The sequence below is a fragment of the Pan paniscus genome, chromosome 8 (genome assembly GCF_029289425.2).
Source record: "Pan paniscus chromosome 8, NHGRI_mPanPan1-v2.0_pri, whole genome shotgun sequence".
Taxonomy (NCBI): domain Eukaryota; kingdom Metazoa; phylum Chordata; class Mammalia; order Primates; family Hominidae; genus Pan; species Pan paniscus.
In genome coordinates, this window is record NC_073257.2 from 103,432,306 (window position 1) to 103,720,663 (window position 288,358).

Sequence of the window (288,358 nt, forward strand, 5' to 3'; positions counted from 1 at the left end):
TAGCCGGGCATGGTGGCAGGTGCCTGTATTTCTAGCTACTCAGGAGGCTGAGGCAGTAGAATTACTTGAACCTGGGAAGCAGAGGTTGCAGTGAGCCAAGATCACACCACTGTACTTCAGCCTGGACAGATGAGATTCTGTCTCGAAAAAAATTAAAATAAAAAAAAATGCAGGTTGGAATTTTACGAGACTTTTTTTTTTTTTTTTTTTTTTTTTTTTTGAGATGGAGTGTCCCTCTGTCGCCCAGGCTGGAGTGCAATGGTGCAGTCTCGGCTCACTGCAACCTCTGCCTCCCGGGTTCAAGCGATTCTCCTGCTTCAGCCTCCCTAGTAGCTGAGATTACAGGTGCCCACAACCACACCCAGCTAATTTTTCTATTTTTAGTATAAACGGGGTTTCACCATGTTGGTCAGGCCAGTCTTGAACTCCTGACCTCAGTTATCCACCCACCTCGGCCTCCCAAAGTGCTGGGATTACAGGTGTGAGCCACCGCGCCCAGCCCTTTACGAGACTATTTTAAGATTATTTTAATCCCTTTTCCTTTGTGTCTTTTCCTTATAAAACATCATCTCTTTAGGAAGGTAAAAGGTTAATCACAGATATAATGAGCAGCTTCAAGTAAATGAATATTAATTCAATTCACATTAATAATATTCATGAACTGTCATTTATAAAATCTTTTTATGCCTAATCCTTTAAGATACAGGTTAATAAACAATACATTTTGGGGGTCCATTTTTAACTGGCATTCATTAAATTTTAATATTTAACTATTGTATCAACAGAATGTAGATCAATAGAATGAGCTGACATCTGAAAGGGTAAAATGATAATTGTGCCTATCAAATTTTATGCAGCATTTTCACTTGTGTGGAGTTGAAGAGTAAAGGAACTTAGTTTTGTTTACATTTTCTAATCTGAGTATTGACAATTTGAGATGACAGTTCAATTTTCACTAAGTAATGATTACTTAGAGCCCATTTTCTCCACTTCAACAGATAAAAAATATATAATTGGTGTCACTGTGGCTGCAATCAAATCATGTCTTATGATAGAAAAGCAGAAAATGTAGGATTTTTTTCAAAAGCATTTATCTCTGGCAGATGTACTACGGACAAATGACTCAATCCATCAAAATACAATTCATTAAATATAATTTAGTTAAATGTTTTAACTAACCTATGTGTTCTCCTTAAAAGTCTTCAAAACTAAGATTATGAAGTAAACACCACTACTCTCCGAAAATAATTCTGGCCAAATATATTAGACTAGATCTACCACCGTCTACTTCAGAATCACCTGGAGTAGATTATTAAAAATTATAGGATTTCTGGGCCCACTCCCAAAGTTGCCATACCAGCTAGGGCGTATTTTGTTGCAAGTAACAACAACAATAATAACAAAACTCAAACTCTTTCTTCAAAGAAAGAGGATTTAATGAGTCAAAGGGGTTCAGTAGCTCATCAACATCATCACACATCTGGTTCCTTTTGTTTCTTCCTCTCTGCCCTCCATGGCATCAGCTTCATTCTGAAGAGAACTATCCCCAATTCCCTGGGAACTTGCTTCCTCCACCACATCTTGGAAGAGAGAAGAGCTCGTTCCTCCAAGTTCTCTATGTAAGGAAGCAACCTGCCTTAAAAGTTCCAGGAGAAACACTTCACATCTTGCTAACCTGAATTAGGTCAAGTTCCCATTCCTGAGCGAATCACTCAAGAGACGTACTTGCACAGATTTACTTTGAGCCATGCGCCCTCTTAAAAGCAGACATGGAGACATCTTCTCCTAAAGCACATTGGGTGGGAATTGGGGGATGTATATGCACCAAGAGATGGAGAAATTGATGATGGGAAGACATCACAAAGCCCATATTTCTCAGACTCTACATTCACACAAACAGTACGTGACATTTCGGGAGCACCCTTCTCATAGAATACAATGTGAAGGCCACCCTCTCCCTTATCCTCCCTTGGTAATTTCTCAACTTGACAGCCCTAGTCTCTGGGTGAAGTCTAAAAGTAGAAATTTTAATAAGCTACCCAAGTGAGTCTGCTGCACACAAAAGTTTGAGGACTACTGCACTGTACTGTAATACTTCTTAAGGATAGTTTCATTAATTCTCATATCCTAGGAACCAAGTCAAATATGTGGCCTACTACACAGTAAGTGATCAATAATGTTAGTCAATTAGTGATTAATTTATTGCTTTTGCCCATTAGAAAAAGTTGGTCAGGAAAACCTTCTAAAAGTAAAACTTTCAGTGGCACAATATCTACAGTGGGAAATAGCAGAGAGCACTGACCTTCAGCCTGGCTTTTCTGGGCTTATAGACAAATGTCTCATCAGCAGCAATGAACAAAAGAATCTAACAATATAAATTGTTACGGACATCACCAAGAATTCAGATTTCTCCTTAGAAATGTGTTTCCAAAAGAGGTTTATAATCAGTATAAATTACAAAAGCATCTAAGTTTCAAGATCATCATGGAACTTCTGGATTTTCACTATGAGCTTCTTTACTAATATATTAATACCTCTATATTGGTAGCAATTTTTTAAAAATAGGTATTTTAGTGCCATTTAGCATTCTGTGACTAAGAAAATTTCCTTCACAGTGAACGGAAGGGTCAAAGATAGGAAATAACGGTCCATGATCATTAGAATGCATTAGCTTAGACCATGAAGCCAGGAACTCCTTGACATCCTGGAAGTTGTCCTCATGTGGGCAATCCTCTGCCACAGGATCCTGTTATCCTGTGGCTGATGAAATAACTCAGTACATCAGCCTCCTTTGAAGAAAAATATAATAGAAATGGAGTAGCCCCAGAAAGGCCTAAAGTACCTCCTTTTTTTGTGGAGATTTACCATGTGAGTGCATCTCATGAATATCAATGCCTTTGCCCAAATAGTGATACTGGAAATCAATCTCATATTTGCCTGCTCTTTAAAAAGTAAACTCCAGAGTTGCATCAGTAAGATGGTGGAATAGGAGCTTCCGTCACTAGTTTCCTCACAGAAACATCAATTTGAACAACCATCCATACATGAGAATACCTTCGCAGTAGCTGGAAAATCTAGTTGAGAGATTATGGCACATGGTGGAGCATAGAGATGGGGAAGGATGCACTGGAGAGAGTAGAAAGGACAGTTTCACATTACCTACATCACTCCACCCCCAAGTAGTAGTAGCCTGAGTAGTGTAGTATGGATAGAAAGGCCCTCTGTGAGTGGGGAAGGAGAGTGCAATGAGCATCAAATGTCACTGCAAACCCCAGACCAGGCCTGCCTCAGTGAACACTAGGGCTACACTGGCCCCCTGAGACTCTGAGGACCCAGGCTCCAAGCCCACCCCAGCCACAGGCCAGCCTCTACAGACTCAGAATCAAGGCCTGCCTCAGTGCCAGTTCAGCCCCCATTAACATAGGCTTCAGGCCAGCCCCTACAAGCCTAGACTCCAGGCCTGCCCTCCTGGACCCAAGCTCTAGGCCCATCCTCCCAGATCTAGTCACTAGGTTCACTCCAGTAGATTCTAGTACCAGTACCAGGCCAGTCTCCATGGATTGAGGCACCAGGCCCATCCACCCATGGAAAGCGTCACCAGTTCAGACCACTCGGGGACTCTAGTATGAAGCCCACCAATAGACCCTTTCTGTCAGCCCACCCAGAATCTGTGGATGGGCTGACTGGTGAAGTACTTTCCTTGCTGAAGCCAGTCTGTAAAGACTGAAAGACATGCCTACTTCTTCAAATGCCAGACACCAAAGCAAGGCCAAAAACATCAAGAAAACATACAACACTAAAGGAACAAAATAAAGTATCAGTTACTGATCCTAAACAAATAGAAATCTACAAACTGCCTGACAATTAATTCAAAATAATTGTCTTAAAGAGGCTCGGTGAGCTGCAAAAGAATGCAGATAGATAACGAAACAAAATCAGGAAAACAATTCATGAACAAAATTAGAAGTTCAACAAAGAGATTGAAGCCACACCAAAATAAACCCAACAGAAAATCTGGAGCTGAGAAACATTATCCAATTGAAAATTTCTATAGAAAGTTTCAACAAGATGGCAAAATCAAGCATAAGAAAGAATCAGTGAGCTCAACAACAGGCTACTTGCAATTATCCAGTCAGAGGAATAACAACAACAAAAGAATGAAAAGAATCTACAGGACTTATGGGACACCATCAAGCAAACCAATATATGCACTATGAGAGACTCAAATAGAAGCAGAGAAAGAGAGAAGAAAGCTTAAAGAAATAATGACAGAAGACTTCCCAAATATGTGGATGAAATGAACCTCCAGCTTTACAAAGCCCAAAGAACTTTAAATAGATTAAACATAAAGAGATATTCATTGAGACACCTTATAATCAAACTGTCAAGAATCAAAGAGAAAGAATTTTGAAAGCAGCAAAAGAAAAGCAATTGTCACATAAAAGGGATTTCAGTGGATCAGGCTAATAGTGGATTTCTCAGCAGAGACCTCATGTGCCAGAAGAGAGTGAGATCATATTTCTAAGTACTGAAAGAATAAGATGAGTAAGATTTCCAACCAGAAATACTACACCTGGCAAAGCTGTCCTTCAGAAATGAAGGAGAGATAAAGACAAACAAAAGCTGAGGGATTTTCTTCCTACTACACTTGCCTTATAAGCGATGCTAAAGAAAATCTTCAAGCAGAAATGAAAGAATGTTCATTAGTAACATTAAAATATACAAAAGTAAAAAATTCATTGTAAAAATAATAATATAGTCAAATTCGGAATACTGTAATACTGTAATGGGGTGGTGTGTAAATCACTTTTAACTCTAGTATAAAAGTCAAAGGACAAAAGTATTAAAAACAACTATAGCTACAATAATTTTCTAATAGACATACAATGTAAAAAAGATGTAAATTGTGGCATCAATAACAAATTATGAGCAGGGGAGAGAGAAAGTGTAGAGTTTTTGCATGCAAAGTGAAGCTCTTGCTGGCTTAAAGTAGACTGTTATAAGATGTCTTGTGCAAGCTTCATGGTAATCACAAGGAAAAAAACCTGTAGTAGTTGCACAAAAAAGAAAGATATTAAAGCATATCACTATACAAAACCATCAAATCACAAAATGAGACAGCAAGAGAGAATGAAAAAAAAAACAAAGGAACTAAAAAACAGAAAAGAATTCATGAAATGGCAGTATAGGTTGAGTATTCCTTATGTGAAATTCTTGGGACTAGAGGTACTTTAGATTTTTTTTTTTTTTTTGGATTTTAGAATATTTGCATTATACATACCAGCTCAGAATCTTTAATTTGAAAATCCCAAATCCAAAATGCTCCACTGAGCATTTCCTTGGAGCATCATGTCATCCTTCAAAAAGTTTCAAGTTTTGGAGTATTCTGGATCTTGAATTTTCAGATTAGGGATACTCAACCTGTAGTAAGTCCTTATCTATCAATAACTCTTTAATTTTAAATGGATTAAATTCTCCAACCAAAAGACATAGATGGCGGAATGAATAATTTTATAAAACAAACACAAGATCCAACTATATGCTGCCCACAATAGACTCACATTAGGTTTATGGACAACACATACTGAAAGTGAAGAGATGGAAAAAGATATACCACGCAAATAGTAACTTAAAGGGAGCCAGCGTAGCTATACTTATGTCTGACAAAATAAACTATAGGTCAAAAACTGTAACAAGACAAACAAGGTCATTATATAATGAAAAAGGAGTCAATTCATCAAGAGAATATAACAATTATAAACATATAAGTGCTTAGCATCAGAGCATCTAAATGTAAATAAAGCAAAATATTAATACACCTGAAGGAAGAAACATATAACAATTTGATAATAGTAGATTATTTCAATACCCCACTTTCAACAATGCATAGATCATCTGTACAGAAAATCACTAAGGAAACAGAGGGCTTGAACAACACTATAGACCAAATGGGCCTAACAGACATATACAGAATATTCCATCCAACAACAGTAGAATGCATATTCTTTGCAAGTGCATGTTCTGTGAACATTCTCCAAAATAGATAAGTAAGTCTTAACAAATATAAGATTTAAATTATCTTTTGCAACCACAATGGTATAAAACTAAAAATCAATACCAGGAAAACAATTGAAAAATTCATAAATATGTGGAAATTAGCATATTCTGAAACAACCAATGATTCAAAGAAGAAATTCTTTAAAATGTTAGAAGTAAATCTTGAGATGAAAATAGAAACACAATATACCAAACTTATAATGAAAGCAGTTCTAAGAGGGAAGTTTGTCGTGCAGACTGCCTATATTAAGAAAAAAAAGAGAGATCTCAAACAATTTAACCTTAAACTTCAAGGAACTAGAAAGAAGAACAAACTATACAAAAGTTAACAGAAGGAAAGAAATAACAAAGATACAAACAGAAATAAAATAGAGACAAGAAACATTTTTTTAAAATAATGAAATTGAGTTGGCTTTTTGAAAAGATAAAATTGACAAATCTAATGAAGAAGAGACTCAAATAAAATCACAAATGAAAGAGTAAACATTACACTGATAGTACAGAAATACAAAGGATCATAAGAGAGTAAAATGAACAATTCTATATCAACAAATTGGGTAACCTAGAGGAAATGAATAAATTTCTAGAAACATACAACCCAATAAGACTGAAGACATGAAGAAATAGGAAATGCGAACAGACCAATAATGGGTGAGGAGATTGAATCGGCAACCAAAAACTTCCCAATAAAAAAAGCCCCAGAACCTGATGGCTTCATTGGTAAATTCTATCAAATTTTTACAGAATAATTAACATAAATTTTTCTCAAACTTTTCTGAAAAATTGAAGAGGAGGGAACACTTCCAGATTCATTTTATGGTCTTCATTACCCTGAAGCCAAAGCCAGATAAGGATTCTACAAGAAAAATATAGACCAATATCCCTGATGAACATAGATACAAAAATTCCTCAACAAAATACTAGCAAATGAACTTCAACAGCATATTAATGGTACCATACATCATGATCAAATGGGATTTATCCCTGGGATGCAAGGACCATTCAACATATGCAAACCAATAAATGTGATATACCACATTAACAGAATGAGGAATAGAAATCATATGATCATCTCAATAGATGCAGAAAAAGCATTTGACCAAATTCAAATCCTTTTATGATAAGAACTCTCAACAAATTAGGTATAGAAAGAATGTACCTTAACCTAATAAAGGCCATATTACACACCCACAGCTAACATCATACTTAATAGTGAAAAGCTAAAAGCTTTTCCTCTAAGATCAGGAACAAGACAGAGACGCCCACTGTCACCATTTCTATTCAACATAGTACTGGAAGTCCTGATCAGAGCAATTACACAAGATGAAGACAAAATTCATCAAATAGGAAAGGAAGAAGTAAAATTTTCTCTGTTTGGAGGTAGCATGATCTTATATACAGATGTTCCTAAACTTATAACATGGTTACATCCCAATAAACCCATGGTAAGTTGAAAATATTCTAAGTTGGAATGCATCAAGTTATGTGCCAATAAATCAAAAGGTTGAAAAATCATAAGATGAACCATCATAATTCATAAACTCCTCTATTTACAATGGGATTATAGCTTAATAAATTCATTGTAAAGCCAAAAATTAGTAAGTAATACCATCATAAGGGATGGTGTGTATAGTAAATTCTAAAGACTCCACAAAAAATCTTAGAACTAATAAATTTAGTAAAGTTGCAGGATACAAAATAAACATACAAAATTATTAGTCTGTAGACTAACAATTAACTATTTAAAAAATAAATTTAGAAAAGAATACCATTTACAATACCATTCAAAAACAACAAAATTCTTAGGAAGAAATTTAACCAAGGAGGTGAAAATTTTGTACAGTGAAAACTATAAAACACTGATAAAAGAAATTGAAGAAGACACACATAAATGAAAAGATATCCTATGTTGATGAATTGGAAGAATTAACATTGTTAAAATGTCCACACTATCCATGGCAATCTACAGATTCAATATAATTTCTATCAAAATTCCAATGGCATTTTTTACATAAATAGAAAAAGCAATCCTAAAATTCACATGAAATCACAAAAGACCAAAATAGCCAGTGATTTTGATCAAGGAGAGCAAAGCTAGAGGCATCACACCACCTGATTTCAAAATATACTACAAAGCTATAGTAAATTGAAACAGTATGATACTGGCATAAAAACATTCATATACACCAATCAAACAGAATAGACACTTCAGAAATAATTCCACTCATTTAAAGTCAATTGTTCTTTGACAAAGGTGCCAGGGACACACAATGAGAAAAAGTTAATCTATTCAATAAATGGTGCTGAGAAAACTGTATATTCACATGCAGAAGAATAAAATTAGGCCGGGTGCAGTGGCTCATGCCTATAATCCCAGCACATTGGGAGGCCGAGGTGGGCAGATCACCTAACGTCAGGAGTTCAAGACCAGCCTGACCAACATGGCAAGCCCCACCTCTACTAAAAATACAAAATTAGCCAGGAGTGGTGGCACATGCCTGTAATCTCAGTTACTTGCGAGGCTGAGGCAGGAGAATTGCTTGAACCTGGGAGGCAGAGGCTGCAATGAGCCAAGGTCGCGCCATTGCACTCCAGCTGGGGAAACGAGCAAAACTCCATCTCAAAAAAAAAAAAAAAAAAAAGAAAAAGAATAAAATTAGACCCTAACCTCACACCATCTACAAACATCAGGTCAGAATGGATTAAAGACTTAAATGTGAGGCCTGAAATTGTAAAACTACTAGAAGAAAATACAGGGGAAAATCTTGAAATAGGTCTTGAAAGGAATTTTTTGGATATTACTCCAAAAGTATAAGAAACAAAAGCAAGTATAGATAAATGAGATTGCATCAAACTAAAAAGCTTCTGCATAGCAAAGGAAACAATCAACAGAGTGAAGAGACAACCCATGGAGTAGGAAAAATTATTTACAAGCCATACATCTAATAAGGGGTTAATATACAAAATACATAAGGAATTCAAACAACTCAATAGCAAGAAGACAAATAACCTGATTTAAAAATGAGCAAAGGATCTGAAAAGACATTTCTCAAAACAAGACACATAAATGTCCAGTTATATTAAAAAATGCTCCCATCTCTAATCATCAGAGAAATGCAAATCAAAAACCACAATGAGATATCGGCTCACACCCATTAGAATGGCTATCATTGGCCGGGCACGGTGCCTCACGCCTATAATTGGAGCATTTTGGGAGGCTGAGGTGGACAGATCACGAGGTGAAGAGATCGAGACCATCCTGGCCAATATGGTGAAACCCAGTCTTTACTAAAAATACAAAAATTAGCTGAGTGTGGTGGTGTGCGCCTGTAGTCCCAGTCACTTGGGAGACTGAGGCAGGAGAATCGCTTGAACCCAGAAGGTGGAGGTTGCAGTGAGCCGAGATTGCACCACTGCAAAAAAAAAAAAAAAAAAAAAAAAGAGAATGGCTATTACCAAAAGATAAAGGATAACAAGTGTTGGTGAGGATATGGAGAAAAGCGAACCCTTATGCACTGTTGGTGGGAATGGAAATTGGTACAACTATTATGGAAATTAATATAGAAGTTCCTCACTACCATATGATCCAACAATCCCATTTCTATTAATAGATAGATATGCAAAGGAAATGAAATCAGTATCTTGAAGAGATATCTGCATTTTCATGTTCATGGCAGCATTATTTACAATAGCCAAGACATGCAATCAACCTATGTGTCCAGGGATGAATGAATGGATAAAGACAAGCACACACACACACACACACACACACACACACACAGGAATGTCATTCAGCCTTTAAAAAGAAGGAAATCCTGTCAGTTGGGACAACACGGATGAAACTAAAGGATATTATGCTAAGTAAAATAAGCTAAGCACAAAGAGACAAATACTGCATGATCCTCACTTATATATGGAATCTAAAAATGTTAAACTCATAGAAGCAGAGAGTAGAAAGGGTGGTTTCCATGGCCTGGGAGGCAGGAAAAATGGGGAGATGTTGGTTAAAAAGTAGAAAGTTTCAGTTATGCAGGACAAATAATGCCTTTGGTTTTGTGTTGTTATCACAGAATACTACAGACTGGGTAATTTATAAAGAACAGAAATGTATTGGCTAAAAGTTCTGGTGCCAGCATCTGGTGAGAGTTTTCTTGCTGAGTCACTCCATTACAGAAGACAGAAGGGTGAGAAAGAGTGAGAAAGAGGCAAAAGAAGCCTAAACTGAATCTTCCATAAGGAAACACACTCTCATGATAGCAAACCCACTCTTGCAATAACAAATACACTCTTGCGATAACAGCATCAATCCATACATGAAGACAGAGCCCTCATGGCCTACTCACCTCTTAAAAGTCTCATTGCTACAATGGTGAGTCAGTTTCTAGCATATGAACTCTTAGGGACACATTCGAACCATAGCAGATAGGTTCTGGAGATCTAATGAACAGCATGGTGACTATAGTTAATAATACTATATTGTATACTTGAAATTTGCTAAGAGAGTAGGTCTTAAATGCTCTCACCACACATACAAAAAGGTAATTATGTGAGATGATGGAAATAATAGCTTGATTGTGGTAACTATTTCACAAGATATACATATATCAAAACATTGCATTGTATACCTCAAATCTATGCAATTTTTATTCGTCAATTATATCTCAATAAAGCTAGAAAAAACTAAAAAGTAAATAAACTCCGATACCTGATGTGTTTAAAGAATACAATATTTATTAAAATCTTTCCAGAATGCACCCTACTGACCACAGCATGATTATAATACTATTAATAGTTGCAGGGTCCCCAAAAGCAGTATCTGTGAAGCATTTAACGTCTACCCATTCAACAATATTTGTTAAGCCTGAAGGCTAGGAAGTGTGCTAAAGACTAGGGATCCTTTGTATACGTCCTCAAAACCCTCTGTAGGCAAGAGAAGTTATTAGCCAAAGATGCTTAGACTGGATTTTTACCTCAGTAAAAGCTGATTATTTCAGTATCTCTAGTAGAAAACGTTCTGTTAGGATGCTGGACAACAGGGAAGTGCTGAGTAGGCCTCCAATAGCAGTCCTTTACTATGTGGCCAAATTATAAACTATGGGTTTATAATACCCTAAGTGGTATGCAATTATAGGATAGCAAAATAAATAAAATGAACATTTATTCTTCCCATAAACATTTATCGAACAGCTAGTCTATGCTTTGTGGCAAGTATGGAGATGAATCTGAACAGTTTACTAGGTATACTTCCTTAATTTGCCCATCTATGAAATGGGAATGAGTCCCTACTCTATAGTAATACTAAAAGCAGGTTTCTGAGAAGACATGAACAAATCCATGGAAAGTGCTTAGCACAGTTTCTAGTAACCAACAGTGCTCATTAAGTTGGATTTATTAAAATGTGGCATAGTTCACAAAGCACTTTTGCATGTTTTTTCACTTTTTTCCACAACACTCATGCAACGTTAAGCGAATTAATTCAAATACAGTGATTTTGCCAAAGCCACATAATTAGTTAAAAATTGGAAGAGCCAAGACTAAAGTCAGTTTTCAGAATTCCTAATTTTATTCTTTCTAATACTTTGAGTTGAAGTGTAGAGGCATCTTTTCCAACTCTGAAGAAGAAAATTCATGTTTTTATAAAGGTTATTGTAATTCCTGAACTACTATTAATCGTAGAATTGAGACAAGAAGATAGCTATTCTACTCAATTAAAGCTGTGCCTGAAACAACAGGTTAAACCAGTAGAATTTTAACCAACTGACTAGTTTGGGGATGAACTAAGACAAAAAAACTATGGGTTTGTATGTGTGTGTGTGCACTCATGCATGTGCACGTATGCACGTGCATTAAGTGTGACAGGAATTTGTTTAGCTGCAAATGACAGAGGAACTAATATGGATTTAAACAAGATAGGAATTCATTTGTCTCACAAAAAAGAAATCCAGATATAGGCAGTCCAAGCTGGTGTTGCAGTTCTACAATTTCAGGACTGTTCCAGATTCCTTTTCTCTCTCCATCACCCTGTCCTTAGTGTTTTGACATTCATCCTTATGCTTGCAGCCTCCTGTTACAAGATTGTAACACCACATTGACATACCATATCTTCATTTCAGGCAGAATAAAGGTAGCAAATACTTTCCCTAAAATGTCAGCATACACCTCATTGGCTAGAATAATGTTACATGGCCACCCCTAGCTGCGAGAAAGTCCAGAAAAGAAATCACCTTTATTTGAGCATGCTGTTATGTCAAATTAAAACGGGGTGCTCTTAGCAAGACAAAAGGTAAAAATGAATAGCAGTATATGCCATTCTGACTTGTTTTGATGACTTCAGCAGCCTTAGAATACACAAGTTAACTTAGACTCAATAAAAATTTAAATAGGCACATCATGCATAGGATACTTCTGATGTACAATTTACTCTTTTGTTGTTGTTGTCATTTTTCTTGGTTTCGCGTAGAAAACAAAAGTAAAATTGGGGTTAAGATTTAGAAGAGTTATCAATATATCCAGGTCAGACCATTAGAATTTCACATGTGGCAGTTCTATAGAACTAGTTTATCAAGCACAACTCTTTAATTAGCATTAGAACTAATTAGAACTCTTTAATTAGCATTTCCTTTGAAAATATCTAAAGAGGACATCCAAAACCAACTTGAAAACACACACGGCCACCTCAATTTTTACTGTTACTAACATTTTCTTCTAATTTAGGTCACTCCTCTATAGGAGTTGGTCAAATCAAGATACAGCTAAATGTGGTTTCACCAACAAATGCAAACTTCTGTGAATACAATATTTAAAAAGAAACAATAAAAAATGAAGAAGTTACTTAGCCTTTCAGGCTTTTATCAGAGCTCTTTTAAACCTGCTCTCACTACTTTGGTGAACATTTGTTTGCATGTATTCTGAAGAATGAGGTTAAGATAAATGAGGCTCATTAATTAGTGTGCCACTAATTTGGACTTGCTCTTTTACAGCTGAGATGCAGCTCTAAAATTTACTGTCCAATATGGTGGCCACTAGTCACATGTGGCTGTTCAAATACAACTTACATAACATGAACTAAAATTAAAAATTCAATTCCTCTGACAATAGATACATTTCAAGTGCCCAAAAACTACATGAGGCTATTGGCTACCATATTGGACAGTGCAGATGCAGACCATTTCCCCTATTATGGGAAGTTCTACTGATAGCACTGCTCTAGAAGATTAAGATTTTAAAGAAGCAATATCAAGACCAAATCATCTGAATGAGTATAGTCCATCACTCAGAGCATTTTTATAATTTATCTTTGGAAAAGATTTCAGAGCCCCTGTACAAACCACTTCAATAAAACATCTTGTTTCGTTTCTTCTGAGTTTGCTGAGTGCCTCCTCAACAGCATACTCCAGGTAGTGTGCTACATGTGGGGACTCAAGGACTAATTAGACATAGTCTTTCCCCTCTGTGCCATGACTTATTTGGGGAACAAAAAACTAAGATGTAATGTAATAGGTCTATAAAGGTAAGTATGTACAACATGATCTGGGAACAGAAAGAAAGGAATGATTCTATTTAGGACATTAAGAAAATGCCTTCTTTTGCAAAGAATTCAGCTGAATGCCACACTAGGGGGAAAATTTTTAGCATAAAGGCTTTGAAAGACTACTACGGTATTTTAAAACAAAGGGCTGGCAAGAAATTACATATTCTAAAGAGGTCATTCTGGTGGCCATTAGAGCAGGTAAGAAACTGAAGGCAAGACCAGTTGCCAGGCTACAGAAATAATTGGGGTTAGAGATGTTAAGGGCCTTGATTAGGTCAATGGCAATGGGAATCCAGAGATAGAACAGATTCAAGAGAAGTCTGATTAAAAATACAAAGCTTGATCATCATCTACTTTATTCTTCAGTCTTGGCTGTGTATAGCATTGTGCAATTTTAAAAAATCATTCTCTAAAGATAAAGATTTATCACATCACTGGGGTTATTCTAAAGAATTAGTTGCAAAGATTCAAGTGTTTCAGTACGTTCAATTTTTATAAAAACAAAGGAAGAAACACTGTGGGGTGTGTGTGTGTGTAGATAGATACAAGAGATTTTATAAAGATACACAGCAAGGTCTTAGTGACTATCTAAACTTAGTTTAAATGATTCTGCTAATCTGTATTTTGTTTTTCTGTAATGACAAAGCATCTTTTTTTTTTTAAACAAAGAAAAGGTTTTTGTGTTTTGTTTTGTTTCGTTGTGAGATGTGTCACCCAGGCTGGAGTGCGGTGGCACGATTTCAGCTCACTGCAACCTCTGCCTCCCGAGTTGAAGCGATTCTCCTGCCTCAGCCTCCCGAGTAGCTGGGATTACAGGTGCCCACCACCACACCTGGCTAAATTTATTTATTTATTTATTTATTTGGTATTTTTAGTAGGGACAGGGTTTCACCATGTTGGCCAGGCTGGTTTCAAACTCCTGACCTCAAGTGAGCCACCTGCCTTGGCCTCCCAAAGTTTTAGGATTACAGGCATGAGCCACCACACCCAGCCAAGTTATTTTTTAAATAGTAATTTTTAAAATCCACAACCATTATACCTAAGAAAGAGTTCTAAAAATCTTTTTAACAAGGTCAACATGGCTAAAATAATTTCCCCAAGTTTACTTTAGGACAACACTCAGTTGAAATATTAAAATAAGTTGCACTATTTCATAGCTATACCTTCTAAAATTAAGGTATTAGTGGTATAAACCATTCTAAAATGACCTGTGCACCTATTTTGCTATTGTTCACTACATTAGTATTACTATACATAATTAAAATAGAAGTTATCTATAATTTCGACCTTCCATTACCTTGTAATTTTGTCTTTCTTTTTCTTCCAGGGAAATAATGAGTTCTCTAACCCTCACTCCCACGCTGCCAAACCCTGTTCCCCATAGGTATAATTAATGAGCTCAGGTCTTCCATCTGGACTTAGAAACATGAAATGTTTCTTCTGCCTCGCTCCTAGTTTTTCCAAAGCGAATGAGTTTATACTTGGATACCCTCACTGTTGCACGTCTGACACTTGGCATAGCTAAAAAGCATCTTCTCCACACCTCTGTACAGAATGGCCAGAGCTCTCTGTATGTCCTGCTTTACAACACTCTCTTCTCCCACGTGGGTCTCCAGAAGCACACTGATGGCAGCTGGGAATGTGTCTCTCAAGCACACCACGAGTTCCCCCAGAGCTATAATTCTACAGCTTTCCAGCAGGCCCCATTCCCATTCTCCAGCCCCCTCCTGGACTATGTATGAGGGAGGGATGAGGTGGTGGATTGAGGACATTTATTTAATAAGAAGTAAAAGGAAACATGAACAAATTATCATTTTTTACATGGAACTCACAAGCTAATTAATCAGAGAATTTGTTAAGAAATGGGTTATCTACTCTGGTGCAGTAGCAGAAATTAACATTTCTGACTTGCCTTGTTTTGCCAATATTTAAGCAGTTTGTTCTATTGAATGTGACTACACGTACAGACACACTTTTATTTTGTCTCACACATGAAAAAAGAAAGCAGAAGGCCTGTTATCCAAGTGGTTTCTCATCCAAGCATTTTTATAGCAAATTACTAAATCTAGTTGAAAACAATAGGAAAGAGGTTACTTTTCCCTCTAGTATTTGTTCTATCAACCTAGACTTAGCACAGAATATCTGGAATTGCAGTTAAAATAAAGGCCTCATTTTATAAAATAACATTTGAGTTGTTCCTGTATCCATGATCAGCATACAGACCTGCTAAAAGCAGAAAATAATGTTATGTTCCTCTCTATGGGATGAGTATTTCAGTAGTTTTAAGAAGGAAAGAAAATCTTGAAAAAGAATTTAAGAAAAATATTAATAGAAAGGAGGAGGATGCTTCAAAGTAATGCCGACATACATCATTTTCCCTCCAAGGCTATTAGCACTGAAATACTTTTTGCTGACTATATGGCACTTATTCTATACCTTTTGTTAATTAACAAGTAAATAGGTGGCAACAGCAACTATATTAAAGTAGAAAGCCTTTCTATAAATGAAAGTCAGATTTCAAAATTTTGAAGGCAACATTGTTTGCTTCAGATCTACTTGTTACAAATTGTGGGTTTGAAAACATGCAACCTTATCTCATGATGCACCATAACTAGTATTTAGTTATACTAATAACTCCAAATTATGTAAACAATAGATACCCCGAAATCATATTTGGGTTTGTTTCAGAGATATTTTTGGTTCTTATATTTGGACTTAGGTACTCTTGATCTAAAAATTCACTCAACCTCGAATAATGAAGGCACAGATAAAAAATCTGATAGAGCTGAATATCGAAATTCCTTGCTTTTAACAGGGGATACAGCGCATTCTTACTCTCTTTTCTCCTAGATCAGCAGGTGTCCCCGCCGCTCCAGTAGACTGAGAAAAAGGAAAAGGAGGGGGCGACAAGAAAGGAAATTGTCTAGGTGTCCTGGTGGTGGAAGTGGGGGGCATTTTAATTTCATAATTAAAAGCTCTCTTCTTCGGCTTTCAAGTTTTTACTCCTATTTGTAATGATTTGATTGAGGACTGTGCAGCAGAGTTTGGGTATGTACATCTCTAACATAAACGGAAAGGAACAAGGAAGGGACGGATAGGAGACAGCAAAGGGTTGCGGGGAGAGAGCAAAACGTAGGCGCATGGGGACGGGAAGGGAGAGGCGGATTTGGCAGTCAAAGAGGGACGAGAGGAACAGGAATGGAAAGTGTGGACTGGCCGTCCAATCCTATGGGGGAAGGGGAAAGGGGGGCCCACCACGTCGCACTCCTCCCCACCTCCAGGCTTTTCCTGTGTAGGCTGAGGCCATCCAGGCGTGTACAAAAGGGTCGGTTGCTGAGCCAGGAAGGCTGTCTCCCCGGGCTGCGCAAGCTCCGGGCCGCCTCTCCTGGGCTCAGGAGGGCGGGCAAGGATAAGAAGGCAGAAGCCCCAAGGCGGACAGCTTTGTGGGCGCCTGGAAGAAGGCGAAAGGCCACCAGCCCAGACCCCGAGGGCGCTTGCCCGCGGGACTCGGCGCCGCAGGCCAGGGCCGTCCGTGAAGGGTAGTCTGTGCCTACGTCCTGCCCTACTGGTACCACTCGGACACTCTATCCCCGTCCGACCCTTTGCAGGGCTCGACTTGTCTCCCCGACTGCCCGTCCCTAGTCCAGGTTCTCCTGCGCGGCCCGGGTGCGGGGTCTCCTCGTCATCTCGGGCGACACTCTGCAAACAATATGGCGGTCGGGCGTCGACCGTGGCGCCTTCTCTCCGGGCCCTCGGGGTTGACGAGGGGGGGCTACCGCCGGCGCTCCCGACCCGCGACGCGCGAGCCCCGGGCGGGCGGGGGAGGCGAGAGCAAGAAACCTGTGGGACCTGTGGGGAGCCGCGTCCGCGGGGCTGGCGCGCGCGGGGGCGGCCTCGGGCTCGCGCGCAAAGGCGCGGGCGCGGGCGGGGGCGGAGTGGCGGCGGCGGCGGCGGCTAGAAGCGGCAGCCCAGAGCCCTCTCGCGGTCGCGGCGGCAGCAGCAGCGCCAGCCCCAGCAGCACTGAGGCCGCCGCCGCCGCCTGGCGCTCCCGCCGCCCGGCCCGACATGAGTGAGGCGGTTCGGGTACCCTCGCCCGCCACTCCGCTGGTGGTGGCGGCGGCCGCGCCTGAGGAGAGGAAAGGGAAGGAGTCGGAGCGCGAGAAGCTGCCGCCCATCGTATCGGCGGGCGCCGGCGCTACCGCGGTAGGTGGTGGGCCGGGGCCGTCTGGCGCCCCGACGGCGGGAGTCGGGAGGGACGGCGGCCGGGCGAGGGCCGTCAGGAGGCCCGCGTTTACCCTGGGCACCCCCTGGCACTCCAGGGAGACGCACTCAGGCCGCCCTTCCTTGGGCAGAAATAAAAGAGTTGTGCCTCGTGGACAGCCCCGAACACTTCGCGAGGTACACCTACCACCCTCGGGAAATGTTGGGGGTGGTCGGTTCCGCTGGATGTTTGGGTTATTTTCTGGGGCTTGGGCCCCCACTTTCTCTAAGAGAATGACCTGCATCTTGAGTCGGCATGATCTGTTGGATGAGCATAGGTGTCAGCAGGCGGGAGTGGGTTTTCCACGGAGGTGCCTGCCTGCCTGCCTTGGAGGCGCGCAGATTTTTGTCCTTTTCTTCGCTTTTCTTTCCCTTCCCCCTTCAGATTAAACAGGCTCTGCGGCGAGTTTCCACTTAATTGTGACCTTTCCGTTGCTGTCAGTGTAGTGGGAGGTAGATGCATCAGTGATGGTTTTATTTTTCATATGGTACAGACATGTGACTCAGGTGGGGGGAGGCTTTTTGAACCTTTTATTTAAACCCAAGTTATCTAAGCTTGACAGGGATGATTTCCCAGCTGTATCTTCGTAAGGGTTATTTGGAGAGCGCTGTCAGGCTTCAAACTGCATATTGCCAGATGATGTCATGGGACAGCCCCCTCCCCCTCTTTCCCTATTTTTACTGGTGGTTGTGACTGGTTAATTTGAAGCACAATTTAAAAAAAAATAACCTCGGATTTTGCAATTTTTTATTTTCACATAATATTTAAGTACTTTTTGAAAGTTTGCTTTGATATATTTAAAGATCATGACTTGTCATGCAGCTGTGTGTGACAAAATAGTAAAAGTTTAGTGAACATTATACATTTTCTTTATTCCTACTTGCAATTCATTTCTTAAAACCTCCCTCTTAAATGACTAAGAACTTACTAAAATAGCTCACTCTTCGTTAAGTACTGTATTGGTGTTAGGAATAATTTTTGGATTCAGTAGGTTTTTCAAAAATGTCTGAGGGCCCTGATAACTGGAAATTGTTAAAACAAGCTCTTTAAATCAATGCAGCAAATTGCGAACAGTAATGATACACGTTTAAAAGCGTAGCTACAATTGATTGGTAGATTGGAGCTGGGGTTAGGGATTACCCTAGAAAATGCTTTGAAGGAATTTGTCACCCAGCTACTTGGAGACCTGGTTCCTGCTGCTGGTACCCTAGGTTTTCAGATTTTATATAGGAAGTCCTTAACTCACAGAATTCCAGCGGTTCATTTCTAAGTTGGTTGTTTAAAACAGTAAATGTATGTACTTATAGAAACAGTTAAATGAGTGGGTTTAGGTCCTCAAGCAAACGCTCTCCCAAAAACCTATTCATCTCAGTGTAACTGAAAAATTGCCGTTTTGGAATAAAAATTTGCAAGTGTGGATACAAGTCTACAGTCTGCTTTGGGATTTCAAGTTTTTCAGATTTTAGAAAGGTAATTCGGTACATATATCATATATTATTTAATACCCACAGTAAGGTCCTAGCCAGTTCTCTCTAATCAACCATCTTAATAACTGTAATGAAATTATGTGTTCATGCTAAAGGGAAAAAGTCAGTAGCGTCATGTCATTTCAGATTAGGTGCATTTTTTTGCCACCAAATGAGTTGCAAAGACACTTCAGTTTCAAGAATTTATAGGACTTTGAAATTGTAAATAGAGGATTATGGACTTGTACTACTAGACAAAGAGAAGAATATATTCAAGAAAAAAATTTAAATCTTGAATTAAACTTTGAAAAGGTATGAGTTGGAATAGAAGAGGATAAGGATAAATATACAAAACTTGAGGGTTTTTTTTTTTCTTTTTGAGACGGAGTCTTGCTCTGTCGCCAGGCTGGAGTGCAGTAGCCTGATCTCGGCTCACTGCAATCTCTGCCTCTCGTGTTCAAGCCATTCTCCTGCCTCAGCCTTGCTTGTGCCTTATAAAGTCTTTCAGAGTCAGTACCATTGATTATTTATTAAAAAAAAAAAAACAATTTATGACAGGATCTGTGGCAGAATGTGTGTGTGTGTGTGTGTGTATTTGTCAAAGAGAGACTTCAAAGCTAGAATTCAGAGCTAATAGCAGTGAAAAGCTTAAGTATAGAAAACCTATGCTTGGTCCTTAGTCCATCCAAAGGATAAGAAATCCAGGAGAACTGGGGTGGTGATTGACTTTTACAGCAGCTAGGAAGGCCTTGGTATGTGTGGGGAGGGGGAGGAGGTCTTGATGTGTGAGGTAGGTGGGCAGGGAAGTACAGCTTGTGGCCTCTTGAGTTGTTTTTCAGCCTCCTGTAGATTAAATAGAGCTCCTAGAGGTTTGCTTAGGAACCTAATTGTCATCAATAACTTTTTCTTTGAGACATTCCAGTGATTGTTCCTTTTTGCCCCAGCCTAATGGTTCTGCCTGTCTAGTTTGTGTTTATGACTCAATTCGTGACCCTACAATAGTGGCTTTTTCAGAAAATCATTGTACCACATTTATAAATGAATATATATGAATAAAATAATATAAATATTATAAATAAGTAGAAGGTCAGTTTACAGTGACCCTAAATAAGGTTGAAGAGTTAGGCTGTATCCTTTATGTTTACAGAAAGGTACAGGGGTGGGAGAAAGAATGCTGGAAAGGGCAGCCCTGAAGTGTTTTATCCTAAGACCATCTAAACGTGAAGGAAGTCCATTCCAGCTAGTGAGGAGGTGCCTAACACAGCGGTTTCAAGCCTGACTGACCACAGAGTTACCTTGGTAGCACATTAAAGTCCTCATTCCTACATCTCACCCTAGAGCACCTGTTTTCAACCTTAGATGCACAGTAGAATTAACTGAGAAACTTTTAAAGCCATCATTATCCAGGCCCAAATGCAGTATTGTTAAATCAGAATTTCTGGGGATGTTGCTCAGGCATCTTTTTAAAATTTAATTCCCTGGGTATACCAAGATTGAAACTTGACACTCTATATACTGAATTAAAAGCTCCATGGGCAAGGTGTAGGAATCTGTATTTTTTAATTACCATCTCCCAAATCTACTTAGTTTGTGGAGCAGCGTTTGAAATGGACTTGTGACAGGTATGGATGAAGTGAACAAGAGACAGTAGAAATCAGGCGTGGTGGGGAATTGAAAGAAATGGCAGTGGCAGTGGTTCCAGTTAGAGATTCTCAAGAGGCTCAAGATGGAGCCCTCAGAGACTTTCAGTGTTTGGGTCTTGGCCTTGCTGCTGTGGAGAGGTGATGCAAATCCATGGAGTCAAACAGAATAAAGAATTTGAAGTAATGTATGGATATGAAGGGCTGATGATGTGAATATTAAATTTACTGAGGTTGATGGATTGGAGTGGAATATTATAAATTAGTTACTGATGTATTACACATGTTTAAAAAAGTGGTGAATGAGAAAGAAGAAAATGCTTAGAGGTGGGGCAGAAATAACAGTGGCAGTGAGGATGAATTTGACTGGCTACTTCTACACCTAATCAGGTGAACAGAAAAGAGAGGTTCTACATGGGGTAGAACCCTCTGGATAGGGTACCAGTACATTGGGTTCAAGAAAGAGCTAGATTTGACTTAGGTCAGAGAGGTGAAGAGAAATGGGAGGAATTTAGTTGAGAATTTTAAAGGGATGTTAGCCTATAATGGAAGACAAGGGGAAGAGTTTGAGGGTGAGCATAAGGTGTGTCGAGAGAATTTGATGGAAAGTTTAGTAACAAGAATGAGAAGTTTGCTTATCAGTTGTGTATAAACGGGGTTGATGGAGTCCCTGGGACAAAATGTAACTACCAATTATTGAATATCTGTTATGTTTAGCTTTGTGCTAGGTGCTACAAAAAATGCAAAAAGACAAGGTTTTAAAAAATGGTCTCTGCCTCAGGGTATGCAGGGTTAACACATGAAAAGCAAAGCAATATGTAAAAACCACAATGAGCCATAGAAACAATTTGTACTATCAGAGATGAGAGAAAGGAGATCACTGTGTGCAGAACTGTGAAGAAAGGCCTTGAAGTAAAGGTAATTATTTAAGCTGGCTGGCCATTGAAAAATGATAGGATTTGGATAGGCAGAAGAAAGTGGGCAAAGTAATCCAGTGACAAAAACAGCATGAGCAAGGCTTAAAAGGAAAAATTAGTGAGTAATAAAGCGAGCCCAGTGGAAGCATGCTGGGAACTTGTGGGAGGTAAGAAAGATTGCATGGGGGCTGGAGCCAGATCACTAGGCAGAAAAGCTTAGACGGTTTTTTTTCCCCCTGCGGTTAGTGGGAAGCTATTGGAATTTCTGAAATAGAGGAACAACATAATGAAATCAGTGGTAGTGTATAGTTAAACTAGAGGAGGAAGAAAGTGAAGAAAAGAGCTTTGTAGCTCATGCCTGAGGCAATGAGTGCATCCACTAAGGTGGTGGCCACAGGACAGAGTGTAAGGGATGGGAGCATACACACCATGTGGGACCTAACTAGACAGCAGAAATGAAAGAGAAGGAAGATTAATAAAGGAAAAGGACTCAGGTTTCCAGATGAGGTCAATAGCATTCCAAATTAGAGAGAGAAAGTGTGTGTGTGTGTGTGTGTGTGTGTGTGTGTGTGTACACTTAACAACAATATGCCCAGCTAGGTATTTGGAACAATCTTGTATGGAAAATGTTGTGCTCTTTGTTCATTATGTTCTAAACAAGAGGTGAGATGGGAAAGAATGAATGCTATGGTGATGATGTTTAAGTAATTGAATAAACTACAGATATTACAAATATACAAAATAAGTGTTTATAACAATAATAGCTACTTATTGAGCGCCTACTCTGTGCTAAGCATTTGCCATGTATTCTTTTATTTAGTTAAATAATGCAACCAAAAGCAATCACAACAACCCTGTGAGGAAGATATTTTTCCACTTCACAGAAAAAGAATCTGAGAGTCAGGTTATGTGTACCTTGCTAAGGAGTAAAATGGCTAGTCAGGGACAGTGGTTGCTTTATAACGGAGATGTTTCCGACTCATGTTCTTTGCCCAATTCTGAACACTCGACATTTGCGGTCATAGGTAATAGGGACCATGTGGTACAAAGAAGCTGCACCTATGGCAGTATTTCTAGTTTGAAAAAGAGCATGTTGTCCAGTAACAAATTTGTTCAGATATTTGTTACTAGAGATAGAACAATCATGGGAAAGATATGTTCTAGGATATCTAATTGCTTTTTTATGGTATGAATAGATCATTAAATTATATGTAAAATCAATCTGATTGAAGCAAAATAGTCCAAGAGACTTAGTACATAAAAAGGGAGGGCTATGGCTTTATAAATACATACCCAGCATGTCTCTAAGTTTGAGTGGGTTGTAAAGTCTCTTTGTCAACTTTTTTTTTAAACCACAAAGCCATAATGTAGTGCTTGCTTATTTTCCCCTTCATGAATAACCCATTAGGACACAAATAATTTATAACTATATTTAACAATTGGAGAAAAGCGGTCATTATAAATTGTGAGCCAGAGAACCTCCAAAAAAGTCAAGTATGATTCTGCTTTGCTGTTTATAACTCTTCATCTATAAAATGGCGAAAATAATAATTGAACCTACTGCATAAGGTAGAAATGAAGTCTAAATTAACACACATAAAACATTTAGAAAAAAACCTTGTACAAAGTAAGCACTCAGTGTTAGATGAGATTATTAAAGTCGTGTGTCACATAACAATGTTCTAGTCAATGACAGATCACATAATCTGAAGGCAGTCTAATGCCTTTTCTGTTTAAATATGTTTAGATGCATACTTAGTGTTACAGTTGTCTACAGTATTCAGCATGGTAACATGCTCTATAGGTGGGTGTATCCTGTGAGCAATAGGCTATATCATATAACCTAGGTGTGTAGTAAGCTGTACTATCTAGATTTGTATAAGTACACTCTGTGATGTTTGCACAGCTACAAAGTTGCCTAATGAAGCATTTCTCAGAAAATCTCCTCATTGTTAAGTGACACATGATTGTGTTTATAAAGCAACATCTGTAGCTGAAAAGCTGTTTGTAAGCCAGCCGGCCCTTTCTCCTCTACTCCTGTCCTGTGGATTTGGTACTTTCCTTAACAGCCTTCTATATCAAGCCTCAGGCCCTGTATGTATTGCCTTTGCCTTTATAAACCTCCACCGTCCCCCTCACCTCCGAGTTATTATCCTTCCCACCACCCCACCACTCCCCAGAATTAAGGGATGTCATGCACTCTCTGAACTCTTTGGGGCTGGTATATGTCTCAGTTCATATTAATTTCTTTTGAAAGGGAAAAGAAAGAGCCTTCAAAAGGTGTACAGATACTATTGCCAGAGTAGCAACTTCTTTTGGCATAGTGTTTGGAAATTAACTATTTTTAGTTAAAGTTGAAGAAGAGTAGAGAAAGATCAACAGAAGATGAATGAGGAAGTAGGTGGAGATGAGAAAGCTCTGAGAAGCTTTGATTTCCCTATTTTGTCTCCTTTTTTTATAGTTTTGTAGTTAACTCTGAGTGAAGAATCCCTTCTTGAGTGGTAAAATGTTATACTGGTGAGCTATATGAATAACTACTTACTCTTAAGTTGATATTTGTAACTTGGAGGATATCTGTGTGACATTCTAGTGAGCCATGAGAAAACATTTTTTGAAATAATGAAATGAATGTGCCCTTTTTTTTTTGCTTTAGAGACTGCATTTATTCATTTACTTTTTTCTTTTTTTTTATTACACTTTAAGTTTTAGGGTACATGTGCACAACGTGCAGTTCTGTTACATATGTATACATGTGCCATGTTGGTGTGCTGCACCCATTAACTCATCATTTAATATTAGGTATACCTCCTAATGCTATCCCTCCCCCCCCCACCCCACAACAGGCCCGGGTGTGTGATGTTCCCTTTCCTGTGTCCATGTGTTCTCATTGTTCAGTTCCCACCTATGAGTGAGAACATGCGGTGTTTGGTTTTTTGTCCTTGTGATAGTTTGCTGAGAATGATGGTTTCCAGCTTCATCCATGTCCCTACAAAGGACATGAACTCATCATTTTTTATGGCTGCATAGTATTCCATGGTGTATATGTGCCACATTTTCTTAATCCAGTCTATCATTGTTGGACATTTGGGTTGGTTCCAAGTCTTTGCTATTGTGAATAGTGCCGCAATAAACATGTGTGCATGTGTCTTTATAGCAGCATGTTTTATAATCCTTTGGGTATATACCCAGTAATGGGATGGCTGGGTCAAATGGCATTTCTAGTTCTAGATCCCTGAGGAATCACCACACTGACTTCCACAATGGTTGAACTAGTTTACAGTCCCACCAACAGTGTAAAAGTGTTCCTATTTCTCCACATCCTCTCCAGCACCTGTTGCTTCCTGACTTTTTAATGATCGCCAATGAATGTGCCTTTTAAAAATAGAAATTATTGAGATTTTACCAATTCAGCTGAATTGAAAAAGTCAGTCTGAAATTTGAGTCTGCTTAATGTATTTCAGATTAACTTGGTTTTGTTCTAGATGTTTTTGTTAAAAAAAAGAACAAGACTCTTAATTGGTTGAGGAATTTTGACTGGATCAAATTGCATATTTTAAAAGTAGTATTTTACTGTATAACCATAATGTTTTCATGTATTTTTATCTTTTCCTATATTACAAAATAAATGAATAAAATCTCTAATGCCACCTTGCCTTCCTAGTGATAAATGAACTGAAATTTCTGAGCTTCAGGACTAATGTTTGTAGGGCTAATTTTCAGTCATCTATATGATCAATTGCGTTGATTTTTTTTTTGTGACAAAATTTTGTTTCAGAATCCACATCCTTATTTCCTAGTCTCCATTTAAAGATATGATTTATATCACTTAAACCAATTCCACTTGGGCTGGTGCTATTTAGGTTGGGAGGGAAGTTTGTACCTTGAAAGTAGCTGACTTTTCATATCTTAGTAGAAGGATGTAGAACAAAGTCAGCATTTCATGATTTTGTAACCCACCATCCTAATAGGGAACTGTGAAAAAAAAACATACAAAAAGAGAAACAAAATATCTTTACCCAGGATCAAGGCCTAAAATAGTCCCTTTGTAGACTGTAAATTATATCGTTGGCTCCAGGATGGCTCTGATTGGTAGTTTAGGTCAGTTTATTAAAAATTGGTAAAGTAGGGTATCTTAAATGTTTTCTATTTTAACTTGAAACCTATAAATATATGTTTATTTATCAGTCTTTTGTCATAATAACCTTTGCTCAGTATCTCAGGAAGCTACTCATTCTTTTGAAAAAGTAGTTTTTATATGCATCACAGATTCTTGGACTCATTGAGACTAAAGGGTGAATTTTATAGACATAGACGTTCAATTTAAAATATTTTAATTCAGAAACTCTAAGATAGTGAGATACGGCTTTTAAAGCATTTCGTGATGGAACAGCCAGCACTTACTCCTTTTTTCAAGGATTGGGTTAGAATGTGAAGAAAAATGTTGATCTTCTAAGGCAACTTTTGGAGTATAGAGGATGATCAAAGTAAATTTTACCAGAATTTTGAATATAGTACCACTTGTTAGTCAATTCAGAAGCGATCATGGAAAACCATGGTTGTTATTCTTATTGGCATTGGTAGAAAAATGTGACGAAGAAATTGGAAATTTAAGATTCAGTCTGTTCCTCAGTAGAGGTTGAAAGTAGGAACTCATGTATTCAAATAAAATTTAAAATAAGGTTGAAAATATTTAACTATATGTTAATAGCAGAACAGGTACTCTAAGTATTTGTCTGTTTAAATATCTTGAGATTATTTTATATTATAATCTTACATATAATCTATGTGATTATATCATCAAAAAGACCATTGAAGCCCACATTAGGTACTTGTGAAATAAGATTTTTGGTTAGTTATTGTAATTACTACGTTTTTCTGCTGTTTGCAACGTTTATTGAATTCGAGTTTAATAAATGTATGGTCAGCCTCTGCCTAGAGAGTCAGGTCTATTATTTATTAGGTTGAAATAAATACATATCTATTATTTAAAGGTTGAAATATTTTGAGTATTTCTTTCTCTCAAAGAATTCTTAGTGTTTTTCCCTGTGTTCTCTATTTGTACTTATCTTTAATCTGGAACAGCTGGTTGAGTATCCCACTACTATTCCTCAACAACCCCAGCCCACTGTTTGTAGGCTGGCCACATTCCAGGCCATCATCTTTAGTGTTCTCCTGTAGGACTCATAGATAACGTATACAAAACTCACGAAGCCAGGTGTAATAGCTGTGGTCCAAATTTCAGAAGGTTTGTAAAGTAATGTTCTTTAACGTTTAATTTAGTCTGGAGTTTGGTGTCGTATTAATACCCAGTAACTTCTTGATTTGATTCTCTAATATTAATCATTTTGCCATTGCACAAAATGATGCCCTTTTTTTTTCTCATGAAAGTCTTAGGTTGTAAGATTTCTCTTGTATGAGCTGATGTGGGGCAACCAGTGTTTTGAGGATTGACTTTTATTATTCTATCAATGTGTGAAAATATCTGATTAATTTCATGTCATCTCAAGTATAACGTGTCAAGAGCACAATTATTTTACAAACAAGAGACTTATTAGACCAAGGAATTTTTTTCTATGTTGTTTAAGCTTTTATGATTACAAAAAAAAAAAAAAATCAGGCTGGGTGCAGTGGCTCACATTTGTAATCCCAGCACTTTGGGAGGCCGAGGCAGGTAGATCATGAGGTCAGGAATTCAAGACCAGCCTGATCAACATGGTGAAACCCCATCTCTACTAAGAATACAAAAAAAAAAAAAAAAAAAGCTGGGCATGGTGGCATGTGCCTATAATCCCAGCTACTCAGGAGGCTGAGGCAGGAGAATCAGTAGAACCCAGGAGGCAGAGGTTGCAGTGAGCCGAGATCGTGCCACTGCACTCCAGCCTGGGCGACAGAGCAAGACTATATCTCAAAAGAAAAGAAAAAAAGAAAATCAGTCTACTATGCCTCCTTTTGGCAAAAGAGAATTTATTGGAATGAGGCACATAGATTGGAAGCAGAAAGCAAAGGAACAGAGACTGGCTGTTTTTTGTGCCTCTGCTATTCTCTTTTAGCTAGTCAGTCTTTTCTATATTCGTCTGTCTAAAATCTGGAAAGACCTCTGATTGACATACTAGGAAGCATCAATGTCCATCATGCCAAGCCAGCTAATACATGGCTACCCTAATTGCAGATGGGTTGCCCCTTAGTTGAGTGCCTACCTCAGCTCTAGTCCACAGCCATTCCTGCACAAAGAATAACAGCAATGCTATGGGGACCATAAGTGGGGCAATTTAAATAAAAGGGAACATTAGATGGCAGCCATGGTAATGTGCATAGTAGATCTTCCCTCAAACCTTTGCATTCTTCCCCCCTCAGGCTTTTTTCCCCTTCAGTAAAGCTTCTGAGTCATCCTTGCTCATTGCTTTCATTTTCTAACTTCCCATTCGTTTGTCAATTTATTTTGTATAGTCCGTGCCACCACCATTACCCTAAATCTGTTACCTCAGCTGTCCTCAAGATTCATAGTTGCCCGTTTCAGTTAGGCACATTTTAGACCTAACCACTCTTCATTATTTAACATTATTGACCTTTTTTTTTCTTGAAACTTTATCCTCCCATATTTTTAACACATCACTTTCTTCTGGATTTCTTTGGTCGTTCATTCTTAATCTCCTTTGCCAGCTCACATCATACATGCCAATATTTCCCACAGTTCTGTCCTTATATTATCAGATGTGTCCAATCTTTTGGCTTCCCTGGGCCACATTGGAAGAATTGTCTTGTGTCACACATAAAATACACTAACACAAACTATGGCTGATGAGCTAAAAAGAAAAATCACAAAAAAAATTGATAATGTTTTAAGAAAGTTTATGAATTTGTGTTGGGCCGCATTCAAAGCCATCCTGGGCTGCATGCACCCTGGGGGCTGTGGGTTGGACAAGCTCGTTATAGGTTTTCTGTTGCTATATTACAATAACCCTGTTATAAAAATTCATTATTTCATCATGCGAAGCATACTTTTGCCTAGTGAGCGTTGGTTCCTTTAGTAGTTACTCACAAATCATGTTGATAAAACCCAGTCTAGAATTTTCTTCAAAGATGCCCTCTTCTATACAGTGAGGTGTCAAAATATGCCTATTCTTCTGAAATTTGAAGAAAGCATTTTACCTTGTTTATTTCACTTACTTTATAATTTATGGGAGGGTTTGTTCATTTTCATTATGCTTCAGACTTACACCTGAAATCGCTGTTAACAATTTGGTCATTTCTTGGCCCAGGCTGTCATTCCTCTTCATTCCCTATTATTACTATCTCTATTCAAATTTCATTTCTTCCAGTAGGCCTGGTTTAGCTTCCAGTATTTCTGCCCTTTATTCTATTCCCTAGACTGCTACCATAGTGATTTTTTTCTAAAATACAGATATGATTATGTCATATCTTGCTTAGAAGTCCTCAATGATTTTTCTCTATCTCTGTTCAGGATAGAATCTATACTCTGTAGCCTGAAGGCCTCATAATATGGCCACTACCTACCTTCCCAGTCATATCTTGCTGGACCATTCTCCCTTTCTGATTCTATATTCCAACTACACTGCTCCCTAAATCCTACTGTTGCTTAGTCTTAGATAACATTCATGACAGTTGTCAATGAAAAAATGCCTTCTATGTGTTAAATTATTGTAGATATTTACAGCTAAGTTAACAAAGGTCTGTTGCTGAGGGACCATTTATTATACAAGCACGGCTAACCTTATTTTACAAATTGGTTACTTTCTTATAACTGTCAAATTTATGTGTCCAATTTGGCATTTGTTCACACTATTATTAAGATTTTCTGACAACAAAATATACAAATAAGCAAACTTAGCCCCAGTCATTAATAAAATTCTTATTTAAGCATCCTAATACATATAATAAGGAATGATTTACTTTTTCAAATATGTAACCTGTTTATATTTCATTTTCCTAATCAACACACTAGTTTTGTGTACCAGAACAAACTGCTTTAATTTACCAATATTATGCAAATTACATAATTTACTATTTTATGGAAAGGTATTGTGTATCACTGTCTTACCTCTCTTTTCAATTTTCTCTCTTATCTTTGAGACTGTAAATCCACTAGACATTAGAACTGATAGTTGTTGAATAACTGTTAATTGACTTCCTAATTTTTATTGTTTGGAGATCCCACAAGTGAACTAAGCAATATTCTTTGAGACTTCTTTTATTAAGAAGAGGTGAAGGAAGGGGGAAGAAAAGAAAATGTTAGTCTTTCCTAGATGGCTTAGGACATCAGAAGTTTCCCTAAAGTACACTTAGTTGTTCTGCTTATGTAATATTCTCTGGTTAGGTGAATTGCTCCTAAAGCGATTAAATTTAACTGAACATACATCTATAAAAGTAGAGATTACATCAGCCACAAAGGGTTGTTGTGAAAATAGGCTGATGTGTTCAACACACCTACTGTCACATGTTAAGCCCTTAATTAGTGACAGCTGCTATAGTGGGAGACTGTAATATAAGTGTTAAGAATACAGATTTCATGGTCATTCAAACTGGAGTTTGAATCCTGGCTTCCCATTTATCAGCTCTGTGAACATGGGCATGGAAATTGAATTTCCCCATCTATAAAATGGGGTGTAAATACATATAGGAATGTTATAATGTATTAAAGTAGGTACTGTAGTAGTCGGTGTATAACAAGTACTCAACAAATGACTTGTTTCCTAACACAGAAATATTAACCCAGACATTACTGAGCTGAAATCTGGCCAAGAATCAAGGACCAAGCAAAAACAAATTACAATAAAATCTATGAACAGGCAAAAATGTCACACCAGAAAAATGCATATGTGTTTTTACTTTACTCATGGAAGTGTCCCTCAGGTTCCCATGTAGTATCCATTACATCTCCGTTGCTTGTTAGGTCACTTTAGGTGAGTCTCAGACAGTTCCACTTTCCTTTCTGTGAAATGAAGGAGTTAACTAATTTCTAAAAGTCTCTTAATTCTAGAGATTTTTTAATTCTATGTGTATAGTGTCTGAAATTTATTCTCTTTGGGCTCTTTTATATTAATTTCTTTAAAAAGTAAATTTAAAGTGTAGCACCTATGCACAAGATTCACTGTATGACAAGCTCTGTGATGAACTTCTAGTCCAGCATGAAGGGCCAACATTAGAATGATTATAATTTTAGTGGAACAATGTAAATAAATTACAAGAATAAATAAGAATGATTGGTTTTATAGAAATGCTGAACACTGGAAAAAGCTTCAGAAACAAGTTATGATAGGCTATTCTGCAGTTACAAATTAGCCCCAAGTTTCAGTGTTTGAAAACTATTAAGGTTTATTATTGCTAATGATATAGTCTAACATTGGTCAGGATTGGCTCTGTTTCACATAGTCACTCAAGAACCCAAGCTAACAGATGCTCTAACATGTCAACTCAGCCTGGATGGTTGCCACAGTCGAGGAAAAGAGAGAAGAGCTAGAGTTTTGCCCCAGTCTTAAATGCATTGGTACTTTCTGACTCAGAAATGACAGACGTCATTTCCACTTGTGGCCTGTTAGAATGAATCAGATGGCTCTACCTAACTGTAAGAGAATGGGGAATTTAGTGAGCATAAATGCTTCTGCTATATTATATGAGTGAATTCTGAAAAGGTAAATGGCAATCAGTCTGGTGAATTAAGAAGGAGGAGATGAAAAAGAAACTCTTCCTCTACTGTGAAAGTGAAGACGTTACCTTTAGAATTTAAAAGTGGATGTTAAAGAAGTTAACTACTGTATTCTCTTAAGCATCTGGAAATTGGAACATAGTATAAAAAGATCCCAGAGAGCTGAGAATAAGCCCTGAGGCAGCTCTATAGTTTAATCTTGCACTTCAAAGTATGTGTGAAGATTTTTTGTATAATTACAAAATACTGATTAATTAAATAAGTACTATGAATTTTATAGAGTTGTTATTTTGTGAAAGATGTGATAATGGATAGATTCCATGTTTTAGAAGATTGCTATTACCTGTGCCTAAGGATCCCAAGTGCTTAGCACTACTTCTAAAAAAAAATTCTGGTATGCCCAATCACAGTGCTTAGAAAAACATAAACTCTAAAGGGTTATCTTTTTACCTGAACTTGTAAAGTTGCATCAAATGAGAGGATAGTCTTCAGTGAATCAGCCTGTAAGGTATCACATGCATCCTATTTATTAAAAATAATATTTATGGAGGTCACAAAAATAGTATTATTTAAATACACAGTTAAAATAGTAGTTAACATTAATGGAGGGTGTATAATGTGCAAGGAACAATGCTAATTATGTGCATTATCTCTGTTAAATCTTACAGTAACTCTATAAGATAGGTACTGTTGTTATTCCCATTTCCAAACTTCTCAATTTGTAATTGGATAGATAATAAGGCTGTTTTATATATGAGACAGTTAAGTCCTAGAAAAGGTAAGTCAAATTTATATACGTTTTTATCTATTATCTACTCGTCATCAAATTAAAATCTCTTATAAATGTTTGTGATTTTTGCAATAAAATAATTTATAGGTAGTAGGAAGTATACTGCAATGTTAACTTTTCTGTTTTTAGGGTTTGGACAGAGGAGCCAAAGGCCAAATTTCCACTTTCAGCAGTTTTATTTCAGCTGTTAGCCCGAAGAAAGAAGCTGCTGAAAACAGAAGTTCACCTGCACATCTTGTTTTCCCTAACATCAAGAATGGTAAATAATTTTTAAATATATTTTGGCTAAAAGTATATTTTTAAATTAGTTTTAAAAGTAGACATTAATTATTCAGCATTGTTCTGATAGGTCTAGTTAATACAACAAAAAGAAGCTGTATACGTATTTACCAGAAGCAGCAAAATCTTTATTTTTAGGTGAATGTTACCTAGAGTAAGAGAATGAAATACAAAACTCGTGAATAATAAGCAAATTTGATTAAAGAGGTGGCTACATTATAAATAAAATAATATACATATATATTTTCTATATTATAAATGTATGTATGCAAATATGTAATGGATATCCCATATTTGAGCAATAATCAATTAGAAGACTTTATGGAAAATATATGAAATACATAAAAATAAACCTAAAAGGAAATGTGTAAAATCTATTTGGAGAAAGCTATAAAACTGTTATCTAAAGACCAAAAGGTAGTTTGAATGGAAAAGCTTATAGATGTTATAAAGATACAACATAGGTAAAAAGATAAATGGAAAAAATGTACATTATTTATAGTAGTGATATCGGAAGCAATCTATATTAGTTAACTAAATTATGTTAATCTATACTGCAAATACTATGCTTCTATTAAGAAGAATATGATATGTATGTAAAGTGACTGGGAGAAATGCCCACAATACATTGTAAAATGAAAAAAGTAAGTTACATCATTATAGGTAGAATATGAATCCAGCGTTTTTAAGTGCAGGGAATCCTTTTGTACTTTGAGCATAGAGGGGTGCTTACCGATCTGTTAATGGTTTCCTCAGGGAGGTAGAATTGTGTATATATTATTAATGTTTCTTATGTAACTCTATATTGTTTTATCACGGGAAATGTACATTACTTAAATACTTCTAAGTGCCACTCACTTTGTAACAAGACAAAACAAACCTTCAAAGGTTTAAATGCCCCTCACACCCTAACCAAACAAAACAAACCTAGAAATATTTAAGGACATAGTTTCTGGTAAATCACCCATGTCCATAAGCTGCATGTGGTATAAATTATTCTTGCATAGAGATTTTCTGTTTGACACTCTAAGCCAGTGCTAGACCTATTCTACATTCTTATAGGTTAGTATTTATATTGCCTCATTTTTGAACATTTGCCTTTGATAACTTCTTTCTTTTATTTGCATACAAACACACACACACACACACACACACCCCTCTGTCACGCCAATATTGCCCTAAGGAGGCACCTTTGAGTTCACACTCTGATTTCTATCTACTCCATTATTTCTATACTAATATCTTGATCTCTGAAGTCAGTTTGCCAACTCGTATGCCTACAAGTTTTTGATTGGCCATATTGACTCTCAATATTGTCCACTTATTTGAGCTTCCATCAATGTGTGCTTCCCTCTCATCTGTGCCAGTCTTGTGGAATCTGGACTTAACCCAACTTGAACTTGGGGTATTTTTTTTTATTATTATACTTTAAGTTTTAGGGTACATGTGCACAATGTGCAGGTTAGTTACATATGTATACATGTGCCATGCTGGTGTGCTGTACCCATTAACTCGTCATTTAGCATTAGATATATCTCCTAATGCTATCCCTCCCCCCTCCCCCCACCCCACAACAGTTGCCAGAGTGTGATGTTCCCCTTCCTGTGTCCATGTGTTCTCATTGTTCAATTCCCATCTGTGAGTGAGAACATGCGGTGTTTGGTTTTTTGTCCTTGCGATAGTTTACTGAGAATGATGATTTCCAATTTCATCCATGTCCCTACAAAGGACATGAACTCATCATTTTTTATGGCTGCATAGTATTCCACGGTGTATATATGCCACATTTTCTTAATCCAGTCTATCATTGTTGGACATTTGGGTTGGTTCCAAGTCTTTGCTATTGTGAATAGTGCTGCAATAAACATATGTGTGCATGTGTCTTTATAGCAGCATGATTTATAGTCCTTTGGGTATATACCCAGTAATGGGATGGCTGGGTCAAATGGTATTTCTACTTCTAGATCCCTGAGGAATCGCCACACTGACTTCCACAATGACTGAACTAGTTTACAGTCCCACCAACAGTGTAAGAGTGTTCCTGTTTCTCCACATCCTCTCCAGCACCTGTTGTTTCCTGACTTTTTAATGATTGCCATTCTAACTGGTGTGAGATGATATCTCATTGTGGTTTTGATTTGCATTTCTCTGATGGCCAGTGATGATCATTTTTTCATGTGTTTTTTGGCAGCATAAATGTCATCTTTTGAGAAGTGTCTGCTCATATCTTTTGCCCACTTTTTGATGGGGTTGTTTGTTTTTTTCTTGTAAATTTGTTTGAGTTCATTGTAGATTCTGGATATTAGCCCTTTGTCAGATGAGTAGGTTGCGAAAATTTTCTCCCATTTTGTAGGTTGCGAAAAATTTCTCCCATTTTGTAGGTTGCCTGTTCACTCTGATGGTAGTTTCTTTTGCTGTGCAGAAGCTCTTTAGTTTAATTAGATCCCATTTGTCAATTTTGTCTTTTGTTGCCATTGCTTTTGGTGTTTTAGACATGAAGTCCTTGCCCATGCCTATGTCCTGAATGGTACTGCCTAGGTTTTCTTCTAGGGTTTTTATGGTTTTAGGTCCAACATTTAAGTCTTTAATCCATCTTGAATTAATTTTTGTATAAGTTGTAAGGAAGGGATCCAGTTTCAGCTTTCTACCTATGGCTAGCCAGTTTTCCCAGCACCATTTATTAAATAGGGAATCCTTTCCCCATTGCTTGTTTTTCTCAGGTTTGTCAAAGATCAGATAGTTGTAGATATGTGGCGTTATTTCTGAGGGCTCTGTTCCGTTCCATTGATCTACATCTCTGTTTTGGTACCAGTACCATGCTGTTTTGGTTACTGTAGCCTTGTAGTGTAGTTTGAAGTCAGGTAGCGTGATGCCTCCAGCTTTGTTCTTTTGGCTTAGGATTGACTTGGCGATGCGGGCTCTTTTTTGGTTCCATATGAACTTTAAAGTAGTTTTTTCCAATTCTGTGAAGAAAGTCATTGGTAGCTTGATGGGGATGGCATTGAATCTATAAATTACCTTGGGCAGTATGGCCATTTTCACAATATTGATTCTTCCTACCCATGAGCATGGAATGTTCTTCCATTTGTTTATATCCTCTTTTATTTCATTGAGCAGTGGTTTGTAGTTCTCCTTGAAGAGTTCCTTCACATCCCTTGTAAGTTGGATTCCTAAGTATTTTATTCTCTTTGAAGCAATTGTGAATGGGAGTTCACTCATGATTTGGCTCTCTGTTTGTCTGTTATTGGTGTATAAGAATGCTTGTGATTTTTGTACATTGATTTTGTATCCTGAGACTTTGCTGAAGTTGCTTATCAGCTTAAGGAGATTTTGGGCTGAGACAATGGGGTTTTCTGGATATACAATCATGTCATCTGCAAACAGGGACAATTTGACTTCCTCTTTTCCTAATTGAATACCCTTTATGTCCTTCTCCTGTCTAATTGCCCTGGCCAGAACTTCCAACACTATGTTGAATGGGAGTGGTGAGAGAGGGCATCCCTGTCTTGTGCCAGTTTTGAAAGGGAATGCTTCCAGTTTTTGCCCATTCAGTATGATATTGGCTGTGGGTTTGTCATAGATAGCTCTTATTATTTTGAAATATGTCCCATCAATACCTAATTTATTGAGAGTTTTTAGCATGAAGGGTTGTTGAATTTTGTCAAAGGCCTTTTCTGCATCTATTGAGATAATCATGTGGTTTTTGTCTTTGGTTCTGTTTATATGCTGGATTACATTTATTGATTTGCGTATATTGAACCAGCCTTGCATCCCAGGGATGAAGCCCACTTGATCATGGTGGATAAGCTTTTTGATGTGCTGCTGGATTCAGTTTGCCAGTATTTTATTGAGGATTTTTGCATTGATGTTCATCAAGGATATTGGTCTAAAAGTCTCTTTTTTGGTTGTGTCTCTGCCCGGCTTTGGTATCAGGATGATGCTGGCCTCATAAAATGAGTTACGGAGGATTCCCTCTTTTTCTATTCATTGGAATAGTTTCAGAAGGAATGGTACCAGTTCCTCCTTGTACCTCTGGTAGAATTTGGCTGTGAATCCATCTGGTCCTGGACTCTCTTTGGTTGGTAAGCTATTGATTATTGCCACAATTTCATATCCTGTTATTGGCCTATTCAGAGATTCAACTTCTTCCTGGTTTAGTCTTGGCAGAGTGTATGTGTCGAGGAATTTATCCATTTCTTCTAGATTTTCTAGTTTATTTGCGTAGAGGTGTTTGTAGTATTCTCTGATGGTAGTTTGTATTTCTGTGGGATCAGTGGTGATATCCCCTTTATCATTTTTTATTACGTCTATTTGATTCTTCTCTCTTTTTTTCTTTATTAGTCTTCTTGCGGTCTATCAATTTTGTTGATCCTTTCAAAAAACCAGCTCCTGGATTCATTAATTTTTTGAAGGGTTTTTTTTGTCTCTATTTCCTTCAGTTCTGCTCTGATTTTAGTTATTTCTTGCCTTCTGCTAGCTTTTGAATGTGTTTACTCTTGTTTTTCTAGTTCTTTTAACTGTGATGTTAGGGTGTCAATTTTGGATCTTTCCTGCTTTCTCTTGTGGGCATTTAGTGCTATAAATTTCCCTCTACACACTGCTTTGAATGCGTCCCAGGGATTCTGGTATGTTGTATCTTTGTTCTCGTTGGTTTCAAAGAACATATTTATTTCTGCCTTCATTTCGTTATGTACCCAGTAGTCATTCAGGAGTAGGTTGTTCAGTTTCCATGTCGTTGAGCAGTTTTGAGTGAGTTTCTTAATCCTGAGTTCTAGTTTGATTGCACTGTGGTCTGAGAGACAGTTTGTTATAATTTCTGTTCTTTTACATTTGCTGAGGAGAGCTTTACTTCCAAGTATGTGGTCAATTTTGGAATAGGTGTGGTGTGGTGCTGAAAAAAATGTATATTCTGTTGATTTGGGGTGGAGTGTTCTGTAGATGTCTATTAGATCCGCTTGGTGCAGAGCTGAGTTCAATTCCTGGGTATCCTTGTTGACTTTCTGTCTCGTTGATCTGTCTAATGTTGACAGTGGGGTGTTAAAGTCTCCCACCATTGTTGTGTGGGAGTCTGAGTCTCTTTGTAGGTCACTCAGGACTTGCTTTATGAATCTGGGTGCTCCTGTATTGGGTGCATATATATTTAGGATAGTTAGCTCTTCTTGTTGAATTGATCCCTTTACCATTATGTAATGGCCTTCTTTGTCTCTTTTGATCTTTGTTGGTTTAAAGTCTGTTTTATCAGAGACTAGGATTGCAACCCCTGCCTTTTTTTATTTTCCATTTGCTTGGTAGATCTTCCTCCCTCCTTTTATTTTGAGCCCATGTGTGTCTCTGCATGTGCAATGGGTTTCCTGAATACAGCACACTGATGGGTCTTGACTCTTTATCCAGTTTGCCAGTCTGTGTCTTTTAATTGGAGCATTTAGTCTGTTTACATTTAAAGTTAATATTGTTATGTGTGAATTTGATCCTGTCATTATGATGTTAGCTGGTTATTTTGCTCGTTAGTTGATGCGGTTTCTTCCTAGTCTCGATGGTCTTTACATTTTGGCATGATTTTGCAGCGGCTGGTACAGGTTGTGCCTTTCCATGTTTAGTGCTTCCTTCAGGAGCTCTTTTAGGGCAGGCCTGGTGGTGACAAAATCTCTCAGCATTTGCTTGTCCGTAAAGTATTTTATTTCTCCTTCACTTAGGAAGCTTAGTTTGGCTGGATATGAAATTCTGGGTTGAAAATTCTTTTCTTTAAGAATGTTGAATATTGGCCCCCACTCTCTTCTGGCTTGTAGAGTTTCTGCCGAGAGATCTGCTGTTAGTCTGATGGGCTTCCCTTTGTGGGTAACCCAACCTTTCTCTCTGGCTTCCCTTAACATTTTTTCCTTCATTTCAACTTTGGTGAATCTGACAATTATGTGTCTTGGAGTTGCTCTTCTCGAGGAGTATCTTTGTGGAGTTCTCTGTATTTCCTGAATCTGAATGTTGGCCTGCCTTGCTAGATTGGGGAAGTTCTCCTGGATAATATCCTGCAGAGTGTTTTCCAACTTGGTTCCATTCTCCCCGTCACTTTCAGGTACACCAATCAGACGCAGATTTGGTTTTTTCACATAGTCCCATATTTCTTGGAGGCTTTGTTCGTTTCTTTTTATTCTTTTTTCTCTAAATTTCCCTTCTCGCTTCATTTCATTCATTTCATCTTCCATCACTGATACCCTTTCTTCCAGTTGATCGCATCGGCTCCTGAGGCTTCTGCATTCTTCATGTGGTTCTCGAGCCTTGGCTTTCAGCTCCATCAGCTCCTTTAAGCACTTCTGTGTATTGCTTATTCTAGTTATACATTCGTCTAAAATTTTTTCAAAGTTTTCAACTTCTTTGCCTTTGGTTTGAATTTCCTCCTGTAGCTCGGAGTAGTTTGATCATCTGAAGCCTTCTTCTCTCAACTCTTCAAAGTCATTCTCCGTCCAGCTTTGTTCCATTACTGGTGAGGAACTGCGAAGTTGGGGTATTTGCATAAATGACTCTGACTCGATGAGTAGACCTTTTAGCAGACTTCCTTTATCTTATTAGAACTCCTGGTACTGAATTTTCCTAGCTGTTCTATCTGGATGCCACCTTAATTCAGGTGTGGCATGGAGTTTGTTTGTTAAGGGCACTGCAGAGTAATTCTTTTATTGAATAGAAAGTTAGACTACATCTTCCAAATGTAAGCATGTTTATAGTTCCTTGATGTTTTGGGAAGCCTCTCTTACTTGCCAATAAGATTGTTTTTTCAAAGATGCCTCATTCTTGGCAGTTATTATAATTTTCCTCCCTCTTCTCTGGTAGTAGGACCTATGCTGGGTATTCTCTAACAGCTTGTTTCCCCGTCTGATCTTCAAGTGATATTAGGGAAACTGCAAAAACCCAGCGTGGGTTCACCTAACAGCTGAGGAATGCCTTTCCTCCCTGTGGATCACATGACTAGGTATGCCTGTCAAATTGGCTGTCCTTTTAAAAATAAGTGAGAAGTGTAGGAGTTTTACCTACTGTAACAGCTGCTAGTGATGATATCTCTTCAGAGAAACAACCTGGATGATAAATGATAGAGGAGAGGAGGTTAGCACTACATCCTCCCTTACTCTCTTTTGTCTTCCTTTCTAAAGTTATGATGCCCCTTTCACACTTAATTGAAACATTTTTAAGTAGCACAGAATATCTTTAAAAGAAATGAAGCAATTCTTCCCCAAACTTTAAAAAAAAAAATCTTTCCAGTCTAGGTAGTTCAGAAAAGAGTAGCTATGAACTCTGACATTTACCTTGAGAGCAAGCTCATAGCCAGCTCAGCCCATTTCATGAGTTTAGTAGAACCTTGATATGACATAATGAATTCTGTAGTTTTTACACCCCTTGGAGAAAAGCATACTGTGATCTTTGTCACTCTGAAATAGCCAGGGAAGAACAAGTGGTCTTCAGCTGAAATCGCAATTGGATCTGTGTGTGAGTCCTGTGATCTTCACAGGTCAAGTACTCCAGAGTTTTACATTTTCTCTAAGAGCAACTTGAGGGGCAGGTGTTAGAAGAAGCATAGCACAGGGCTTGCTATTTGCGGAAAGCAAAGGACTTGCCACGTAAGGATTCCTACCTTAGAAGAAGTATTTTCAAGGCCCAAATAACTCCGTCTACAGGTTTCCTTAAAGAATGAACTGATTTTAGACTAAATCTCTAAGATCTTTCCCTAGGTCAGAGTGGGTAACTTGGATTTGACTTTTCTTAACTGTTCCTATGGGAAGAGTTATTTTTTCTTTTTTATATTAAAGATAACTTTTTATTGAATAGGTAACACATCTATTTGTTTCAAAAGTCAAAACTATAAAAATAAATATGTTTCAGACATCTCACTTTCACGCTCTTTTCTGTTATCTCTTGTATTCTTTCCTATGGTTTTTTAGGCAAATGCAAGCAAATATAAATAAATATTCTCATTTTCCACCTTTGGTGGGTAACTATGTATGCATTGTCCAGAACCTTGCTTTTTGTCCAGTTCATGTATTCTAGATATCTTTCTGTATCAGTACATAGAAAACTTCTTTATTATTTTTTACAAATATATTCCATTGTATTGGATGTACATTTGTATTGAAGTAAGTAAACTGGATTTATTTACCCAGATTCCTATTAAAATAAATGATTTGTGTTCATTATTTTGTTATTGCAGACAATGCCACAATGAATGACTCTGTACATATGTCGCTTTGTTCATCTGCAGGTTTATCTATAGGATATTTCTAGATGTGGGGTTGTTGGGCCCAGGAGTAAATGCATGTACAGTCTCCTTGAGTTTGAATCCATCTGTTTGTTTCCAGGACCTAGCATTCGTGGTGCATGTAGTCTATACTTAGTTAATAATTTACTGAATAAGGTGATGAATGGGAGGCACTTTTTCTGGGTTTCTGGCATGTTTACCCTGTTGGAATGTCAAACCCATCTCAAGGCTGTAATAAATTCTGTAAGATATGTCCAGATTAAGACATCTGTTTCACTAAAGATAACTTTATAGAGAGGGGACTTTCAAATATTTCTATAACTAGGCTCATAAAAGAACATTTCACCCTTGCTTTTATTACAGTTTTATAAACACACATCATTGAACTTAGTAAAAAGTACATCTCTAAAATCTAATGAATGTATTTGCTTTATTTGGCTCTGATGGCTAAAGTCCTGTGAGTCAGACTTTTTTTTTCCTGTCTTTCTTCCTTTCTCTCTCCCACCTTCAATTTTATTTTTTGCCAAATGTTCAGAAAAGTCATCCTATAGACAATGATGTAAAAACCACTTGTTATGACTAATCCATTCTGGTCTTTCCTTGTTTCAGCTGCCTGCCACTACTGAAGCAGTCATAAGCAGTACCAAAGTACTAAACTGATACAGGGATCCTTCAACTTGTAGCTCATTTATTATTACCTGGCTGGTACTCACACGTTGTCAGTTAAGAACTGAGTCTTTGACTCAACTACTACCTGTAACCACCAATGTGACCTTAAACAGATAACTTAGCCCTCTTGTTTTTTATTTTGTCAAAACATTTATAGAATGAGGAAATTGGGCATGTTGAGTCGTAAAGTGCCATTTTACACCTACGTTTTATGATTTAAATGGTTAATTTTCCACTATATTGATTTTGCTTGATGCTTGTTGAATTTTTTTTGTTCTTCTTTTTTTGGGACATCTTATAGTTTAATGGCTCCTACACCCATGTGAATTTAGTTTTCCATTTTATTATTTGTTTTTATACATAGTATAAGGTTTGGCATTGTTCAATACTGGGAATAACATGAGTTTTGTAGCTTCTCAGGCTGGGTTTGAATTCTGGCTCCGTAACATACAAACTGTACAATCCTAGAAAATTTATTTAACCTCTCTGTGCTTATTTTCTCATCTGTAAAACTGGGTGATAAAGAAGCTACCTTATGAAGTTGTAAAGATATGTATGAAAGCATTTAAAAAGTATTTAATTCTATATCTTAGGAAGTTCAGTACATGTTATGACAATGTATGTAGATGAGCAGTTTAATTGTGGAGGAAGGTATCATGGGGCAGGAACATTACTCTTAGCAACTGATGGCACACATTTTAAAAATCCAAAATGTGTTATACATGCAGAAGACTATAATCAACATTTCTATACATTTTAATAATAAAATTAAAACCCAAGAACTCAGCAATCAAGAGCACTACTGGCACTATAAAAGCCCCAGGGAACCCACCCCAATCACTTTGCCCTACCCTTCTGTCCAGAGGTTAACTATTGTTCCCTTTTTTATAGTTCCCTCTGTGTGAATGAGTCCTGAGAAGCAAAGGACACCTCTTGGGACATGTGGCAGAGCTGCAGTTGAGACTATTAGATGTCTGTCAGAAAGACGACTCCAACTGTCAAGAGTACTATAGGTTCAATCTGTGAGGTGACCTGAGTGTCCTCAGCTGAGTCAGCAGAGAAAGAGGAGAGCAGGGACTTCATGACCCCACTGGCAAGCCAGGAATAAGAAGTAGGCTCATCTGTACATTCTGTCTTCAGTTAAAAAAGAGTACAAAGGCAGTCAGGGTCTTGGTGATGACAAGTATCAACATTGCTAAATTTCAGGCCACTCAGTTCCAGTCTGTATGGAGTGCAGCTGCCACCTCAGGCCGCTGTGATTCCTGTTCCTTTGAATCAGATGTCTCTCTACCTCTGTCTCTGTCTCCTCGAAGCTTGTTGAGCCATCTCTTATCTTGGAAGTTTTGAAATTGCACAGTGTTGTGCCTTGGTGTGGGGTTTGTATTCATCCCTTGTGCTATATACTCAGTCTAGCAGCTTCATGTCCTTAAATTCCAGAAAATTTTCTTGAATTATTTTGTTGATGATTTTCTCTCCTCTGTTTTTTCTATCCTTTCTTTCTGGATCTCCTGTTATTCAAAAGCCAGACTTTCTGGACTCCTAATTTTCTTTTTTACTTGTATTTCTCTTCTCTTTTGCTTTATGATTTAGGGAATATTCTCAAAACTCTTCTATTGAGTATCTTACTTCTGCTATTATGCCTTTAATTGTGAAGAATTTTTTCCCCTCTGAATCTTTCTTTTTTATAGTACCCTTTTATTTCATGGTTATACTATCTTTTATTCCTCTGAGAAAGCTAGTAATAAGTTTAAAAATTTTTTTCTTCTCCCTGCATGGTGTCTGATTCTTCCACGTTGCTTTTGTCTGTTTGTTTTGGTCTCTGTCCTCCATATTGGAGACTGTCATCAGAAGTTTGGTAGTCTTTGATTTTCTGCTCATGGTTAATGAGGGAACCAAGATGGATGATTGGAAGGTGAGGCATAAATAAGATTTGTTAACCATAAGCTTTATTATGAGGCGATTTGGGTAGCCTGTTGATTGAGGAACCCTGATGTCCGTGTCTTTAGTTATTTCTTCTTAGCCTAATCAGATTCCCCACGAAAGTGTCTTCCAGTCTTCTGTCTGAGGGAGGGGCAGGGTAAGTATTCTGTTTGTGGGGAGAAGGAGATTGGGAGCCTCTCTTGATTGGTCAATCACTTAGTATTCAGTAATTAGTTGTTTACTGCCACTATGTCTTGGTATAGTTTTTATAACCTCATCTGTGTCTGGCATTCCCTAGTCCAAAGCACCTCTTTTTTACCCTCTCCAAATAATAGGAATTTCCAGACTTCTGCTTGAGTAGGGATGGAGGAGGGATAGTCATGTAGTGGCAAGGAAGAGATCTAGGGAGCTAACTTTTTATTCAGTTTTTACCATAGTTCTTATTTTTGCCTTCCCCCTTATATTCCCAGTTCCTGATTCTGTGCCCTTTAAGAATTCTGCAGTATAAATCAGTTACTTTGTGATTTCCTTATTGGGGCTTGGTATTTAGCTGTCTCAGGTCTACTAAACCAATTTTCACTGACATCTCTGCTTCTTTTTACCTTTGAGGCTATGGCTATTTCACCTGTTCTGTTTGTCCTTATAGACTTATATCTTTAAAACAACAACAGAACCTTTTACTGTAGTTAAAGTGGAATTTCGGTAGGAATTAAAATATGCTCAGTCTGACATCTTAACCTGAAAAACCTCCCTTTGTTTCTTTAACAGATAAGGAGTATGAGATTCTGAGAGATTACGTGATTTCTGTTTATACATGTTCCAGTATCTATTGAATATATAATAATAAACCTCCCCTAAACTTAGTGGCTTAAAATACCAGCAATGTTTATTTTATTCACAAATACGTAATTTGTGTGGGGATCAGTGGGGAAAGCTCATCTTGGTTCTCCTGAGCATTAGCTGAGGGGGCTTGAATACTGAGAGCTGGAATCACCTGAAGGCTTGATCATTCCCATGCCTGATGATTGATGCTGGTTGTAGGCTTGGACCTTAGATGAAACACCTACATATGGCCTTTTTCAGGTGGCTCTTGGCATCCTCACAGCATGGTGATGGAATTCCAAAGACAAACATCTCGAAAGAGAGAGCCAAGCACAAATGTTATTGCCTTTTAATAACCTACTCATGCAGCTTCACTTCTGCCACTTTTGTTGATTAGCAAGGAGTCATTAAGCCTGGCTTATATTCAAAGGGAGGCGAATTAGACTCCATCCTTTGTTGGGGGGAGTATAAAATAATGTACAGACATAATGTAGATCCAGAAAAAGAAGACAAGTTTGGTTGGATGGTTGTTCTTTTTTTTTTTTTTTTGGTTGTTTTGTTTTTTTTGTTGTTGTTTTCAGATATTTTCTTATACCGTGTTTAAGGTAGAAATTCATAATTAAAAATCAGTTTTTTATAATAGATGACATATACATTGTAAGTTTCCATGCTTCCTGAATTTCTCTATTACAGGCCGTTATCTAGGTCACACTATTAGAGAATTTTAAAACTTTTTGGTAGGTTTATGAGTCTTTTCCATTTTGTTCTTGAATAGTTGTAGAGATGAAAGTGATCTAAGAAATGATATAAACTAGTTGTTTTTAAACTTATTTTTGTTCTTGTTTTTGATTGTGACAAAACACTTTTTTTAAAAAAACAATTTATTAGAGCATAATTATATTAAGCAGAGTTGCTGTGAGTAAACCTATTCATTCAGCACCATTCCCCTCAGGTAGACCTTGAAGTTCTTTTTTGAAACCTTAGGAACAACTGACTTAAGCCATCTTTTTTTTTTCTTTAAGTTCTGGGATACATGTGCAGAACGTGCAAGTTTGTTTCATAGGTATACACGTGCAATGGTGGTTGCCTGCACCCATCAACCCGTCATCTACATTAAGTATTTCTCCTAATGCTATCCCTTCCCTAGTCCCCCACTCACTGACAGGTCCTGGTGTGTGATGTTCCCCTTTCTGTGTCCATGTGTTCTCATTGTTCAACTGCCACTTATGAGTGAGAACATACAGTGTTTGGTTTTCTATTCCTGTGTTAGTTTGCTGAGAGTGATGGTTTCCAGCTTCATCCATGCCCTGCAAAGGACATGAACTCATCCCTCTTTATGGCTGCATAGTATTCCATGGTGCATATGTGCCATATTTTCTTTATCCAGTCCATCATTGATGGGCATTTGGGTTGGTTCCCAGTCTTTGCTATTGCGAACAGTGCTGTAATAAACATATGTGTGTGTGTCTTGATAGTAGAATGATTTATCTTCCTTTGGGTATATACCCATTAATGGGATTGCTGGGTCAAATGGTATTTCTGGTTGTAGATCCTTGAGGAATCGCCACACTGTCTTCCACAATGGTTTAACTAATTTACACTCCCACCAACAGTGTAAAAGCGTTCCTGTTTCTCCACATCCTCTCCAGCGTTTGTTGTTTCCTGACTTTTTACTGATCACCATTCTAACTGGCATGAGATGGTATCTCATTGTGGTTTTGATTTGCATTTCTCTAATGACGAGTGATGATGAGCTTTTTTTCATATGTTTGTTGGCTACATAAATGTCTTCTTTTAAGAAGTGTCTGTTCATATCCTTTGCCCACTTTTTGATGGAGTAGGTTGATTTTTCTTGAAAATTTGTTGAAGTTCCTTGTAGATTTTGGATATTAGCCCTTTGTCAGATGGATAGATTGCAAACATTTTCTCCATTCTGTAGGTTGCCTCTTCACTCTGATGATAGTTTCTTTTGCTGTGCAGGAGCTGTTTAGTTTAATTAGATGCCATTTGTCAATTTTGGCTTTTGTTACCATTGCTTTTGATGTTTTAGTCATCAAGTCTTTGCCCACGCCTGTGTCCTGAATGGTATTGCCTAGGTTTTCTTCTAGGGTTTTTATGGTTTTAGGTTTAATGCTTAAGTCTTTAATTCATCTTGAGTTATTTTTTGTATGAGGTGTAAGGAAGGATTCCAGTTTCAGTTTTCTGCATATGGCTAGCCAGTTTTCCCAGCACCATTTATTAAATAGGGAATCCTTTCCCCATTGATTGTTTTTGTCAGATTTGTCAAAGATCAGATTATTGTAGATGTGTGGCATTATTTCTGAGACCTTTATCCGGTTCCATTGGTCTATATATATATATCTCTTTTGGTACCAGTATCATGCTGTTTTGGTTACTGTAGCCTTGTAGTATAGTTTGCAGTCAGGTAGTGTGATGTCTTCAGCTTTGTTCTTTTTGCTTAGGATTGTCTTGGCTATATGGGCTCTTTCTGGTTCCACATGAAATGTAAAGTAGTTTTTTCTAATTCTGTGAAGAAAGTCAATGGTAGCTTGATGGGGATAGCACTGAATCTATAAATTACTTTGGGCAGTATGGCCATTTTCACAATATTGATTCTTCCTATCCATGAGGATGGAATGTTTTTCCCTTTGTATGTGTCCTCTCTTCTTTCCTTGAGCAGTGGTTTGTAGTTCTCCTTGAAGAGGTCCTTCACATCCTTTGTAAGTTGTATTGCTAGGTATTTTATTCTCTTTGTAGCAGTTATGAATGGGAGTTCACTGATGATTTGGCTCTCTGTTTGTCTATTTTTGGTGTATAGGAATGCTTGTGATTTTTGCACACTGATTTTGTATCCTGAGACTTTGCTGAAGTTGCATATCAGCTTAAGGAGATTCTGGGCTGAGATGATGGGGTTTTCCAAATATATAATCATGTCATCTGCAAACAGAGACAATTTGACTTCCTCTCTTCCTATTTAAATGCCCTTTCTTTCTCTTGCCTGACTGCCCTGGCCAAAATTTCCAATAATATGTTGAATAAGAGTAGTGAGAGAGAGCATCCTTGTCTTGTGTCAGTTTTAAAAGGGAATGCTTCCAGCTTTTGCCCATTCAGTATGATATTAGCTGTGGCTTTGTCATAAATAGCTCTTATTAAGAGAAACATCCCATCAATACCGAGTTTATTGAGAGTTTTTAGCATGAATGGGGTGTTGAATTTTATTGAAGGACTTTTCGGTAGTTATTGAGAAAATGGTGTGGTTTTTGTCATCGGTTCTTTTTAAGTGATAGGTTACATTTATTGACTTGTGTGTGTTGAGCTAGCCCTGCATTCCAGGGATGAAGCCAACTTGATCGTGGTGGATAAGCTTTTTGATGTGCTGCTACATTTGGTTTGCCAGTATTTTACTGAGGATTTTCATATCCATGTTCATCAGGGATATTGGCCTGAAATTTTCTTTTTTTGTTGTGTCTCCGCCAGGTTTTGGTATCAGGATGATGCTGACCTCATAAAGTGAGTTAGGGAGGAGTTCCTCTTTTTCTGTTGTTTAGAATAGTTTCAGAAGGAATGGTAACAGCTCCTCTTTGTATCTCTGGTAGAATTCACCTGTCAATCTGTCTGGTCCTGGGCTTTTTTTGGTTGGTAGGCTATTAATTACTGCCTCCATTTCAGAACTTATTACTGGTCTATTCAGAGATTCGACTTCTTCCTGGTTTAGTCTTGGGAGTGTGTATGTGTCCAGGAATTTATCCATTTCTTCTAGATTTTCTAGTTTATTTGCATAGAGGTGTTTATAGTATTCTCTGATGGTAGTTTGTATTTCTGTGGGATCAGTGGTGATATCCCCTTTATCGTTTTTTATTGTGTCTATTTGATTCTTCTCTCTTTTCTTCTTTATTCGTCTGGCTAGTGGTCTATCTAGTTTGTTAACCTTTACAAAAAACCAGCTCCTGGACTCATTGATATTTTTGAAGGGTTTTTCATGTCTCTGTCTCCTTCAGTTCTGCTCTAAACTTAGTTATTTGTCTTCCGCTAGCTTTTGAACTTGTTTGCTCTTGCTTCCCTAGTTCTTTTAATTATGATGTTAGGGTGTCAATCTTAGATCTTTCCCACTTTCTCCTGTGGGCATTTGGTGCTATAAATTTCCCTCTGAACACTGCTTTAGCTGTGTCCCAGAGATTCTGGTACGTTGTGTCTTTGTTCTCGTTGGTTTCAAATAACTTACTTATTTCTGCCTTAATTTCGTTAGGTACCCAGTAGTCATTCAGGAGCAGGTTGTTCAGTTTCCATGTAGTTGTGCGAGTTTCTGAATCCTGAGTTCTAATTTGATTGTGGTCTGAGAGACTGTTTATTATGATTTCCATTCTTTTGCATTTGCTGAGGAGTGTTTTACTTCCAATTATGTGGTCAATTTTAGAATAAGTGCAGTGTGGTGCTGAGAAGAATTTATATTCTTTTGATTTGGGGTGGAGAGTTCTGTAGATGTCTATTAGGTCTGCTTGGTCCAGAGTTGAGTTCAGGTCCTGAATATCCTTGTTAATTTTCTGCCTTGTTGATCTAATATTGACAGTGTGATGTTAAAGTCTCCCACTATCATTGTGTGGGAGTCTAAGTCTCTTTGTAGGTCTCTAAGAATTGCTTTATGACTCTGGGTACTCCTGTATTGGGTGCATATGTATTTAGGATAGTTAATTCTTCTTGTTGCATTGATCCCTTTACCATTATGTAATGCCCTTCTTTGTCTTTTTGGATCTTTGTTGGTTTAAAGTCTGTTTCATCAGAGACTAGGATTGCAACCCTTGCTTTTTTTTTTTTTTTTTTTTTTTTTTGCTTTCCATTTGTGTGGGAAATATTCCTCCATCCCTTTATTTTAGCCTATGTGTGTCTTTGCACATGAGATGGGTCTCCTGAATACAGCACACCAATGGGTCTTGACTCTTTTTCCAATTTGCTAGTCTGTGTCTTTCAACTGGGGCATTTAGCCCATTTACATTTAAGGTTAATATTGTTATGTGTGAATTTGATCGTGTCATTATGATGCTAGCTGTTTATTTTGCCCATTGGTTGATGCAGTTTCTTCATAGTGTCAATGGTCTTTACAATTTGGTATGTTTTTGCAGTGGCTGGTACCAGTTTTCCTTTCCATATTTAGTGCTTCCTTCAGGAGCTCTTGTAAGGCAGGCCTGGTGGTGACAGAATCTCTCAGCATTTGCTTGTCTGTAAAGGATTTTATTTGTCCTTTGCTTAGGAAGCTTAGTTTGGCTGGATATGAAATTCTGGGCTGAAAATTCTTTTCTTTAAGAATGTTGAATATTGGCCCCCACTCTCTTCTGGCTTGTAGCGTTTCTGCAGAGAGATATGCTGTTAGTCTGATGGGCTTCCCTTTGGGGGTAACCTGACCTTTCTCTCTGGCTGCCCTTAACATTTTTTGCTTCATTTCAACCTTGGTGAACCTGACAATTATGTGTCTTGGGGTAGCTCTTCTCGAGGAGTATCTTTGTGGTGGTCTCTGTATTTCCTGAATTTGAATGTTGGCCTGTCTTGCTTGGGTTTGCGGAAGTTCTCCTGGATAATATCCTGAAGGGTGTTTTCCAACTTGGTTCCATTCTCCCTGTCACTTTCAGATACACCAAAAAAACGTAGGTTTGGTCTCTTCACATAGTCCCACATTTCTTGGAGGCTTTGTTCGTTCCTTTTCATTCTTTTTTCTCTAATCTTGTCTTCACACTTTATTTCATTATGTTGATCTTCAATCTCTGATATCCTTTCTTCTGCTTGATCAATTCAGCTATTGATACTTGTGTATGCTTCATGAAGTTCTCATGCTGTTTTTCAGGTCCATCAGGTCATTTATGTTCTTCTCTAAACTCGTTATTTTGGTTAGCAATTCCTCTAACCTTTTATCAAGGTTCACAGCTTCCTTGCCTTGGGTTAGAACGTGCTCCTTTAGCTCGGAAGAGTTTCTTATTACCCACCTTCTGAAGCCTACTTCTGTCAATTCGTCAAACTCATTCTCCATCCAGTTTGGTTCCCTTGCTAGTGAGGAGTTGTGATCCTTTGGAGGGGAAGAGGCGTTCTGGTTTTTGGAATTTTCAGCCTTTTTGCGCTGGTTTTTCTTCATCTTCGTGGATTTATCTATGTTTGGTCTTTGATGCTGGTGACCTTTGGATGGGGTTTTTGTGTGGACATCCTTTTTGTTGATGTTGATGCTATTCCTTTCTGTTTGTTAGTTTTCCTTCTAACAGTTAGAAGGAAAGGTCTGCTGGAGTTTGCTGGAGGTCCACTCCAGACCCTGTTTGCCTGGGTATGGCACAGCAGAGGCTGCAGAACAGCAAAGGTTGCTGCCTGTTCCTTCCTCTGGAAGCTTTGTCCCAGAGGGGCACCTGCCAGATGCCAGCTGGAGCTCTCCTGTATGTGGTGTTGGTCAACCCCTGCTGGGAGGTATCTCCCAGTCAGGACACATGGGTGTCAGGGACCCACTTGAGGAGGCAGTCTGTCACTGGTGTTCTAGGCGCCACTGGGTTATAAAAAAAAAAAAAAATTCCTGCAGCAAGTTCGGTGTCTGCTCAAATGGCCACCCAGTTTTGTGCTTGAATCCCAGGGCCCTGGTGGCATAGGCACCCAAGAGAATCTCCTTGTCTGTAGGTTGTAAAGACCATGGAAAAAGTGTAGTATCTGGGCCGGAGTGCACCGTTCCTCAGGGCACAGTCTCTCACGACTTCCCTTGGCTAGGGGAGGGAGTTCTCTGATCCCTTGTGCTTCCCGGATGTGGCGAAGCCTCACCCTGCTTCAGCTTGCCCCCCACAGTCTGCACCCACTGTCTAACCAGTCCCAGTGAGATGAGCTGGGTACCTCAGTTGGAAATGCAGAAATCACCTGCCTTCTGCGTTGATCTCACTGGGAGCTGCAGACCGGAGCTGTTCCTATTCGGCTGACTTGCCAGCCACTCCCTCTTCTTTCATTGTATAATGTCTAAACTGAGGCCCAGGGACTTTAATTGCTTATCTAAAGTTAAAAATTTCACAACCCAGCCAGCAATATGACCCAGTCCCATACTTCTAAGACTGCTTTTTCATTACTTATTACTTATTTAATTAAAAATTATTTATATTGAAACTCAAGGCACAGCATTTTGCAAGAGCGTGTAACCAGCAGCAAACTTTTTTATATCACTATTTCCTCCCTAGTGGCAGAGGGATAAGGAAGGGAAGCCCAGGTTCTTCCTACTGAACCTCCAATCTTCATAAAGACTCTTCTTTACCTCCAATACTGCTGTTGCCATCTGTGCTGGCTAGCCAGGAACAGTTATCAATCCCCTAATCATGTGGCCAATTCAAAATGTCAGTCTTTGTTTTGTCGGGTGTAGTTGTAGAAAGCTGCATTTTCCAAGTTTCCAACGAGAGTTGTGACGTCTGTGAAAACAGTGAGCTAGGAAAATTTGGCTGATAATCTCACACCCTTACACATAGTTATATTCTGATCTTTACATTTTTGAATATACTGCCAACCCCTGCCACAGCCCTTATTCTACTTACATTGGCTTCTAGTGTTTTACTTAATGTTTCTAAGCAACCAGCTAAAATTGGCAACAGTATATTAAAAGAAAGGGGAAACGATTACTGCTTATCAGTTCAGCACAGTGTTCATAAGTTCGCTGAATGAACCCTAAATGATAGATTTTCACTGATAAATATATTTTGGCTTTTTTCACTGTATTATGATATTCTGTATTGCAGAAAAAGTTGCATATGATAGAACAAAGATTTGCCTCTATTTATAATGTCAGTTTGAGGTCTAATTAATCCCTCATCACCATGATTATTGATTTTCTCTTTTTGAATTATATTTTAATAACCATCTGTGAGAACAGGCAGAAAGCCTGTCTCTGGAAACAATGCCTTGATATTCAGGGACTTGAGAACAGCTGCAGTCTGTTATTTTTCTTTTCTTAATAGCTGAATGTCGCATCCTGTAGTTTGGTTTTCATTCACTAATCTGAGCAAAGGATTCTGCCTTTCTTTCTAATTCAAGTTCCATTAACATACTGTGTTAACATTCTGCATGACTCTTCAGTTTAAGTTACCTTTTCAACTAAAAATAAATCACATCTGGGCTTTTGGTTTCTAAAGTTACCCTATAATCCTCTTGGCCTTGGCATTACTATTTCTCTTATGTAAGAATCTCTCCACTCTCAGGCTCTGCCAAAATCCAGTTCTTTTACTAATTCAAATTTCACTCTTCCATCTCAACATGGGATTAATAAAATGAGTGGATATAAAACTGTGTATATATGCTCTGTGTGTGAATAAGTTAATTTATGTTTGAATGAATCTGTTTGTATTTAATTGTAGGTGTTTATAGCCAGGTTGGGAAAAAGTGTGTGGGAAGGGATAAGAAAGGGTAAGTAAGCCTGGTAAAGAGGAACAAAAACTCTATAGGAGCAACAAAAAATAATAGTAATAAGACTGGTGTTGAAGAGAGGAGATGACTATCATTTATTTATTTTCTGCTGAGATGCCCTTTTCTTTCCCTTTCATAAAGATTACCAAATATAATCTATAAGAAGCCATTTGTGGAGATACCTAATTTTACTTATTTGTAAATTGAACCTCTGTCCAATTAGTGTTTGCAGTAGAAATTACTAGACCTTGGATGTTGCCATATTTAATAAAGGATATAAAATTGTAACACTGAAGTAGATTTAATAAACTCTTCTGTGTCATCAGCACCATTGTTCTCTCATTTAAAACCATGGAAGAGTGTTTCGTAGTATTTTGTGCAGACTAGCAACATCAGCATCATCTGGGAACATCTAGAAATACAAATTCTTCCTGGGGGAAGGGGCGACTGTTTGTGCAGCTTCAGCAGACTTAAGCATTCCTGCCTGCCAGCTGTGAAGAGAGCAGGAGGATCTCCCAGCACAGCGCTCAAGCTCTGCTAAGGGACAGACTGCCTCCTCAAGTGGGTCCCTGACACCCATGTGTCCTGACTGGGAGATACCTCCCAGCAGGGGTTGACCAACACCACATACAGGAGAGCTCCAGCTGGCATCTGGCAGGTGCCCCTCTGGGACAAAGCTTCCAGAGGAAGGAACAGGCAGCAACCTTTGCTGTTCTGCAGCCTCTGCTGTGCCATACCCAGGCAAACAGGGTCTGGAGTGGACCTCCAGCAAACTCCAGCAGACCTTTCCTTCTAACTGTTAGAAGGAAAACTAACAAACAGAAAGGAATAGCATCAACATCAACAAAAAGGATGTCCACACAAAAACCCCATCCAAAGGTCACCAGCATCAAAGACCAAACATAGATAAATCCACGAAGATGAAGAAAAACCAGCGCAAAAAGGCTGAAAATTCCAAAAACCAGAACGCCTCTTCCCCTCCAAAGGATCACAACTCCTCACTAGCAAGGGAACCAAACTGGATGGAGAATGAGTTTGACGAATTGACAGAAGTAGGCTTCAGAAGGTGGGTAATAAGAAACTCTTCCGAGCTAAAGGAGCACGTTCTAACCCAAGGCAAGGAAGCTGTGAACCTTGATAAAAGGTTAGAGGAATTGCTAACCAAAATAACGAGTTTAGAGAAGAACATAAATGACCTGATGGACCTGAAAAACAGCATGAGAACTTCATGAAGCATACACAAGTATCAATAGCTGAATTGATCAAGCAGAAGAAAGGATATCAGAGATTGAAGATCAACATAATGAAATAAAGTGTGAAGACAAGATTAGAGAAAAAAGAATGAAAAGGAACGAACAAAGCCTCCAAGAAATGTGGGACTATGTGAAGAGACCAAACCTACGTTTTTTTGGTGTATCTGAAAGTGACAGGGAGAATGGAACCAAGTTGGAAAACACCCTTCAGGATATTATCCAGGAGAACTTCCGCAAACCCAAGCAAGACAGGCCAACATTCAAATTCAGGAAATACAGAGACCACCACAAAGATACTCCTCGAGAAGAGCTACCCCAAGACACATAATTGTCAGGTTCACCAAGGTTGAAATGAAGCAAAAAATGTTAAGGGCAGCCAGAGAGAAAGGTCAGGTTACCCCCAAAGGGAAGCCCATCAGACTAACAGCATATCTCTCTGCAGAAACCCTACAAGCCAGAAGAGAGTGGGGGCCAATATTCAACATTCTTAAAGAAAAGAATTTTCAGCCCAGAATTTCATATCCAGCCAAACTAAGCTTCCTAAGCAAAGGACAAATAAAATCCTTTACAGACAAGCAAATGCTGAGAGATTCTGTCACCACCAGGCCTGCCTTACAAGAGCTCCTGAAGGAAGCACTAAATATGGAAAGGAAAACTGGTACCAGCCACTGCAAAAACATACCAAATTGTAAAGACCATTGACACTATGAAGAAACTGCATCAACCAATGGGCAAAATAAACAGCTAGCATCATAATGACACGATCAAATTCACACATAACAATATTAACCTTAAATGTAAATGGGCTAAATGCCCCAGTTGAAAGACACAGACTAGCAAATTGGAAAAAGAGTCAAGACCCATTGGTGTGCTGTATTCAGGAGACCCATCTCATGTGCAAAGACACACATAGGCTAAAATAAAGGGATGGAGGAATATTTCCCACACAAATGGAAAGCAAAAAAAAAAAAAAAAAAAAAAAAAAAGCAAGGGTTGCAATCCTAGTCTCTGATGAAACAGACTTTAAACCAACAAAGATCCAAAAAGACAAAGAAGGGCATTACATAATGGTAAAGGGATCAATGCAACAAGAAGAATTAACTATCCTAAATACATATGCACCCAATACAGGAGTACCCAGAGTCATAAAGCAATTCTTAGAGACCTACAAAGAGACTTAGACTCCCACACAATGATAGTGGGAGACTTTAACATCACACTGTCAATATTAGATCAACAAGGCAGAAAATTAACAAGGATATTCAGGACCTGAACTCAACTCTGGACCAAGCAGACCTAATAGACATCTACAGAACTCTCCACCCCAAATCAAAAGAATATAAATTCTTCTCAGCACCACACTGCACTTATTCTAAAATTGACCACATAATTGGAAGTAAAACACTCCTCAGCAAATGCAAAAGAATGGAAATCATAATAAACAGTCTCTCAGACCACAATCAAATTAGAACTCAGGATTCAGAAACTCGCACAACTACATGGAAACTGAACAACCTGCTCCTGAATGACTACTGGGTACCTAACGAAATTAAGGCAGAAATAAGTAAGTTATTTGAAACCAACGAGAACAAAGACACAACGTACCAGAATCTCTGGGACACAGCTAAAGCAGTGTTCAGAGGGAAATTTATAGCACCAAATGCCCACAGGAGAAAGTGGGAAAGATCTAAGATTGACACCCTAACATCATAATTAAAAGAACTAGGGAAGCAAGAGCAAACAAGTTCAAAAGCTAGCGGAAGACAAATAACTAAGTTTAGAGCAGAACTGAAGGAGACAGAGACATGAAAAACCCTTCAAAAATATCAATGAGTCCAGGAGCTGGTTTTTTGTAAAGGTTAACAAACTAGATAGACCACTAGCCAGACGAATAAAGAAGAAAAGAGAGAAGAATCAAATAGACACAATAAAAAACGATAAAGGGGATATCACCACTGATCCCACAGAAATACAAACTACCATCAGAGAATACTATAAACACCTCTATGCAAATAAACTAGAAAATCTAGAAGAAATGGATAAATTCCTGGACACATACACACTCCCAAGACTAAACCAGGAAGAAGTCGAATCTCTGAATAGACCAGTAATAAGTTCTGAAATGGAGGCAGTAATTAATAGCCTACCAACCAAAAAAAGCCCAGGACCAGACAGATTGACAGGTGAATTCTACCAGAGATACAAAGAGGAGCTGTTACCATTCCTTCTGAAACTATTCTAAACAACAGAAAAAGAGGAACTCCTCCCTAACTCACTTTATGAGGTCAGCATCATCCTGATACCAAAACCTGGCGGAGACACAACAAAAAAAGAAAATTTCAGGCCAATATCCCTGATGAACATGGATATGAAAATCCTCAGTAAAATACTGGCAAACCAAATGTAGCAGCACATCAAAAAGCTCATCTACCACGTCAGAGAACTTACCCACCACGATCAAGTTGGCTTCATCCCTGGAATGCAAGGCTGGTTCAACATACACAAATCAATAAACGTAATCCATTTAAACAGAACCAATGACAAAAAACACTTAATTACCTCAATAGATGTATAAAAGGCCTCGATAAAATTCAACACTTTTTTATACTAAAATCTCTCAATAAATTAGGTATTGATGGAGTGTTTCTCAAAATAATAAGAACTATTTATGACACACCCACAGTCAATATCATACTGAATGGGTAAAAGCTGGAAGGATTCCCTTTAAGAACTGACAGAAGACAAGGACGCCCTCTCTTACTACTCCTATAAACATATTATTGGAAATTTTGGCCAGGGCAATCAGGCAAGAGAGAGAAATAAAGGACATTTAAATAGGAAGAGAGGAAGTCAAATCATGTTTGTAGATGACATGATTGTATATTTAGAAAAGTCCATCCTCTCAGCCAGAAATCTCCTTAAGCTGATAAGCAACTTCAGCAAAGTCTCAGGATACAAAATCAGTGTGCAAAAATCACAAGCATTCCTATACACAAATAATAGCCAAATCATGAGTGACCCCCATTCACAATTGCTGCAAAGATAATAAAATACCTAGCAATACAACTTACAAAGTATGTGAAGGACCTCTTCAAGGAGAACTACAAATCACTCCTCAAGGAAATAAGAGAGAACACAAACAAATGGAAAAACATTCTGTGCTCATGGATAGGAAGAATCAATATCATGAAAATGGCCATACCGCCCAAAGTAATTTATAGATTCAATGCTGTCCCCATCAAGCTACTATTGACTTTCTTCACAGAATTAGAAAAAACTACTTTACATTTCATATGGAACCAAAAAAGAGCCCATATAGTCAAGACAATCCTAAGCAAAAAGAACAAAGCTGGAGGCATCATGGCTACCTCACTTCAAACTACAAGGCTACAGTAACCAGAATAGCATGGTACTGGTACCAAAACAGATATATAAACCAATGGAACAGCATAGAGACCTCAGAAATAATGCCACACATCTACAGTAATCTGATCTTTGACAAACCTGATAAAAACAAGCAATGGGGAAAGGATTCCCTATTTAATAAATGGTGCTGGGGAAACTGGCTAGTCATATGCAGAAAACTGAAACTGGACCCCTTCCTTACACCTCATACAAAAATTAACTCAAGATGGATTAAAAACTTAAATGTAAAACCTAATACTGTGAAAACTCTAGAAGAAAACCTAGGCAGTACCATTCAGGACATAGGCGTGGGCAAAGACTTCATGGCTAAAACACCAAAAACAATGGCAACAAAAGCCAGAATTGACACATGGCATCTTATTAAACTAAAGAGCTTCTAAAGCGTAAAAGAAATTATCATCAGAGTGAAGAGGCAGCCTACAGAATGAGAGAAAATGTTTGCAATCTATCCATCTGACAAAGGGCTAATATCCAGAATCTACAAGGAAGTTAAACAGATTTACAAGAAAAAAAAAACCATCAAAAAGTGGGCAAAGGATATGAACAGACACTTCCAAAAGAAGACATTTATGCAGCCAACAAACATGAAAAAAAGCTCATCATCACTGGTCATTAGAAAAATGCAAATCAAACCACAATGAGATACCATCTCATGCCAGTTAGAATGGTGATCAGTAAAAAGTCAGGAAATAGATGCTGGAGAGGATGTGGAGAAATAGGAATGCTTTTACACTGTTGGTGGGAGTGTAAATTCAACCATTGTGGAAGATGGTGTGGTGATTCCTCAAGAATCTAGAACCAGAAATACCATTTAACCTAGCAATCCCATTACTGGGTTTTATCCTTTTACCACCCAAAGGATGATAAATCATTCTGCTATAAAGACACATGCACACATATGTTTATGACAGCACTGTTCACAACAGCAAAGACTGGGAACCAACCCAAATGCCCATCAATGATAGACTGGATAAAGAAAGTATGGCACATATGCACCATGTAATACTATGCAGCCATAAAGAAGGATGAGTTCATGTCCTTTGCAGGGACATGGACGAAGCTGGAAAGCATTATTCTCAGCAAACTATCACAGGAACAGAAAACCGAACACCACATGTTCTCACTCATAAGTGGGAGTTGAACAATGAGAACACAGGTACACGGGGAGGGGAACATCACACACTGGGGCCTTTCGGTGGATTGGGGCTAGGGGAGGGATAGCATTAGGAGAAATACTTAATGTAGATGACAGGTTGATGGGTGCCGGAAACCACCATGGCATATGTATACCTATGTAACAAACCTGCACGTTCTGCACATGTATTCCAGAACTTAAAGTATAATAATTAAAAAAAAGATACAAATTCTTGTGCCCCACTCCAGACCTACTGAATCACAAAGTTTGGGGACAGCCCAGTAGTCCATATTTTAACAAGCTTTCCAGGTTATTCTGATTTACAGTAAAGTTTGGAAACCATTGCTGTCGTATAAAAAAATTAGCATGTTTATACTGTCTTCTAATATGGAAGTTTAAACCCCCACACTAATGAAATTTATCTTTGCTTATTAAAGTTGATGGTAGAGCCAAGGATAGATGCTTGAATAGGAGGGTAGGTAAAGAAGGAAGGAAGACCTTATTAGCTATGTTACTTCTGTGACTATTGATATGCCTGTGTTTGCATAGTTGAAAATATATCCTGATTACATTACAGTAGAATTAAATTCTATATATGTATATTTCATTATTATAGACCTTAAAATCTATAAGATATTAATCATTCTGTTGTTTTAGAAGGATTAATACTTGAGAAAATACAACAATCAAAGTAAAAAGCTTTGTAGATGAGCTCAACAACAGAATGGAGGGGATAGGAATCAATGAACTGGAAGACAGAACAATAGAAATTATCCAGTCTTAACAATAGAAAATAGACTGAAAAATCAACAGAATCTCAGGGACCTCAGATACTATAACAAAAGGCGTTACAGTCCTATTATCAGAGTCCCAGAAGGAGAGGAAAAGACAGTAGGGCTGAAAAAGTAACCAAGTAATGACTGAAAATTTTCTACATTTGGTGAAAGACATAAACCTGCAGATTCAAGAAGCTAAACAAACCTCATTCAGAAGAAATCCAAAGAAATCCACAGCAAGAAACATCATAATTAAACTTGTCAAAACTGAAGACCAACAAAAAGATCTTGAAAGCAGCCAGGAAAAAATGACACATTAAAGAAAATGCTGTAGTTTGAGTATTTATTTCCACCAAAATTCATGTTGAAATATAATCCCCAGTGTAGCAGTGTTGAGAGGTGGGATCTTTAAGAGGTAATTGAGTCATGAGGGCTCTGCTCTTTTGAATAGATTAATCCATTCATGGGTTAATGGATTCATGGGTTATCATGGGAAGAGGACTGGTGGCTTTATAAGAAGAGGAGGAGATATTTGAGCTAGCATACTCAGCCCCCTCACCATGTGATGCCCTGCACCCCCTCAGGACTTTGCAGAGTCCCTGTTAGCAAGAAGGCCTTCACCAGATGCAGCACCTCAAAAAAAAAAAAAGGCATTGAAATAGATTTCTCATCAGTAACCATGGAGGCCACCAGAAGGATATGCCACTAAATTTTTCAAATGCTAAAAGGACTGTCAGTGCAGAATCCTATACCTGATGAAAATATTTTTCAGGAATGGAGGGAAGGGAAATCAAGACATTTTCAGATGAAGAAAAACTAAGAATTTGTTGCCACTACATTTACTCTAAAAGAATAAAGGAGTTCTCTAAACAGAAAGGAAACAAAAGAAGGAACCTTGAGATGTGAGGAAAGGGGAAAGAAGGTGATAAACAGAAGTATTGATAAATACAATAGACTTTTCTTCTCCTGTTATGTTTTCTAAATTATATTTGGTAGTTGAAACAAAAATTATAACACCAGCGTGGTTCTAAATGTATGTAAAGGAAATACTTAAGAAAATTATGGCCGAGTGCAGTGACTCACACCTGTAATCCCAGTGTTTTGGGAGGCCAAGACAGGAGGATGGCCTGAGGCCAAGAGTGTGAGACCAGCTTGGGGAACGTAGCGAGACTTTGTCTCCATAAAAAATTTAAAAATTAGTCAGGCTTTTGGTGCATGCCTGTAGTCCTAGCTACTCAGGAAGCTGACATGGGAAAATCACTTGAGCCCAGATGTTTGAGGCTGCAGTTAGCTATGGTCACACCACCACACCCCATCCTGAGTGAAAGAGCAAGACCCTGTCACACACACAAAAAGAAAATTATAAACAGGATGGTAAGGGAGGTAGGATTTCTGCCCTTCATTCCAACTGGTAAAATGACGATATGAGTAGCATGTGATAAATTAGTATATGTAATGTAATATCTAGAGAAACCTCTCAGAAACACTATATATAAATCAAAAGAGAATTCTAAAACATGTTTAACCTGCAGAAAGGCAGGGAAAATAACAGAAATGATAAGCAGAGAGAGCACATAGAAAATAAAATCACAGACTTAAGTTCTACCTTATTAAAAATTACATTAAATGTAAATGGTCTAAATAAAAGATATTGTCAGAGTAAACAAAAAACATGACCCAACTGTTTTCTATTTATAAGAAATTTGCTTCAAATATAACAGTATAAGCAAGTTGGAAGTAAATGGATAGAGGAAGACATTTTATGCAAACATCAATTGAAGGAAACAGAAATGACTGCATTAATATCAGATAAAGTGGACTTAGAACAAAGAAAATTCATGGAGACAGAGGGGAACATTATATAATGATAAAAGGGATAATCACCCAAAATATATAGTCATCACAAGTGTGTACACACCAAACAGCAGAGTTGTAAAAACTGCAGGAGAAAAACTGGTAGACCTGAACTCAGAAACAAAAAAATCCACAATTAGGTATTGAAGTCTCCAACTGTAAGTGTATATTTGATGGAACTAGCTAGAAAATCAACAAGTATGTAGAATATAGAATAACTCAGTGCCACCATCAACCAACAGCACATTTACAGCACGCTCTACTCAACAACAGAATACACGTGGCATTTCAAGTGCCAGTGGGACATATAGCAAAATGGATCATATTCTGGGCCATAAAACAACTGAAATTTTGAAGAATTGAGATAATGTAAAGTGTGTTTTCTGACTGTAGTCAAATTAGAAATCAGTAACAGAAAATAACAGGAGCATCTCCAAAATACTTGGAAATTAAACAACTTCCAAATAATTCATTGGTCAAAGATGAAGTCTCAAGGGAGGTTAAAAAAATCGATGAGATGGAATGAAAATAAAAACATAATACAACATACCAAAAGTTGTGGGATACTGCTACAGCAGTGCTGAGAGGGAAATTTATAGCAGTCATGCATACATTAGAAAGGCGGAAAGTGTCTTTTTTTTTAATACTTTAAGTTCTAGGGTACATGTGTACAACATGTAGGTTTGTTACATATGTATACATGTGCCATGTTGGTGTGCTGCACCCATTAATTCGTCATTTACATTAGGTATATCTCCTAATGCTATCGCTCCCCCCTCCCCCTACCCCACAACAGGCCCCAGTGTGTAATGTTCCCCTTCCTGTGTCCAAGTGTTCTCATTGTTCAATTTCCACCTGTGAGTGAGAACATGCAGTGTTTGGTTTTTTGTCCTTGGGATAGTTTGCTGAGAATGATGGTTTCCAGCTTCATCCATGTCCCTACAAAGGACATGAACTCATCCTTTTTTATGGCTGCATAGTATTCCATGGTGTATATGTGCCACATTTTCTTAATCCAGTCTATCATTGATGGACATTTGGGTTAGTTCCAAGTCTTAGCTATTGTGAATAGTGCCACAATAAACATACGTGTGCATGTGTCTTTATAGCAGCATGATTTAAAATCCTTTGAATATATACCCAGTAATGGGATGGCTGGGTCAAATGGTATTTCTAGTTCTAGATCCTTGAGGAATCGCCACACTGTCTTCCACAATGGTTGAACTAGTTTACAGTCCCACAAACAGGGTAAAAGTGTTCCTATTTCGCTACATCCTCTCCAGCACCTGTTGTTCCCTGACTTTTTAATGATTGCCATTCTAACTGGGTGTGAGATGGTATCTCATTGTGGTTTTCATTTGCATTTCTCTGATGGCCAATGATGATGAGCATTTTTTTCATGTGTCTGTTGGCTGCATAAATGTCTTCTTTTGAGAAGTGTCTGTTTATATCCTTCACCCACTTGTTGATGGGGTTGTTTTTTTCTTGTAAATGTGTTTGAGTTCTTTGTAGATTCTGGATATGAGCCATTTGTCAGATGAGTAGATTGCAAAAATGTTCTCCCATTCTGTAGGTTGCCTGTTCACTCTGATGGTAGTTTCTTTTGCTGTGCAGAAGCTCTTTAGTTTAATTAGATCCCATTTGTCAATTTTGGCTTTTGTTGCCATTGCTTTTTGTGTTTTAGACATGAAGTCCTTGCCCATGCCTGTGTCCTGAATGGTATTGCCTAGGTTTTCTTCTAGGGTTTTTATGGTTTTAGGTCTAACATTTAAGTCTTTAATCCACCTTGAATTAATTTTTGTATAAGGTGAAAGGAAGGGATCCAGTTTCAGCTTTCTACATATGGCTAGCCAGTTTTCCCAGCACCATTTATTAAATAGGGAATCCTTTCCCTATTTCTTGTTTTTGTCAGGTTTGTCAAAGATCAGATGGTTGTAGATGTGTGGTATTATTTCTGAGGGCTCTGTTCTGTTCCATTGGTCTATATCTCTGTTTTGGTACCAGTACCATGCTGTTTTGGTTACTGTAGCCTTGTAGTATAGTTTGAAGTGAGGTAGCGTGATGCCTCCAGCTTTGTTCTTTTGGCTTAGGATTGACTTAGCAATGTGGGCTCTTTTTTGGTTCCATATGAACTTTAAAGTAGTTTTTTCCAATTCTGTGAAGAAAGCCATTGGTAGCCTGATGGGGGGGGGGTGGCATTGAATCTATAAATTACCTTGGGCAGTATGGCCATTTTCACAATATTGATTCTTCCTATCCATGAGCATGGAATGTTCTTCCATTTGTTTATGTCCTCTTTTATTTCGTTGAGCAGTGGTTTGTAGTTCTCCTTGAAGAGTTCCTTCACATCCCTTGTAAGTTGGATTCCTAGGTATTTTATTCTCTTTGAAGCAATTGTGAATGGGAGTTCACTCATGATTTGGCTGTTTGTCTGTTATTGGTGTATAAGAATGCTTGTGATTTTTGCACATTGATTTTTGTATCCTGAGACTTTGCTGAAGTTGCTTATCAGCTTAAGGAGATTTGGGGCTGAGACGATGGGGTTTTCTAGATGTACAATCATGTCATCTGCAAACACGGACAATTTGACTTCTTCTTTTCCTAATTGAATACCCTTTATTTCTTTCTCCTGCCTGATTGCCCTGGCCAGAACTTCCAACACTATGTTGAATGGGAGTGGTGAGAGAGGGCATCCCTGTCTTGTGCCAGTTTTGAAAGGGAATGCTTCCAGTTTTTGCCCATTCAGTATGATATTGGCTGTGGGTTTGTCATAAATAGCTCTTATTATTTTGAGATACGTCAAAAAGGGGGAAAGTTTCAAAACAAATATCTAAGCCTTTAGCTCACGGACGTAGGAAAAGAAGAGAAAATCAACCGAAAGCAAGCAGGAAGGAGGAAATATAAAATCAGTGAAACTGAAAACAGAAAAATTGAAAAAATCAATGAAACAAAGAGATGGCTCTTTGATAAGATCAATAAAATTGATAAACCTCTAGGAAGACTGACAGAAAAAGGTAGATTGTCAGTATCATAAATGAAATAGGAGATATTACAACAGACCCTGTAAACATCAGAAAAAATAATAAGGGAACACTGCAAACTCTACACACATAAATTACAGATGACCAATTCCTCAAAAAATAAAAGCTATTGCAGCTCATCCAGTTTGAAATAGTTAATTTGCCTCGTTTTATAACCACTAAGGATTTCTAGTTTTAAAACTTTAAAAAAAGAATATTCACGTCCGGATGGTCTCACAAGATAATTCTACCAAATGTTTAAAGAATTAACACCATTTCTGTATAATCTCTACCAGAAAATAGACGAAAAGGGAACACTTCTTTTTCGTTTTACAAAGCTGGTATTACACTGATAACAAAACCAGAGAAAGATAGTTTAAAAAAAATAAAAGAAAAAATTACAGACCAATATCCCTCATGAATATAGATGGCAGAAGTCCTTGACAAAATATTAGCAAATAAAATTCAGCAATATGTAAAAAGAGTTATACACCATGACCAAAAGGTCACTCCAGGGATGCTAGATGGTTCAGTTTTAAAAATATCAATTAATGTAATCCACCATACTAACATGCTAAGAATGATTCCATGCAGTAAAATAATTTGACAAAATCCAACACCTATTCATAATGAAAAAAATTAAAACTCCCAGAAAAATAGGAAAAGAGACTATTTTCTTTTACTTGATAAACAGCATCTAGAAAAAACCTGCAATTAACATTTTATGTAGTTGTGAAAGACTGAATGTTTTTACCTTAAGTTTGGGAACAAGACAAGGATGTCTGCTCTCAGCACTCTTACTCAACATGGTAAGAATCAAAGGGAGTACCCTTATATTGGTAAAGCTTACCCTTTTTCTTAATGGCTAAAGACTTACTGCTTTCCCTTTTAATAGTGGGAATAATGCAAGGATGTTTGCTCTTACTCTTATTCATCTCAGTGCTGCAAATTTTAGCCGATACAAGAAGGCAAAAAGAAGAAAAAAGACATACAGATTAGAAAATAAGAAATAAGACTTTCCCTATTTGCAGATGGCATAATTGTCTATGCAAAAAAAAAAAAACCCATTAAATCTCAAAAAAAAACCTTCCTAGAATTAATAAGTGAGTTCAGTAAGGTTGAAGAATACACGATAAACATACAAAAATCAGTTATATTTCTTTATGTTAACAGTGAACACACGGACACTAAAATAAAAATGCATATCATTTGTAATCACTTAAAAAAGAATAAAAAGTTTAAATGTAGCAAACATTACAGAATATGTATGCTTAGAATCATACCATGCTGGTGAAAGAAATTAAGATCTAAGTAAGTGTAAAGGCATACTGTGTTCATGGATTAGAACACTTAGTGTAGTAAAGATGCCAATTCTCCCCAAATTGATACAAAAAGGAACTTTATGCATTTCCTATCAAAATTCCTGTATGTTTTTTGTTGTTGATATAGATAAGATTATTTTCAGATTTACCTGGAAAGGCGGAAGAACTGGAATGGGTAAAACTGTTTTTTAAAAGAATAAAGTTGAAAGAATCAGTCTACCTGGTTTTTATTATATAGCTACAATAATCATACTGAGATAACCATGGAGGAAGAGATACAAGGATTGATGGCATATGCCCAGTTGTAATTTGACAAAGGTCCAAAAGCAATTCAATGAAGGAAAAATAACCTTTTCAATAAATGGTGCCAGAGTGATTGGACATCTATAAACAAAAAATAATAAACATTAACCCCAAACTCACACCTTATACAAAAATAAAGTTAAAATGGATAATGGACTTAAATGTTAAATTATTGGACTTTTAGAAAAAAATGAAACGATCTTTGGGCTCTAAAACTAGAAAATAGTTCTTAGACTTGACACCAAAAGTACAATCCATAAGACAAAAATTTATCAATTTGACTTCATCAAAATTTAAAAGTTTTGCTCTGAGAAAGACCCGTGCAGAGGATGAAAAGACAGGCTACAAAGTGGAGAAAACATTTGCAAACTATTTTAGTGACAAGGGACTATTATCTAAACTATATAAGGAGCTTTCAGTACTTAACAGCAAAAAAGTAATCCAGTCAGAACACAGGCAAAAGATGTAAAGAGACATTTCACTGAAGAAGATATATGGATGGAAAATAAGCACATTAAAAGCTGTTCAACCTCATTAACCATTAGGAAAATGAAAATTAAAATCACACAGAAGTATTACACAACTATCAAAAATAATGACAACACCAAATGCTGGTGAGTATGTAGAGAAACTGGATCACTAATATATTGCTGGTGGGAATGTGAAATGGTACAGCCACTCTGGAAAACAAGTTTGGCAGTCTGTTAGAAAACTAAACATGCAACTGCCGTATATTTACCTCAAAGAAATGAGGAATTATTTTACCCAATAACTTCTACATAAATGTTTCTAGCAGCTTTATTTACAATAACCTAAAAACAGATGTCCTTCAGTGGTTGAATAGTAAACCATATAGCGGTACACCCAAATAGTGGAATACTATTAAGCAATAAAAATGAACTATCTGTATATGCAACAACTTGGATGAATCTCCAGAAAATTATGCTAACTAAAAGCTAGTATGAAAAGGTTACATAGGTGTGATTTCTTTCATATAACATTCTTGAAATGACAACATTTTATAAGTGGAGAATCCAATAATGTACTTTTCTGTTTCCAGAAATAAAAATTAAAAGACTTATAGAGGACATAAGTGCATATACAGTCATGACATTTCAGTCAAGAATAGACCACATGTATGACAGTAGTCCCCTAGATTATAATACTATATTTTTACTATACCTTTTCTGTATTTACATACGTTTAAATAAACAAATGCTTATCATTGTATTACAGTTGTCTACAGTATTCAGTACATTAAAATGCTATACAGATATGTAGCCTGGGAGCAATAGGCTATGTTATATAGCCTAGGTGTGTAGTGTGTAGTAGGCTATACCATCTAGGTTTGTGTAAGTACATTGTATGATGTTCACACAGTGACAAAATTGCCTACTGGCATGTTTCTTAGAATGTGTCTCCATCATTAAGCAATGTGTGACTATGTTCAAAAAGCTAATAAACATTAAAAACATTGAGCCTCATTGAAATACCCCCGGAAAGATGACTTTTGGGAAGAGGGGAGAGGAAAGAAATGCTAAATTACATTAACAAACAATTTTGAGGGGGAAGGGAAAAAGGGAAGAAGCTCTATATTAAGTATGCACATCCATGTAAGATACAGCCTAATATGTGTTGTGAGTGAAGTGGGGGAATAAGCCCTCCAGTAAATGTCCTTCACTATGGTTGGTTTTTCTTTAATCTCAAAGTGAATGTAATACAAAATAATTCATTTGTTTTCTGTTCATGTTGAATTAATCTTGTATTTTATAATTTTGAAAAGTTTAATGATTCATTATTTTGAATGTGTTTTTATACTTCACAGTGAGAGAACAACCACCAATTTGCCTTGATGTTAGACAAAAACAGCGTACATCTATGGATGCATCATCATCCGAAATGAAGGCCCCAGTCCTTCCAGAACCTATTCTTCCTATCCAGCCCAAAACTGTGAAAGACTTTCAGTAAGTTTCAGCTATTATATGTAAATGTATAGTCATCTGCATGTCAGCACTTTACATAATTTAATATCTTTATTTGAGAAATTAACTTTTGGATCACTATAAGATATTAGCCAAGAGGACCTCAAAAGACTATATGTGTCAAGTTGAAGGTGAAAGAAAACAAATATATAAATAACAGGAAGAGTTAGATAGGCTGCAGCAAAATAAAGGAAACACTAAGTAAGAGTCTGTGAGTCAAAACAGGCAAAAAGAGATAAAGGTGGTAATTAAATAATAGACTGTTACCATTTTTAAAAATAAGAGTTCATTTATGATGTGACACATACTATAAAAGTTATGTCACCATTCAAAAAATCCAGATGCATATTTGAAGGACGAAGTGGGAATGATAAAGATAGAATGTAAACAAAGTCTCCAGAAGTTTAGCTATGAAGGGAAGGAAGGAGCGATAATTGAGCGACATGTTAAGGATGATCTTTTTTAAAAATAAGTAAATGGGAAAGTTGAAGCTAGATTAATATCTTAATCCAATTAAGAATTATAAATCCATAAACTATATTAACTGGGACATATTTCTTTATTTGGCTTCAGTATTTTGTATTGCATGTTTGGTGACATTAAAAAGTAATACTAGTTTATCTGAATAATATTTCTATATGTATATACGGTTAATGTGTTTTCATTTTAGGGAAGATGTAGAAAAAGTTAAGTCATCAGGAGATTGGAAAGCAGTACATGATTTTTATCTAACAACATTTGATTCTTTCCCAGAATTAAATGCTGCATTTAAGGTAATTATACATAAAACACACTTTTCATTTCACTTTTAGTTTTAAATTTTCCAAAAATGATAAATTTACCTCATTTTCTACCCAATATTGATTTAAACATGCATATATTATGTATTGATTTCAGAAATTATACAATATATACAATTATGTAATATTATAAATATTATATAAGTATATGGGTTTTTTGAGGGGGTTGTTTTGTTTTGTTTTGAGATGGAGTCTCACTCTGTTGCCCAGGCTAGAATGCAGTGGTGCAGTCTCAGCTCACTGCAACCTCTGCCTCCTGGGTTCATGCAATTCTTGTGCCTCAGCCTCCTGAGTAGCTGGGATTACAGGTGCCTGCCACCACACCCGGCTAATTTTTGTATTTTTAGTAGAAACGGGGTTTCACCATGTTGGCCAGGCTGGTCTCGAACTCCCGACCTCAGGTGATCCTCCCATGTCAGCCTCCCAAAGTTGCTGGGATTATAGATATAAGCCATCACACCCAGCCCTTAAATGTTGTTTTTACTTGCTCTAATGTTCATGTTTAACTCCATTCCTTCACTTTTAAAAAAGAAAGTTATTAAAATAATCTTTGTACATTTCTTTTTATTTTCAGAAATTTTGCCCTAACAGTTCTTTTTTATTATCAGACTAAAAAATAATCAAAATTATGAAGGAATAGTATGGTTCAAATTTTACTAAGAATAGTCTTTAAAATGTTGAATATACTTAATTCTTAAATTGAATTTGCAGAAAGATGCCACTGCCTCGTTTAACACCATTGAAGACTCTGGGATTAATGGTAAATTTGTGAATGCTGTGTATGATACATTACTTAATACTGTAAGTATTATGACATGCAAGTAATATTATTCTGTGTCTCTTCTGTATTTCAAAAGCAGCCATAAAAATATTGTAAAAATCACCTTATAATTACCTTAGAAACTCTGATACAATTTTATAGTAAATGTAGCTGGAATTCTCATAAAGTTAGATTATTTTATTCTTTTATTTTTAAATTATGAATTAAGCAGCAAATACTTTTATATCCAATCCTTTTTTAGAAAGACTTGCCAAAATCATGCTTTACTTACTCAGCAAAAGGAGGTAAGTTATTTAATTATATTGGAATTACACTGAATCTGTAGATCAGTGGTTCTTAAACATTAGCCTGTATCAGAATCACAGGAAGGGCTTGTTAAAATACAGAATTTCAGATTCAGTAGGTCTTGGGTGAAGCCCAAGAATTTTCATTTGTAACAAGTTCCCAGGATATGTTGATTTATGAGTTCATTTATGATGTGACACATACTATAAAAATTATGTCACCATTCAAAAAATCCAGATGCATATTTGAAGGACTAAGTGGGAATGATAAAGACAGAATGTAAACAAAGTCTCCAGAAGTTTAGCTATGAAGTGAAAGACATGTTAAGAATGACCACATTTTGAGAACCATACTGCTATAGATCAATTTGTGAAAAATTGACATCTTTTCAATCCATAAGCATACTGTATCCTTTTAGGTACCTAGGTCTTCTTTAATTTCTCTTGGTAATGTTTTGTAGTTTTCTGGGTAGAGGTGTTACACATTTCTCATTACATGTATTTCTAGGTACTTCATTTTTTTATCCTATTATAATTTTATTTTCCAATTGTGACTAATATATGGAAATACTTTCATATATTTATCTTTATCTAAATACAGTTGACCCTTGAACAATTGGAGGGTTAGGGGCGCTAACCCCCTATGCAGTAAAAAAAAAAAAATCTGTGTATAACTTTTGACTCCCCAGAAGCTTAACTACTAATAACCTATTGTTGACCAGAAGTCTTACTGATAACATAAACAGTCAATTAACATATATTTTATATGTATTCTATACTATATTGTTACAATAAAGTAAGCTAAGGAAAAGGCAATGTTATTAAGAAAAAATAAGGAAGATAAAATATATTTACTATATATTAAGTGGAAGTGGACTATCATAAAGGTCTTCATCCTTATTGAGTAGGCTGAGGAAGAGGAGGGGTTGGTCTTGCTGTCTCAGGTGGCAGAGGTGAAAGAAAATAATGTATATAAGCAGACTTGCACAATTCAAACCTGTATTCAAGAGTCAACTGTACTTTGCTATATTCATCCATTAATTCTAATAGTACATCAGTAAATTAACTTGGATTTTCTGTGTACACAATCTTGTCATTTGTGAAAAAGGAGAGTTTTATCTCCTTCTAATCCTGTATCTTATATGGATGTATGTATGTGTTTGCATTGACTGGGACCTCTTTCACAATTGTGAATAAAAGAAGTAATAGCAGACCTCTTTGTCTTATTCCCAATCTGAGTACTTCACTATTAAATATAAACATCCTTTGTCATTGGAGAAATGAAAATAACATTACACATCCATCAAAATTAATAAAATTGTTTCAAAAACCTTACCAAATATTGGCAATATTGTGGAACAGTTGGAACTTTCATCCCTTGATGATGTAAGTATAAATTGGTACAACCACTTTGGAAAAATACTTGGCATGATCTCCTAACATGAAGCATATGCATATTCTGTAACCCAACAATTCCGTTCCTAGGTACACTTCTCTGAACTTGATTTTTTTTTTGACATTTTAATTTCTTTTGAATTTAAGTCGTTTTTTGCAAACTAAGAAACAGAATTAACCTAAGGCAATCTAGTCCTCGAGGGATCCAGGCTGAGTCTTATGATCTTCAGCAGAATGACATCATAATACAAGATGCTAGCAATAGGGTATAAATTCTAAATGATAACCACTTCCCTACATTTTTTATTAGGAAACAGCCAAAAGTCCAATTCTTAAAGGGATGACATACAAAACATCTTAATCTACAAAGGCCAGAATGACCCAGTTATATACTGAACAACCTATTGGTGAACCAAATCAGAGCTGGCCAAGGATTGGTAAACAGAGAAGGTGTTTACATTTTGAACAGTTTCTCTGTGGCTTAAAAAATTCCTGGTTGCTGTCAGTAAGAAAGCAAGTAAAAAATATTGCAGATGGACCCACCCTGATACTTGATTTTACCAAGGTATTTCACTGGAACATGACGGTAGAAATAAGTATAAGGTATAAGATAATTATCCCTTATCTCACTATGTTGCCCAGGCTGGTCTCAGACTCCTGGCCTCAAGCAGTCCTCCTGCCTTGGCCTCCGAAAGTGTTGGGATTATAGATGTCAGCCGTCGAGACTGGCCAGGAGGACTTTCCTTAAACTAAAGGTCAATGTAGCTATCAACTGTGCTGCAGAGCCTTGAGTATTTCTCTTTACTATTGGGGATTCTGGTAGCCAGGTTGGTACTGGATGCCATCATAACATGCTGACACAGCTACAGTTGGAGCACACACCATGCTACCTGTGCCCCAAGGGCTTGGCCATGGTTGGCCTGAGGCCCCATGACACAGCCCACCTCACAGCCACTCAGCCTACCCCAGCATGGACCAGTCCTCTCTGAGTTCTTTTGACTTGGAATATTAATATGTTATATATGTTAAAAAATTAAATATACAGATATGAGGGAAAAAACCCTAAATGGAACCTAAAATGGAATACAAACAGAAAATAAACCTAACTGTATTTTGAATGAATACTATAACCATATTTTCCAAAACTCACTAAAAAATTTTCATACATAGTAGTTTAACTATATAATCCTAACTAAAAAAAACACATGCAAAGACTGTAAACAAATCTTTAACTTTTAGTAGTTTGGGTTTTTTTCCCCCCTCAGGGTTATAGACAAATAATTCTGAAATTACATTCTATGTATTGTTGAACTAAACAAATGAGTAAATATATCAATGTTGCTGGGAGTCAGGTTTCTCATTTTAGAAAAGGGAGATATAAATATGGGATGAGGGAGGCTAAAAACAGTTCTGGGAATTGAATTAGAATTGGAGGCATTGTAATGATCTCATGGTTTTTAATAGATGTAGATACATGTGTGTGCATGCGAGTGTGTATGTTCTAGCCCTGTGCACTGAAAGGGCCTACAGCAATAACATCCCTTCACTATACTGAGCACTTCACTATGCTTATCTTGGTTTCTAAATACCATGTCACACTAAAAGAACCACAGCTCCCTAGAGAAATGGTTAATTCTAAGACCAAGGCAGGGAAAGTACCAAATGAACCTGGATCATCTAGTATCTCACCATTAATTATGATGTTAGCTGTAGGGTTTTTTTTTTTTTAGATGTTCTTCATCAAGTTGAGGAAGTTCTCCTCTATTTCTTGTTCACTGATAATTTTTATCATGAATGAGTATTGGATTCCATCAACTGTTTCTTTTGCATCTATTGCTATGATCCCATGATTTTTCTTTTTTAGCTTGTCGATGTGATGAATTACATTAGTTGATTTTCAGGTGTTGAACCAGACTTGCATAACCTGAAATAAATCACACTTGGTTGTGTTGTATAATTCTTTTTATGTATTTTTGGTTCAATTTGCTAATATTTTGTTGAGGATTTTTTTGCATCTATGTTCATGAGAGGTATTGATCTATACTTTTCCTTTCTTGTAATATCTTTCTCTTTTGAGCATTAGGTTAATGCTGGCCTCACAGAAGGACTTAGAAAGTATTCTCTCTGCTTCTGTTTTCTGGAAGAAATTTTACAGAATTGGTATCATTTATTTTTTAAATATTTGGTAGAGTTTACCATTAAAGCCATCTGGGCCTGGTGCTTTCTGTTTTAGAAGGTTAACAATTATTGATTTGGTTACTTTAGTAGACACAGGCTTATTCAGATTATCTATTTCTCCTTATATTAATTTTGGTAGATTGTGTTTTTCAGTAACATATCTAGGTTATCAAATTTGTGAGCATAGAGTTGTTCATAATAGCCATAAATTATCCTTTTAATGTCTATAGAATCAGTGTGAGAATGATCTTTCGTTTAGTAATTAGTATTTTCTCACTTCCTTTTGTGATTAGTCTGGCTAGAGGCTTATCACTTTTATTGTTCTCTTCAAAAAAAAATCAGCATTTTGTTGTGTTGATTTTCCCTGTTCCCTGTTTTAAGTTTCATTGACTTCTCTAATTTTTATATCTTGTCTTCTACTTACCTTGGATTTAATTTGCTCTTTTGTTTTAGTTTCCTAAGGTGGACACTTAAATGATTAATTTCAGATTTTTTTGCTAATATATTCATTCAGTGCTATACATTTCCCTCTAAACACTGCTTTTGCTGTATCTCACAAATTTTGATAGGTTGTATTTTTCATTTGTTTTCCAAAGCTAAACATAGGCTTACCATATGATCCCTCACTTGCACTCATATGTATTTACCCAAATGAGTTAACAATTTATGTTCACCCAAAAACCTGCACACAAATGGTTACAACAGCCTTAATAATTACCAAAAATGTCCTTCCATAGGTGAAGGGATAAACAAACTGTGGTACATTCCATATCATGGAAATTATTCAGTGATAAGAAGAAATGAGATACCAAGTCACAAAAAGACATGGAGAAACCTTAAATACATATTGCTAAGTGAAGGAAGCTAGTCTTAAAAGGCTGTTAAAAATAACAGTAATGGAGATTTGGAGCTAAGATGGCCAACTAGATGCAGCCAGGAGGAACATCTGCCACGGAGAGACTGGACATCAGGAAGACTGGCACACTCCAAGCAGATCTTCAGAGGGAAGGCATTGAGATTGGACAGATGGAGGACACAGAAGCTGGGCTGAAGGGAGCTGGGAAACCTGGGTGGGGCTACCAAGTAATGGGATTCATTCATGACCCCCAGCAGCTCCTGTGGAAAGGGTGAGTTGAACAGGCAAGGAGCAGCCTGCTCTTGCCACGGGCCTCCGGAATCCTGGCAACAGGAGATTCCATGACCCCCATGGACACTTGAGCTGGCAGGGTGAACTGCTTACACGTGTGGGAGGAGTAGGACTCCAGCCTGTGTGGCGCCCAGATGGTTTGGTATGGGAACATCTGCAGTGGAGCATGGCCAGGGTTGCCCATCCCTCAAGGCTCACTGTGCTCCTCCTGGAGACTTTAGCCTTGAGAAGACTGTCAGACCTGGACAGAGTAGGGTGGTCTTGCCTGTGAGATGGTGCCAGACCAATGTGAGTGCCCCCCTGACTGCTGGCCTCTCCCAGGGCCCCAGCCTCGCCACACTCACTTGCAGTGCACCCTCGATGCCCAACCAAGGTACTTCCTGGGGCATAGCTCACCAGCAGACCACTCCTGACCATCGTAGGGTCCAGCAGAGTGGCCACCACCAACACACACCAGCCTACCTGCAACTTCCCCCCATCAGAACCTCCCCTCCGTAGCTTTGCCAGCATGCATTTGTCCACAGCCACCTTCCCACTGCTTTGCCAAGGTTTGCGAGTGAGTGGACCACATTTCTCCCCACCAGTATGTGTGCGTACCCCACCAGGCTACTGCTGCATGAGTACATGCTTGCTGCCCCCACTGGCATGTGGGCACCCAATCGTGCCACCATTGCTGCTGCAAAAATGCACACGGACACTAGCAACTTGCCCCCCCACCATGCTGACACCACTGTTGGTGCAAATGCATGTGCACAGAGTCCAGCATTCCTGCCCCCCACCAGCACCCCACACCTACCACACCACCACTGCTGCCAGCTCAAGAGCATGGGGCAATGCCACAAGCCCACTCCTACTAGTACCTTGCCCCAGCAGATGTGTGTGCATCCCATCACATGGCTCTGAGTGGCTGCTGGCACATGCAAGCAAGCATGGATCCAACTGCCACTACCCCAGTCAAGCGTTTTGTCTGACACCACCCATCAGAATGTTAGTGCCAGTGGACCAAGAAGACCTCAGCCCTTTTGGCACAGCAGGTTCCTAACCTTGAGGGGCCAGAGAACAAAGCCAGGGGCTCGGTACCAGCACCCCCCAGAGTTAGAGCATGCAGCCCAGGAGTGCTGAGCTGAACCTTGGCCCACTAAAATTTTCCAGAAACAAAGCCATTCAGCTGAACCCACTTTATACCACAATCAAACCCACAAATGCATCAAAGAAGATAAAAGCCAAAAAAAAAAAAAATCCCATTCAAAGGATAGCAACTCCAGAAACTGAAGGAATGTCAACTCACTCAGATGAGAAAGAACCAGCACAAGAACTCCGGCAACTCAAAAAGCCAGTCTTCTCACCTCCAAATGACCACACTAGTTCCCAGCAATGGTTCTTAACCAGGCTGAAATGACAGAAGTAGAATTCAGAATATGGATAGGAACAAAGATCATTGAGATTCAGGAGAAAGTAGAAGCCCAATATAAGGAATCTAAATACAATAAAATAATACAGGAGATAAAAGATGAAATGGCTTGTTTTAAGAAACAACCAAATTGATCTGACAGAGCTGAAAAACTCACTTCACAAATTTTACCCCATCTCTACAAAAAAAATTTTTTTTAAGTTAGCTGGGTGTAGTGGTGCATGCTTATAGTCCCAGGTACTTGGGAGGCTTTAGTGGGAGGATCCCTTGAGCCCAGGAGTTCAAAACTGTGGTGAGCTACGATTGCACCGCCACACTGCAGCCTGAACAACAGAGTTAGACACTGTCTCACTCAAAAAAAAAAAAAAACAATCAAGAGTACAGTTGCAAACATTAACAGCAGAATTGACCAAGCTAAAGAAAGAATTTCAGAGCTCAAAGACTGATTCTCCTAAATAGCTCAGTCAGACAAAAATAAAAAATAAAGAAGAATGAATAAAGGCTCCAAGAAATATGGGATTATGTAAAGAGACCAAATCTACAACTCATTGACATCTCAGAAAGAGAGGGAGAGAAAGCAAGCAATTTGGAAAGCATATTTGAGGATATCATCCATGAATATTTCCCCAACCTCACTAGAGAAGCCAACATTCAAATTCAGGAAATTCAGAGAACCCCTGCAATATGCAAGATGACCATCCCCAAGACACACAGTCCTCAGATTCTCCAAAGTCAAAATGAATGAAAAAATGTTAAAGGCAGCTACAGAGAAGGAGCAGATCACCTCTAGTGAGAACCCTATCAGGCTAACAGCAGACCTTTGAGCAGAAACCCTTCAAGACAGAAGAGATTGGGAGCCTATATTCAGCATTCTTAACAAAAAGATATTCCAACCAAGAATTTCATATACAGCCAAACAAAGCTTCATAATTGAAGGAGAAATAAGATACTTTTCTGATAAGTAAATGCTAAGGAAATTCATTACCACCAAACCTGCCTTACAAGAAATCCTTAAGGGAGTTCTAAATATGGAAAGGAAAGACTGTTACCGGCCGCCACAAAAACACACTTAAGCACATAAACCATTGACACTATAAAGCAACCACAAAATCAAGTCTGCGTAATAACCAGCTTAACAACATGATGACAGGAATGTAAAAAGGCTAAATGTCTACTTAAAAGGCACAGAGTGGCAAGTTGTATAAGAAGAAAGACCAAACTATATGCTGTCTTCAAGAGACCCATCTCACATACAGTGACATCCATAGGCTCAAAGTAAAGCAATGGAGAAAGCTCTAGCAAGAACAATAGAAAAGAAAAAAGAGCAGGGATTGTTATTGCAACTTCAGACAAAACAGACTTTTAAACCAACAACAATCAAAAAAGACAAGAGCATTACATAATGGTATAGAGTTCAGTTCAACAAGAAGACTTAACTATCCCAAATATATATGTACCTAATACAGGAGCACCTGGATTTATAAAGGAACTTCTTAGAGATCTACAAAGAGACTTAGATAACCATACAATAATAGTGGGAGACTTCAACACCCCACTGACAATATTAGATGATTGAGGAAGAAACTAACAAAGATACATGGGACCTGAACTTGTCATTTGACCAAATGGACCTAACAGATATCTGCAGAACTCTCCACCCTAAAACAACAGAATACACATTCTTCTGAACTGTACATGACACATACTTTAAGATCAACCACATAATCATAAAACAATTCTCAGCAAACTTTTAAAAAATGAATTCATATCAACCACCATTGCACAATAAAAATAGAAATCCATACTGAGAAAACCACTCAAAAGCATACAATTATAAGGAAATTAAAACAGTCTGCTCCTGAATGACTTTTGGGTAAGCAGTGAAATTAAAGCAGAAATCAAGAAATGTATCGAAACTAATGAGAACAAAGATAAAACATACCAGAATCTCTGGGACCCAGCACTGTGAAAGGAAATTTTATAAATCTAAATGCCTACATCAAAAATGTTAGATCTCAAGTAAACATAATATCACACCTAGAAAATCTACAGAAACAAGCACAAACTAACCCCAAAGCTAGCAGAAGACAAGAAATAACCAAAATCGGAGTTGAACTGAAAGAGTTCCGTCCCAAGATGGAACCAGGAAGAAATGGAAACCCTAAACAGACCAATAATGAGCTCTGAAATTGAATCAGTAAGAAACAGCTTACCAACCCCAAAAAAAGCCCAGAACCAAGTGGATTCATGGCCGAATTCTACCAGATGTACAAAGAGCTGGCACCATTTCTACTGAAACTATTCCAAAAAATTGAAGAGGAGGGACTCTTCCCTAATTTATTTTGTGAGGCCAGCATCATCTTGATATCATCTTTTCTGTGTGGCAGAGACACACACAGACACACGCACGCACACACACACAGACACACACACACACACAAAGAAAACCTCAGGCCAATATTCCTGATGAACATTGATGCAAACACCCCTGCAAAATACTAGCAAACTGAATCTAAAAGCACATCAACAAGCTAATCCACCATGATCAAGTAACCATTATCCCTAGGATGCAAGGTTGGTTCATCCTACACATATCAATAAATGTGATTCATCACGTAACAGAACTAAACACAAAAACCACATGATTATCTCAATAGATGCAGAAAAGGCTTTTGATAAAATTCAGCTTCCCTGCATGTTAAAAACCCTCAACAACTAGGCATTGAAGGAACATGCCTCAAAATAATAGGAATCGTCTGTGACAAACCCACAGCCAACATCATACTGAATGAGCAAAAGCTACAAGTCTTCCTCTTGACAACAGCACAAGACAAGGATGTCCACTCTTAGCACTCCTATTCAACATAGTACTGGGAGTCTTAGCCAGAGCAGTTGGGCAAGAGAAAGAAATAGAAGGCACCAAAATAGGACGAGAGGAAGTCAAATCTTTGCAGATGATATTATTCTATACCTAGAAAACCCCAAACCCTCTGCCCAAAAGCTCCTAGACATGAAGAACAATTTCAGCAAAGTTTCTGAATGCAAAATCAATATATAAAAATCAGTAGCATTTCTATACACCAACATCTAAGCTGAGAGCCAAATCAAGAACGCAATTCCACTCACAATAGCCACAAAAAGAATAAAATACCTGTGAGTATTGCTAATCAGTGAGGTAAGAGAGCATTAACAATGAGAATTACAAAACACTGCTCCAAAAAATTACAGATGAACAAACAAATGGTAAAACATTCCATGCTCAAGGATAGGAAGAATCAATATCATTAAAATGGCCATACTGCCCAAAGCAATTTACAGTTGCAGTGCTATTGCAATCAAACTACCAATGGCATTCTTCACAGAATTAGGAAAAAACTATTTTAAAATTCATATGAAACTAGAAAAGAGTTTGATTAGCCAAGGCAATCCTAAAAAAAGATAACAAAGCTGGAGGCATCACATTACCTGGCTTCAAACTATGCTACAAGCCACAGCAACCAAAACACCATGGTACTGGTTCAGAAACAGACACATAGACCAATGGAACAGAATAGAGAGCCTAGAACTGATGACACACACCCATAACCATCTGATCTTTGACAAAGTCCACAAAATAATAGGGAAAAGATTATCTGTTCAATAAATAGTGCTGGGATAACTTGCTTGCTATATGTAAAAGATTGAAAGTGGACCCATTTCTTTCACAATATACAAAAATCAACTCAAGACAAATTAAAGACTTTAATGTAAAAACTGAAAGTATAAAAAGCCTGGAAGATAACCTAGGAAATATCATTCTGGACATAGGCCCTAGCAAAGATTTCATGAAAAAGATGCCAAAAGCAATTGCGACAAAAACAAAAATTGATGAATGTGACCTAATTAAACTGAAGAGCTTCTGCATAGCAAAAGAAACTATCAACACAGTAAGTAGACAACCTGCAGAATAGGAGAAAATATTTGCAAACTATGCATCCAACAGAGGTCTAATATCCAGAATCTATAAAAAACTGAAATAATAAGCAAAAGCAAACGACTTCATTAAAAAGTGGGCAAAGAACCTGAGCAGACACTTCAAAAGAAGACATACATGTGTCCAACCAGCATATGAAGAAATGTTCAGCATTACTGATCATTAGAGAATTGCAAATCAAAACCACAGTGACATAACATCTCACACCAGTCAGAATGGCTGTTACAGATATTGAGATTATGAACATGAGACTGTCTAAAATACCTTTGATACCAAATAAATTTTTAGAAGTAGAGAAATTAATAGATTAAACAGCAGATTGGAGACTGCTGGAAAAAGAATTAGTAAACTGGAAGGTAGAAGTAAAGAAGAAATTTCTCAGAGTAGAACTCGGGGAAAAAGAGATAAACTATAAAAATAATAAAGATGTATAGAGGATAGAATAAGAAAGACTAAACTTCATTGTATTTGGAGTCTAAAAATTATGGCACAGAAAGAATGGGGGTGTATATTTAATACCTGGGAGTTTCCCATAACTGATGTAAGACGTGAATCCACAAATAACAGGGGAAACAAAATATATACTAAGCAAGATAAAAGACATGCAGACAAAGTAGTGAAATTGGAACATCGTAATAAAGATACCTTATAAGTAATCAAAGGGAAAAGACAAATCATTCATAAAGGAAAATTATTTGGCTGTCAGCAGACTGCTCCACAGCAATCTGGGAGCCAAAAACCTGAAGTAATATTTTCAAAATACTAAAAGAAAAGAATATAAACATTGATTGATGTAGCCGGAGGAACTGACTTTCAAGAATGAGGGTGACTTAAAGATATTTAAAATAAACAAAAACTGCCTTTACCACCAACAGACGTATACTTAAACTTTAAAAGATATATTTTAGAGAGAAGAGGAAGGATCTGAGATATAAGAAAGAATGATGAAAAAGAAATTCATAAATACAGTTGACCCTTACACATCATGGGTTTGAACTGCATGAGTTCACTCACACACAGATTTTATTCCGCCTCTGCCATGTCTGAGACAGGAAGACCAACTCCTCCTCTTCAGCCTCCTCCTTAGCCTACTTAATGTGAAGATAAAGAGGATAAAGACCGATATGATAATTGCTTCCACTTAATAAATAGTATATATATTTTCTCGTGATTTTCTTAATAACATTATCTTTTCTCTATTTTATCATAAGAATTCAGTGTATAATACATAATACATATAAAATATGTGTTAATAAACTATATTATTGGTGAGGTTCTGATCAATGGTAGGCTATTGATAGTTAAGTTTTGGGGGAGTCAAAAGTTATACATGGATTTTTCTACTGCATTGGGGGTCAGCATTCCTAACTCTCATGTTGTTCAAGGGTCAACTGTATTTATGTGTCACCCTAAAAAAATGCCTGCATAAAATTGATGTCTAATGTGTGTGCTTAAGAAGAAAAAGCCAAAAGATGGGAGAATAACAACACATAAGTAGAGGAAGCTTATTGGAATTGAAAGTATTCTAAGATGCTCTAAAGAAAGAGTAGGATATTAACTTTAGGCTTGTTAACTATGAATAATAAGAAATCGAAAGTAACCTCTGAAACAGTGCAAGTGGAGCAAATAACTTTCTTAACTGGAGAGTAGGGGAATGGGAAAAAGAAGCATTAAAAAGTGAGTTGAATGGAAACAAAAAATAAGATTGCAGAAACAAGTCCAAATATAGGAATAAGTAATTGAATAACGAATATAAATGCACTAAACTCACTGGTTAGAAGAGACTATCACTTTGGATTTTTAAAAATTATATTCCATGCTAAGCACAAGAGATACCTAAAAAGGTTGAAAGTAAGGGTATATAGAATATATACCAGACACCTTCTAAACCAAAGGAAGTTGAAATCGTTGTTACTAACTTCAGAAGATACGGCCTTTAGGAAAGTAAATACTACAGATGATCAGATGAGGGAGAAATCACTGGAATTGGGAAGCTTATACAGAAGAGGTTGATTTTTATTTGCACCTTGGAAGGATTCAACTTAAGTATGCAAAGAGTTGAGCAGTTAGTCAGTGAGTATGTATTGTCTTGGCATTGGAGATACAGTGTTAAACAAAAATGCATGTCATATACAGCTCTAAGTAGCTTATATTCTAATTTCTATTGGGGGCAGGTTACAGATGGAAAATAAATGTGAAAACAAATGTGAAGAAAGATAATTTCAGATACTGATAAGTGCTTCGAGAAGATAGGGCAATGTAATAAGGAGTGATTAGTGGTTGCTTTTAACTAGGAAGCTCAGGGAGGGCCTCTGTAAGGCAACAATTGAGGTCTTAATGATGAAAATAACTCAAACCATGAGAAGATCTGTGAGAGCAGCACACTAACAGAAGTGACAGCTAATAAAAAGGCCCTGAGAAGGGAACACAATTGGCAAATTCAGAAATAAGGCTTGTGAGACTAAAGCTTGGTGAATTTGGGAGAAAGGAGAAGACTAGGTTGGTAAGAGATGAGACTGCATATGACCATGCAAGTTTAATTGTATTGTAATGGAAAGTCATTGAGTGTTTTAGGCAGGGATCATTTATAGTTAAGAAAGATCTCTCTAGATGCTTAGCAGAAAATGGTCTGTAGTGTGTCAAGAGAAAGGAGTTAGGAAGGCCTTGTAGTAGTTGAAGCAAAAGTTGATATTTGGATTAGCAATTTTGGCAATGAAAATAGAAATGTTCAGACTCATATATTATGGAGTAGAGCTAGTAAAACTTCCAGTACATTGGATGTGGCACTCAAAGGCAAGAAAGACAGGAAACTGAGTGGATGCTGTTGCCATTTAATTAGATGGATAAGGCATTCGTGAAGGAGAGATCAAAGTGTTTAAAAAAGAAGAGTATTCCACCTTGTCAGATGTTGCTGAGACATTTTTTAAGGTTTGGACAGAGAATTGACCATTGTCTTTCATAAGCTATAGATAATTGATGACTTTAATAAGAGTCTAGTAAGACTTTAATACACCTATTTGGAATGAGTTGACAATGAGAAGAGATAGTACAGATAATTCTTGAGAGCTTTCACTATGAAGGGAAGCAGAGAAATGAGGCGGTAGCTAGAAGATGGCCCAAACGAGATGTTTTAAATAAAGTCAATACATCAGTCAGGGTCCTGGTAGTAAACAGACAACACACTCAAATTGGTAAATTGGGTTATTTACAAAGTTGTTAGCAGAGTAAGTGAGACCATAAGGACAGCACAGTGCCCAGGGGAGAATCTAGAGATGAACTGTGGGTGAGAGGGCTGCTTTACAGGAGATGGGACTTTCACTCTAGGGACACAGCCGACCCATGACAACCATCCCATGGTGACCCTGGAGGTGGGGACCTGAGGGAACAAATACCCCAACTTCACTCTCTTTTCTTTTCTGCTAGTGCTTTCTGTTAGCTGAGCCCAATAAGAAGGCAAAGGAGTCTAGTTGATACAGTCCTTCAGAATTGGCCTCTGAGGGCATAGAGCAAAGTGGAGAAGAACAGCAAATCAGTGCCAGTGATGTTAGTCTGCGTTGTTGTACTGATAGGAATGTTTTAGTAGAGAGGGAGAAACGGATGATACAGGAGAGATAAGGAAAAACTTTAATAACCATGTCCTTGACAAGATTATGAGAGGGGATGGGATGTAGGACTCAAATGAAGGGATTGGCCTTGGTCAAGTGCAGTTGCAGGCAAATTGGTAGAATTTACATAGGGACAGTGAATCTGTTATCTGGGTGCATCTGAGACCTAGAAAGCTTCCCTGTCCCAGACAGGTATGGAAGCCCAGAGCTCCAGGATCACCACACCTGCTCAATCACCCAGAAATAGGTTTGGAGAGGGAAACAATCATGACACGGACCCCCACGAAGTTTCTCCCTGATGGACTGGGAAGTCTTCTTTGTTGAAGACATTGAGCCAGACTAAGAAGCCCCTAGGCTTCTCAGAAACAGGGCAGACAGAGCAAGAGGGAGGACAGAACAGAGGCCAGAGCCCAGGCAGGATATGGCGCAATGCCACCACCGCAGGCATCCGGGGAGGAGTGCCAAACAGGGGACTTGGCCAGGAAGGCCAGCATTTGAGTGACAGAGATGCTTGCCCTATCCTGTTGCTGGCTTCTTTCTCCGTCCCTGTGTCAAGCTGTGGCTAGATTTCTCAATGAGGGCAAAGGGCGAGAGGAGTGAGAACCGTCTTCTTGAAGTTCTGTGGGCACCTGCCTGCCCTGTGAGCACCTGTGAGGCCTTTGTCCTTGGCTGGGGTGTGGTCGTCTTGATCCTAGCAAAGAGGCTGCTCAGGATGGGGAGGGGATAAAAACCCCTGCGGGTCCAATGCAGATGCCAAGTGTGTAGCAAGGTCATAGCTAGGAATGATGCTGGGAAGGAGGTGTTATAGATTTGAGGAATAAGAAGGTTTGAAATATAGTTGTCTTGAAGTGTAGAGAAGTAAGTGAACTATAGAAATGTTGTGGGACTGTCAGTGGTATTGAGTGTCCTTTTGAGATTTGTGGTCATAAACTTAAAGTATGTCCAGTCAGCACATTTGTTTGGTTTTTCTCCTGCAGCTTTTGTTGCTCAGGGGCAAACACTAAGTGGTTGAGCAGGGATACTCTCTGGGTGTGCGGGGTTACTGTAAGCAGAGGAAGAGAAAGGAATGCTATATTAAATATATATACGTATATGTGTATATGACATAAGAGCTAGGCTGAATGAGTGCTGATAGACATGTCTTGGAAATAATAGTTGTGGTTTTAAATAAAAGCATATGTGTATTGGCATTTGCCTCTTTCATGTAACATGACACAAATTTTACTGATTATTTGAAGTTTCTTGTTAATGAAGCTTCTATTCTCTTATAAACTAAAGTATTATCTAGATGTATTTTATTTTCATTTATTCTTGGGATGTTTGATAGTAAATAAGATTTTTAGTATTTGGATTATTAAACTAGAATGGTAATATTATGTTAATAAATATGTTACGCTTGGATTCATGTTCATTACTCTGTCCTGTCAGGTCAAGGAAAGTGAAATTGTTTTCCAGTTATATAAAAATTCTGTTGGTCATCAACCACCACCATATATGTTTGTGCATGTTGTATGCTACACATACCAGGGATATTCTTACTGTAATCTTATGTCATTGATGCTCTCTAGAGTTCTTAAATGTAAAATCAGTACTACTATAAGTGTCAGTCCTGAGTCATCAAGTCTGATTTTAACTATTGAAACAGATCTGTAAATATAATTAACATATAAACGTCACCTAATTTGGTAATCCTAATTACCTTACTGTTTTCTTTTGCCTACAGCCTCAAGACGTTCAGAAGACAGTATTAAAGGGAATCATTAACAGCCTGTTACGAGAATGGAAAGGGTAAACTGATATTTTCAATATTTAGCTAATCAGTATAGATGTCTAACTTACACATCATATATCTTTAACATATGTGTATGTATTTTACTCTCAGAAAAGATTTTAGTTGAGTTATAATAACATAGATGAGAAAAGAATTATAAGCCATTTACAACAAAGCTGTATAACTTGAGATTTGTGACCTCTCAGTAGGATCTATAGATGGGCATAAAAAGATCTGTGAATTCTTTTAAATTGTATGTAAAGTTTTTTCTATGCAGATATATATGCTTAACAAAAATGGAATGGGTACTTACATCAGTAACCTAACTGAAATAATGAGCATTAAATTTAGCCTTGGGCTTCCTGGTAGCCAGAGTGAAATTTTTCTTATTTCTATTATAGGGACGCCTAAGGCCAGCTACTAAAATATTTTTTTCTCTCAGAACTAAATATTAGATTCTTATATAAGGAATCATGGGCAATTTAATTGGTAATGTTTTGAACCATGAATATGCATAATATAAAAATGTACTTTTAAAAATACATATTTAAATTTATATTAAAAGTATATTATTTAAATAATAACTTCCATTAAAGCCAAAGGAATGCCAAGTCTAGTTTAAAAGTAATACCTAAGTAGAATTCTTAAATGTAATGTTACATGTACCATATATATTTTAATAATATTTTAATTGTTCTGATTTTGAAAGAAATTCATGCTTATTATAGAAAATATAGAGAAGGCAGAGAAGTATAAAGAAGAAAGTGTCAGTCTGGCCAACATGGTGAAACCCCATTTCTACTAAAAATACAAAAATTAGCCAGATGTGGTTGCACAGTCCTGTAATCCCAGCTTACTCAGGAGGCTGAGGCAGGAGAATCGTTCGAATCCTGGAGGCAGAGGTTGCAGTGAGCCAAGATCATGCCACTGCACTCCAGCCTGTTGAGCTGTTGAGAATTTCTGTCTACTGCCTTCACTTTTTATATAGCACATTCCTATTACTGGTTTTTTATATATCTCAAAGATGGTGACTGGATTTGCTTGGACACTACTATTTTAATGTATGTCTTTTTAGTTTCTATCTGTAACATAAATTTCAGAATCAATAGAGTGAGACTGTCTCGAAAAAAAGAAGAAAGTAAAAAATGTTTACATTTTACAGTGTTTTTCTAGTCATCTTTTAAAAACAAAATCATACTGTATCATTTCATGTGACTTTTAACTTAATGATCTTTTTCTTACTTTATTACTCTAGTAATCTGTTTGCATTTTCCTTCTTAAACCACACTTTTAATGTCTGACTAATAACTTAGAATAGGAATGTACTGTAATTTACCTAACCATTCTCCAAGAATGGTTGTTTATGTGAATAATTCCACAGTGAACATTTTGTACAAAAATCTTCTTTTCTGAGCATTTATGTAAAAATTTTTTTAGAAATATAATTACTGCGTCAGAGTATAAACATTTTAAGACAATACATTTTGTCAGATTTATTTACAAAGCAGTTATGATAATGTATACTTCTAACAGCAGAGGGCCTGAGACTTCATTGGTATCTTCTTTTAACAAAACTTGGCCTAATTTAATAAATGAAAAGTGGATCTCATTTTTATGTACTTTTCCTTAATACTAATAAGCTTAACATTTTATCATTTGTTGCTATTTTTATTTATCCTTTTGTAAGTTTTCCACCTACTTTTGCCATTTTTTATTGCAGATTTGCCTGATTTTCTGTTAGAAACTCTTGCTTGTTGTAAGAAAATTGACCTTTTTGTATTATATTTTCCTATATCTCACGTTTCCAAAAATCAGTTACTAGCCTCAAAAAGATGAAACCCCTGTTACATCTCAGTTAAGTGTCTGAGGACTGAAGGGTTAAGGCCAAACTGGGAGTTAGCTGCTTCCTGAATATTATAGTAAAAATATCATTTAAAAAATTCTAAGAAATCAAACCTACTCATACAATTTATTGTGCATGCCTGATAATTTATGCAGGCATAAATGACCTTGCCAAGATTATGAAGCTCTAGGTAGGATAGGAAAGGACTTGGAGGAATAGGTGATATATACAAATAGATCTTGAGCAGGCAAGAAAGAAACACTTGTCAGCATAGAGAATGACAAAAGCTTTAGTATCTGGGTTTTGTTTTTCAATCCAGGACCCAGTTAGGAATCATGAATTGCATCTGGTTGTCATAGAGGTGAACCATTTTCAATTGAAGAAGTTACTTCCAGATATCTGTGAGAATGTACCAAATAGATCTTGAGCAGGCAAGAAACACTCATTAGCCTTGAGAATAACAAAAGCTCTTGGTCAAATCTCATACTATGAGAATTCATATTAAGATGGAAAAAATTACTTACTTTTCATGATTCTTTCCGTTAGAAGCATACTGGATGTATTTAAAGTATGATTTGATTTACAGACATTTCTACATCACTTTAGGAATGAACCTAGAAACACAAGCATATTTTCTTTCTTTAATACATAAATGTTCTTAAGTAAAGATTATCCTTTATTAAAACAAAAACATAAGTATTCTAAAATTGATGATTTTATTACACACCTAACTACTTCCAGAGTTAATCATATTTACCTCACAAAATGTTATAGCCTAGTTAGCTCAGTCTTTAGTTGTCTTCAGAATCAGCCTAGGAGAGGCACAGAAGCACTTGTATTTTCAGCATATTATGGACTGTCTCAATAATAATGCATATTAATCCTAGTTTTTGGCTTTTCTCAACTCAATCTTCATAGAAAAGTTTATTGGTCTTTTTTGTTAGATTCTATGAGATTAAACATTCATCCATAATAAATTATTCTTGTTTCTTTTTCAGTCCACGAACAAAAGATGATCTTAGAGCATATTTTATACTTTTACAGGTAAGAGAACCAGAACCTAGTTGAAGTTGTCTAAGTCAGATCTCAATCCCTACATGTGTATGTGAAATGATATTAAATATTAAATATCATTTGGGGCAACATTATTGATTCTTTTTAGAATTATAGTTACCTGTAACCAGAAGATTTTTTTTAAAGTAGGATTAGTAAGATTAAAAGATAAGTAAGACTTTAAAAAGTAAGAAAAATAAGATTAAAGCCATAACAAATAAATAATCAGAAGCTAAATTACATGTGAGATTAAAATTTTGATTTAGTTCCTGCCAGAGTATTCAGGAACAAACAGAATGGAAGCACTTCTTCCTCCTCCATTCAAACCTGTTTCTTGTAACTAGTTTTAACAGGCTTCAGGATTGTCTTTTATTTTCCCATCTAGTAGGTTTTCACTTCACTATGTATTTTTCAATAACTTCAATTAGAATTCTTACGGAAAGATAAAAGGTTTTTTTTTAATTTGTTATAAAGCGAAGATGATGAACTTTTTCCTCTTGATAGATACAGATTAATAGATACAAAAAGAAATTAAGATCCAGACAAATGAAAAGCAATTTTTACTTTTTATTATTTTTTGAGGAAGAAATACATTATTACCATAGCTAGCATACTATTAATACATTTGCATTATTCTTTACAATTTATAAAAGTTGTCCATGTATATTATCTCATTTAAAAGTAAGGAAAACTATATTAAATAAGTATAGTGTTTAGTACAATATTATGATATTATAATATCAATATGTCTAATGAAAGAACATATACAGGGTAGGGATAGAGAAAGTGAGGAAAGAGGAAAAAGTGGAAAAGGGGGGGAAATGACCAAGAGGTAGTTAAGAAGAGAAATGTAAGGAGGGAAAATAGAGAGGTAAGAGGAGAAAGAGCCAAAACTCAAGAATAAACATATGTAGAGATAGTAAAAGCTAGAAAGATGACACGAAGCTCAGATTTTAGGTGAGTATATTGGTCAGCCATAAGCTCTGCTCATATTTTGTTCTTCTCAAGAGCCATTACCAGATGAAGTTATCAGCTGAGGTCAGTCCCAGATTTTGAGTTGTTCTGTCAATAAGTCAGTTTTGAAAAACACATGGTGCTCTCTTATTTTTCACAATTTCAGGAGGTTTTTTTCAATAATATTTATTTTTTCCATGATGTGCTGAAGTGTACATTGTGCTAGAATTTTATATTTTGGAAACATTAACTAAAGGCTTTTCTTAGTTTACAAGTATTCCTTCAGTGTCCCTTTATCATTTAAAAGTTGTCAGAAGCTGTATGTGGTTCTCCCCTTGTTCTTTGTGATATATGAGGCTAACTCATTTTACAATGGCAAAAGTTTCACAACCAGCTTTTACTTTGTTTTTCTAGCTTTTAATCAAGGAACACCCAGGTTTTTTGCTTTTAATTGGATGATAGTGATTGGTACCATTTATGAAGGCACTTTTTATGAAGGTGCTTTATATACATTTTCTTTTTCGATACTCAAAACAACCCTTAAGATAGAGAATATCATTCCCATTTTACAGATAAGGACATTGAGAATCAAAGTGTAAGGAACATGCCTAAGGGCATATAGCTAGTAAGTGGTAGAATTAGCCCTCAGACCCAGATTTGTCTTAACTCCAAAGCCCATGCTCTTTTCACTGTATAGCCGCAGTGTAAATGAAAGTCTCTGTTAATTAAATAACAAATAGGTTATTGTTTTTTTATAATCTCAAATTTTGTTTCCTGAATTTACCACGTACTTATTAAGCTTAGTGTCTTTCCTTTTACGTGTTAACAGAATTTTAACACAATTATCTTTAATATCTTTTTCAGAATCCTCAGTTTAATAACACATCTACGTATGTCATCTATGCTCACTTGCTACGACAGATAGCTACCTTAGTGGAAGCTGACCATCATTTCCTAGTTCACTGGTTTAAAAAGTAAATCATTCTATGATATTAAGAACTTTTATAGTCTCACAGTTTTAAGTTTGGTATTAGTAATTTTACAATAAAATATATTTAAATATTTTCAGGTCTTTAGAAATGATGCTTATATTCACAATGCTTCAAAAGCCAGTTACAAAAATCTACTTTAGTACTACATAAAGGATAATTAAAAATCTGTTTTTAATGTAAGTAACCAATTTGTTTGCACAAGCTGTTGAGAATTTCTGTCTACTGCCTTCACTTTTTATATAGCACATTCCTATTATTGGTTTTTTACGTATCTCAAAGATGGTGACTGGATTTGCTCAGACACTACTATTTTAATGTGTGTCTTTTTATTTTCTATCTGTAAATTCATAAATTTCACCATTATTTAAATGGCGCTTTCTCCTTACCTAAAAATGTCATTGTAAAATATAGGCTAGCCATCAATATCAATTTGTAAAAGCATAATACTTTTTTCACAGAACTATACCCACATGAACAATGACTTCTCCATGACTGATAAAAGTAGAAAGGCAAAATATTCCAAAAGAAATTTTAAATGCAGTAAGTTATCATTATTCATAGTAGTTATATTCTATAATGTCACCACAAACATGGAATTAATAAATACAGAACCATTGCTTCAAGGGGAAATACAGGGTTAGGTTCCTGTGAGCCTCTGATCACATTTTTGTCAGCCAATCAGTATATAACTTTGCTTTATGAGTGTTTTTTTTAAAGACACACTTCATTTAATAGAAGTCATTGATTCATTATCATTGAACTCACGGCTAGCAGCACTGTAACTCATGCCTGAATGAAGCTTCTCTAACATACATATTTTCTCTGTAGGGCACATCACAACCTTCTTGTTAGGAACACTAGACAGCATTTTAGCACTACACTTGGCCATTTTGAAATTGCAAAATCACCAACAAAAAGCACCAAAATGTGAAAAACATGAAGCTAAATGGATTGCATAAAGGACACTTGCAAAGAGAGAGTATTGAGCTAAAACAAGGCAGAACATCACTTTGACCTCAGCTGGAAATGTGCATGTCAGGAGACTAACATCTTTCACATGTCCCCAAATGACCATGAAAACACAAGTATTGATTTGGGGATTAACAATTAAATTTTACCAAGTAGGCAAATTTGGAAATATAGAATCTGTGAATAATGAAGACTGAATATTGAAAGTCTTTAAAATGTTTGTTACTAACTTTATAGTAATTTTGGTGTTTATTTCTCATTTAACTAAGACAGTATTCAAGGTAAGATTTTGTATCTTTTCAAATGTTTGGCAATTTAAGAAATAGAATTTGGGGGAATAGTCTAAAATTTTGTGGCTTAGGATGTAGTTTAATATCTAACATAATTTTGGAAATAGAAAATGTGAATTTTGATTGCAATTATTTTGAAATCTTTACCAGATTGTCCCAGAAGAGGTTCAAACAATTGGTAGAGAGATTGCTGCAATTTATTTCTTTACGCCTGTTTCCTGCAAAGCCTGAAGAATTTCCACCTATAACAAAGTGTTCCTGGTGGATTCCATCAGCCGCTAAAGTGTTGGCTTTACTTAGTAGGTTTTTATTATTCTATCATTTTTTACTTTTCTTTTGTTACATATTAGGGATATTTCTTAAGGATTTCAAAAGACTATAGAGGCATTCTTAAATTTTAAACCATTTCTGTGAAGGTAAGAGTTGTAATTTATTTTCTACTTTGATAATAGATTTCATAATTTATAAGCATGAAAAAAGCTTTATGTCTTTTAGTGGACAGTGTTCTGTATTATGGCAATTAAGTGCATATGAGCTAGGACCCCTAAGAGAGAACACACAGAAATAGGAGTAAATTGGCCATCTGCATATTCCCTTTAATACTATTATAATCCTCACCACAAGTTTTCTTTTTTAAGCAAGAAACTATTGGCTGCATTTTAACCACAATTTTTAAATTACCCCTTTCATTTGGAGCTACATTTATTTAAAATAGGAGTTTCTAGGTCAAGGCTGTCTTGTAGACATTAAAATGATGTTTTTATTATTAGAATGAATCTTGTACATGTTGGAAAAAGTCTTTATGTTAGAATTTATCTTTACAGATACTGCAAACAATTTAGTTCACCCTCCCCTTATTCCTTATACTGATTTCTATAATTCTACATTGGATCACATTGATCTCATGGAAGAATATCATACTTGGCAAAACTTTGGAAACTCTCACAGGTATGAACAAAAGTTCCTTTGATTATCCACCTAAATGAAATACACTATTCAAAAGAATGACTAGATTTTAAGTTTATATGAAGTTTACACATACGTTTACATATAAATGTATAAATATAGTTCAGATAGCCTTGAAATACCATATTTATTAAAGTATTTTCTTTTTCTGCTACATTTTGAATCTGTGTACATGTTAATTTGGTTTTGGTTTGGTTAATAGCATCTTTTCAAGAAGGGAGAGGTTCTATCTTAATATGCAGTCTCTTATCTCTTACTATTCTATGCACAGGGGTCAGCAAAACTTTTTCTGTAAAGAACTAGATGGTGAATATTTTCAACACTATAGGTTACACAGATTCTATTTTGCTATTTTAGCACAAAAGTAGCCATAGACAGGATGTAAATGAATAGATATGTCTGTGTCCCAAATGACTTTATTTACAAAAACAGGTTGTAGGCCATATTTGTCTTAGGCCCATGGTTTGCAGATGCATGATCTAATATATTGATCACACACAGACACACACATACATTCATTTCTCATTTCTTCTGTAAGAAAAAGTGGTTGTCCATTAGGTGCAATATAAAAAGAGTAGATGTTACAGAGAAAGGGCCTTACCACAGCTTATTTATTATAATAATTAATAGATTTGTAAAACAGTCACCAAATTATTTAATACACTGCACTTTATATCCACACTTCTAGTTTGGATTAAACTAGCAAGACTATTCCAAACATAATTTATCCTCAGGTCATGAGATGTTCAGGAGATTGCATTTAATTGTAGAGGAATCTGAGTAAAGAGATACGGTGTGAATATAAGTAACCTCAAAACCCCAGATTAGTTTGTAAATTGGTTAAACTTTCCAGGGACCCTCTTTATCAGAATTGGCCTGAAACATAGAATGGGCTTCTGGACACATCTCATTTCACATCTGAACACTCAGAACTGAATAAGAATAAGAATTTAAGTTCTGGGCACCCTAGTCCCAGATGGATATTTTCTTGGCAACGTTTACTTTACAAAGATACTTTTTCCTTCCATTTTAATATAATTGTAATGTGTTGTAGATACAACCACAAAACAACGCCAAGAATTATTATGCATATTTCACTGACAACAACATCTTTTAATATAGAGCTTCCTCTAACAAGTGTGCCACAACACTGGTGTACCAAGAATGAGTTACATTAGGGTTTTAATCCTAGGATCCCGTCAACCCTTGGGTAGCCAGCCTGAACCTAGAGGGGAACAGGAGCCCTATGGCAAGTGACCTCTGGCCATGAGCAGCTTCATCTGTTCATTTCAGTGTATCATTCACAAAGTATCATTTCTCTTGTGCATAACAAGGGAAAGGTTGAGAACCCCTGTCCTAAAGTACATAGTAAAACTAATATATATCTTACTGAGTTCATTGCATTTTCTTTTTATTTCCAATTTTTTTGTTAGCATTAATGATTCAAAATAATTATATACCAGTACTGAAGAACTCTCAACTTTTATTAACAATTTTGTCCCATGGTAAAAGCCATCTCACTTTCAGTTTACACTAAGGCTATATCCATTTTCCTAATAATGCCTTTTTTCTCAGTGGTCACAGTTGTACCACCTGACTATGCTCAGAGGGATTCCAGCTGTAACTGATAGATTCACTGTAGTCACTTTGAATGGCAGTCTTACTCCAGAAGTGTCATTGCTGCCACATTCATTCTTTCTAAATGCATTTATCTCTGTGTAGTTTGTGGCTTTTGTGCATAGCATAGAATGTTCTAGCCCAGGAGGGGTTATTTTCATAACCTTTGATTATAATGTGTAATTACAAATACATACCATTTCCTATTACCACACCATTAAATATAATACTAAATGTAACATACATTTCTGATTTCTTTTTATTGGTCTTAAATATATTACTTTACTTTTTACATACTGTAGTTATTGTTAGATTTTTTCATTTCTGGAACTCACACATCAGAAGTCACCATATAATGATGGATTCTTATATTAATTTTGAGCACCTGGGTTTTCTGTACTACTTAACCAACACTTCTCCCTCCTGGTTCTGGTGTTGGCCATGTTGTTCACAGGTGATGATATACAATGAAATTATTTGTATAGACAATGTAAGTGGTTAGCACACATTCAGAACCTTTGATGTAGCTTCTGCAGAGAATAAAGGCATTGCACATCTAGTAATGATACATTCTTCACATGGCTGTGAGAATTAAAAGAAATTATACACATACAATCATTTTGTATATGGTAAAACACAATCCAAAAGTAATGTTTTATATTGCTACAAGGGGTACCTTAGATTCCCTTAGTATAATTTTGTTAAAAATACACCATTTTGCTTTTTCTTTTTTTCACTTGTTGAGCAGGTTTTCCTTCTGTCAGTACCCATTCGTTATTTCTGTAGCTGCAAAAAAAATCATTATTCAAAGAGACTCAGAGCAACAGATGATAAACATCGCAAGGGTAAGTCAGCTATAAAAACATATTTATGCTGACTATAATCAGTATAGTAAATAATTTAATAAATAATTTAAATGTCTTGTGAATTGTTCTAGCATAATCAGGAATGTTAAAAGCAAAATTCGTGTTATACTCACCCAAAAAGTGCTTAAAAACTATTTACAATTTGGGAGACAAGATAACTCTCATCTCTTCTGATCAACTTCTCATTATATTATAAATATACTAGGAAGAGTAAATGCTTCTCACAGATTCAAATTACTGAGAGCTTGTTGGACCTCGTTTTGCAGATACCATACCACCAACCTTAGATAACCAGCAGAGCATTGAGAACTGCGGTGAGGCAGAGTGTCATTAGGCAAACCACTCAAACTACTGAAACATTTTCTAGGTTTTATGAAAATCAGAAACAACCGAAAAATTAGAAAATGTAACAAAAAGTGTGTCTTGGAGAACTGAGAAATATGCCCAAAGAAGGTGAAAGATGTTTTATTGGTTCTTAGGAAACAAAAATGCATGGAGACCCAAAGAGGCTGGGGATAGCAAGCAGACTGAGTTTAGGCAAATTGTAGAGCAGTATGAAGTTATCTCTCAGTCTGTCCTTACCACTTCCTATCCCTTGTGTTTCAGCTCAGCACAGTAATGTACTTTATCTAATAAATATCAGATTCAGTGAGGTTTTTCTGTTAGAGCTCTAAACTATTTGTTTAAGTGCTTATGTATTTCAAACATCTGCTTGTGTTACATGATTGCTCACAATTTTAAAAGAGGGAAGCTTGGCTGTGGTCTTCTTAATTGAAAAAGGAATATAGAGTAAAAAGAAATGATTTCCATCTTGTTCAAGAGTATAAAAAGAATCCTAAAGCATAAATTGTAATACTTCAAAATGCTATAAAAAATAAGAATGTTTATTCTTCAGTAATTCAGTTCCCAGAAGGTGAGTATTTCTTTCTATCACAGAGAAGGACAAAAGATTTGAGTAACTGGTGACATCCCAAAGTCATCTTATACTGAATATGGGAATATTAGAAGAAATTTTATTGCCTATGCCCATCAAGGGAATTCCAAAGCCACACTACCCCCCTGAAGAATGAGTTTAAACAGGTATATTCAGCACCAGAATTGTTACTTGATCTTGGGTAGATATTGGCTCAATGATTAGCTGTATAGCTACTCATTCTGACATTTTCTGTTAGTTGTACTCGTACAATGTCGTGCCTTTTTAGTATTTTTTCACCTTGGTCTATGATTTTTTTATATTTGTAAGAAAATCTACAGTGCTTTTGTACGTAACAGAATGAGCTAGTTTGTGTTAAACTAGCAAGACTAAACAGTTTTTTCTGTGTCACTCACAGGATATCAAATATCTTTTTGTGGAATTTTTCTTCTACTTTAAAGAAGGAGAATGGCAGGTGTAGACTCTGTGACAGGCTAAGTTTTCTACAGAGCATGCAAACGAATGAGTAGACACTTGACATTGAGAGCTAAGTGGCATTATCAGTTTTTTATGGGTGTTTCCCAACATTTTATCTCATAAGTTGCCATATCACTTGGAATTAATGACTGATGACTATTTTGACACAAGGACAATCTTACAAATAGTCAGTGTAAGCAAGAGCTTATATGGTACAATCTAAATACACAAAATTGGTTTCCTAACCTAAAATAAGTTCCTCAGTCACACTGTCGAGAATTGTATCATTGTTGGGTTATTTTTTCATTTGGAGCATTTTCCAGTAAATATGAATTCCTGATGGGAGGAGTAGCTACTAATCTTGTTTGCCATTAGCATCCTAGCATAAATTTGTTTATTAGTTATTTCCAATGTGACAGCTGCCCAAGAGCTAGACTGGGAACAGAAGATAGGAAAAGGTAGGAAAAAACGGTCTGTAACACAGGACACTATGCTAGGAATGCAGACTTCCTTGATAAGTGAGGACACAGAAATAAAAGGCTGTTAATAGCATTTAGCATTGTATATGGGAGAAATGGAGAAGGCTCCAAATTAGTGTTTTATTATAGTAATCTTCAAAATCATAAGTAGCCTTAAATTGTAGATTTGTGATACTAAAATTTTATCTATTAAAGCAAATTGCTGCATGTATTTAAAATGTCTGAAATGTTTATCTTTAATCTGCACAATAGTTTTCATTGTTACCAAAAAAAGATATAGTCTAATAAAGACTATTTAGATAAATATATAAGCATGTGGATTTTATATGACAAATGACATATTCCTTATAGATATTTTTAAATATATTGTTTTTTACCTATTCAGTGCTTATATTTTGAAAAACGGTGACAAAAGAATTTTGAGTCACTCATATCTCTATCCCCCAAGCAAAGCCATTAACATTTTAGTAAATTTTCTTTGGATATTTGTTCTATATTATCTTTAAAAGACAACAGAGTTGAAATAGTACTGTAAACACAATTTTATTTCCTACTTTCTTCAGGTGTACCTTCCTTGTACTATTTACATAGTTTTTATGACCATCCTTTTTTTCATTAGTTGTATATGTACTTAAGATATTTCTAAAGTTTTGTTTTTATAGATAATGCTGTGATAAACATTGTACTGTATAAAATATGTTCTAAGTTAGAATTCTCAGTGGAAGGATTATTGGGATAAAGGATATGAATATTGTGATGGTCTTTGATACATGTTGACAAGTCACTTTTGTAAAGTAGACTAATTGTACCTTTAAAGAAAATTCAATATCTAAAAAATCCTAAGTCCAGGTTTATCATCAGGAATATATACCTTGTTTTGAATGTTCCCATTTTATATTTGTATTTATTAAACAGAAAACTTTGCTATTTAAGAGATGAGACATATGGAAACTGTGATGCAACATTTTTTATTATAGAAGGTGAATTATTTTTGGTCCTCCACTTTGGATCCCCTTTGGTTATCATTGTTACAAAATGAAATAATAATAAGCCATTTTCACAAATCAAAATGTGTATAATTGATTTTTATAAAATTGTTTATATAAGAAATGGCATAGATAATAATTGTTATTTTTACTAAAGTGTTTAAATGTTTTAAATGAAATTATAGTCTAAGTAAAAGCAAAACTGTTTACTTTCTTATTTAATCAGCAAAGTCTGGTGGATAAAGTATCTCGAAGACAGAGACCTGATATGAATATATTATTTCTAAATATGAAAGTAAGACGGACACATCTGGTTAGCGATTCACTTGATGAGGTATAATTTATTCCAAAATGATATTAATTAAAGCTTAAAATTCTATAATATGATTATTATAAAAATCATAGTAAACTTTTTTATTTCTGTATGCCAATAAGTGTGCTTCCTTAAATTCTTTTGAAGATCTTTTTGCATACCAAGCTTCTGTAAAGTTTGATACCATAGTTAAAATCAGATCTGTATTCATAATTGTCTTATATTCATGTTGTATGTTTATTAATAGTTTGTTAATTCCCTAGAAAAGGATTTGATGTAGAACACTTAAATGAGTAATTCATGTTTCTTAGTATATAACCTAGATTGCAGACCCACCTTTGTTCCTGGTTATGTGTGTCACAAGTCATTTAACTTCTCCAGGTCTCAGACTACACATCTATAAAATTAGAGGTCTGACCTACAGGGTATATTGGGTCTATACAGGTTCTAACATACTTTGATTGCATTTTCATGTATTATCATAAAAAATACTTCAGCTAGATCTTAATATGGTTATTAGAAGATAATGGCTGATTCCGCTATGTGATTTATTTATTTATTTATTTATTTATTTATTTATTTATTTTTGTGACAAGTTTTATTTTGTCACCTGGGCTGGAGTGTAGTGGTACAATCAAAGCTCACTGCCGCCTCAAACTCCTGGTCTCAGGGTCTCAAGCCATACTCCTACCTCAGCCTCCCAAATAGTTGGGATTACCAGCTCATGCTACCACACCCAGCCCTAGCTATGTGATTTTTTAAAGTTTAGCATTGAAGGGGAGTTTTTTTAAAAAAAGAAATGAATTATATTGTGCTAAATTAAAAATTTGAAGGCAGTAGATACCAGGAGGTAGTACTTTGGGTGAAGTACCTGACCTCTCTAATTCTGTTTCCTGATCTATAAGACATAGTAAACACCTAGCTCACACAGTGTCTGGCAGATTTATTGGATAAATGGAGGGATGGAGTTTTGTAGCATTGCAAATAAGTTAAAGACTGCCTAACACATTTCCCAGAATTAAAAATGTTAATTCTCTTTTCACTGCTCTTTGTTCTCCTCTACTGTATAATATCTTCAAATAGCTAACCCGGAAAAGAGCCGATTTGAAAAAGAAGTTAAAAGTTACATTTGTAGGGGAAGCTGGTTTGGATATGGGTGGTTTGACTAAAGAATGGTTCCTTCTTCTAATTCGCCAAATTTTTCATCCAGATTATGGTAAGTATGTAATCTAATTTTTATAAACTGTGTTTCTTCATAATTGTTAGAGTCAAGTAGTCACCCTTATTTTTAACCTATTCTATGATTTTACAGACTTTTTGTCCATCATAAATGTTGAATAATTGTTTAAGGACTGTTATTTACATTTTAAAAACTTGTTTGACCGAATTGTTGATCAGTTGATTCTCTTACTGGGAATCCTACACAAAATGTATCAAGATTAAAAGTAAACATTCATGAGGAAACATCCATATCTTTTCTGAATAAGTCAAATGCATGAAAATTTAATTTGTCATTGAAATAAAAAACATTTGAAATTAAAACACAAAACTTAGTTTGCTCTATAGTAACATTTAAAGCCTCTTTCATTAATGGGTCATTTTAATAAATAAGAATTCATGAATTAATTTTTTAAGAAAAAATAAGCCTTTGAAATTTTTTATTTTACAGAAACTACCTGTATAATCCTTACTATCTGTTAAACTTTTCAAAGGAGAATTTTCAGTGTTTTCCTTATTCTTTAGTTTTCTTTTCTATATGTGTATGTGATGGGAAATAGGGATGACAGTGATAAATTGAAGTCTCCAGATATCCTCAAAATTAATTTTGATCATAATTTATAATCTATGAAACTATACTTTTTATAAAGTTATCTGATTCATTTAGTTTCTATCTTTTTACCCTGTTTCTACCCTTGGTTCAGGAAAATAAAATGTTCTCCGTATATATTTAATATATATATTTGCTGAGATTTGCAAATATATAGTCCCATAAATAATCCAAAATTTTTAACTTGAAAGATGGTTTGTAACAGAATTATTGTTGAATTGATTAGCTTCTAATAGATGAGATGTCATGTACATGTTTACCACTTTGATTTTTTTAAGTCAATCATGTTAATAATAACATTATTTGTGTGTTTTTTTAGGCATGTTTACATATCACAAGGATTCACACTGCCATTGGTTTAGCAGCTTTAAATGTGATAACTATTCTGAATTCCGATTGGTTGGAATTGTATCCTTTAAACTTTCCACTAGGAGGTGCTAATAGATTAGAGATTTTTAAAGATTTTATCTGTATTTTAGAAAACTGTTTTCTTTAGCCATTTTATCCAAATTAAATGTTATTGTCAAATGTACTATTAGATTTTCAGTAATCTTCATTATGTGTAATATATGTCAGTAGACTTAATTAATTGAAAGAAATGAGAGTTTGACTTTTTTCTGAAAACCTTATCTCAAAATAAAAATGGTTCTTTCCTATTTCACATATAATTGAAGTTATCACTAATTTAAGGCATTTTTTTTAAAAAAATCAAAGTATTTCCCATTTATAATGAAGTATTTTTTTTTCTATTCTTTCACTTTGTGCTCATTTCCCTCAGTTTACTGAATTAAAATTGGGGGAATTAAATCTAGCTCTTTAATATGCCTCCAAATCCTGAAACATAAAGGAAGCATCCATAAAAATTGAATGGAATCGGAATATTTAAAGCATATAGTATTATTTTGTAGTATTTTTAAAAATTTTATAAGTCCATCTGCAATCCTATGATTCCTATCAGGTATATTGTAGAGGGCATTTCTGCATTGGGTAGGAGATTGGACAAGATGCCTTCTACATTAGCTTTTTAGATTCCAAGAAATGTAACTGTTTGTGGAAGAAAGGAGGGAAGAATAAATAAATAAGCACTGGAGATAAGAAAGTATAAAAGGGGTGGGGGGGAATTCTTAATCTGTTCTCAGAGTCAAATGACCATATGGCAGTAAGTACTAAGGAGTTCTGAGAAGGAAAATATACAATGTATTTCTCCCAGAGAGGATAGAGATTTAAAAAATGGAACAATTACATTTGATTAACATATGGCTGGTGAGAGTGGTGGGACATTATAAGCTGAGAGAATGGTGAGAATGAAAAAGGCTAAATTGTGCTGGGCTTGGTAGAGAGCAGCAGCAAGCGCACTGAACGTTATGGAAAATACCATCAGAAAATGAATGAAGAGCCATCTTTGAATGTCTGTCTTTGTTACATCTGTTGGAATAAATTATGAGACATATATATGGAAACTGAGAGACCAGATTAATAAAAGAAAGGGTAGTAGGGAACAAACTACACATTAAGATAGTAAACTCAACTTGAAATTTTGTATATATTGTTGTGTCTAAAGGTCCAAAGTGCTAAATTCCACAAAATGAATAACGCTTAACAATTCTGAGACTCCTGTTTATATTCTAGTATCTGCAGTAATCATTTGTTGAATGTTTCATCTTCATTGAAGGGCCTAATCATTGATGCTTGTCACTATACTATGAGCTATTTATATGTTCATACATATATGTTTGTCATGCTTTATATTCATATATCACAATTTAGATTTGGATGATATTTTGACTCTAATATTTACACTAAAATATTATAGCTTAGTTACATTTTTAAGTGATACTATACATAAAATCATGAAATTGCTCATTTTTTTTTTGCAATAGATATTAGTTTCTATTTAGTCATTACCCAAAAGAGCATATTAAGCATGTTTAGATACTCTATATTTCAAGTTAAACAATTAAATCTAAAAATTATAATTGCTACTCTCATTATTATGTGTGTTTATCACACACACAGATATAAAACCTATAGAAAGCTAAATTGATGCTGTAAAAAGCATAATACTATATAGGAGAAATGTGAGATGAGAGTGGATTGTGGACAGGTAAGGGGTTGGGAACTGAAATTTGAGAAAGAACAGGTATGAACATTGAGAAAATATAGTTGGTTTCATATATATCTCCAGTTTTAAAATTTCAGGACCAAAGATGTGTTGTTCTAGTTCTGACAGTATTGTGTTTCTAATACAATTATTTTGAAGTATAAGGCCTTATTATCAGCCTTCATTACACCTTAGCAAATTGAAATTTTGGTGGTCTTCCAATTTTTAAAAGTTATTTTCAGTAATTTACCCAGCTTATATGTTTAGATTTCCTTATGATCCTATAAAATGAATTACTTCCTTAATAACTTTATATAATAATTGACTGTTGAAATACTATGAAATTTGATCTAAAACCTCTCTTTCCATAAATGGATAAGTTACATTCCACCATATGACTAATAAATAATCCTGAGCAAAATTTGTAACATCTGTAGCTTTTTAACTTTGACACTGAAACTCCAAGTAACATAAGTCTTTCAAGTTTTACTGTGGGAAATTACCTATCCTATTAGCTTATCAATAGCATGTTTATATCCATATGTTTATTCAGTTTAGCTCTGTTCTTCACACATAGTCTGTTTTTAATTTTAAAATAAATAAAATGGCTATCTCCAAAATCAGTATTCTACAGTGAGATCTACTGAATAAACCATTGCTGCTGCTTATAAAATTGCCAGCATCTTTGTTTAAATTTAGAAAATGTTTTCTGTAAAATAATTACAGGCAAGTCTTAAGTTGCTGCCTGTTGTGATCTTAGATAAACTTTTCTAGGGAAATCATTGAATACTATCAACTAAACCACTCCTTTTTACATGATTTTTTGTAATCAAGGAATTATATTATGTAAAATAAAGGGGAAATAAATGAAAGAGGGGAAAGGAAATATGTGATACTAATTAGAAAGTCAGTGTTAAATCTGAAAGAAGTATGCAAAAAATAGACTGATGCATAATTCAGAACTCATTTGTTGTCATGGATTTTATGTTAATGCTTAACATTTAGTATGCATAGCTTATGGGACTAGCTGTTTATAACAGCATCACCTTGGATATTCGTTTCCCTCCCTGCTGTTACAAGAAATTATTGAGCCCTCCCATCATTCCTAGTGATCAAAATATACCAGTAGGCATCTGCAATGTTACCGTTGACGACTTATGTCAAATTATGCCTGTAAGTATAAAGTTAATAATATCTTGTCCTTTAATGCGAAATCATCTTTTTTCTACCTGCACAGTCTCTCTCCTCCTAATGCTATTCTTACTTTTAAATATGGTTTCCTTCTACCTTTATAACTCATCTCCTTTTTTCATCTAGCTTTTTCTTTCCTTAGAGACACATGTCACCCACTTTGCAGTGCTTCTAAGCTTTTACAAGATAGTCAGAGAGGCAGTAATTCGAATCCAGGCTCTGCCACTTACTAGCTCTGTGAATTTGGATAAGTTATTTAACCCTTCAATTTAGTTTCTTTATGTGAACAATGGGATAGTTTTTATTAATAATTTTTAAATGATGACAATTATATCAAATCTGTGCCAGCCTAGATTTGTATGAAAATTTGTGGTTTTAAAGGAATAGAACATTTATTATGTAAAATATAGAAAATCATTCTAATCATGCTATTATTTACCTTTTTCTAATAATTTAAAATAAAACTTTAATTTTTTCATAAAAATTAAATTCAAAATTTTGAAATATTGGATCAATTTTTCTATTTTTAAATCTTTATTTATGGATAATTTCAATTATAATATAATGTAAGAAAATCTTTCTTTTTTTTTTGAGACAGAATCTCACTCTGTCACCCAGGCTGGAGTGCAGTGGCTCCACCTTGGCTCACTGCAACCTCCGCCTCCTGGGTTCAAGTGATTCTCTTGCCTCAGCCTCCTGAGTATCTGGGATTTTAGGCACGTGCCACCGTGCCCAGCAATTTTTTTTTTTTTTTTTTTTTTTTAGCAGAGATGGGGTTTTGCCATGTTGGCCAGGCTGGTCTCGAACTCATGGCCTCAAGTGATCCGCCTGCCTCAGCCTCCCAAAGTGCTGGGATTACAGGCATGAGCCACTGTGCCCAGCCAGAAAATGTTTTTTTTTTTTTTTCTGCCCAAGACAGAGTCTTGCTCTGTTGTCCAGGCTAGAGTGCAGTGGAACAATCTCAGCTCACTGCAACCTCCACCTCCCAGGTCCGAGCAATTTTCCTGCCTCAGCCTCCCGAATAGCTGGGATTACAGGTGTGAGCCACCACACCTGGCTATTTTTTTTTTTTTTTTTTTTTTGTATTTTTAGTAGAGACAGGGTTTCACCATGTTGGCCAGGCTGGTCTTGAACTCCTGATCTTGTGATCTGCCCACCTCGGCCTCCCAGAGTGCTGGGATTACAGGCATGAGCCACCGTGCCCGGCTAACCAGAAAATGTTTCTTTCAGTATACTTAACTTTTTCTTGGGAGGGGAGGGCACTGTGCATGTATGAACTGTATATTCATGAACGCACATGAATGAACTGTGTGTTTTATGTTTAAAATATGAATCCAAAAACATTAGCAGATTTTCATAGGGATATAAATTGAAAGTGAGAAATACTACAAATTCATAAACAGTAATGTGGCAGATAGCAGTGAATTATGACAGACACTACATTAGAGGTATGCTTAGCTTGCTGCTTAAGAGTAGACCCCAGAGTTATGCCCCTGTAGTTTGAACTGGATAGTTTCCCCATCTATGACCTATAATGATTCTTTTCTTAGCCTCTGGATGGTAGAAATAATTAACCATTTTGTGCCCTGGAAAATACATGTGAAATATGATCTTTATATACATATGCATGAGCTATAGAAAAGCCACTTCATTATCCTAGCTAATGCTATTCTATTGAAAAAATCATTAACAGATTTCTTTTTATAGGAGTTGGCCCATGGATTAAGTGAACTCTTATCACATGAAGGCAATGTTGAAGAAGATTTCTATTCAACATTTCAGGTACTATTAAGGGCAAGTAGTTATCTGTTAATCATATATTTCATATATGAACAGTGCAATTTGTTATTAAATACCCACTGTTAGAAAAGATGAACAAGGATTAACCAATACATACAATCCTCTGTCTTAAAGGACCTTAACCTGATAAAGTAGACATGTGTAGATGAGCAGTCAATGAAAGTGCTTAATGAAATTCACTAAGGGTTCAGAGTACTCTCTAGGCAATTACATATCCCCTTGAGTTGGTTACTTTCTCAGAGCTTTTTAGTTTCTAAAAATAAGCCTCTCCTGTAACTTCAACATTAGAAGTTAGGAGTAGAAACTAATGAGTCAGACCAAAACTCTCTCATTTCCACTCCTTTTACAGTATTTGGGAAATGGACATTACAGTGATCTGCAGAGCTCCAGGGACCCGCTGTGTATTATCTAGATGTCCACACAGTTTTGTGGACTTCATTAAAGTATTTAACTGTATTAGGCAGGGTTAAGTTAAGGCACTATTTTTTAACTCCATAATTCTTTTATGATCCCTCATTCTTAATACAAATATTGCAAGAGCTTAGCCTTTTATAGTTTATGTGTTTAGAAGGAAGGGGAAAAAAAACTGTTTTTTAAATTTTACAAACCTGTTCACCAAAGTATGTTATTATATCAACCATATTAATATGTGTAATGACATCTCCCATCAGGTTTTTCAAGAAGAATTTGGAATAATCAAGTCCTATAATTTAAAGCCCGGTGGTGATAAAATTTCAGTTACCAATCAAAATAGAAAAGGTAAGTTAATACCCTTTTTAATTAAAATGAATTAGTATTTGCCATTTACTTTTACTATTTAAGAGATGTAAAATTGCTTTTCAGAATATGTACAGCTTTATACTGACTTCCTTCTGAACAAATCCATCTATAAGCAGTTTGCTGCATTTTATTATGGATTTCATAGTGTGTGTGCTTCAAATGCCCTAATGGTGAGTTTATAACTTTAAATCAAGCTTTCGGTTAGCTTTTGTAGTACTATCATGTTAACAAATAATTAATAAATATTTTAGTAGATAAGCTTTTAAAATAGAAAATATTTTCTACTTTTTAATAGTAGAACTAAAAACAAAAATAGTTCTCTCATTTCAGTCTTAATTCTTTAGAGGGGAAAAACACCCCAGTCAGTTCATTTTCTCTCCCCTTCTACTAAGTCTTTTAGAGCTTTGCAAACTTTCTCCAAGTAGAGTGGATGAAAGGATCCATGGACTCAGGATCTTAATACTGAAGGACAAGGCACACAACGCAGTTAACATGTAGCTCCAGGGTAAAAGTTACAACTTCTTAATGATTAAGGAACATATGTATAGCTGCTTCCTGCTACCTCAGGGCTCCCTCAGCAGCTCTGCATTGCCTTTTACCCTTAGCAAGTAGTTTATCTCTAGAGTTATGGTGGACTCAGTTTGGTCTGACTTGTCTTAGCCATGTGAATATGGATCAGCTACTATTTAGAATACCATGTCAGAAGTATCATAGGATACCTTTCAGTCACCCCAGCTACCCAGCACACACTTCATCATGCCATTTATATCTCCCTTAGTTTCATTATGAGGGATTGGAGTAAGGTCTTTCATTTGAATTATTTTTCATGGGAGAGAGAAATGGACTATAGAAGTTGCTTTGGGGCAAAACCAAGTGGCTTACATTATTGCCAGCTTGTTTTAGAGAAACCTTTGTAATATGTTTGTTGTCGAAAATACCTTTGAAAGAGAAACACTTTATTGAGCTCTAGTTAAGTTTTGTTTATGACACTCTGGTAATTGTGGGAGTGGACAGAGGGAAAATAAGAATTAAATAGCATAGCATGGTCTCTGTGTTTTAGAGCTTTAATCTCTGTAGGCGGTAGACTAACCCACCTGAAAGTTGAAAAAAACAAGAGACACAAGACAGACTATAACCAAGTACCCAAACTCTACAGTGCACACAGGAGGTGTTATGGGATATTGGAAGGAGATATTAGGATATGGGATATTAGGTGGATCAGTAGATGTTGGAGCTTCATGCTGGGTTTTGGAGAAGAGTAATTTGGATTTGTGCAAAGTCATTTGCTTGTTTTTCTGGCAAACGGCTAATTACTATTTTACAAGATCTATAAACTTCGGAAGCAAAAATATCTTGCCTTGGTAGGAAAAATATACCCAGAGTAGATTTTTCTTCAACAAAAATGGTTTGATTTACTATGAGAAATCATGACTTTTGTGATTTGATCCAGTGAAAATAGTTCCAGTTTCACTTAAAACCATCACTCTTTAATTATTGTTTTTGATAAATAATTATTGGCAGCTGCTTCGTCCAGAAGAGGTTGAAATTTTGGTCTGTGGAAGTCCTGACCTGGATATGCATGCTCTGCAGAGAAGTACTCAGTATGATGGCTATGCAAAAACGGACTTAACTATAAAGTGAGCTCTTTATACTTCTGATAGTGGGGGATGTGGAGAGGGAACAGCAGACAGTGTGGTTCATTTATTTGCATAACTTACAATCTTTGAATCAATTAAGTTAGTCAAAATATTAGAGAGTCCCACAGTCTTATTTTATCTCTGGAAAGTCTATGAGAAATTTAATATGAAATCACTCCCTTTGGGAGAAAATTCTATAAACAAGTTTCTACAAAAGTGTAGAGATTTTACTTTTAAAAAAATGACTTTGCTCCTAGAATTTCATGGATGCTATCCTTGTAAATAACAGTTTAATAGCACTATGTTGAAAAATAAGACTTGAAAGTTATGCAGGAGAAAAATGGTTCCTGTACTATCCACTGCTGAACTTATATACTTTTATAAAAATATTATTTTATAATGTTAGTCAAAAGTCTAATACGTATATAGAAGCTCACCATTCCTTAATTTTACAGAAATTCAGGATATTATGTATGCTTAAGGAAAGTCCTTTCCTTAGAGCTTCCTTTATATTACTTTATTATAGGATTTTTGTCAAGACATTTGATGTTAATTTCCTTTGGTATTCTCTAGATACTTTTGGGATGTTGTGCTTGGATTTCCTCTTGATCTTCAAAAGAAGTTGCTACATTTTACTACAGGGAGTGACAGAGTACCTGTAGGAGGGATGGCTGATTTGAACTTTAAAATCTCAAAGAACGAAACTTCTACTAACTGGTAAATTTCTGGATCTAATTTTATTTTAAATCTAAAGGTTACTGCTAATACTGCTAATGATAATACATTTGGAATCAGGATATTTACTCCGTTTGAAGTTATTTTCATAGAAAAATCTTCAGAGTAAACATGGCCTTGAAATGTAAGAGATTTTGATTAAAAGTTCTCTTACTAGTTTTTGAGACATACTAACTAATAATTCATTTCCAACAACTTTTTACTTTGCTAGGTCATATAAGTGCTTTGTAGACTCTTTTAGAACCTAGTTACTTTGTAGTAGTAGATTGTCTAATGTTCATTTTTATTTAAATGTGAAATGTGTTTTTTATTTTTAGGAAAATCATTAAGTTGGGATATCTGGTTTGTTTGTGGAGTTTTCTTTCTTTTCTAGGGGGTTGGGGGATACTATAATTATTACCAGAAGTACCTCTAATACTAATCCTCTTTTTTTTTTTAATCTCATGCTTTTTGTATTTGAAGTGATGGTGATGATGGATTTATTTTCTAGCAGTGTTAATGCATTAATGCTTATCAACTTACTCCTTTTCCCAAATAACTTATAATTTCTAAAGCTAACTTGAATAGACATAACTTTGATTATAATCATTTTTGTCTCCTGCCCCATACATTGAACATTCCCTAAGTGCTCTTAGTTCTTGCTTTCATTTTAAAGCTGGAATCTGTTCTTTGCTTTTCCACTGCCTCTACCTTGGTAAAGTTACTTTTTATCTTCATTACTAGCTTATTTTATCCTATTAAACTCATGTGCTTTAACACTATTTAGATCATATTTCCGTGGGAAATAACTTTATTGCCAGTTTAAGTTCTAGAATCCAGAGACTGTAAAATAAAGCTCTAGTCTTCTACCGCAGGCTATCTACCAGTTTTCATTTCTTTCCATGCTTTAGTCAACAGGCTGTTTGCTGGTTCCTTAGATATGTTTTATGCCTTTCTTCCTCCATGCTTTCGAGTTGTTCCCTTTACATGTGACGTGCCAGCTATGACTATTAAAGACACAGTTTAATGTTGACTTCCTCTGTAAAGCCAAAAGTCATTATGTATTGAGTTTCTCAAATATCTTGTAGAAGTTATGTGCTAGTTACCATGTTGCACTTTATATCTGAGTCATTTAGTTCTTCAAGAAAGAGGTTATGCCTTATACATATTTGTATGCTCCAAGTAATCACACATGGTAAGTGCCCAATAGCTATTTCTTGAATAGTATTTATGTCATCATCAAGATTGTATTTAAAACACAAAATAAATATTTACATATATAATTAAATTTCTAAACAAAATTTACAATTAAAGTCCTAAAATGAAAAAAATCAAGAGGATTTTTTTAGATTATAGATTTTTTGCTTAACAGAAGTTAATTTTTCAGAATATTTTATTTTATATTAAAAACATTTCCAATTTTAAAAGAGTAATCTGAGCAATCTGTTTTAATACAAAGGTGACATTACTTCTAAACTTTCCCAATAATTATTATTATTTCAAGAATTTGTGAGCTAACATGGCTTCAACATGAATCTAGAACCTCTAGGATTCCCAGTGGAATCTCACATATATTAAATAAAGCTGACTATCAAAGACATACAACATTTCAATTTGACATAATAATGGTATGCCTCAAAAGACAAGGACAACACTCCAGCTGAAAGAGGAGTTTCCATTCATCTTATAAGGTCCACCATTGAATATTCACTAGATTTTTGTTAAATAAGAATGGTAATTCCATTAAAAGGTGGGCAAAGGACATGAACAGACACTTTTCAAAAGAAGGCAACATGCAGCCAATAAGCATATGAAAAAATGCTCAACATCACTAATCATTAGAGAAATGCAAATCAAAACCACAATGAGATACCATCTCACAGTGGTCAGAATGGCTATTGTTATATTAAAAAGTCAAAAAATGAGGGAGGAGCCAAGATGGCCGAATAGGAACAGCTCCAGTCTACAGCTCCCAGCCTGAGCGACGCAGAAGACGGGTGATTTCTGCATTTCCATCTGAGGTACCAGGTTCATCTCACTAGGGAGTGCCAGACAGTGGGCGCAGGTCAGTGGGTGCGCACACCGTGCGCGAGCCGAAGCAGGGCGAGGCATTGCCTCACTCAGGAAGCGCAAGGGGTCAGGGAGTTCCCTTTCCTAATCAAAGAAAGGGGTGACGGACGGCACCTGGAAAATCGGGTCACTTCCACCCGAATACTGCGCTTTTCCGACGGGCTTAAAAAACGGCGCACCACGAGATTATATCCTGCACTTGGCTCGGAGGGTCCTACCCCACGGAGTCTCGCTGATTGCTAGCACAGCAGTCTGAAATCAAACTGCAAGGCGGCAGCGAGGCTGGGGGAGGGGCGCCCACCATTGCCCAGGCTTGCTTAGGTAAACAAAGCAGCCAGGAAGCTCGAACTGGGTGGAACCCACCACAGCTCAAGGAGGCCTGCCTGCCTCTGTAGGCTCCACCTCTGGGGGCAGGGCACAGACAAACAAAAAGACAGCAGTAACCTCTGCAGACTTAAATGTCCCTGTCTGACAGCTTTGAACAGAGCAGGGGTTCTCCCAGTACGCAGCTGGAGATCTGAGAACAGGCAGACTGCTGCCTCAAGTGGGTCCCTGACCCCTGACCCCCGAGCAGCCTAACTGGGAGGCACCCTCCAGCAGGGGCACACTGACACCTCACACTGCAGGGTACTCCAACAGACCTGCAGCTGAGGGTCCTGTCTATTAGAAGGAAAACTAACAAACAGAAAGGACATCCAGACCAAAAACCCATCTGTACATCACCATCATCAAAGACCAAAAGTAGATAAAACCACAAAGATGGGGAAAAAACAGAACAGAAAAACTGGAAACTCTAAAAATCAGAGCGCCTCTCCTCCTCCAAAGGAACGCAGCTCCTCACCAGCAACAGAACAAAGCTGGACGGAGAATGACTTTGACGAGCTGAGAGAAGAAGGCTTCAGACGATCAAATTACTCTGAGCTACAGGAGGACATTCAAACCAAAGGCAAAGAAGTTGAAAACTTTGTAAAAAATTTAGAAGAATGTATAACTAGAATAACCAATACAGAGAAGTGCTTAAAGGAGCTGATGGAGCTGAAAACCAAGGCTTGAGAACTACGTGAAGAATGCAGAAGCCTCAGGAGCCAATGTGATAAACTGGAAGAAAGGATATCAGCAATGGAAGATGAAATGAATGAAATGAAGCAAGAAGGAAAGTTTAGAGAAAAAAGAATAAAAAGAAATGAGCAAAGCCTCCAAGAAATATGGGACTATGTGAAAAGACCAAATCTACATCTGATTGGTGTACCTGAAAGTGATGGGGAGAATGGAACCAAGTTGGAAAACACTCTGCAGGATATTATCCAGGAGAACTTCCCCAATCTAGCAAGGCAGGCCAACATTCAGATTCAGGAAATACAGAGAACTCCACAAAGATACTCCTCAAGAAGAGCAACTCCAAGACACATAATTGTCAGATTCACCAAAGTTGAAATGAAGGAAAAAATGTTAAGGGCAGCCAGAGAGAAAGGTCGGGTTACCCTCAAAGAGAAGCCCATCAGACTAACAGCGGATCTCTTGGCAGAAACCCTACAAGCCAGAAGAGAGTGGGGACCAATATTCAACATTCTTAAAGAATTTTCAACCCAGAATTTCATATCCAGCCAAACTAAGCTTCATAAGTGAAGAAGAAATAAAATACAGACAAGCAAATGCTGAGAGATTTTGTCACCACCAGGCCTGCCCTAAAAGAGCTCCTGAAGGAAGCACTAAACATGGAAAGGAACAACCGGTACCAGCCACTGCAAAATCATGCCAAAATGTAAAGACCATCGAGACTAGGAAGAAACTGCATCAACTAACGAGCAAAATAACCAGCTAACATCATAATGACAGGATCAAATTCACACATAACACTATTAACTTTAAATGTAAATGGACTAAATGCTCCAATTAAAAGACACAGACTGGCAAATTGGATAAAGAGTCAAGACCCATCAGTGTGCTGTATTCAGGAAACCCATCTCACGTGCAGAGACACACATAGGCTCAAAATAAAGGGATGGAGGAAGATCTACCAAGCAAATGGAAAACAAAAAAAGGCAGGGGTTGCAATCCTAGTCTCTGATAAAACAGACTTTAAACCAACAAAGATCAAAAGAGACAAAGAAGGCCATTACATAATGGTAAAGGGATCAATTCAACAAGAAGAGCTAACTATCCTAAATATACATGCACCCAATACAGGAGCACCCAGATTCATAAAGCAAGTCCTGAGTGACCTACAAAGAGACTTAGACTCCCACACATTAATAACGGGAGACTTTAACACCCCACTGTCAACATTAGACAGATCAACGAGACAGAAAGTCAACAAGGATACCCAGGAATTGAACTCAGCTCCGCACCAAGCGGACCTAATAGACATCTACAGAACTCTCCACCCCAAATCAACAGAATATACATTTTTTTCAGCACCACACCACACCTATTCCAAAATTGACCACATACTTGGAAGTAAAGCTCTCCTCAGCAAATGTAAAAGAACAGACACTATAACAAACTATCTCTCAGACCACAGTGCAATCAAACTAGAACTCAGGATTAAGAATCTCACTCAAAACTGCTCAACTACATGGAAACTGAACAACCTGCTCCTGAATGACTACTGGGTACATAACGAAATGAAGGCAGAAATAAAGATGTTCTTTGAAACCAACGAGAACAAAGATACAACATACCAGAATCTCTGGGACGCATTCAAAGCAGTGTGTAGAGGGAAATTTATAGCACTAAATGCCCACAAGAGAAAGCAGGAAAGATCCAAAATTGACACCCTAACATCACAATTAAAAGAACTAGAAAAGCAAGAGCAAACACATTCAAAAGCTAGCAGAAGGCAAGAAATAACTAAAATCACAGCAGAACTGAAGGAAATGGAGACACAGAAAACCCTTCAAAAAACTAATGAATCCAGGAGCTGGTTTTGTGAAAGGATCAACAAAATTGATAGACCGCTAGCAAGACTAATAAAGAAAAAAGAAGAATCAAATAGATGCAATAAAAAATGATAAAGGGGATATCACCACCGATCCCACAGAAATACAAACTACCATCAGAGAATACTACAAACACCTCTACGCAAATAAACTAGAAAATCTAGAAGAAATGGATAAATTCCTGATTGATACACTCTCCCAAGACTAAACCAGGAAGAAGTTGAATCTCTGAATAGACCAATAACAGGATCTGAAATTGTGGCAATAATCAATAGCTTACCAACCAAAAAGAGTCCAGGACCAGACGGATTCACAGCCGAATTCTACCAGAGGTACAAGGAGGAACTGGTACCATTCCTTCTGAAACTATTCCAATCAATAGAAAAAGAGGGAATCCTCCCTAACTCATTTTATGAGGCCAACATCATTCTGATACCAAAGCCAGGCAGAGACACAACCAAAAAAGAGAATTTTAGACCAATATCCTTGATGAACATCGATGCAAAAATCCTCAATAAAATACTGGCAAACCGAATCCAGCAGCACATCAAAAAGCTTATCCACCATGATCAAGTGGGCTTCATCCCTGGGATGCAAGGCTGGTTCAATATACGCAAAACAATAAATGTAATCCAGCATATAAACAGAACCAAAGACAAAAACCACATGATTATCTCAACAGATGCAGAAAAGGCCTTTGACAAAATTCAACAACGCTTCATGCTAAAAACTCTCAATAAATTAGGTATTGATGGGACATATTTCAAAATAATAAGAGCTATCTATGACAAACCACAGCCAATATCATACTGAATGGGCAAAAACTGGAAGAATTCCCTTTGAAAACTGGCACAAGACAGGGATGCCCTCTCTCACCACTCCGATTCAACATAGTGTTGGAAGTTCTGGCCAGGGCAATTAGGCAGGAGAAGGAAATAAAGGGTATTCAATTAGGAAAAGAGGAAGTCAAATTGTCCCTGTTTGCAGATGACATGATTGTATATCTAGAAAACCCCATTGTCTCAGCCCAAAATCTCCTTAAGCTGATAAGCAACTTCAGCAAAGTCTCAGGATACAAAATCAGTGTGCAAAAATCACAAGCATTCTTATACACCAATAACAGACAAACAGCCAAATCATGAGTGAACTCCCATTCACAATTGCTTCAAAGAGAATAAAATACCTAGGAATCCAACTTACAAGGGATGTGAAGGACCTCTTCAAGGAGAACTACAAACCGCTGCTCAAGGAAATAAAAGAGGATACAAACAAATGGAAGAACATTCCATGCTCATGGGTAGGAAGAATCAATATCGTGAAAATGGCCATACTCCCCAAGGTAATTTACAGATTCAATGCCATCCCCATCAAGCTACCAATGACTTTCTTCACAGAATTGGAAAAAACTACTTTAAAGTTCATATGGAACCAAAAAAGAGCCCGCATCGCCAAGTCAATCCTAAGCCAAAAGAACAAAGCTGGAGGCATCACACTACCTGACTTCAAACTATACTACAAGTCTACAGTAACCAAAAGAGCATGGTACTGGTACCAAAACAGAGATATAGATCAATGGAACAGAACAGAGCCCTCAGAAATAATGCCACATATCTACAACTATCTGATCTTTGACAAACCTGAGAAAAACAAGCAATGCGGAAAGGATTCCCTATTTAATAAATGGTGCTGGGAAAACTGGCTAGCCATAGGTAGAAAGCTGAAACTGGATCCCTTCCTTACACCTTACACAAAAATCAATTCAAGATGGATTAAAGACTTAAACATCAGACCTAAAACCATAAAAACCCTAGAAGAAACCATAAAAACCCTAGGCATTACCATTCAGGACATAGGCATGGGCAAGGACTTCATGTCTAAAACACCAAAAGCAATGGCAACAAAAGCCAAAATTGACAAATGGGATCTAATTAAACTAAAGAGCTTCTGCACAGCAAAAGAAACTACCATCAGAGTGAACAGGCAACCTACAAAATGGGAGAAAATTTTCGCAACCTACTCATCTGACAAAGGGCTAATATCCAGAATCTACAATGAACTCAAACAAATTTACAAGAAAAAAACAAACAACCCCATCAAAAAGTGGGCGAAGGACATGAACAGACACTTCTCAAAAGAAGACATTGTGCAGCCAAAAAACACATGAAAAAATGCTCACCATCACTGGCCATCAGAGAAATGCAAATCAAAACCACAATGAGATACCATCTCACACCAGTTAGAATGGCAATCATTAAAAAGTCAGGAAACAACAGGTGCTGGAGAGGATGTGGAGAAATAGGAACACTTTGACACTGTTGGTGGGACTGTAAACTAGTTCAACCATTGTGGAAGTCAGTGTGGCGATTCCTCAGGGATCTAGAACTAGAAATACCATTTGACCCAGCCATCCCATTACTGGGTATATACCCAAAGGAATATAAATCATGCTGCTATAAAGACACATGCACACATATGTTTATTGCGGTATTATTCACAATAGCAAAGACTTGGAACCAACCCAAATGTCCAACCATGATAGACTGGATTAAGAAAATGTGGCACATATACACCATGGAATACTATGCAGCCATAAAAAATGATGAGTTCATGTCCTTTGTAGGGACATGGATGAAATTGGAAATCATCATTCTCAGTAAACTATCGCAATAACAAAAAACCAAACACCGCATACTCTCACTCATAGGTGGGAATTGAACAATGAGATCACATGGACACAGGAAGGGGAACATCACACTCTGGGGACTGTTGTGGGGTGGGGGGAGGGGGGAGGGATAGCACTGGGAGATATACCTAATGCTAGATGACGGGTTAGTGGGTGCAGCACACCAGCATGGCACATGTATACGTATGTAACTAACCTGCACAATGTGCACATGTACCCTAAAACTTCAAGTATAATTTAAAAAAATAAATTAAAAAAAATCAAAAAATAGCAGATGCTGACAAGGTTGCAGAGGAAAGGGAATGCTTATACACTGCTGGTGGGAATGTAAATTATTTTAGCCATTGTGGAAAGCAGTATGGAGGTTTCTTAAAGAACTTAGAACTATCATTCAACCCAGCAATGCCATTATTGGGTATGTACCCAAAGGAATATAAATTATTCTGTCATAAAGACACATGCATGCATATGTTCATTGTTCACTGCAGCACTATTCACAATAGCAAAGACTGGATAAAGAAAATGTGGTACATATATACCATGGAATACTATGCAGCCATTAAAAAAAAGATCATGTCCTTTGCAGCAACATGGATGAAGCTAGAGGCTCCATCCTAAGCAAACTAACACAGGAACAGAAAACCAAATACCGCATATTCTTACCTGTAAGTGGGAGCTAAATATTGAGTACATGTGAACACAAGGAAGGGAATGACAAACACTGGGACCTACTTGAGCGGGTAGGGTGGGAGGAGGGTAAAGATAAAAGAAACTACCTATCAGGTACTTACTTATTACCTGGGTGATGAGATAATCTGTACACCAAACCCCCATGACATGCAGTTTACCTTATATAACAAACCTGCACATGTACCCCTGAATCTAAAATAAAAGGTAGAGGAAAAACATGTTGTATTGTATCTCAACTCATTAGCAGTTAATGAAGAAGAGGATAACAGGAGTCCAGAAAAAGATAGTGAATAGTATCAGTGAAAAGGGCCAAAAAATGAAGACATATAATGGGCACAATAAGCCAGTGCAGGATTTCAATTTTAAATTCATAGATAAGACCAGATGCCTTCTCCCAGTGCCTCTTAGAATAAAGTCCATGGAGAAAATAATCTTCAGTCATTAATTGTATTCAGAATGCTTTTTTCCCCTAAAAGGGCATGAACCCTTGGCAATATTTTGTGGTTATCCTGATTCTTTAGTACAGAGTGTAATGTAGAATGGCCAAGATTGCAAAGCAAATTTCAAATTACATCCTTTTCCATCTCTGGTTGTCCTTAAGCAGCTTCCTTTGCAAATCATCCAAAGAGTCAGGCTTAAAAGATATACATAATTTGGTCCTGCACCTCATCAAATACATGTTATTGAAGCCCCTGATGGATTAAGAAAATCCTGGACACATTTTTTCTTCAATAAACATTTTCATAAGATATTCTTCTGGTAGAATATTGATATTGTTTTCTTTCAGTTTTAAGAGACCTTGTATCTAGGTAGATGAGTATTAAATAAACTTGGAAAGCTCAGCCTTAACAGAATGAAGAGAAAACAAATGTTTTAAATAACTCGGGAAATGTTATTGAATGGATGCATGAAACACTGGCATAAAAATAAGTTGTTGTGTAGCTTAGGACCTTGTAAACAGCAGAGCACTTTAGAAAAAAATATATTAAAAAACTGAGTTGGCATTTTCATTTTTTTCTTTGCTTTGTTATTTGATGATATTTTTAATTCATACAAATGTATGTCTGATGCGTAAAAAATTAAGAATGTTAAATCTTACATGTGAACAACACTGGTTTTTTAAGTCAGACTGATCTGGGTCTGAATATTGGGCCTACATCTTTACCAGCTCTCTATCCCTGAACAGGTTACTTGTATATTTACATGTCTATTTTTCCTCACCAGTAAAATGAGAACAACCACTTTTAAGTTGCTTTGAGGCTGAAATTAAAGGAAACAATGCATGTAAATGCACTCAGCACAGTGATTATCATAGACCAAACACTGAGTAAATGCTGATTCTAGTAGTTTTAAGTCTTTTAATATGGGGGGGGCTCTCAAAATTTAGTTTTAAATCTTACAAACTTCTTTAAAAATGTTTTCCTTTTCTGTAGTGTATTCACATTTTTATTCATTGATTTCTCTGACAGCTGTTCTGATGCTGTGAAGTTCATAAAGACTGAAGGAAAGAGTCTTAAGATAGCTGTAAGAATCCTAAATGATGATAACAACATTATCAGATAGTAGGTGGGGGAGATGACACCAAAAGGATTCAGAAGATAATTTTTACATGTGCATCAAGGGGCATCTACTGTCCCCAAAATGCTCTTTTTTAAATTACTTTTTAATACTAAAAACCGGAATAATAGTATCATTCATTATATTATCTACTCCTCGGCTGCTAGATGTTTTGTGTATATCACTCTTTTAATCTTTTTAACCATCAGTCCTCAACCTTTTTGGCACCAGGCATCGGTTTTGTGGAAGACAGTTTTTCCACAGAACCAGGGAGGAGTGGGGAGAGTGGGAGGTGGTGGTAGTTTTGGATGAAACTGTTCCACCTCGGGTCATCAGGCATTAGATTCTCATAAGGGGCATGCAACCTAGATTCCTTGCACGTGCAGTTCACAATAGGGTCCTTGTTCCTATGAGAATCTAATACTGCCGCTTATGTGACAGGAGGCAGAGCTCAGGCAGTAATGCTCGCCTGCCACTCACCTCCTGTTGTGCAGCCCAGTTCCTAACAGGCCACCAACAACCATACCCATCTCTGGCCCTGGGGTTGGGAACTCCTGGTTATTAAACAACCTGATTAGGTTATTAAACAGCCTAATTGGATGGTTTACCCTATATTGTTGATGAGGAAACTGGGATTTGGGGATATTATGCAACTCGAACAAGACCCTACAGCTAGTAAGTGGGGAAAGCAGAATTCAAATTCATATCTGTGTGACTCCAACAAAATGCTTCTTAAATGAGTTTCATGAAAGTGGTAACATTGGTTGTCTTGTCTGTAACCATAGCCTTAGTGTCTAGAGTGGTGTCTGATACAAAGTGAGGTACTCAGTAAATATCTGTTCAGTGAAGGAATGGATGAGTCATCTCTTAACAGAGTGAAATAGATTTGAATGTGTGTGTCCTGGTATTTTTTAAAGTTGCATAGCAGTCATTTTATGTGTGTTTCAAGACTTAGTATTTTTTTTTAATTTTTTTCCCTAGCTTACCTGTGGCCCATACCTGCTTCAATCAACTTTGCCTTCCCCCCTACAAGAGCAAAAAGGATCTGAAACAGAAATTGATCATTGGAATTTCAAATTCAGAAGGTTTTGGACTTGAGTAACCTAGAAGACTTGAAATATAATCTTTTATATGTAGCATTCACTTCCCTCTTACTGTGCCTTTAGCCTTTTCATGTTTCTGTCTCAAAACACTTTGACAAAGCTCACCAACTTTAAAATATTAAGTTTTTAAAAAATCAAATATGAAGTATGTTCAGCAAAGGCATAATTTTCTAAAAACACACACAGAAATCGCTTGAGTGAGGAAAAATCCACATGGCAGAGACAGGTATGGTCCAGTTCCTCTTTTTTATAGCACTTTATCATTCTCCACAAGTAGTTTGTCACAGGCATTCCACTGGGAAAGCAAAGTACAGTGAAGAATGAATTTATGGTATAGTTGAACCCAGTGGCAGATTGTACACTGCTAGCACTGCTAGCACACAGTAGCAAAGCAAACAGCTACATTATCTTTAACATAAGGCATGTAGCCATATTTTCATATAGTGGTATACAACACAGTATCATTGCAAATGCAGTTTACAGGGATTTTTGATATACTGGCTTGGGACCTATAAGATTCTTCTCAGCAGTTGCTGAAAAGCATGTAAATAACTACATAATAGCCTGAGAATAATGGGATTTTGATAGTGCCATTTATTGTTAAAGATTTATTTTTACAAAGTAAATTCAGGGTTTTAGATGTGTACACAGCTTTTACAAATCAATAAAGATGATTGTACAAGAGTATTTTCAGACTAATTGGATTCAAGGTTATATTCTTTTAAGTGTTGTTAGTCTGCATGCACATTGGCAGTAAACTAGTTACTTGTGTACTCTCTAATATTTGTATAATGATCATTTCTTCTTAAGGCTCAAGATATTAGAAAAGAAATCAGACCTAAATAATCATTGATGAAGTATGTCAGTTACAAGCACAAAAGAATATAACTGCTTTTATAAATCTTTTGAATCATGTACAAGACTTATATCTACATTTTTTGATCACCAGTTGTACCAAAACACTAATTTTTGAAAAAGATAGGTTAAAGTATTTGACAAAAGTGAATACAATAATAACATTTGTGTCAAAATGATATAGCTTAGTATAAAAATAAAATTCAACGTTTTGGCCAAAATGTTTGTTTTTCACTGGATTCTGAATATAATAAATTCAAAGTACCCTTTTTTTAGAGTTTCTAATAAAGTAGTATGTAAAAAGAAACCGCATTTTAAGTCAGACAGTAAATGTTTTTTTTTAATTTACAGCAAATGAAGCAGTTTTATTAGCATGTTACAAATATTGCCAAACCAAGACTTCTCTACCATACTTTAACAGCTTTCCTTCAGAAAACTCTGAAGTTATATTTGCAATAATAATGAAACCAGCATTTAGTACCAGCATATGGTTCATATGCAAATAATACTTCCCCCAAAATCTTTCTGGGCTAGGCTATTTTCTTGCTATGCTTCCTGCACCCAACCAGCAGAATTCTTCCAGGGTGGAGGAACTAGTCAGCTTGTTCTCCAACAGTTCTGAAGCCAACCCACAAATCTTTCTTTGAGGAAAAGGGGTCACTTTGTTTACTATTCTCTTTGAGATGGAAGTGATTCTGCTCTTCCATTTGGGTATATTATTTCAAGGGTATTTCTTCTTAAAAATCTTGGAAAGCCTAAGAGAGTTAAAGGCATCCTGGTTTTGTTTCATTTTGCTCTGTTTTAAATCCATATGCAAATAAAACTGCTTCTCTCTTACACTGCTTGAACTAGAAAATCAGCTTTTTAATGTAGGTTACCACTTATAAGCACAAAAGAAACATGTATAAGAAACCAGATTTAAGTGTTTTAAATAAAATGTAAACAGTTTTTATTTGGTAGAGATGACTCATGGAAAAATTGTGTTGGCTTGGTCTGCATGTTTAATGATGTGCTTGTATATCGATTAGCTGTGTCACTTTTAAATAAGAAGTCCACACAAGCAAGCCAAATTTTTAGATGACGAAGTCCATAAATAACTAGAGAATTTTTGTTATCTGTTGTTAAGTTGAAATGTATAATCATTTATCACTAAATTGCACATTGCCTTTATTTATTCGTGCTCTGTTTTTGGTTTACAGTGTAATAATACCTCATTTAAAAAATAAAAACCACTACTGTTACATTTTGTTAATTTAAAAAGCTAGAAAATTCACGTAGTTACTTTTTTTACATATATAATCTGTTGATGAATTATTGATTTTTGTATCTGCCACAGTAAATTAAAGCATTACACAGTATTTATCAGTATTTTTTAAACGTCCTGTCCTTTTTTAAAATCTTTGCTTAGTCAGTCATATTTTTGTCTGTATGATTAGAAGTTTTTACGTCCTTCCTTTTTTGTACAAATCTGTATTGTATTAATTTCTGGATGCAATTTTTCAAATATTAAAATTATACAGTCAGTCAGGCTTCAGTTTATTTTTTGAACACTTGGGCAATTAATTAAAGCCATATGTTTAAAATATTTTATAAATGCAAGCTATTCTTTGCATTATACTGTCTCAATCTAGTGCTTAGGAAAATTGCTGACACATAACTTCAAAAGATGTATGTTGTTGACATTAAGTATTACCAACCTCTTTAGCATATTTTCAGCATGAAATGTATATCCAATATTTGAAAGATCACACAGCTATTCCACCAAATGAATGTATAATACCATTTGGAGTACACCCAGAAGTGAACCAAGTGTAACATTTCATTGGCCGTAGATAGATAACTTCAGCTCTTAAGTAAGTATTCCTCTCCAAAACCATTCATTTGGCCCTTTTCCCCTTGTCCACATATCTCATGCTTAAGGAAGAGTGGAGATTATAAGAATGTAAGAGAGAATGTTATGGGTGATTAATGAAAGAAAATAGGTAGCTGGATGGAAAAAAGACCAGGATGGGTTTTCGCAGGAGGGGACACAAGATCAGTTCACCCAGATGGCCGCAAATCGTTTAGTCTAGTGCCTAGGTTTTGGAGCCAGACTGCCTGGGTTCACCATTTACTAGCTGGGCAAGTTAACTTCCTCATTCCTCAAATGTACAATGGAAATAATTTGTAAAATGGAAATAACCTACCTACCTCATAGAGTTGTAGAGAAGATTAAATGAACTAATGTGTAAAGCACTTATCCAGTGCCTGGCACATGATAAGCAATAAAAAGTGATGCAAGACCAATTATGGTACTGATGTAGAAACATCCTACAACCACTGCTTCTGACGCCTTCTGGAGGCTTTTGACTTAAATGCTGGGTTCAACCACAGATTAAAGAACGCAAAGTGCTTTTGAAGCCTTAAAATTGTGTTGGGAGAATCTTTCTTATTCTAGAAACAGTACTGTAGGATTTATCCTTATAGCTGTCTCATGATGCAAGGGTTTTAAATACTATTTTATAGCTGTGTAACAAGATACAATTCTATTTTTAATGAAATAGTTCAAGTAAACAGAAAAATTTCAGGATTAACATAATGAAATACCATGATCCCACACTCAGACCTAAAAAATGATAATACATGTTAATATTACCAGTTTTTTAAAAATAATTTTGCAAATGGGATTGAAGCCCCTCTTGTGCCCATCTCCAATCCCCCTCTACTCCCTCTCTGTTCTCTGTTAACCTGTAGTTCGTGTGAATCTTTCCCATGCTGTCTTTACATATATGTACCTATGTGTAAACACTATGTAATATTGTTACAGTTGCATACATCTCATGCTCTATATATCTTTCCAAAACTTTTTTTCACTTAATATTGTCTTTTATAGATTTATTTACATTTAGATATAATGCATTTTTAACTGCAGAATAGAATCATGAAATGAATGTACCACTTTCTGGATCCATCCTCCCACACACTAACATTGAGTTGTTTTCCAGTGTGAACCAGGCTCTCTAGACTATAGCCCAGATGTAGAATTGCTGGATCACAGGCTGTACATCTCCGGCTTTACCAGATATTGTCCACTTGCTCTCCAGAGTGGTGGTTCCGGCATTAATTTCCATCAGCATTATAAAGAGTTGTCGTTTGTCCACATTCTCCCCAACACTTGGCTTTAGCAGACCTTTCTTGGCTTATTTAACTAGTGTGATTTAATTTCTATTTCCATAATTGTTAATGGCATTGAACACCTTTGTGTATATTTACAGGCTCTTCAGATTTCTTCTGTGAATGGCCAGTTCAATATTCTTAGCCTGTGTTTTCCTATTTTTTTTCCCTATTGGTGTTTAGGAGTTTTTTCCTTATTCTGGATATTGATCCTTTGTTAACAGGAGCTACATTGCTTCAGTTGAATTCCAGATCTGCCAATGACTAAGTGACTTGGAACAAATTACTTCAAATTACTTAATGTTTCTTTGTCTCAGTTTACTCATCTAGAAACTAAAGAAAATAATACTTAGCTCACAGGGTTGTTAAATAAGTTTACATACAGGTATATTTGTATACATGTACATATGTATGTATATGTGTATATTATATATAAGTTTATAAGTGTATCAGATATATGCATATGTATAGACTTACATACTTATACATAAACTTACAGAACATACATATGAAGGGCTTACATTTGTGCCTGACCCATAAGTGTTCTCTAAATGTTTGGTATTATTACTATTGTTATTACCTGTATTCTAATTCTTATTGTGCTTGCATTACAAATATTTTCTAATATGTGGCCTAATTTTTAACTTTATTTACCTCATCTTTTATACTATGAATTTTTAATGTTAATATAATCCATAAAATAAGGTGCCATTATTATCATTTTATGTAGATAATGTTTAGATTTAACCACACATTTACAATTTCTTCAAACACCATTCCCTCTTCTATGGTCCTCCACCTACCTCTGGAATCAAATTTCCTCCTCATAAAGAACATCTATTAGAAATTATTTTAATGAGGGTTGGTTGGTAGCAAATTATTTTAAATAACTGTCACCTTTATTCATGAAAGATTTATTAAGCATACATTTGTAGGTTGATAATCATTTTATAGTTTTTAATATATTAATCCATTACCTTTGATTTCGTTGTTGACATAAAGTTAGCTATTAGTATAATTGTATGCCTTGGTAATCTCTCTTTTTTCTCTGGCTACTTTTAAGATTTTTTTTTTTTTTCAAAAATGGTAGAACATCAAAGACAACATGTGTATGTGTATTTTTTCTCCCACTTGAGATTCATTATGGTTCTTGAATCTATAGATTTGTATCTTTCATCAATTATGGAAAAATTCTTAAGCTGTTTCCTCTTTGGCTATTGCTTTTTCCTGTTCTAATTTTTCCTGTTGAACATATGTTGGACCATCTCATTCAACCATTCCATCTCTTTCTCTGTACCTAATGTGTTGTTTAACCAACCCACTGAGATTAAAAACTCAGTTTTAATCAGTGGCTGCATTTTTTGATTTCTAGAAACTTCTTTGGCTTCTTTTCAAATTCACATGCTCTTTTTCCATACCATTTCTTCATATGGTTTTCTTTAATAATTTTGGCATACTTGTTTAATGTTCTTTTTTAAATTGTTCTCTTTAGTCCTTAAAGCACTCATTTTTCTATTTGTTCATCCATTGTCTCACAGTGGTTTATTTCCTTATGTGATCTGTCATTTTTGATTTTGCATTTCTACTTAAAGGATGATCTTTTCCACTGGACATCCTGTGTGTCCTGAATACTGTAAGTAGCCTAGCAAAGCAGTTTTATGTTGTTCTCAATCAAGAACTTACAGGTTTCCCACAGATTTTTATGTTAATTTCTTCAATTAGAGTTCCTTCTCCACTTGTGTAAATTTGGACCCCACACTTACAGTGGCACAGTTGGGATTTATGAGTAGGGTTCTTCTATCTTCTTTTCATAGACAGAGCAACCCTTTTAAGGTCTAGGATTTATGCAAGAGAATTCGTTTTGGCTCCTCACCTTAAAGAGGCCTACAGCATGTCTGTTGAGCTCATGTGGACATTAACATCCATTAGAGAGCTCATCCTCATGAGTCACCCTAATATCAGCACCTGCTTCCTACTTCCGGCTTTTCATTTCTTCCTTATTTCCTATATATAATTATTTCCCTTCCTCTCAAGCTTGGATATATATTTTTTATAGATATATGTTGTCCAAAATTTATAAAAGTTTATAGTACTAGATGGCCTCTTCCATTTCAGCTTGGTCTATAGAAGCATATCCATTGCACTAATGTTTGTGAATTTGTTCAACACTTGTTTATTGAGTGCCCATTATATTTCAGCAGGAGGCTAATCCTCAGCTTCATACTCACTTATTCTTTATAAACATAAGCAGCAAATGTAATTCTGAGTATCTTATGAAACCTTAAATGTGTATCATAGCAAGAAAATTTCTTAAGGGTTTTCGTGACAATTATGCAGCTCAATGTTTTCATGCCCTTTAGAGATTATGACTGAACACATGGGCATACATACAATAGAAGCATTAGTCGCCACTGAGTTAAGCTGGTAGGTTTTTGTGGGTTTTTTGTTTTTTTGTTTTTTTTTTGAGACGGAGTCTCACTGTGTTGCCCAGGCTGGAATGTAGTGGTGTGATCTTGGCTCACTGCAAGCTCCGCCTCTCAGGTTCACGCCATTCTCTTGCCTCAGCCTCCCGAGTAACTGGGACTACAGGCGCCTGCCACCACGCCCAGCTAATTTTTTTGTATTTTTATTAGAGACAGGGTTTCACCATGTTAGCCAGGATGGTCTCAATCTTCTGACCTTGTGATCTGCCTGCCTCGGCCTCCCAAAGTGCTGGGATTATAGGCATGAGCCACCATGCCCGGCCGCTGGTAGGTTTTTCTGTAACCAGACAAGTTTTCCTATGTGTACTTGCACACACACAAATTACAATGAAAAAATACAGAATTATTTCAGGAGTTTCTCAAGCACGATCTTGTGCTGTGTTTCCAACCATATAGGCCACCTCCACTTATAAGACTTTCAATATGGCTGCCTTGTCTATTTCTGTCACTGGCAATCTTATTCTTCTGGTTTCCTTGGCTTGTAAACGTTGATCTCATTTTGACTTTACTTTCTCTTTAACGTCCATGTCAGCAAGCTTTATCTTTACATTGTCCTTCTGCTCAATTTCTACAGCCTCCTCCGTGGTTTAGATAGACACTCAACCCTTCATAACTAACTTACTTCCTTGTCTGTAGACTTACTCTTTTCCCAGTTTTCCTAAGGCCCCTACAGTTAATCTTTATAAAATTCTGTTTTTATTCTGTGCCTCCTTATTACAAATCAAAGATGTATCTGGTGCTTATTTGGCCACCTTCTAACTGCAAAGCATAGCATAAGTTCCACTTTTATTTTGCATAATTTATTTTTGTTCCCTAATACCAGCTTCCAAAAGGATAGGTCCTTTACTGTCTCCTTAACACATCCTGTTCAGTCCTATCTCTGCCTGCTCAGCCTAGTGCCTTCTGTGGTCTTCTTTCTGTTCCTTTCTTCTCCCTGTCTATCCCAACTTAGCTGAGTCTCCTGCCCTCCACAGCCTCCCAAAACAAGAATTTTCTCTCCCCTGCCAAACCTTATCCTGAACCATCACCAACCCCTGAAACAAACAAACAAAACCCAGCTGAAAAGCAAATCTTTTTTATACCCCTGACACAAATCTTCATTTCTCAGATGTCAGTATTTTCACACTGGTCTGTGGTTAAATGTGTGCATATCAGCAGCTCAAGAGCAGAGGTATTTCTTATGTCCCTGCCTAGCACCTGGCACAGTGCTGGGACAGTAAACTCAGGTAAAATCCTGCCTGACTTCTTAACTTGACTGGGCAGGTGAAACACCTACTAAATCAGCATAGTGAACCAGAGACCTGCATGGATAAGTAGTTTCATCTTGAATTCATAGCCTGTTTTCCCTGACTCACACAAACCTGCTCACACCCCGACCGTCAACCTCCGGGAAACGCCTCCGAACCCCCACCCCAGGCCCTGTGTTCCCATCAGTCTTGGGCTGCCTTTCCACTCCAAACTACACAGAGCCTCAGCCTGCCCATCTCCAATTACCAAGTTGCTCATTCACCGAAGGAAGCAGCAGTGAGTGGCAGTGGCCACTGTACATTAACTGAGAAGGGAAAAAACAAACAACAAAACAGGTTACAGGGTAGTTTTATGGTACAATCCAAATTTTGAGTGTGTGTGAGTGAGAGCGTGCATGTATGAATGTGTGTATACATATGTGTATGTTCTAAAAGATATTGCACTTTGTTAACCGTTGTTATCACTGAGATTATGCATGCTTTTACTTTAATTTTTATCCAGTACCTTGGGCATCTATAGGATATTAATTAAAGGAACAGAGATAAATATTTATGGATCACTTATGGTGTATGCGGCATTTTATGCACACAATTTTACATTTCATTTAATCTTTACAACAGCAGCATAAAATTCATGTTATTTTCTCCATATTACAGACAAGGAAGTTGAAACTCAGGCCTAGAGCCTGTCCAAGGTCACACAGCTGTCAAGGAGCCAAGGCAGAAGTTGAAGTCACATCTGTCTGACTCAAAACATGATTTTCCATTTCACATGCTCCCCCAGCTAGTGAGGCTTTCCAGAAACTCCCAAGCTTGAACCATTCCACTGGAAGTGGAGAAAACATTTTCTTGCTGATTAGACTAGAAGTCAGTCAATGTGGATTCTAGTCCTAAATATGACACTTAATGGTTGTGTAACCTTGTATAATATACTTCCCTTTGCTTCCCTTTCTGCCTTCCAAAAACAAATTATGTATATTCTTGGAATTTTAAAATATACAAAATAATTTCTTCTGGGTCAAGGAGAAATTCTGTCTATAATAATGACTACTTATAAAACCATGACAGTGAGTGCCTATATATCCGACTACCTGGGATATAGGCAAAGCGGTTTTTGTGGGGACATTTATAGCTCGAAATGTTTTTATTACCAAAAGATAAAATTAATGGATCAACAAAAAAATTAAAAATTCAAGGGAAGGGGTAGCAAAGAAAAATAAAGAGAAAAAGAGATAAAAGCATCAATAAATAAATGAGGAAACATAAAAACAGTATAATTGAGACATAAGCCCAAGAGCAGTTTTCTTGAAAAGACTGAAAAATCAATACATTTCCAGCAAATATTAATCACGAAAAAGGGAAAACACACAAAAGTGGAATCAAATGCCGTTGCAAACAGCAGGGGGAAGCCATGGAGCCCAGGATTCTCCTGCTCTTCAGGGGCTGCAATTTTGTCACTTCCTAGAAGAAAACAAGTTTGGTAGGGCAGAATTTCAGAGGCTGATTTCACAATGCCTTCTAGAAAATGACTAAGGCTTTCCCTTTAGAAAGAATCTATATTGGACATATTCAACACACTTAGGGACTATTTCCAATTCTACTCTGTCCCTCACCTTAACCTCTCCTCTGAACTCTAGTTCCAGATTTCAGCAGCCTCTGGGCAGCTCCACCAGCTCCTCAAAAATGCAGCCACTCAGATCTCATATTCTCCCATTCTATTCTCCTCCCCCTCCCCATCCTGTTCCCCTTTTCTCTTCCTCATCTACTCTTTCTCTGGATCTACAAATGACACCATCTACCCGCTCACCCCAGGTTAACCCAAGGCATTGTTGTTTAACAACTCCTTCTCTTTTGTCCTTGTCCCTTTGTACCCAAGCAGTTGCTAAGTCCCATCAATTCTGTATCCACAGTGTACCTGTACATAAAGTGCCACATATGCCTGTTTACAGGCCTTGACCACCTAATCACTGCAGTAGCTCTAATCTGGTCTCTCTGTGACAGGTCTCTTCCACCTCAAATTCATCTACATACAACCCACCACCACATTGCTCAGAAACTCTCAATGATCTAACAAAGGTCTCATATCCAGAGTCTACAAGGAACTCCAACAAATTTACAAGAAAAAAACAACCCCATTAAAAAGTGGGCAAAGGACATGAACAGACACTTCTCAAAAGAAGACATTCATGTAGCCAACAAACATATGAAAAAAACTCAACATCACTGATCATTAGAGAAATGCAAATCAAAACCACAATGAGCCCAGGCGCAGTGGCTCACGCCTGTAATCCCAGCACTTTGGGAGGCCGAGGCAGGTGGATCACCAGAGGTCAGGAGTTCACGACCAGCCTGCCCAACATGGTGAAACCCCATCTCTACTAAAAATACAAAAAAAAAAAAAAAATAGCCAGGCATGGTGGCAGACACCTGTAACCCCAGGTACTTGGGAGGCTGAGGCAGGAGAATTGCTTGAACCTGGGAGGTGGAGGCTGTAGTAAGCCAAGATCATGCCACTGCACTCCATCCTGGGAGACAGAGCAAGACGCCATTGAAAAAAAAGAAAAAAAAAAGAAAAAGAAAACCATAAGAGATGCCATCTCACACACACCAGTCAGAATGGCTATTATTAAAAAGTCAAGACACAACAGATGCTGGTGAGGTTTCAGAGAAAAAGGAACGCTTTTACACTGTTGGTGGGAATGTAAATTAGTTCAATCATTGTGGAAAACAGTGTGGTGATTCCTCAAAGATCTAGAAGCAGAAATAACATTTCACTCAGCAATCCCATTACTAGGTATGTACCCAAAGGAATATAAATCATTATTTTATAAAGATACATGCATGTGTATGTTCACTGTAGCACTATTCACAATAGCAAAGACATGAAATCAATCCAAATGCCCATCAATGATAGACTGGACAAAGAAAATATGGTACATATATACCATGGAATACTATCCAGCCATAAAAAGGAATGAGATTATGTCCTTTTCAGGGACAAGGATGGAGCTGGAAGCTGTTATCCTCAACAAACTAACACAGGAACAGAAAACCAAATGTCACATATTCTCACTTATAAGTGGAAGCCGAACGATGAAAACATATGGATACATGGGAGGAACAACACACAATGGGGTCTGTCGAGGTGAGGAGCATAGGGAGGGAGAGAATCAGGAAGAATAGCTAATGGATGCTAGGCTTAATACCTAGGTGATGGGTTAATCTGTGCAGCAAATCACCATGGCATGTGTTTACCTATGTAACAAACCTACACATCCTGCACATGTACCCTGGAACTTAAAGTTGATGAAAAAAATAATATGAAGAGAAAAGAAAAGAAGCTCTCAATGGCTGTCTATTGCCAACAACAGCAAGTCAAAACACATTGGCCAGGGATTAAAGGCTTTCAATTGTTCAACCCAATTTGTTCAACCTTAGCTCTCATGCATTTCCTTCAGATATTCCATAATTTTCCCAAACAGCAAGAAAACTTGTCATAAACCCATGACAAGAGTTCTGAGAAAAGGGGTTACTAAGAAATTGTGCACCAACCTGAGTTGTCCTTCAAATAAAAAAGTAAAAAATATATTTGAACATGCATGAATTTAGAGAATGCAGCCCTTAAATGCTCACCTGAAACAAACAAACAAAACCTACTAGATGACAAAATTCAAGCTACAAGTAGATGAATTCTTAACATAATAAAATAGAACAAAAGCAAACAAAACATCATGTCAGGCAAATGAAACCCTGTGTATGGAGCAAACGAAACACGTTCTTTGCCATCCTCAGCAGAAGAAAGGATGTGGAGCTGGGTTTTGCACACCTGCCCACTTTTTTTTTTTTCTTTTTTTTTTTTTTGAGACGGAGTCTGGCTCTGTTGCCGAGGCTGGGGTGCAGTGGTGCAATCTAAGCTCACTGCAACCTCCGCCTCCCAGGTTCAAGCAATTATCCTGCTTCAGCCTCCCCAGTAGCTGGGACTACAGACGTGTGCCACCACACCTGGCTAATTTTTTTGTATTTTTAGTAGAGATGGGGTATCAGCATGTTGGCCAAACTAGTCTCAAACTCCTGACCTCAAATGGTCCACCTGCCTCAGCCTCCCAAAGTGCTGGGATTACAGGGGTGAGCCACCACGCCCAGCCTGAATCCCACTTCTGAGTCAAACTAGACCTAAAGTTGAATCCTCCTCTGTCACATACTAGTTATATGACCATAAGAACCTACCTCAATATCTCTGAGCCTCGATTTCCTACCTACTTACCTATCCAGCTACCAACCTATCATCTCTCTACATATCAACCTATCATGCATCTGTCTCTATCATCCTTATCTGTCTACCATCTCTATTACCTATGTATAATCTATCTACTGATATATACCATCTATCCATCCACATTATGTACCTCTTTATAAATTGTTGAAAGAATTGAATTTTCCCATTCTTGGGGAAATGGCTCCTCTTCCTGCATACCAACCTTCCTACAGAAAACACAGGACTTTGATTTTCCTCTCCCTCAAGGAGAGTTAGAATGAGAACTTATTTTCTCTCCACTCTGACTGCTGCCCCCAAGGGAGGGCAGTTGCTTCTTTATTGAGGAGAGCCTGGTAGCAATTGGCCACATTTTGATGAAGTATGGATCTCTGCACAGAAAAGGCACTTCAAGCCTTGTTCTTCTCTCTCGTTCTCTGGGAATCTCTGGCCTGCCTGAGCCTAGGTATAGTGGGTACTTGAGCTTCCAGGCAGTTCTGATCAGTGCCCCACCCCCACCCCGAAAGACCTGCCATTGCATCTGGAGAGGTAAGTGAGGAGAGGAGAGAAGCTTCAGTAGGCCAACTAAAGTAACAGATGCCCAAATTTCAGTGGCTTTGTATAGTAGAAGTTCATTTCTAACTCACTTAACAGTTCTGGAAAGATGTTCAGGTCAGCGAGGCATCTCTCCTTCTCAGGATCACCAGGCTCCTTCCATCTGGTGGCTCCACCATCCCCTAGGGCACCGTTGGAGTCCATATTCAGCGGGCTGAAGGAGAAAGCAAGATGGATTCACTACAAGTATTAGGAGTCAATACTTGTGAATGGAAAGGGAGAAGAAACAGAATTGGGCAGAAGGAGAAGTCAAGCCGTGACACAGTCCTGACAAACCAACGGCCAATCCAGTGGGGACCTCTACAGTGGATGTTACCCATTGGTGGTGTCCTTTATTGGGCCAAAATAGCCATGCCTCATGTGGTCCCCAGAGGTAGGAGGCTCCTGGAAGGGTGTGACATTAGGCAAAGTGGATGAGGCTCTGTAGCTGAGGCCGGCCCTGACGGAGGTGATGGCAGGAGACTGTCTACTGACTGCACTTGCTGAAGCAAGGCCCATCTGGAGGCATACCTGCACATCTACCACACACAGCCACACCTCACTGTGAAGGAGTCTGGAAAATTAGTCCAGCTGTGTATCTAAGAGGAGGGGAAAGAGATTTGAGTGACAGCTAGCAGTCAGGCAAGATCTTCTCCAAACTGATTTGACAAAAGAGCCCTGTACTTGGGAGTTGAATGCTACAGAAGACAGTTTGCTCTTCAGTTAGCCTTGTGTTGACTCCATCTATTAGAACCCTGCGCAGAGCAGGGGTGATGGATACCAGGTACCTAACCCTAGCAACACTGCCTGTGAAGTGCCTAGACAGAAGGTGCCTGATCAACGTGGCTTCTGTCTCCAGATTTTGTTGCTGAATTGGGCTTCTTTGAGAGTATGAACAGCCCCAACCAGAGCCCACCTAATCAGTGCTCAGTGATTTATTAAGTAAAAGTTACACAACGGCCCTTGTTTATTATGCATTGACCTCTGAGGTGCCGAGAGCCTATGATCACTTTCCCGGTCCAAGGAGATCTAGGAATAAATCCCCCACTTTGTACCAAGTGGCCTACTTTTCTTACTCAACTGTCACTTCTGAGGTTCCAGTGGTCAAATGAAAAGTTGGGAAGCTCTCTGTGCACATCACAGCTGAGGATGCAGCTGCCAAGCTCTCCCTGCTCCGACCCTTCAAAGGAGGGCATTGGGAAATTCAAACCAAACACAAATCGTGGCCACCCAGGGAGACTGCCTGGGTTATCGCTCTGTTATCTAGAACCACAAGGGACCAAGATTGGGGTACCAAACCCCACACTGGTGATTCTGAGCAGGGAGCTTGGCAGGCTGCCAGCTGAGGTGGATGAGGAGCAAGCAGGTTGCAAAGGAAGTCCCCCCAGGATGGGCAAATCTGGGCCCACCCATCTTCTGCCTGCCACCCCTCAGTGGAAGCCTGGCAGAGAGTGGATGGCTGTCAGAAGATGCTGATGGCCCTGTGGCAAGCCCCAGCATGTTCCCGTTAAAGATCAAAGGAACCATCACAGAACTGGAGAGAGAAGACCATCTTTTGCTCAGGCCCTAGCTCATTCTGTGACCTTGGACAAGTAACCTCACAGAGCCTCCATGATTCATCCATTAAGTAGGGTGAGTATATGTAGTCTACCTCCTTTCTGGCACTTTAAATCCTTGAGTCTATGGGCTTCCAGGGTCTGTGTACATCCTCCTGGAAGTCAATAGCTTTTCCTGTCGTTTTTCTTTTTGATTTCAATAACCTAAAAAGATTTCCACACACCAACTTTGGCTCCCCCAGAGGACCATGTTATATGGAGAACTGGGTTAGTTAGTTCCTGGTCACCCAGAATCACAAGATGTGTCGTGGTTTCACGGTTTCAGACGCAGCATTTGTAAGCATGCCAAACAAATGAATGAAGGTGGGCTTGTTTCCTACGGCTGCTATAACAAATTACTACAAATTCAGAGGCTTAAAACCATACAAATTTATTATCCCACAGTTCTGGAGATGAAAAGTGCAAAATAGGTCTTACTGGGCTAAAATCACGGTGTCAGAAGGGCTGCGTCCCTTTTGGAGGCTCTAGGGGAGAAACAGCTTCCTGCCTTTTCCAGCTTCCAGATGCTGCCCACTGGCCTTGGCTGGTGACCCCTTTCCTCATCTTCAAAGCCACAGGGTGTCATCAACTCTCCTGCCTCCCTCTTTCACTCACAAGGGCCTCTGTGATTACCTGGGGCCCACTCAGATAATCCAGAATAATTTAGCCATCTCAAAATCCTTCATTCAATCATATCGGCAAAGTCCCACTTGCCATGTAAGGTAACATTCACAGCTTCGTGAGACTGGGGCATGAACATCTTTGGGGGCCAGTATTTTGCCTACCACAGAAAGTTTTTTATTATCTGAATAGTTGAATTGAAGACAAAATGGACATAATAATAAGGAATGGTCAGAATGGCATACTGAGTCTTTCCCATGTATTCACTGATTTTCTACAACAGTACAACTATCATTCCTGTGATTTTTAAAATGTAAATGCTATTTAAAGTATTTGAAAACAATTTCAGATGTTCTGCTCTTCCCAATACAGAAATAATATTTAAAATGAAAGAAAAGCTTTATATGCTTCATGGTTTCTTCCCTTTTCTAGATTTCCCAATGCATTAAGATGTCTTATTAAAAGGAATAAAATAGATCACATGTACAGACATGGACAAATGTCCAAAATACACAGTTAAGTATAAAAAGCAACCTGCAAATCAGCATGTGTACTGTGATCTCATCTTCATAAGATAATAGATTTATATGTTTGTTTCTATGGAGAAAATACCCACAAGAATATAAGCCAAACTGTTAACCACATTATCCCGGGGGCTGAGGAAGCAGGGGGAAGGCAGCAGTAGGCTTCCTGAGCCATCATGCCTGCAATGTAATATATAGAATAAGCTCATATTATTTTTTATAACCAGGAAAATATTAGGGCAGTGCTTCTCTGTGTTTAAAGACTAAGGGGACCTTCCAAAATCCCCTTTTCGTTGATGGAGAATAGCATCAACCAGAATTTCAGAATTCTGCCCAACCAATACGAGCCTTAGGGCCTCGCCTCTAAGTGCTTCCTATTAGCTCCTTTCCAGTTCCTCCTTAGAAATGTGCAGATATGCCACCTGCCATTGCAATCACAGGGAATGTAGGTCAGGTAATTAGTAACCAGACTTTGTTTTGGAAAACACTCAGTACATGCCAGTAAAATAGGTCAGTTCCTACTCCTCGGGGCAGAACCCCCGAGCTTTCAAGAGGGAGGGACCCTGGAGGTCACTGAACATAAGCCCCCGTTGTCATACCCTGAGGCCCAGAACTAGGTCACCAGCTAGCAAGCAGCAGAGCTTGGATTCAAGGCAGATGCGTGGGACTCCCAAAGTCACATTCTTCCCACTCGGCTATTCTGTGGTCAACTACTGAATAAGATCCTTCCTGGGATTCCAATCTGGATTCCTCAGAGTTTGCTGGGCCCAGATGTGCAGTAATGGCCCACTCATGCCTCTCTTCACCTTGGGCTGGGACACTGGGGATTGTGGGGAGTGATGGGGAGCATTTAGCGGTTAGCTCAGAGATGCATGTGTAACAAATGGATCAAAAGTTTGAGGGGCTGGGCTGTTCCCATTGCAAAGCCATTTCATCTTTGTTAACGCTGTAGTCTTGACAATTTCTTAGGGAGCCTTGGTTCCCTAAAGTTTTACAACCAGGACTTTCTCCTGACAGAACTGAATGTGATATGATTCATGGACCTCAGAATGGTTCTGGCCAATGAGAACATGGGTGCCGACAAATCACTGAGGTTGTTTACTTCACCCACCCAGCACCAGGTGAGCTGGAAGGGTCACAGAAAAAGCCCGAGATCCACCCAGAGTCTCAGGATAGGGCATTTGCCTGGGGCTCACAAAGACCTGGAGTCTGTGCAGAAAGGCAGTCCAGCTGATAACCAGCCTGGAGGCACCACCTGGCACTTTCTTATCATACCCTTTGCTGGTGTTGGTGCAGCCACCATACTCTCCCCCAACCATGAAAGGGCATCCAGCACAGGATGACGGGGACATAGAGCATTAGTGAGCAGCACAGTATTGCTTCTGTGTGACACCCCAAGGGGCCAGGAAAAAAAAACAGACTTTCACTACTTATGAACAAAGTCTGTCCCCAGGAAGTCATCAAGCTTTGTCTCCAATGAACTCGAATCCCAGTGACACCATATGGATCCAGCCACTGCACTGCTTCATTCTCTTGAAAGCTGGAAGCATGTGCTTTCTTCTACAGGGGTGAAATGAATAAGAACCAGAGCACCTATTCAGATTCAGCCTCCTCTCACAACCAAAGCACCTCCTCCAGAGCTGTCTAGAGTTTTGCTCTCATCAGTTCCACCTTTCAAGGACACAACAATGGGGGAAACAATCAGATCATCTCTGTACCAAAAGGCTGGTCCTCCCATTCCACCCAAGAGCACAGAGAAGGCCTTGAAAAAGGAGGCCTCCCACTCCCTCACTGGCTAAAAAGCCAGTTTTGATAAACGGGGAGACAGTCCCCACCCAGGTCTTCTACCTAAAATCCTATTTGTGATGGCAGTGTTGGAGTGTTGGGAGGATACAAGACCAGGTCTGGGACTTCAGGAGGTGTTATTTTTCAATGGAAGGATTGTGTTCCTTCTGAGCTTCTATATGCAGATGCAAAGGGGCTATGGCGAAGTCATTTTCGTGCCACTGAAAGTTGATTTGTTGAAGGTCTTCTCTTTCTTGCCTCTTACTGTGGCTGGCTTTGAGGAAGGATGGAACCCATAGAACCAGAGACCCTCTAGGCTGAGTTAGAACTCAGGGACCACCCAGGAGGGAACATTCATACCACCGGAAACTTTGTAAGCAAGATTGCAAAGGAGATGGATGATCTTAGGGCAAATAAAGCCCATAAAGATCTGGTCACCTTTTCAGGAGAGTAACTGCTTTTGCTGCACCAGATTTTCCATTTAGCCATCCAGGATATGCGAGAAAACACAAAAAGGCAAGTGGTTCCCTGGGTCCCCAGCCACCTTGCCAGCCTTCCCCCTCCCTCTCCAGCCCTGGAGTGGGATGAAGCATCACAGCATTCCCTTCCCTTCCCTTTCCTTCCCAAGGTTTGAAGATGACCTGGTCTAGGGGAGTGGACTACGGGATGGACTAAACTAGTCCAGGGCCCTGAGTAGGTGCAGAGAAGGGTGTGTAGAAGAGAAGCAGGAGCCTGGGGAACACTGCTTGACTGACTCACCTGAGGCATCCCAGTGCACTGGCAGACAGGCCCCATGCTGATGGAACTGTCCTCAAATGAGGCCTCTAGACAAAGAGCCTTTCATTCCTTTCTGTAGTCTGAATTTTCTTTTTTTTTGAGATGGAGTTTTGCTCTTGTTGCCCAGGCTGGAGTGCAATGGTATGATCTTGGCTCACTGCAACCTCCGCCTCCCGGGTTCAAGCGATTCTTCTGTCTCAGCCTCCCGAGTAGCTGGGATTATAAGCACGGGCCACCACGCCCGGCTGATTTTTATATTTTTAGTGGAGACGGGGTTTCATCATGTTGGCCAGGCTGGTCTCAAACTCCTGACCTCAAGGATCCGCCCACCTCAGCCTCCCAAAGTGCTGGGATTACAGGCGTGAGCCACTGTACCCAGCTGAACTTTCTAATACATCACTGTGAGCCTACAGTAGAGAACTGAGTGAATTTTCCTTGTGATTTTGTGTGTACATGCACTATCCACAGAAGGAGAATAGAGAGGAAGATTGCTCAGCCCTCACATCAGTTTTATGGATGGCACAGGCAGGAAGAAAGAGTCTTTCTGGGACCGTGATCAGCTAAACACAGAAAGCAGGTGGGAGAGGAGCTGCTTCATTGAAATGAGGGTGAGGGTTTCAGGGCTCCTACCACCCAGCTTCTTACTTCTCTCATGGCCTCTTTGCAGAACTTCAGACCTTCTAGAGCCCTAATAAGTAGAAAAAGTCCCCCATCTAATCCAGCTCCTCAGTGTGAGGCTGCAGGAGGAGCCTAAGGGGAGGAGAGCATGACCTGCCCCATCACACACCTGACAAGGGCCACACTAGGCTCCACCGTATTTCCCCAGGAAGCTTGACCTTTACAAAGCTGCTCTTCCTCGAATGGAACCAAGTTGGAAAACACGCTGCAGAATATTATCCAGGAGAACTTCCCCAACCTAGCAAGGCAGGCCAACATTCAAATTCAGGAAATACAGAGAACACCACAAAGATACTCCTTGAGAAGAGCAACTCCAAGACACATAATTGTCAGATTCACCAAGGTTGAAACGAAGGAAAAAATGTTAAGGGCAGCCAGAGAGAAAGGTCGGGTTACCCACAAAGGGAAGCCCATCAGACTAACAGCTGATCTCTCAGCAGAAACTCTACAAGCCAGAAGAGAGTGGGGGCCAATATTCAACGTTCTTAGAGAAAAGAATTTTCAATCCAGAATTTCGTATCCAGCCAAACTAAGCTTCATAAGTGAAGAAGAAATAAAATACTTTACAGACAAGCAAATGCTGAGAGATTTTGTCACCACCAGGACTGCCCTACAAGAGCTCCTGAAGGAAGCACTAAACATGGAAAGGAACAACCGGTACCAGCCACTGCAAAATCATGCCAAATTGTAAAGACCATTGATGCTAGGAAGAAACTGCATCAACTAATGAGCAAAATAACCAGCTAACATCATAATGACAGGATCAAATTCACACATAACAATATTAACCTTAAATGTAAATGGGCTAAATGCTCCAAATAAAAGACACAGACTGGCAAATTGGATAAAGAATCAAGACCCATCAGTGTGCTGTATTCAGGAAACCCATCTCACGTGCAGAGACACACATAGGCTCAAAATAAAGGGATGGAGGAAGATCTACCAAGCAAATGGAAAACAAAAAAAGGCAGGGGTTGCAATCCTAGTCTCTGATAAAACAGACTTTAAACCAACAAAGATCAAAAGAGACAAAGAAGGCCATTAGATAATAGTAAAGGGATCAATTCAACAAAAAGAGCTAACTATCCTAACTATATATGCACCCAATACAGGAGCACCCAGATTCATAAAGCAAGTCCTTAGAGACCTACAAAGAGACTTAGAATCCCACACAATAATAATGGGAGACTTTAACACCCCACTGTCAACATTAGACAGATCAACAAGACAGAAAGTTAACAAGGATATCCAGGAATTGAACTCAGCTCTGCACCAAGCGGACCTAATAGACATCTACAGAACTCTCCACCCCAAATCAACAGAATATACATTCTTCTCAGCACCACACGGCACCTATTCCAAAACTGACCACATAGTTGGAAGTAAAGCACTCCTCAGCAAATGTAAAAGAACAGAAATTATAACAAACTGTCTCTCAGACCACAGTGCAATCAAACTAGAACTCAGGAATAAGAAACTCACTCAAAACCACTGAACTACATGGAAACTGAACAACCTGCTCCTGAATGACTACTGGGTACATAACGAAATGAAGGCAGAAATAAAGATGTTCTTTGAAACCAACGAAAATAAAGACACAACATACCAGAATCTCTGGGACACATTTAAAGCAGTGTGTAGAGGGAAATTTATAGCAATAAATGCCCACAGGAGAAAGCAGGAAAGATCTACAATTGACACCCTAACATCCCAATTAAAAGAACTAGAGAAGCAAGAGCAAACACATTCAAAAGCTAGCAGGAGGCAAGAAATAACTAAGATCAGAGCAGAACTGAAGGAGATAGAGACACAAAAAACCCTTCAAAAAATCAATGAATCCAGGAGCTGGTTTTTTGAAAACATCAACAAAATTGATAGACCACTAGCAAGACTAATAAAGAAGAAAAGAGAGAAGAATCAAATAGATGCAATAAAAAATGATAAAGGGGATATCACCACCGATCCCACAGAAATACGAACTACCATCAGAGAATACTATAAACACCTCCACGCAAATAAACTAGAAAATCTAGAAGAAATGGAGAAATTCCTGAACACATACACCCTCCCAAGACTAAACCAGGAAGAAGTTGAATCTCTGAATAGACCAATAACAGGCTCTGAAATTGAGGCAATAATTAATAGCTTACCAACCAAAAAAAGTCCAGGACCAGACGGATTCACAGCCGAATTCTACCAGAGGTACAAGGAGGAACTGGTACCATACCTTCTGAAACTATTCCAATCAATAGGAAAAGAGGGAATCCTCCCTAACTCATTTTATGAGGCCAGCATCATCCTGATACCAAAGCCTGGCAGAGACACAACAAAAAAAGAGAATTTTAGACCAATATCCCTGATGAACATCGATGCAAAAATCCTCAATAAAATACTGGCAAACCGAATCCAGCAGCACATCAAAAAGCTTCTCCACCATGATCAAGTGGGCTTCATCCCTGGGATGCAAGGGTGGTTCAACATACACAAATCAATAAACATAATCCAGCATATAAACAGAACCAAAGACAAAAGCCACATGATTTTCTCAATAGATGCAGAAAAGGCCTTTGACAAAATTCAACAACCCTTAATGCTAAAAACTCTCAATAAATTAGGTATTGATAGGACATATGTCAAAATAATAAGAGCTATTTATGACAAACCCACAGCCAATATCATACTGAATGGGCAAAAATTGGAAGCATTCCCTTTCAAAACTGGCACAAGACAGGGATGCCCTCTCTCACCACTCCAATTCAACATAGTGTTGGAAGTTCTGGCCAGGGCAATCAGGCAGGAGAAAGAAATAAAGGGTATTCAATTGGGAAAAGAGGAAGTCAAATTGTCCCTGTTTGCAGATGACATGATTGTATATTTAGAAAACCCCATCATCTCAGCCCAAAATCTCCTTAAGCTGATAAGCAACTTCAGCAAAGTCTCAGGATACAAAATCAATGTGCAAAAATCACAAGCATTCCTATACACCAATAACAGACAAACAGAGAGCCAAATCATGAGTGAACTCCCATTCAAAATTGCTTCAAAGAGAATAAAATACCTAGGAATCCAACTCACAAGGGATGTGGAGGAACTCTTCAAGGAGAACTACAAACCACTGCTCAAGGAAATAAAAGAGGACACAAAGAAATGCAAGAACATTCCATGCTCATGGATAGGAAGAATCAATATTGTGAAAATGGTCATACTGCCCGAGGTAATTTATAGATTCAATGCCATCCCATCAAGCTACCAATGACTTTCTTCACAGAATTGGAAAAAACTACTTTAGAGTTCATATGAAACCAAAAAAGAGCCCACATTGCTAAGTCAATCCTAAGCCAAAAGAACAAAGCTGGAGGCATCACGCTACCTGACTTCAAACTATACTACAAGGCTACAGTAACCAAAACAGCATGGTACTGGTACCAAAACAGAGATAGAGACCAATGGAACAGAACAGAGCCCTCAGAAATAATACCACACATCTACAACTATCTGATCTTTGACAAACCTGACAAAAACAAGAAATGGGGAAAGGATTCCCTATTTAACAAATGGTGCTGGGAAAACTGGCTAGCCATATGTAGAAAGCTGAAACTGGATCCCTTCCTTACACCTTATACAAAAATTAATTCAAGGTGGATTAAAGACTTAAATGTTAGACCTAAAACCATAAAAACCCTAGAAGAAAACCTAGGCAATACCATTCAGGACAAAGGCATGGGCAAGGACTTCATGGCTAAAGCACAAAAAGCAATGGCAACAAAAAGTCAAAATTGACAAATAGGATCTAAGTAAACTAAACAGCTTCTGCACAGCAAAAGAAACTACCATCAGAGTGATCTACAGAATGGGAGAAAATTTTTGCAATCTATTCATCTGACAAAGGGCTCATATCCAGAATCTACAAAGAACTCAAACACATTTACAAGAAAAAACAAACAACCCCATCAACAAGTGGGCGAAGGATATGAACAGACACTTCTCAAAAGAAGATATTTATGCAGCCAACAGACACATGAAAAGATGCTCATCATCACTGGCCATCAGAGAAATGCAAATCAAAACCACAATGAGATATCATCTCACACCAGTTAGAATGGCGATCATTAAAAAGTCAGGAAACAACAGGTGCTGGAGAGGATGTGGAGAAATAGGAACACTTTGACACTGTTGGTGGGACTGTAAACTAGTTCAACCATTGTGGAATCAGTGTGGCGATTCCTCAGGGATCTAGAACTAGAAATACCATTTGACCCAGTCATCCCATTACTGGGTATATACCCAAAGGAATATAAATTATGCTGCTATAAAGACACATGCACACGTATGTTTATTGCAGCACTATTCACAATAGCAAAGACTTGGAACCAACCCAAATGTCCAACAATGATAGACTGGATTAAGAAAATGTGGCACATATACACCATGGAATACTATGCAGCCATAAAAAAGGATGAGTTCATGTCCTTTGTAGGGACATGGATGAAGCTGGAAACCATCATTCTCAGCAAACTATCATAAGGACAAAAAACCAAACACCGCATGTTCTCACTCACAGGTGGAAATTGAACAATGAGAACACTTGGAAACAGAAAGGGGAACATCACACACCGGGGCCTGTTGTGGGGTGGGGGGAGTGGGGAGGGATAGCATTAGGAGATATACCTAATGTAAATGACAAGTTAATGGGTGCAGCACACCAACATGGCACATGTATACATATGTAACAAACCTGCAAGTTGTGCACATGTAACTTAGAACTGAAAGTATAATAAAGTATATATATATATAAATTAAAAAAAGATGTTAAGGAGATGAGCAAATCCTTAACCAATGTAAGTATGCTTTATGCTCCTCTAGCAATGTATAAGGTGTATTTAACCTCACGATTCTTAAAGTTTTATTTTATTTTTAAGTGATAAATGATAATTGTATATATTAATGGGGCACAATATTACATTTTGATACATGTATACATTGTGAATTGATCATATCAGGGTAATTAGCATATCCATCATCTCAAATATTTGTCATTTCTTTGTAGTGAGAACATTTAAAATCCTCTCTTTTTTAGCTGTTTTGAAATATACATAATAATAGCCAATCTGAGAGTTGTGATGTGATGTCTCATTGTGGTTTTGATTTGCATTTCTCTGATGATTAAATTTGTTGAGTATTTAAAAAATAAAAAAAAAAAATTTAAAAAAAACAAAGCTGCTTTTCCTCTTTTCAAGATCTCTTGGAGCCATGTCAACTTGCAACAGCTTGGCCTGCAGTTGTATCATTACTGGCCCTAGACAGTTTGCCAGATGGCTTTGCAGCCCTGGCTCCTCAGTGTGGGGTGGCCAGCGCTGCATCGCGTGATTAGGATGGCCTCTGCCTTTTCTTTCTCCATGATCCACCTTCTGCCTCTGCTCAGTATGCCTGAAGCCTCCAGCCAAGCCTCTGCACAGCACTGAGGGAAAATCATGTGGACAGAGGAGTCACAGTGGGGTGAAGCCACGGTCCTCCTGGTGTCTCTGAAAGGGCAGTCCAAAGAGAAAAGAATGTGAGAGTGGTGGGTCTCTACGAAGAACCTCACGCTATGATTATTGGTTGGCATCAACTGTTCGAGCCTCTTCCATGTCTTTTCCCTGCACCCCCATCCCTACTACTTTTCCCTATTTCTTCCAAAGTACTTCTCCAGGCCGTTAATCACCAAAGCACTAGAATTCCTACTGCCCTCCCTCCAACAGAGATCTTTGTCCCAATTCACTACCCTCTGCCAATAAGATCTCAGGATCCTTCTTGGTAGTCTCGACCCCCAAAATTCTTCCCAAGAACTCTACAACCAGATTCTCTATAGTCCAGCTCTGAACCCCATGCAACTTAGCATGTCTTCTCTGCTCCCTTGGCCTGGGGACAAAGAAAACACAAGATGAAATAACCCTAGCCTTACCCTTTCAAAGCTCTCCACCTAGTAGGAAGATAGGATTTATATGCACTGGTTCACATAGAGTTCATGGCTGTACGCCCTGTAGGAGAGACTAAAAGAGCCACAGAGCCCAAGAAGGGAGGAATCGTTTCTAAGTGAAGGCTCAGGGAGGATCAGGAGGGCAGAGGGATGAAGAGCAAGGACTCCTGGGCTAGGCCAAGCAGATTAAAAATGTTCACTTCCTGTGTGTGACTTTGTACTTGTTAACATCTCTGGACCCAGTTTCACCTATAAAGCAAGGATAACAATACCCACCTGAACCTCACAGGGCCTGAAGATCTAGGGATTGTGCATTTGGTGCTTGCCTCCTTGTGGATGCTCAATAGGCATTATTTCCATGGTGGAGGCAACAGTGTAAACTCTCTGAGGCCAAGGGCTACAGGAGGATCTAGGACATGAGCTATGGAGTCAGAAGATGTGGATTCAAATCTTAGCAAAGTATGTGCCCTTTCTGAACTTCAGTTTATTCACCTATACAATGGGAATGATAATAGGACCCAACTCAGATGGCCATTAGGAGGGCTAAATGGAACAAGCTTGTAAGACATTAGCATAGTCCCTGACATTTAGTAAGCACTTAATAAACATTGGCAACTGTCACTGCATGGGAGCTCACACAGCCTGGGCTGACTGGCAGGTGGCACTCACTGGCCAAATCCCAAATGTTCTATGTGGGTTCACAAGATAAGGGTCTCATAGGGACCACAGACAGGACAGCCACAACCATCTGCTCCCTTTCATCGGGAGAACATTCTGCCCAATGTTGCAAAAGCTTTGTGGAAATTTCTGTTTGCTGAACTGATTTCAACAACCATCTCCATCCCATGAATTCCAGCCTGTTTGTCTAAAACTTTCTTCCTAAAAGACTGTTTACAAGTTCAAGTAATCAATGGTATCATCAATAGTACACCCACTCCTCAACTCAATCATGCCAAAGACAAGTTAGACTATGACCTTGCCTTAGAGCTGTTATGGTAACACAATAATAAATCATCTCTGTCCAGTTTACACAGCATCTTTGCCATACACTATCACACTGGTTCCTCACAACAACCTCATGTGACTGATGGGCAAGAGTAAATGGACCTTCAGTGACCACTCTAGGTCTTCTAAATTGGTGTTGCTTAGGGTCAGTGATCTGGAAGGGGAATTGTCTTGATGCATGGTATGCATGACAAGCACGCTGCTGTGGGTTGATTTGGGGTTGTTTTAGGGAACTGATAGCTGCCCTGGAGACCACCAGACCTTTGATGTCATCTAACTCAACTCTCTCACTTTACAAATGTCAGAAAATGAGGCCCAAAGAAGGGAAGCAACTTGCCCAAGGTCATGAGATGGTCAATGCAGAGCTGGGAACAGGACTCTGGTCTCTAATTTCCACTTCTGAGATTTTCCCACTAAATCACTACATCACCCAGAACATTTTTGTTTGGTAAATTTTTAATAAAGTTTAAGTAATCTGCACCCGTATCAAGAAAGAGAACATCACCCTAGAAGCACCACTATACCTCCTTGCAGATGCTAGACCCTGAAGATAACTACCGTCCTTATTTCTCACGTCTGAAATTGAGGTATTTTTCTGTGTTTGGATCTTTATATAAATGGAATCATGTAGTATTAATATTTGTACCTTTTTTTCTCAACACCGTGTCTGTGAGATTCTTCCAGTGATCTTGCATATAATTGTAGCTCATAGCTTTTTCATTGTTACATAGCATTTCACTGTCTGAATATAGTACAACATATTTATCCATTCACAGTAAATGGACATTCAGGTAATTTCCAGTCTGGTGCTATTACAAAAGTGCTGCTCTGCACATTCTTGTAGGTGTCTTTTGGAATTTCTGAGTCATGGGGTGTGCAGATGCTCACCCCATCTTTATGAGGTACCACACTATTTTCAAAAGTTAAACTAATCCATCATCTGTGTGTCAAAGTCCTGCCCCAGCACTATTTTAAGGTGAGGAAAACTGAGGCCCAGTGAGGGCAGGTGACTTGCCCTGGGTCAACACCAAGGAAGGGGCAAAGTTGGACAGGCATCCAGGTATCCTGGGCCAGATTTGTGTTCTTTCTCCTGCCCGGTTACTCCTGCCCCATGTATCAGCTCGAGCCTTAAAGCTCAGCTCCTGATGTGCCCTGCAGACCCTCCTCTCACCCCACCATATTGTTTGTATGTGTGGCAGTCTCCCTAGTTGCCTGTTTCCCTGAAAAACCAGGGCCCCTTGGTGGGGATGAACCCAGCTGTGACAGAGCATAGCGAGGCTGCAGCTCCTGCTCAGAGGAGGCGGGGAAAGTGCTCTGGGGCCTAAGGAGTAGGTGTGGGGGGATGTGAAGCAGATGGAATTAAGCACCTTCCACTCCACAATTTCCTTTCATTAGGTATCTTGTCTTCACAAAATGGTCCCACTTACTTGGTGAGACTTCACGAAGGTAGGCTATTCGAAGAAAAGTGGCATTTGTGGATCTTTCCTCAGTCTAGGCATGTGGTGCTATAGAAGGTGCAGGCTGGGTTTCTCATACCTGGGTCAGTGGGGTACATGAGGTGAGTGGGAGTGAAGAAAGAATACAGAGGAGGAAACTGCAGCTTTCTGTTCATTGTGAAGGCCTGGGGAAGAATGAAGGGGCAGTTGATTTCCTGTAAAAAGAAGCCAGAACAGCTTAATAATGCTAATAAGAGCTACCATTTGCTGGGCACCTTTTACAAGTGACGTTATTCTAAAGAGACATTCAAATCACACCTTATAGATGAAGAAATCAAGGCCCAGAAAGCCCCAATTCATCAGAGATCATGCCGGGGTGGAAATAAATATTTTGTTGACCACCCAGTAGGTGCCCAAATTAAATAAAATTGAAAGATTTCTTTACTGCCAGAATTCTTAGAGTCTTTATGATAATAATGTGCATTAATTTCTAAGGGGAAAGTATCATTTATAAATCTTTTTCCAAACTTTTTACCCTTTGTTCCCAAGGTGCATGTATTAGTCTGTTTTCACACTGCTGATAAATACATACCAGAGACTGGGCAATTTACAAAAGAAAGGTTTAATGGACTTATAGTTTCAAGTGGCTGGGGAGGCCTCACAATCACGGTGGAAGGCAAGGAGTAGCAAGTCATGCCTTACATGGATAGTGGCAGGCAAAGACAGAGCTTGTGCAGGGAAACTCCCATTTTTAAAACCACCAGATCTTGTGAGACTCATTCACTATCACAGGAACAGCGCAGGAAAGACCCAGGCCCATAAGGCAATCACCTCCCACTGGGTTCCTCCCACAACACGTGGGAATTGTGGAGTTACAATTCAAGACGAGATTTGGGTGGGGACACAGCCAAACCATATCAGTACATTTATTAAAGTCTTAGTAAATAACACAGGTGGGAAATATTGGTTTCATCTCGCCTACGTATTTGCATTAAAAACATATTTTCTAAGCCAAAATCAATCATGATTAAGAAGAAAAAGACAGGGACTCTTTCTTGAAAAGAAAAACATAACCCTCCCCACCCCACAGAGATTCAGAATGAGCCTGGCATTACCTTGACTGCAGGTGATTTAGGTGATTTGAATGTCTCATCCCCCAGTGTCCAACACATAGAAGTTGGTTACCCACCTATCAGCAGGTGAAGCTTGAGAGAGTGGGCCAGATTGTATTTTCCAAAGATGGCTACAAAAATATCACCCATCCTACATTCTCTTCTACAATGTGACCTTGCCATGACCCCATTGGGAGGCAGTGTCAGTTTCCCTTCCCTTTGAATCTCAGTGGCCCTGGAACTGCTTTGACTAATAGAGTATGGCAGGAAATGACCAGTGTGACATCTCGGGCCAAGTCATAAAAAGTGATGCGGCTTCTGTCTTGCTACTGGAACAGTTCCAGCCATGTAAGAAGTCCAGCTACCCTGAGGCTGCCATGTTATGAGGAAGCCCAAGCCACACAGAGAGGTCATACGTAGGTACTCTCGTCAGCAGTCCTGGTCTTCAAGTCATAGCAGCCTAGAAGCCTCAGGATGATTCCAGCCCCACCTGTCGAGTCACCTAAGCCTTTGAGTCTTCCCAGCTGAGGTCCCGGATATCATGCAGCAGAGGCATGCCACACCCTTTGTGCCCTGTCTTTGTGCCCTGACCCATAGAATCTATGACCATAATTTAAAAAAAGGTTGTTGTTTTAAGCCACTAAGTTTTGGGGTGGTTTGTTAAGCAGCAACATTAGCTGGAACAGGGTGTGTGTGTAATACGGGCATGAGTGAGTGTATTTAAGTGAAGGGTTTAGGTTGATATTAGTCTTCTTTTTTATATCAGTGGGTGATTCTTTCTCATATGCTTTTTTGATTAGTATGCAAGCTTTTGATCAGGAACTCATTAATTCAAGAATATATATTAAGATCCAGCTATTTTCACCCAAAGAGACAAAGCCCTGATATGGCACCACCTCCATGGAGCTTATATTCTATGTGGACACTTAGTCAAATGCTAGTATCACACAACTGAAAATAATCAACAGGAAGGAGCAGCCGGGGGAGGAAAAAGGCAGAGAAACCCCTGGCAACGAGGAGACAAATGAAGTTCTGGGTGCTTGAAGCCATGGAGACAGTAACTCAAATGGTTTGAAGCCGGAAATGATTTCCTAACCAGCTGTAAATTTGAAAATCCCATATGTGGTACAACATTAAGCTGCTATTTTGGAAATTCTTTCATCTTTTTCAGAGGCATCTCAGGAGCCCTTCCTTCCTCTTGGAAGGCAGCCAGTTCTCTGCAGAAATCACTTCATCAGCAGGAGCTGAGGCATTTCGCATGCAACTATATAATTCTGGAAACGTGGCTTAAAAAATATTTTCTCCTGGGTAGAGAAAGAAACATCTCAGAGCAGTGTTTCTATAAGCACCAGCTGGGCAGCTCTGAATGCACTTTTTTTTTTCTTTTTCCCCTTTGAAATGGCAGGATCCTGGCACCTGCATTTGAATGTAATGCAGCATTTATTTATTTATAAGATGGAGTTTCACTCTGTCACCCAGGCTGGAGTGCAGTGGTGCGGCTCACTGCAACCTCCACCTCCCAAGTTCAAGCCATTCTCCTGCGTCAGCCTCCCAAGTAGCTGAGATTAGAGGTGCCCACAACCACACCCAGCTAATTTTTGTATTTTTAATATAGATGGAGTTTCACCATGTTGGCCAGGCTGGTCTCCAACTCCCGACCTCAGGTGATCCGCCCTCCTTGGCCTCCCAAAGTGCTGGGATTACAGGGGTGAGCTACCACGCCCAGCCTAATGCAGCATTATTGATTTCATTAAAAGAGTGACGACTCCATTTCTGAGTTACTGGGATTTTCTCATTATCATCAGTGTCCATGGCACCGTGGGCAGCCACAGCATTCTTTTAAGATGTTCAATTCCATTTATAATTACTTATTGAGTATTTGTGCCAGACGCTGTATCAGGAGTTGGAGATCATAAACAAGACACTAACAGTCTTGTTGAACAGGCCCTCCCTCACAGAGCTCACACACTAGCAGAGGAAGCAGACATTAGACAAAAACTGTAAGTATTGTAAGTGCTGCACCGGGAGAGGAAAGTACAGGGAACACGGAGAGCAGACATTCTCCTGAAGCAGACACTTGAAGGGGGAGTGGGAGGTGGCCAGAGGAAAGGAGGGAGGAAAGAAGGGCTGGTGGGAGACAGCACAACCACCAGCCCCTGGTCTGGTCTAGCCACTAGAGAGAACCGGGGACACTGGAGCAAAAGGAAAATGAGTATGGATGGCAAGAGCAAGAGAGAGCCCTGATGAGATGAGGATGCAGAGCAGGCGGGGCTGGACTCAGGCAGAGCCTTCCTTGAGAGCACATTGAGGGTTTGGGCTCTTATCTAAAGGACACTCGGATACCACTGATTTGATTTTATTTATTTTATTTTATTTTATTATTTATTTTTTGCGACTGAGTCTCGTTCTGTCACCCAGGCTGGAGTGCAGTGGCACGATCTCGGCTCACTACAACTTCCACTTCCCAGGTTCAAACAATTCTCCTGCCTGAGCCTCCCAAGTACCTGAGATTACAGTCGCCTGCCACCATGCCCAGCTAACTTTTGTATTTTTAGTAGAGATAGGGTTTCACCATGTTGGCCAGGCTGGTCTCAAACTCCTAACCTCAAGTGATCCTCCCTCCTCAACCTCCCAAAGTGCTGGGATTACAGGCGTGAGCCACTGCACCCAGCCCCACTGATGCATTTTTAGCAGGGAAGTGGTGTGATGACATGATCATCTTGGAAAGAACGCTCTGGCTGGAGAGTACGGGCTGAAGAAAGCCAAGCATGGCATCCGGGAGGCAGGTATAAGGCTATTGTAATGGGCTAGGTGAACAATTGTGCTGGCCTGGAACAGGACGGTGGCAGAGCAATAGAGGATATAGAAATGGGAGTTTGGGGAAGTGAGGAACTCTGACTTAAACAAAACACTCTGATGAGTCCTTTCACAGCAGTAAGAAGTCATAGAGCATGGTGCTGAGGCAAAGTAGTCAGACTTAAGGAACTAGGTTCCTTGCCTAATGATGTAAGACGTTGAAGTTTCCATAGGCAATCCCAGAAGAAGGCAACAAGGAGCACAAGAATGGGGAGACATTGCTGCAAGGGGAAGATGGGGGACCCGACAAGATGGCAAGAGGCCAGGATTCCTAGGCATAGCAAAGAGCAGTGAAAAGTCTCAAGTGACAGAGTGTTGGAGGGACGTTTAAGAAGCAGGATGTGGCTGGGTGATGGTAGCTCATGCCTTAATTCCAGCACTTTGGGAGGCCAAATGTGAGAACTGCTTGAGGCCAGGTGTTTGACACTAGCCTGGGCAACCTAGCAAGACCCCAACTCGCAACATAGTGAGACTCCAACTCTACACAAAATTTCTTTAAAAATTAGCTGGGCATGGTGACGTGAACCTGTAGTCCCAGCTACTCTGGAGGCTGAGGCAGGAGGATCGCTTGAGGCCAGGAGATCAAGGCTGCAATGAGTTATGATCGTGCCACTGCACTCCAGCCTGGGTGACAGTGCAAGAACCCATCCCAAATAATAATAATAAAGAACCACAATGTGTTTGTCTGCTGCATGTTGCTACAGTTCAATGAGTTCTCTGCCCATACCACCCCTGCTTCCAATTTCCCCTAAATGCCCTGAAAGCCCTGTACAAGTAGTGGTTTGAGAAATGAAGGGATATAGGACAGGAAGGAAGGAAGGGAGGGAGGGAGGGAGGGAGGGAGGGAAAGAACTAAAAATTTGATTCCTTCGTACCAACCAAATTATTTTTCAGTTAAAAAGCTAATAGTCAAGTGGTTTTGAACATGTAAAAACAAGAAATATTGTTCTCATGAGCCTTCTTGAGGAACATACTGGAGGACTAACTTATGTGAATCACACAGTGAGCACAAAAATTGTATAAAAGGACTGGCAGTGAATGTAGTAGATTTCATTTAACCACAGGTCTACAAAGAAAACACAGTGGGGATTAAGCTGACAGAAAAGAAGGCAAACATTATATGTTCCAACAATGTAGAAAAGATATAACTAACCAAAGGAGAGAAAAGGGAAAGCAACGTGGTAGGTAATAGAGAAATACACGGATGCCCTTTTCGTTACAATACAATGAGTCAAAGGATGTCATTAAAAGCTGACAAGCCAAGTAAGAGAGAGAGGTAAAGCACATTTCACAGCATAAAGATTAAAAACTAAGAATAATAATATTATTGACTAAAATTTGGTGGTAAAAGAAGATGAGAAGTTTATAAAGGAAAAGGAATACATTGGAATATACTGATTTTATTATTGCTCATATTTGGAAATTAATAGGGACTATAATGGAGGATTAAGAATTAAGAATAGAAAACTGTAAGTGCAAGATTAAGAACATTAAACTAAGTTATAAAAGTAAACCGGGACAGGCACGGTGGCTCATGCCTGTAATCCCAGTATTTTGGGAGACCAAGGAGGGCAGATCAGGAGTTCAAGGCCAGCCTGGCCAACATGGCAAAACCCCATCTCTACTAAAAAAATACAAAAATTAACTGGGCCCAGTGGTGCATGCCTGTAGTCCCAGCTATTCGGGAGGCTGAGGCAGGAGAATCACTTGAACCGAGGAGGCAGAGGTTGCAGTGAGTTGAGATCACACCACTGCACTCCAGCCTGGGTGACAGAGTGAGACTCCATCTCAAAAAAAGGAAAAAAAAATCATAAATGTGGAAAATACACATAAACATTTCATTAATGAAAGAAGAAAATCACCATTAGGTAACTTCTAATTAAATGATCTAGAGAACAATTTTCAGTGGCTGAATGTTTTTTATGAACTTTAAACAAAGAGATCAGGTTGGCAATATCTGAACCCACTAATCAAGCGCCAAAAATAAAACAACCAGATATTATGTGCCTGCTGATGTAACTCAGCACTACCTTTGAAGTATTTTCACACAAAAAATTAACAAGAATATGAATCTAATGGATCAATTTGCAGGAGATGCAGAAGATAGAAGATAAATTACACAACACTGTGCAAAAACAATCAGCCCATTCCAGAAGGGAGAAATTTTACAGGACAAATGATTCGTGGAAAAAGATCAGAGAAAAGGACATAATCATCGATTGAAAGTGAATTGGGAAAAAATATAAAATAGCTACAATGTGTGGACTTGGTTTTGATTCTGAATTGAAAACTAACTATAAAAAGTAATTGAGCTTTCAAGCTATGATGATGTCTCCACGAGAATAAGGCTCTTGAAAAAGATCACCTTCATCCCTCTCAGGCAGAGAAGAAGGAACCCAAGAAGCACTCAGGGTTAAGCCCCAATTCCTACTGCATAGATGTAAGATGCCCAGGATGCGACACAGTTGCCTCGGTCTTCGGCCACGCACACATTGCGGTTTTGGGTGTTGAGTGCTCTGCTACTCTTAGCCAGTTTGCAGAAGGAAAAGCAAGGCTTACAGAAGGATGCTCCTCTGACAGAGCAGCACTGAAGGCACCCTGAATCAACAAGAGTGGGAAACCATCCCAATAAACATGTTTTGGATACAAAAATTGAGAAAGTCAGGAAAATTTGAATAAGGACTTCATATTAGTGGTATTTAGGAATTATTAATTATATATGTAATAATGGCATTCTTTATTGGTGGGTTTTGCTTTTTTCCTTTTCTATTACAGGCATATATTGAAATATTTGCAATATACAGGCATATATTGCATATATTATGAGTGAAAGAAGATGCTGTCTGGGATCTGACTTTAAATGTCCAGGAAAAACCTACCCACCCATTCTCTCACACACACATACAAAGGCCCTACACCCAGATGGCTTCCCAGGAGTATTCTACCAACCCTTGAATTTAATGTAATGGGTAATCACAATGCTATTGAATGTGTTCCAGAATACTTGGAATGCATTCACTCACTTAATCCTCATGCCAACCCTCTGAGGCAGGGATCATCCTCACTCTACATATGAGACCACTGGGTAACAGGCTCAGTGAAGAATCTAGCCTACGGTCACACAGTTGGAGGTGGTGGAGACTAATTGTAAACCAGGAAATGCAATCTTAGAGCAAGTGCCCTCACTTAGGGCTGCTCTGTACCATCCTTGTGAACCACACCCCTGACGTTGTGCAGAACACACAGAACAACCTTGAAGAATGTACATGTGGGCCTACCTTAAAAACTATGCAATTCAGTCTTTCATAAATAAATTAATGGATTAATATATAATAAATGAATGAATTTTCTTCATTTAGCCTTACTAGTTTCACCCTCAGCAAATGGACTCCCTAAATCTTGCCTTGTTCTCAAAAAGGCTGAATGCAGAGGTAGCCATGCCAAGACCACACTGACTGAGTTCCAGCAACCTCACTGCTAACTCTGCTTTACTGGTTGGGAACAAATCAGTTGTCAAAATTGCTTGATAGGAAATGAAGTGACATTGGCCTAGTTCCTTTTGGCTACTCTGGCTTTCTCCAACCGAGAGGGACAGCAGTCGGCCTCCCTGTCAGAAACTCTGGCCTGAGATAAAGAAAAAAACCACCAACACAGCAAGATGCAAAAGAAGCCAGAGGCCCACCTGCCCCAAATCATTCATCTCCTTGGACTGCTTCTGAGTGTGAAACTCCTGCCATTGGCTTCTCTTCCCTGGATTAAAGACCAGTTAAAATATGGATCTGTAAACTCAAGGTAAGAGCACAAAGGTAACTCTTGGTAACACTTTTCACATGAACACAGATTCCTTTATCAGTGAACTAAAAGAAAGTAGGACCAAGAGGAATTTGGGTACAGATGGGAATGTTGAGGGGAGAAAGGAATCATAAAAAGGCTCAAATGTGGAGCTATTGGTTGAGAAAAATCTGTCTTTGTCTGGTGCCATTTTGAAGGAAGGGATGGCTTGGGAAGATGGAGCCAGGTGGCATGTGGGCATTGGGTGACCAGCAGAGGAGATCTGGGAGACCAGGAGCTGTAAAAGAAAAGACTGAGAGAGGTTGTGATTCTTTGAGGAGTTCCTCTCCGTTTCATATGATACCTGGTGAGGCTGTCAGTCACAGGGTTAGACCACGTGTTCCAGGCTAACCAATTAGACTCTTTCCTGAGATTGATACATGGATGGTAAGAGACAGAGGTCTGCCATCAACATCTTTTTAAAATAAATTTAAATGTAAAATAATTCAAGCATGAAGGCCGGGCACGGTGTCTCATGCCTGTAATCCCAGCACTTTGGGAGGCTGAGGCAGACAGATCACTTGAGGTCAGGAGTTTGAGACCAGCCTGGCCAACGTGGTGAAACCCTGCCTCTAGTAAAAAAAAAAAAAAAATACAAAAATTAGTTGGGCATGGTGGCGGTGCCTGTAATCCCATCTATTTGGGAGGCTGAGGCAGGATAATCACTTGAACTGAGGAGGCAGAGGTTGCAGTGAGTTGAGATCATGCCACTGCACTCCAGTCTGGGTGACAGAGTGAGACTCCATCTCAAAAAATAAATAAATAAATACTCAACCATGAAAAAGTAGCAATAATCATATAATGATTTTAGTATGCCCTTCACCTAGATTAACATTTGGCTATATTTGCTTTATCAATCACTTTCTCTCTCTCACCTTCTCTGTTCATATTACTTTATTACATTATGTAATATAGGATTTTTGTTGTCATGACTGAGCTATTTGAGAGCATATTGTAGACATCATGATCCTTCATCCTTAAATACTTTGCATTTACCTCTTAGGAACAAGGATACTCTTTTACGTAATCACAATACAATGACCAAATTCAGCAAATTTGACATTGAAACAATCTTCTTATCTAATACACAGTGCATTTTAAAGTTCTACTAATTGTCTTAATAATGTCTGTTATAATGGATTTTTACCATCTATCTCATCCAGGATCCAGGATGGCATATTGCATTTAGTTTTCATATCTCTTTAGTCTTATTTAACTTGAAGAGCACTTTAGCCTTTCTATGTCTTTTATGACATTGACTTTTTTTAAAAAAAGATAGTCCAGTTGTTTTGTAAAATGTTTCTTGGTGTAGGTTTGTTGGTTCTTCCTCATAGTTAGATTCCATTTACACACTTTTGGCAAGAGTACCAGCAGCTTTCTTGACAGTCATGGAGGGAGAGCCAGTCAAAGGAGTGAAGCCATATAGAGGAAAGACGAACAGACAGGCAGAGGAAGAAAACCAACCCGGATGAGCCCCTTGATCCAGTGAAACTCGACTTGCTAGTTACATAAGCCAATAAATTCCTCTTTTTTGCTTCAATTAATCTGAGTTGGTTTTGTGGCTACTCTGCCTCACTCACACCTTAGCCAACATGTGGGACCAGATAGTGTGCTTCAAAAAGCCCCAAATTAGTAGGACCAACTCAGGTCTGACCAGAAGGACATATCCAAGGCAGCCCACATGAAATTGGCCATCTTCCCTAGTAATGAGTCAAAAGCCACACAGTAGTAACTGCTTTCACTTGATTCTTACCTTAGAACCGTGCCTCCACAGAAAGCCCATAACCTGCTGTGGCTTATCCAAGCCCCAGTGACACAAAGAGAAATCTGATTTATCAACATTTCCAGGAATACAGACTTTTTCTTCTCTCTGCCTTTGTCCCTTCACTAGGGCCTCCCCATTCTCTCTTTTGTGCATTAACTATGGTCACCAGATATCCTATCTCCATTTACCATTTACCTCAAGCTTGTCCAGTCCACAACCTGCAGGCTGCATGCAGCCTGGGACAGCTTTGAATGTAAACTTTCTGAAAACATTAAGAGATATTTTTGACAATATATTTTTTTAGCTCATTAGTTATCGTTAGTGTATTTTATGTGTGTCCCAAGACAATTCTTTTTCCAATGTGGCTCAGGGAAACCCAAAGACTGGACACCCCTGAACCTGCTGCCTCTTTACTATCTCATTATAATTAGTACAGTTGTGTAGAAGCTTTAGCCTCTGGAAGATGAGAGATTGAGTGGGTGCAGCCGGCTCTCCTGTGGGGGCATCTGGCCAGTCCATTCTCTTGGCTCCCCCGCCTGGATCCTTTTCTTGCCTGGGTGTTGTGTGTGACCACCAGATCTGACCATTTCATGTATGTTTCCACTTTTGTCAGTTATAATTTGCTATGCTTGCCCTTTCCATATCTACACATGGAGAGCACATTAGGTTGCTAGAATTCACAAAATAAAATGCCACAAACTGGGTGTCTTAAACAACAGAAGTTGATTTTCTTATAGTTCTGGAGGTGAGAAGTCTAAGACGAAGGTGTTGGCAGGTTTGGTTTTTAATGAGTCTCTTGCCTTGGCTTGTAGGTGGCCTTCTTCTTGCTGTGCCCTCACAGGGTCTTTGTTCTGAGCATGCACATGTGTGACTCCTAATTTTCTTTCCTTATAAGGACACTAGTCAGATTGGAGTAGATCCCTACCACAACAGCCTCATTTTAACTTAATCACCTCTTCAAAGGCCTGATCTCCAAATACAGTCACATTCAGAGATATTGGAAGTTAGGGCTTCAACATACCAATTTCGGGGGCAGGGGCCACAAGGCAGTCCATAATAGAGAGGAACACATTATGTCAGGAGCGCATCTGACCTGCATTCAACTTAACCCCACTCAAAATTACTCAAGCAATAAATACATTTAATTATCTCACATAACAACAACAACAAAAAAGTGTGGCAATATTTTGTCCCTGGAATGGTGCATTGACTTAAAGATATTACCAAAGACCCCATTTCTTTTCACCTTTCCCTATGCTACCTTTGATATATTGGGGTTTTGTCCTTGCACTTGTCATAAGATGACTGCCAGGATTCCGGATATTATCACAACACTTTCCCCTTGGAATTTATTGGCTACGACTGAGTCATGTGGCCACTCATAGATGCAAGGGAGGCTGAGTAAGCAAGTGTCAGACATAAAATTGATTGTATGCAGGCCAGGCACTGGGATTACACCTGTAATCCCAGGACTTTGGGAGGCCAAGGTGGGTGAATCACTTGAGGTCACGAGTTCAAGACCAGCCTAGCCAACATGATGAAACCCATCTCTACAAAAAAATACAAAAATTGGACAAGTATGGTGGCACACACCTGTAATCCCAGCTACTTAGGAGGCTGAGGCACAAGAATCAGTTGAACCCGGGAGGTGGAGGTTGCAGTGAGCCAAGATCATGCCACTGAACTCCAGGCTGGGCAACAGAGCAAGACTCTGTATCAAAAAAAAAAAAGCATTGATTGTATGCAGAAAAGAGTTAACATAATAGGCCTGAGACAGCTATTCTTAGGAAGACCTGCTTACGAGGTTGGCCCTCGGTTGGCATCTGGGAACTTGGATTTTGGGAGGGGCCCCACTATTGTCAAAACTGATAACCATGGTTCACTGTGCTGAAACTGTGCATGCAAACAATATGGTATGTGCTGAACACCTGCTTGTTTTTTCTGGAGGTCTGGAATGTTGGTATATACTAGGTAAAGGGTGCCTGTGTGACCAGCCCCCGTTAGAAACCCTGGGCACTGAGTCTCTAATGAGCTTCACTGAGAGACAACATTTCACATGTACTGTCACACCTCCCTGGAGAAATGAAGCGTGGCCTGCACGCTTCTCTCTCCAATAGGAGAGAACTCTTAGAAGCTTGTGTCTGATTTCCTGTAGACCTTGCTCCATGCACGTTTCCCCTTTGCTGATTTTGCTTTGAGTGTATCATTTTATTGTAATAAATCTTAGCCATGAGTGTGACTATATGCTGAGTCCTGTGAGTCTTCCTAGCAAATCACTGGCCTTGGGGTGATCTTGGGGACCCTGACGCAGACAGACACCATGGTCTTAGACCAAGCATGATTCATCTTCTGGGGACTGGTCACCTTGGGGTTCTGTCAGTGGAGAGGAAGAGTGGTATGGCTGTGGAAAGTGACACAGTGTCTGCCACACAAATTGGTATTTCACTGAAAGATGTACTTATCAGAACAATGAGGACACCTAAAGACATCTGTAGGGGTTTTGTCACTTGCAACCAGATTCTCTGACTCACTGTGATAAAGATGCTTATTACAATTTGAACAGAAATCCAAATGGTAAAACATTTTACTGATAATCTCATTCAAATCTACCCTCCTTGACCTCTTATTCTGTGGGAAAAAGAGACTGTAATACCGTGGAGAGAAAGTATGGGGAGGACAATTCCAAATGCCAGTGGCAGGATGGCCAGCATGATGCCTCCGGCCGGTAAGCTTGCCCTCTGAAGAAGGGTGAATGCTCCTGTGTTTGTAAATACTGGAGGCTCAGTGGATTGTCTTGAGAGGAGGGAGTCCTGATCAATTTAGTGATTGGTTCTTTTTTTGTTTGTTTCATTTTGAGACAAAGTCTCACTCTGTTGTCACCCAGGCTGGAGCACAGTGGTGCAATCTCGGTGCACTCCAACCTCCGCCTACCAGGTTCAAGTGATTCTCCCATCCTCCCACCACAGCCTCTCAAGTAGCTGGGACTACAGGCACACACCACCACACCCAGTTAATTTTTGTACTTTTAGTAGAGACGGGGTTTCACCATGTTGCCCAGGCTGGTCTCAAACTCCTGAGCTTAGTGATCCACCCGCCTTTGCCTCCCAAAGTGCTGGGATTACAGGTATGAGCCATGGTGCCCAGCCTCAACTGATTTGTTCTTACATTAGAAAATGAGCAGGAGAGCTGAGCCACAAATCTGTTTCCATGCTGATGTTTTCCCATCCTGAATAATCATCTGCCTGCCTGTGGAAAGGGAAAATGCAAACGTCTCCATGCAACTGAACACCCAAGTGTTTGCCATAGTATTAGCAAAACACAGCAGGGCCAAACATGGAAAATAGCCCCAGAGAATGCCATTTTGCTCAAGAAGACCTTGGAGGAATATCTGGCCTGTTCAAGCACTTTCCCTACCCTGAATCTCTTTGGCTATAATTTGCCCATTTTTAATCAATAATCACATTTCTGGGTTCTGGGGCTGAGACAGAGATCGAAGAAAGTGAAAGGCATGGTTCATGCCCTTATAGAGACTACATATAGCTAGACCGAAAACAGTGAGAAGCAAAACTGTGGGTGCTTTGAACTGTACATGCAGTGGGAATTAAGGAATGATGTAGTCAGGCTGAAGTGACCAGGGACGTTTCCTGGGGACAGGACTTGAAGATGAGTTGGCTTTAGACTAATGCTGGGGAGTGGGAACTGACCTGGGCAGCAAAGCAAGGCACAGAGGCAGAGATGAACTCTGAATGTTCAGGGCTCACCAGGGAGACTGGCTGGGGGCTTCCATGGGGAAGGAGAGGGAAGCCTGGTCAGAGAATAGGACAAGACCAGGGAGAGAAGATCTTGAGAACAGATGAAGGGCAGAGCGAGGAGTTTGAATTTGATGAGGACTGCCATCTACTGGCAGTTGATGCAGGCTCTTGGGCAGTAGTGTGGCCTTGGTCCCGCTGAGGTGGGCAGGGGGAGCTAGAGACAAGGAGAATCTCTAGGAACCCCCAACCCTGAAACAGAAGCCTGAGTTTCAACTGGAGGCAGGAGAGGAGAGTCAGCGAGAACGAAGATGGACAGACTGGGGAAACATAAATGAAGGTAGGAACAGCGGAGCTCGAAGAGTAAATGCAGAGAGTGGACACAGAGGCCAAGAGGCTTGGCTCCAGGGCTTTCTTCCTAGGAGACCAGAATTTCCCCTTGTGCAGGCTGAGGACACATACAGATGCTCCTTGTTCCCATTAAGCCTCACGCTGACACCCCAAGATGGTTAGGAAGTGGCTTGGCAAGGTCCCTCCCAGGCCTTTTGGAAATCTCCATGAAGGAGTGTCTGTCTCTCCTTCCCCACCCCCTGACCCACCCCTTTCTCTTTCCCTCTCTCCTTCTACCCCTCCTTCTCCTATTTGAACTTTCTGGCTTCTGCAGGAAAAGCAGCCACAGTTTCCTCCCACTGCCCACCCCCACAACCCCTGCCCCAATGCTTGGAGGACAGACCCATCCCCTTGCTGGGTTCAGGAAGATTCTAAAACACTTCGGCCTGCTGCTTCCACCAGCCCGGATCCAGCTGCATCCCCAGAAACCTGTCCAAAAAGAAGGGTTCAGATCACATAGGGAGCTCCTCTTGCTCTTCAAACCCCCAAGCTGCTGCTAACCAGCTTGTGGAGAGAGGGGATGAAGCGAAATTTAGGGCAGGAAGAACATGAGCCTGCTAGCATAATCCACTTCTATCGCAAAGCGAGCGGGTATGCTCAGGCCTGCGGCCAGGTACAGGGTGCACAACCCTCTGTCAGCCCTGCTGTGTCTCCTCAAGGGGACAGAGCTGTCTTCTTACATGTGTGTGCATGGGTGTGTGCGCACACATCCACACACACAGGAACGCACCTGACATTAGGAAAAAGTCATTCTAACCCCCTAATTGGTCTCAATGGACTCCTGAAGCTGTAGATGGGAATTTGAAAGCCCAGATCAGCACAGAAACCAGCCTTAACCAGTTGGCTGAGCCATGGTCAAGTAAATTAATAAATCCTGGTGCCTGGAAAATCTAGATCTCAGGAATAATGGGGTGGGGGGAGGAAACTGGTTCTGCCTGTAGAATGCAACTGACCAGCACAGGCTGAGATCTTTTTGTTTGTTTGTTTTTGAGACGGAGTCTCAAACTATCACCTGGGCTGGAGTGCAATGGCATGACCTCGGCTCACTGCAACCTCTGCCTCCAGGGTTCAAGCGATTCTCCTGCCTCAGCCTCCCAAGTAGCTAGGACTACAGGTGCGTGCCACCACGCCCGGCTAAGCTTTTGTATTTTTAGTAGAAACGGGGTTTCACTATATTGGCCAGGCTGATCTCAAACTCCTGACTTCATGATCTACCCGCCTTGGCCTCCCAAAGTGCTGGGATTACAGGCATGAGCCACTGCACCTGGCCCAGGCTGAGATTTCTAAGCCCCATCCTTTGAGCAGCTAGCCTCCCAGAAGAACCATTTCCTACCACACACAGCGCTCTGCACACTGGAGGCACTCCACAAACACTGTGCAAGGGGCTGTGGATTTTCCTGGAGAAGGCTCTAAACCACCAGTGGTCTTGGCTGCAAGGAAGCAGCCTCTCCCACTTGTAATTTATCCAAGGCCATTTGGTTAAGCCAGGAGCCCCAGAACAGCCCACACCTGCAAGGTAGGTGATGTTTATGGCAAAACTTACAAGTAGGTGTACACCCTTGAGGTTTCTTTCCAAAGCAGAAAGGTTGGGGGATGTGACCAGTGTCTGGAATTTGCACCAAAAGTTCTGCTCTCCTTTGAGACTCTCTCCCCCATATGTACACATATGCAACACACATAAACACAAAGTCACGTATGGACATATGTACACACATCAACATAGTCATGTGTACACATAATTACACACTTTCTTCTTTTTTATTCAAATTTTTTATTAATTGTAAAGATGGCAGACTCTCTGTAATAGGCCAGATATTACAGAGATGATTTTTTTTAAAAGTAATCATCTCAATCCCTTAACACAGCAGTCCCAACCTTTTTGGCATCAGAGACCAGCTGTGTGGAAGACAATTTTTCCACGGATGGCGGGGTTGGTGGAGGATAGTTTCAGGATGAAACTGTTCCCCCTCAGATCATCAAGCATTAGATTCTTATAAGGAGTGTGCAACCCAGATCCCTCGCATGCGCAGTTCACAATAGGGTTCACACTCCTATGAGAATGTAATGCTGCTGCTGATCTGACAGGAGGCGGAGTTCAGGCAGTAATGCTCACTGGCCCACTGCTCACCTCCTGCTGTGTGGTCCAGTTCCTAACAGGCCAGGACCAGTACTGGTCCATGGTCCAGGGGTTGGGGACCCTGTCTTAACATAATCAGTGTTAGCAGTTTGCAGCATATCCTTCTGTATCTTTCTCTGTACTGATGCAAACATATATAAACATTCATCAAAAAATGTTACATCTAAAAATAGGATTATTACTAAACTTGTTTTTCAGCAATTTGCATCTTTAACACTGTATCTGGGGGATTCTTCAACTCAGTACATATGGGTCTAACTCTTCCTAATAGCTGAAGCACATAAGCACATCTACTTATGCTAACACAGACACATTGTATACATGTGCACACACCCCACCTCATCCCACACCACATCATCCCCAAGGCTATTGATACTGGCACTGCCCCTGCCCCTAGCCCTAACCTGCAAAACATGAGGTTACTGCTGTGTGGTTACCCCTCACACCCCCTCTTCCAGACCACACTGGCTTGACTCCCATAGGAGGGTTAAGATGGTGCACTTGGCCCAGGCTGTGCTTCTGAGTGGGCTGCTCTTGTCGTATCCCCACCCCCGACTCAGACCCTCAGGGGTAAAAACTATCACCTGGGAACATGGACCAAGCTCGGGGCCAGGCAGACATGCTTGGAGGGGGTTGTGGTAAGGAAGGGAAGGCAGGAAATCGGTCAGCCCAATAAGAAGCAAGGGGTGTCCTAGAACAGCAGACCCCCAAGCTGAGGCATTGGCAACCTGTGTGCCAGCCCTGCCCTGACATTAACTCACTGTGTGACCTCAGGCAAGCCTTTCCCTCTCTGAACCTCCTTTCTTCTTCCATAAGATGAGCATGTTTGCAGTGAGGCCCTTCCAGCACAAACACATGGTTTGGTCAGTGAGTCCTGCTTCTCCCTCGGTGCTGGGAGCTCCCTCTCACACCAATGCTCCCGTGGGACCCTGCTCCCTGCATCCTCAGAGTGAGGGGAACTGGAGGGGAGCTGGTGAGGCAGAGCAGAAGCTGAGCCTGACCAGAGAGGCAGGCAGGAGGCTGCCCTGGAGGCCAGATCCAGATGAGGGTTTCATAGGCCTGGCAAAGCCTCCCCTCCTTCTAAGGCAGGAAGTGCTTTTGCTGTCCTTTGGAACCATGCTGCTCAGTAACTACACCTGGGAACACCAAGCACTTTTTCTTCTTAATTAAAAAAAAAAAAAAAGTAATATTTCAGCAGGCCCTGGGCACTTCCTGTCTTGCTAAGTCAGTACTTGTCTGATCTTTCCTGTTGAACTGGGTCCCTTAGTGCAGCATCTACTATTTACTTACTGCTGTATCCCCAGGATCTAGGTAATACCTGAGATATACTAAATGTCCAGTAAATATTTCAATGCCTCGCTCACTGATTCTGATTACAAATGTGATACCCTCATGTTGTTTTTAAAAATCCCCAAAATAGATAAAAATGATTAAACTTAATAAGTGGAAAGTTTTCCAAAATGCTATTCTACAGGCCTCCCCATAAGTAATCATCATTAACAGTTTGGTGACATGCTCCTGTCCCACTCTTGTACTGTTGACATTTTGAACCAGATAATTCTCTGTTATAGGATGATTGGCAGTATATCTGGCCTCTGCCCACCAAATGCCAGTAGCTCTCCCCCAGTTGTGACAGCCAAAAATACTTTTAGACATTGATAAATGTCCCCCAGCAGACAAAATTATATCCTGCCACTCCCTCCTACTCCCCTGTGTCCCACCCCTGTTGAGGAGCACTCTATATACATCCACAGAGTGAAAGTAAAGTTGAAAACAAGTAAACAAGGGCAAGAAAGAGGAGATAGCGATACATAGATGTAGGTATCAAAAACTGTTTATAATTGGTTAAATGTAAATTAATATTCCTGTTCTCTGATTTCCAGTCTTGTGTGAGCCTTGTTCAATTATTCAATCTTTATTTCATTTCCCAAATATTTATTAAATACCTATGATGTGCTAGGAACTATGCTCATAGATATATTTTCAATAAACTTATTATAACTAAGTATCTACTTCAGCCCCCGAAAATGAAGGTAGGGAGTGGCAACAAATCCCCAGGTTCTAACTGGTTACACCTCAGTCTCTTACGAGTCCATCACTCTTAACTCTGACCAGCTCCCGCATACCTCCACCTGCCATATTGGTCTGCCATGGTAGGCCAGGGAGAGAGAAAAAGGAAGAAAAGAGAAGAGAAAAGAAAAATGTGTTGCCTACTGCCCCTGCCTTTATTGGGATGGACAGCTGGAGTAAACATCATCCAGAAAGACTGGGACTCTGGGTCCTCTCAAACCCAGCACACCCGCACCACGAATACCAGCCCCCAGCAAGAAACCTCCAAGCACTTGGTGAGTATTCATCGCCTAAACATATTTCATTTCCAGTCTTGCCCAACTGATCTCAGCCTTAACTGTTTAACTGGGCTGGTCTCTGAGCAGACTCTGTAGCTGCCCTGAAATCAGGTTACTGGCACAGCCTGTAGATATTGACTGATTCAAAGATTACAGTTGAGCAAACAGGAGCATGTTAATTTTTAATTTCACTTTGTTGATAAATCGGGCTTCCTCTTTGTCCTATAACCGATAATTACCTGGCCAGAAGAAACATGCGATACTTGACCTGCAATGAAAGTCCACTTGTCTGGCCTTCCTGGCCCTAGCTGGGTTTTTCAAAGGAGCTCCCATACTGGTTTGGCCTCAGTCAGCTGTTAAAGAATTGAGGGACTTCTGAGTTGCGCAACCCTGAGTCAATGTGAGACCCAAGCTGAACAGCATGGGACTCTTAAGAATTAAAGTGGAGACCTAAGGAAGATCTTTGAGGTTTGGGATTTGGGGTAGGAATGGGGTTTTTTTCTAACAAAGGAGAGACTGTGACAGAGAAAGTGTTTCTTTCATGGCTTCCAGTTCACACTAAGTCACCCTCATTCTGGAGCCAAGGTTGTTCTCAAAGGTGACTTTACCACAGTAAAACATGAGGACAGAAAACAGTAGCCGTGTGTCCGCCTCATCACACAAGAGCCCTACTGTTTGCTAAGTCTCTTAGTTCACACAACCGTGGTGCCATCCTGGGAAATAATTACCAGTACTCCCATTGTATGGAGAAAGAATTAATTTGCAGTTTATATCTCTAAAGGGTCCAATTACTTCATATAGAGATCTGTCGCATTGTTTTTCTCTTCCTTTTTTTTTTTTTTCCCCTGTTGCTTTTAGGGGCCAAAGTGGTTTCAGTTTGAAACCATGATGAATTTAACATAAATCAAGAAAAGCAACAGAAGCAACTTTTCCCATCTGGAATGGAGTACAGCCTTCTATTTTATGCTATTTGTCTACCCTGTCACTAACTGCAGAGAAAACGTTCTAAAAACTGCCCTTTGTAGCCTCAAGCCATTTCCCTAGGGATGTTTGACTTTAAAAAAAAAAAAAAAAAGAGCCAGAGAAATAAAAAATGTGGTCAGAGCCTGAGTGGTTTTAAGTCAAAGACCTACTGAGCAGGGATTCATTTAGTGGGTTATTTTAAATAATTCAATCCAGAAAAAATTGGTTGAATATATATGCCTCACCAATTTCATTCACAGATGTTGGCAAGTGACTGAAAAAAGGAAGGGAAACTTTGTTCAATGCTCGGAGATGAATGTACCAAATTATACAATCCCTGCAGAATTTGAGAACTGGAAGGGGACTAAGAAATCAGTTAGTCTAGTAAGTCAGGGCTTGCAATCTTTTTCTGGGGAGGTACTTCTGAGTTCCCTTACATTTTATGATCATCAGAGACACAATTCTTCATACAGCTAGAGAGGCGAAGGTGGGATTTTATTGAGCATGTAATGTTATCATCCGCCTACTTTGAGGATTCCCAAGTCTTCCCATTGCCTATGGGAGTATTTCTGTGGGACATCAGTACCGTGGATTCTTCTCCACAAAGGTTTCCAGGGTCACACCTGTTTAGGAAATGCTGTGTGTTATATCCAACTTTGGATATTTGCAAAGTACACCTGCATAATAAATGCTGTTGCACTGAGTGAGAAGCCCTGGAATTTTAAAAGCCTCCTTATTTTTGCTTAAGCCAAGCCTCCAATCTTATTTTATGATCATATCATGTAGGATATAGCTACAAGTGACAGAAACCCTGACTCAAAACTGGAATAAACAATAAGGACTATTTGTGACGATTTACAAACCAGATGTTCAGAGAGGTAGGACAAGCTTGGGAGATTTGTGTCCATATTTTCCTACTCTAGCACCCTCAGTGTCAGCTTCATCTTCAGGCCAGTAGTGGGATGACAGTTACAGGCATCACGCTCAGGCCTGACAGAGGAAAAAGAAGGATCATTTCTTCACTTGGCCTCTCTTAGGAGAGAAGTTTCCCGCAAGCTCCCTGGTATACAATCAAGTCTCATTGGCCAGAATCTGGTCACATATCCACTCATGAACCAATCACTGACAAAAAAAAAAAAAAAGGCATTTTTCCTCTGACCAATCCCTCTCAAGCTGGTGGGCCAGCTTCCCTAAGCATGAAGCTGCATGGAGGAAGAATAGATTCCTGAACAAAACTAGAGCTCTGTTAGGAAGGCAAAGAGAATGGGTAAGCAGCCAGCATTGTTCACTGTAACTGTAGACACCTTTTTACACCTAACACCCTGTGGTGGTTAATTTTATGTGCCAACCTGACTGGGCCACAGGGTGCCCAGACATTTGGTCAAATGTTATTCTGGGTATGTCTGTGAGAGTATTTCAGGATGAGGTTGATATTTGAAGTGGTAGTGTTTGAAGTGGTGGGCTGAGTGAAGCAGACTGCCCTCCCTAATGTGGGTGGGCCTCATCCAATCAATTGAAGGCCTGGATAGAACAAAAAGATTGAGTAAAAGGAATTCCTCCCACTTGACTGCTGGAGCTGAGATATTAGTCTTTTCTAACCTTCAGTCTTGTACCAAAACATCAGCTTGTCTTGGGTTTCAAGCCTGCTGGCTTTTGGACTGGATCTTACACCATCAGCTCTCATGGTTCTCAGCCCTTTGGACTCAGACTGCAACTGGACATTGGCTCTCCTGGGTCTGCAACTTGCAGACTGCAGATCTGGACTTTTTCAACCTGTAATTCTTTAAGATGAGTAAACAAGTAAGTACATAAAAACATAACTTATTGATTCTGTTTCTGTTCTCTGAAGAACAGAGCCAGTAGTCTGTTTCTGACTAATACACAACTATATTAACGTTCCTCAGATCTTAAGTTCCTCCAAACACTTTGGAAAATGCCGGAAAGCTTTCTTAGGTAGAGGCCAAATTTTCTCATATAGCATTCAAAGCCCATTATGCTTTGGTTTCCTACTCTTTTCTAGTCTCATGTACTGTTCTAGCAAACAAAATGTTATTTCAGACTCTTGCGCTTTTACATGTACTAGTCTCTCTGCTAGTTGCCCCTTTCCCATCTGTCAAATGTGGAAACATGGGAAAGTTACTTAAGCTCTGTGCCTCAGTTTCCTTTCCAGAAAATAGAGATCATAGAAATAACTACCTCATTGGTTATTATGAGGATTAAATGCCTGCATGAACTTTGAACAGTTCCTGACACACGGTAAGTGCTAAATACACGTTAGAGATCGTTCTGCAATCCCACTGCACTTTGTGCATCCCTCAATGAAAACACACTCCATGCAGTAATAAATGATTTTCTTGTACATATATCTCTCCAACTAAATCACAAAGTCTTCAAAGACAGGAATATCATATTGTTCCTCTTTGATTCTCCCAAATTTAGCACAATATGTGGTTCTCGGCTATGATCAACAAGTGCTTGGTGAATGAATGGCTGAATGATCTTCACACCTAAAGAAACTGAAATTCCAACAAGGTGAAATAAGTTGCACGTCACATAGACAGACAAGAAATGCCAGCACTTGGAATCCAGGTATCCCAGTTTCTGAAACCAGGAGCTCCATTTAGCACCTAGAAATTGCTTCCCACTTGGTGACAGCATTCTTGTAATTCAATTCAACAAGTCTTTCTTAAGCACTTACTATGCATCAGACCTGGGGACTGGGGATGACGAAAATTCAATCCATGCCCTCGAGGCATCAGGCAGCCATCTCCTGGACCTAAACCTCCAGCTGGCCTCCCTGCCTCCAGACCCCTACCCCTGCCACTCATTCTTCAAGACACCATCAGAATTACTGCTTGGGCTTACATGCCCCAAAAGCCATAGCCTCTGGGAATAATGCCCACATTTCTGGTCTGCCACCACCATAATCCATCCATAATCTAACTTCATCGTATTAGTCCATTCTCACACTGGTATAAGGACATACTGAGACTGGGAAATTTATAAAGGAAAGGGGTTTAATTGACTCACAGTTCTGCAGGGCTGGGCGGGGGTGGGCCTCAGGAAACTTACAATCATGGTGGAAAAGGAAGCAAACACATCCTTCTCCACATGACGGCAACAAGGGGAAGTGCAGAGTGAAGTGGGGGAAAACCCCTTATAAAACCATCAGATCTCATGAGAACTCACTCACTATCATGAGAACAGCATGGAGGTAACCGCCCCCATGATTCAACTACCTCCCACCAGGTCCCTCCCACGACATATGGGGATTATGGGAACTACAGTTCAAGATGAGATTTGAGTGGGAACATAGCCAAACCACATCATTCCTCCCCTGACCGCTCCCACATCTCATGTCCTCACATTTCAAAACACAATCATGCCTTCCCAACAGTCCCCCAAATTCTTAAGTCATTCCAGCATTAACTCAAAAGTCTAAGTCCAAAGTCTCCTCTGAAACAAGGCAAGTCCCTTCTGCCTATGAGTCTGCAAAATCAAAAGCAAGTTAGTTACTTCCTAGATACAATAGGGGTACAGGCATTGGGTAAATACACCCATTCCAAATGGGAGAAATTGGCCAAAATGAAGGGGCTACAAGCCCCATGCAAGTCCAAAATCCAATGGGGCAGTCAAATCTTAAAGCTCCCAAATGATCTCCTTTGACTCCATGTCTCACCTCCAGGTCACGTGAGATGCAAGAGGTGGCCTCCCATGGCCTTGGGCAGCTCCACCCCTGTGGCTTTGCAGAGTACAGCCCCCCCTCCCAGCTGCTTTCATGGCTGGCGTTGAGTGTCTGCAGCTTTTCCAGGCGCATGATGCAAGCTGTTAGTGGATCTACCATTCTGGGGTCTGGAGGACAATGGTCCTCTTATCACAGCTCCAATGGGCAGTGCCCCAGTGGGGACTCTGTATGGGGGCTCTGATCCCACATTTCCCTTCTGCACTGCCCTAGCAGAGGTTCTCCTTTAGGGCTCCACCCCTGGAGCACACCTCTGCCTGGACATCCAGGTGTTTCCATACACCCTCTAAAATCTAGGCAGAGGTTCCCAAACCTCAGTCCTTGACTTCTGTGCACACACAGGCCCAACATCCTGTGGAAGCTGCCAAGGCTTGGGGTTTGCACCCTCTGGAGCAATGGCCTCAGCTGTATGTTGGCCCCTTTTAGCCACACTGGGACAGGGCACCAAGTCCCAAGACTGCACAAAGCAGCAAGGCCCTGGGCCTGGCCCAAGAAACCATTTTTTCCTCCAGGGCTATGATGGGAGGGGCTGCCGTGAGGATCTTTGACATGCTCTAGAGACATTTTCTCCATTGTCTTGGTGATTAACATTTGGCTCCTCATTACTTATGCAAATTTCTATAGCCAGCTTGAATTTCTCCTCAGAAAATGGGTTTTTTTCTTTTCTACTGCATCATTGGGCTGCAAATTTTCCACTTTTATGCTCTGTAACCTCTTGAATGCTTTGCTGCTTAGAAATTTCTTCTGCCAGATACCCTAAGTCATCTTTCTCAAGTTCAAAGTTCCAAAGATCTTTAGAACAGGGGCAAAATTCCACCAGTCTCTTTGCATAGCAAAAGTGACCTTTACTCCAGTTCCCAACAAGTTTCTCATGTCCTTCTGAGACCACCTCAGCCTGGAGTTTAGTGTCCATATCACTATTAGCATTTTGGTCAAAGCCATTCAACAAATCTCTAAGAAGTTCCAAACTTTACCACATCTTCTTGTCTTCTGAGCCCCTTCAAGTCTCTAGGAAGTTCCAAACTTTCCCACATGTTCCTGTCTTCTTCTGAGCCCTCCCAACTGTTCTAGCCTCTGCCTGTTACACAGTTCCAAAGTCACTTTCACATTTTCAGGTATCTTTACAGCAGCACCCCACTACCTGCTACCAATTTACTGTTTTAGTCTGTTCTCACACTTCTATAAAGACATACCCAAGACTGGGTAATTTTTAAAGAAAAGAGGTTTAATTTTCTCTGCCGGGCTGTGGAGGAGGCAGACTCAGGAAACTTACAAACATGGCAGAAAAGGAAACAAAAACATCCTTCTTCACATGGCAGCAGCAAGGAGAAGTGCAGAGCAAAAAGGGGGAAACCTCTTATAAAGCCATCAGATCTCATGAAAACTCGCTCACTATCACAAGAACAGCATGGAGGTAACTGCCCCCATAATTCAATTACGTCCCACTGGTCTCTCCTATGACACATGGGGATTATGGGAACTACAGTTCAAGATGAGATTTGGGTAGGGACACAGTCAAACCATATCATTCATTTACCCACACAAGCTCATATCTGACCATCTGACCACTGCCAACTTGACCCTTCTCACTGTGGGTCCCTCACAAACCACACAGCAGACTTATTTCCATCTCCACCCCTCTGCTCATTTGGTGCCTCCTGTGTGACAAAGTTCCTTTGTTTCTCAACCTGTAATTGGTATGACCTACTTCACTAGCTTGGGATACAAACATAGTCACACTTTGTTTTTCAGTTCACTTTTGGAGGTCCTATATGTGCCTATTAGAACTATGTTTCCCTCTTTCTGTTCTCTCAAAATTGTATAAGAATTCCAGGGACTTCTTTTCGTCAAATGAAATGACAACTTAAAAATCTAATCTGGTCACTACTGCCATTGCTTCCTGCTGCCTCATGCAGTTGAAGCCCTGCCTTTGCTAGCTTAGGACATTTGTCTGCCCTGTGGTTATGCCCTTGGCCCGGGTCCTGACCCAGTTTGCAGGTTTCAGCTCCTCTAATCACACCTGTATGCTATGCCATGTGCCCAGAGCTTGATGCTGGTGGCTCCCACAATCATCATTAGGGTTTGGGTTAAGCCCAAGTCACAAAGCCAGACACCCTTTTCCCCCACAGTAACTCCCACTCTGAAGACATTAGAGTAATTTTCTGCCAATCATTCCAAGGTCTTGGCTACCCCAGGATACACTCGTGACATTCCTCTCACTTCCAAACTCCATAAAAGGAGCCTGTGCTCCTGTACTTTCCTACCCAGAAAAATCCTGAGCCTCTTATGCAAGTCAACCCAACTTCTGCACGCTGCAAACCAAAGGGAGAAGCAGTTGCTGTTAAGCCACAAAAGAAAATAAGTCCCCATTACATCTTTTTCCCAGACCAATAGGTGTCTTCTTATATTTGCTTAACTAAGAGATACCATTTGAGCAACTCTTCATAAACCAAGGTAACCCAATGTGTCCATCTTCTCAAAGGAATGCTGGCAGTTTCTACTCTAAGTTGTGGTTTCTGTAGGTTGTTTCCTACCCAGTAATTTATTGCACAGTGATCTCAGGTTCAAGGTCTAGAGAAAGTCCACAATAATATCTCTTCTGAAATTCCTATAGCATTTATATATATAGTCCATATCTCAATTTGTTCACTTATTGAGCAAATACTTATTGAGCACCAATTATGTACCAGGTCCAGGCAATGGGTATGCAAAGCTTAAAAGGCCACAGCCTCTGTCTCCAGAGCCTGCCAAACTAGAGGATTCTATATTGGTCTATGTTAGTCAGTGTGACAGTTGCCAGTGTGCTGGGCCTGCAGCTAGAACACTAGAAGGCCAGGCAGCACAGGGCACTGCAGTACCCCACTTGCCCTCTTACAGTTAATCTGGTGGATGATAAATAAGGTTGCAACTTTATTCAAATTGCAGCGCAAGCTCTGCCTTCATTACTGTTACCTCTTTCTGCTCTCTAGCCAGTTACCACCTCTTCCATTTGAAAGGACTATGAAAAAGGGTCTCCTGCCTTCCTACAGAAGTACTTGCAAGTTGGCCGGGCATTGTGGCTCACCCCTGTAATCCCAGCACCTTGGAAGGCCGAGGCAGGAGGACAACATGAGCCCAAGAGTTCGAGACAAGCCTGGGCAACACAGTGAGACACTGTCTCCACTAAAAAAAAAAAAAAAAAAATAGCCAGGCATGGTGGCACATGCCTGTAGTCTCAGCTACTCAAGAGGTTCAGGTAGCAGGATTGCTTGAGCCCAGGTGTTGGAGGCTGCAGTGAGCTATAATTATGCCACTGAGCTCCAGGCTGGGGAACAGAAAAAACCTTATCTCAAAAAAGACAGAAGTACTTGCAAGTGATAAAGCTGAAAGCATCTTAGCTGAGACATGCACACTAAGGGTTGGGTTGGATTTCTGAAAACTATGTAACCTGATATATTCATCAAAAAATTAATTCAATTCCATAAATACAGCAACTGCTGTATTTATACAGCAACTGCGATACGACGTGGTAAGTAGTCAGGTTCAATTAACACTGTGGATTTTTCCTGTTTTTGCTGAGACTAACAATAATCTTAATATACAATTGTTTTATAAACATAAATTCCTCTTTGAATGAAGAAGTAAAAGAAAAAAGTATGTCTGGGAGTAAGTGGGTACCTGCCTGTAGAAAAGATAACTATTTTAGTTGAGTGAGAAGGGGAGATACTCAACATCAGTAAAATATTCCCCTGGCTTAAGGTGGCCTTGGTGGAGGAAATATTACAGATTTCCAAGTGAGTGAGTACAGAATCCAGGAGAAGGAACCAATAGCGCTTAGTGACTGCGGAAGACCTGAACTTGAGCTCCAGCCAGAGAAGACTCAGTTTCACCAAAAGCTGGGGCTGAGCAAACTCGCTGGCCAGACTGGGAAATGAGTAGAATGCATACAGCTGGGCCAAGCTAGACTTTGGCGCATGCCTGCAAATTGCCTTTCTGCACATCACATATACCCTGAAATTCCTCACAGGGTTGTAAAATTTAGCTCTGGGTCATATGCTTTAGAAGAGTCACTGCAAAACTAGTTTAAGGGGGATGGAGGAACAAGGAGCCCTGTCTTAGCTCTTAGGTCACAGACTAAAGAAGGAAAAGGCCTACTTTCCTTTAGTGACTGGAAGTGGGACTGACCAATGGTGAAAGAGGTAACCTCCCATTTGAGGGTGTCCTGGGTAATGTTATCATCAAAGAACTGACCCAGAGCTAACATCAGAATCCTATGTCTAGCAGAGGGAACACAAGGTCTCTTATAAGGAGCCAGTTGGGAGGGGACGGTAAATTATACTGCCCACCTTGGTGGGCTCCCAGCCAGCAGGTGAGGGTTGCAGCCTGGCTCTCCTCTTAGTGAGAGGTCCCCCCAGTTCCTTCCTGGGGCTGAGTTGGCTGGCATCTGTGGGCTGAGAGTGAGACCTTTGAAGCAATGCACAGTTCTGAAATCTTAGCTTGCTGTCAAGGTGGTCCCTGCAAAGGATACCTGGAGCAAGGACTGGCTAAGGGCGTGTTGACGCCAAGCTTCCACGGAACCCAGACAATGAAGGGAGAGGACACTTTTGTCCATAGACATCATCTGGGGAGTCAGGATGGTCCAGTTTTTCAAGCCATTCATGGAATTGAAAGAGAAATGTCTTGGGAGTGATTGGTGGGTGGTTCTAAGGATAAGAGATCACAGCATTAGGAGAAGGAGAAGGGTTAAGAAGTAATCATTATTGATTGTCTACAATGCGGTGGCTATTTTATATACACATTATCTCTCTTAATTCTGACAAAATTCTATAAAGGGAAACGTGACCTTTTTCACTGGACAAATAAGGAAGCAGATTTAGAGAGAGAAAGTGAGCTGCCCATGCATGCTAGCCGGTGACAGGGTCAAGATGCAAAGCCTTCTCTTGCTTTCAGCATGGCCCATGTTTTTCCCAACAACAACAAAAAGATATTAAATACCTGCTATGACCACAGCATAGAGCTGGGCCCTGTGGGCACACACAAATAGGTTCCTGCCTCACAGGCTAAAGGGAGAAGCAAGACCTATAATTATAGTGGCTGTAAACTACTAGCAGTTAAAATAATCAATATTAACAACTCTTCAACCTCTCACACCCTTCTCCCCTTGGTCACTAGTCTGACTAGACTGGCCTTCTTTTTGTGTGTGTGTTTGTTTGTTTGTTTGTTTGTTTGTTTTGAGACAGGGTCTTGCTGCGTTGCCCAAGCTGGTCTCAAACTCCTGGGCTTAAGTGATCCTCCTGCCTCAGCCTCTTGAGTAGCTGAGATTACAGGCGTGAACCACCGCACCCAGCTAGACTGACCTTCCTGCAGCTCCACACAAGTCTAGCTCATTCCTGCCTCGGATTCTCTGCATCAGCCCCTCCCTCTGCCGACTATGACCTTCCCAGCTTCATGTCACCATCTCAGAGTCCTTCCCTAGCCTCCCTTACCCGCTATGGGTACACCCCTCAGCCTTTCCTCTTTCCTGGCTTTATTTTCTTCCTAACACTTAAGAGCAAGCTTTGATGTCTAATTGTCTGTCGGGATCCAAGGCCTGGCTTCAACACTTTCTAGCTGTGTGATCTGGGACAAATTACTAACTCCCTGAGCTTCCGCTTCATATTTGTAAGCAGGTAATAATTTTATGTAGCTCAAGGGATTTTTGTGAGGACAAAAATAGAATAATTCATGAAAATACTTAGAGCAGTGACTGGCACATAGAAAATGTTTAATACATGTTAGCTATTATTGTTGATTTGTTTGTTTGTTGTGTTTCCTCTTTACTAAAATGTAAGCCCCATGAAGGCAGAGACTTTGTTCATCATGAGATCCTCAGGACCTGGCACATAGTAGGCCTAAAATAAAGATTTATCGAATGAATAGCTAACTTTCTGTGTCCCAGGAATGGCTTATTTTATTTAGGCCTCACAATAACCCCACGAGGCAAAAACCATTGTCATCATTTTACAGATGAGATTCAGAGAGGCGACATACATGTCCTAAGACTAAAAAGCCAAAAAATGGAGATCCAGGCTGCAAACCAAGTAACTCCAAAGACAGCGCCATTACCTGCTATGCTACACCACACGACTCACAGTATCATACTTTGGAAGCGTCCACTGAGCACAGGAGAACCAAATACTATGACCCTGGATCTGAGAGTGCTACCCTGCTGTGGTCACTCGGAGCTCTCTGTACAGCTCAACCATTTCTTGGTATTGGTGCCCAGCCTGTGTAACACCCTTCAGTGATGGACAACCTGGAATGGTGCCATTCCCACACATCAACACCGCCTGCAGCCAAGCTTTTCTTGAATTATCCCAATCCCATCTTCAGAGAAGAGAGTCTCTGTAGAGTCCCACTGTACCAAGTGCCATAGATGCCATTCCAAGGGTTACTATGGAGAGCCAGACTCTGCCCATGGGATAATGAGAGATGAAGGTGACAAACATCAGTTTAGACCCCAGTCACAAGGTACAGATGCAGGACTCACTGTAGCTTGTTCACCATCAGATCCCCCAAACCTGGCACAGTTCTAGGAACTTGTAGAGGCTCAGCAGATGCTTGCTGAATGAGTAAAAGAATCGCTGAGTCAGAACATTAAGGTTTGTTTCTGTCTCTATCACTAGTTAATACGTGACTGAGGCAAGTCATTTCTCCTCTTTGAACTTCAATTGCCCAATTATGAAATTGGAAAGTTGTACCATATAAGTTGTTCTATGATACTAGAGATTCCTCAAGAAATATTTTTCACTAAAAAATGAAAATTCTAACTTCCTGGGAATCCATTCGTCTTTGTTATTTGGGTATAAATTTGATTCTGCATAAATTTAATTTGAGAAAAGTGGGGGAGATCTCATTAAAATGGTTGTGAACTCCTGAACCAAATAATCTATAGTATTCCATCAAGCTCTGATTTTTTTCCAACTTAATTTCCTGGGTTATTCATAGCCTGTTCCAAAGGGATAATGAAGTCTAACTGAAAAAAAGTGAATTTAATTTCCACTTGGCTCCACCTCCAGGAAAAATTGTGAATGAAACTAAGATAGGTTCCCATATCCTCTGTACATCTCTCATTCTGACACCACCCAGCCTAGACATGCCATTGTGTTGCTGGGCCAGTAAACAGCAAGAGCATAATCCTGACACACACCTTCACATCAAATCTGTTTTTTCATCATATCCCCCCATTCAAGGTTCTTAGATAAGTGGAACCAGTAAAATATATATAGATGTATTTAATATTTTAGAGATTTGTTTTAGGTATTGGCTCACGATTATGGAGGCCGTGAAGTCCCACCATCTGCCAACGGCAAGCTGAAGAACTAGGAAAGTCAATACTGTAATTCTGTTTGAATCCAAAGACCTGAGAATTGAGGGGATGGAGTCAGGGAGAGTGTAAATCCTAGTATCAGTCTGAAAGCAGAGACCCAGGAGCTATAATGTCCAAGGGCAGGAGAAATGTACATCTCAGTGGAAGAAGGGAAAGCAAATTTGCCCTTCTTCCACCTTTTTGTTCTATTCAAGCCCTCAGTGGATTGGATGATGCCCACTTGTCACCAATAGAGGGTTGTGACTGCAAGTTGTTTAGGTTCTTGGTGTTTTGAACAAAGAATTGGACAAAAAGCTCAGCAAAGCAAAGAATAAATGAAGCAATACAAGAATGAAAGCAGGGATTTATTGAAAACGAAAGTACACTCCACAGTGTGGGAGCGGACCCGAGCAGCCGCTCAAGGGCCCAGATACAGAATCTTCATGGGTTCAAATACCCCCTAGAAGTTTCCCATTGGCCACTTCATGCTCACCTCATGTAATGAAGTGGTAGCCCGCCATCAGTCTGATTGGTTGTGGACAGCAACCATTCAGAGGCTGGAGTGAAGTTACAAAGTTGCAAACAAAGACTTAACCCCCACTTAGTATGATTTGTTGTGGACAGCCAATCTCCCATCTGCCACCTGCCACAAGAAAAAGTCAAAGGAAGTAATTTCTGGTCCTTTTGTTATTTAGGCGTGGAAAGTTAGGGTTTTCCTTTCAATTTAGTTCTAGGAAGTCAGTGTGAAACAGCCTTAGGTTCCCTGCCTCCAGACCCTATTCTCCTGCCCCACACCCACATTGGTGAGAGCCATTTACTTTGCTCAATTTACCAGTTCAAATGCTATTCTTTTCTGGAAGAGAATAGCATTTGACACACCTAGAAATAATATCTTACTCACTATCTAGGCATCCCTTAGCCCAGTGAAACTGACACAGAAAATTGAACCATCATATCCCCTCAGAACCTATTAATGTCAACTAATCTGTTTGACTAACAGAGTCATGGTAATGTCTTATAGGACTGGTAGGAATCAGTCATCTGCTAAATCCCCTAGTAACCAAGGCCCAGAGCAGGAGGTGATTTGCCTGTGGCCACTCCACAATTTGGCAACAGAGCCAGAATCTAAATCCAGGTTTCCCTGTTCCTAGGCTCCTTCCACTAGACCAGCAGTTCTCACCTCTTGCTGTATATGAAGATTGCCTGGGGGGCTTTGTAAAGTATTATATGTGGGCTTCACATCCCCACAGAGGATTCAATTTGTCTAGAGTGGCATCCAGACATTACTAATTTTTAAAAAGATTTTTATCAAAGTATACTATGGTCTGAATGTGTCCCCATAAAATTAATATGTTGAAACATAATCACTAATGTGATAGTATTAAGAGGTGGGGGCTTTAGAAGGTGATTAAATCATGAGGGCTCATGAATGGGATTAATGACTGCTATAGTTTGGATGTTTGTCCCCCAAAACCAAATGTTGAAACTTGATCACCAGTGTTGGAGGTGGGGCCTAATGGGAGGTGTTTAGGCCGTGGGGTTGGATCCCTCATGAATGGCTTAGTGCCATCCTTATGGTAACGAGTGAATTCTCACTCTATTAGGTCCCACAAGAGCTGATGGTTAAAAAAAGCCTGGCCCCTCCCCCTCTCTCTTGCTTCCTCTCTCACCATGTGATCTCTGCACACACTGGCTCCCCTTCGCCTTCCCCCATGAACGGAAGCAACTTAAGGCCTTACGAGATGCAGATGCTGGTGCCGTGCTTCTTGTACAGCCTGTAGAACTGTGAGCCAAATAAACTTCTTATAAATTACCCAGCCTTAGGCAACAGTACATGGACTAAGACAGTAACCCTATAAAAGAGGCCTGAGTGAGCTGTTTGCCCTTTCTCTCTGTGAAGACACAGAAAAGGCATTCATGAGGAACAGTCCCTCACCAATACTGAATCTGCCGGCACCCTGATCTTAGACTTCTCAGCCCCCAGAACTGTGAGAAATAAATTTCTCTTGTTTAAAAACTACCCTGTCTAAAGTAGTTTGTTAGAGCAGCCCAGACTAAGATAAAACATAACATATATACAGAAAAGTGAATTACAAATGTACACATTAATGAATTTCCATACTCATGAACCCAGATCAAGAAACAAAAGATCTCCAGAACCTAAAACTCACACGAAAGATAATCATTACCCTGATTTCCAATATATAGATTACTTTTGTCTATTTTTGTACCTTATATAAATAGAATATACAAAATGTCCTATTTTACATCTGATTTCTTTTGCCAAAAATTATGTCTGTGAGATTCATCCACACTGTTTGGTGTGGTCATAGTTTTTTCACTCTTATTGCAGTATAATATTCCATTGTGTGACTACAATTTGTGTATCTACTCTATTGTTGATGGACATTTGGGTAGTTTCCAGCTTGGGGCTATTACAAATGGTATATATTCCAGTAGATATATTTTGATGAACATCTTATATGCATTTCTTTTGAATAAACACTTGGGAATGGAATTTCAGGTGACTGCATATGCCTACATTCTTTTTTAACAGATATTGTGAAACAGTTACCTAAAGTGATTGTACCAATTATACCCCCATACTAGAATTGTGTGAGAGTTCCAGTTATTCCACATCTTCACCAGCATTTGCTATCATCAATTTTATTGTTAAGCCATTCTGGTGAGTATGTGAAGATATTATCTTGTTTTCAGTTCCCCTGATGATTCTAATGAATAACAAAGGATCAGAACCTCAGCTTTATCCCTACACTCATGATCACTTGGGGCTTATGAAGATAATGCTCTTCCTTCTTTATCTAACTCAGTACTTCATGATATTCTACAGGCCAACCCAAAGTGTTAGGCCACAAAAATACTTTTTAAAAATTTTTTTATGCAAAAATTAGTTGGTGGATAACATTTTACTTAAAGTTCTCCAATGAATTTTTCTTATATTTTTGGCATGCATGGCTGTTTTCCACTAGTGACTGCTAAAAGTCAACAGAATAAGCAAGTAACAAATGAAACAATAGCATCTTCCAATCCACACATGGAATTCAAGAATATGTCTTTTGCTTATGTAAATTTTTTTTTGGAAACCACAAACATTTCCTGCTAAGTATACAAGTTCCTTTGTGCCTAAGAGTCCTAACGTCCTTCATCCTGCTCTTTATGTGCCATGTGATCCTCCCCCGACTATAATCAATTATAGTTGTAAACACCTGACCCAAGCTGGGCCAATCTGATTCTCTTTCTGTCTCTCTCGGAAATTTAGAATTAAGACTTAGAGGCTGATTCAATTATTTAGAGCCATGCAAATGTGTGAAAATGGAACTAGAATTGGCAATGAGTTAGCTGAAAGCCAGATAAAAAGCAAGTGTGACATTAGCATGAACAGAGCTAGGGTTGTATAGCTACAAGACAGTATGAGAGAAAAATTAAATATGGGTTGCACAAAATAATTTCAATCTCAAAAATCCAAATTATTTTAGTTCTCTGGTACCAGCGAGGACTAATTGAGATGGATGCCTGCCACCTCTTGTCATTGAATGAGAAAGACATGGAGTCTGAAATAGATGACCAGACTCAGAAAAAAGAAGCCTCTTAGCATGGGAAGGAGAATAATCCCCAAAAGGTCCTTTTGGATAAAGATGATAAATAGAAATTAATGGTTCAGACTCCACTGATACTAATTTATCATGCATCAAATATTGATTTTGTCATGATATGTTGCACCATCTTTGTGGTCTATTTTAATGCATGTAAGATTATAAGCTTTCATCAGTTCATCTACAATCATTGTCCATTTAATATATATATTTTTTCCTATACAGTTTTAAATTCTCCAATCACATAGCTCTTTGGTACAAGCCTTCAAACTTAGAGATGAATAATATAGCACTTTGGGAAGCAAGGTGGGCGGATCACTTGAGGTCAGGAGTTCGAGACCCTGTCTCTACTAAAAATACAAAAATTAGCTGACTGTGGTGGTGCAGGCCTGTAGTCCCAGCTACTTGGGAGGCTAAGGCAGGAGAATTGCTTTAACCCAGGAGGCAGAGGTTGTAGTGACCTGAGATCATGCCACTGCACTCCAGCCTATGTGACAGAGCAAGACTCTGTCTCAGAGAGAAAGAAAGAAAGAAAGAAAGAAAGAAAGAAAGAAAGAAAGAAAGAAAGAAAGAAAGAAAGAAAGAAAGAGAAAGAAAGAAGGAAAGAAAGAAAGAAAGAAAGAAAGAAAGAAAGAAAGAAAGAAAGAAAGGGAAAAGAAAAGAGTTACGACAAAATCCGTAATGTCCCATTTAACAGCTCATTGGTTTATTTTTGATAAATGTCTGTATCAGTTAGGATAGGCTGGGTTTTGCTGTGGTAACAAAACTCCAAAATATTACTTAAACAAAAACGTATTTCTTGTCCACACTGTATGTTTGATGTGGGTTGGCAGAAGGGTTGTACACCTCATAGCAACCCTGGGACTCCAGTGAACAGAGACTCCACCTCATCGTGGACTTTCACGAACACTGCACCATAGGGAAGGAGATGAAGATGATCATACACTGACTTTGAAAGCTTCTGCTTAGGTTTCTTTGGCTAAAACATGTTATGTGACCATACCTTATCAAAGGATACAGAGAACCAAAATATGTGCAACTGGTCTTAGCAACTAACACAGTATGTGTGATTTAAAATGTTCTACTGTGTGCTTATCATACAATTAGCTTTCATACTTGGTAAGTTGTTTCTCATTTGTGTGATGGAATTAAGCACTCAAGAATTCTTTACTCAGCTGCACTGGCACCTGAGTTCATTTGAAAACTGCTGGCCTAACCCATAGTGGGAATTCCTGTTAGATGAGAATTTACTGGGGGCCGGCTGAGGCCCACACATATCACACCACACAGGCAAATCCCGCTACCAGACCTGAGGCCAGTCCTCTTTCTAGACCATGGTGTCACTGGAATATTGGAAATCTGGGCATTAGCTTGAGTTTTGGAGGGGTTGAAACTGCAAAAATGAAGCAAAACAAGTAGTCTGCTCTAAGGGGAAAGAATCTAACATGGTGTTTAGGGTCTTGTTTAACCTAGAGTACCTTGGTATCACCACACCCTGTTGGGGAGAACGCACAGTGTTATGTCACGAATGAGCTGTAAGTCTTTAAAAAGCCATCTTTCTTTTCTGAGCTATAAAATAAACAGGTCAGAAAAAAACAGCAATTTTTTTTTGAGACAGTGTTTCACTCCGTCACCCGGGCTAGCGTGCAGAGGCATGATCCTAGCTCACTGCAACCTCTGCTTCCCAGGCTCAAGCGATTCTCCCACTCAGCCTCCTGAGCAGCTGGGACTACTGCCACGCACCACCATGCTTGGCTAATTTTTTTTAAATTTTTGGTAGACATGTAGTCTCACTATACTGCCCAGGCTGGTCTCAAACTCCCAGGATCAAATGATCCTCCTGCTTCAGCCTCCGAATATGCTGGGATTACAGGCATGAGCCACCGTACTGGGCCAAAACAGTAATTTTTAAGTGCAAGACCCTTTACAGAAATAAATCACATTCAGAGTCCCAATGTATAAGACAGATACAAAGGGATTCCAGAATGGAAGGGCAGCCCCACATCCTCATAGACCTCACACTAAACAGCAGTCCCTAAAACACCTTCACATAGACTCTGTAGAGCTCCAGGGAGCTTGGTTTTAAAATGTCAGGATTCTGTAACCTCTAAGATCTTTTCCTGTGATTCTGTTGTTCTAGCTTTAATGTCAGCATTTCCTGGTTCCAAATCCGAAGAAACAAGTGAGTACGCACAATGCTCCTTCCCTGGCCCAAGGCTGAGCCCTGCCTGGGCCCAGTCCCATCACTCCTCCATGGCACCAAACGTCCCTCCCTGGCCTACTCCCCAAGTGTTGAAAATCTTTACCATTTGCAGTCCGAAAGATTCATGCCCAGGACTGTCAATAGCACCGACATCCTTTGCCTCTGCTTGAGAAAGAGCAAGCCATGTCTGTGCATTGGAAATCTCACAGGTCAATGCCCTTCTGCTTCTGTGTCCTGGCTCCATTCCTCTTCTCACCTCATCAAGTGCTGTTTTTCGTCATCCAAGTGTCATGAGTGTTGGTGAGTTGCAGTGGAAGGAGGCTCTCATCCTGTCCAAGAACCCCTTGGTAATTCTCCAGGTAATTAATGAGGACTCTGGGGGACACTGGGAATGCCTTTGGAATGTTAAACAAAGTGGCTTTTATTCTGGCTGCCTTGCTGCGGCTTCTTCCTCATAATGAAGGGGCCAATTGTGCAGTTGGTGGGTGTATCTGAAACGCCCTCTGCCACCATGGCCCTAGGCTTTCCTTTGGCCTGTTGATTTGGTCTCATGTCAGGGTGTTTCTGGCAGAAGAGGGACAAGACCTTTATTTTAAGGCTCATAACAACCAAGAACACCCTTTCCATCATCAGCATTTAAAATGCTGTATTATTTGCCAATAAGCCATGTCTTTATCTAGGTCACTTGCCTTGTCTTTAACCTGAGCCATCTCTAGCTTCTTGCTACTCTAAGAGTGGTTTGGACCATAGGAATCACCTGGGAACTTGCTAGAAAGGCAGAACCTTGGGCCCCACTCCAGACAGACTGGATCAGAATCTACATTTTAATAAGATCCCCAGATCATTGCTCTAGTCTAGACAACTACAGAAGTTTGAGTGACTTGGTCAATGGCCAGAGCCCAGGTATCTTGGAGAGGCACATTGTTTGTCAGAGAGCACTGGTCTGGGAGTCAGGAGACCTGGCTTTCCATTCTGAGTCGGCCACTAACTCTCTGAGTGGCCTTGGCTAAATCACTTATCCATTCTGGAATCTTGGATGAGCTGGACTCCTGCCTCCCCAAGTGCTTGCTCTCAAGACAGAAAACAGAAAGGTATGCTTTCTCCCGCATGCTGATGACATGATTTGATTGCCAAACACTTAACAGACAATTGTCCCTGAGACCTAATTTCTCTCAGGAGCTTCAGAGCAGCTACCATAGCTTTTTGTTTTGTTAACTGTCTCCCAGCATTTAATTGTTTTATCACATTCAATGTCTCTCTATGGCAACTCACTTTGTTAAGTTCCCTGAAGGTATCTCTTTGCACTTGAGTTTTTTCAGTTTCCAAAAGATGAGTCATCATATCTGCCTTGCTTATCACACAGGGCTGTGCTGAGAAGCCACTGAAGCAGCACCTTAAAAAGTATGAGGTGCTGTCACATATACTGCAAACTGACAGAGTCTTTCTGGGAAGGCCATTTAGTGACATGAGTTTTTTTAACCTTTAAAATATGTACACCCTTTCCAGAGAATCATCTGATAAGCCCTGGGGGGAAAAAATCATGGAGGAGTGCAAAGGCTGTTAATCGCCACAGCGTTATTAGCAATGGTGGAAAAAGTCTAAACAACCCAAATGTCCAACAACAGGAAACTGGGTAAATAAACTAGTAAATGATGATGTCCCATAACATAGAATTCTATGAGCTATTAAAAATGCTGCTGAATGAGTATTGAAAGATGTGGAAAGCGATTGGTGATTTCTCACCAATTAATGAAAATATGCTGAAGACTGTATTATGGATTGTGATCACATTCCAGTTTGAGAATAAAGTATATAAATATTTATAGGAAAGGGGCTGAAAGCATCCATATTGTTTGTTAATACTGATGACACACTGTTGATTATAGGTAGTTATATTTTCCTCATTTTGTTTATCTATATTTTTAATTATGACAGTGCAATATAATTTTCAAAAGGAAAACATGTTTTTGAAAAAGGAAGGTATAGCAACATTCCTTAACAATTAGAAGCACTCCAGCCTGGCTAACATGGTGAAACCCAGTCTCTACTAAAAATACAAAAATTAGCCAGGCGTGGTGGCAGGTGCCTGTAGTCCCAGCTACTCGGGTGGCTGAGGCAGGAGAATTTTTTTTTTTTTGAGACAGAGTCTCGTTCTATCTCCAGGTTGGAGTGCAGTGGCACGATCTCCGCTCACTGCAACCTCCGACTCCCTGGTTCAAATGATTCTCCTACCTCAGCCTCCCGAGTAGCTGGGATTACAGGCATGCGCCACCACGCCCAGCTAATTTTTGTGGTTTTAGTAAAGGTAGGGTTTCACCACGTTGGCCAGGATGGTCTTGATCTCCTGACCTCGTGATCTGCCCACCTCGGCCTCCCAAAGTGTTGGGATTACAGGCTTGAGCCACCAGGAGAATCTTTTGAACCCAGGAGGCAGAGGTTGCAGTGAGCCAAGATCATGCCACTGCACTCCAGCCTGGGCAACAGAGAGAGACTCTGTCTCAAAAAAAAAAGCAATTAGAAGCACTGTTTTTATCATCACTTTACTCATCAGTGAAGAAAGCCCCCTCTGGCTGGGGAAGAGGGGAGCCAAAAGACAGCATTTCACGTTGGTCATACTGCTGACCTCACATCCACCATGTGAGCAGACTTTAAATGGTACCCTACAGCATCTGCAGGTGGTAAAGGAAGCAATGTCTTCACTCAGGAACTCAGAGGAGAGGGGGAACTAGGGAGGAAACCATAAATTTTTCCTAGAAGACAAACTGAAATTCATAGTCCTGCAAAGTGAACAGTGCATAGGTATGTTGCATGCCTCCTGCAAGGACCTCATATCCCAAATACAGTTACAGAACCAGGCAGTGGGGATGCAGACAATATTTCTCCTGTCTGGCCTAAAGCAGTAAGACCAATTTACCTGCCAGATGTTCCTTCCAAAACCCAAAGGAAGGTGATTTGTTTTCAAGAGGGAAAAGGAATTTGAGTCTATGGTTTTATTTCCTCCTAGTTCATTGAAAAGAAGGTTTGTCTTCCATATTTAAAATACCACAGAAAAGTGCTAACAGTGATGGGAAGCCTGCTTTGTCTCTTGCATTACAAATCATAGTAGTAGTGGTAGTAGTAGTATCAGTAGCAGTAGTGGTGGTGGAACAGTGGAAGTAGTAATAGGGGTAGTAGTGGTGGTGGTGGTAGTGGTGGTGTTTGTAGCGGTAGCAGAGGTAGTGATAGTAGTAGAAGCAACATTATATGCCTGACATTTTGCCTGTATGATTTTATTTAAATCTTCATAACAACCCTGTCAGGTAGGTAGTATTACAAAGAGGGACACTAAAGCTCAGAGAAAGTAATTGGCTCAGAGTGACACAGTTAGTAAGAACTGGAAATTGCATTCCAACTAGGAATTCCAAAATACCTTCTTTCTACTATAACACACCAGAAAATTAAGATGCTACCAGCCCCACTTATATTTGTCAAAAGCCTGATGATTATGGGTTAATTCAGCCCTTGTTTTGCATCCATACATGGCATGAAGTTGGTTCTAGAATTGTCTACAAGAGTCCAATTACATTCAACAAATTCATGATGCTTTTCATATTTTTTTAAACTCAATCTCTTCTTACATCAATAGTGAGACTCTTAAAATATTTTCTCTTCACTTCCATAAAGACCCACTTCACTTTCCAGGAGATATTATTCTTCCGCCTGGATAATGTACCAGCCAACATTCCCTGCATTGGCTATTATCAAGTGTGAGGCTTTCCCTGGTCTCCCTCTACTAGAACACTGTTTGCTTTTGAGCAGAATTTGATATAAGACCAGTTCACTGTAACCCTATCCAAGCATGCTTAGTTAGAAAAGGATGAAGAGAAATTTTTTCTTAGCTTTTATAGAGTAATTTGTTGGTTTATGTTTCCCAGTGATGAAACTGTGACTGAGTTAAAGGATATTATATAGCAGAGACATTTCTGCCATGGCCTAGGTATTGTAAACCTGTCTGCAGATTCAGGGAAGCACCACCTCTGCTGAATCGAAAAAGGAAATTGTCTGGGGATCAGGAGAAAGGATTCTCCAAAAGGCCAATGTTCTTATAGAGAAGCTCCTAGTACCTAAGAAGATACTCATTAGTTCAGTTTATTCATTCATCAGGCATCGTCTGTGTTCAGGCATACTTCTTGGCACTGGGTATTCAATGGGATGCATATTAGACAGAGTATCTGCACTTGTAGAGCTTAGAAAGAAGCAGGAAATGTATCAGGAATGCTCTCAGCTACAAGTTACAGAAAAACCAGCAAGCAGTGCCTTTTTAAAAAGTAGAGTTATTTTTCTCCATAACAAAAAGTCCGTGAGTATAGAGTCCATAGCTATTGCAGCAGCTGAAAGTTCCTATGTGTTTCCTTCTTTCCACCCCAAATCTTCAGCATGGTGGCTTTTCAGTTTTTTTTTAATTGCATGTCTCAAGATGGTGACCACAGCTCTAGATAGTATATCTACATTTAAGGCAAAATGAGAGGGTAGAGGAGTGCCAGTCATATCTGATTATTTTATGCAGAAAGCAAAGGCTTTCTAAGAAGTCCTTTGGCAGACTTCTGCTTAGGCTGCCTTGGCCAAAACATTTACATGAACCACCCCAAGCTATGAGGGAGGCTGGAAATGTAAATATCTGGTGAGTGGAATTGCAGTCATTGACTTTGACTAATCACAATTCAACCTCAGAGGACAGGCCACTGCCATCCTAAACAAAATCAGGGTAATTAGAAGAGGCTGGGGTATGTGGTGAGAAGGGAAGGATGAAAGGTAGCTAACTAAAACTGTCTGTCTCAATAAGAAAGATTCAAACCAGCATTAGGAGACCTCACTGAAGCTTGATGTCTAATGTCGTAAACTTTTGGCCATCCCAGCTGCACATCAGGCTGAAGACATTCCTTGGGTTCCCAGGCATGCCTCACTCAGGCGGAGCATAAAACCAGGGCCAGAGGCAACAACAGCTTCTCTGGAATCGGTGATGACAGTATTGTATATTAATGTTTTCCTGTGAATGGTTTCATGTCTGTATGTGTCCTGGTCTTCTGACCTACCTCGTCACCTGAAATCTAAATGTCTCTTTGCTCCCTAATACCACTACCAACTTCTTGGAATTAGAGACTTAGAAGTTTTTCTTCGGACTGTGAGCCTCTAAGCAGTGACCCTTTTCTTAGATGATCACTTAGGCCCTTACTTAGACCCTTGCTTTCTTCAAAGAAAGAAAAGTAAAACCCAAATACCCATCAAACAGAAAATGGTTGAAGAAACTATGGTATATCTTCACAATGAAATATACCATATGGCAGTCAGACAGAATGATGCAGCTTTATATGCACAAAAAGCAAACCGCAAAGCAACACATAGAACACAATAGAACGTATGTCTGAGATAACCTTTGTGGTGGTTGTAAAATATGTCCATAAATTCTTTCATACAACTCTTCAATCCATCTCCCCTTGAAAATTAGTGATTCACTTGTAATGAATAGAATGAAGTAGTAGCAGCAGTATGCAACTTCAGAGACAAAGTCATAAAAGACATTGTGGCTTCCTCCTCATTCACTTTATCTTAGATTGCTTACTCTGGGGGAAGTTGGTTGCCACATTATAAGGACATTTCAGTGGCCAACAGAGATATCCATGCAACAAGAAGCTGAAGCTTCCTGCTAACAGATATGAGTGAGCCATCTTGGAAGAAGATTCTACACATCCCCAGTCGAGCCTTCATATGACTGCAGCCCCTGCCAACATCCAACCCTATAAGAGACTCTGAGTTACAACCACCCAGCTAAGCTGCTCCTAAATTCCTGATCCACAGAAACTGCAAGATAATAAAATTTTGCTGTTAAGCCATTACGTGTTGGTGTAATTTGTTTGCAACAATAGATAACCAACATGGCCTTATTATTTGCATATGTAATAATTAGACTCAAGCCCCTCCTCTGTGTTAGTCACTGTGTTTAAAGTCTCAACATCAAATCCTCATAATAACCCTGTAAGGTAGAGTCTAACATTATCCTTATTTTACAGAGGAGGAATCCAAGGCACAAGGAAGCAAAGTAATTTGACCAAAGATGTATAGGTCTTTGAACCCAGGCAATCTTAGAATGATTACCTGTAAACTTGTATACTATGTTACACTACACTATTCTATACCATACTTTCATTTGTGTATGTGTGTGTGTGTGTGTGTTGCAATGTATTCTATGATGTGTGCAGAGAAAGTACGTATGACCAGCCAGTTGCAGTGGCTTATGCCTGTAATCCCTGCACTTTGGGAGGCCAAGGCAGGCAGATCACTTGAGGTTAGGAGTTTGAGACCAGCCTGGCCAACATGATGAAATAAAATAAAATAAAGTATGTATGATCACAGGTTACTTCTTAGAATTGGAGAGAGAATAATAGAAAGGGGGGTTTTTAATTTTCCTCTACTTTCTTCTGTACTGTTTGAAGGTTTTGTTTTTTATTTTTTAGGGTTTTTTTTTTTTTTTTTTGAGACACAGTTTCACTCTTGTTGCCCAAGCTGGAGTGTAATGGTATGATCTCAGCTCACTGCAACCTCCGCCTCCCAGGTTCAAGCGATTCTCCTGCCTCAGCCTCCCGAGTAGCAGGGATTACAGGCGTGTGCTACCACACTGGGCTAATTTTTAGTAGAAATGGGGTTTCACCATGTTAGCCAGGCTGGTCTCGAACTCCTGACCTCAGGTGATCTGCCCACCTCGGCCTCCCAAAGTGCTGCTTGAAGGTTTTTACAATAAAAATGCATTATTGTAATACCTGTGTAGTTAAAATTTTAGCTAAGCTGGCAAATAGCTGTATGCTATTCAAGAAATGAAGTGTTAGGGAAGGAAGGGGCACATATGACCAAATCTAAGTCATCAACATGGATTCACTTTGGAGTGAATCAGATTGGCTGCTTCTGTGGATTTTCAGGGGGAGATGGGGTACTCTCAGAGCCCTTTCCCCTCCAATACCACCAACCCAAGTCTCCCTCCTTTTCCTACGGTCCATGAGGCAGGTAGAAGATGTGCCCTCCTGACCCAAAGACTTCTCTCAAGACATGCCCAAGAGTCCTGCCATCTCCTCCACAGCTGCCTACATGCTTGTCAGGGTGTGACACATGGTATCCCATCTGGAGACCACAGGTAGGACAGTTGGCCAGGACATGGAGAATCTATTCTTGTTCTGGGCTTGAGCCTGATTCAGGAATAGACTCTGAGAGCAAAGTCCTCAGGATCTCTCCCCTCGTGACCAGGAAGGATCATGTGGCTGGTGTGCTCCCTGGCACCATCCTTGTAACTGTGGGGAAGATATATTTAGCATCTGGCCTGTGAGAGAGCTGTCATTACAATCTCACTATGAGGCTGCCTCAGTAACTCCAGGGCACTGGTCACAGCCTAATCCTGTCTATTTTTACATGTTCAGGTTTGTAAGAGCTATCTGTCTGATGCAAGACAGGATCAGATAGGCCTGCCCTGGTGATAGATGGCCTTGAGCTTCTGATATGTGATAAGTCACACCACTGCCCACTCCCCGATGGCTGCAGTGTGGCTGGAGGTTCACCTAGCTTATAGGAACAGGGCTGTTCTATGTGAATGCCAGATACCTTGTAGGGTAAGCCCATGAAAGGGGCTTTTTCATAGCCCCTAAAGGAAAGAAGCCAGGGCTCAGATGAACTCTTGCCCCAAGAGGCACCATTTCTTGAACAACCACAGCAAACCGCATTAATCAATCTCAGTACTCTTTTTCACTGAGCCCTCAGAATTATCCATGAGAGATCATCCCTGGAAGCCTCTACCAATCAATACTAGTTGCCCCTTATGATGAAAATGATGAGCTAACTTTGGGCTGGAGGGACAGAGAAAGTCATTAGTGAAGAGTTGATCGGGGCAAAGGGTGAGATGGTGCCAAGTTTAGAAGGTGGTGGGAAGGTAAGAGGGCCTGGGTGCCTCACAATGGCAGGAAGGAATCAATGAGGGCTAAATGCTATGATTTAGACATTAACAAGAGTTGGTGAGACATCAAGCACAAGATAGAGTTAGAAGGACAGCTTCTCTTATCATGTTACCATGGATAAATCCCTTCACTACTCTGCTCCTCAAATGTCCTACCTGTAAAATGAGCGACCACTTCTAGCATTGACACCTTACAATTCACGTTATTTACCATAGCATGGAATTCAGTGACTGTTGACTGCAGCATCCCATAGTTTTCTTTTCAGGGTCATGTGAAAGAGACTACTAGCTGCTTTCCAATATCCTTTCCTCCTTCATTCGTAAAAGAACTCCAGCTTTTAGCTGAACAACTGTAACTCAATAAAAGACTAAATGTCCCAGGTTTCCAACAATATAACTGTTCTATCCAATGAGATATAAGAGGAAGCCTCAAGCCGGGCGCGGTGGCTCACGCCTGTAATCCCAGCACTCTGGGAGGCCGAGGCGGGCAGATCACCTGAGGTCAGGAGTTCAAGACCAGCCTGGCCACATGGCGAAACCCCGTCTCTACTAAAAATACAAAAATTAGCTAGGCATGGTGGTGGGTGCCTGTAATCCCAGCTACTCGGGATACTGAGACAGGAGAATCGCTTGAACCCAGGAGATGGAGGTTATTTTAGCAGTCTTCCTGTGTAATTCTGATGTAAACGGTCCTTGAACCACTCTTTTAAAATGTTGGTCTAAGGTTTAGGAGTTTCTCTCTTGAAATATATATATATATACACGCATATATATATATACGTGTATATATATGTGTATATATATATATACGTGTATATATATACACATATATATTTGCAGTGAGGCGAGATAGCGCCATTGCACTCCAGCCTGGGCAACAGAGCAAGAGTCCATCTCAAAAAAAAAAACAAGAGGAAGCCTAATATGGAACTTTGGGGAACTCTCCTTAAAAAGGAAGAGGTTGGTGTGATGGATAATAAGATCTCTGTCTTTGAGTGCTTAGCCTCTAGTTTGAGAGAGAGAAATAAAACAACACTAGAACAACTAACAAATATATAACAAAGACATGAGTGCCTTTGTCTTTTATCAGTTGCTCCACATGTTTCATTCAATCTTCTGGGAGAAGAAAAGCAACTGGAAAGCTTTAATGTATTCATTCAATAAACATTGAGTATTCATTATATTCCAGATTCTGCTGAACTAATCAAATACAACATTTGACCTCAAGATTTACTCCCAACCCAAAAAACACGCAGTGTTGGTCTAATATTTAAAAATTATACTTAGGCTGGGTGCAGTGGCTCACACCTGTAATCCCAGCACTTTGGGCGGCTGAGGGAGGAGGATCACTTGAGTCCAGAAGTTTGAGACTAGCCTGGACAATATAGTGAGACCTCATCTCTACAAAAAATTTAGGAATTAGCCAAGTGTGGTGGCACGAACCTGTAGTCCCAGCTACTTGGGAGGCTGAAGGAGGAGGATTGCTTGAGCTCAGGAGGCAGAGGCTGCAGTGAGCCAAGATCATGCCACTGCATTCCATTCTGGGTGACAGAGCCAGACCCTACCTCAAAAATAAACAAGTAAAAATCATATTTTACATTAAAATATAGATTTTCAGCTTCTGTTGAATAATGGAAGAGTTGATACCATGGAACTTGTATTCCCTCTTGACAACAATTGGCAGCAGCTGAATAACAGTACCTCCTTTCAGGAAGGTTGCTACCACTCCTCATTTTTCTCTCTTTCTTTTTTTTTTTTTTTGAGATGGAGTCTTGCTCTTGTTGCCCAGGCTGGAGTGCAGTGGTGCGATCTCTGCTCACTGCAGCCTCCCCTTCCCAGATTCAATCATTTCTCCTGCCTCAGCCTCCCAAGTAGCTGGGACTACAGGCGCATGCCACCACGACCAGCTAATTTTTGTATTCTTAGTAGAGATGGGCTTTCACCATGTTGGCCAGGCTGGTCTCAAACTCCTCAGGTGATCCACCCACCTCAGCCTCCCAGAGTTCTGGGATTATAGAAGGGAGCCACCACGCCTAGCCCACTTCTCATTTTTCTTATACCAAACTGTTATGTCCATTCTATCATTTCCTGCCCGGCTCTGCAAGGCACTGGGGAGCGTCAGCCCTGCCCCAGAACCTGGAATGCAAAGGGAGTCATTTGTTCCCCTCATCATCAGAAACAAACATTTATTGAGCACTTACATATCAAAAGACTAACCTGAAATGTAGGAGGCTCTTCTTTGAGCCCCTGTGTTGGCATTTGGGGATGAGGGAGAAAGAAAAGAGGGGAGAAGAAATGAGGAGGAGCAGTTCAGAAAACAATATAATCTTATTGCAACCTTTAAACAAAGGAGGGGTAACATTCTTCCCACCTTTCCTATTTGGCTGTCTGGGACATAGATGTGATGGTGGATCTCTAGCAGCCATCTTGGACATGAGGGTGAGGGCTACACCATGGAAATAATGTGTAAGGAGTCCGAGTCCTTAATGTCTTCATGGAACTGCCACAACTAGTGTTATGTGACAAAATAAAGCCTTGAGGGTAAAAATCATTGTTTTGTGTTTCCTGCTCCATGGGCTATCTCAAAAATAAATAAGTAAATAAATAAGCAAAAATCATATTTAACATTAAAATATAGAAGCCAACTCTAATTCTACTGATTACAAAGTTTATGTCCAAATCCAAGGCTAGTCTGTGGGATCTTCCTGGGAGCCTCTAATATTCTACAGGAGCAATCGAGACGCAACCCAGTGGATAATCCCAAACACTTCTTTACTTCCTCTATTGCTTCCTGGTGGTCTCAGAGATCACTCCAGCCACTTCAAAGGGCCATCTAAACACTGATTTGGGAATCTGATCCTACCTGGTGATATGTATCAATAAGGATGCATTGGGTGACTGATCATAGAAAGCTCAAGTCAACTATTTTAAACAATAAAGACATTTTGCTGTCTCATTTGATAAGAAGTCCAGAGGTAGAACATTTCCAGAGCTAGTTAATTCAGTGGCTCAGTGACACCACCATGGATTCAGGTTCTTTTCTTCATGCAAATTGGCCAACCACAGTGTGTCAGCATTTGTCCTCGGTGTGACTCTTTTGGTTGCAAGTACATCAAGCACCCTGTCCTCATCCAGCAAACTCTAAAACCATAGAGACCAAGATTGTGTAGCCCTTACTGTCACTGCTCTTTAAGATTGAGGAAAACTTTCCCCAAAGTCCCCCACTTCATGTTTCATTGGTTAGAATTCAACCACATGCTCATCCCAAACCAGTCACTGGCAAAGAGGATAAAATGATTATGATTGGCTCAAACTAACCAAGATTTATTCTCTAGGGACAGAGAGGGGTAAGGTCTTCCATCAAACCATGGATGCCCAATATCAATCAAAACTGGGGTTCTGCTGGGAAGGAATAAGGAGCAAGAAATGGCTATTGAATATGCAATGAACATTCCACCAAGCCATGTGGCCTTGGGTCATTCATTTTCCCTCTCTATGCCTCAATTTCCTAATCTATAAAATGGGAAGAATAGACTAGAAAATCTCCAGGGCCCTCTAAATTACCTTCCCAATTGATTATGAGTGCCCAGTTCTAGTGGCACAAGATGCTCCCTCACTGACTGACATTTAGTGATCACAGCAGCATCAATAATAGCTTAAAACCTAGAAGTGGAGGTGGTAAGGTTAAGGTGTCCTTGGTGGCTGTAGCCTCCTCCTCCAGGTAGCCCTTCACAATAAAAAGCCCCACCTTGGCTTCTCTCAGGCCATTGGCCTTTCCAAGGGGATGCTGATGCCCGTCACTGACCAGACTTCATCCATCCACTCAGTTATTCATTCATTTATTTGCCACTGACAACCTCATATATTCCAAGCTCTGTACTGAGCCACCACTCTGCTCTACCATTACCAAGGGATAAAGTGTGAACAGATTTGGGGTAAGGAGCGGGGAATGCATGGAAGAAGAGCTGTAAGATCCAGGTCCCAGTTTTCCCTCTGCCAGCCAGTTAAATTCTAGTTTAAGGAAGCTTCCCAGGTTCCCCCAGCCCCATGTTCAACCTAGAATGCGCATGTCTCTGGTGGTCTGCCAGGAGAATGGGAAGCCACAGGACAAACATGGTGCATCTTTCTGAAGCATCAAGATAACACAAAGATTGGGGGAGAGCATGATTTAAGTAATGAAACTTGTCAATGGCTTCAAACATTAATTTAGATTGAATTAACCATAGATATAGTAGAAAGCTAAGGTGGCACAATTTTTTTTTAAGAAATAAGAATCTAAGAAATAGTAAGCTTCAAGCTATGGCCCACAGATAACCTAGAGAATGACAGACACTCATCTCCTCTGGTCACTATGGGAACCATCAGAGGAGATTCTGATAACCCATTCACTTAAACCCCTGGCTCTGCCACTTACCAGCTTGACAGCTCGGTATCCTAAGTATTTAACCTCCATATGCCTGTTTTTCCTTCCGTTAAAGGAAATCATATTGCTAAATGGGGTTATTAACCACAACTTCATTGAATGAGTGTAAGGGGCAGAAGTGATACTGTCTTGAAATGTTTAGCATGGAACATTGATAGTCATTTTTATTAAGTACTAAGTGCTACTAGTAAAAAAAAAAACTATATGTATTAAGCACCTACTACGTGCCAAGCACTGTGTTAGGCATTAGGGAAATAAAGGTACAGATGAGAGTATCTTACAATTAAGTGCCTACTTTTTGCCAGGCACTGAGCCAGTATATTTTTTATATTTTTTTATTTAATTGAATACAAATAATGCAATGCATGCTTTTCAGGTGCAAGGTGGTATGAGCACAGAACACTTATTGCTTGGAAATTCACTTCATTGGATTGTCATGGCTATGGCAATCATTTATGCTGCCCCAGGTGTCTTGTAAAACCCATTCTCTTTCATCTGTGACAATATTCTTACTAGACATGTGTTGTCTATATCTGGTTAACAAAACAAAGGGGCTAGAGACAACACGAGACTGACAGTCACCAAAACTCCACCACCTCTAATTTATTTAGCCCTCACGTCCAGCCTCCTGAGAGGCAGTACAGGAAGTATTTTCACACCTGAGTTCTGGAGTCAGATCACATGCCACAGCTGGAATTCTGGCTGTGCCCCTTACTGGCTAAGTAACCTTGGGCAAGCCACTTGACCACTCCAAGTTTCGTTTTTTCCTTTGTAAAACAGGAGTAAAAATAGTTCCTTTCTCATAGGATTGAATGGTTGTTTCTTATCTGTTAAGCAAGACAAAAATAGTTCCAACCTCATACAAATGACTGAGGTAACACACCTAAGCTTTTAGCCCATTGGCTGGGACATAAAAAGTGTAAATTAAGTGAAGCAGTAGCTGTTATAATAATAATTATTATTAGCTCCTTACTGCCCCACACAACGTTTTACCGGAGCCAGCATGCTGGCTCTTTTTGCTACTTGGTATGAGTCATCTCCTGTCATCTCCCATGAGATAAATATGAGAAAACTAGTGGGAGTCAGTGAAACAGAGAAGCAAATAAGTCCTCAGCCAGAATCATCCATCTTTAGGGATGAAAACAGAACTACCCCTTACTGGGCAGGTACCATGCTGAACCCTTTATGCATCTCTTCATAGTTAATCCTCAAATTACTCTATGAAGAAGCCTCCCAGCCCACTGCTCCCTATGACTCATCACGGCCCTCTTATTCTTCCCCCAGAATCTAGAGGGGAAACATCTCCCCCGACACCAATAGTCATGACCCAGTTATGGGTTTCCCTGACTAGCTGACATCCAACAGGATGACATCACATTATGCAATCAATCCTTACCCACAAGTGGGTCCATGTTAATTTCTTTTCAGCGTGTTTTATGTACATCTGTGTGTTTTCCATTTTCAGCCCCAATGAGCAAACTGTCCATTGGCTTATTAGGGTGCCTGTCAGATACATTTTTGCACTGTAACTCTTCAGAGACACAAAGTCGTCCTCCTTCATGAATAGAAAAGCAGACCATTACATGTTGGTTCCAGAGGCCCTTCAGAATTGAGGAAGAATATCCTGGAGAAAGAGCTCATGGCAGAGGGCTCTGCACAAGAGAATTGACACTAGGTTTCTTAAGCTTTCTGGGTCTGAGCTCCCTTGTCTGCAAAATGAAGACTTTGAACCTCCATGGTCTTCAGGTTGCTTCACTTATCCATAAATTAATAATTACTGTGTTCCAGCTATATGCATGCCAGGCACTGGGATACCAGTGACCACGACAAGAAACGTCCTGCTCTCATGGTGTCTGCTTTGTAGTCACAAAGACAATAAGCAAAGAAATAACTTCAGACAGTAAGAAGTAGCATGAAAAAAAAATGATGAGATAGTGCCTTGGGTGGGGCAGGAGGAGTCACTTTCAATGGGATGGTTAGACAGGCCCTTAAGGAAGCAACAATGAGCCTGAGAATTCTAAGGGAAGAGGGCAGAGGAAACAGTTATAAAAGTTGTTGAGTTTTCATTAGGGAAACAATCTGGGTCTATGACAAAGGAGCCACTGAGCTGACCAAGATGAGAAAATGCTGTTTTTCCATACTCTGTCATAACATAGACCCTCCAGGCCCTGGCAAGGGCAGGACCTGACTCCTCCTCTACAAACATTCATAAGTGCCGACTGCATGCAAGGCTCAGCCTCCAAGTCTAATCACAGCCCAGAGCCAAGTGTCTGGAGGCAATGAGAGGAATGCGCTCTGACCTTTCAGAGTGGCAATGACAATGATAAATGAAGGGGCATTTGGATGCTCGCCCTTGACTATAAGAGGAAACAGGCAGACTGTGAACTGGGGCTCATGTTCTGAAGCTTAAGTTTCACCCATTATGCAGTTTCTAGGGTCACTTGTTGCCACAGAGTAGGGCAACTTAAGGACTGCCCTGGTGGACTTACAGACCCCTCAGCTGTCAGCATAGATCTCTGAGCTGAAAGCACATGGGCAACCTCAAAGCTTGCAATATCTTCTGCTGGGGGAGTGTGGGGGAGAAGGAAGGAGGGGGAAGTGAGGAGGTGAGAGGGACAAGGGACAGAGTAAGGAGTGGCCTGGTGGGCATGGGGGTGACTGAGGCAATATAAAAGGCTGTGCTGAAAGTCAAAACACTTGGGTCACAGTTCCAGCAGTACCCAGAGGAGTCAGGTAACCTGTCCAGCCATTACAATAGAACCAGGGCAGCACCTGCTAGGGCCAGGCATGGAGCGGGCTCCTCGCTCACAGTATCTCATTTAACCCTCAACACAACCCTGGGGAAAGTACTATTATTATCCCTAATAGAGAGAGGGGGCTGCAAGAGATTTCACGCCTTGCCCAAGGTCACATAATGGCAGAGATGGAATTCTAACTTGGGTCAAGCCAATTTCAAGTTGTTAACTCATTGGTTATATGGGAAGGGTAATCACGTGTGCTCTACTTGTCTCATGCATTTGTTGGGAGATCAAATGAGATGAGAAGGTGCTTTGTCAACATTAATGAGCTGTTCCAGGGTCTGCTGGTGCCAGCATGGTTCCTAGCAGTGCTGCTGTCTGCATAGGTTCCTGCCCCCAACCAACTACACACCTATTTCCCACTCTCCCACTATCTCCTGAAATTCTGGCCCATGCTTCTCCCCTGGGGTGGTGGCACATTCCGCCATGGCCGCCCTTCCCCAGAGCAGCAGCAGCCTTATCCCCAGCCAAGTCTTGGCACTGGACCCGCAGGATGGGGAGGGCATGTGGAAAATCTGAGGAGATGTTTTTCTTCCTTGGGAAGGACGCCAAACTGCAGTTTGCTGGCGTTCTGTAAATTATGCACCCAGAGAAGATTTAGTTTAGGAAGAAATGGGGGAAAGAATCCCTCGCTATTTGCTTAGTGAGCTGGGTTGGCCAAGCCAAAGCCAAACCCCACATATTTGGGCTGACTTGCTATGTTTACAAAACAGGCCCATGTTCCAGGAGATGACTGGGGAGGCAGCAAAACAGTCAGGAAGGAGGGCTCTGTAGGCCTCTCTCTGGCCTCCTTTCCATCCCCCCTCTCCAGCCCACATCTGTGGCTTGCTTTCTTGGGCCTGGAAGGCTGGGGGTGGGTCAAGGGAAAGGTGGGCCACCATGACCTCTTTTGCATGGTGGCTTTCTCACTCCCTACCCCTTCAACTCCATGAAGCCCACTGTCAGAACTGACCAGAGGACACCACCTCCAGGGAGGCTTCCTAAGCCCTGAGGCTAGGTCTGGGCTCTTTCCCAAGGGCTTCCTCAGGCTCCTTGAGGGCAGAGACCCCTCCAGTTTTGCTCACTGCAGTATCCCCAGGATGGTACTTCAATGAATAAATAAATGACTAACAGCTCTGGCCTCCTATATCCCACGCTGGGGCTTTTCCCTAGTTCAGATCCAGAATTCCTTGGATCTGAACAGCGACATCCTGGGTGTTGGGTTGTGTTTGTTTTGTGTTGCATTGTTCTCCCTTGCTTTCCAGTCGTATCTCCTATGCTTCTCAGCCTTTCATTAAATGCCGCATCAACAATGAACTGCTTGCAATTCCTCACCTGTTTCTGCCTCATGCCTTTGCTCAACCTGACCCCTCTGCACCCACCCCTCCCTGCCACTCCTAGTCAGCCTTGAAGATTCAGTCCCAACCTTTTTTCATCCGGAAGTCTCCCCTAACCCTCCCCACCCTACCCTCTCTGTCTCCCCCTTTGGTTAGAGGTCTCTTATCTCAGATCCCATAAAAACCTTGCCACGCTTATCACTGTTTACATAGCTGTCCCTGCTCCCAGACTCCAGGCTACTTGGGAGCAGGGAACGTGTCCTAATTGCATCTATCCCTTGCCCTTAGCACAGTGCCTGACATGCAGCAGCTGTTCAATACATGCTTGCTGAATTAATTCATTAACTAACATATGCAGAAGCTAATAATAGCATGCAATGTCATGGGGCCGAGTGTGCATGAGATCCCAGCAAATGCTGTGAGCAAAGAGGAAGAAGCCATTGCCGTGGGCCCGAGTGACTTGGGTTGGGGAAGAAATGGTGTGGAAAGAGAAACCGACGGGGCATATAGCGCAGAAGGCAGAATGGAGGCAGGATGGAGAACGGTCATCGGGTAGCAGGGTGAAATGAGAAAAAGGCCAGGCTTTTAAAAACATAAATCAATCACGGCCTACTCCTGCTTAAAACTCCAGTGGCTTCTCTCTGTGTTTTGGGAAAAATCCAAACATCTTGTCAAAGCCTGCAAGGCCCCTAGATCTAGCCCAGACCTCAAACTTTGGAAAAGGGGAAACTATGTCCCAGAATAACAGTTACAGGGATGCTATGATCATAGTGTTTTTATTTAAAACGCTGGTTTTTGTCTAAAAAATTTTAGCAAATCATGTGTAATATTTTTTCACCACAGATGTATTTGCCTTCGGTTTGAAATCCCAAGTACAATTTTCCAGAGCTTTTTTCTTACGTGAACCAAGTCCTGTGAGCCTTTTACATAACACAGTTGAAATTTTTGTTTTTTCCATCATGACCCATTTGAAAGTTGCCCTATTTAATGCCGTAGGAGCCTATTTCGGGTTTGTTTATCTTTTAAATTGCTACGGGACCTTAATGTTACAGCCTTAACATTAAGACCCTTCAAACAGGGTCTTCTGAGAACTAGGGAGAGACAAGTTATTTGTTTGATCCGTTGCTAGCTGCTGAGGCCTCTCGTCATGCCAGTCACTGAGCCAGGAGTGACACCGACATGTTCCTTCCCACAAAGAACTTATGATCTGAGAGGAGAGGGCACACCCAGTATCAGGTGGTGATTTTCAAGGCAGGCACTGAACTGACCACTTTACATACCTTATCTCCTACTCTTCCAATAATCAGGGGGTTGGAAAATATTACCCTCGTTTTATAAATAAGAAAACTGCAGCTGAGAGAGACCAGAGACTTACCCAAGGGTGGCATCAACTGAGTGGCAGGATGGGAACCTGAGCCCAGGTGTGCCTCCACCGCTGCACTTTGCCTTGGTCTAAAACAAAACCAGACTAGCCATACAAAGGAAGAGAAGCAATGGCTACAAACATTCTGAGTAGAAGCAGCTGTCCCACATTTCACCTAACCCACCCCTGCCCCCACGGAATGAGGTAATAGTTAACAGCTAACAGGTGTTGAAGATCTGTGCCTGCCCGGCCCTTTTGTCTAACTCTATTCCCTGTAATAACCTCCAAGGTAGGTAATGCAATTCCATTTTACAGTGGAGTCTCTGGAGATGCTCAGAGAGGCTAAAGAATTTGTGCTGGGTGACACAACTAGAGGCAGGGTCAATATTCAAATGCTGTCTTAAGGCAAAGCCTTATTCCCCTACTTCTCCCAGCTTAGATAAAGCAATGAGCATCAGACAACTTGGTTTATTATAGCTCCAGGAAGATTACTGAGAAAGGATGTCCAAAATTGTGCTTAGCAGAGAAACACTTGTCCTGAGGCAGGAACTTATGGAAATACAGAGAAAAGACTTAGTTTCTAAAAAGGCCAGTAAGAACAGGCCCAGGACACTGGGAAGGAAGATCTCCTGCAGCATCACAGCAGAGCAGGGGAGTCTGTGGCTATCATCATCAATTCTAAAATAGCATGGCTCTCAACAGAGCCTGGGCCAAAGCCAGATTACCCCAAGGCCTAACTGATCAATAAACACGTTCTACAGTGAAAGGTATATAGTCAACTTTAGGAATCAAAAAAACAGCAAGAGCCACCAAGGACAATCAGAGATGAGAGCCCAGAGAAAGTGCCGACAGAAAGGTCGGAGAGGACAGGAATTGATACTGACAGAGCAGGACTTGTTCGACGCCCCCAGGGCTTGGCACAGAGCAGGCAGGTGTTTATAGCACAGTGGAGTTCCTTCCTATTCCAAGCAAACTGTATGCACCTGGGGGAGTGGAGCTGGAGACAGAGAAAAGAGAGGGAAGAAGAGAGACTTTAAAACGATGCTTTGACTCCACCAAACATTATACTCCATTATGAACGCATGCCCCTGAGTAAATATGAGAAGGGAGATGGGCCAGGTCCCCTGGGGATCTCTTAGTGAGAGCTTCACATGACATTAAAGGTGACTGTTGTGTTCAAAGGTATCTTTCATTCATCGTGACTTCTAAATGCAAGCCAATCAATTCATCTTGTGCTCATCCAAAGACAGTGAAATGTTTGAATGCTGAAAAATAAGATCTCTGTGACGGCCTGAGTGAAATACTGCAAAGGGTCACTTTCCAATGCAGAGTCATGGGGAATTTTGACTGCATAAGCTTTTAATCTTTTGTGCTGACTTTGGAACCATCCCCAGGTCCATAAGACTCCACTGTCTGGATGCCTGATACTCTGAAGGCCCAGGGCCCAGAGCCTGAAGTCTGACATGAACTGATATGTGTTTCATGAAAATTGGTATTGTTTTTAAAATAAAGACAGCTAAGTTTCTCACCACTAGCAATTACAGTGTGGCTGGATAACCCCACTGGGGAACGTATTTGGGGAGGATTTTCAGGAAAGAAAGAAAGGCATTTTCTTTTCCCCTATTGCTTCCTCCTATATTCCTTTACTCCAGGAAATGTGAGGTTCTCTTGCACCAATGGAGAGCTTAGGGGCTTTTGTTTTCCAAAGCTAGCCCTACTGGGCTGATACAAGATGGAATGGAAGTAGCTAAGGAAAGTAAAGGAGAGTTTCTGGAGGGAGAGAATGGTGGATAGAGGAGCAAGGGTAGCTGAGAGGCAGGGTCCTATACCCTGTTCCCATGCAGTGTCCCACAGAGCCCAGATTTTGGGTATGAGGTGACTGCCAGATGGCCGAGACTAAGCACAATGGCCTTGAGCCATGGAAATGGTCCCTGTGGCTGAGCCTGTGGTCAATAGGCTTAAAATCTGCAAGGGAGAGCAAGACTAGTACAATACTCTTCCAATAAGTTGTGTTGGGCAGATGGTGGAAGATCACAGCACCAGACACCATCAGGGAAGCAAAAGGAGCAAGGCAACAATGGAGTTACCATGAGCTATAGCTTGGGTGCCTCCCACATTTTCCCAGAACCAGGAATCTGGTACACTCCAATGCAAGAGAGGGAAGAAGCCCCACTAGTGGCTGACGTTGGATTTCTCCTTTACCTGAAGAATAGGGTCAGGGTGTTTGAGCTGTGTTACTTTCATTTAGAAAAAGCCATAAATGTATTGCTTCTTAAGCCTGAGTTCTGCTCCCAGTTTCTCCCTGGATATAATTATTGTGTCTAACAGTAGCAGAGTCCTCCTCCCTTTATATTTCCATGTGCAAAAGCTTCTGAGCTCTGAATATCATTAGGAATGGATTATGGAAAGGTCTCATGGCCTTTGGCTTTATCCTCAAAGGCTGAGACCTCTTCCACAGTCCCCTCTGGGTGTTCATTGATGTTTGCCATTATCCATTTCAACCTTGTGGAGAACTGAGTTTCTTTAAAAAAACAACATTGGTACACCCTCTAAATGCCATAGGTGACCTCAAGTGTGTGGGCTGTGTAGTGACCAGCATGACTGACACCTTTTAGGTGCTCAATAAGTGTTTCTTGAAAACAAAAAATGAATAAGTGAATAAATGAATTAAGCTGGGTTTCTTACTTAATAGACTATTTCTCAGAGAAGTTTTGGATTTACAGAAAAAGTGAACAGAAAGTACAGAACATTCTCATATACCACCTCCTGCCCCCCACTACCCACCCCACCTCAGCTACATACAGTTTCCCCTATTTTTGTTTGTTTGTTTGTTTGTTTGTTTGAGACAGAGTCTCACTCTGTTACCCAGGCTGGAGTGCAGTGGCAGATCTCAGCTCACTGCAACCTCCGCTTCCCAGATTCAAGCAATTCTCCCACCTTAGCCTCCAGAGTAGCTGGGATTACAGGCATCCACCACCACGCCCAGATAATTTTTGTATTTTTAGCGGAGACAGGGTTTCACCATGGTGGTCAGGCTGGTCTCGAACTCCTGACTTCAAGTGATTCGCCCACCTCGGCCTCCCAAAGTGCTGGGATTATAGGCGTGAGCCACACCATCTGGCCAGTTTCCTCTATTATTAACATCTTGCATTGGTGTGGTACATTTCTTACAACTGATTGATCAATATTGATACATTACTATTTGTTAAAGCCTGCAGTTTACTATCAAGTTTACTCTTTGTGTTGTATAGTTCTGTGGGTTTTGCCAAACCCATGGTGTCATGTATTCACCATCACCATAACACAATAAAGAATAGTTTCACTGCCCTGAACACCTTCTGTGCTCTGCCTATTCATCCCCACCTCCCTGCTAACTCTTGACAACCATGCATCTTACTTTCTTTACAGTTTTGCCTTTCCCAGAATGTTATATAGTTGGAATCATACAGCACATAGCCTCTTTAGACTGGCTTCTTTCCTTAGCAATATGCAGTTAAGCTTCTCCCATGTCATTTTGTGGCTCGATGGTTCTTTCTGTGCAATATTTCTTTGTCTGAACTTACAAGTTTATTTACCCATTCACCTATTAAAGGACATCTTAGTTGCTTCCAGTTTTTGGCAATAATGCATTAAGCTGCTATGAACATTTGTGTGCAGATTTTATGTAGGAAAAATGTTTTCAACTCATTTGGACACATACCAGGGAGCACGGTTGATGGATTGTATGAGAAAGACTGTGTTTAGCTTTGTAAAGCCCGATTTTTTAAAAAACCGATTTCTAACTAGCATTATCTAATAAAATAGGGGGAGAGTGGTAAGTTACGAGTTTACTTCCCACAGTGTAGAACTATAAAGGAGGCCCTACTTTTATTGGTACTAAACAAACTGTTCAGACTTCCAAGTGTAATCCTAAATTGTAGTATACTTGGATTTGGTGACTAATATGCTACATAATTGCCCTTTGATTTCATTTTTGCCTTTTCAATTTGACTGCCAAGTCAGACTATCTGAGAAGGCCCCTACCCACAGGAATAATATATTCTAGTGGGAGAGACAGTGAATAAGTATACAATTAAAACCTATAATCAGGGGAAAGTTGCTGGATAGAAAAATATCACAAATAAGCAGGCAAGAAAACAAATGAGTTTTCCCATTAACTTATAGTAGTGAGTCTGCTTGGGGAGCTAAACTAGAATTTGGGGAGGAGGATGGAAGAGGGAGGGTAACTCAGAGACAATTTGGCTTCAGGAAGGTACAGTTAGAAGCTGCCAACGATTCAAGTTGCCCTCCAACAGGGGAAGGCAAGTATTTTAAGGGAAATGATTCATGTGTTGGGCAAAGAACTTTAAAACATGAAGACAGAAAACAGGATGTCTTTACATCTTCTGTCTCCAAAGTCAGCAGCCTTTTGCTTCACCTTACGTCATACTCACTTCACCTCCTCCAACTAGAAGAAGCTTGCCTTTTTCTTACCACCCCACACACGGCTGTTTTGCACAGTCAGTGCTCAAGAAGAGTTTACTGCATTCAGAGGGGAAGCTTTTAACAAAACACATATGCAAAAAAGGACTTCACTTTTGCCTTCAAAGTTTAACTACACAAAAATCAAACAAAACCAGAAATACTGTCCTCTTGGCAATTAAGGTTTTTTTTCCTTTTAGTGGTATTGGAATGAAACCAGCATATACATTTTCAGAGCTTTATAATCATTAACTATTCTCCACCATCCTGGGAATTGTGAACTTGGATGAAGTCCAAGAATCTTAGCAACAAGAGAGCAGCTCCCAAGCACAACCCCAGTCCTCCGATGGGGCCAGAATCTCCGAGACAAAGCACTATTTATTGACATGAACTGTCTTGCTTGCAGAGCTGGAATCCCAAGGACCGAGCTAATGAGAAGACTCAGAGCCAGGGTGTCATATGGAGTTAGGAAGGCCAACCCATTAACAGTCTGTATCTCTGTGCTCTGCCCAGATTGGAGGAGATGCAGAACAAACATGTGTGGTGGCTTCTGAAGGGTTCCAACACTTGACACTTGAACACCAGGACAACCACTGTGTTTAACTCAGAGTGTGGGAAAGGACGCAGACCAGGCAATGTTTTCTGATTAGATGGGCAGGGCCCCGCCCGCATGGAGCAGCAGAGGCAGCCAGCTGTAGGTCCAGGGGGCAGGAATGTTCACAAACTCCTAAGCATGATGGTCAGGGCTTTCTGCTTGATGAATCTGAGGGTGAGACCCAACCCCTCTCCTCTCTTTCTAAACATACCTCTTCCAAAGGCATTCTCTAGGGCCCAACTACTGGCGCCAATGAGAGATGCAACCTCAGCATAGCAGTAGGTGTCCCGTGATTTCAGAAGGATAATTTACTTCCCTGAAAACCCCTTGAAAAAAGGAGGTAACATTTTTCTGCCCTCCATCTAGAATTTCCTTTGAATGTTAGCAAGATTTAGCAAGTCAAGCACAGAAGAGGGCTTCAATTTATGTTAATGACAGCCAATGATCACCAACATTTAGCTTCACACAGAGCAATGTGCTAAGCACTTTACATTCATCATCTTACTTTATCCTTACAACTCTATAAATTAGCAACCTCACAAATCCCACTTTACAAATGGAAAAACAGAGGCTTAGAGAAACTAAGCTTGGCAGCTCTCAAAGTGTTAGTCCTAGGACCAGCAGCATAAACATCAGGAAACTTGTTAGAAATGAAATTTCTCAGGCCCCACCCCAGCCACACTGAATCACAATCTCTGGGAGTGGGGCAATCTAGCCTTTAACAAGCCTTGAAGAGAATTCTGATGCACACTCAAGTGTGAGGACCTGTGGACCAGGCAACTTGGCAAAACTACACAGCAAGTAGGATCTAAACACCAGCAGTTCGGCTCCAGAGCCCTGTTTTTAACCCCTGTGCTACAAATTTACCTGGACGCTAGACATAAGAGCTCCCGTCCTACCTACAGTCACAAACTCCAAATGTAGAGCATCAGCAGACATTAGTAAATGGTTGGCCTTTGAAAATGTCTGTCAGATTTATGTGGAGGGATAAAAGGGATAAGCAACCTGACTTTTCTACATTAAGGCTTTGGCATCTCACTGGCGTCATAAGGCACAGTCACATTCCTCATGGGAATGAAGATTTCCTGCTTGTGAATCACCACTCTCTGCCCCTGAAAGAGGGCACACCCACAGGCTACACCCAGGCCTTATGGAAGCTTCATTTCACACCCAAGAAGTAAGGCAGATCAACTCAGTGGAACAAGGGAATGACGTGCAGAGAGCTGATATTCAAAACTAAAAAATTAATTTCAAGGGCAGAGGGAATGGTAGAGGAAGAGATTTGTTAAAGAATACAATATTACAGCTAGATAGGAGGAATAAGTTCTAGTGTGCTACACAGCATTGTAGGATGATTATAGTTAACAATAATATAGAGTTTCAAATAGCTAGAATGATATCAAATGTTCCCAATACAGAAAAATTATAAATGTTTGAGATGATGGATATGCTATTACCCTGATCTGATCACTATACATTATTTGTATCAAAACATTACTATGTACCCCATGAATATGTACAATTATTATTTGTCGGCTTAAAAAAATAAAATAATATTGTAAAAAAAACTAAAAAATTATTAGCGTCTGTATTAGAGTCTTGGGACTGCCATCGTAAATTACTACAAACCAGAAGGCCAAGCACAATGGAAATTTATTGTTAAACAGTTCTGGAGGCTAGAAGTCTCAAATCAAAGTATTGGCAGGTCTGTGTTCACCTGAAACCTATAAGAGAAGGATGCTTTCTTGCCTCTTCCAGTTTCTGGTGGTCCCAGATGTTCCTTGGCTTGTGGCTGCATAATTCACATGGCACTTTCCCTGTATCTCTTCATATCATCTTCCCTCTATATGTGTCTGTGTCTGTCTCTGTGTCCAAATTTTTCCCTTTTTATAAGGACATGATTCGTGTTGGATCAGGGGCCCATCCTACTCTAGTAATTATACATCCTAACTAATTATATCAGCAATGAGCCTATTTCCAAATAAGATCAAGTCTTGAGGTACTGGGGGTTAGGACTACAGCATTTGAATTTGAGAGGGACACAGTTCAATCTATAACAACATCTATTCTGAGGGTAAGAATTAGACTACAGAAATTTTCATGCATGGTGTTTGCTGCAGGACCATTTCAAAGAATCTAAGACTGACATTAATGAGCCACCTACGTGAGGGCAGTTTCCATCATGGCTGATTATCAGAATCACCTGGTACTTGTTAAAACTAGAGTTTCCCAGGCCTCATCCTGTATATCGTGAATGAAAAAGGGATTCATGAATCTGTATGTTAACAAATGCCCCTGTGGTTCTGATGTAGTCAGCACTTCAGTGCCCTCAAATTTGGGAAGCACAGTTCTAGCCTAGTGGGATGTTCAGCATTCTACCCCACGGGACAGCCAAGTCTAAGGTGGTACCCAGGCTCCCTGCAACACTCCAGCTCCATGATGTCCACGGTGAGCCCTAAGCTCAGACCAGCTACTCTGGAACACTCAAGGGGGAGTGCCCAAGACCTCCCCAGGTTTTTCTTTATTATGCTTAGGCCCTAGTCTGCCTGATTTTGTCCAAAAGGTTAGGGAAACCTGCCTTCTAAGCCAGATGAATTCACTGGATGGGAGCCAAGTTGAACCAGATCCCCTGGGATCCATTTCCACTAATCAAATAACTTCTCCCCTTCAGAGAAACATAGGCAGGGCCACTGCGAACCAGTGCCCAATTCAAGGAGGAAGACACCAGAAGCACCTTCATAACTCTGAGCGGAGCCTGGATGAGCAGCTGCATGGAACATGGGGAAAGCAGGAGTCAGTGAGAGAAAATATCAGGCAGGGTCAGCACCACATCTTCCCTCCTAGGCCACACCTCCTTCCCCAACCTACCTCTACGGACTCCCTATTAGTAGCCCAAGACCAGAGAGAATGGCCATTGTAACAACTGCACTTGCCAGACATGGCAGCCAAGAGCAGGAGCCTTGGCCTGGGCGTCTAGGCTCATCAAGTAATCGTGCCTCTCAGAAGCCCCATTTCTTCGTCTTTCTGCTCCTCATTTCTCATAATGAGGAATAGATACACACTCAAGCCAGATGGCAAAAGGCAGCTGACTCATTATCATACAGGTCCCATGGAATCCAAGGGCAGGAAAGATTCCACCTGGCTTCATGGGAACCAGGAAGCTGTTAAGAACGATGGCTCTATCTTCCAAGGCCTGCATGACCCATCTCTCCTCATTATACCTCTTCTCACATCTCCCATTCTCTCCATCTAAGGGCTTCCCTGCCACTAGCTCAGTGTGCACAGTCGTCATCACAGTTGCCTCAGTTCCCAAGACCTTACAACCTTTCAGCTCAGTTCCCAACAGCTCAATGGCTCAGTCCCTCAGTGTACCCATTCTAAATTCCCAGGAGAGGAATCCAAGTCCATCCTGGTCAAGCAGGCTTCCTTCACCCAGCTAGCTGCAATTAAGGATAGGGCACTCAGTACAAACCAGGAGCCTCAGCAGGGCCAGAGAGGGCTGCTGGGGGGATGGCGGGCAGCACCCCACAGCATGTCTACTGCAGTCATGATAAAAATACTCAAGGGGGATTCTCAGGACTTCCCCAGGTTTTTCCCCCTGATACATTTTTCCCTAGGAAAAAAAGTTACCCCCATTTGTCAAGCATCTATTGGATGACAGACACTGAGCCATGTGATGCAATCCTCACTTCAAACATTCAAGGTCATTACTACAGACACAGAAATTGAGGCTCACAGGGTTGTGGTAACTTGTCCAGGACCACTCAGATAGTAATGGGTGAAGCAGGAATTCCAACTCAAGTCGACCAGGTTCCACAGCCTTGCACTTGCCTATCTGCCATCCACCTCGAGGCGATTGCACCAGGAGATGGTACCATTTCCTCGAATCAGGATAAAAAGCAGAAGTTAACCATTTGCACTGCCTGTCCCACCAGGCTATACTGAAAACGACATGAAATCATGGACTAGAAAGTGCCTTGGGACACCTGAATAAAGACAAACGTGAAGTCTCAGATGTGCCTGTTACTGCCCTCCCATGGCATGGCGTTTGCTCACTGGACATTTCCCTGAGGACCACAGAGCATTTTTTGCCCCTTTTCTCTGTTGTCAGAATTAGTCAAGACCACAGCAGGGGACTTAGAAGCTCTCCAAGACCCCTTGGAAAGAACTGCCTGCTGCTTACAATCCAGTGGTGTGGCCCCCAGTAAACAGGATCTGAATTTTCAGCCCTGTGCTTGGCACTCCAAGGTAGGTAGCTGTTTGAATTGGAGTGACCTTCTTGTTTTTCACTAAAAAACTTAGCCAAAGGAGTTCATTAATTAGGCCCAAGTTGGGCATAACAGAGCACAAACCACCTCAAATGCAACTCTCAAATGCTAACGCCACCCTTCAAATCCCAAGGTGGGGGCCAACCCCTTAGAATCTCTGCCCCAGAAGGGAGGTGGCTTTCCAGGGGTTCGTCCACATTCTGACATGGAAGGGATGAAAGGTATGATCTGAGGCCATGGAACAGGCCATGTTCTTTGGCCCTCGTGTTGGTTAATTTTATGTGTCATCTTGGCAAGGCTATGCTGTCCCGATGTTTGATCCAATACTAGTCTAGAGGTTATTGTGATGGTATTTTTCAGATGTGATTAACATTTACAATTACATTGACTTTAAGGAAAGCAGAAGGTACTCTATAATGTAGGCAGGCCTCATTTCATCAGTTGAAGGCCTCAAAAGCTAAAATAATGGCTTTCTGGGAAGGAAGGAATTCTGCCTCGAGAAATTCTGCCTGAGTTTCCAGCTTGCCAGCCTGCCCTACAAATCTCAGACTAGAGATTTCAATATCAACTCTTCTCTGAATTTACAGCATGCCAGTCTGCCCTACAGTCCCTTAAAATAAATCTCCCTCACTTCCTCTCTCACTGTTGCTCTCTAGTCATCTCTGAAGAATCTTGACTAAAGTCCTCAAACACTAGACCACCAATGGCAGCTGATGACATTCACCTCACACTGACTGAACAGCTTCTGCAGGTGAAAAGCAGACCATGCCGTGCAGTGCCTGGGTGCAGGTGTTATAGACTGAGTCCCCTCCTCCTCCCATGGGCCCCTGTCTTTCCTCCAGAGACAGGTTCTCACTTTGAAGCTTAGTGATTATACTATGCAGAAATGACCCCGGGGATTATTCCAATTTTTGGACACTCGGTGTGTGCCCCACAGACCAGCTGCATGAGCATCACCTGGGAGCTTATTGGAAATACAGGTCAGGCCCCATCTCAGACCAGCTGAATCAGAATCTGCATCTTAACAAGATTCCTAGGTTATTCAGGCACACATAAAGTTTGAGAGGCACTGTGATTGAAAGCAGCCCCATATTCCAGGATGTACACTAGACAAGATGTTAATAGATATGGGTGGAGTTCCTCATTAAACTCTTGCCAGATCTGAGCACTTGGCAAAACTAATCAGGAAATAGACATTTCTCAGAACTAAATAACAACAGGTTACATTAATGAGGTTTCACTAAGTGCCAAGCACTGAACTAAGGACTTCGTATGTATTAACTCTCCCAGCAAACCTGAGGAAAGTACCATTAACATGCTCATTTTACAAAGGGCAAAACAGAAATACAAAAGATGTTAAGCAACGTGCCCAAGGTCACACAGCAAATAAATAGCTGAGTCAGTATTTGAACTCAGGGAGCCCAGCTCCATAGGCTTATTCTGCCTCTCAAATTCAAAACACAGGGTCCTGTCAATGTTATATCAGGTATATAAAAGAAGATCTAGCATGAAAATAATCGCATCTGACTGTGGGGTTTGAGGAATGCTTCATAAAGGAGTCAACTTTTGAAATGGTCTTTGGACAACAGGTAGGAGTTTGGTAGGTGTTATAAGCTGTGGTGTCTTCCATGGGTAAGAAGGCTGTTCCCATGAAACAAGATGGAGTTTTCTACACAGCCAGGTACTCCTACGTGGATGCTGTTCCCTCTAACTGGAAAATCCCCAGCATCACCCCTTCCTGCTTCATCTGGTTACCTGGTTTCTCCTGGTGGGTGTCCTCCTTCAGATCTCAGCCTTCAGAGACTCCCACACTAGGTCAGGTTTCCCTTCTGGGCCCTCCTAACGCCAATGGCTTTTCCTTCATGACACCTACACCAGCTTATAATTCAAGTTATTAGGAGAGTGTCTGATTAAGGTCTGACTCTCCCACTAGACTGTGAGCTTCTTGAGGGCAGGAACTATGTCTTTCTGTACTCACTTGTGAATGTCTGGGGGCTAGCCAGTGCCTGGCACACAGTCAGCACTCAGCACTCTGTAACTGTTAAGTGGATGCACAGCAAGGATTATCTGCATTTCTCAATCATCAGCACCCATCCCCTACATCCGCACAGAAGTTGGAGAATGGGCTGCAACCCACAGCAGGAAACCAGCCTCCCCTTGATTAATAAATGACAAACAAGAATGCTGCCAAACCTGCATACCTTGGGTTTATCCGTTTCAACTCATTCCTAATGTGAACTCACAATGAGCACAGACAAATAGCTGTTTGTAATCCTAACAGCTGTTACTTGTAAAAGGTTGTACTGTTACCCCCAAAGCATAAATCAGAAGATGGAAACTAAATCATGCATTTATATTAAAAACATGGAACACATTCCAACAATGCCGTGGCTTCTCCAAATCTCAAGATCAAAAAGGAACGAAGTTAAGTTGAATCCTTCTGAGTTTAAGGCACTGCGAGGTTAGTTCAAACACCAGTACCATTGACCTAACGGGCAAATTCTCCAGGACTGTATAATAGATTTGACAAATTTTTGCAAGTAAATTCTCTGTTCAGTATGAAAACCTTCTTTCAGAGGCAAGCACTATTTTGATAAGGAATTAATTTAGTGGTAAATGAAAGAATCCATTGCAATTCAGAGCCCTGCCTCGTGTGGTCAGCTTGGGAACCTATTGCAAACCCTTCATTTCAGGCCACTTGGCTACTAGACTGTTTAATAAAGGCATCTCTTTTCCAAATCAGGTTGCCATTTATCAAAGCTGCAATTCTTCTCCTGAGGGTCCAGTTCCATGTTCATTTGCTTGTTTACCAAGTCTCATTTAGTCTTTTTTAGCTCCAAATATAAATCTGTCTCCAACTTTGACTTAGGACCAAGGATTTCTAAAAGCAAGTCAGACTTCAGAATGTTGTTCTTTCCTGTAGCAAAGTCTTATCAGATCCCACCACACACATACTGATCTTGTGAAAATAAACTTACTGGAAAACCAATAAGAAGCCCAGCTTTGGGACTGGTGACAGTGAAAACAAATCATAAATGTAGCCCATAGCTACAGAAGGCTCTACTGGCAGAGGCTTCTTTTATTCTCCAAATATGGCAAAGGATTTGCTAAGAGACATTCAATTCTCCTGCAATTCTGGATTGCCCAAAGCAAATATAATTTGAAGCATTAATATCTAGTAGCCCAGTGCAGTCAGAGTTGACATGAAGTCAGAAATAACTGATTTCAGAAGAAAGGATTTCTCTAGACAAAGGAATGATTGCATTTCCAGTTGCCCTTTGAGACATTTGAGTCTCAAAAGGGCTAGTTTGTTCTCAAGAAGACAAACGTTTTAGGATATTGGATGAAGAATTTCTTCAATGTGTTTTGTTAATCTCCTTGCTAAGTCTGAGACTCCTAAAGAGAAATGACTCATTTATGACTCAGTTCATCCTTCTGCTTCGTGACCTAGTACATTAAAGACAACAGAAAGGTCAATGTTTTCTCTGCTAGACAAGGTCCTGTCAAATATTTATGATTGAGGGCCAGGCTATTTACATCTAGGAAGCAAATTCTTCCTCATTAAGGACTTTCCAAAAATCTTCCAGCATTGAAACTTAAATTTAAGCACTTAGACCAAGAATCTCACAGGAGCATCCTGATGACTGAACTTAGCTGGTATATGTGTTTCAATTGGCACTGACTATTTTTTAAATTGAATTTCCGAGTCTTTGGACATGCCACCCCTTCTATTATACACCTGATTTGCTTCACTAATGTACTTTACCTGCTGGCTCTTGAAAGTATTTGAGTTTCTTAACCCTCATAAAGATGGAATCTTCCTAAAAAGTGTTGTGTCCTTCCCACTATTCTTAAACAGAATATCTAGAATATTGAAACCAACCCGATACTCCCATAGACTGTTCTTTTTGATAAACATAGAAATCGGCCCTTGTGCTGTTAAAGCTTAAAACTTGTATTTGTTTTATCTGAGTTCCTTCCTCCTTCAGAGCTTCTCAAAAAAAGTATCAAAGAATTGAAATGCACCAGAGCATGGCACCAGATGCCTCCTTGCCTCTCCCTAGTTCTTGTTTTCTTACACATTGTTACATTTCTTCCCTGCTACATAAACCCTTAGTTTTAGTCAGTCAGGGAGATGGATTTGAGACTGAGCTCCCATCTCCCCGATGGAGCACCCAATTAAAGCCTTCTTCCTTGGCAATACTTGTTGTCTCAGTGATTGGCTTTCTGTGTGGTGAGCAGCAGGACCTGGACCAAACCTCTCGTGTTTCAGTAACAAAATAACTTAACATTCTCTTAATAATTTAAAGTTATCACGGTGAAACTCAGTGATTATACCACACAGAAATGCCCTTGCGGATTATTCAGATTTGGGTTCAATCAATAGTCCCAGGATGCTATGCTTCTTGAGCTTTTTAAAGCTGCTTCATCTTGCCCCATCTATGTGATCATTACCTATTCCATTGCACTGTTGCCTCTGTGCCTGCCATCACCATAACCAAACACACATACACACATACAGAGAGAGAGACTCCTGACACATATAAACGCTTTCTAACCCTCCACTGTTCTGTGGTCTAGAAAACAAGAAGTTAATTTGATTAGAATTGTGTGCAGAATAGTAGTAAATAGGATCTGAGTTAGGAAGTCCTTAAGGAAGTTGTCTCTCTTTTTAAAATTTTTTTCATTTTTAATTTTTGTGGGTACATAGTAGATGTATATATTTATGGGGTACATGAGATGTCTTGATACAGGCATGCAATATGAGATAAGCACATCAAGTGGAGAAATAGGAACACTTTTACACTGTTGGTGGGACTGTAAACCAGTTCAACCATTGTGGAAGTCAGTGTGGCGATTCCTCAGGGATCTAGAACTAGAAATACCATTTGACCCAGCCATCCCATTACTGGGTATATACCCAAAGGACTATAAATCATGCTGCTATAAAGATACATGCACACTTATGTTTATTGCGCCACTATTCACAATAGCAAAGACTTGGAACCAACCCAAATGTCCAACAATGATAGACTGGATTAAGAAAATGCGGCACATATACACCATGGAATACTATGCAGCCATAAAAAATGATGAGTTCATGTCCTTTGTAGGGACATGGATGAAATTGGAAATCATCATTCTCAGTAAACTATTGCAAGAACAAAAAACCAAACACCGCATATTCTCACTCATAGGTGGGAATTGAACAATGAGAACACATGGACACAGGAAGGGGAACATCACACTCTGGGGACTGTTGTGGGGTGGGGAGAGGGGGGAGGGATAGCATTAGGAGATATACCTAATGCTAAATGACGAGTTAATGGGTGCAGCACACCAGCATGGCACATGCATACATATGTAACTAACCTGCACATTGTGCACATGTACCCTAAAACTTAAAGTATAATAATAATAAAATAAAATAAAAAAGAGATAAGCACATCAAGATGACAATAATAAATGCAAATTCTTCATCACCATTTTGACTGCTCAGAAATCATCACTGTTTCACAGGCTCTTTTAAAAAAGGTCAGTAAATACATGACTCCTGTCTAATGAAAAAAAAGTTAGCAATTGAAATTCTGAGAATACAATCTCCCATAAAAAATCAAAACCCACTCACTGAGCCAAACAAAAAGCATGCTCACTGACCTCCAATTCTTGGCCATCACTGCCAACTACAAAAGAAATAATTAGAAACAAACAGCCACAGACGCTATACTCTTGAGTTGATGAGGAAACATCAAGAGCGCATTGCATCCAGTACTGTCATACAAGTCATTCACATAAGCAGAAAGCCACTTTCCAGTCCCTAGATAACTATGGCCAAGCTAGCCCAGCCAAGAACCTCTTCTCACTCTGTACTAGAAGGCCACAAAAGCAGCTCACTCAGAGGGGCTGGGCTGCCTTGCTCCTCTTAATCCAGTCAGGCTCACTGGCCATCCTCAGTCCAGGTTTTTATCTCTTCTCACTTGAGCTACTACGATGACTCCCTCAACTGACCTCTCTCTCTCCCTGAGCCATCCGGCCACTTTTTAATCCTCTGCTCACATTGCATTGCATCCAGAGAAAGACAAATTTCAGTCTGTCTCCCTTTTACCTAAATTTTAAAAAGACTACTTTCCTCAACCTCCATCATTTGGCTACATTCAGCCTCATCACAGCCCCAGACTGTGGCCAACCACATTTCTCTCTGCTTTCCCACCACACCATAGTCATTGCCACCTCCTGCCTTTTTTCATGCTCTGTGGCTTCCAGAAACACCGTCTTTTCCTCTGTGTCTGTCCAAACTCCACCCATCCTTCATATTGCCACTTAAGAAGCTGTTCCCAGACACCCTATCCCTTAACGGTGCTCCTTTCATTCAACTCCTTACAGCTCCCAATATTTTAAGCACTCCTTTTATTTTCCACTGTCCTGGGCATAGGCCCTGGCCCTGGAGTAGAGCAGGAATCTGACCCAAAACTTCTTTGGGGTCTCCTACTCAATATCTATCCCTCTAAATCCTAATATGTTCTATGAACACAACTGCCCTTGTACATGATGACCCTAAGAACAGCAAAGTTTATATTTGGAGAAACTGCAGACTTCTCCCAGAATGACACATTGCCCTTCAAATCTCACGGAGAAAGAGCGTGTGGGCCAAGTGCCCAGATATCTAGCAAAGAAAGGCAAGTCAGCCTCCTCCCTTCCCCCAACTCGCCACTCTTGCCAGACAGCATTTAAAATGCACTTCAGCGCGTTCCTCTTTTATTTGGAAAGGAAACAAGTCTTGACATTCTGTTTCTCCCATTTCATTAAGGACAGAGGTCATCCCAGGAAGGGGAAGGGTAGTTTCCAAAGAGAACTTGTGAGGGAGTGGAGGTGGGGCAGGGGACGCTCTCGTCCCTTCTCGTTAGCCCACTTTACCCTTTGAAGAGAACAAGCCCAGCTTTCACAGTGAATTATTTGCAGGGTGGCTTCTGCCAGGACTGGGCTCTCCCTAGCTGAGGCAATGCCCGGAAGGATTACATGATAGCTCAAGGACAGACAAGGTGTCCAGAAAGAACTGGCCGGAGGAGGTGACACTGAGACAGCCTGGAGATAAGGGGGTAGAAAAGGGAGAAGGGAGAAGGTAGGGGGTGTGTGTTAAATAGAAACTCAGAAAAAGCTAAACCTGTACATTTCTCTCTCTCTCTCTCTCTCTCTCTCTCTCTCTGTCTCTCTGTCTCTCTCTCTCACACACACACACACACACACACACACACACACACATGCACAGAAACACATTCTTTGTTTTCCCTCCCCATCTGTAACTCCCCAAGGCATTTCTATAAATAAACGATAGGCCCCTGAGCCTGCAATAGGACCGTTATTAACTCTTGCAGTGTTCTGGCTATAAGTGTGTGAACACTTTTCCTCACTTCATGGTTTGCAAAGCCTTTTCCCATATGTAATCTCCACCTGACTCCTACATCACACACTTGAAAAGTCCTTTAGCTTCTCCTCATCATTCCCGTATATAGAATTGGGCACCCCACACCCACACTCTCAAAGTTCTTAGCCTTAAAGCTGTAAGTTTCAAGTTGGCTACTCCAAAAATTTCTTATGGTTTGAGCCACGTTATCTATTTTCAAAATTATCAAATATTGTACATATTTATGGGGTACAATGTGATATTTCGATATATGTATACATTGTAGAATGATCAAATCAAGCTAATTTAACAGGCTCATCAACTCACATACTTACGATTTCTTTGTGATGAGAACACTTAAAATCTATCTTTTAGCAATTTTGAAATATGCAATATATTATTATTAACTATAGCCACCATGCTGTGCAACAGATCCCCAGAACTGACTCCTCCTGTCTAAAAATGAAACTTCGTACACCTTGACCAACATTTCCCCATTCCCTATCTGCCCCCACCTATCAGCCTCTTATAACTACCATTCTACTCTCTACTTCCATGAGTTTGAAGTTTTTAGATTTCACATTCTAAGTGAGATCACATAGGATCTGTCTTTCTGTGCCTGGCTTATTTCACTTAGCATGATATCCTCCAGGTTAATTCATGTTGTCATCACAAATAACAGAATTTTCTTCTATCTTAAGGGTGAATAGTATTTTGTTGTGTATATATACTAAAATTTTTATCCATTCATCTATTGATGGTCACTTAGGTTATTTCCATATCTTGGGTATTGTGAATAATGCTGCAATTCACATGGGAGTGCAGATATCTCTTCAACGTATTGATTTCAATTCATTTGGATGTACACCCAGAAGTGGGATTGCTGGATCATATGGTAGTTCTATTTTCCATTTTTTCGGGAACCATCATACCGCTTTCCAAAATGGCTGTACTAATTTACATTCTCACCAACAGTGTACAAGAGTTCCCTTTAATCCAGAGGCCTTTACATGCATAATGTCACTTAAATTCCACAAGAATCCTGAAGGGTAAACATGATCAAGGCATGTCAGAGGAGGAAAGTGAAGCTCTAATGTTATGTTATGTGACAGGAGTGTAGAGTATGGGGTGCAGTGTCTTGAACCCAGGTCTGTATAGCTATAGTGCACGTGTTCTTCACCCCTGCCCTGAGGTCCTCTTCCTAAAAGTTCTTTATCATCTAAGATTCCAGAGCATCTACCGGGGGGGTTTAGTCAGACATCTGGAATGCCAGGATTCATAACCAATTAAGCTTCCCCATGCCTATAGTGGTGTCTTTTACTTTTCACTTCAACATTTATTTTGCCAGACTCCATACTAGGTAAAGTGGGTAAAGCAGTCAATAAGACACACATGTCCTGCTCTCATAGAACTTAAAGTCTGATTAAAAGAGACGATTCATAAATGCACACACAATTAAATAAATGGACCAATTTGCCAAGAAGCTTCAAATCCACAGAGAATAAACACAATGTAGTTTTCATTTTTTTCCACTATCCTTGACTTGCTATGTCAAATCATCTCCTCCTCTTTCCTCCCCTTTAAAATATCTCACAGTTTCCATTACTTCCTGTCACTTTCAGCTATTCAGTTTAGTCAAGACCAGTTTAAACCTCCATCTCAGATCTGATCCCAAGCCCTCTGCCCTCCCAGAGTAGCCAAGACTTGCTGCCACTGGGGCTTGGCATAGATCCAGGTGGGTCTGCTCTGTCTCTGTTCTCACCTCTCTACCCACCTCATCAGGACGTAGTTCCCTCCATGGCAGGGGTGGGAAGGGGAAGGGGTGTTTGAGCTCTTCCTCCCCAGGCCCCAGCCCTTGCCACTTGTAGCCCACCTCACAAACTCTTGTTGCTTGGAGACCCTCATCCAGAGGGTGGCTATCTTCGGGGGGCAGAGGGGGGCACAGCAAGTCAGCCCAGGCCCAGTACCTTCCTCAGCATTCTTTTGACGCATGGGAAATCTAACCATCCTGCTGCGCCAAGCTGTGGGAAGGAGCCTGTGCCATGGCCACACCGTATTTCAGCCCTGCCTTCTCTCCCCAATGTTTCTCTTCTCCTGGGACAGGGCTGACAGCAGGACTGCTGCCCAGGCAGATGTCTAGCCAGTAAACATGACATTAGTGATCCCCTTAGCACCCCCAACTCTCCTTTGGCTTGGAGGAGGGAAAATCCCTGTTCCTGGTCCTGCTCCTGGGAATATGCTCACAAGGAACTCTGTACCTCCTCCAGGCTGAAAACTCTGAGCCCCTTATTCCAGCCCAGACTTCTCCTTACAGACCCAGGACAGGGGCAGGGTTGGTGGTATTAAGGCCAGTTCTGCCACTGCATTGCTGAAGGCTGGTTAAGAGCTCTCTTTAGAAAACCAGAGTGCTTAGCACTTTCTGGGTCACCTTTGGGCAATGGCAGCCATTCCAAGACAACAGAACAAAATCTCACTCACACCCTATTACATAGAATTCTAATTGTGAGATGTGTGAGAAAGGAAAAGAACAGGGTGCTATGAGAGGAAATGCCCATGCTCAGGATCACACTTCTGGATCTCAAATCCCAGCTCTGCCCCTTATTAACTGTGTGACCTTGGGCAGGTTACTTCGCCTCTCTGTGCCTCAGCTTCCTTATTTGTAAAATGGTGATGATAACAGTACATACCTCATAGGACGAAATGAGAAAATGTAAACAAAACTCTTAACATAGCGCCTGTCACATTAATAAATGCTCAGTAAACGTAAGTTCCCTGAGGGATCCAGGCACCTCACAGGCACCCAACAACACTTGATGAAATAATGAATGAGGTAGTGAGACCCCATCTCTACAAAAAATTAAAAATTAGCCAGATATGGTGGCACATGCCTATAGTTCCAACTACCTGGGAAGCTGAGGTAGGAGGATCACTTGAGCCCAAGAGGTTGAGGCTGCAGTGAGCTGTGATCATGCTACTGTACTCCAGCCTGGGCAACAGAGCAAGACTCTGCCAAAAAAAAAAACAAAAAAAAAACACAGAATTACACTTACACATAGATTTTCTTTCTTTCTTTTTTTTTTTTTTTTTTGAGATGGAGTCTCACTCTGTCGCCCAGGCTGGAATGCAGTGGCGCGATCTCGGCTCACTGCAAGCGCCGCTTGCCGTGTTCACGCCATTCTCCTGCCTCAGCCTCCTGAGTAGCTGCGACTACAGGCGCCTGCCACAGCGCCCGGCTAATTTTTTTTGTATTTTTTTCAGTAGAGACGAGGTTTCACCGTGTTAGCCAGGATGGTCTCAATCTCCTGACCTCGTGATCCCCCTGCCTCGGCCTCCCAAAGTGCTGGGATTGCAGGCGTGAGCCACTGTGCCCGGCCTACACATAGATTTTCAATCCATATTAGAAAGGCTAACAAGGGCCATATTATGTGTAGTTTGAGAAAAGAGAGGGCAGGAATATATCTTACTTCTGTAGATTCAGTGCCTACCACATAGTAGAAGCTCAGTCAATCTTTTTTTTTGTGTGTGTTGAACTGAAAATAATTATGTTATGCTGAAATCCCTCCCATGGAACCCAGGGGATATTGGTGAAATTCAACCACATGAAACTTGAGTAGTGTTAATGTTTTGTTCATAACTTTCATGAATTTTGCATATATTTCATGGCATTTACATTAAATTCATAAATAAAATCTTAAAAAATAATAATGAATGAGGGAGAATGGCTGGGAATACCTATTTTAGATGGGGTAGTCAGAGAAGACCACTCTGAGAAGGTGACACTTAAGCTTTGACATAGATGATAAGACAGAAGTCAGCTGAAGAGCAAAGGGATCATATTGCCCTGGGATCAGATTACAGAATAGACCTAGAAAATTTGCCTTTGACATTCTAATACCATGTATAAATACAGGGTTATAAGATATTATTCCCTCTGGACCAAAGATTGTCATAACTCCCAGGAGCCAAAGTCCTCCAGATACCTCTGTCTCCATCACAGCAGCTCTAACTGTGCAGTTATTTGCCACCAAGGCAGTTCCTTTGGGGGTTTGTTTCCATTTTTTTAAAGTTGTTAGTCAGGACTTTGGTAGCAATGAGCTCAAGATCCTGGCTAGATGGTAAGTCAGATTTCACATGATCTAAATAGTCAGAGCCAGAGAGTGTCAGCTACCACAAGGAAGAGAGTATATCATAAATCCAGAGTAGACATATGAACAAGCAGTTTATAGACTGGGCTTACCCAAAGATTAATTTTGAAGGTCATATCATCCAACAGAGTACATAACTGGACACTTGAGTCTGTGCATGTCTCTGGTTACAGCTGGTTTTAGTTACTTTGAGTCTGGTCAGCATTATAAATGGTCAGCATTATAAATGGCTGGGATAAAGTATCTGCCGGAGGAATTGGCATAAGCATGTGACTCACCAGCCCCTCTGACTCATGGGACACACAGTTGTCCTGAGCTATTAATCCATTGACAGAGCATGAGTGAGACAGAGGGGCTGTGAGAAGCTGTACTGACAAATAGCCAGAAGCACCCACTGCCCATCGTTATGACTGTATCCTTTTGTGATATGGAGCATCGATATCTTTTGTTGCTGTGATAGCAAGTTTTTGGCATAGGTGTGGCCTGATCATTGTTTTCAAGCACACTAAACCTAGATGGTGATATAATGGAATTGTTGACACTGTTCCCAAGACAGCAGGATGTCTCCACCCTGGTTTGATGGTGTTCATTTAGATAAATAAGGGCTGGGATACTGTGCTAGGAGTCAGAAAGGCAGTGTGGTGTAGGTGCCTATTGTTGTAGGTGGTGGTATCAGCAAGGGGAGTTCATTACATGGTGCCAATTAGAATGTCCAAGGAGGTTGGTTTCCACGTTAAATAGGATTGACCTTTCTGTCACCCAGAAGCCCAAGTGTAAGCACTAAGAATTTAGAGAATAGCTGATCCTTCACAGAAACACCTAAGGATTTGGCTTTATTTCCGTGTCTGCAACAGCAGTGAGAGCCCAATGGAATGTTAGACTCAACTTCATGCAATCTGGCATCTCAACATCGTAAAGAAGGTTTGAAACAACACATAAAAATGAACTACTGTCATGAATTCAAACCACATCCTAAAGGCTGCCATAACAATGCTTTCAAATCCCAGATGTTCCAAAACAATTTATTATTCTTAAAGGTTATACAGGGAAGCAATCACCCCCACCCCACCCCCAAAAAAATAGGAAAAGAAAATAAAAGTCCCATATAGGATGCAAATGAAAACATTTCTACTGTGCTTGTAGGTACTAATAAAACCTGTTTATAATTTTCTATTATAAAATATTATTTATGGCCGAGCTCATGCTTGTAATCCCAGCACTCTGGGAGGCCGAGGCAGGTGGATCAGGAGGTCAGGAGATAGATTCCATCCTGCCCAACATGGTGAAGTCCCATCTCTACTAAAAATACAAAAATTAGCTGGGCGTGCTGGTGCGCACCTGTAGTCCCAGCTACTCAGGAGGCTGAGCCAGGAGAATCGCTTGAACCTGGGAGGCGGAGGTTGCAGTGAGCCAAGATCACGCCACTGCACTCCAGCCTGGGTGGCAGAGCCAGACTCCATTTCAAATATATATATGTAATATATACAATATATATTGTATATATTATATAATATATATTATATATATTGTATATATTATATATATATTATATATATTGTATATATTATATATATTTATAATATATACTATATTATATAATATATATTATATGGTATATATTATATATAGTATATATTATATATTATATAATATATTATATATATTATATAAATATTAAAATATATATTTATTTATATATAAATACATAATAAAAATATATAATATATAAAATAATATATAATGTATATAAAAGAAATGTTTGCTTAAGAAAGAAATTATTAGCAATAATTTGGATCCTCCTTTGTAACCCTCCCCAATTTCCTCCATCCCTCTACCCAGAAGTAATCACTAGGCCAAGTTCCACCTTTTATTTCCTTGCTTTACTTTATTATTTTCATATATATGAAATATATATTCATTAAATATATATGTATATTCAGTTTTGTGTGGTTTTGAACTCTATATAAATGAATCATATTGTTATATTTTCTGCAACCTGCCTTTCTTGCTCAATTTTATGTTTGTGAGATTCATTCATGTTGGTAGGAGTAGCTGCCATTCATCTTCACTTATATTTTGTATTCCATTGAAATGATAGAATTCATTTATCCAGTCTACTCAGTGGATATTTGTGTTGATTTCCATTTTTGCTTTTACAAATAACACTGTTATAAACATACTTATATATCTCTTGATACAGATGTACAAGAGTTTCTTTGTAGGATATATACATAGAAGTAGAATTGCTCTGCATCTTCAACTTTACAGTGTCAGAGTGTTTCCCAAATGGTGGTGGTGGCACCAGTTTATACTCTCACCAGCAGAGTATGAGACCCATTGTTCACAAACTCACCAACACTTGCTTTTTACAGATGTTTAAATTTTTGCCATTCAGGTAGATGTGAAATAATATCTCCTTGTAGTTTTAATTAGCATTTCCCTAGTTATAAATGAGGTCGAGTATCTTTTCATATGTTTATTGGCCATTCATGTTTTCTCTTCTGTGAAGAGTACTCAAGTCTTTTTGCTTGTTTTTCTATAGGTTTTTTTTCTTATTAAGTATTGGACTTCTTTATATATTCTGGATACTACTCCTTTGTCAATTACAGCTGCTCCCAGTTTGTTGCTAATCTTTTCACTTTCTTTATGTTGTCTTTTGATTTTTTAAAAAAACAAAATTTTAAATTTTAATGTGGTTAAACTAATCAGTTGTTTCCCTTTGGTTTGTGTTTTTTCTTTTATTTTAGAAAGCCTTTCCAACTCCAAAGTCCTAAAAGACTACTCATCTCCAAAAGGTTTTTAATAACTTTCCCTTTCATCTTTAATTATTTAATCCCTTGGAACTGATTCCTGTGCAAGACATGTGGTGGGAGCCTGGTTTCATGTTTTTCCACGTGGATAACCATTTGCTCCAGAGCCAAGTACTGTGAAGTTCATTTTCTTTCCACTCAGCATCATCTCCAGCTCTGTCATAAGCCAGGTCTTCAGATATGGATAGGCTTCTTTCTAGGCTGTATATCTTGTTTCACTGGAAATTTGTCCATCCCTGAGCTAACTGATACACCCCACTGAATTAGTTACATAATTTCATAAGAAATCTTGTTACACTAAGATTTCTCATGAAATCTTATTTGTTACACTAAGTCCCCCATTATGTTCTTTTCCTTTAGAAGGCTTTTGACTCTTCTTGACTCTTTCTGCTTCTACATGAATTTTAGAAGCAATTTGTCAAGTTCTTAAAAACACACACACAAGCAACCCATTGGTATCTTGGTTTTAATTGGCATTGCATAAAGTAGTAGATAAATATCTTTGTAATATTACCTTCCTAACCATAAATATGGAATAGTTTTTCATTTGTAGAGCTCTTTTAAAACATTTAAATACATTTTTATGATTTTTTTCCATAAAGATCTTGTGAAACTTTTGTTGTATTTATTCTAAAGAAATTATATTATTATAATTATTGCTGCTATTGTAAAATAGCCTATATATAATGTATATATAAAAGGACTATTTTGCAATAGCAGCAATAATATAAATATATAAACAGAATATATAATATATTATATATATAGAATGTATATATACACAGAAATATACCATATATATTGTTTATTGCCTATATAGAGATATTCAGTTCACTTCTGGGTGTTGATCTTTGTATTAGTCATCTACTGCTAAGCCATAAATCATCCCAAACTTCGTAGCTGAAAACCACAAATATTTATCATTTCATAGTTTGTTTAAGTCAGAAATTCAAGAGCAGCTTAGCTGGGAGTTTTTGGCTCAGGGCCTCATATAAAGTTGTAATCAAGATGTCAGGCAGGGTGCAGTCATCTGAAAGCTTGACTTGGGCTGGAGGACCCATTGCCCAGCTCACTCACACAGTGGTTGTCAAGGGGCCTCAGTTCCTCATTACGCGGGGCTCCCCGATAAAGCTGCTCATTACAATGCAGCTGCTTCCCCCAGCACAAGTGAATCTAAGTAAGAGAGAGAGACGGGACAACTAAGATGAAACACATAGTGTCTTTCATAACCTGACACGGAAGTGATACACCAACCATTTCTGATGTGTTCTATTGGTCACACAGAACAACGCTGGTTCAATATGGGAGGAGACCACACAAGGAACATGTGAATTTCAGAAGGTGGGAAGCACTGGGGGCCGTATTGTGGCTAAAACTACCATAATCTTACATCCAACGACCTTGCTAAATTCTCAGATTTATTCTAATAATTCAGTAATAGATTCTTTTGGGTTTTCTACAACGGGCAAACATATTATCTGTAAATAATGCCAATATTATTACTCTCCCTCCAATCTCACTTTTATTTCTTTCTTGCTTTACTCCACTGGCTCAGATTTTTGACATAATATTTTAAAGAGATAGTAATAGAAGACCTTCTCTTAAAAAGAGTTTCAACATTTACCATAGTGTGATGTTTGCAGCAGGTTTTAATTGTTTTTCCTTTTGGTAGATATCCTTTTTTCAAACTAAGAAAGTTTCTCCTTATTTGTTGCTTGAATTTTTTTCATTAATAGTAGGAAATTTTATAAACATTTTTGGTATTTATTGAGTTGACTGTATGTTTTTATTCCTTTAATCTATTTATGTGGCAAATTAACATAATTGAAGTTCTAATGTTAAACCAATCTTACATTCTTGGAATAAGCCCAACTTGATCATAATACATTTTAAAATACATTATTGGATTTATTTTAATAATTTATTGGGTAAAAATTTTTTGCATCTACCTATTTGCAAGATTGGCTTATAATTTTCCTTTCCTTTACTGTTTTTGTAAGATTTCAGTATCAAGGTTATGCTAACTCATAAATAAGTTGGACAATGTTCCCCCCTTTTTTATATACTCTGAAATATTTTGTATAAGATCAAAGATATTTGGCCTTTGAATGTTTGATACAAAACATCTATAAAAACATCTGGGCCAGGTATTTTATTTGTGGGTAGATTTTAAACTACAAGTCTTAAACTACTAATCTTATATGTTTATAGGACTAGTCAAGTTTTCCATTTCTTACTGAGATTATTTTCATGCAATATACTTTTTAAGGAATGTTTCCATTTTATCTAAGTTTTCAGATATATTAAAGTTATTCGCAATTCCTTATTATTAATTTTTTCATTTCTGCATTACCTATAGTTATGACATTTAACAAAAAATTTCCATTCTAGTGTTCTCACTTTTATCTTCATTCATTTTCTCAAAGATTTGTCCTTTTATTGCTTTGTGTGTGAGCTTGTATTTCATGAAAATTCCTTGAGGCTTAGGCTGAAGGCACTCTTACAGAGAGCATGTGTGCTTGCTTTTACCGAGCACCTGGGTACTGCAACCAAGGACCATATTTATTTATTTATTTACTTATTCATTTATTTATTGAGACAGAGTCTCACTCTATGTCCCACACTGGAGTGCAGTGGTGCAATCTCGGCTCATGGCAACCTCTGCCTCCCAGGTTCAAGCTATTCTCCTGCCTCCCGAGTAGCTGGGATTACAGATGTGCACCACCACGCCTGGAAAATTTTTGTATTTTTTAGTAGAGATGGCATTTCACCATACTGATCAAGTGATCAACATGCCTCAGCCTCCCAAAGTGCTGGAATTACAGGTGTAAGCCATGGCGCCCAGCCACCAAGAACAATTTTTTAATAAATTCTGGGCTTGAGGTTTTTCAGAGCACAAAGAATATGAATTCAGGTTGTAAATCCATGAGAGGGCCAGATTGTGGTTATGAATTTTAGGAAGAATTGATTGGGGCTTTTTTCCATCTATCAGGTTGGTGCAAAAGTAATTGCAGTTCAAATCATTATAACTAGGCTCAAACATATCTTTATTAATCAAAATAGGACCCATTACAATCAACATATTTTGCCAATGAGAAATGTTTGTTTATTCCCGTAGCATAAAAACTCCATACTTCGGTATTCAACAAACTCTTGAAAAGCATTTTCTGCATCCTGCTGGTTGTGGGAGCTTTTTCCCTGCAAAAAGTTGTCGAGTGCTTGAAGAAGTGAAAATAGCCAGTTGGTGAAAGGTCAGGTGAATATGGCTGAGGAGGCAAAACATCATAGCCCAATTCATTCAACTTTTGAAGCGTTGGTTATGCGATGTGTGGTAGGCGTTGTCGTGGAGAAGAACTGGGCCCTTTCTGTTAACCAATGCTGGCTGCAGTCATTGTGATGTTCCATGCATCTCATTGATTTGCTGAGCATACTTCTCAGATATAATGGTTTTTCCAGGATTCAGAAAGCTGTAGTGGATGGGACCGGCAGTAGACCACCATACAGCGACCATGACTTTTTCTGGTGCAAGTTTGGCTTTGGGAAGTGCTTTGGAGCTTCTTGGTCCAACCACTGAGCTGGTCATCACCAGTTGTTTTATAAAACCCACTTTTTGAGATACATCATAATCCAATCAAGAAATGGTTCATTTTCATTGCATACAATAAGAGAAGACAACACTTCAAAATGACTATTTTTTAAATTTTCACTCAGCTCATGAGGCACCCACTTTTCAAGCTTTTTCACTTTTCCAATTTGCTTCAAATGCCAAATGACTGTAGAACGGTCGACGGTGAGTTCTTAGATAACTTCTCATGTAGTTGTAAGAGAATCAGCCTTGATGACCACTCTCAACTGGTCATTGTCAACTTGCGATGGCCAGCCACTATGTTCCTCATCTTCAAGGCTCTTATCTCCTTTGCAAAAGCTCTTGAACCACCACTACCCTGTACATTTGTTAGCAGTTCCTGGGCCAAATGTGTTGCTGAAGTCACGAGTTGTCTCCGCTGCTTTACAACCCATTTTGAACTCGAATAAGAAAATCACTCAAATTTGCTTTTTGTCTAACATCATTTCCATAGTCTAAAATAAACATACACAGCAAGTAACAAGTTATTAGCAAAAAAAAAACCATAAAATGAGAAATGCCCATTAAAATGATGTATAACATAACCACATTTATCTAAGAATGTATTCCAATATCAAATGGTAAATCCCAACAATGCAAAAACCACAATTACTTTGCGCTCACCTAATATCTAAAGCTAATATTGAGACAGGCATCTTTCCTAGTTGAATTTCTCTGTAAAAGTTATGTTATTTTCTTACTGAGAGTGTATCCTTTCTAGGTCTTAGCTATACTAGATATTAACTGTGACGCTCCCAACCCACCCACACACCTTAATGGGCCCTAATCCTTTGTCTTCTGTCCCCTTAGCAGTCATAGCTGTTAAAAACAAATGTTGGTAACCTGGGGATTAGCAAACAACTTCAGGACAGGTGCCAGCTTCGATACACGTTTACCTCTCTAAAGACCTGCTTTTTCTTTTAATTTAGGAGGGCAGAGAAGGCCTTTAAGGCCATCCTTACTCTTCCCAGCTCGGTCAATAATTCTAAAGATATAATTAGAACGCATTTTATCTAGCCTTTTTAGATGTTTTGTACTGGAGGATTTGGGAGAAGGCAATCTAAACTTTAATTTTAAATTTTAAAGGCCAAAGTCATCTTGGTCATGTTGTACAGGGTATAACTTTGAGGATGCTATCAAACACCTCTTTAGGTACTAGAATAATCCCTAGAGTACTTTTAGAGAGCAGAGGTGAAATAGTTTTCCAGCCAGGCTACCAGCCTAGTTACACTCTTCAATTTTTACAATAGTAAAGTATATTTATTCCCTTCTTCTTAGAATAGGATGAGGCACTGGATTAAATGCTTTATACAAGTTATTTCATTTAAGACACAACAGGTAAGGTTATGACAAAGTAACTTGCAATAAACTAATGCTCCTGATGAGAATAATTAGAAGCCATTAAAAAATACCCCAAAACTTTTTTGAAGACATTAGAGAGTTTCTGAGACAACGAGGGCTTGAAATAAGCAGAAACTATAGAGAGAATCAAAGATATGATGGACTTCCACTTCTGAATGTGAGAGGGGCTTTGAGGAAGATAATAATAACATATAGGTCAACTAAAAATGCAGGAAAAAAATACCAAAAAAATCATTTAAAGGCATTAAAGAGCTACTTAAATAAGTAGGGCTTTATAGTTAGGTTGAGCTGATGTACTGCAGCTATTTTTTTTTCTTAGCTGAATGTATTTGCTGATTCTGGGAAGGCAAAAAGCTGAGAAGCTGAGTGTTGCCTGGGATGAGGGCCAATAGCATTGATACAGCTATTGATGGCCTCATAGAGGTGGGAAGAAGAAAACTTAAGAATTCAGAAGTCAATATCCTGGTGAGGAGGGTGTATACAGAAAACTGAATCTAACACTCAGCTCATTTTCCACTCAAGATATTTGCCAAACTCTGAAGGGAAGGAGGCTAAGAGGCTCACCAGAAAGCCTGAAAAGCAGAGTGGAGTTCTGGCAGACTCAGTGTGCTGAGGAAACAAAGATTAGAGTTCAAAACCTTCCAGGAGGAGGAACCCTGGCACAAACATCAAACTCTCAGCTTTAGAAGGTCGTAGATTAGAAGCAGAGGTGAACCAAAGATAAATTTAGCTTTACCAAGACTGCAACTTTGCCTTGACTCAGTTCAATCCCTGATTGGACTGAGGCAAGCAGCCCTGAATCTGTCTGGCAGAAGAAAGAGTGGATACTCTCTGAAGGAAGATTATACATCTGGCAAAATTCTCTATCTTTTCATCTATTTTCTTGAAAAAAAAAATTTTTTTTAAACAGGCTCTCACTCTGTCACCCAGGCTGGAGTGCAGTGGCATGATGACAGCTCACTGCAGCCTCAATCTCTTGGGCTCCAGGGATCCTCCCACCTCAGTCTCCCAGGTAGCTGGGACTACAGGCCTACATCACGACACCCAGCTAATTTTTGTGGGTTTTTTTTTTTTTTCGTAGAGACAGGGTTTTGCTAAGTTGCCCAGGGTGGTCTTGAATTCCTGAGCTCAAGCAGTCCACCCACTTCGGCCTCCCAAAGCATTTGGTTTACAGGCATGTGCCACCATGCCCAGCCCTGAAATTTTTAATATCTATTTTTGTTATACATAATACTTGTCATTTAATCAAACATTATTAGAATACCAAAAGGCAAGACCACATGAAAAAAAAAAAACAAGAAAAAAGTATATGACAGAATCAGACCCGCAGGAGATTCAGATTTTGGAATTAGTAGACAAGTACTTTGAGATTAACTATCATTACCATTTCCAAGAAAAATAGAGGAAAGGGGGGAAATGGATGAAAAATGAAGATGTTCCCAGAAAATTGGAAACTATAAAAAATAACTAAATAAAAATTTTAACTCAAAAATATAGCTGAAATAAAAAATGCAGGAATGTATTTAAAAGCAGAATTAGACATAGCCAAAGAAAGGCTATGTGAACTGGAAAACAAGTCAATAGCAAATATATGAACTGAAGCCCAGACAGAAAAAAGAGTGGGAAACAGAGAAAAGAGGATAAGACAGTGGGGCAAAGTGAAAACATACAACATACATCTAATCATAGTCCCAGAAAGAGAAGAGAAAGAACATGAGACAGAGGAAATATTTGAAGAGATAATAGCAGAGAATTTTCTAACCTCCACCTAAATCCCTACCTAGAAATATATATTTACTGAAACTGTCTTTCAAAAATGAAAGCTGAAGATGTTTTCAATTAAACAAAAACTGAGAAACTTCTTCACCAACAAACATACATTCAAAGAGATACTAAAGGGATTTTTTTCAGGCCAAAGGAAAAATGATCCAAGATGGAAACACAGAAATACAGAAAGAATAACAGAAGGAGTAAAACACAGACAAATAAAAAAATAATGGTGACTGAACAAAACAACATGATCCTATCTCATGGGGCTTAAAGTATATTTAGAATTAAAATATATAATAAAAATGCAAATGATAGGAGGATGGTAAAGTGCTTAAGGTCCTAGCTTTATCAAAGAAGGTGTCAAAATGATCATTTTCACTATACTGTAAGAATAAAGGATGTGTGTTGTAATCACTAGGGTAATCACTAAAAGAAAAGAATCTGTAACTAATAAGTTAATACTGGAAAATATAGAATAACCAAAAAAATCCAAAAGAAAACAAGAAATGAAAAGGAACATAAACAAATGGGTCAAATACAAAACAAATAATAAAATGGTATACGTCAACTCAAATATATCAAGAACTGGGTTAAATACAAATATACAAAATACTTAATAGGTACACTATGAATAAGAGTTTTGAGAAGTATCACAGTGTAAATGTTGTGACCACAAACTTTTAAGTTTGAGCTCAAGTCTTAGCTCCAACACTTACTAACCCTCTGACCTTAGACAAGTCACAAATCTTGCCTGTGCCTCAGTTTCCTCATCTGTAAAATGAGGTTAATAAGAGAAACCAACCTCATAGAACTGTTGTGAGAGTTAAATGAGGTTATAACTTAGAATCATGCTGACCACGTAATGAGGGTTATATAATTATAAGCCACTTGATATGGTTTGGCTGTGTCCCTACCCAAATCCCATGTTGAATTGTAATAATCCTCATGTGTCAAGGGCAGGGCCAAGTGGAGATAACTGAATCATGGGGGCAGTTTCTCCCATACTGTTTTCATGGTAGTGAATAAGTCTCAAGAGATCTGATGGTTTTATAAATGGGAGCTCCCCTGCCCAAGCTCTCTTGCTTGCCACCTTGTAAGACGTCCCTTTGCTCTTCCTTTGCCTTCCGCCATGATTGTGAGGTTTCCCCAGCCATGTGGAACTGTGAGTCCATTAAACCACTTTCCTTCATAAATTACCCAGTCTTGGGTATGTCTTTATTAGGAGCATGAGAATAGACTAATACACCACTGTTGTTATTAAGCCTCACAACAAGCTTGTAAATAATCAACCCATTTCATAGAGGATTAAATTGAGACTTGAGTGATAGTGCAACTTACCCAAAATTATCCAGCTGGGGTGTTACTATGAAGTGATAGGGTAGAGATGTGAAAATGTCTCCAGCACTCATGCTCCATGACAGCAGAAATCATGTTTGTCTTGTCTTGTTCATCACTATATATTCAGTGCCAAACACATAGTTAGTGCTGTATAAATATATGTTGGATGAATGAGTGACTCTTCCTACAGTGCTATTCAGATACTGTACTGTCCCAATCCGTAACACAGAATACTAATATTAGTACTAAGTCCTTATTTGAGAAAAGAATCTCAAATTTGAGATTCACACTGTGAAAAGAAAAATTTGTGGGGAAACTTTTTATCATTAGTATTAGTGACAATACATATTTATTTATTACATACTATTGGCCAAATACTTTGTTAACACATCATCTCCATGATCTCACTTTATTCTCATAATCACTCTGTGAGGTAGGAATTGTTATTGTTCCCATTTTAAAGATAGGAACACTGAGACTTGGAGACATTAAGTCACTTGATGAAGGCTGCACCACAAAACTGGTGGGATAGAGATTTAAATCTAGTTCTGTCTGACTCCAGACCTAATTTCTTAACATGTGAAAAGTATGTTGGCCGGGCATGGTGGCTCACGCCTGTAATCCCAGCACTTTGGGAGGCCGAGGCAGGCGGATCACGAGGTCAGGAGATCGAGACCATCCTGGCTAACACGGTGAAACCCCGTCTCTACTAAAAATACAAAAAATTAGCCGGGCGTGGTAGCGGGCGCCTGTAGTCCCAGCTACTCGGGAGGCTGAGGCAGGAGAATGGCATGAACCCGGGAGGCGGAGCTTGCAGTGAGCCGAGATCGCGCCACTGCACTCCAGCCTGGGCGACAGAGCGAGACTCCGTCTCAAAAAAAAAAAAAAAAAAAAAAAAAAGAAAAGTATGTGATTCATCTGCTTCTCTGGATAACTCAATTCTATCCTTAATTACAAACTGAAAAGTTGGCTCGTATTACCTTGGCCCTGTGAATAATTGTTTTTGAGTTGCTGCTGAAACAATGGGCCTCAGCCATTTATGAATGCCTGTGTCAAGGGGAGCCATGCGATGGAGTCCCAGTATTCTTCCACTAAATGACTTGGTGTTTCAGAAGGCTAGACCTTCTCTAACCCCTGATTGAGTGGGCAGTTGGGGGGTGGGAATCCTGACTTTTCTGAGCCAATCATGAAGTCCCATTTCCCTGTGCAGAGACTAGTTCACGTACAGAACCATGATTTAATTCTGGTCAGTGAAACATAGGGGAGAGTCTGCAAGTCTGCAGTGGAGGATAAGAGCAGCTTCTGGACAAGGTTTATTCACCCATAAAAAAAGTGACACAAGGAAGAGATAGGCTCCTTCTCCTGGTGGGGCTATTGTGTCTGCTTAACATGCCTGGAAACTATGGCAGCCATCTTATCATTAGGAAGTTAGCACAGGGACAATCAAGAGTAATGAGGATAGGCTGGGCACAGTAGCTCACGCCTATAATACTGGCACTTTGGAAGGCTGAGGCAGGCAGATCACTTGAGGTCAGAAGTTCGAGACCAGCCTGGGCAACATGGGGAAACCCCATCTCTACTAAAAATACAAAAATTGGCTGGGTGTGGTGGTGCGCGCCTGTAGTCCCAGCTACTTGGGAGGCTGAGGCACAAGAATCGCTTGAACCCAGGAGGCAGATGTTGCAGTGAGCTGAGATTGCACCACTGCACTCCACCCTGGGTGATGGAGCAAGACTGTCTCAAAAAACAAAAAAAGAAAGAAAAAAGAAAGAAAGAATAATGAGGATGGTAAAATGAAAAAAACAGAAATAACCTGAGTTTAAGCCACTGACTTAACCAACTTTGAAAACACTCTACCTTGCATCTTGTATTGTAGGATAATCTATTTCCTTTGTAGTTGAGGATACTTGAGTCAACGGATCATGTCACTTGTGCCAAAAAGCCTCCTCATTAACCTACTTCTATACACAAAAGATCAGAAAAGAGAAAAAGAGATAATTGATTAGTAAAATTAAGAAGTCCATGTCCAGGTTGTTTAGCAGGAGATGGTATGGGTAGGGCTGGGGGTGTTGGAGAAGGGGCAGTAGGCCAAGCTCTACTATTTCTGTAATCTTCAGCAAATTTTAATCACTATGGACCTCTATTTCACCATCTGGTTGGTTTTTGGTTTTTTTATTTTTAATCTTTAATTTTTAATTTTTAATTTTATTTTTATTTAGTGTGTGTGTGTGTGTGTGTGTGTAAGTGGGTGGAGGAATCCTCTGAGCCATTACATGACTCTGTTCTCTGAATCGGAACAGTTGAAAACACTTCACACAACTTAAATCAGAGGTCCTCAAACTTGATGCATATTGGAAACATCTGGAAAGTTTTCAGAACTGTCCAATGCACAGGCCACGACTTGGACCAATTAAATCCAAATCTTATGAGGTTCAGGGGGAGGCATCAGTATTTTGTAAAGCTTACCAGTTAAATCTGATATGCAGGCAAAGTTAAGGACCACTGGCTTAGAGGGACCATCCAAATCCAGGAATGGGTGTCCACTCATTGTCAAAAAGAGGGAAAAGTCTAGGCCAGGAGTCAGCAACAGTGCACATGGACTGCTCTGAGTTTGGGATCCTTGCCCACTAATGGGAGGGTTTGTTCAGATTACAGCTCCCAGTAGCTGCCAAAAAACTCTATGAGGAACTTAGAGATGAAAGCTGAGGAAGAGATTCTCCCTTTGTAGCTTGAAGGGTCACTCGAACTTGTGCAGAACTTTTGGATTCACATTGATAAAGATGCACAGTTCACTGCCACCCTAGAGTTTTCCAGCCTTTCAGTCTGGGGATGAACTAAAAGGAGAGCCATCAATGTAGAGAGAAAAAAAATAGTCCTTCCTTAAATAACTAAATTAAACTTAATATTTTTTGGAACAGAATATCATGCATTCCAAATTTAAGTTATTCTCTCATGTTAAATTTTTAAAAGCAAAGTTGCTTCTACTATTAGGCGAGATATCAGGATGTGAAATGCAGTTAATTCTATTTGATAGTAAAGCTCCAGGAACACCCTGCTCTTTGACCAGCTCCTCCCTCATCAGCTGCCCAGGGTCACCCCAAAATTGGGTCAAGCTGGTCATGCCTGCCTGAAAATAGCTCTCCTGTAAGAAGGGGGCTGCGAGAGAAGGGGCAACTCCATGGGAGATTTCAAGGAGGCTGTCTGAAGCAGAGGGAGGGACACTAAGTGACAAGTCACTGTTCAGCTGGCTCACCCTGGCCACACTACCTTGAACAAGTCACTTCACCTATCTAGATCTTAGTTTCTTCTTTTATAAAGTTAGGCACTTGAGCCCCATGGTCTTCGAGGTCCCTGTCAGACCCAAGTTTGATTTTTCTCCATCCCTTGGGAACAGGGAAGTCCACTAAACCATCAGCATAAATAGAGAGGAAACAAAATAGGGGCTATAAATTCCAGCTCTTATGGAGCTCGGCAGATAGTGTGAGAGAGTGAAGGCATGGGTAGACTGTGGCCAAAACAAGGCAGTTTGACCCATCTAGGATGCATGCCCCATCTAAGGGGCACAGCTACTATTCAACTTCATGTATTTGTTGCCATGTGGGGAGACCTTACAATTTTTTTAGGAAAAAAAGTAAACCCAGATTTTTAAATGTAGTCTGCTGATGGTTATATCATGGCAATAAATTCTTTAAAAATCCCGTGTCAAATAAAATACATCTGTACCCAGATACAGCCTGCAGGCCTGTGGTTTACAGCTCTGACATAGAGGATTCTATGATATGATAAAAGTTTATTCTTCATAATTGGGCCTTTTTAGAAGATTGGTCAACACTGTGCAGATCTTTCTTTAGATACACTGCAGATTTTAGGCAGAATTGGAGCAACAACTTAGGTTCATGGACCTGCTGCCTCTCACCCCAAGGAGCTGTGCTGCTCCCTTCAGTCCAGGACTGGCGCCTACTGCCCCTTCCCTATGCCCCTCTGTGCAGCTGGAAGTTCTGCCCGTTCAGGAACGTGCTGTAGCTCAAGACGTAGCAGCCACTCCAACCTTTCCCACACCAACTCCTTCCCCATTTTAAAGCTGAGACATGGCCTCCAACATAACCCTGACCCAGCAGATTGTGTGTGTGTGAGCAGAAACCATAGATGAGGACAGTCAGGGTAGGGGAAGAAGTAGTAGCAACAGCTCAATTTATTGCCCCTGCTCTCCAGCCCCAATGGTCAGGTGGTAGGAAGTGTGCTCACTAATGAGACTGGGGCCTTGTGAATATCCTCAGATGGATCCATGTCTTGGTCCATACTAACTCTGCTCAGTTGTTCCTAAACGAAAAATGAGAATGTCAGTTGAGTTTCTTATTTGACTGTGGCTTTGAGAAAGAAAATATACTCAGGCCTTATATCAAACACATTTATTCTTAAAGCGAGAAGCTCATCAAGGATAGCTAGAGGAGAGTGAAATATTTACAGTAGAAAAGTATGGATGCTAGCCAAACTTCAAATTCTGTCACTGAAGAGTTATTCCGATAGTACTTTTCCACCATGGCACATCACACATGTTAAAATTAACTGCATTCTTGTAACACCTCTCAATGGTTGTGCACAATAATAGAAGCAACATTCTGGGACTCTTTTTCTTAAGATCCTACAGAATGAATTTATGCACACACAAAAACAAGTATAATACAAAACATTCAAAACAAGTCACATCCATTTTTTAAAAAAAAGAAAACAGCAAGATGAAAATAGGCAAGGGATGGGTTGCTACTTCTATGTGCAAGGTACTGGATTCTTGCATTGAGAATCCTAGTGTCGGGCCTCACGTCAAACATCACATCAAAAAAGTGTGCAGAAAAATGAGTCACCTTCAATATGAAGGATGTGAGTTGTGTACACTGATAACGGTCTCAAAGATACAGCATTATTGCAGGAGGAATGCCTGTGTACAGAGTGGACCATCTTATGAGGCCAAAAACTCATGAGTTACCGGATGACCATTCAGATATTTGGGTTAAATGATGACAGTTTTCTGGTTTAATCAAGGCACTTGCAAAGAGCTATCTTTGACATGACATGAAGTCCCTACGTGTTGTTAGCCATTAATGATGGCATGGTTTTTCTATACCAAGCATTCTATAACAAGAACCCAAGCCTGACAGTTTGATCACAAAGTCACTTATAACATCAGGACTACAAAGCCAGATTTGCTTAAACTTACCCCAAATTATGATTTTTTATAGATCACATCTGAACAGAAAGGCTTCACTTAAGATCTTGACTCTCCAGAGCTATAATTCATCTTCTTTCTCCAATACCACCCACATTCTTAAAGGTTATTTAGCTTTTCTCCACAAGGATACGTAGAATGGATCTTTTTCCCCTCCAGAAATAATTTCCCCAGGAAAGAATTGTAAAACCAACTTAAAAACACAAAATAACCTTACATTTTTCCACCAACAATGATCAGACCTCCCACTCCTCTGACTTGAGCTTCAGAGCCCTTTGTGTATACTTTTCACACATTCCTCATACCATTAACACAGCTTTCCATCACCATCAGCCATCCTTCCTCAACTTTTCCTTGCCCAACATGAAAGCTAGTGGATTGAGAGGGAAGGAGGAAGGGAACTGAAAAAGTATTACCTTTATAAAAATAGTTTTCAATCTGTTACTTGATCCTCCAAAGCCAAATTGGGTAGCATCATCTGTACAGACCCCAACACTAAATTCTCAAGTGTCTTTCTTTTCCATAGCCAGGTCTCAAAAGCTCAAATCTAAACCTACTGATGGAGTAGCAAAGGCTTCCTAAAATTGAGCAATACAGACCTAGGATTGCATGGGGGAATATGACAAGTCAAGACCAGTTACATTGTTGCTTAATTCATCGATAAGAGGCCAAGTTATCCATTCGCCCCCAGCTCTGCCACTCTGGGAAGAGCCCACTAGCCAGCCTCGGACTGCCAAAGATTGTTGACTCTAACTCTGTCTTAGGAGACGTCTGGTGGAATGCACAGTCCTGGGGTGCCATCTGTGTCTGCACCCCATCAGGCTTCCATTGAACATGAACAATTCTATAATTCTGACCATCATTGTTGTCCCAAAAGACTTGCCCATTAGCATGGTAAGAAATGCAGAACTCAATTTTCTGCTCAGTTGGAATGACAGGGGGTAAGTCAATGGCAAATGAGAAGGTATCACTATCTGTGCCACCATACACATTTTTCATATAGACACAGTCTACATCAGTGTAGTTTTTCCAAGAATCGAAAGTGATACGGATCTGAACTTTCTTCTCAAAACTCACATTTTTGACTTTAACAGTCCCTGTCACTGTTCGCTCTTGCAATGAGCAGTTCTCCAGACAGACAAAGTTCTTCTGAAAGTGGCTCCGGAAACTTAAGTAATCGGTTGAAGGCTGAGGGAAATCTAAAATCAAGTTTTTCTCCTCGTGGTGTTTTAAGGCAGAGGAGATATCATTAAGGTCCAAGAGATCAAACTGGAGATCCCACGCTGGTTCTTCTGGGAGGTCGGAGAAGACATGGATCGCAGTGAGAGAGAGGCCCTTGGAGTCAGCAAACACAACGCGCTTCTTGGCTTGGTTGTGTGAGCACTTCCAGTCATTCTGTGATTTGGCTTCGTGTTTTATGTTGAGACATGATTTCAGGGGCTTTAATTTATTCACAAAATGTCTTTGTTGAAATTCATCGTACGGGCCCAGGAAACTCTTCACAGGTGGTGAATGTGCCAAGCAAAGCCTCATGGCCACATCCACGGGCATGACCGAACTTGTCAAAGGACGTGGATCTAAAACCTGGATCATTCTGGAATGCAGAAGGAAGAGGGATTATCACCTGGATCGGAAATGCTCTTCCCCAGTGCCAAATACATATGTACTATTTTTGTGCTGACTGAATTATAGCCAGTGCACTAGATATCAGGCAGGTGCTATCATATGTAGTAAAAGAGAACAGTATTAAGTGATCAGATCTTCTATGTCTACCTCTACCCTTGGCCGGCTAAAGGCTGTTAATTGCTTAAAACACTTAGAGGGTGATGGGAGTCTCAGTTTCCCCATCTGAGAAATAAAAGGGTTCGATTTGATTATCTCCAAGGCAGCCTTGAGAACTGTGTGCTCTGTTCTGGACCAGTGGTCCTCAAACCTGTCTGGTCACTATGTCTAGGGAATTCATTTTCTTTCTTTCTTGTCTTTCCTCCTTTCCTCCTTCCCTCCTTCCTTCCTTTCTTCCTTTTTTTTTTTTTCTCTCTCTCTCTCTTTCTCTTTCTTCTTTCTTTCCAATTCCTGGGACTCAGAACTACTGAAGCAGAACTTCTGGGGCTAGGGCCAAGGGATGGGTATGTTCTTAAAGTTTCCCAGGTGATTCTAATGACCAGACAGGTTCAGGAGCCACAGTTCCAGACCCTCTGCTCCCTCTGGCTACATTGGCTTATTTTGCTGCTAAATTGATTGACACTTCTCTGGTAAGGTAATTCACTTGAAAAAAAAACAAAAATAACATGCAACAGTTTTGAGAGTGAGAAGGCTAGAGAAGAAGTCAAAGAATCATCTTTGCACTTTGATTATCATGCTCTTATTTTTCACAAATAACCACTGAAATACAAGCCAACAATTCATATGCACTTAAAAACTATATAATTGATAATTCACCTAAAGAGATGCCCATGACAAGTCCACATTTAAGTGGAAAAACTGATTACCTGAAAGTTGGAGTGCTTTAAAACATACATTTTATATATATAAACTTATAAATATTGAAAAACTCTATAGGAAATACACCTTTCTTAATAATTTAATAATTATTATTTCTGGGTGATAGGATTATAGATTATCTATTTTCATTTTTGTTCTTTTTTGGCATTTTCTAATAGACATTTATAAGTAGAAAGACAATAAAGCCATTTAAAGTTTTAAACATGACTATGCTCAGCAATATTAAACCAAGAAGCATCTATAAAGAAGACTTTTCTCTGACCTTTAGCCCTCATCATATATTTCCAAGCTTATGGTATTAAGATTTTTTTCCCTATCTTAGCCTTACAAGTAAGAGGTGTGTGTATACTGTACACGACATTTCTCAGTCTGGCTTTAGTAACTCTCCTCACAGCAGCTCTAAACATGTATGCAAGTGGTCATTATCACAAAAGTGTGTAATAACACTCGCAGAATTTACTGTATTAACTCTGGGGTTTTTCTGGGAGATCTGCAAACTTAGAACAAACAAATGAAAGCTAAAGCTATATTTGTGGGTCTAATAATAGTTAATAGGCAGGATTTTTAGAGAAGTCTTCTGCTAAGCTATGTCTGGAGAAGCTATTTAAAGTAGTTTTACGGGAGGTTTTTTTTTTTTTTTTTTTTTTTTACTTTTTGCATTTATAGAAAGACAGTTTTAGTTTGGGTGATTTCCTTGGAGTCCTGGACAAGAGTTAAAAGTAATCGTTTGCTCAAACTCTTGAGATTTTGCTATGGCAAACTGTGATAAGAAGGACGAATGAATGCAAACATCGTCCTGTAATTTTTTTCCTCCAAGCTAAACCACCTAACCAGCAATGTCAGAGTGCTGTTCTCACCACTTCAGCTGCCCGAGTCTTTAGGACATTTGTGCAGGACCAAAAGAACAGCCGCATCCATGAGAAAATCCGAACTCAAGCTGATTCACGTTAAGATAATTTCTGCTTTAAGATGCTGATTACTAAAATAGGCTCTGCTTAAGAAATAGAGCCAAATTTCTACACCTCCAAGGCCTCTCGGTTGCCAGATTCAACTACGCAGTCAGTCCACTTGTCCTCCCCCTGGGGTGTCCATTTCCAGAGATGGTAGAACTGAAACGCCCCCCAACTTCCCCACAGCTGCGCGTTCCCCTGTGTTCCTAGCGCGCAGAGTTGCAACGAACCTACCTGGTGCAGCTCATTAGGCAGAGAGGCGGCGGACCGTAAAAGCCAGCACCCGCTGCCTGCACAAATTCGAACCACAGCTCCAGGCCTTGCCCCCGCGGCGGTCGCTGGGAGAGACTGAGGGCGCGGCGCCTAGAGGCCGCTTATCTGCTCCCAAGCACGTGACCCGATCCCTGGGACCAATCGCCGGGCCTCGAGCCCCATGGCGCGACCAACCAGCGCCCAGCTGGGGCGCGAGCCCTCGCCCCGGGAACGTGATCGCCCCGGGGCCGGACGTGCAGAGAGCTAGCTGGGCATCCCGGGGAGGCTGTGGGACTCCGCGGCCAGCTGGAACCAGCTGCGTAACGGGAACCCTGGGCTAGGGGCCGGGCAGGCACGTACCGCATGCAGCGGGCGCCGGCCAAGAGAGAGCGCAGCCAGCCTCGCCCAGGCGGGGCGCCAGTGCCTCAGGCTTGGGGCGGCTGTTACTTGGGAATAGCTTTGTGGGTCACTGCGGGTGAATCTGCACACAGAAGATGTGGCTCAAACCGAATGTGTATCGCATTTGAAATGTTTATATCGTTCATTACCCGGTGTATCCGCATTTCTCCCTCACCTTAGCCTGCGCGATCCCAAACTGGCTGCATGCTTTTCGATTAGTATGAGTTCACAGATGCACCACACAGTAGACAGCTGCCGGGAATTACCAACTTATCTAACAAATGTTGTTAGGAAAGCATACGACCCCATAAAACACCAAGGTGGCATTTAATTAAAAGACACTTTGTATTTCTGTCTATTCTTCAATTTTCTCCCCTGCGGGGAACACTAAAGCCGGAAGTGAAATGACCCTTTTCACACATACAGCCGGTCAAGAGGCAGCAGTCAACCCAAATCCCTTACTGAATTCTGACGTCCTTTGGCAGTGGTGTGGAAATCAAAATGTTAAAATAAAATTTAAAAAATCACGCCGTATGTTTCATGGGCCTTCTGAGCCACTCACTTTCGCTGAGGTTTCATTATTTTGATTAGTTTGAGGAATTTTTAGACCATCATTTACAACTGTAAAATTAAATGTCTAAGTCAAGTCTAAATTATTTTTATAAAACCCACATCCTAGTTTTGCTCCCCTAATTGAGCTATCCATTAGTCAATTAAAATATACAAAAATTCCTATGTCTTTTAAACAACTGTCAAACAGTGGAATTGTTAAAATTATTAGAGTGAAGAAAAAAATCACACTGAATATCACTGGGAAAGGCACTTCATGCCTGGGTTTTATTTTTGAAATGAAATATCTAACTAATGGCAGGTCTTCTAGCCGCTTTAGCTCAACCAAAACTAGCTGGAAGGTCTTTGGACTGACACTTACTAGCTACACGAATCTAGGCAAGTTCTAACCTCAGTTTCCTCAAGTGTAAAACGGAGATAGTAACGTTCTGAGGATGAAGTAAGATGGTGCCAATGAACAGACTCAGCACGATGCCCAGTGATTGTGTTCCACCCGGGCTAGTTCCCAAGTTTCTACTTGATCTCTCAGCTAGAGTTTTTACTCTATCACCTCAAGGCGCCTGGTGCCTGAGCTAAAATATTGAGAATAGCTGCTGCTTGTTGAGCCTTTACTCTGTGCCAAACACTATGTGCTATCAATTCAATCCTCACAACAACCCTATGTGATATGTCCAATTATTAATCCCATTTTAGAGAAAAGAAAATGGAGACACTGAATGGTCAGGAAATCTGCCCAGTGGATCACTTGAGGCCAGGAGTTCAAGACCAGCCTGGCCAACATGGTGAAACCCTCTCTCTACTAAAAATACAAAAATTAGCCGGGCATGGTGGTGCACACCTGTACTCTCAGCTACTCTGGAGGCTGAGGCAGGAGAATCGCTTGAACCCGGGAGGCGGAGGTTGCAGTGAGCTGAGATTGCACCACTGCACTCCAGCCTGGGCAACAGAGCGAGACTCTATCTCGAAAACAAAAAACAAAAAACAAAAAAAAAAACCTGCCCAGGATCTCACAGGTAGAGCAGGGATTAGAGCCTGGCTGATACCAGAGCAATAACCGCTGCACCATATTGTCTTATTTTAATGACCCATCAATGGTTAGAATTATGGAGGTAGAAGGAGGTGATAGGCATCAAACTCTTTATTTCACAGATGAGGAACTGAAAGCTTAGACAGGTCAAGCTGCTTGCCAGGGGCTGGCTAGGTCTGAGCCAAAACTAGAACCCTGGGTATTCTTTTCCTCTACCCATGATTATATGTTGAGCTAAATAGTAAACATTACCAGTTAAAACTATGGAGAAACATGAATAACAATTTATGGTGATCGCATTTTGAGGGAAAGGTATCCATGCATAGAAAACAGAATGTGCTCTACAGAAATGTGAACAGTTCATTTTGGAATGGTGAGATTATGAGTGATTAAAAATGTCTTCGTTGTTTTGCTGCTCTGTTGTTTTTCTTAATTTTTCTACAATGAACATACACGACTTAATTAAGAAATAATTTTTCAAGGGCGTTAAAACTCTGGGATTCAACTAACACATATAGCGTACTGCTAGGTGCCAAGAACTGTGGTGGAAATTTTCACATGCTTGTGCCATTTACTCACACCACCCTTTCAGCCTGTTCCATTCATACAGCTTTCTCTCCTGCCCCCTGGTGTTAGCTAATGCCATAGAAGTCACTCTCCCTTTCAGCTCCTTCAAATGGAATTCAGGGAGACCATGCTTTCTCCTAAAAGGACTCAACGCTCACTCAATAAACCTCTAAACTGGATGATCCAGGCTTTTCACTTCTGTTTCCTTCCCAGCTTTTGCTCCCCTTCATTATTGAATGAGAGAAACTAGGATGGAATCAGTGTTCTTAGTTGTGGGTTGCACCAATGAAGACAAAGTAGAAAGGAATCGTGGGGAGTTGTACTATTATTCATAGGATTTCTCCCACTGTGGTTTGGCAGCATCTAAACATTGCTTGGTCCTACCCATCTTAACAATCAATCTATCAGCAGGAAATTATTGAGCTATGCAGTATTTCCAGCTCCATGCCAGGGGTTACAAAGTCTCAGCAGTCATAATCCTTTGACCTTGAGGAGGTTACAATCATTACTACAGAAAAACAAATTCATGGAATATCCAGCGGACATTTTAAGAAGCTACTAACCAAGGAGCTGATAATTGTGGGGCTTACACAAGTGGGTCTCTTAACAGCATTCACTCAACACGTTGCCTGAGAGCTGCCTTTGGAAAAACACCCCGGGGGTGTTGCCAAGTTGCCAACTCATTTTCTGCAAGCTTGTCTTTTTTCAGTGCCTAATCAAGAAAGTACTTGAGAATTCAGCCTCATAGTTATTAATATAAAAATGTCAGTACTTTAACCACAGTTAGTGGTAACTGAGAGAAACCTCATAAATGATCTTGAAGATCACTTACGAAGTTTCAGTGAAAGAATCAGGGAAGTTGAGAACTGTTTTTTTTTTTTTTAATTATTATTAAAAGGAGCAGGTTTTGCATTTTGGAGAACAAAAAAGGTGCCAATTCATTTGTCTCAGTTAATAGTAAGCGCTCTCGTACACTATTTTCTTCTTCCTTCTTTAGCTACATTCAACAGGAACTCCAATATTAAGTAAAAGGATACAACCTGAAAACCATATAGTGCTTACTTTGGGCTCAGCACTATTTTAAGCACTTAGAAATATTAACTCATGTAATCTTTATAAGAATCCGGTGAGGTAGAAACCCATTTCACAGATGAAGAACATGAAGACATCGAAGGGGCCAATTGTCCAAGATCACACAGCTAGTAGGTGACAGGATCAGGTTTCAAGCCCCTCTAGAATCCACGCTCCTAGTGTGTGAGTTGCTCTGAAAAAGACAAGCACCACACTGGTAGCTACCAAGACCAAAAAGCAGCTCCGAAGGCCAGAGAGATCCTGAAAGGAGAAGGCTCGCTGTGGAATATCTGTGGAAGCTTCAAGGAGGTAGCGGGAATTGGGAAAGCCAGGAAAATGGGAAGAACTTAAATATGATGTGCTATCATCTTTAGGGCATTTAGATGACTAGAATACAACTTTGTGGCTCAGCAAATGAGAGAGCAAATAAGATCACCATTGAAACGGTGCCAGCCACCCCGCCATTCCACTCAAAGGGCATATTCCCAGAGGCAAGTGGGGAAGTGAAAGGACTAACAAGTCTGCTTGTTGCCAAGTAGACTATGCTACCAGCCATTCCGTTTGCACTAAAGGGATTTTCAAGTATAATTTTCACTACTGGAAATTTTTTAGTTTTTACCTCAAACCCCATTTGTAAAATAGTCCAGTAAGAGCAGAGAATGGTCTAGGTGTGGTGGAAAAGCATAATTGTTAGCAAAATAAGGGGTTAAAGAAAGTGCAGGCCTGGGTGAGATGGCTCACACCTGTAATCCTAGCACTTGGGAGGCTGACGTGGGCGGATCATTTGAGGTCAGGAGTTCAAGACCAGCCTGGCCAACATAGTCAAACCCCTTCTCTACTAAAAAATAAAAAAATTAGCTGGGCGTGGTGGTGGGCGCCTGTAATCCCAGCTACTCGGGAGGCTGAGGCATGAGAATCACTTGAACCCAGGAGGCGGAGGTTGCAGTGAACCAAGATCGCGCCACTGCACTCCAGCCTGGGTGACAGAGTGAGACCCCCTCTCAAAAAAAAAGAAAAGAAAGTGCAGGACACCGCCTGAAACATGTAGGTATCTCAGGTGAGGTGAGGAAAAGGAGAGGGGAGGGCGGATGAAAAAAAAGAATGCTATAACTGTATCAGGTTGACTTAGTGGCAAATGGATCATGTGAATATTACACACATTTGCTACACATGCTTCAGGACTTTAGAGAAAGGAAAGGCCTCTGGGGGTCAGGATGGCCAAAGAGGACCAGGACTTATTGAGTAACTACAAGGAGAAGAATTTGGCTAAAGGTGAGGATTCTGGCTGGGGAGCAAGAGGAGGAGAGGTCAAAGGAGAGAGGTTTTTTTTTCTAGACAGACTGTCACCTGTTGCCTAGTCTGGAGTACAGCAGCACTATCTCGAACCTCCACCTCCTAGATTCAAGTGATTCTCCTGCCTCAGCTTCCCAAGTAGCTGGGATGACAGGCATGCGCCATGACGCCCGGCTAATTTCTGTATTTTTAGTAGAGACGGGGTTTCACCGTGTTGGCCAGGCTGGTCTCCAACTACTGGCCTCAAGTGATCTGTCCACATTGGCCTCCCAAAGTGCTAGGATTATATAGGCTTGAGCCACTGTGCCAGGCCAAGAGAGAGAATCTTAAGTGTAAAAATTTTTTAAAATCTGCTGGATTATCATGAACAAAATTAGAGATCTAAGTACTACAAAATGAAATAAGCAGAGAATAAAATAACAATCTGACTGTGGGGGAGGTACCATCCTTTTGTGTCGATAGTTCCAGCAAGTTGCTGCAGTTTCTCTGTATTCATCAAAAGATTAGGGTGAATAAACATGTAAGTTAGAAATAATCCATGCAGAAATTATTAAAACACCTACTGAAGGGCATTTTAAAAGGTTTTAATGTGAGTGTATGGAAGATGGGAAAGAGATGACTTGTTCAGGGGGAGAATTAGAAACTAGCCAAAATGTACGAAAATTCATAGGAAACTTCAACATCAGAAAAATCAAAATAAGAAGAAAAAGTATTTTTGAAAAGAAAAATGAGGAGATACTAGCCCTGTCAGCTTAAATTTGTTATAAAGTTAAAGTTTAAAAAATAAACTGGAATTGGTGTGTGTGTAAAGAAACAGATCAGTGAGATGAAAGAGTTCATAAAATAGACTACTTACATATCAGAATTTCATATATATGATACAGTGGGTAATTCTCATAAGAGGCGCTGAAGAACGGCTTATTCAATAAAAGGGCAGCTGGCTAGACATATAGGGTGGGGTGGGAGGATTGGGAGGATGTATGGAAGAAATTATTTTATTCACACCTCTGTGGAGGGGGACTACTGTGCTTTGATGGCACAGCAACATGTATGAATAAAGCATCTCAAGAGGGAATTCTGCAAAAGGATGGCTGGCCTGGTTCAACTGCCCTGCACGCTGTAATTTGGGTGACTTAGAGAGTTTTCTTTTCTTTTTTTTTTAGACAGAGTCTCTCTCTGTCGCCCAGGCTGGAGTGCAGTGACGTGATCTTGGCTCACTGCAAGATCCACCTCCTGGGTTCATGCCATTCTCCTGCCTCAGCCTCCCGAGTAGCTGGGACTACAGGTGCCCGCCACCATGCCTGGCTAATTTTTTTGTATTTTTAGTAGAGGCAGGGTTTCACCATGTTAGCCAGGATGGTCTCCATCTCCTGACCTCGTGATCCGCCCGCCTCGGCCTCCCAAAGTGCTGGGATTACAGGCATGAGCCACCACGCCTAGCCGAGAGTTTTCTTTTTAACTTAGGACTTACGGGATAGAGAAAAGTACTGGGGCAATAACTCAGTGAGAAAAAACTCACTGAGACAATGTATTAAATATACTCTTTTTTTTTTTTTTGGAGACGGAGTCTCACTCTGTCTCCCAGGCTGGAGTGCAGTGATGTGATCTCGGCTCACTAGAACCTCCGCCTCCTGGGTTCAAGCGATTCTCGTGCCTCAGCTTCCAGAGTAGCTAGGATTACAGGTGTGTGCAACCACACCCAGCTAATTTTTGTATTTTTAGAGGAGATGGGGTTTCACCACGTTAGCCAGGCTGATCTCAAACTCCTGACCTCAAGTGATCTGCCTGCCTTGTCCTCCCAAAGTGCTGGGATTACAGGTGTGAGCCACCACGCCCAGCCTAATGTATACTCTTAAGTACACATTCTTTCCTATCTCAAGTTCCTCCTTTCTAAGAAGCAGGAGAAAACTCTTCATGAGTACAGCTGATGGGATGTGTCAGCACTGGGTGGGCCTGGATGCTTTGTGTGTGTTCTCATTGTTCTATCTGGGCAGGGATGTGCCCCTCTAGTTTTTTTTACTAAATCTTTATATCCTGACTTTGCAATCTGTATTTTTACTTGAAAATCCAATAGCCTATGAGATGCAGAGGCTCTCTGCCTACCTAGGCCACTATTTACTCACCAGATTCATATTGTCCTGAGTAGTCTATTTTTTAGCTCTGTATCTGGTTTCTGGACTCAGCTGTGAACTTAGCTATTGGAGGGGTTTTGAAGACCCTTTGGCAGAGGAGTCCAGACTGAAAACAAGTCCCCCATTTGTAAGGTACCATAACACTTTCTTTCTCATATGACAAAATTAAACCTCTCCTCCTCTACGAGTCCACTCCCCTCACACACACACACACACACAAACATATCACATCAACTTTTTCCTAACTCTGGACATAACTGTTAATAACTACTCGCTCCACAAGATGTTCAGAACTCTTTGTTCCTTTCTTTTAAACCGGAATGCTGTATTTTCTCCTTTAACCATGAGGAGAAAAAGCAGATCTGGTCGAAGTCAGAGCTTTGTGTCTATCAGAGACCTGTTTCTGTTTAGCTGCTAAATGGCTGGTAAGTGGTTGAAAGTTCCAACTGGGGAAAGTTGGAGAGGATTAACAATTTTCCAGATCCTACTGAGTCAACTATTTTTACTAGGGCTTTAATATTTTGTCTGAAGTGTAGTAAATTCTCTAGAATGTTAGCCACAGTTTTAAAAACACATATTTTAAGGTCAGGGGTACATGTGCAGGTTTATTATATAGGTAAACTCATGTCACAGGGAGTTGTTATACAGATTATTTCATCACCCAGGTATTAAGCCTAGTACCCATTAGTTATTTTTCCTCATCCTCTCCCTCCTCCCACCCTCCACCCTCTGGTAGGCCCCAGTGTCTGTTGTTCCCCTCTATGTGTCCATGAAAAACACATTTTAAAGCCAACTTTCTCCAAGTCTTATTGCTGTCTATTAGCAAGGTATTAATTTTTTAAATGAACAACTATTAAACTCTTAAGTCACTTAGTAAAACTGGCAATTATTTGAGATAAATGCTGTTACTTCCCCTGTCAAAAAAAAAAAAAAAACTTCCAATAATCAAAAGTGATGATGTTGAGCAAAAAAGCATTAGGTCTTGCTTTCCTGTACACATTGTTGAGTTTTCTTTGTTACAGAAATTTGGAGCTCAAACCACTGGTGATTAAAATAAATTTTTCTTTCTGAAGAAAGAAGAAAGAAAATAAATGTTAAGAACAAACTATGAATCTACCACTGCTCAGTCCTTTTACATATTTTATGATATAATCACTGCTACAATATGACTACAATCTAATGGTTTTTTTTTAAGTTAAATGCTATTAAATTAAAAAGAAGACGGGCCAGGTGCGGTGGCTCATGCCTGTAATCCCAGCACTTTGGAAGTCGGAGGCGGGTGGATCACCTGAGGTCAGGAGTTCGAGACCAGCATGGCCAACATGGTGAAACCCCATCTCTACTAAAAATACAAAAATTAGCCGGGCATGGTGGCAGGTGCCTGTAATCCCACCTACTCAGGAGGCTAAGACAGGAGAATTGCTTGAACCCAGAAGGCGGAGGTTGCAGTGAGCCGTGATCATGCCATCGCACTCCACCCTGGGGGACAAGAGCGGGACTTCATATCAAAAAAAAAAAAAAGAAGATGAAGAAGAACAGAGGACTATTGCTTAAAACAGGGCAAAAGATGATTAGGTATCACTTTATCTTATCTTGCTTCTACTCTGTCCCACCCCCAAATTCAAAGTTTTAATGCTATTTACAAAATTTAGTCTTCTTCATAGTTGATACTGGAAGAAGTTATTATTTTGCAAACTACAAACAGAAATGCAAGATCCAATTGGTCAAAATCACTGTGGCAACACATGAGCAATAACATTTACACGTGATTACCTCTTTCAACTTTACAATTGCCTTCATAGCCTTTATTTAATCTTCATTAAAACTCTGTGAAGCCACTCCTCTGATTTCATCTTGCAAAAGGGGAAACTGAGACCTGATAAGGCTGAATGACTATAGAAGGTTCACAATTATTAAGTAATTGGGTCAGGCTTCCAAGCCAGGACCTAACCTCATGTGTATACCTTATCTGAGTAGTTAGCTGCTTCATTCACAGATATTAAAGTAGGATCTAAGCATGAACATCTTGTTGGACACTTCTGTCTTCTTCACCTCCATATTTAATCAATCACCAAGTCCTACCTGCTTTGACCTTCTTACTACTTCCGAAAATCGATGTCCCCTTCTCCACTCCCTTGTCACTCATCATCCCTCACTTGAATTGTAATAGCCTTCGAACCAGCTTTTCCCAGTCTATCTTGTGTCACTCAGGTGCATGTTTCTCACAACCAACAAAGTGTCTAAAATGTAGTTCTGACCACAGAGTCTTACTATGGCTGCCCATAATCTCAATCTACTAAAAATAAACAACTGAAACAAACTGCTGACATTCATAGTCCTCCAGAATCTCTGCCTGTCTCACCGACTTCATTTTCATTTGTCATTCCCTATCCCTACTTGTACTCACAAAGTGCCCATCCCACCTGGAGCATCCTCTCTCCATTTGCCTTTGCTTGACTAATGCCCAGTCCTTCTTTGAGGCTCAGCTCAGATGTCACCTGCCCAGGATGCCTTTCATGCCCTCCCTCCACCAACTCAGGGACTTTCCTCTGTCTTTTCCATAAGACCTTGTGACTATTTTTATCATTTCATTTACCATCTACTTTTATAAAAATCTGGTTTGTGTTTATCTCCTCCATTCGACTGTAAGCTCCCTGAGGGTAAGGGCAATGTCTTATTCATCTGTGTTTCTCCAACACTGGGCACAATACCCAGCACAAACAACACACGCCTGTTGGGTAAATTGTATATATTAGTTACGAAAAATACTTGCTGGTTTCAGAATCCTGCACAGAAATTGAGAAGATGATGTTGAAACGATGTGAAATGATGTGATGTGAAATGAATGTGGTGAATCAGCAGGTGACAAGACCATGAACTGTCAAAAGATGCTTTCAGAAACAGTCTAAAGAGGAGTATTGACAAAAACTCTAAATAAGGATAGTGTACTATTAAGTTGGCAGTCGGGGGAAATGTTATTTCAAAAGTACCACAGAGCAGTGCCAACCAAACCACCCAATGCCCCAGACTCAGGAACCTCAGCAAAAGCACAAGTTGTCCTAGGACATGACAGATTTGTTTTCAGATCATAAGTCAAACACCAAGACCAGGACTGATGGAGACTTGGGTTTTTTTAAGGGATAACTCATCAGGAATTCTTTTAATATATAAACCCATTTGTCATCCTTTGAGTCTTCTTTGCTACTTCTGGCTATTTTCCAACTTCCCCTTTTCCTTGTGGGCCTTCAAATACCTCTTCCTCTCCTGTTTTCCAATGTCTCCTTGCTTTCTGCCTCTCATATTATTGCTTGTGGAAGATCACCACTGACATTAAAATTTCCTGGAAAATTCCACTGGCTAATGTACACTTCTAATTGTGGAAAGTACATGGGTCACCTAAGTCCCTCCCTTAATGTGCTATGTTCTCCTGTTTGTTTCCACTGTTCCATCTCCCTGGAAGTCCTTCACCTGGCCAAACCATATCCATCCTTCAAGGTCTGGCTCAAATGTCCAATGTTAAACTTCCCCCAACCCTAAGACAGAGACAGAATGCCCTGCTCTTTTATCTGTACTCCAGAGATGAATTTGCTTAGACAGCTAGGATAGCTTTTGTAGCACTCCATGTTTTTACTTGTTTATGCAACAATCTCCCCTATGAGACTATGCCCCACTGAGGACAGGCACCAAATATCATCCATCTCTGTATCCCTTACCCTTATCAACGCCTAGAAAATCATAGACACTCAAAAATATTTCTTGATTCCCAGGCAAACTGGCCGAATAGGAACAGCTCCAGTCTGCAGCTACCAGCGAGACCTGCAGCCACCACAAGGAGGCGGGTGATTTCTGCATTTCCAGCTGAGGTACCTGGCTCATCTCACTGGGACTGGTTAGACAGTGGGTGCAGCCCATGGAGGGCAAGCAGAAGCAGGGTGGTGCGTTGCCTCACCCAGGAAGTGCAAGGGGTCAGGGAACTCCCACCCATAGCCAAGGGAAGCCTTGAGGGACTGTGCTGTGAGGGACAAATCTATCTGGCCCAGATACTACACTTTTCCCACTGTCTTCACAACCCACAGACCAGGAGATTCCCTCGGGTGCCTACACCACCAGGACCCTGGGTTTGAAGCACAAAGCTGGGTGACCGTTTGGGCAGACACCAACTTAGCTGCAGGAGTTTTTTTTTTTCATACCCTAGTGGCACCTGGAATGCCAGCAAGACAGAACCATTCACTCCCCTGGAAAGGGGGCTGAAGCCAGGGAGCCAAGTGGTCTAGCTCAGCGGATCCCCTCCCCACCCCTCTCCCCACCCCATGGAGCCCAGCAAGCTAAGATTCACTGGCTTGAGATTCTTGCTGCCAGCACAGCAGTCTGAAGTCGACCTGGGATGCTCAAGCTTGGTGCGGGGAGGGGTGTCTGTCATTACTAAGGCTTGAGTAGGAGGTTTTCCCCTCACAGTGTAAACAAAGCTACTGGGAAGTTCAAACTGGGTGGAGCCCACCACAGTGCTGCAAAGCCACTGTAGCCAGACTGCCTCTCTAGATTCCTTCTCTCTGGTCAGGGCATCTCTGAAAGAAAGCCAGCAGCCCCAGTCAGGGGCTTATAGATAAAACCCCCATCTCCCTGGGACAGAGCACCTGGGGGAAGGGGCGGCTGTGGGTGCAGCTTCAGCAGACTTAAATGTTCCTCCATGCTGGCTCTGAAGAGAGCATCAAATCTCCCAGCACAGTGCTTGAGCTCTGCTAAGGGACAGACTGCCTCCTCAAGTGGGTCCCTGACCCCCATGCCTCCTGACTGGGAGACACCTCCCAGCAGGAGTCGACAGACACCTCATAGAGGAGAGCTCTGGCTGGCATCTGGCAGATGCCTCTCTGGGACGAAGCTTCCAGAAGAAGGAACAGGCAGCAATCTTTGCTGTTCTGCAGCCTCCACTGCTGACACCCAGTCAAATAGGGTCTGGAGTGGACCTCCAGCAAACTGGAGCAGACCTGCTGCAGAAGGGCTTGACTGTTAGAAGGAAAACTAACAAACAGAAAGGAATAGCATCAACATCAACAAAAAGAATGTCCACACAAAAACCCCATCTGATAGTCACCAAAATCAAAGACAAAGGTAGACAAATTCAAGAAAATAAGGAAAAACCAGTGCAAAAGGGCTGAAAATTCCAAAAATCAGAACACCTCTTCTCCTCCAATGGATCACACCTCCTCACCAGCAAGAGAACAAAACTGGATGGAGAATGAGTTTGATGAATTGACAGAAGTAGACTTCAGAAAGTTGGTAATAACAAACTCCTCCAAGCTAAAGGAGCGTGTTCTAACCCAATGCAAGGAAGCTAAGAACCTTGATAAAAGGTTACAGGAACTACTAACTAGAATAACCAGTTTAGAGAAGAACATAAATGATGGAGCTGAAAAACACAGCATGAGAACTTTGTGAAGCATACACAATCATCAATAGCCGAATTGGCCAAGTGGAAGAAAGGATATCAGAGATTAAAGATCAACTTAATGAAATTAAGTGTGAAGACAAGATTAGAGAAAAAAGAATGAAAAGGAATGAACAAAGCCTCCAAGAAATATGGGACTATGTGAAAAGACCGAGCCTACATTTTATTGGTATACCTGAAAGTGACAAGGAGAATGGAACCAAGTTGGAAAACACTCTTCAGGTTATTATCCAGGAAAACTTCCCCAACCTAGCAAGACAGGCCAACATTCAAATTCAGGAAATACAGAGAACACCACAAAGATACTCCTTGAGAAGAGCAACCCCAAGACACATAATCATCAGATTCACCAAGGTTGAAATGAAGGAAAAAATATTAAGGGCAGCTAGAGAGAAAGGTCGGGTTACCCACAAAGGGAAGCCCATCAGACTAACAGTGGATATCTCTGCAGAAACCTATAAGTCAGAAAAGAGTGTGGGCCAACATTCAATATTTTAAAAAAAAAAAAAGAATTTTCAACCCAGAATTTCATATCCAGCCAAACTAAGCTTCACAAGCAAAGGAGAAATAAAACCCTTTACAGACAAGCAAATGCTGAGGGATTTTATCCCACCAGGCCTGCCTTACAAGAGCTCCTGAAGGAAAAACTAAATATGGAAAGGAAAAACCAGTACCAGCCACTGCAAAAACATACCAAAATGTAAAGACGATTGATACTATAAAGAAACTGCATCAACTAATGGGCAAAATAACCAGCTAGCATCATCATGACAGGATCAAAGTCACACATAACAGTATTAATCTTAAATGTCAATGGGCTAAATGCCACAATTAAAAGACAGAGACTGGCAAATTGAATAAAGCACACCATCAGTGTGCTGTATTCAGGAGACCCATCTCTCATGCAAAGACATGCATAGGCTCAAAATAAAGGGATGCAGGAAGATTTACCCCGCAAATGGAAAGCAAAAAAAAAACCAGGGATTGCAATCCTAGTCTCTAATAAAACAGACTTTAAACCAACCAACAAAGATCATAAAAGACAAAGAAGAGCATTACATAATGCTAAAGGGATCAGTGCAACAAGAAGAGCTAACTATTTAAATATATATGCACCCAATACAGGAGCACCCAGATTCATAAAGCAAGTTCTTAGAGACCTACAAAGAGACTTAGACTCCTGCACAATAATAGTGGGAGACTTTAACACCCCACTGTCAATATTAGACAGATCAATGAGACAGAAAATTAATAAGGATATTCAGGACTTGAACTCATCTCTGGACCAAGTGGACCTAATAGACATCTACAGAACTCTCCACCCCAAATCAACAGAATATACATTTTTCTCAGCACCACACTGCACTTATTCTAAAATGGACCACATAATTGGAAGTAAAACACTCCTCAGCAAATGCAAAAGAATGGAAATCATAACAGTCTCACAGACCACAGTGCAATCAAATTAGAACTCAGGATTAAGAAACTCACTCAAAACCACAAAACTACATGGAAATTGAACAACCTGCTCCTGAATGACTACTGGGTAAATAATGAAATTAAGGCAGAAATAAATAAGTTCTTTGAAACCAGTGAGAACAAAGACACAACGTACCAGAATCTCAGGCACAGCTAAAGCAGTGGTGTTTAGAGGGAAATTTATAGCACTAAATTCGCACAAGAGAAAGCAAGAAAGTTCTAAAATCAACGCCCTAACATCACAATTAAATGAACTAGAGAAGCAAGAGCAAGCAAATTCAAAAGCTAGCAGAAGACAAGAAATAACTAAGATCAGAGCAGAACTGAAGGAGATAAAGACACGAAAAACCCTTCAAAAAATCAATGAATCCTGGAAATGCTTTTTTTGAAAAGATTAACAAAATAGACTGCTAGCTGGACTAATAAAGAAGAAAAGAGAGAATAATCAAATGGACATGATAAAAAATGATAAAGGGGATATCACCACCGATCCCCCAGAAATACAAACTACCATCAGAGACTACTATAAACACCTCTATGCAAATAAACTAGAAAATCTAGAAGAAATGGACAAATTTCTGGACACATACACCCTCCCAAGACTAAACCAGGAAGAAGTCGTACCTCTGAATAGACCAATAACAAGTTCGGAAATTGAGGCAGTACTTAATAGTCTACCAACCCAAAAAATCCCAGGACCAGATAGATTCACAGCCAAATTCTACCAAAGGTACAAAGAGGTGCTAGTACCATGCCTTCTGAAACTCTTCCAAGCAATAGAAAAAGAGGGACTCCTCCCTTACTCTTTTTATGAGGCCAACATCATCCTGATACCAAAATCTAGCAGAGACACAACAAAAAAAAAAAGAAAATTTCAGTCCACTAATCCCTGAGGAACATCGATGTGAAAATCCTCAATAAAATACTGGCAAACAGAATCCAGCAGCACATCAAAAAGCTTATCCACCACAATCAAGTTGGCTTCATCCCTGGAATGCAGGGCTAGTTCAACATACACAAGTCAATAAACGTAAGCCATCACTTAAAAAGAACTGATGACAAAAACCACACAATTTTCTCAATACATACCAAAAAGGCCTTCGATAAAATTCAACACCCCACTCATGCTAAAAACTCTCAGTAAACTAGGTATTGATGGAATGTGTCTCTTAATAAGAGCTATTTATGACAAAGCCACAGCTAATATCATACTGAATGGGCAAAAGCTGGAAGCATTCCCTTTTAAAACTGACACAAGACAAGGATGCCCTCTCTCACTACTCCTATTCAACATATTATTGGAAATTTTGGCCAGGGCAGTCAGGCAAGAGAAAGAAAGGGCATTTAAATAGGAAGAGAGGAAGTCAAATTGTCTCTCTTTGCAGATGACATGATTATATATTTGGAAAACCCCATCATCTCAGCCCAGAATCTCCTTAAGCTGATATGCAACTTCAGCAAAGTCTCAGGATACAAAATCAATGTGCAAAAATCACAAGCATTCCTATACACCAAAAATAGACAAACAGCCAAATCATGAGTGAACTCCCATTCACAACTGCTACAAAGAGAATAAAACACCTAGCAATACAACTTACAAAGGATGTGAAGGACCTCTTCAAGGAGAACTACAAATCACTTCTCAAGGAAAGAAGAGAGGACGCAAAGGGAAAAACATTCCATCCTCATGGATAGGAAGAATCAATATTGTGAAAATGGCCATACTGCCCAAAGTAATTTATAGATTCAATGCTATCCCCATCAAGCTACCATTGACTTTCTTCAAAGAATTAGAAAAAACTACTTTACATTTCATGTGGAACCAAAAAGAGCCTGTATAGCCAAGACAATCTAAGCAAAAAGAACAAAGCTGGAGGCATCACACTACCTGACTTCAAACTATACTACAAGGCTACAGTAACCAAAACAGCTTGGTACTGGTACCAAAACAGATATATAGACCAATGGAACAGAACAGAGGCCTCAGAAATAACTCCACACATCTACAGCCATCTGAGCCTTGACAAACCTGACAAAAGCAAGCAATGGGGAAAGGATTCCCTATTTAATAAATGGTGTCAGGAAAACTGGCTGGCCATATGCAAAAAACTAAAACTGGACCCCTTCCTTACACCTTATAGAAAAATCAACTAAAGATGGATTAAATATTTAAACATAAGACCTAAAACCTTAGAAGAAAATCTAGGCAATACCATTCAGGACATAGGCATGGGCAAAGACTTCATGACTAAAACACCAAAAGCAATGGCAACAAAAGCCAAAATTGACAAACGGGATCTAATTAAACTAAAGAGCTTCGGCAGAGCAAAAGAAACAACCATCGGAGTGAACAGGCAACCTACAGAATGGGAGAAAAATTTTGCAATCTATCCATCTGACAAAGGGCTAATATCCAGAACCTACAGGAAACTTAAACAAATGTACAAGAAAAAAACAAACCCATCAAAAAGTGGGTGAAAGATATGAACAGACACTTAGAAGACATTTATGCAGCTGACAAACATATGAAAAAAAGCTCATTATCACTGGTCATTAGAGAAATGCAAATCAAAACCACAATGAGATACCATCTCATGCCAGTTAGAATGGCAATCATTAAAAAGTCAGGAAACAATAGATGCTGGAGAGGATGTGAAGAAACAGGAACGCTTTTACACTGTTGGTGGGAGTGTGAATTAGTTCAAACATTGTGGAAGACAGTGTTGCGCGATTGATTCCTCAAGGATCTAGAACTAGAAACACCATTTGACCCAGCAATCCCATTACTGGGTATATACCCAAAGGATTATAAATCATTCTACTATAAAGACACATGCACACTTATGTTTATTGCAGCACTATTCACAACAGCAAAGACTTGGAACCAACTCAAATGTCCATCAGTGATAGACTGGATAAAGCAAATGTGGCACATATATATACCATGGAATACTATGCAGCCATAAAAAAGAATGAGTTCATGTCCTTTGCAGGGACATGGATAAAGCTGGAAACCATCATTCTCAGCAAACTAACGCAGGAACAGAAAACCAAACACCGCGTGTTCTCACTCATAAGTGGGAGCTGAACAATGAGAACATATGGGCACAGGGAGGTGACCATCACATACTGGGGCCTTCCAGGGGGTGGGGGGCAAGGGGAGGGATAGCATTAGGAGAAATACCTAATGTAGATGACAGGTTGATGGGTGCAGCAAACCACCATGGCACGTGTATACCTATGTAACAAACCTGCACATTCTGCACATGTATCCCAGAACTTAAATATAATTTTTTTAAAAAGTATTGAACTATCTTGCTTTATTTGCTCACTAAGGTGTCAAGTTCACTCCTAAAGTTAGGAAGACTGACTCTAATCAAGGTTTGGTAGCATATAAGGAGAAATTTAAAGATTGGACTATATGACTATTAGGTATTTAATTACTTAACAAATATTTATTGGTCTTCTACTACGAAGCCCACTGTTCTCAAGGCTGAAGATACTGTGGGAAAAAAAGACCACTGGGTCTTATGTTCTCAGGCTAACAGAGGAACTATGATTAATCCAATAATTATACAATTAATTATGATGCAATTTTCATAAGCATATCAAAAGATAACTAGAGGATGCCATGAGAACATGTGATGACCTAAACTGAGGGACATTAAGGAAGGCTTGCTCAGTGAGTGAGTGATATGCAGACTAAAAGTAGAAGAAAGCAAGCATCCCTAGGTGAAGGGGAAAGTATGGGGAGACAAAAAGAAGCCGCATATTTGAAGTACATGGCACCTTAGAGAAACTATACAAGGGCCTACTAGAGACTTCCAATTGCCCCTCCAGATGCATTTGCCACACACTTACAACCTATTTTGTGCCTGTATGAACTATATTGATGGCCTTCCCTGCCTTCTAGCTTCTGGTTAGATTCTGTCAACAAGAGGCCCTGGCAAGAGAGCAGAGGGTAGGAGGAGAATGAAATCAAAGTATTTATTCTCCCAGCTTCCACCCTGACAGGTGGCTATGGTTGGCTTCACTCCTCTACCTATGGCCATGGCTTCTATCTGGCGGTCCTCTCTGTGGAGCTGCTCCATGGGCCCTGCAATGGCTCTCTCCACTTTTCCTACAGACTAAGAGGTAATAACAGATCCCTGAGCTCTTACCCACAGGGGACTGCACCACCTCTTGTCAGTTTTCTCAGATCCTGTCCACACCCTTGTAATTACCCATTTTGATTATGCTATCTTCCTGCTAGAACGCTGACTGATACAAGGGCAAATAAGAAGCTAGATCATTCAGAAAGTTTTAAACTATTATAAGGGCTTTAGATTTTTGCCCTGAATGCCATGGGAAACCACTGAAGGGGTTAAGCAGATGAGGTAGGTGATCAAGTTTGCATTTTTTAAATGTACATTCTTTGGGTCATGTCTACACTAAAAGTCCAGACATTACACAATATATCCATGTAACACAACTGCATTGTATCCCCTAAATCTATAAAAAATTTTAAAATGCAAAAAAAAAAATCACTCTAAGAGCTTCTGTGTAGAGAAGAGATGGAAGAGGTGCAAGAGGAGAAAGGGAGTCTGGTTATGAGGCAATTAGAGTCACAAAGTTGGCAAATGATGAGCCACAGTGGAAAAATCTGAGGCTGGCTACAGAGGTGTGACACAGAACTAGGAGGGACAAGGGAGCAACAGAAGCCCAGCAAGATCTTCAATGTCATGCACATAAGACCACCGGGCTCTCTCCACTCTCTTCTTTGCCTCATGGAGTTTATATTGCCCAGCTGCAGTGACCTCCTCACCAATCGCAGTGACTGCCTCACCAATTGCAGTACACCTTGTGCCTGGGGTACACTATCTATCTGGAATGTTCTTCCTCTCACCCAAATCCTAACCATCCTCCAAGACTAGCTCAAAAGATAATAAGTAACCATAGCTAACAATTTCTGACAACTTACTATTTTCCAGATATTATGTTAGCATTAGCTCATATAATTGGCCTACCTATGAAGGAGGTACTGTCACTCACTCCATTTTACTGATGAGGAATTGGGCTCAGAGCTGTTAAGTGCTCATAATCACACCACACTGGGCTTGAACCCAGGCCTGGATACCTTCAAGACCCTGTGTTTGATCCTGACCTAACACTGCCCCTGAAATAGCAATAGTTAACTTTGTTGATGACTTACTAAGTGACAGGTATTAAGCACTCCCTCAAACTGTTTTATTTGGTGCTGGTAACAACCCAATGAGATAAGAAACAATTTAAATATCATCTTCAGAGTATGAAACTAAAGCAGAGAAAGTTAGAAACTAGCTCAAATGCCACCTCCTCAACAAAGTTTTGCCAGATTCCCCACACTCTTGAACACGATTCCTCCCTCCTCTGAAATCTGAGGCACTGCAATTCATCTCCAATAGCATCACCACCCTCTGCTTCATATCCTTGCTGCTTAGCCTGTATCATCTTTTTATTAAAAGGGCAATCTAAGTCTGACTCACCGTCAATTACCCCAAGCGCCTGTCTGTAGTTTCCCAACGGCCATTCCCTGACAATTACTTGCTTCAAGTAAGCACTTGCAGTATATTAATGAATGAACACTGGAATGCCTGCAATGTGCCATCAAGGGACTCAACTAGTGATGAGTCACAGAGTTCCCCTCAGTATTTGCTTAGACCACACCACTGGGCCCTCCAGCCAGGGCAGAGCCAGTTATCTCACAGCCACTAGACTTCTGGATGACATTCAACATTAACCGAGGCACTATGTACACTGCCTGAAGAGCAGAAAAAAGAAATTCAATTTCTATTGATTATAAGTAGCTCATTAGGTAGTAAAATAACCATAGTGGTGGAGAGTTGTAGGTTTTGGAAGCCGTTACACCCAGTCCTGCTCTTCACTGCTCCATAAGCTTGATCCCATTAGTGACTTAACTTACTTGAACTGCAGACTCCTCATCTATAAAATAAAAAACAATAAGAACCACCTGCTTGGGATTCTTAGGAGGATTAAGTGAGACAATACATGAAAAGCATCTATAACTAAGGTGCCTGGAAGTAAATGGTAGTTATAATTAAATATGAAAGTAGTATATTCTGCATACTGCATTTAAGGGGTATCACTGGCAAACAGGAAATCTGAAATAGGACAAGAGGATTGTTCCATACGCTGTCAAAGGAACTGGAGGAGATGGCCTATGACATCTAGGAGAATGTACAAGATGTATCTTAATAGATCTGTAGAACTCACATGTGGAAGAGAAAGATGAATTCTGTGTGGCTCCTAAGCTGAACTAGAACCAGTGGATAAAGTGGTAAAGCCCAAATTTTGATTCACTATAAGGGAAGCCTTTCAAATGACTAGGCTGTCCAGTTGGACTGGAAAACTAGCAGGAGTTTGCTCATTGGACTTGCTCAGGCAAAGCCTGGAAGATACGTCAGAGATACTAAAGGCAGAAATGCTTCATGTGGGAGGTCAGCCTCAATGGCAAGGAAGTTTCATGCTAATGCCAAGATTCTGTTATTCTGTTGTCCGAAAATGCAAATGCACATGGGAAAGTTGAATAATGAAAGATCCAAAGGTTTCATGCACTCGATTATTAATTCTGGAGTGGCACAAATTAATCTATCAGCTGCAATGATTTATTTCCACCCACATCCAGGTAGACTCCTATTCCTGAATACTTACAAAGATGATTCAGAGCTGTCATCTTGGCATCTCTCCAGACAATAGACTCATAGTTTCCTAAAGTTGGACAGAACCTGTGAGTTTTTTTAAACCAACTTCTGATCAAATGTCTTTGAGCAGAAGAATAATCTCACACTCCTTAGCTGGTTAGCAGCGCACAGAGAAAAACAATCCCTACACAGTGGAGATAAACACATAAAGTGATTACTGTGAACATCCAAACTTTAGGCACCAGGACTGCTGTCTAGCGAGGGCTATTCTCTGCTTCCAGGATGGCGCCTTGTTACTGCGTCCTTCAGAGGAGCGGAACCCTGTGGCCTCACATGATGGAAGGCAGAAGGCAAGTCAATCAAACCCCGCATAAAGCCTCTTTTATGAGGGCCTTAATTTCACTGGTGAAGAAGGAGACCTCATGGCCTAATGACCTCTTAAAGGCCCCACCTCTTAATCCTCACACTTGGGCCATTACATTTCAACACTCAAATTTTGGAGGGGACACATTCAAAGCATAGCACTCCCCATGCTTCTAGAAAAAGGATAGGGAATCACCAAAGCAGTTGAGAAGCAAAAATAGGTGCCTTTACTTGTACCTACAGACACAAAAGCAGGGACTATTTTTACCTATATTACATTAGGTATGCAGTTGGCTATGTTTTCGTAGATACCATGTCTCTCGTCTAAAGTCTACTTTGACTGATATTGATATATCAGACAAGCTTTTTCAAGATTCATCTTTTCATGGTATATCTTTTTTCATCTTTTTGCTTTTAACCTGTGTCTTTATATTTAAAGTGGGCTATTTGCAGAAGTATACATTTGGGTATGACTTGGTTTTATTTTAAATCATGTCTGACAAAAATCTTCCTTTTAATTGGAGTGTTTAGATCGTTTTTATTAATATAATTACTAGTGTGGTAGGAATTAAATCTGCCATTTGAGATTTGGTTTTTATTTGTTGCATCTGTTATTTATTCCTTTTCTTGTTTGTTTGTTTGAGATGGAGTTTCACTCTGTCGCCTAGGCTAGAGTGGCGTGATCATAGATCACTGCCGCAACCTTGAACTCCTGGGCTCCAGTGATCCTCCTGCCTGAGCCTCCTAAATCGCTGGGATTACAGACATGAGCCACTGCGTCTAGCATATTTATTCCTTTTTGCATCTTTCCTTGTCTACCTTAAAGTCAATTGAGTATTTTTAAAGAATTTTATCTCAACTAAATGCTTATTTCCCACGCTTTTTGGTGGTTTTTTTTTTTTTTTTTAGGAATTGCTCTAGGGTTTACATTGTGCTTCTTTCCCTTATTGCAGTACACTTTCAAATAGTATTATGCCAATTTATAGTGTAAAAAATATAATGTTTTAACAGTATATGTATATTTCACTCTCGCATCCTTTATGCTATTGTTGTTGCACATTTTACTTCTAGAAATATTATAAAGCCTATAATGCATTGTTATCTTTTCTTCTGCAGTGTCAAACTTGCTGTTAATCCCATCTAGTAATTTTTAAATTTCAAATATCAAGAAATTCCATTTGGCTCTTTTTTGTATCTTCCATTTCTCTCCTTGCTGCATTCACGTTTTTCTTTAATACTTGAACATAGTTATATTAGTTGTTTTAGCATTCTTGTCTCCTAATTGCATCATCCCTATCATTTCTGAGTCTTTCTATTGACTGATTTTTTTCCTGGTTATGAGTCTTATTTTCCTTCTTGGCATGTCTAACTTTTTTTTTTTTTTTTTTTTTTTTTTTTTTTTTTTTTTTTTTTTGAGACGGAGTCTCGCTCTGTCACCCAGGCTGGAGTGCAGTGGCACGATCTCGGCTCACTGCAAGATCCGCCTCCTGGGTTCATGCCATTCTCCTGCCTCAGCCTCCCGAGTAGCTGGGACTACAGGTGCCTGCCGCCACACCCGGCTAATTTTTTGTATTTTTAGTAGAGACGGGGTTTCACCATATTAGCCAGTATGGTCTCGATCTCCTGACCTCATGATCCGACCGCCTCAGCCTCCCAAAGTGTTGGGATTACAGGCGTGAGCCACCACGCCCGGCCAACAATTTTTTATTGGATGTTCGACATTATAATTTTAAGTTGTTGAGTTACTAAATTATACTGTCTTCCCTTAAAGAGTGTTTGGCATTGTTCTGGTAAGTAGAAAATTTACTTGGGGTTGGCCGGGGGCGGTGACTCATGCCTGTAATCCTAGCACTTTGGGAGGCTGAGGCGGGTGGATCACAAGTTCAGGAGATCAAGACCATCCTGGCTAACATGGTGAAACCCCGTCTCTACTAAAAATACAAAAAAAAAATTAGCTGGGCGTGGTGGCAGGCGCCTGTAGTCCCAGCTACTCAGGAGGCTGAGGCAGGAGAATGGCATGAACCTGGGAGGCGGAGCTTGCAGTGAGCCGAGATCGCGCCACTGCACTCCAGCCTGGAAGACAGAGAGAGACTCCGTCTCAAAAAAAAAAAGAAAGAAAGAAAGAAAGAAAATTTATTTGAGGTTCAAGGCAATTGTTTGCCAGATTTGTTAGAGCATGTCTATAGTAGCCTTCACTCTATGGATAATTTAGCCCATTAATAAGCTATGGTGGCCAGGCAAGGTAGATCATGCCTGTAATCCCAGCACTTTAGGAGCCTGAGGCAGGCAGGAGAATTGCTTGAGCTGAGAAGTTCAAGACCAGCCTGGTTAACATAAGAAGACTCCATCTCTACAAAAAATTTAAAAATTATCCGGGCATGGCGGTGTATGACTGTAGTCCCAACTATTTAGGAGGCTGAAGTAGGAGAATCACTTGAGCCTGGGAGGTCAAGGATGAAGTGAGCTGTGACCACAGGGCCACTGCACTCCAGCCTGGTTAACAGAGTGAGACTCTGTCTCAAAAAAAAAAAAAAAAAAAAAAAAAAAAAAAAAAAAGCTATGGCCATTCTAGGGTCTCTAGTGAATGCTCCAAATGATCAACAAGAACTCTCAACCCTGGCCTATGGGAACCCAGTGATCCCAGTCCTGTGTGAGCTCTAGACCCTTTTCAGCTCTTTGCCTACGCCTCATAGAGTTTCACTGTACACATTTAAGGCTTAGTATTCAGCAAAGACTCAGGGAGCGCCACGCAGATTTCTGGAGGGCTTTTTCTACATAGCTTCCTCCTCTCCAGAACTCTGCCCTACAATTTCCAGTTGCTTTAGACTACTTGAACTTCAGTCTCTGTCTCAACTCAGTGAGTCTACCATGTTCTGCCTGGGATTCCTCTTTTTGCTTTGTGATCCAGAACGTGCCTCCAGGCAGAAAACCAGGACAATTATAGGGTTAGCCTCATTTGTTTCCCTTCTCTAAGGGATCACAGTCCTGTGATGCCTGTTGCCAATGTCTAAAGACAATTGATATTTTGTCCAGTTTAAGGTAGGTAAGTAACACCTTGATGGCCAGAAACAGAAGTCCTCTAGTTGTTCCTAATTTTATAAAAACAGTATTGTGCTACAGTAACCTTTGAGGACTTCTGTTTTTCACTCTATATTCTATTGCCAGGATTCATCCATATCTTCATATGTAGCTGTGAGCTATTCTTTTGACTGCCATGTAATAGTACGTTGTGTGAAACCACAAGTTACTTACCCATTCTCCTGCTGATGGGCATTTGGGTTGTTTCCAGTTTTTTGTTGTGATTATTTTTGTATATGTTTCCTGGTATATTTTTGTAAGAGTTTCTTTTGTATATTTAATATTTTAATTAACATTTTTGCTGACTGTATCAAGCCCTTTTCTGACATTTATTGATTACATCATTTTTCCCCTTAATTTGTTGCTGTAGGGAATTATATTGTTGGACTTCCTAATGGCAAACCTTTCTGGCACTCCTAAAATACACTTAGTTGGGGTCTATTATTCTTTCAACACGACTACTAGAACTACTAAATTTTGTGAGTCCAGTTTATTGAGGAAAAATTTACAGGTAGTAAAAATCATACTTCTGAAGTATATAGTTTGATGAGTTTTGACAAGTATATTCAGTCATATAACCACCACCACAATAAAGATATAAACATTTCCATCACACCAAAATGTTTCCTCATACCCTTTCACAGTCAATTTTCTGTCCTACCTCAAATCCTTGGAAATTATTTGTCTGAGTTCTGTTTTTATAGGTTCACCTTTTCCAGAATGTCATACTCTAAATAAAGTCATACAATATGTAGGCTTTTACAAATGGCTTTTATCACTCTACATAATGCTTTTGCAATTCATCCATGTTGTTGCATATATCAAGAGTTTTTTTCCTTTTTTACTGTTGAATAGTATTGTATTGTATGAGTTCATCCATTTGTTCATCCATTCACTAGTGGGTAAACTTTTGGACTTTTTGTTTCCAGTTTTTGAAAACAATTAGAAATCCGTCTGCTGTACAAATTTAGGTATAAGTCTTTTTGTGGACAAATGCTTTCATCTCCTTAGGTAAATACCTAAGTGTTAGATTGCTGGGGCATCTGATAAGTTCAGCACTATAGAAACTGACAGACTTTTCCAAAGTATCTATACTATTTTGCATTCTCACAAGCAAGGTATAAGAGTTCCAGTTGCTCCAACTCGTCACCAGCATTTTATGTTGTCAATGGGTTGTTCGACTTATTATTGAGCTGCAAAAGTTGTTTATATATTCAGGATATAGGTCCTTTGTTAAACAGATTTTTTACCAATATTTTCTCTTAGTCTGTGCTTTCCTTTTTTTATTTACTTAATGTCTTTCAAATGCTTAACCCAAGACCACAAAGATTTTCTCCTATATTTTCTCCTAGAAGTTTTATAGCTTTAGCTCTCACATTTCTGTCTATAATCTATTTTGATTTAGTATCTTCGTAGATGTGAAGTAAGGGTTAAGATGTTACTGTTGTTCTTGTTACTCTTTTGTCCTTGTTTTTACATATGGAGTTTCAATTATTCCAGCACCATTTTTTTAAAGATGACCCTTTCTCCATTGAATTTCCTTTGCATATTTGTCAATATTCAATTGTACATAAGTATGTGTGGGTCTATTTCTGGAGTCTCTATTCTATTCTATGTTCTATAAAACTATCCTTTTGCCATTATAACGTGTTCTTCTTTTTTTTTCTTTTGAGATGGAGTCTTGCCCTGTTGCCCAGACTAGAGCGCAGTAGCACGATCTTGGCTCACTGCAACCTCCACCTCCTGGGTTCAAGCGATTCTCCCTGCCTCAGCCTCCCGAGTAGCTGGGACTACAGGCATGCACCACCACGTCCAGCTAATTTTTGTATTTTAGTAGAGACTGGGTTTCACCATGTTGGCCAGGCTGGTCTTGAACTCCTAACCTCAGGTGATCCGCCCGGCCTCCCAAAGTGCTGGGATTACGGGCATGAGCCACCGCACCAGGCCTCATTATAACACATTCTTGATTACCATGACTTCACAGTAAGTCTGAAATCATGTAGTATGAAAGTCTTCCAACTTTGTTTTTATTTTTCAAATGGACTTGCTAAAGTTTTACATAGAATTTTTTCATGTTTAGTCATAAGTTGAACTACAGAAGCATTTTGTGATATATATATATTAGGTTTTAATATTAAAGTTATGCTTGTTTCATATTATTAATTGAGGAACTTTCCACACTTTTTCAGAGTCTGAAATAATTTGACTAACATAGAAATTAACTCTTCCTTGAAGATTAGATGGAATTCCATTGTAAACAATTTAAGTAGGTTTTTGTTTCCTTAAAAAAGAAAATTTTAACAATCTTTTGCATTTCTTCTGTCATTTTTGGTGTATCTGAGTTTTTTATATATCTTCCTGTACCAATTTTACTCATTTATATTTTCCTAGAAAATCATCTATTTTGTTTAGACTTTCAGATTTACTGAGATTTATCAATTTACAATTAATTAATAAACTTCAAATGTATAAATATATTTATAAACATAGAAAACTGAGGCACAGAGAAATCAAGTAACATGCCAGAGATCATACAGCTAATAGCTGGTAGGGCCATGATTTGGATCTGGGCTCCAGAATCCCTGCATTTAACCACTAGACATCAGGAAAAACTGACATGTGACAGTTTTTCCTGATGTCTACAGTGACCTACATGTTTGGAATATCATTTTATAAAGTCTTTCATGATATCCTTATGAACAAGACAAAGAAATGTTAGGCAGCTACAAAACTTGTTGAACAACCTTGCCCAAAGAGAACTCCATCTTTAGCTTTCTTCTTTAAATCCATCAAGAAAGAAAATAAAGGACTTGACATAAAGATCCAAGACTTCCATGAAAACATAAAATATGGTTTCCAAATGTGCAAATGGTACAAAAGTGAATCTAATAGCTTAATGGTGAAAAGGAACTCAAAAAAGCCTTCACCACTGTAACTTAGACAACCAAACGAATGTAAACTGAACAGACTTTAGGCCCCACAAGAGCAAAGACAAAATATGTCTTATTTATCAATGTAAACAAAGCTCCCAGGAGAATCATAGCTGCTAAGTAAATATTTTTGAATATTCATTGAAAGAAAAGTATGCACATTACTGAACTTAAACAACTGCACAAGTTTAAAATGCAGATGACATGGTTAAACATTGAGACAAGGGGGAAAAAAAGTTTTGGTTTGCCACAAGCTGTGTTAATCAATAATGCAAGGGTGCAGAATTTGGCGACAGAAAACTTAAAACTGGATCTGTTTCCAGGACAAGCCACTTAAGCTCACAGTGAAATAAAGTTAAAAATTATTCCATTTTTTATTTTATTTTATTTTATTTGAGACAGAGTCTCACTCTGTCACCCACCCTGGAGTACAGTGGCATGATCTCAGCTCACAACAACTTCTGCCTCCAGGCTCAAGCAATCTTCCCACCTCAGCCTCTCATGTAGCTGGGACCACAGGTGCATTCCACCATGCCTGGCTAATTTTTGTATTTTTTGTAGAGATGGAATTTTGCCATGTTAGCCAGGCTGGTCTCAAACTCCTGGGCTCAAATGATCCACCTGCCTCAGCCTCCCAAAGTGCTGGAATTACAGGCATGAGCCACCATGCGTGGCAAATAATAATTCAAAAGATTGGTGTGAGCATAAGATCATTTATGTGAGAATTTTTTTGCAAACTACAAATGTTCATTATTATTGTTGTTATTATTAGATTATAAATTCCAACAGGAAGTTAAAAAGTACCTTGAGCTTAACTGTAATTTCTCAGTTTTGACAGGGTTTAGGGGACAGGGTGAAGACTTGAAAATGGTATGTATGAAGTGCCTAGCAGGATGTCCAAAATATATTTAACATTTTAAAAATCTTGGTATAAACGGATTATCCTCTCATACATATGAGACTGTATGCATGAGGGGACTCCAAAAAGTTCACGGAATCTGGGTGCAGTGGTGTGTGCCTGTAATCCCAGCTACTGGAGAGGCAGAGGTGGGTGGATCATTTGAGACTAGCCTGGGCAACATAGTGAGACCCTGTCTCTTAAAAAAGAAAAGAAAAGAAAATGTTAGTGGAAAATGAAATTAAAAGATAAAAATAGAAAATACAAACTGTATTTCTCAACATAAGCTCCATCAAGGTTAAGATACTCTATAAGCAATGATACCAGCCATATAGTCCATCCTTAAAGAACTGGGAATTTAACAATGTCAATGTGTTTTTTTTTAAATAATTAACTGAAGAAAAGTGGGTGCCCTTTAAAGATCTTTCTAGGATTAGAAAACATAAATAAGTCAGAAGGAGTCAAATCAGTACTGTAAGGTGGATGTCTAATGATTTCCCACAAAAACTCCCAAAAAATTGCCCTTGTTTGATGAGAGAAATGAGCAGGAGCATTGTCATGGTGCAGAAAGACTCTCCGGTGAAACCTTTCCAGGTGTTTTTCTGCCAAGTCTTTGGCTTTCTCAGAACAATCTCATAATAAGCAAATGTTATCATTCTTTGGCCCTCCAGAAAGTCAACAAGAAAAATGCCTTGAGTATCCCAAAAAACTTCTGCCATGACCTATGCTCTTGACTGATCCACTTGTGCTTTGACTGGACAACTTCCACCTCTTGGTAGCCATTGTTTCAATTGTGCTTTGTCTTCAGGATCATACTGGTAAAGCCATATTTCATCTCCTGTTACAATTCTTTGAAGAAATGCGTTGGGATCTTGATCCCACTTGTTTAAAATTTCCATTGAAAGGTCTGTTCTTGTCTGCAACTGACCTGGGGACAGTGGTTTTGGCACCATTGACTGGAAGTTTGCCCAACTCTAATTCTTGAGTCAGAAGTGTTTAAGCTGAACCAGTTGAAATGTCTATGGTATTGGCTATTGTTTTCTGGTGTTAATCATCAGTCCTCTTCAATTACTGCATGAACAATATTAATCTTTTCCTCACAAATTGATATGGATGGTCAGTCACGTGGGCTTCACATGACTTCAACAGTCTCATTCTTTCTTAAAATGAGTTATCCATTTGTAAACTAATAATTTATTTGGGGCATTGTTCCCATTAATTTTTCATAAAGCATCAGTAATTTCACCATTTTTCCACCCAAGCTTCACTATAAATTCGGCGTTTGTTCTTGCTTCAATTTTTGTAGAAATCATCTGTTCTGATAGGGAATCATTTCAAATTAATGTCTTATCCTTCTTAATGCCTCAAGCTAGATCCTGTTCAGACATACTGCAACAATTTACTGTGATTTTATTTTAGTGCAAAAACATTTTGAAATGCATCCATGGTTTTTTCATAATATACATTTTCCATGATTTTTTGAAGACCCCTCATATAAGAATATATATGATCATATATATGTGTGTGTATATATATACATATATGTAATCACATATGTAAGGATATACGTTAAAATGTAAACAGGTTATATTGAATTATCCCTGAGTCCCTATTCTAGATACAGAAGATACAATGGAGAATTACATGGACAGAACGCCTTCAGTTTTTTGTCATTTACTTCTCTTCAACTCCTCTCCCATTTACAAGGACCACTTTTTTAATTAGTAAAATGAAAACCAAACTACAGTATAGAGGTGATAAAAAGATCAGTGGTTGCCAGGGGTGTACAGAAGGAAAGGGAGTTAGAGCACAGCAGATTTTTAGGGCAGTGAATTACATTGTCACTTAGTAAAACCCATAGAACTGTACATCACACAGAGCAAATCCTAATGTAAACTATGGATTTTAGTTAATAATAACATATCTCTATTGATTTTCATTTGTAACAAATGTACCACACCAATGCAAGATGTTGATAATAGGGGGAACTGAAAGTGGAATGGGGTATATGGGAACTCTCTGTACTTTCTGTAAACCTAAACCAGTTCTGAAAAATAGTCTTTAATTAAAAGAAAAACTAAAAAAGAAAAGAAAAATCAATGAAAATTCTGGCTTGCTTAGATGGACACTTTCCAAATACTAAATTGCAATTGAGTTATTCTTCTTGGCAATAAACAACTTGTGGCCTTTTTTTTCTTTTATAGCAAGAAATAACTAGTTGCATCTCTTTTTGACTCAAGTATATTGAACAATAACAAGAAAATGCCTGGTTGAGTATAGAAAAACTGCCTTGTTAGCTATTTTATTTATGATGTGTGCTTTAATATTTGTTTATATGCTAATAGTGGTTGCTTGGCAACTAAGTTTGGGGCTTCCTTCAGGTAGAAGTGCGTTGTCTAATAGCACCTCATTGTCTTCAATGCTGGATTTCCAAAGCCACCCACCCTACCCTAAGTTATGGAATTCTTGGTTTGAATGATATTCAGATCTAGTTTTTTTCTTATTCATTCAACAACTATTTATGTAGAGTATCTACTATGTGTCAGTCACAATTCTAGATTCTGAAGACAGAGTGAAGAATAAAGTGAACAAAGTCCCTGTCCTCAAGGAGCTTATATTCTAGTAGGGTGGGGGGATAAACAAATATAATTTTTCAATGATAATATTCAGGTAAAGATGGAAATGAGTGCTATGAAAAAAGTAAAGTAGAGTAAGGAGATAAAAAGACTTTGGAAGAATGTTTCTCTTTGCTAGTTTATGAGTAGTTAGTGAAGATCTCTCCAAAGAGGTAATATTTGAAGATAGCTGAATGAAGTGAGGGGTGTGCCATGGAAATACATTTGTATATGGGATTAGACCCATGCTATGGAGGAAAAGCTAGTGCAAATGTTAGGTTTTGAAGGGAAGGCGAGGGTTAAAGAAAGACACGCACACAGTAAGAGGGCAGCTCAACAGCAAATTCAGACTTTACGTCCAGCATAAAACCTACAGAAGTGGGGGACCAGCCTAATGCCAGAGCCCATTGCTGCTTACAGGCTGGGACAATTTATAGGTATGAGTAGGAGGGGTCTGGGCAGTAGGGCTTGCTTCCCGGCAGGATACTGATAAGATGTTCTCGTGATGAGGTGGTTCTGGCCCTTGTTCAGGTGGGATGTCATCGTGATATTCCTTGGACCTTTGTCCAGCAAGCTATGATTGGGATGTTTCTTTCTTTCTTTCTTTCTTTCTTTTTTTTTTTTTGACAGAGTTTCGCTCTTGTCACCCAGGCTGGAGTACAATGGCATGATTTCAGCTCACTGCAACCTCCACCTCCCGGGTTCAGGTGATTCTCCTGCCTCAGGCTCCCATGTAGCTGGGATTATAGGCGCCCACCACCACATCTGGCTAATTTTTGTATTTTTAGTAGAGATGGGGTTTCGCCATGTTGGCCAGGCTGGTCTTGAACTCCTGACCTCAGGTGATCCGCCCATCTTGGCCTCTGAAAGTACCGGGATTATAGGCGTGAGCCACCACACCTGGCCTGGGATTTGGGCCTTTGTCTGCCTTGTGGTCAGGTGGTTAGGCATGATGTTTCTCAAGGCCCAAACCCTTGTGAAATGTTTCACTTTGACCAAGGTCTGCAAAATAGTGGGAAGCTTACAAAATGATGCAGTTTGGACTAACAGCAAAGACCCTGGGACAGGGGCATGCTTGGAATTTCCAAAGACGGCAAGCTGAGTAAGTCAGTGAGTTAGCCAAAGAGGATGGGAAATAAACTCAGAGCTATGGAAGGCCACTGGGGAATTTTGAGCATTTTTTAAAATGTGGCATGATAGTTGCTATATGGAAAGTAGACTGTGAGGGATATTTAGAGGCAAATGAAGAGATCAGGCAGACACTACTATAGTGGCCAGAAGAGAGACCGCAAACTGAATGAACCAGTCAGGTGGACAACCAACAATCCAGGTTTAATGGCATGTTCGATGTCAAAGAAAAACTACTATTTATCTCCAAATTAGAGGTAACAAACCAATTTGGGAAACAAAGACTAACTGATTAGGTAAAAGCAAAGTTCAGCAGTGATTTCTGTAGAAATCACTTTTCCCTAAGCTTCAGGGAAAAGCTGATTTTCTAAGCAATATTCTCCGCTCCCACATTACCTGAAATCTTTTTCACTACCTTAAAATCAATTTCTCTTATTGACAAGACATATCAGACAAAAGCACTTACTTACATTTACATCTCAGTAATACAACTTACATCTCAATAATAAAAATAATCTAATTTTTTAATTAGGCAAAAGGTTTTGAATGGACATTTCACAAAGATATACAAATGACTGATAAGCACATAAAAAAGCATTCAACATTAAGTCAACAGAGAAATGCAAAATAAAATCACAGTGGGATACTAAAAGACACCCATTAGAATGACTAAAAGTAAAAAGACCAAAAATACCAAATGCTGATGAAGATAGGGAGCTACTGGAAGTCTCTTATCTTGTTGGGAGTATAAAATGGCACAATAACTTTGGGAAATAGTCTGGCAGTTTCATTTAAAACTAAATGTAGCCCCTACCTTATGATTCAGCAATTTCACTCCTAAATGTTTACCCAAGAAAAATGAAAGCCTGTGCCCATAAAAAGAAAATAATATACATATAGCCTTATTCAAAATGTTCCAAAACTGGAAACAGACTAAGTATTGTCAACAGGAAAATGGATGAACAACCTATAGTGTACTTGCACAACAGAAGACTACCCAGCAATAAAAAAGAATTCACTAATGATACACAAAATAACATAGATGAATCTCAAAAACATTATGTTAAATTAACAAAGCCTTACATTTAGAAGCACATATTGTAATTGTATCATTCCACTTGTTTTAAGTTCTTGAACAGCCAAAAATAATTTATGTATCTCTTTAAAAAGTCAACAGTGGTAAGCTACCTCTGGGTAGAGGGGCAGATGGACAGGGATTAACTGGGAAGGAAGAAGAGAGAAGTTCTCATAATGTTTCATAATGTTCTATGTCTTGATAGAAATTTAGATTGCACTGATGTCTACATTTGTTAAAATTCCTCCAAAGCCTGGCATGGTGCCAAATAGTCGCAGCTACTTGGGAGGATGAGGCAGGAGGATCTCCTTGAGCTTAGGAGTCAGAGTCCAGCCTGGCCAACATAGTGAGATCACATCTCTAACAACAACAAAAATCCCTCCAATGGCACATTTAATATTTGTGCATTTCACTATATGACAACTAACCCAAAAATTTTAAAGAACCATAAACAAAGATTGAACTCATGTTAATGATATTCATACTGAAGCATTTAGGGGTGAGGTATACAGATAGTTGCAACTTACTTGGAAATTCTGCAAAGTAAAAAAAAAAAAGTGGATTGATGGAGAGATAGGGGGGTGGATATGTGATAAAGTAAATGTGGCAACATGTTAATTGTAGAATTTAGGTGGTGTATAAATTCTTTTAACTCTTCTGTATGTTTGAAATTTTTCATATTAAAATATTGAGGAGGAAAATGTCAGTTTCTCCTATTTGAGTTTAGCTCTTCAAGGGCAGTAATTTCAAGTTGAATGATGAAGAATTATATTTTTAAAAACAAGCAGGAATTGACTCTCCTTAGCATACTGTTAGTATTCAATACATTTTGTTTAATTAGTTAATTAATTTTTTGAGTGCAGGGAACTTTATTGATAGTACATGACAAAGTGGGCTTCCCAGGCCCCTCCTTCTTCAGGGGGGTCTGTGTGGAAATTGTAGGGAGGGGAGATTCTCAGTGTGGTGGGGAACTGAGTGTGGCAGGGACTCCCTAGCAGCTGAGGGCCTCTCTCTTCCTCTCATGCTCTCACTGCAGCTGGTGGTCTGGGGTCTTACTCCTTGGAGGCTTTGTGGGCCATGAGGTCCACCACCCTGTTGCTGTAGCCAAATTCATTGTCATACCAGGAAATGAGGTTGACAAAGTGATTGTTGAAGGCAATGCCAGCCCCAGCATTGAAGGCAGAAGAGTGGAAGTTGCTGTTAAAGTCAGAGGAGACAACCTGGTGCTCGTGTGGCCCAGGATGCCCATGAGGGGGCCTCCAATTCCTGCTTTACCACCTTCTTGATGTCATCATATTTGGCAGCTTTCTCCAGATGGCAAGTCAGGTCCATGACCAACACGTTGGCAGTGGAGACATGGAAGGCCATGCCAATGAGCTTCCCATTCAGCTCGGGAGTAACCTGGCCCACAGCCTTGGCACCACTAGTAGATGTAGGGATGATGTCCTGGAGAGCCACATGGCCATCATGCCACAGTTTCCCAGAGGAGCCATCCAGGGTCTTCTGTGGCAGTGATGGCATGGACTGTGGTTATAAGTTCTTCTATGATGCCAAAGTTGTCACGGATGACCTTGGCCAGGGGGGCTAAGAAGTTGGTGGTACAGGAGGCTTTGCTGATGATCTTGAGGCTGTTTTTGTACTTCTCATGATTCATGCCTATCATGAACAAGGGGGTGTCAGCAGAAAGGGCAGAGATGATGACCCTTTTGGCTCCCTCTTCTAAGACATCTCCAGCCTTCTCATGGTATTGAAGATGCCAGTGGACTACACAACATAATCAGCACCAGCATCACACCATTTGATTTTGGTGGGATCTCGCTCTTAGAAGATGGTAATGGGATTTCCATTGATGACAAGCTTCCTATTCTCAGCTTTAATGGTGCCATGGAACTTGCCATGGGTGGAATCATACTGGACCATGTGGATCATGTAGTTGAAGTCAACGAAGGGGTCATTGATGGTGACAGTATCCATTTTGCCAAAGTTAAAAGCAGCCCTGGTGACCAGACACCCAACATGGCCAAATCCATTTACTTTGGTCTTCACCTTCACCATGGTGTCTCAGGGATACAGCTGGTGCTGCATGACAAGATGCAGCTGTCTGTCTTACGGGAGGAGCAGAGAGTAATTGTATACATTTTCTACATGCCTTTCTTACTAATATATGGCAAGCATCTTTCCCTTTCATTAAGTATTCTTCTAAAACACCATTTTTAATAATAGAAAATTTGGGGATCTATTGCCCTCATTCTCACCTACATTGGGTTTTATCTTTTCTTTTAAATCTTTGCCAATTTAGGGAACGAAAAAGATATCTCTCCTTTATATTTTTTATTGCTAGTGAGGCTCTTCATGTTAATTGGTCTTTTATCTTTTCTATGAAAGTGCTTTTATTGGTGTATAAACACTCTATATATTAGAGTTGTTAGCATTTTTGTCATATGTGTTACAAATGCATACACAAAAAATATATTTGTTTCAGATTTTTAATTTTAATACACTTTTTTCATCATGATGCACTTAGATCTCTTGAATTCATTCTTCCTAACTAAAATTTTGTGTCATATGACCAACATCTCCTCAATCCGCCTTCCTTTGCCTCTACCATTTTACTCTCTGCTTCTATTAAGTCACCTTTTTTACACTCCACTGTAAGTGAGAAAATGTAATATTTGTCTTTCTATGCCTGGTTTATTTCACTTAACATAATGTCCTCCAGGTTCATCCAGTTGTCACAGAAAAAAAAAACAAAAACAGGATTTCCTTTTTTTTTTAAGGCTAATGGTATTCCATTGTTTATATATGTTACATTTTCTTTATCCATTAATCCATTGATGGGCACTTAAGTTGATTCCATATCTTGGCTATTGTGAATAGTACTGCAATGAACACGGGAGTGCAGATATCTCTTCACCACACTGATTTCATATCCCTTGGATACATACCCAGTAGAGGGGTTGCTGAATCATACGGTAGTTCTATTTTTAACTACTTTAGCAACCTCCATACTGTTTTCCATAATAGTTGTACCAATTTACATTCCCACAAACAAATTACAATTTTTATTCACAATACTTTGATATAAAATTTTGTTTCTTATTTATTGTTTGCTTTTTTACCATGCCACCTTCAAAGAGACCTGGAGACATTGCCGGGGGTTGGAAACTGACTTAATAAAGAGGCTTGAGAAACAAAAGAAAGAAAACGTATTAAGGCAAACGTTTTAAGGAGTAGACAGATCTAGTTTTAATTCCATTTCAGCCATTAACTACTAATTGGTCGAGTGATTAAATCTCTTAAAACCAGTTTCCTCTTTGGGGATTGGGGATAATAATACTTTCCCTGAAGTGTTGTTGTGAGGACCACATAAAACAAATGTAAAGTACCTCTCTGGGAATGCTTTTGCACTGTAGGTGGGAATGTAAATTAGCTCAGCCCCTGTAGAAAGCAGTTTGGAGATTTCTCAAAGAACTAAAAGTAGAATTACCATTTTACTCAGCAATCCCATTGCTGGGTATATGCCCAAAAGAAAATAAATTGCTCTACCAAAAAGACACCTGTACTCATTTGTTTTTCGCAGCACTAGTCACAATAGCAAGATATGGACTCAATCTAGGTGACCATCAACAGTGAATTGGATAAAGAAAATGTGTTACATATACACCATGGAATACTACAAACCATAAACCATTCACAGCCCCAGCATTGAAGGCGGAAGAGTGGTTGTCGATGGTGGCTGTGAATACTACACAACCATAATAACTGGAGGCCATTATCCTATGTGAATTTTTTTGTTTGTTTTTTGAGACAGAGTTTCACTCTTATTGCCCAGGCTGGAGTGCAATGGCACGATCTCAGCTCACTGCAACCTCTGCCTCCCAGGTTCAAACGATTCTCCTGCCTCTGCCTCCCAAGTAGCTGGGATTACAGGCACCCGCCAACACACCTGGCTAATTTTTGTATTTTTAGTAGAGACGGGTTTTCACCATGTTGGGCAGCCTGGTCTTGAACTCCTGATCTCAAGAGATCTGCCTGCCTCTGCCTCCCAAAGTGCTGGAATTATAGGCATGAGCCACTGCACCCGGCCTATCCTAAGTGAATTAACACAAGAACAGAAAACCAAATATGCATGTTCTCACCGATAAGTGGGAGCTAAAGATTGGGTACACAGGGACATAAAGATGGGAACAATAGACACTAGGAACTCCAAAAGTGGGAGAGGGAGGGAGGAAGTCGGAGAAGGACTGAAAAACTTCCTATTTGGCATTATGTTCACGTTATGGGTGATGGGATCAAAAGCCCAAACCTCGCATCATGCAATATATCCTTATAACTAACCTGCACATGTAACCCCCTGAATTTCAAATTAAAACAAATTTTAAGAACCTCCCTTGAGAGATAGCAAGTTGTAACTGTATGTAACCAAATGAAAAGGTGTTCTGAAACACTGCTTCCCAAATGTTAAAGGTGCATGTGAATCACCTGGGGATCTTGTTAAATGCAGTTTGTCATTCAGGACACCTGAAGCAGCACCTGAGCTGCTTCCTTTCTAACAAGCTCTCAGATGATGCTGATGCTGGTTGAAGATTCTAGAGTCTTCTGACAATGAGAATCCTTGACAAAAAAATTTAATAACCAATTTAACAACTGATGTCTGTTTTCAGAACAGTTGTAACTCATGGTACTACATGGAATTTGCAAGATGAAAGATGTGGCTAGCCCTTAGAGGATGCAATTTGAATCTAACATTATCTTAACAAGGTCAGTGTTTCACCAGATGAAATTTCAGTAGAGTCATGTTGCTATACAGGGAAGCCAAACATCTGATGAATAAGAAATTGTGCATAAAGAATAAAGAAAAGGATTCAGGAGCGGTAGCACACCTGTAGCCCCAGCTACCTGGAAGACCGAGGTAGGAGCATCACTTGAGCCCAGGAGTTCCAGTCTAGCCTGGGTGAGAGAGCGAGACCTCATCTCTAAAAATAAAGATAAAAATAAATTTTTGAGACAGAGTCTTTCTTCGTCATCCAGGCTAGAGTGCAGTGGCATGAACCCGGCTCGCTGCAGCCTCAAACTCCTGGGCTCAAATGATCCCCCCACCTCAACCTCCTGAGTAGCTGGGATCACAGACGGGCATCACCACATCCGGCTATTTTTATGATTATTATTTGTAGAGACAGGGTCTTGTCTTGCCCTGTTGCCCAGGCTGGCCTCAAATTCCTGGGCTCAAGCAATCCTCCTACCTCCACCTCCCAAAGTGCTGGGATTACAGGCCTGAAAAGATCTAATGGTCACAGTCCTCCCGATGATTTCCTCCCCAAAGGCCCACCCAAAAAACCCACCCAAAGGAAACACTCCATATGAAAAACTTGAGTTGTTTGGAGGAAACTAAATTGCAGTGTTCTGCGTGCAGCTTTCCCCTATAGCAGCGTTTCCCAGCCTCAGCCAATTAGAAACTCCCAGCCTCAGCCAATCAGAAGCATCACTTGGGTTACCTGCTACCACCCCTAGAGCGTGGGAGACTTTGTGGAAGGATACGGGAGAAACCCAAGCATCTATGTTTCTAAACAGAAAGGTTTGGGAAACCTGCCTCACTATGTTCATCTCCCTTTTTTTCAGTTTAGAATTCATAGCAGAGGGGAGCTGTACATAGTGGATAGAGGTTCTATTGTGAGGAAAACTGACACTCATCTGTGATACTCAGTAGCTGTGTAATCTTGAGCAAGTTATTCATCCTTCCTGAGTGTGAGTTTTCTCATGTGTAAAACAAGAATAAAAACGCTTCTACATAAGGTCATTGTAGAGATTACCTAAAGTCATGGATTTGACTGCTATTCGTAAACTGAATACAAATGTGATTGCCATAAATGCATTTACTATGTCAAATCTTCACTGAACAAAGCCGTTGAGAGGCCCTTTGGAATTCATTAGTGTGAGATTTTATCCACTTAGCAAGGTGGAGTTGGTAAACTAAAGGTCAAGTTGACATAAACCTGGATACAAGCCCAACTTTGCTTTTATTGTTTGAGCCCCCTCGGGGAAAGACGGCAACCTTCCGGTTCTCCACTGTCTCATCTGTAAAACAGTGATGATGGTAACTCCTGGCTACCCGCTTAGAGTGGCTGACAGGCTTTGTAAATGATGCTACCTGAAGGTGGTTTGTAAACTCTAAAATGCTGCACACATTGTTGATGCCTGTCACGAAAGAGCTGGAAAAGCCATGGCATCAGTTTTCAGATCCACTAATATCCCATCCCTACCCCACCCATCCTACCTAATCCCTGTCCCAAAGGGCAAGAAGGCTTGCTGGCAGGAGGGCTGGGGAGGCAGCACTTTCCATCAGCAGCTCAAGAAACTCAAGAACACTAAGAGTTTCTGGGGCAAAGGTCAGTCCCCCAGGGTGGGCTTGAGGGGTGGCTGGTCAGCAAGCAGGGATATCGGCCATTGTTTGCACCTGCCATCTGTGTTCCCAAGTGTTTAGTGATGGATGGTGCCAGACATTTCCCCTGCTGCTGCTGCTGCTGCTGCTGCTGCTACTGGCTGAACCTGTCATAACATATCAAATTTCAAGAGCGGAGTTACAGAATCTGTGCCTTGGAAGGAGAACAAAGTTTGAATATCTGTGGAGTTGAGGACAGACTTAAGAGATTAGGAATGGGTAAGGCCCTGCAGCAGGAAACTGCCCACGATGACTAAAAGTGAAATTAAGTACAGTTTAGAGAATGCCACTCAGAGATAGGAATCAGGACAGGAAGTGGAGAGATGAGGAGCAGAGGCTGTAAGCAGATGGGAAGAAGGAGTGGCGACCAGAGCTAGCAAGTAGAGCATGGACAGATTGGCTGCTCGCAGCCATGGCCGCTTCCAGGGTGGAATTCCAGGAAACCCAGGAGTGGGACTCAGCAGTGAGGTTTGGGTGAGGTGGGCTAAGGAGACTCAAAACCCAAAAAACAGCCTCCATTGCTTCTATTTTTTTAGATTTTTTTCAAAACTATTTTTCTTACCAAATTTTACTGACTTAGAAACCAGCAAGAAATGTAATATCACATTTATTTACAGCCCAGAAGTAACAATTCCTGCATACGTTGTCCTCTCATGGTATATCTCCTCATAATATACAGCATTAAACAGGATGACCCTTTAACTTAAAAATATACTGAATATGCCTTATGGGGGTGAAGATACATGTGGCAAGAAAACTATAGCTTTAAATTAATGGTTCTCAAACTAACTTAAATCAAATCATTTGGAGGGCTTGTTAAAACATCCAGGGCTGGCTCGATCATAACTCACTGCAGCCTTGACCTCCTGTGCTCAAGTGATCCTCCTACCTTAGCCTCCTGATTAGCTGGGACTACAGGCATGTGCCACCACATCCAGCCAACTTTTTTTTTTAATTTTTTGGAGATTTTTCTTAAGTTTTTGTAGAGATGCCATCTCACTTTGTCACCCAGGCTGATCTCAAACTCCCAGCTTCAAGGGATCCCCTCCCTCCTCAGCCTTCCAAAGTGCTAGGATTACAGGCATGAGCCACAGGGCCCCACCACAGTTTCTGATCCATTAGGTCTGGGATAGGGCCTGAGAACTTGCATTTCTAACAAGCTCCCTAGTGATACTGATGCTGCCACTAGAATCACCATCCTGGATAATTAGGGATCCTTGACAGGAAGAGAAATAAAAATACACAGACTAGATTGGCAAATATATTTCCTTAACATTCCAGTTTTCTAAGTTGAAGCTCAGACATGTCACCCCTCCCCAGGAGATCACTTGCAATATTAGCCAGTTTCTCACTATGTGGAAAATATTCATAGAAATGCTGAAGGTAATCCTAAAATGGAATCCTAGAATGGTTCATTGAACCAGAGCCACAGCACAAGGTGGAGTCCACTCAGATGCTCTTGGGTGTGGTGACATTGAGATCTGTCCCCGATGGGGACAAGCCTATCAAGAGCAAGGAACACAGAACCATCTCCCTCAGACAGCACTTCCAAGTATGTTACCAAAATCTTGGTCTTTGAATCCCATGTTAGAGAATTTGTCATCCATTTAATCAGTCATTTAGAGAGTGATCCCTCTCAGGACTATATAGAACCTGCTTTCTGAGGACACAGACTCTATTAGACTTAGGACAGTCAGTGCTTTCCAGTAAAAATATAACACAAACAACATATATAATTTTAAATTAAAAAGTAAAAACAGGCCAGGGCAATGGCACATGTCTGTAATTCCAGCACTTGGGAGGCTGAGGTGGGCAGATCGCTTGAGTCCAGGAGTTCGAGACCAGCCTGGGCAACATGACAAAACCCCATCTCCACAAAAAAAATACAAAAATTTAGCCAGACGTGGTGTTGCACACCTGTGGTCCTAGTTACTTGGGAGGCTGAGGTGGTAGGATGGCTTGAGCCCAAGAGGTGGAGGTTGCAGTGAGCTGAGGTCGCACCACTGCACTCCAGCCTGGGTGACAGAGCGAGACCCTGTCTCAAAAATAAAATAAAAGAAATAAAAAGTAAAAATAAGCAAGTGAAATTAATTTTAATAATATAATTTATTTAATCCAATACAGACAATATATCACTTCAACATGTAGGCATGATAAAGCTAAATGAGCTATTTTACACTTTTTATACTAAGTCTTCAAAATCTAGTGTGTATGTTACACTTACAGCACATCTCAATGTGGACCAGCCACATTTCAAATGCTCTATTGTCACATGTTGCCAGTGCCATTGCAGTGGACGATACATTGAGGGGTTGCTGGTCAGCAAGCAGGGATGAACTCCTTATAGTATTAGAGTAATTCTGGATGATATTTTCTTAATAAGATCAAATTTATCAAACACCAACTACTTTTAATCATTACTTTTCCCTGTGTCATTAAGCTCCATCAGACTCCCAAAAGCCTCCCTGCCCCAGAAAATGGCTCTCTGTGACCGTCTGATAATTGGCCCCTACTGTCCATTCTCCCTCTTTTCCATAGTAATAAAAATTTTAGCTGGACAGCTACCCAGAATAATACATTTTCCCTGGCAGCTAGGTGAAACCATGGAACTACATGTTGGTCAATGAGATGTAAACAGAAGTTCATGCAGCACCTTCTTAAAGAAATAGCTGGCATCACTCTTTGTCCTATTCAATCTCCTTCCTCCTTCCCATTGGCTGGAATGAAAATCTGATGGCTAGAATTAGAGCCACCATATTGGACACCAGGAGATGACTGGGAAATGGAGGCCACACAGTTGACTAGGTGCCAATTTCTGGGGATTTCATGAAGAAGAGCCTACTTCCTGACTTTAAAGTAAAAGAGAAATACATTTCTACCATGTTTAAGTCAATATTGTTTGTCCAATTGTTACAGCTGAACTTTAACCATTTCACATTCCCAACCATTCATCCTGGCTTGTGAACATATAGCAGAAATCCCCAAGAAAGGAGCTAACGGATGTATTGTGCATTGTTAGCACAAAATAAAACTAATAAGAGTTAATCATTATGGAGCTCAAACTCTATCAGTAAGTAGCCTTATGTTAAGTACTGTACATATCTCCTTTAATCCTCGCAACAACCTTTGTGTATCAATAAGAAAATTTAAAACAGATTAAGTGACCTGTCCAAGATCACATAGCTAGAAAATGTGAAGCCAGAATTTGAATCCAGGTCTAGATGACTCCATAAACGAAGTTCTTTGCTAGGCGTATTCCCATCGGTAGACTCTGCACCATACAACAGGAAGATAGAAGGGGGCACATACCCTATTTTTCTTAAGTCAACAGAAGCTCTGAATTTAAACTTGAATTCACATCCTTCTCCTGGCAAAATTCAACCAATCAGTACAAATGTGAGAATCAGCTGCGTTCTGTAAGGTATTTTTTTTAGGGGAATAAGGTCACATGACTTACAGCCAGTTTCCTAAAACTCAACTCCCTTTTGAGACCTTTGGCATCTGTTCAGGTGTTCTATTCTTTTTGCCATTTTAGCACTCTAAGGATTAAAAATTGACATATTTAGGGTAAAACATGGTGCTTATTATTGAATTTCTGATAAGCATATATTAAATATACATTATTTTAAGAATCATGGAATCATTTTGTGCCCTGGCTTATGAGCAGGTCACCAACAGAGATATCTTGGAGCTCTGTTACTCATTTCCAACAGTGCCACAAATAAAACTAATAACAGCAAATAACTATTGAGCACTTACTTTAACAGACCTTATTTTAAATACTTGTGTACTTTTAAGCTTACAACCAAAAACAGTGGGTTCCCTGAGTGTGGAGCTTGTGTTGTATTGGTCACTTCTGCATCAACATTTCTTATCACCTTACCTGGTAAATAGCAGGTCTGTGATAACACCTTGTTGAATGAATTGTCAGATACTCCTTAGGCCACATCACATTCTCTCAGCCTCACCTGTCCCTTGTTCCAGCTGCTGCAGAGACCAATACTACATTAGGCTCTGAGCAACTTCACATAGGTAAAAAGGGCATGCCTTACCTGCACTCGATGTTTCCTGTTTCTTGCTCTGGGGGTTCTCTTTTGACACAGAGGTCTGGGGCACCATGACACCTCCCCGGCACCTGTGCATGTGCAAAATGAAAGTATGGAGGAGTTAACATCTTATGGGAAAAACCTTTGACCAGTGGGAGACAGGAATCAATGAACAGATTGCTCTTTCTTCTCTCCAATGGACTATTCTGACACACAATTTATTTGGCTTCTTGGAAGACAGTTGTGATGGTCCCTTGGGATCAAACAATTAGCAGTGACCAACTTGGCAACACACCCTCCTATTGACTCCCTCCCTCCCTGCCTGCCACTCTTCCTTTGTCCCTTCATCCTGCTCTAATAGAAATAGCACATACATGCTTTATCTCAGGTTTTTCAATCTGGAGAGCTTAGACAAGACAAAGAAAGTGAATTTACCTTTGTATACTTTGTCTAAAAACATTATCCAGATGAATCATTAACCACTGGGCCATCTTACTTTAATTGTCAAATTCAAATCAAAAGAAATGATGGATGCCATCTTCCAGAAACACGTAACCCATGACCATGGATGCCAATGGTAGTTATTTCTATAGGCCCTAGGAGTATGGCCCAAAGGCAGCTGGCCCCATTCTGATTCCTGCAAAAGTCTTATTTCTGCACAAGAAGCACTGCCTCTAAAGGATTCTTTGAGGGCAGGACGATGTGATATTGCTGTGTCAGGGTTCATAACAGAACACTTAAAACAATTGTTCACAGTACATGGTGTCAGAGAGATGCCTGCAGCTAATGTCTGAAAATTACACAAATCTGGACATTTATTAATTTACTAAAAAGCAGCAAATGTAAAGGGGCTGATAAAGCAAACAACTAGCAGTAATAATAAAATAATAGTTGTCATTTTTTTTCTAACATTTATTGAGTATTTACTCTGTGCCAGGCCAGGGTTTCACTGTGTCTTCACAAAAGCCCTGTGATAATACTATTAGTTCACATTCACATTGTGTCTTCACAAAAGCCCTGTAATAATATTATTAGTTTAATTTACAGCTATCTGAAGGATTTCGAAGTTACTAACTTACCCAAGGCCTCACTGCAAGGAAATGGAAGATGGCATTCAACCTTCAGACTTCTTTTATATGGAAGAAGAATAAATTTCTCTGTTTAAGCCAGTGTTGTATTGTTGTTATATGTAGTTTCTGTTATATGTAGTGAAAGCTGTTATGCTTACCTAATTACAAGACATTTCTAATACTCCTTTTGGTTCAAGCCCAATCAAAAAACTGGGGAAATAGGCCAGGCGCAGTGGCTCACACCTGTAATCTCAGCACTTTGGGAAGCCAAGCCAGGCAGATCACTTGAGGTCAGGAGTTCAAGACCAGCCTGGCCAACATGGTGAAACCCCCATCTCTACTAAAAAATAAAAATAAAAAAAAAAATTAACTGGCGTGGTGGTGCGTGCCTATGGTCCCAGCCGCTCCCGAGGAGGCTGAGCACAAGAATTGCTTGAATACAGGAAGCAGAGGTTGCAGTGAGCTGAGATCGTGCCACTGCACTCCAGCCTGGGAGACAGAGAAAGATCTTGTCTCAAAAAAAAAAAAAAAAAAAAAACTAGAAAAATCAACCCTACTGGACATTCAAAATAGTTGTAATCATAAGATACTGAGGGTGCATCAGAGAAAGGAGAATCAATTACCATCTGATATACGGAAAGGTATATCACAGCAAAAAATAAGCCACACAAGAGTTCCAAGGCCTTTTATAGGAATAATGACTATTTTTTCCTCTAACCCTAAAACTGACACATAGGAAGTGATAAACAGGAATGTACTTATTTGCAATAAGAATTTTAGAAAATAGTTATCATATTTCACTACTTATTCACTTAACAGTCATTTATTAAGCCCAGGGGAAATACAGAGATGAAGAGGTGAGACCTTCCTTGTAGGAGGCCAGGCCTACTAAAAGAGGCACCCAAGGAGACAGCCTACACAGTGTGCAGAGTGCTGTGGTCCAGAGAGCACGATCTAATGTTGAGGGAGGAAGGAAGACTTTCTGGAAGAGACGATACCAAGTTGATTAGGTGTCCTTGGGAAAATAAATCTGGGTAGGGGGTGGCAGGGGGAGCAGAGAGAGAAGCAGGGCATGCTGGGAGAACAAAGTAGTGAGGTATGGTAGGAAATTTAGGGGGGAGAAGATATGAAGGGGCCAGGTCACTGCAGTATAGAGAAACCACATCATGAAGACCAGGCACTAAGGTGTCCAGACCACCTCAAAAGCTATGAAGAGCTGCAGAACACTTTTCAAGGGGGAGTAATGTGAGAATCATTGTCATTTAGAAAGATCCGTAAGGTGATTTTCTTCAAGTGAGCTCTCTGACCCTTCCTGCTCTAACACTATGAATCAAGGAACTGGTGCAATTTTAAAATAACAATAACTTGTCTGAGTCTAGACTGTTAGGAACCTGCAAGTAACTCCTGCTGTCATTTGGGAAGCTAATTTGGCTCACCACATATCCATGCCTGATACTGTTCTATGGGAACATGCCTGGTGGCCATGCCTAAGTTGGGAAGAGAGATACTACTTGCTACGTCTAAATGTTTGTGTGCCCTCAAAATTCAATGTTAAAACCTAATCCCAAGTGTGATGGTATTTGGAGGTGGAACCTTTGGGAAGTAAGATTAAGTCATGAAGGCAGTACCCTCATGAATGGGATTGGTGCCCTTATAAAAGGGACACCAGAGAGCCTCTATTCTTTATGCCATGTCAGGACACAGCTAGAAGGCACCATCTGTGAACGGGGAAATGAACCTCATCAGACACCAAATCTGCAGGCACTTTGACATTGGAATTCTCAGCCTCCAGAACTGTGAGAAATAAATTTCTGCTGCTTATAAGCCTCCAGTCTATGGCATTCTGTTATAGCAGCCCAAATGAACTGCAATAGTACTATTTGTTTCGGATACCAATTGAAGCAGAAGCCAGGAGCAAAAGACTAGAGCTGAGAAACAGTAAAGCCTTCCCTGAGTACCCAGGCTAAATCAAGACTTAGGATTTAAGAGCACTCAGTGATAACATGATGTCAACTAACTAGATGGCAGCAGAGGCTGAGGACCCAATGGGTGCCCATGCTCACTGCCACCAGATGGTTCTTCCAAGGAAATTCTCTTTATATTTGAATATTATCTGCAGACTCCAGGGGGCCTTCTAGGGGATAGGACCTGGGTTGGACTCCCAGTGGCTCCCGGTGTAATAAAGCAACCCTTGTACCGTTCCTTGCCCCTTTCCGCATACATTGGCCAAAGCTGGTGGGTCCCTCCTCAGCAACCACATGCCTCTTTTCACATAGAGTAAGGTGCAAGAAGCCAGGTGCCAGGCAGGGACAAAGTCTGGCCTGCTCATAATTGCATCTCAGCACTTGGTACAGCACCAAGCACATGACAGGTACTCAAGAAATATTTGTAAAATAGATGAACAAATGTATCAGTCAATTGTGCCTTTGCATATAGAATAATAGCAAACACATATCAGGTTTACCATGTGATCTACACATTTTACAAACATTTTATCCTCAAAACAACATTATATGAGAAGTACTATTATTCTCCCCCTTTTACAGATGAGAAAAGTTAGGCAAAGATAAGTGAGTGACTTGCCTAAGGTCACACCGCTTAAAGCCTAGACTGGGTATCAACAACAAAATTTGTCAAATGAATAAATTCTAGCATTCGTGGTTTCTTTAGGATCCCATTATTTTGTCCAATTGAGGTAGCTGTGGGGTTTTTTTTGTTTGTTTTTATGTTTGGTTTTGGGTGGTTTTTTTTTTTTCCTTTCTTTCCTTACCATCTTATGGTGCTGAAGCTGTAGGTTTTAGTTGTTAACAGGGTGGCAATACTAAATTTGCACATCTTTTGGATATGATTGCATTGCACACACTGAAAAAAGGGAATGAGGCTCAGCTGAGAGAAAACCTTAAAATCCTCCAATGCAGTCTCATTACTCTTAGAATAAAACTCAAATGCCTAGACTTGGCCTGTGTGATGAGGCCTTCTATGTTGCCTCTGTCCTCATCTTGTGCCACTGTTCCCCCAGGTCCCTAAGGTCTCTGTCACACTAGCCAGCTTTCTGCTCTTCAAACAAGCCAGGCATGTTCCCCTTCATGGGCTATACCTGCTGTTTCATCTGCCAGGAATACCACGGGCTTTCTGTTAGCTGGATATCTTCTCACCATTCAGGTCTCAGCTTAAATGTTACTCCTCAGTAAAGCCTTCCCTGAGCCCTAATCTAAAGAGTGACTCCCCAGCTCCCATCTCCAACTCCATCTGACCTGTCAATCTCTCTCTATCCCATTAACCTACTTTATTTTCTTCATAGTATTTATCACTAACTGAAATAATCATTTTTGTCGGCTTGTTTGTCTCCTTATTTCTTTTCTCTTCCCACTTGAGAATTTAAGATCTGTGAGCTCAATCTGGGATGCTGGCAGCATAAAGAAGGTGTGCAGTGCATATGTATTGAATAACAGATGATTCAACAAATTACTAAGCTTTGCCAAGCACTGGCCATCACCAAGTCAGATGAGGAGAGGAGTCTCAGATCTCCATGCACCCCATGTCTCACCGCTGGAATCATGCAGAATAAAATGCCCAGGCTTCTGGAGCTTCTGTGTCAAAAC

At 39.7% G+C, this 288,358-nt stretch overlaps 2 protein-coding genes, 2 long non-coding RNA genes and 1 pseudogene across 6 annotated transcripts; 2 read left to right on the forward strand and 3 right to left on the reverse strand.

The window, feature by feature from the left end:
- Positions 1–17,510: 17,510 nt before the first annotated feature.
- Positions 17,511–121,259, forward strand: HECTD2 (HECT domain E3 ubiquitin protein ligase 2). 2 transcript variants are annotated; one of them, XM_034931082.3, is made up of 21 exons: positions 17,511–17,791; positions 32,456–32,585; positions 67,564–67,702; positions 68,391–68,493; positions 69,232–69,321; positions 85,018–85,082; positions 87,907–87,952; positions 89,780–89,889; positions 91,317–91,465; positions 91,991–92,114; positions 94,498–94,594; positions 97,697–97,804; positions 98,867–98,999; positions 99,931–100,019; positions 102,727–102,885; positions 104,611–104,685; positions 105,375–105,462; positions 105,547–105,653; positions 107,005–107,120; positions 107,694–107,837; positions 118,755–121,259. In XM_034931082.3, exons 1-21 carry the CDS (start codon positions 17,654–17,656, stop codon positions 118,873–118,875), a joined length of 2,331 nt encoding a protein of 776 aa, XP_034786973.1. In that variant the 5' UTR covers positions 17,511–17,653; the 3' UTR covers positions 118,876–121,259. The 2 variants fall into 2 exon arrangements, with proteins under 2 accessions (XP_034786973.1, XP_034786972.1); XM_034931081.3 differs by having other exon boundaries at positions 17,512–17,791; positions 91,976–92,114.
- A 2,659-nt stretch (positions 121,260–123,918) lies between these two features.
- On the reverse strand, positions 123,919–182,120 carry LOC134731145 (uncharacterized). The gene is made up of 3 exons (XR_010113269.1): positions 181,978–182,120; positions 131,514–131,635; positions 123,919–128,075 (listed from the first exon to the last, which is right to left on the reverse strand). It is a non-coding gene; the product is annotated as an uncharacterized LOC134731145 (long non-coding RNA).
- Positions 159,349–167,553, forward strand: LOC117974688 (uncharacterized). Of its 2 annotated transcripts, none has more exons than XR_010113268.1 (3): positions 159,349–159,490; positions 163,793–164,022; positions 167,428–167,553. It is a non-coding gene; the product is annotated as an uncharacterized LOC117974688 (long non-coding RNA). The 2 variants fall into 2 exon arrangements; XR_004664791.2 differs by lacking the exon at positions 167,428–167,553 and adding an exon at positions 164,884–166,346.
- Positions 182,121–235,916: 53,796 nt separating the features above from the next.
- On the reverse strand, positions 235,917–240,759 carry PPP1R3C (protein phosphatase 1 regulatory subunit 3C). The gene is made up of 2 exons (XM_003825357.4): positions 240,433–240,759; positions 235,917–238,340 (listed from the first exon to the last, which is right to left on the reverse strand). The coding sequence occupies exons 1-2, from the start codon at positions 240,444–240,446 to the stop codon at positions 237,401–237,403; spliced, it is 954 nt and encodes a 317-aa protein (XP_003825405.2). The 5' UTR covers positions 240,447–240,759; the 3' UTR covers positions 235,917–237,400.
- Positions 240,760–274,253: 33,494 nt separating this feature from the next.
- Positions 274,254–275,256, reverse strand: LOC100984273 (glyceraldehyde-3-phosphate dehydrogenase-like; annotated as a pseudogene).
- Between the last annotated feature and the right edge of the window lie 13,102 nt (positions 275,257–288,358).

What these genes read in the sequence shown, in the direction of transcription:
- HECTD2 (XM_034931081.3), top strand. Translation starts at nt 17,654, where the DNA reads ATGAGTGAGGCGGTTCGGGTACCCTCGCCCGCCACTCCGCTGGTGGTG. An exon ending in CTAGTTCACTGGTTTAAAAA is followed by an intron (nt 89,890 to 91,316) that starts GTAAATCATTCT and finishes AATCTTTACCAG; the next exon opens with ATTGTCCCAGAAGAGGTTCA. An exon ending in AACGAAACTTCTACTAACTG is followed by an intron (nt 107,838 to 118,754) that starts GTAAATTTCTGG and finishes TTTTTTCCCTAG; the next exon opens with CTTACCTGTGGCCCATACCT.